Below are 253,358 nucleotides of genomic sequence, written 5' to 3'. Positions count from 1 at the left end.
TGTTTTTTAATAACAGATTGATTTCTTAGTGCTGGTTAGGGTTGGTAGGATCTGTGGTTTGATATTAGATGTGGATTATGGCTGTAGTTCACTTAAGATAGTTATTTATTACATTCACAATGCCGGAATGATTTTGCTAGCTAGGCTAACAGACTGCAGATCTTAATGGAGATGGCTAACGGCTAAGTGGCAATGCTAACTGTATTTCCGAACTAAATTAATTTTTTAATAACAGATGGGTGTGTTTGTGCTGGTTAGTGTTTGTAGATGCTGTGGTTTATAGGATATGTGGATTATGAATATAGTTTACTCCAGTCTGTAGTTCATACCTTCACAACACCGGAATGCAGCTGCTGTCAGTTGAGTGCTAGCTAGGCTAACAGACTGCTGGTGTTAATCTGTTTACCTCTCAGACGCTGACTTTACGTGTAGCGTTCTGCTGTACAGCGTTTCCAAAGTGAAAACTCTCCAGATAATGGACTTTTTTTGTAGATAAACAGCTAAAGTTACTCAGTCAGCCGCAGACTGAAGCTCAGGGTAAACTGTTAAACTGGAATCCTGATCAGGGATGCGTTTTGTGTTAACGTTATGGCGGGTTTATTGTTCAGCTCAAGCTTTGGACTGGAATATGGATCGGTAAGTGGATCGGCAGCGCCCGCCCGATATCCGATTCGTCGGATTACGTCAATATCGGCCCCGATACCGATATTGTATCGGATCGGTCCCATCTCTACCTGAGAGATGGCTGGTCGTAAACATGAACAGAGATATAATTTGTGCCCTTGTAAATGTTTTTTATCTTCTTTCATAAATGTGACAGACTTGTGTTGTTATCTCTCAGACAGCAATAGAAACTATTTTATTAATGTGAAAATGTTTATAATGTATTTGTTTTTCCCTGTTAACCAAACATTAATGTTTCTTTGCAATTTGCTGTTTATTATTCAAAAGTTTGGCATTATTTTTATTCAGTTTTAACTGAATTGTTTTTGGTTTGTACAGTAAACACAGTAACGCGGGTTTAAATGTTCAGCTATAGACAAAAATATAGTTTTATGTGTATTATAAGTATTCAATACTCTAAACCAAACAAAAAGGTTGTTTTTGATGCTATAGTTAATATTTAAAAACCTTAAATAGGAAAATGGCACTTTAATATAATAATAATAATATAATACATATAATAATATTCAAAATTCAGTATTAAGCATTTTTAGCGGTTATTATGGTAGTATTTTCCTTTGTTTCTCCAGTGTGGACAATACTATGGAACATGTAATTAACTAATTCATACTTATTATTAGATTATTAAAACAAATAATTGTTAACACATGCATGTTTAGAAAACCTGTTCCCAATTTTAGTATTCCTATGGTTGAAGTCTGTATGTATATAAATCCTTTCATACTATGTGTGCAGCATGTATTATGATGTAAAAAATGACATAATAAATATTAAGAACAGTGTGTTTTTTATTTGAGATCATTTCCCCCCACATTTAGCAGTTATTTTCTTATTTTATTTTTTTTCTTATCTTCTCATTCAGTGTTTCTTACTGAGACCCCCAGGACATACATCAAGTTTCTGTTGACCCTTTTGCTATTGCTGCTCCTTCAGCATCTTTAAATGCCCAATTATGGTATTCTACAGGCGCTATAGTGTATGTCCCTCTGTGTGTGAGTTACAGTGTAAATCGTGAATTCTCCGAAATTGATTGAATCTAGTCTAGATTATAACAGGTCAGATCCAGATAGAACCGGATTAATTTACGCCAGAAAAGATTAAATAATCTGATATTTGGTACCTGGGTGTGAATGTTTGCGTCACCGCTGCAACGTCACCAGTATACCTGCTGCACCGGAGGCATGTCTGGGCGTGTTCTCGAACTCGCGGGGTGAGGGAGTGTCAGATCAGGCTTTTTATTTTTTTTGCTAGAAAGATCTGCCTCGGTCTGGTCTCTAGCGCGCATTTCATAGGCATTACGTCACTCTGACCTGTCACCTAATTTCTCACAAACTCCTGCAAACACATTAGCACAGTAGCACAACGTTAATGTCTACACGTTATTTCTTACAACGTTGCTACAATGTTAGAATTTTATCTTAAGGTGACATTACCTCTTGATCATAAGATAACTTTACCATATCTGGGCATAGAGACATCATATATTTTAAAATACATGTAATAGTGCACTACAACATTGTGACAACGTTGTGGGCATCCAAACAGTAGGATGCCACAAAGTTTTTACAGTGTAACTGTGACTCAGCACACACATACACACACTGGAACAACGTTGTCTAAACTTTCTTACAACGTTTTTACAAGGTTGTCACACGGCTATGATGTTTGTGTCTCGATATGATGATTATGATTATGACTATGATTTTGTTTAGCTACTGCAACATTGCCAAAGGATCCTGCCAAAAGATTAGGTTTTTAAAACGTATTCACAATGCACTTGACTTTAAGATAACTCCTAGTCCTAATGAATGACTGTCAAAATATCTAAATGTGAAAATGTATAAAATTCACCAAAACAATACAATTCCACAACGTTATAACAACTGCCAAATAACAATATATACATATATATATATATATATATATATATATATATATATATATATATATATATATATATATATATATATATACACATTGTTGTTACAGCGTTTTCCCAGTGTAACCGTGGTTTCTAAATCCTAATGAATGGCTGTGAAAATCACTAAATTTGAAAATATAAATCAGTTTAAGATTTTTTAAATCCTAAACATATTATATTTTATGTATAATAAAATATATTATAAATATTTTTTTAGCAATACAGACATTAGAAATATAGTGATACAGAGTGCAGTAGAATGTATTATAGAAATTTAAAAATCTATTCTATACTTTCACAAAAAATAAACAAGAGAGCATAAAAACATGTTTTTGTTGAATAAATATAAGAGCCAACCATACTATTTTAACAATTATCCTTTGAGTTTTGCTCACGAGACTATTGTTGTTCTCCATTGGAGAAGCTGTATATAGCCCTTGATTGTGCCCCTGGTTATCTAGCCAGGACCCCAGCCATGACTCACCACTAACGGGAACAGGCGTGCGGCTAAATGAATGGCAGAACAAGGCAGCTGTTTATTACCCCCACCGCACTCTCACCAAACACCAAACAACCCCATAATCCACATCAATAAAAGCCTTAATCACTCCCAGCAGACTGTCATGTGCCCAACAGAGTTTTGATGTCGCTTCAAAACTGTCCAACTTTAGTCTTACAGTTAGTCATCTGTAGTATCATACTGGTTTCTTAAGGGGAGTGTTGTGGAGCTGGCAGCAGACACTCAGAGCCATCTGATTACTATACTGTGGTTTTCAGCCCTGTTATATAATAATACCTCAATTCTCCAGTGCGCTCTAAATCACAGTCACAGTGCTCTCGATTAAAACCAGTAGCCTGCTCTGGCACAGGTGGTTCTAATCTGTCTGAGGTTTGAGAAGAATGCGTGAAAAAGAATGTAATTAGAAACATTTTCACACAGATTTCACACTGATTATTAACTGAATCAGCCCCCAGACAACACTTGCTACACCAACCCCCTCCCCCCCGACCATCAGCGGTTCCCTCTACCTCCCTCCCAGCACTGCATCAGTACATGCAGATCAGCACGAATTTAACTCTCGATTTCACTCTGACTCTGCTCTCACTGTTTATATTATACATGGGGAAAACTGAGGTCAATAAAAGGTCTCAAGGATCTATTATTATCAAAATGTATCAATATATATACATTAAATTAAGGATAATTCGAACAGTTTTATGCTTTACCAAGCTATTCATTTATCTATCTAAAAGAGAGAGAGAGAGAGAGAGAGAGAGAGAGACAGAGAGGTGGAGAGAAAGAAAGTGAGATAGATATCTATCTATGTGTCTGTCTATACACATACATATATTTATTATATAATATTTATTAAATAAGGTTATATTAATGGAGAAGGAAAGTAAGATAGGTATGAATTTAAATATATTAGAGTTAAATATATTAGAGCTAAATACAATAAATATGAAAAATATATAGATATACAAATCTATCTATCTATCTATCTATCTATCTATCTATCTATGTGTCTGTCTATACACATACATATATTTATTATATAATATTTATTATATAAGGTTATATTAATGGAGAAGGGAAGAAAGATAGGTATGAATTTAAATATATTAGAGTTAAATATATTAGAGCTAAATACAATAAATACGAAAAATATCTATCTATCTATTTATCTATCTATCTATCTATCTATCTATCTATCTATCTATCTATCTATCTATCTATCTATCTATCTATCTATGTGTCTGTCTATACATATACATATATTTATTAAATAATATTATATTTATTATATAAGGTTATATTAGTGGAGAAATGAATTAGGTGATCCCCATGAAAACAGCTTATGAAAAAAGGAAAGAAAAAGAAAAAATAGTGAAAGAGTCGCGAGCGGGATTCCCGGACTCTCTAAATATGGTCATGTACGTCACCGCGCACGTGACGGCTCGTCACTCCAGATAGTCGGCAGCACCATTTCCCGTAAACCGGGAGGGGCGGGACCCGCGCAGAGTCTACAGCAGCGCTAAACCCTCACTGTCATTCTCGCTTACCGGCTTCTACTGAGCACTGGACACCGAGCACGCGCCACACCGGGACTCCTGTTATCAGTACCGGGGCACTGTCAGCAGTCCGAGCATCGCGGCTGTGCGCTGAGCTCAGTCCGCGCACCCCTCTCCGCTCGCGGATGGACTGTACCGTTTCCCGCAACAGAGCATCAGATATTTAAGTTAAGAAGCGGCGCGTTAGTGTCAGTATCAGTGAGAGCAGCTCGAGCAGCGGATTACTGACAGAAAACACAGACAGCGGCATACATGTATCCAAACTACAGGGGTCCAGGCAGAGGAACCGACCAGAACTTCTCAGATAACAGTTCTGGCTCTGGATCCAGCTCTGCTAACGTTACTCTCACTACCAGCACTGCCACAACTCAGCACCAAGAGGTAAGAACCTTACCTGTTTCTGGAAATATCTCTGTGTTATCATAGCTATATTCTGTAAACTAAATATTTTTTTTCATTCATTGTTTCATTAGAGGTCTTATATTGTATAGTAGTAACATTATACTAACAGCCCAGTAATAACAGTAAAGTAACAATATAGAAGCAAAAGTATAGTAACAATATAGCTGTAACAGTATAGTAACAATATAGTAGCAAAAGTATAGTAACTATATAGTAGCAACAGTATAGCAGTATAAGTAACATTACAGTAGTAGTAACATTATACTAACAGCACAGAAGTAACATTATAGCAGTGACAGCACAGTACTAACAGTATAGTAACAATAAAGCAGTAGCAGTTTAATAACTGGGCAAACATAGCAGTATAGTAATAGCATTGTAGTAACTGCATTGAAACTATGTATTATTAATACTATAAAAACAACATAGTAGTAACAGTATAGTCAAAATCCAGTGGTACCAGTATGATAGCAGTGCAAACATACCAGTATAGTAAAAGTATATTAAAAACAGTATCCAAACCATGTCGTAATAAAAGTATAGTAGCAGAATATTAGTATATTAATGACAGTAAAATGACAGCATAGTAGTTACAGTGTAGAAACAACAGGAAACAGTAGTAATAGTATAGGAACAGCATAGTACTAACAGTATAGTGTGAGTAGGCCTGAATGATGAGAACTGATTAGTCACTGCTGGTTGAATAAGTGCATCTCTTATGAAAACATCCTGTTGTAATATAACAAGGAACTACTTTTCTGTGTAATGCTATTTTTGTTGTACCGGTAATTGTTGTGTTGTAATTTTTTGGTAGTACTATAGTAAAGGTCAACATATATCTATAATGTATCAGAATCCTTTAAATGTTTAAACTGATGTCTATCCAGTATCAATGTATATTAAACTGTCTATCTATATCATGAAGATTGGAATTGTATAGTGATACTACAAACCCTTTTCATTGTTTTTGCCCTTGTATATTAACCATAATCCATAATTTCCAACCTCCAGGGCATATGTTGAACAATAATATAAATTAACATGAATCATGATTAAATACTTCTTCTATTGCTTTAATATTATACTAACAACAAATCATAATTTTGTCTTCTCTTCCCTCTATGTAGCAGAAGTATTCAGCAGCAGGCTCCAGTCAGTTCGTGCCCAGTCTCAATGCGATAACATCCAACCAAGACCTGCAGTGGTTGGTGCAGCCCTCACTGTTACCCACACCGGGCCCCTCCAGGCCAATTCGTCCACCTTACCCAATGCCAACAAGGATTGGATCCGTCATCCCCCATCCAACCCAGTCTCATCTGCTCAGACCGGGGGTCATCAGAGGCCCGGAGATCCCTACCAGACGCAGACATGATGAACATGTAAGTTTTTATCTCTCTGTTTTTTTTTATATAAACATGATGCATCATGATGTGGAACGATGCCCACGTTTAGATGATTTTGCTAACAGTACAGAAAGTTGTGAAAAGTGTTGACTCACATGGTGCTCTGTTCCTGAGTGATACATCAAGCTCCTCCCCCTGTAAAATCTGGAGAGTTGAAAAGGCTTAGGGATGTAGAATCAGACTATGTGTAATATCCTGTAGTGAGTGTGTGATGGGTGTGCATGTGGCAAGGCTGTACAGGCTCGCTCGCCCCTGATACACACAGGTGTGGATAAAGGAGTGTTCAGATGGCCTTCCAGGGGAGTGTGTGGGATCAGGGTGGTTTTTAGGTCATATAAAGCCCGGGCGATTTGGTAACAATACTGAATCACGATACATGATATTTATTATATGTTATAATACATGTGATTGTAATAGTGATAGATCCTTAAAAAAGTAATAAAAACCATTTAAATTATATTCCGTACAGAGTACCGTGACTTTTATTTAAAATATACTGCAATTAATCTCATTAGACTGGACTAATTATTTTTATCTGGGTCAGTGTTCTTTAAGTTCTGATTGTATCCTTAAGCATGCTATGCTTAAAATAAGCATTTTATATCAGTAAAATAAGAAAATCGATAGTGAAACTATGAAATATTATCATATTGTCCATCTCTAGGTCATATTGTTCATTCGTTTTTTTCCATTGTTTACTTTTCCTAGTCATATTAGACGACACTGATATCTCTCTCCCAGTGGCGATGTGACAAACCCCTATCCTATCCCCTATATAATACATTTGTGGTAACCTGATTTATGCCCCCAGGTCTCACTCTCCAATATGATGGAGTGAGACAAGTGGAATATTGAGACAGGAAATCATGTGACTCATTGGGGCCACATCATGTGAGTCACACCTGAGTCACTAAGGGGTCTGAAGATGATTCATCATAAATAATGGGCGGGATTTTATACATGTTGTATACAATGAGCAGGAAAGCGAGCGTGAGCCATGCGAGTGATTCAATTATACATGAGTAAAGGCTGAAATGAGAGATGGCGGGGCTGCATGGATGCTGATGCAAAGCAGTGGTAAGTTTCAGGCAGACGGAGGGGAGTGGCCCTGGCCTCTAGATGGCAGCATTGCTGTGATCAGCCATTGGTGAACCTGAGCTTCAGTATCATCTGAGTGATAAAAGCACTGGATCATTTTGTACAGAACATTTCATACTTTTCGTTCAAGGTTAGATCTGTCTATGCTTTTATATAACGTCAGTAATAATAAGCTGCTATTGAAGGATACTGAAAGATTCTGCTCATACTGCATACTGTACTGCATATACTGTAACTAATGTTTTTTGAAAATTATATTATATAATCATTATTTTTATTATTGTGTAATCACACAATTCCATTGTTTCTCACATCACTTTTTTATTTCTGACCCTTAGATGTCCCCAGAAGAGCTCGAACGGCGGAGGATTAGAAGGGAACGAAACAAACTGGCTGCTGCTAAGTGTAGAAATCGCCGCCGTGAACTGACCGACACACTACAGAGTGTAAGCTGATGTTTATTCACTCATTTAGGCCTGTCACATAAACACAGCAGGCTATATTATCATAGGTATAATAGGTCAGTGAAAATTATGTTCATATATTATAACTGTACTGTAAGTCGATAATGTTTGACAGGTCTACACTCATATAAATATAGTAGAATAATTCTGAAATCACATCACATTGGAATCATATGTATATGAGAAGATAATCGCATTGAATAATAAAAAGAACTTTAGATTTGCACTATTTATCATTATTTCTTTCTCTAGAAAAACCTGATGTTTATGTGATGCTTAACATCTGCATTTGCTTAATTTTACTGCATTTGTAACACTACAGAAATACTTTTTATATTATTCCAGATGAATTTAGTCCCTATTCTACCTTTTTTAAACTGCTGTTTGTATTAGCATTGATATCTGTGTTAACCAACATATTGTCACAGTCATGCAAAAACATTGCATCTTTAAATAGAAAATTCAAACTTTACAGAAAAAAGCCTACATTTAATTTTGTTTTGGTCCATTTATAATAAAATACTATACTATAATGAACTGTAAAATTGTAATTATGTCAAAAAGTAAAATGGCGAAATTATTGATAAATGTTGTATTTAGTCTGAAAGTGATAATGTAAAAAATAAAAATAAAACAATAAAAATAGATAAAATGATCTGATATCATCATTAACACACTAATCCCCTAAACTGATGCATAATATTCTTTATTACAGGAGACGGACCAGCTGGAAGATGAAAAATCTCGCTTGCAGAAGGAGATCGATGAGCTGCAGAAGCAGAAAGAGAAGCTGGAGCTGGTTTTGGAGGCCCATCGACCCATCTGCAAAGTCCAAGACTCAGATTCAGACTCTGACTCCAGCGCGGTTCTCCCTTCCCTGAGCGGAATCAAAATAGAGCCAGCGGATTCAGAGCTCCCTGGACCTTCAGGAGCATCCAAGTTCCACAGCAAGCAGGAGAAAGCCAAGCCCAAAATCACCATACCCCCTCCACCTGCCACCTTTGCTGCTAACGTCAACCTGGAGTCCGAAACCCTCCACACCCCCATCCTCATCTCCACCCCGTCTCTGACCCCGTTCACAGCCAGCCTGGTCTTCACCTACCCCACCCCCTCTCTGGAAGTGAGCGCCGGGTCCTCGTCCCACACCTTCAGTCATTCATCCTCTGCCCATTCTCAACACGGGGCATCCCATCCCTCCCGCCATCTGGAGCCGTGTGGTGTCGCCCACCGCCGGAGCAGCAGCAGCGGAGACCAGTCGGATCAATCTCTCAACTCACCGACCATCCTCACCCTCTAATTTACTCTTCCAACACTTCCTGCTATGTAAAACAGTGCTTTGAACTTTCACAGGTGTCTGGACTACTAGGTCAGTGGAGCACAGGTACAGCGCAGTGTGCTATTTAATGTACGCTGTAGATCCAAACTTGTAGCAATGCATGCTGATGCATGAAGCCTTTATTATTTCATTTATTACTGATGGTTATTCTTATGTTATATGAGAAGAAGTAAAAGAATGCAGCCTTACATATATAAATATAAACAAAGAGATTTTATATAGACAGAGTATATATATATATTATTAAAATATCTATTTTATTAAAACAACTAAAAAAAAACAACTACAAGCTATCGATACTATGTTCAAAATGTACTATTGTACTTATTTTTTCATACTATTTAAACAAGAGCTGGGCAATATGATGATATTTTATTGTATCGAAATACATTTTCTGAACATAACGACAATATGCTTTAAACGAAAACATAAAAAAAATGTTTCATTGGATGCAGTGCAGAAAAACTATAATAAACGCACTGTACTATGCATGAAAAGTGTATTTTATCACATAGTAATAAAGGTTCAGCACCATCAGTGCTTAAAGAACACTGACCTCACTGTGTTTCCTCACAGAGAGTATATAAAATCCAGTTTAAGTGAATGGTGTGCTTCAAACCATTAATAAAAAACACTGTACTATACATGAAAGAGTATTAGAACTCGTATCAGAGTATGAAATCGTATCAGCTGAAATTAAGAAATGTATTGTAATATAAATTTGGCCATTTCGTCCTGCCCTGATTTGAATACCAGTTTTTAAGATCTGTTCATATCGCCCAGCTCTAATATACCATATACCATAATGTAACTTTCTTATACAAGAAATGAGCGTTCATATATTTACTGATATACATCTGATAAAAAGGTACTGTAGATGGTTAATGGATCTTGATAGACAAATGGATGAATGATTTTATAGCTATAGAGAACACTGCATTATAACCACATTCAGAATACAGGATTTTCTGATTTGTACCAGGTTTACTACATTATTACTACAATTACTGTTATTTATGCATTTTATACCGTTTGTTATTATTTTGTTGTTTAATTGGTACAGTGCATTAAGCTACATCTTGCTATGGGTTACAGCACATTCTGTGCCTTATGCCTGCAGAAATCAGCGACACACAGAGACAGGCCAGAAACATGCATTTCAATAATAGTTAGACAATAGTTACACTGGTTTTGATGTATTTTTTATCGTGTTCATTTACGAGTTAAGATATAAAATATGAGACCTAGACAAACATGCACTTAGAAAGTTTCTAGATTTTCTTTTTAATATTAGATGCTAGCTATGATTTTTTAGTTGACTTTAGTAGTTATTTAGTAGTAATATATTGAAATCTATAATGTGAGCATTAGTACAGGACATTTGATGCACTACTAGGTTAAACTATAGAATTTGAACAGATTTGTATTTATTTTTGAGAGTAAACTATATATTTTTGACATTTTTGTGTGATATTGAAAGCTGTTGCAGACTGTACAACATTTAAGGTCGTTCATATATTTTTTTGTGTTTTAGTAAATGGTTGTAAATCTTTTATTATCTGTTGTTTCTATCACTCCTTTCGTTTTGTGCCTTTAAAAAACAACCCTCTGTTTTGTTACTTGTGTGAAGATATTTGTAACTGATGAATTTACTGAATTTATTTGATATACATACTTTTACAGTTGCACTAATAAAAAAGAAAGGAAAAAATGAAAGAAAAAGTTGCCGTTGATTGAAACCATAAGCTGAGTACTGCTGGGAGCATGCTGGGGAGTGGGGGAATGGATGGGGGGGTGAGGAAAGGAGGAGTCAGTGCTGTTTCCTTTTAGGATATCCTGACAGTCAGCAGAGAGAAATTCCCTGACTCACGCTCACAGTACAACTACAGACACTGATTACAGTTAGAAAGTATTCTGACCACATGGTCGACTAGAACCAAAAAGTGGGACATGTTTCGGTTAGACTCGCCTTAAACACCCTACTGTCAAAAAACAGCCATGTTTTTCATGGTACAATTTTACTGTACTATACATTATTCTTTTTTCTCTGGTTAATAAGCTTAAAACATAAGAATAGTCTGTTTAACATAAAAAATCTGTATATGTAAGAAATATTTAAGTCTACTAATAAATAGTACCAGTCTAAAGTTTGGACACACCTTCTCTTTCAGCGTTTTCTACATGGTAGATTAATATTACAGTCATGAAAACAATAAAGGGACACGTATGGAATAATGTAAACAGTAAAAAAATAAAATGATCAACTGAGATGGTGATTTGAAGTGATTTGGGATGAGCTGGAGCTTCACAGTGTGAAGGAAAAGCAGCAACTATTCTTCAGCACCTCCAGAAACTACTTCAAGATGCTAAAGGAGACTCTCCCTCAGGAAGACACTGAGATTAAAATACCAAGAGTCTGCAGATATGTCCCCAAAGATAAATGTGGTACTTAGTATAAAACATTTTTTGGTTTGTTTAGACTTTTTTATTTACAAAATAATTTAGCATGTGTTCCTGTATAGCTTTAAGCAATATTAAATTTACAATGTAAAACATCATAAAAAGAAAGAACAAGTGTGTCCAAACTTTTGGCTGGTATTGTAAATATAAGAGCATTTTTACAGTTCAGTAAATGATTGTTAAACTTCACAGTCAGTTTTTTGGTAATATTTTGAAATAGTGTACAATTACATGATTGCTAAACTGGAACGGTAATGTTACTTCGAAATGCAACTTCATTTATCTCTTTCAGGCATGCATAGCAAGTTTACTAATTATAAACAATTAAACTGAATCAGACTTAGATAAAGGTTAAAGGTTAATTTGTGATGTTTTGGGCTATCCAACCTTTATCACAAAATCATCTGATGGATCAAAGTTTTTTTGTAAGGACTGTTTTTCAAAATGTAAGAATAAAATAATGCATATCGTCGCTGTCCAATGAAAACCAAGTATCTCCATTTTTGTGGATTTTTAGTTTACTACATAATTTGAACACACCAACTGTCCCTTACACTGTGTCAAAATCTGTTGATGAATGGACCAATAGAAATTCACCAAAATTACCTGAAATAAACTCTTTTTACATTGATTTTCATTGAAAGTTACGTTTGTTTTTATCTCTCCTGCAAAATTGCTGTTTTGGATGCTTTTTTCAATGGACAGCAACGACATTATATGTGTGAAATGGCATGTAAAGTACATGTTAATAAAGAGCAAATAAACCAAAAATCTTCACATGAAATATGACTGAACTGTGTACAAAGCACACAAGAATGTGAGCAGTATCAGCGTGATGAGAGCAATATTTACCAGAATAGAATGTAAACTGAAGAACCCTGGTGACCCTGATTCAGATACACAGGGTCCTCTGTTCCACTCTAATCTAAAAAGAAGCTCTTACTCAAAGCCTGGTGAACATACGATTGAGATAGTGAAGAGTGAGTTTGTGCTGAATGAGCCAATGAGTGGCAGTGCTGATAAAAGGACCTCTGTACACTCCACTTAAGAGTATTACTGTTCTGACCTTGCTGCTGTGCAAACAGCAAGCCAAAAATATAACGTGGAACACTTGTGTCTTCAGGCCTCCAACAGACCGGACTCTTCATACATGCCAATCAAAATTCTTTGCTCAGCTTGAGCTATCACAGCTCTGCAAAATCCTCATCGCCATGCTTGCGATGTAGAAGCCGAGATGGCTGTCAGCGCACAAGAAAGACCATCACAGAACTGGGTGTATCAGTCAAGTGTATTTAAAGCTCTCCCACTCACAATGAGCAAATGGCCCAAAGATTACAGCCAGAAACAAAGACAGGAATCTGAAAGAGTCTGATGTGCTAAACAGAAGAAATCCAGTCATTTGAAAGTAATGCTGATTATAATATACCGATTGTAAAGTAAGTCTAAGCCAAAACATGTATATGCATAATGGCCCAGTGGTAAGCAAAAATACAGTAAGCTGAAGGAAAATAATCATAGTAACAATATTATATAGATGACAATATTACAAATTCACATGTCAATGTAGTGTCCACCAGTTGCCAGTGTGTAAACGCTGCAAGTAGTCTAGTAAAATCCAATCGAAGCATCAACCAAATCACATAAAAAGCTTGGTAAAAGCATGTGCAGTTAAATTATAAGGTTGATTCAATGCATGAGCGTTGTAATCCAACTGTAATCCAGTGCAGTACTCAATAAACTGGTATAGTGTAATAAACCTCCCAACACTAAACAGCACACTGTAAAGTGGAAAAATATACTGTTTCTGAATGTGCAGTTTCTATGAGGCATTGTAAGAGGCCTCCATCAATACTGCCAAGTAAGTCATGGGCAATCCAATCATTTTAAACCAGAGGCCCAGTCAGTTTTGAGCAGGACTTTATGCCGCTCGTCTCGAGTCGCCCTGGAAAATGATTCAGTGCTGTTTGTGCATGATCTCAAACAGATCATTTTATGGCTCTACGCAGTTTTAAAAAAGTGAATCTTCCTCGAGATTCATTTCAGCCCTGTCTAGTGCATCATTAAAACATCAGCCCATTGGAAATACAGTTCAGTGCACAGTAAAACCTGGTGTGAGTCAGCAGTTTGATTGGATCTTCCCGTTTTTTTTTTCTCAGTTTAAAAGTTTCAAAAGTCCACTTATTTCTTAACTTCTTCTTTCTTTTTTCTTCTATTTACAACCCCTGTTAGAAAGGAGGGGGAAACATCCAAGTGATCTCAATACTTTTACGTTTAAATAATGGATACAAATACAATGCAAGATAGTAAAAGTAAAGAAGAAGTTTAAAGCTTAAAACTATTCCTATCATGTCTCATACCAATGGTAAAGAAATTTCATTCACATTTAGAAAGTCTTGTCTATAGCAGGAGGAAAATCAACAACATCTTAAGGAGAAAAAAACAACAGAAAGGGAAAAAATGTGCCTAAAGGGCACCAGGCAATGTCAGAATATAAACAAATTCCATCACGTCTGTCCAATTTTAGTGGTCAAGATGTAGGCTGGGTAACAACAAAAATTCAATTCAAAGCAAAATCGCAAAATCACCATGCTCCTCTTGGATCGGACCACATCAGCTTCCTTCAGTTTATTCTCTGAGATGCTCTGAAAAGGGGGAGAGGAAAGTGCTATGGCTCTTCAGTCGTCAGGTGAGCACACCAGGTGAAGCTGGTCCGGACTGCCCACGCTCCCCGTGCTAGAGCTGCCGTCCCCCAGGTCCCGGGCCACCATGCATGGGAGGTTGAGCTCTGTGGATCCACCTGGGCTGGAATCACTCCTGCTCACGCACTCCTCCTCCAGCACCAAGCACAGTTCCTTCAGGTCCATGTTCTCCTTCACCAAGCCGTCCTGCATGCGCTCCAGGTCCGACAGCTTCTTCAGGTATCCGCCCAGGTCCTCTCGCATCACCTTGGCAGCATGGTGGCCGAACAGCTGCCACTCCCTAGACAACTTCTTCACCTTGAGCCGGTCGTCGTCCAGAAAGCAGCACAGGTCCCGCAGCTCTTGGTTCTCCTCCTGAAGTCGCTGGTTGATGGCTTTGAGCTCCCTGATTTCGAGCAGGTGTCCCTGAAGCTGTTTGTTCACCTCCTTAATGAGGCGGCCACGCTGGATGAGCGCTGACATCTTGTCCGATTCCTCTTTCCGCAACCGGTTCACGAGCTCCTCTTTGGAGCAGGCCAGCAACTCCTCATCTGATAACTTCGCCAACTCTCGGTTTAGGATCTCGCTGTCGCTCCCCATTGTGATTAAACTTTTGGAGGGAGGGTCCTGAAAGGCTGCAGATTATTCTTTTTTTTTTTTTTTTGCAGATTGTTTTGATTGTCCTGACAGATGAAAACAAAATCACACACTCATGCAGTCAGTGAACCAGTAATGTGATTTGCATATTATTATGGAGGTTGGTAAGTTAGCTACACAGCAGAGTAGCTAGGATAGCTAGGTTAACTATATCAATATGAACAGGCTCCTCCAAGATGGATCTTGCTCTCTTCTCTCGCTCCTCTGCTGTAGGCCTGAGAGATACAGAGGTTCTCCTCCATGTATTTACTTGTTCTTCAGCCTCTTCTGCTTGCTTGCTTTACAGGGGTGTTGGTACACAATCCAAGTGGAGCATCATCAGCATCCTCATCCTCATCTTCATGCTCATGAGCCTCATTTAAGGTTAAGACTTAAAAAAAAAAACCTGAGTTTTTTTAGCTGTTTTGAGCTGGCATGGGTTATTAAATAGCTAGATGGCAACCTTGTCTTTGGCTGCTGTAGACTAGAGTAGTTAGTTAAGGTTAGGTAGGTTAGTTACTACTATAAATAGAGATATATCTAGATTTTTACCCAGTTTACTCAGCCCAGCGCAGTCCTGAGAGGTCGATGAATGTTCAGAAGCGTTATAGGATCAGTCTAACGCCGAATTGTCCATCCTTTATCCTCAGAAACCGCTGGAAGGCCTCACAATGTCCGCGTTTCTGTCGTTTCTCTCTCCTCACGCGCATCCGTCTCTCCCCGCCCTGCCTGCCTGCCTCCCCACCTCATTCCACTGCTGTGTGGGGAAATCTACTAGCTTAGCACCAGGAAAAAAAACCTTCTCTTCCTTCCACACGGGTTTTTCTTTAGTTATTCCACTCGAAAAAACACTAAAACACCCAAAACTGGTGGATATCAGTCTCAGCAAGGCGATGCGAAGGAGAAAAATGGACTGAGTAAACAAAATAGAGCAGGAGGAGGAGGAAAAATGGAGGACAGCCTCGTGGAGCTGAGCTGAGCTAAGCTGAAGCTGGAGCTGGAGAGATTGCGGTTCAGCAGCATAGAAAAAAGATGTCTGATAATCCTCTGGCTCCAGCGAGGCTTAATTTCCAGTGCAAGTTGTTTTTCTTCTTATCCGCAAGTTAGAAAATGTAGAATTTGATAGCTACAGCCAGCTCTGTTTTCTTTAGTGTGGATAAACAGCCAGCCTCTTCTCCAAACGCAAACATGATGATGGTGGTGATGGTGGTGGGGGTGAAGGCAGTTGGCATTTCTCTCTCTCTCTCTCTCTCTCTCTCTCTCTCTCTCTCTCTCTCTCTCTCTCCCTCCCCCCCTCTCCCACTCTCCCCTCACCCTTCCTTCCCTGTGGTCTTCCCTTACCGTAATAAGAATCTGTGCATTAGCCCCCCTCCACCCTCTTCCACCCCAGGCAACATGACATCATTCCATTATTCCCAAATAATTCCACTTCTCTAAATCTTTTTTTTAATTGGTCCAATTATTTTCATATTCTGTGCAGACAAACATCTCCACAGTGCTGGATGGTCACCACATACTGTATATGTGTAAAAAGATAGTAAAAAAAAATCAATGTTATTGTATCTGCTTCATAATTACAGATTATCCTTAAAAAGTGGAGCTGTTGGAGTGCTTTAATGTACAATATCTTGTCAATGTGTTAGCAGTACAGGTGAGTTTGGTGTCAGTATTTTATTAATTTCATATATATATATTTATAATCTTCTACAATATCTCAATGGCATTACCCTGTAACCTTACCATTTTTGTTTGTTTTATAAAAAAAAAAAAATAGTTTTGTTAAATGTTCATGATTGCCATGGTTAGATAACTGAACTCACAAAACATAACTTACTGCTTATTTGTTCAGATTCCAGTTTATTCCTTTAAGAACTCTCCCTCCCACCTTTTTGTTTTCCTGCCAAAAGCTCTACTAGCTCAACCCAAATGTTCCTGTGTAAAGGTCTCTCTCTCTCTCTCTCTCTCTCTCTCTCTCTCTCTCTCTCTCTCTCTCTCTCTCTCTCACACACACACACACACACACACAAAGTGAGGGAAAGAATTACAATAGCCCTTTCTGTACTTCAATGCATGGTATTCGGCCATTTCCTTCCGCCCTGCTCCCCAGCACTATTGTTACCACGAGACCACAACAATGTGGGGTGTTATCAGGGGTGAGAGAGGCGGGGGTGGAAACAGAGCACTCTGAGGTGAAATAAAGAGGTGGGGTGAGCAATGCAGGACACTGAGGTGTGGGACAAAAAGGCAGCTGACCGGTTTCACTCTTCTGCTGCTTTGGCACATTTTGAGTGACGTGGAGAGTCAGGACGGGAGAGGGATTTAGGATTTGGAGAGGATTTATTCTGATTAATCAGAGTTAGAGGAAAACGTGTGCTTACTCAACTTGTTATTTATCAAAGTCTATTTAAAGAGAGAGGACATCTTTCTATCACAGCTGATTGACAGATTTTGTGAAACTGTCACTATCACCATGAAGAGAGAGGCTTTTTCTGTGTAAATTCACTGGCAAAGATTACTTTCAAACATTATTTAGATTAGTGCAAGAACAAGAGTTTGGGGTGAAGGGCATGGTGAGGATACAGTGATTAATATGAAGGGCTGGGTTATAAGTGGGTTCTGGGCCCAAAACTTTATGGAGAAAATATAGAGGTAGGCCTGTCACGATAATTACATTATCAACTTATCATACTTCATATCATACATCAATAAATGGACATGACATGTATTGTGAGGACAGCCGAGAGGATCATCGGCGTCTCTCTCCCCTCCATCACGGACATTTACACCACCCGCAGCATCCGCAAAGCAACCAGCATTGTGAATGACCCCACTCATCCCTCACACGAACTATTCTCCCTCCTGCCTTCGGGAAGAAGGTACCGCAGCATCCGGTCCAGCACGACCAGATTCTGCAACAGCTTCTACCCCCAAGCCATCAGACTCCTTAACTGCAGAGACTGAACTGATGGTTTTTCTGTACATGCACACACACTCTTACCCCACTTACCCCAGAAAATGGAAAGCACTAAAAACCCTACTACCTCACTGGACTCTATTGCACACTGTGTAATAGAGTAATTACTACCTCACCTGGTCTTTTTTGCACACTGCAAAATTTGCACACTGTCTTGTTATTTATTATTCTTTGTCTGTATTGTGTTGTATTGTCTGTCTGCACTTTTGTACTGTTGCACTATTGTTCTGTCTACACTGTGTTTATGTGCACCATGGTCCTTGGAGGAATGTTGTTTTGTTTCACTGTGTACTCTGTATATAGCTGAAATGACAATAAAAACCACTTTGACTTTGACTTGACTTCAGCAATATTTCATAATCGTGATAATTCGTTTATTTGTATGTTGGTTCACATACAGTATTGTGCAAATGTTTTAGGCACCTGTGGGAATTTCAGTAAAGAATAAGTGTCTTATCTGTGAAGTAAGTGTTTATTAGCTCAGTAAAACACTGAGCATTACAATAAATACAAACAGCAATTTTACAAAAAGTAGAGCTTCTACAGCCCTGTTTTCCTTAAAACATCTCCTAATCTATCCTCATCTGAGTTGAATAGAGTTATTTCTAGTTCTCATCATATCTACAACTGGTTTGGTAAATTGGTTAATTTGGTAAATCAGGTGAGCTGCTGACGGAACTGAACATACATGTACACATGCTGGCTGAGGAGTATCCAGGAGAAATCTGGAACTACACTTCGTTCGTTACACTTCAGCTCGGCTCACAGGATATAACATACAGTACTTAGTTATAAATGAGAATTCCTTGTCACATTTTACTGTATGTATGTTTATTTGCATCTGTTCAAATCATATGTGGTGCTTTTTTCAGGTAAAAACACTCATATTGCTGAGATAAATGGATTAGTGTAATTTGTTTTGATGCCCAAAACATTTGCAAAGTATTGTATACAATGGTGAACAGTATTTTGGCCAGTTATGCAATAATGACCAATGCTTCAACTGTGACTCCATACACACAGTGTGGACTGCAGTAGGTGAAGTAAAAAGTATATATTCCTCAAACTATAATTGTATATGTAATTATAAAACTATAATGTCTTTAAAAGGGTATAAATTATTTGTTATGCTATTTTACTATAATTATTTCCAGGGTATTTAATAGTCTTAAAGTGACAATAATAGTGTTTATCGCAATAATTTCTGGGACGAAATTATGGGACAAAAAGTCTTATTGTGACAGGCCTGTATAGAGTTCTGTATAGAGTCACCTTATAGGGATTGTTAGTACATATATGCTTGTACAACTTATATGTACTAACAGCAACATATGTAACATGTTATAAAATACAAATATGTGACTTTACAGAGTTTATAAACTTGATAGGGTTTAGGTTTAACAATACCATTGTACATAATACTATAAGGCATTTATAAAAACACATTCTTTTACTATATAACATATCACGTATAAGTTCATATGAGTTTTTATACAAGCTTATGACAGTCATTATAAGGTATTATGTATGCCATATAATCCATTATGTATATAGGATTCATAGGAAGTGTTATCATTAAATAATTAAAATAAAGGGATATAGGTTTCATAGTTTTAAATGTATAATATACATTTACAAGTAATAACTTTTAAAGGAAATATCGCTGAATATTTACAATATGAATTACAGAGTATATAGAGATAGAGAGATCTGTCGTTGAACACGGGGGTAGTTTTATGGAAACTTCTGGCAGAACAAATCAAACATCCTAATGATCTAAACCACTCCCCACACATTATTCTGCTGTCCTTAACAGGACCTCTAATAGTGGTTGATTTTTTTCCTTTCCACACCTTTCCCAACACAAACCCATTAAACCATATTTATATGTTTAATGGGCCTGTGTTTTTGTTCTCTTGTGCTGTTTTATTTATTTTACTAAGCAGGATTTGCTAGACCATAGAATATGAAGAGAATGTCTAAAGTTTTTAGAGTTATATAATTTAATATCCTGCACTGATTCTACTGTCCATCTAACATATTACTTCAGCTTGCCCCAGACAGTTGTATTAGAGGAACAGAGGCCTCAGGAATTTTTATATTATGTTCATGGTTGTTTGCTTAAAATGACGGATCTTCGTGCGTCATTGCTGTCATTGATTATAGGATAGGTATAGTCTTCTGCACAAGTTTGGCACCCATTGCAGATCACATATTTTGTCTTTCGTAAAAAAATATAATCCTCTAAAGTGACCCGTGCAAATGTTTTGGTATGTGCACACTTGCACTTTTATGAAACTTGGTCTGATCCAGAAACAGTCCTGAAAGTGTGCAGGCGTAAACAGGTCTTTTGCAAAAGCTTGCGTTTGGGTTTTGCTCCTCAGCTTGTTTAATGTCTAAGGTAAGGGGACATTCCAAAAGTTTCTGTTTGTGTCTCTTCATGGTGAATCATTAACCTGCTTGTAAAAGTGATTTTTCTTTTCAGCTTCAGCAAAAATAACACTGATGACACTGACATAAACACAACCCTAAAGTGTGATACATCCAGCCCCATGCTTTACATTAATACCAAAGTCATCCAAACTACGAAAAAACAAAACAAAACATATGGAATTATCTTGTAAACAAAAATTTTTTCAAAATCTTCAAAGTAAAATCTATTGCTCAGATGACAGCTTATCACATCTTAGCCTTTCCCAGTCAGCTTTATGAGTAATCTGGAATGGCTTTCAGTTAACAGCTGTGCTGAACTTGCCAAGAGTTAATTACTTAAATTTCTTTCCAACTTAATGTGTTTGAATGCAGTTGTGTTGTGAAGAGCCCTATTTGAGTAATGTTTTAATCCATATTACCATATTATTAAGAACCTTAAAAGTGTTCTCAAGTGCAGTCGCAAAAACTTTGAAAAAAATTATGATGAAACTGGCTCTCATCAGGACTGTCCCCTGTTCCACAGGATAACTTCATCAGAGTTAACGTTACCAGCCTCAGAAACCACAAGTTAACAGCACCCCAGATAAGAGTGTCTACATGATTCCTTCATAGTCTGGATTACTTCAGTATTAATTTACAATGTAGGAAAAAAACAACAAAAAATAAAACATTGAATGAGAAGATATGTCTAAACTTTTGACTGGCACTGTATTTTATATACATTTTTAAAATTACTATATTTGTTTCTATTTTTAAAACACTACTTACTTTCTTTTAGCAAAATAACATCTGTGTAAAACATCTGCATGCAGTAGTACCGGTGTTTGGGTATATTCTGCGATCTACACAACATATGTTTCAGCATTATTGGCTACAGCATGACATAGAGATCAGCGCTGCTCCAATGCGACGCTCAGCACGCGCGCCGGGGCTTTTACACAGAGCAGGAAGTGCCCAGGTTAGCACAGTTAGCTGGCTAGGCTAACAACACCAGACCCAGCAGCAGCAGCAGTAGTTCTGAGGGTTATCTGTGCGCTGTGTGCGGCTGGGTTTTGTCTCTGTGAGATGCAGTTATTTGTGGTGCTGGAGATATGTAATGTAGCAGCAGTAATGGACAGTAATGGACTCTAGTCTCTGCAGTGTGTTGTGCTGCTGTTAGCAGGCTGGCTAACCCCGGACTCACTGTGTTTATGCTCGAGTTACAGCCATACACAAGTTATTACAGTGTTCATCTTGGTAAGTAAGTGGAAATCTGGCGATATATTTAATTATTTAACCATATTTTTTATTCTCTTTCTTTGGCGTCAGTCTATTACCAACTCTTACTCTTACTTGAATTTAATTGGCGTTTATTTTATGATATAGCTACTGTCTTAATCTTTTTATTTTTATTTATTTATTTTATTAAGTCTCTGTATAAGTAGGTTTTTATATTATCTGCTGTCTTTATGGTAGTTTGTCTCTCTAGTTAACCTAACTGTCTGCCTGCCATCTATACAGTACTAGTGAAACGTTTGGACACATATCTTCATTTAATGTGTTTTCTTTCTTTTTAGGATTTTTTACATTGTACATGTAATATTGAAGACTATATTAAAGCTACACAGGAACACAAAGTGTTAAATAAACCATAAAATGTTTTATATACTTTAGATTATTCTAAGTAACATATTTAGCTTAGCATTAGGACAGATATGCACACTCTTGGTATTTTAATCTTAGTGTCTTCATGAGGGACAGTCACCTGGAATAGTTTTCTCAGCATCTTGATGGAGTTTCTGGAGGTGCTGAACAATAGTTGCTGCTTTTGTCTTTACTCATCCCAAATCACCTCAAATCACCATCTCAGTTCATCAGGTTTAGGTCAAGGGAATGTGGAGGACAAACACTTTTTTTGGGATTACTAATCTACAATGCAGAAAACAATTTAAATAAGGAGAAACTTTGAATGAAAAGGTGTGTCCCAACTTTGGACTGATACTACAACTATTTGTCTGACCATCTGTCTCATTGTATCTATCTGTCTGTCTAGGCGTGTCTCTCTTAATATCTAGATTTCCATATGTCTGTCTGTTTGTCTGTCTGTGCAATACAAAATGTAATAGCATCTATTGTGTATTAATTAAGTAGTCTGAGATTTCACAAATCCTTTTTGTTAGAGGCTTAAACATATATTATGGTGCTTAATACCTACAGATCTGAGGTCAAAATGTCAGTGGAGCTTGACGTGTTTGTGGGAAACACCACCATTATGGACAAGGAGGTGTACCAACTGTGGCTGAATGGATATACAGGTAATACCTAGGATTGAACCTCAGCCACTTTAAGTTGCAAACATTGCTGTGCAAATACACACACATAGCTTGTTTTGTCCCTGTAGAAAAGTATTGCCAAAGAAACTATAGGCAGCCTGTTGCCAGGGAGAGAGTACAGGGAGTATGCAGAGGTATAAAGCCTTCAGCACTGAACTCTGGAACAGTTGAACTGTGTTCTCTGAAATGATGGTGCTCCATGATCTACTCATTTTTGGTTGGGGGTTTGGGGGTCAGCTCTTGTTGGTAAATGCAATCAGATCCTCTTAGCAATGCTACAGAAGATATAATACTCTTGATTTTTTTCCATGTAATGTATAACCTGAAACAGGGAACACACACAAGCATCCAAAATGTTGCACATTAAACCATAAAATGCTGATGTGTGTGTGAATGGTTTTGCTCCTCTAGTGAACGATGCTGTAAAAGTGCGCATCGAGGGAGGCGTGATGGAGGAGTGCGAGGCCAGTGCTGAAGTTCTGCTCAGTGACACTATGGACCAGTTCAGAACCTTCCAGATGTGTGAAAGGCTTCTGCAGAATCCAGCTAAACTGGCTAACCAGCTGCTGTTTCAGATTCCTCCAGATCGACAGGCCATGCTGATTGAGAGGTATAAACTGTATATAGACCTTTTTATTATAACCTTTTATTGGACAGTAAGTTCTGTCAGACTGTTTTATGCAACTGACTAGATGTGTGCCATATCATATCGTATGCAATAATATCAGCAACATTTTGGAATAGCGTAAACAATATTACACCCTGAAATATCGTGCCATAGCACCCACCTCTAATTATCACATCAGGGTTCTTTTTGTTTTTTGCTGTTTTTAGCAAAATAAAAATTCACACTGTTTTCATTTCCCATTATATATCTACTAGAGACAGATTATACCAGATTGTATAATTTATTTCACTTTAATAATAATAATAAGAAGAATACAGTTGCAAAATCTAAAAATTAGACATTACTTTTAAAGTGTAATGAAATGTTTTTCACTAAAATGAGCTGAGCTAGAACATAAAAATGTTTAACCCTAAACATTTATGACATATTAATCTACTAAATATAATATAACCTTATATATTAAACACTATAATAAAAGCTTTCTAAGCAAGCATAATGGGCTAAATTTAGGTAAGCAAATATTGATCATAGCTGTATTGTATTGTATGGCCTAACTGAACACATCATTTTCATACTGTATGCTTTATTTTAATCATTTAATAATTTTTTAATCATTTACTAAATTATGACCAACTTCTACCGTCTTCATCTTCTTTTAAACATGTGATATTATTAGATATTATGCCTTTGATGATGCCTTTGTTCGTGAAGTTCTTGGAAAGAAACTTTCCAAAGGGACGAAAAAAGACCTGGATGATGTGAGTGCAAAGACTGGAATTACGCTGAAAAGTTGCAGACGACAGGTGGGTCCATCATTCATTATTTAAAACTCGTTTGGTCTGTATTATCTACTATTACAGGTTTTATAATATACTGCTCATTCTTTCTCACACAGTTTGACAACTTCAAGCGAGTATTTAAAGTGGTGGAAGAGCTAAAGGGCCCCCTGGTGGAAAATATAAAGCAGCACTTTCTGCTCCCTGACCAGCTGGCGAGGTGAGAGACAGAGGGATGGTAATGCATGTTCTTGTTCCATCTGCCCTAGATGGATCTGCTAAAAGTGAAAATTTTGATGGCAGTTTTAGCATCCTTTATACAACCATATGAAAGTGTACACTGTTTAATAACCTTTATTTATTAATGCATTTATTTAGTACAAACATATAATTTAAAGCAATAAAAAATTAAATTATAATTTAATAATAAGACAATTAAATGATGAACAGTTAAAAAAGGAAAAAAGAAAAAGAAAATAATGTAAAAAAAAAAAAAAGATACATGCAGTAAAAAGAAATTAGATTTGATGGTACATTGTTTGACTGACAAGGTGCCTTTTGAGAGCCTTTTTAAACGATGTATAATAACATGTGTGGCATTTGATGTTATTTCCCCTTAGGTACTACAGCCTAAGCACCAAAATATTACATTTAATCTCATTATATTACAATGACATAAAACTATGTTAATGTATAACATTAACATATTTAATGTATAACATTTACCTTTTTACATGGACGAAATTTTTATTTCAGAGGCGGAGACAAATGGGGGGGGGGTTGAGTAGAGTGATAGCCATGGCGGCCAATGACATGTTAGCAAGAAACCGCAGAGCCCGTCAATGAGCTTATGGGTGGTCTAAAGTGACCTGCTTGATCCGTCTCTATTTAATATAGCGTGACGTTGGTTTTAAACGTAAAAACTGCAGGGGACCAAAACTGGCTTTAGAAAAAGTGCAGGAGACATGTCCCCCGTCCCCCTGTTATTCCTGTTATTCTTGTTATTCCTATTATTAGCTAATACATAAATAACAATGTTATTTGAGGGTAGACAAGCTTATAAGGTTCAAAAATAGCTTTATAATGATACGTTTGTATTGTGTTTTTGGAAAGGTCATTATTTTCATATTTTCAAGTATTTTCATCACATTACTGTAGCTCCTGAACCACAATATTGTGATAACACCAGATACATCAGATCCTAATACAGCGTTCATGAAATTCGCCAGGACCTTCCAGCTGTTCCTCATTTTCTCTGAAAACGTCTGCCGATACTTTTTTGCAGGGATTACGCTGCCATAGTGTTCTTTGCCAATAATCGCTTTGAGACCGGGAAGAAGAAGCTTCAGTATCTCACCTTCCAGGACTTTGCCTTTTGTGCTGGGCAGCTCATCAACTATTGGACAGTTGGAGCTGTGGGTAAGAGGGCTTGGTTGTAGTTCATTTTGGGATGTTGATCTTATTGTGGGAAATACATTTTGTTATGTTTATACACAACATACTTTTCTGAATGTATTTTGGATGTCATGAATGCCTGAACAAATGTAGGTTTCGTTAAAAAGAGTGTATATTTTGTGTTTAATTGGATTAAAATCAATATAGTTCATATAGGAGAGTTTTTTTATACTTTCTGAATAGCAGTTATTAACTGTCTGCTATTACTGATTTTTTATTGTGTCAAAATATTGCAATAAATATTGTGTACCTTCAGAATCGTAATATAATGTTTTTACCATGTTGCCCATCTGCAGTTGCTCTACAGTATTACAGTCATATGAAAAAGTTTGGGCACCCCTTTTAATCTTAATCATTTTTAGTTCTAAATATTTGGGTGTTTGCAACAGCCATTTCAGTTTGATATATCTAATAACTGATGGACACAGTAATATTTCAGGATTGAAATGAGGTTTATTGAACAGAAAATGTGCAATATGCATTAAACCAAAATTTGACCGGTGCAAAAGTATGGGCACCCTTATCATTTTATTGATTTGAATACTCCTAACTATTTTTACTGACTTACTGAAGCACAACATTGGTTTGGTAACCTCATTGAGCTTTGAACTTCATAGCCAGGTGTATCCAATCATGAGAAAAGGTATTAAGGTGGACAATTGCAAGTTGTTTGAATCTCCTCTGAAGAGTGGCATCATGGGCTCATCAAAACAACTCTCAAATGATCTAAAAACAAAGATTGTTTAACAAAGTTGTTCAGGGGAAGGATACAATAGATATATCAAATTAAAATTGCTGTTGCAAACACCCAAATATTTAGAACTAAAAATGATTAAGATTAATAGGGGTGCCCAAACTTTTCCATATGACTGTATACAGAACCCCTAAATAACAACACTTTTCTTTTTGTTCTAATGACTAAAAGCTGTTCTCTGCTCCTTTAACCTTCTGCTCTCATTCCCTAACAGATAACATGGTGGAAGACATGGACGTGGATTTAGACAAAGAGTTTCTTCAAGATCTCAAAGATCTGAAAATTTTAATCACAGACAAGGATCTCCTGGACCAGCACAAAAGGTATAAGATCAGAACAGAGTGTGAGTCTGAGTGAGGGATGTGTGACTTTTGTAATACACACAGTGTAATCTTGTTTTATGACTTCGTCTAATGTTTATATGACTGATGTGAACATTGTCGTATCTTCTCAGTCTAGTGTGTGTCGCACTGCGGGGAAAGACCAAAGTCTTCAATGAGATGGAAGCCAATTTTAAGGTGAGAGAATGTGTTTAATATCAGTTGGTTGGTATGTACATTTATTCTTATTATTATTATTATTATTATTATAGTTTTTTACAGTTTTACACAAGTTCATGATAAGAGGACCAATAGAAATGCTCTAAAATGACTTCAAATTAAATATTTCTACATTGACTTCCAGTAAAACTAAAAAAAAGATAGAAATATGGTGTTTTCTTGTGCAACAGTGAGTGCATTTACATGCATTTAATAATTATTATAAATTGATTTATGCAATTATTTGATTATTTAAGTAGTTACGTAAACAGCATACTCTGATTTTGTAGAATGGAGACAGACATTTTCACTTTACTACCCACACTTAGTGACAGTATTTGAAAATCTATGTAATCTATGAGTTAAGTTATATAATTATACATTTATACATGTTAAGATACATTCTTGAAACCCCTTGTGGTTTTAAGAAGAAATTTTTAATCTCTCATTTAAAATTTAAAAATTTTCTCCATGTGTAGAATCTCTCCAGAGGCCTTGTTAATATTGCTGCCAAATTAACGAATACAAAAGATGTCCGTGATTTCTTCATCGATCTTGTAGAAAAGGTACGTATATTAGAGGACTGAAGAATTTCTCAGTGCGTCTATTACTCATGACATTAAATTGAGATCTTATTTATGACCCATCACAGTTTATTGAGCCTTGCAAGTCAGACAAATGGACATCTACGGATGTTAACCTCTATCTTACCCACTACACGAACTCTGCGCACATCCTCGACACTTTCAAGTAAGTGTGTGTGTATTATAATTTCTTTGTTATTTACAAAGACAATATAACGTTTTGAGTTCTGTGGAAATCTGTTGTTCTGCCAGTGGGGGTCACTGTCTCTGTGTGTCATGCACTTTCCAGTCAGTTGCCTGTAGTTTCCTGTGTAGTCACACTGAAACCCCTCTGGAATCTGAATTTCTGTTTATATCATTAAATGTTCTGATACATTAAGCAGTGATGCATTCAGCTCAGACCTCAGAAAAGAAGTGAAAACATCTCGTAATACAATACATGCATAGTTTCAGTTACACAGCATTAAATGAAATGCTCTTCTATTTATAATAGCATAACGTCTCTCTTACATTATTTCCATCTGTCTCGCTCTTCTATTCTCAGGCACCAGACTGTCTGGACCAGGTATATGGGAGTTATCAAAAGCTGCATCCTCAGAATGTATCACGAGTGAAGAATAGTATTTTTCCATTCTTCCTGTCCTCTTTTCTCTTCTCCCTTAATCTTAAACTGCACTGGATCCAGCCCAGCCTTTCAGCTCACCTTTTGGCCCTATCTTTATTTAAATCCCCCGTTTATCATTTTCCTCCTTTAATCCTCACCCAAATGTCTCCCTCCAACAGCTGGCCATCCCCCCCCTCCCTCCCCCATTCCCCTCCCTCCCCCCATTCCCCTTTATCCTCAGCTCATTCTTTCACCCCTCGGCTACTGCCAATCATGGGATGGCTTGTAAATAAACAGAGCATGCTTTCTACACATAATCTCTGCTGTGTCCTCCTTGACCTCACTGTAAATGATTTAATCATTGCTATATAATTGCTATAAATGATCACAATGGATCTGATTTAAACTTTTTTTGTTTTATTTTAGAATTTAGTTCACATGCAGCCAGTTCAGCACTGGAACCGGTTGCATGCTGATTGTATGACTGATGAGATGAGATCATTCTTTATTAGTCCCTTAATGGGAAAATTCACAGTTTTCACAGTGTAAACGTGACCTACCACTAAAGAAATATATATATATTATTCTTCATATTATATTTCTTCTTCTTCTTATTATTATTATTGTTATTATTATTATTATTTTTATTATTATTATATTTACACAAAAATATACACATGCATATAGAAACATAAATATGTTATCTTCATTTTAACATTGAGAGATAATAAACTGCTATGCCAAAAGTCATGGGATAGCACTGCACTGAGAATTCATTAACTGTGTATGTTGTAAGGAGTTATCTTGTGAGTGAGGCTAAACACTGGCCCGCATGCTCATTGCAGATCCATTGTGACAGCCTTGTAAAATTCTGGAACCAAATGTTGAATATAGAAACGGGAGTTTATATCGGTGGGTTTGTGCAGATAGCCAGGCCATTGAGAATGTACTATTTTCACTTAGAGCAAATGGACTCTCTTTCTTCTGTCCATTTCTTCTCTGATATAAAAACTGAGGCCTGGCTTGGTTAATGCACATTGTTTGACCACGTTCACATTGCAAGCCACATTGTTCAAATTCACTTTTTTTTTTTGCTCAGATAGGATTTGGCTATCTTGCCGGTTACCATTCATAAAAGTGATCTGTATCTGTGTGTAATGTGAACGAATCTGTTCCTGAAACGCCTCACATGCGCACATTGATACCTGCATAAACTTTGTCTTCTTTACCACCAACAAAAAACGCCATATTTACGAGACGACTCATAGCTTTATAAAGGGAAATGGATGTGTCGTTAGCAGCTCATATGTGGAGCATCTTTTACTGGAGTGGACAGAAAACAGCTGGTCTGAGGTTCATGCTCAGGTCGAAAATGTGAGACAGAAGCCTGTAGCGCATGCATGAAAGAAAAAAGACGCATGAATTCTGATTTGACCGTTCATATTTATGTCGCATGTCCATGGATTGGATACATATCCAGTTTAGGACCACATATGAAAGTGATGCAAGTCTGATAAAAAACAAAAAAAAAAACAGATTGGGCACAGCCATGAAAAAATCAGATCTGAGCCACATTGAGCAAAAAATTTGATTTGAGTTACTTCAGCCTGCTAATGTGAACGTATCCTTTAACTTTGTTGCATTTTAAAGTCACAATTAAGAATTAAATGTTAACTGATTTAGTCCTTGATCCAATACCACTGCATTTAATAAAATTGATGAAATTGAGTAAGAGCGTGGTCAAAAAGTGTCTTACTAAGCTCCTGTTTCCAGCCACCTCCACCAAACTACCCTACTTCATATACTTTTTAACCTCATGATGTGATCACAGGTGCAATGCTACAAAAACGTAATTCAGTATCTCACAAACATTTCAAATTCAACATAATTCAAATTCGAAACACAAAATAAATGTAAACTGATTTGCTGCAAAATTAAAGAATAAAATGAATGCAGCTATAAACAGCTATAACACTAACGTTCTGTATCGTTTAATCGTAAGCCCTTTAATGCTATACATATCATATTGCAAAGTTCTCACCAATACACAGGCCTACTAGTCACATGAAGGGACCAGGTGTAATTGGGATCTGTATCTGGATAGGTACTTATGCTTAAACCATATGGCTCGCTGGTCATTTGTTGAACAGTTGAACCAATAAGTGTGGGTGTCAGGAGTCCCAATGTGATGTCTGTGTGTGGCCACCTAGGGGGCTTCAATTTGTCACCATGTTGTGGGAGGTACATAGATAGAGTCTGTGGGTGTTCTGAAAATGACAGACCTGTAACGGACCTCCGACACGGCCTATTAAACGAATGAATGCTCTCTCAACTCCTGCACTGGAGTTTAAAGCTGAGAGTCGAGAGAAAGCACCTCCTGGAATGTTACACTGTTTTTTTTTTAAGGGTTCACATCTCGTTGAGCATTAACTATGTCTTTGGGTCACTTCTGAACTGTAATTATTACTGTTCCCCCACATCTCGTGAAGCAGTGACTCTGCAGAAATGGACAGCCGGGCCTGTATTTAGACAGTGAATAACGTGCAGAACAAAACCCTGGATTGTTCCTGTGCTGCATGCAGCTCTGTAGGAGGAAATTGATTCAGTGTGAGAGCTGTGAGAGCTGTGAGAGAGTTGGGATAGAGCGAGTGCACTATATGGCTATGGCTGTGGAGTTAATGAAATAAAGGTGTAATCAGTGTCACTCTTTACAGCGCCTCACATCTAAACATTTCTGTCTTTATATCATCCAGCGAGGACCTCCAGTTTAAATATTTGGACAGGAGGAGGGAAAAAAAGAGGTGGATGACTTTTCCAAGTAGACGTGTGTCTTTTCCTCCCTTTTTAGCACACTCACCCTCTCTCTCTCTCTCTCTCTCTCTCTCTCGCTCTCTCTCTCTCTCTCTCTTGATTTTCTCTCTCTTTTTCTCTCTCTCTCCCTTTTTCTCTCACGTTCCTTACTCTTCTTGCTAATTTCTTTCCGCATTCCACCAGCTTCTCTCCCAAGGATATAAATATCTGGCTGTGGAGTGAGGGAGGAAAAAAGATGGGTGAGATGAAGGGTGAATTGAGGTGGGAGGGAAACATGGAGAGAAAAATGGAGAGAAAGTTGCGAGCTGTGGGGGGCCAGTTTAAATGAAACCAGGTGCGTTGGAACTATTTGTGTGTATTTGCTCTGTATGTATGTGTTTGAGTGTTTAAGTGTGCGTGTGTGTGTAAATGTGTAGGGTCTGCTGGTGGTGGTGGTTTGTGAGGAAGGGTTCAGGGGGGGCGGTCGAATGTGTGTGTGTGTGTGTAAGTGTGTGTGTGTAACTGTGACTGTGTGAATCTGTGCACTGTTGTTCTGCCGGCAAACCGGACAGATTTGGAATTTTGGAATTTGGGCCGCAGACCAGGAATTTTCATCCTGGGGGGTGAGGAGAGGAGGAGAGGAGAGGGGTGGGGGGTGGTCAGAGGGGTGTCTGGGGGGCGGAGGACGGCGGCGCAGGGGGCCTAGAGGGGGGGTCGGAATGGGCTGTCCCTCTCTTCCGTCTCGCCCTCCTCGGGATACATTCATACACTCCAGCTGTCCGTCTCCACACTCCACTCAGTCAAGCTGAAGAGGTAGAACAAGGAAGAAGGAGAAGAACAAGAAGAGAAGGAAGAGGCAGCTAAAGAAGAGAGAGACAGAGAGAAAAAGAGGAAGAGAAGGGAGAGAAACCTTCACCGGAAGAGAAGAGAAGAAAAGAGGAGAGACAGACAGAGAGAATCCACAAGAATCCAAGGCCACAACAGGAGGAGAAGTGACCTGTGAGTACAACATGCTTCAGATTTCACATTCACTAAACAAGGGATTACAATAAAAGTAAAAAAAAAAAAAGTACTAAAATATTATCATCTCAATATAGAAGGTGAGAATAAGACATTCAGTACCTCATGAAAGGAGAAAAAGAAAAGAATAGATGAGTAAGATACTGCATAAAGAGGAAAGATAGTAAGATACAGTAGAAACAGAAGAAAAAAAACAACAGAAAAGTAAATTTTTTCCTTGAAGGCTCTCAGTACGTCACCCATGCTCCACAGCTCCACTCCAACCATTCACAGCCTCAGCGCCCTGGTGCTACTTCACTCCGGCCACAAAAGTGCTGGAATGACCCAGAATACCCTCACTGTGCAGCCGTCACGCAATCCTATCTCTTACAGTCAGCCCCGCTGAGACGGGCCAGACGCTCGTGGCTTTAGTCCTCCAGTGTCTCTTACCCAACCGTCAGGATGCTGTTACTGTTACGCATCACGCTTCATGTACACACTATACTATTGCAAAACTTTCCAACCTCGCTTCCAGCTTTCTTTCACAACCAGCACTAATGTCACTCACCTCCTCTCTTAGACCCCCACTAGAGCAGCAGCTCTGGGCAACTTTTACTATAAAAAAAGGAGCTTGGAAAAGGCTGGAACTGTGTGAGTGGCTGTACTTTCAGGATTGTCTATCTATAGTTTTAGGCTGATTTGTCCAGTTTTATTCAACAAATGAGGCTTTTTAAAGTGACTCTTTGGTCACTTTAGTAGGCCTGTCACTATAATTATGTTATGGACCTATCATACTTATCAATTAATATCCATTGTCCATCATGGATGTTAACATACAAATAAATGTCACTAATATTTTATTCAGTCAGGCATTGAACCATGCATCAGTAACATGACTGAAGTATTCACCTCTCAAACTATTATTAATCAAATGTTCATTGTCTCTCACAAGGGTGTAATAGCATAATAGCATCATTATTTCTGAGAGAATATAGAATATATCATCCAATACAAAAAAACAAAAAAAAAAACAGTTATCATGACATGTCTACTGCTTAGCAGCGCTAACAGTTAACAGCTCAAGAAAAACACGTTTTGGCCCCGCTGAAAAAAAAAACACAGGTGCCATAACAAGGAGAGAAAAAAAACACGTACAATTAAACCCCCCCAGCATGGTGTCACGACTCAGAACAGTGGCCTACTGTACAAGCACAGGCCACTTCTTCACCGAATGTTCACGCAACGCTTCATCACGTTTGTTTGTATATTTTTGCAATTACTGACTTTTGGCTGCATTATTTTATATGGCTCAGGGCTGACTCCAGCATTCATTCAACGGCAAAGAAGCATGCCGGGCAGTCGCGCCTACAGACCTGTGCAAAAACACCTCAGCAATTTCTTTAAAACTGTTTATCTTGGTAGAAAAACAGTAAAAATGAATTCGAAAAAGTAGGTGATGTCTGGTTTGAACTGGTTAGAAGAACACATATTTGTAGATGTACATTAAGCCTTTCAGAATGGTTTGGTGTGAAACACTGTGTTCTAGAGTTTAAGGGGTCAGGCCTTTGAAAGTTCATACCTTACCCTACATTTGTGCCCTATTGGAGATGTCCACATAGCAGGTAAAGTAGCCAAAATGTTTTTTTCTTAGTCCTTTCCCACTATATTTTAAATGTGAACTACATCAGATGTTCAGTCCAAACTGTTAAACTGGCGCCTACGCACAGAAAACAAAGCTTCCATAAGGTTTTTGTTTCATCTTCTCCAGCATCAAAGTAGCTCTCAAAGTTCCAGGGTTCCTGTTGCATGAATTTCATTCTGGCTGTTTAGGCTGAGTCGCATTGATGCTTATTGTATATATGTATTGGATTTCAATTTCATAAAATCCACAAAGAAGTGGTTAAACTTTAAATTCAAAAGGTGGAAAAAGGTTTTGTGTTTTTTGTCATTCACATTGCTATGTAAAAAAACATGTAAGTGACAAAAAAGATCATATTTGGTCTAATTTTACCAAATGTGTGACTGTAGCCTTAGACAGAGGTGTGAATAAGGCTTAAGTAAATCTCAATCCCAATCTCAGTCTTACCATTTGAGTCTCAAGCAAATCTAAAATCATAACCTTTATGTCTCAATCAGGTCTCAAGCCTTAATTATCAAGTCAATCTCAGTCAAATCTCAAATCTTACCATTTAAGTCTTAATCAAGTCTCAAATCTTAACCTTCAAGTCTTATTTGAGCCTCAAGTCTTGACCTTCAAGTCTCATTTAAGTCTCAAATCCTAATTTTTATGTCTCAATCACTTCTCAAGTCATAATCTTTAAACTTGACCCTCAAGTTTCAGGTTACTATGGTGATAATTAAGCAAGCTGATTACCAGCTATAAGTCAATCAAATCTCAAATCTTACCCTTTAAGTCTTAATCAAGTCTCAAATCATAACCTTCAAGTCTTAATCACTTCTCAAGTCTTAATCATCAAACTTGACCTTCAAGTTTCAGTTGACTGAAACTGATTTCCAGCTATGAGTCAATCAAGACAAGTAAAACCATTGCACGTAACAAGTCAAGCAGGTAACAAGATAAAAATACAAATATATACAGAAAAATATATAAAAAACATAATTTTAGGTGATATATCTCAAGCCCAAGCCAAGTATAAGTCATGAATACCAAGTCAAAATCAAGATGTTTTTTTTTCAGTATCAAGTCTCAAAATCTGATATTTGAGACTTATTGTAAGTCTGATTTCACTCAAGTCATATGACTCGAGTCCCCCACCTCTGCAGTTAGAGACCACTGGAAAACACTGGAGACATCTTTATAGTTACACACACATGTTTATATGAGAAGTCACACTCAACTGCACTAATGTTGCTGAGTGCCGGATCTCAGTGTGGTAAAACGTAAACAGGGCGCTATAGTTTACTCTGGTCAGTGGTCAGTGGTGCTGGGTGTTCCTGCGATTGCTGTGAGATGGCTGTACAGTCCAGCATGTCCAGAGCAGGGCAGAGCGGTACCACGGCAGGGTTGTTTTGACTACCATGACAGAATGTCAGCTTCATGCCCAGCTGAGCAGAACCGACCAGAGCCGAGGCCATCACCCGGAGGTGTGTCTGTGCCTGCAAGTGGAAGAGAGAGAAAGAGAGAGCAAGAGAAAGAGAGAGAGAGAGAGAGACAGAGCATTTGTCTCTATATGTGTGTGGTCCATCTGCAGTGTGCCCATAAGCACAGATCTTTATGGCCCGTCTGATTGGCGGTTGTATAGCCGCCAAGTGCAGAACAGAACATCCTGCGCTGTCAGGATGCTGCCTGCATATCAAGTGTATAAATTGATCAGCCATTACATTATCACCACCTCTCTGTATTTTTAAACTCATTCTCGATTTAATCTGTTATCCGTTTACCATATAAAACACTTTGTACCTCTATATATTTACAGGCTGTAGTTCTGAATCTGCTTCTCTGCATACTTTATTATTGTCCTTCTTTCACCCATGTTCAGACACAGCCGTGCTGCTGGAGTTTTTAAACACCTCAGTGTATCTGCTGGACTGAGAATAGTCCACAAACCAGAAATATCCAGCTAACAGTGTGCTGTGGGTGGCATCCTGTGGGCAGCGTCATTTTGGATGGGGGTCCGAAAATCAGACCCCCCCAGAAAGGAGGGTGAAAGGAGAAGAATTATTAAAGTAGACAGAGAATTATTATATAATTATATATAATAATAGAAGTCCACAGTAACGCTGATGTAATAGTCAATAAGTGTAGAAAGGTGAAGTCGGTGGTGTTAATGTTATGGCTGATTGGTCTTTTGAATGGTTATTGGTAATTGGTGATTTGATTGGTAATACTCTCTGTACTGTTGTTTTGTTCTGTTATTTGATTGATTGTTGTTTGTTATTTGTTTGTACTGTCTGGGTCGATCCGAGGGGGGTGGTTCCTCTGACTGAGTCTTGGTTCCTCCTAAGGTTTCTTCCTCTTAAAGAGAGTTTTTCCTTTCCACTCTGTCCCACAATAATTGGCATCTCTGTGGTGCTGCTTATCAGAGGTGTGGACCTGTTTTTCTCTGTAAAGCTGCTTTGTGACAACTTCTGTTGTAAAAAGTGCTATAGAAATAAAATTGAACTGAATTGAATTGATTTAACAACAGAAAGCCTCGCTCAGTGCCCTCTCTGGTGAACTCTGAGGGGGTTTCCCGAGAATGGGATACTCTGGGAAACACAGGCATGCTCAGTCTGACCCGTCCACAGTGCGCTGCCCACATCCTCACCACTGGCATTCAAAAAAGCCAGTGACCACTCAAAGCACTGCAGCATCTCAATTAACCTCACCCCCACACTGACCATACCGTGGCCTAGCGTCCAGCGCAGTCCAGCCCTGGCCTTGGTTTTGCTACGGTGGTTAATTTCGGGCTTTCCCAGCGGCAGCGTGGACTGGGCAGATATAAGAGTGAATAACTGAGAGGGTAAATACTCAGTAGTATGGATTCTAGTGAATAAGCCCACAGAGGGGATGCTTGGCAGTGGCACATGGGAACAGCAGTCGAGTTCATTTATGAGTTACGAAAAAGCAGAGACTAGGGGGGCATGAAATGTGGTTATGTTGCTACATATTGCGATTGTGAAACAGCTTGTAATAAAATAAAAATGTGCTGGTCAACCGCTAATGTCACACATGGTCGAAAATTAGGCTGGAGTTAAACGATTTACTTTTTTCAGAATTACATAGCCATCTTGACTCATTACAACCTCCATAAGAAACACTCTGCTCTGAATCTGGATCTGGATCTGGTTATGGGGCTGTTTTGCATATTAAAGCCTTCTGAAATACCAGCATTACAATGGGTGATACTGTGATAACAATGAAGAATTATATGATTATATCAGGATGAAAAATACTTGAGATTTTGAACTTAACTAAAAGGGAATATTAAAAGTGAATATTTTTACTCAACAATAATACATATACAGTACCAGTAACAAGTTTGTACACACAGAGGTAATTCTTGGTCTTCCTTTCCTGGGATGGTCCTGATGAGAGCCAGTTTCATTATTTAACATCATTCAACACTTTTTGACAAGTTCAGTACAGCTGTTAACTGAAAGCCATAAAGCTGACTGAGACAATCCAGCCAAGATGTGCAAAGCTTTCATCTAAGCTAGAGGTGCCTACTTTTAGAAGAATCTAAAATATAAAACATATTCCGGTTTGTTTAATAATTCTTTGTTTGCTAAATAATTCTATATGATTTTCTTCATAGTTTGGATGACTTTAGTATTAATCTACAGAATATTCAGAACATTTTAAAATAATGAAAACCACTGAGTTTACAGTGTGTCCAAACTTTTGTCTGGTACTTTATATACAATCATTTTCAAAGAAATAATTTCAAACAGTGTTGTGTCCAGAAGGGTGGGATTGTATTGCTATTGGGAAGGAAGATAAAAGCCCAAAAAAGTCCCCACCACAAAAAAAAAAAATCAAACTCTAATATAATAAACTTTTTTAATAATAAACTATTTTGTTGGACCACCTTTGATTAGCTTTGATTTCGGAATGCACTCGCTGTGGCATTGTTTCAATAAGCTTCTGCAATGTCACAAGATTTATTTCAATCTACTGTTGCATTAAATTTTTACCAAGATCTTAAATTGATGATGGTAGAGTCTGACCACTGCAAAAAACCTTCTCCAGCACATCCCAAAGATTCTCAATGGGCTTATGGTTCATATACTTAGTTAAATGCAGAAGACGACATTTTTTGGCCAGGCTGTGTATTTAGACTGATATGGGCAACTAATATTCATAGAGTCATTCACAGAGTACACATATTTATTGGGCTACACATAGACCAGCAGTAGTGTGTAACACTTGTGTAATGCATGTGTAGAACACCAAATGTGTCTTGCAATAATCCATTATTCTATAAATCCCATGCTAAATGAATATTCTTATGCAGTTTCTGCAGATTTTGTGGTAGGTGGTGTAGGGAGTGTTGCTAGTGCATACAATAGCATCCCACACATTTTTAATCAGTGATAGGTAGGTCTGATGACTTGGCTGACCATGGCATAGCATATGTCTAGCATAGTCCTGCACCACTTGTAGGCCCATTAATAAGCTTTTAGGGTCAGTTTCCAGATTTAAACCTAGCCTACATACAAACTGCTGCATAGTGCAAGACTAGGCTTAGTCGCTGTTTGGGAAACTGTCCCGTAAGGCCTCTAACCTTAATTCTAAGCACATTCATCCCTTTAATGATAGTGAGACTTGAAGTGTGTTTGTACTTGAGGGTGCCTCGAGTTTCCCTATGTGTACTGTAAGCCATGATGAACAGCCCCTTGTGGTTTGGACCAGAAAGAGGGAGGCTGATGTAACAGAAGCAGAATGTGTGTGTGGATACGCACGTCGCCCTGTGGCTTGCTGTTTGTCACTTTGAGTCAACATGACAATACCAGTGGCCGGGGCAGTGCTCTCCACGCTACCTCTGAGGTTTGGCCTGGCGGCTTGCAGAGCGAATGTCTGCGTATGTATGTATTTTTGGAGTCGAGAAGATAGCTCCTAACTGCTTTCTTTACGACGTAGACATGATCATCAGCGCTTGTCTACATGCAGATTTTCACGTGTCCGTTTTATCTTCTCCTCAGGATGAACCAGCTAGCAGCTTTGAGCTACACAGCTCAGAGTCAGAGTCAGAAATGTTTTATAAGTGTTGCATTTGGCCGAATCTCTATTTATTCTTCAGCTGAGGAACCTGAAAGACAGGACTTATTCAAGCTAACGGCCCTACTCAGAAATCTCAGTTCTCTCTTACTGAGAACATTAAATGAAGCTCTGTCTAAAAAGAGGCCTTTCACACAGGCCTTTCTGCTGTTTCTCTAACCTTTCCCATATTTCCCCCAAAAAAACTGACAGGTGGTTTGAAATGCGAGTTATTAGAGCTGCAGTCTAGCCAGGGTTTAATGAGCATGTTTTATATAAACCAGCTTTAATCCACACTTACTTGTGTTATGCAATTGTCGCAGAAGTGTAAGGCTAATTGTGCTGCGATTCCAGTTCAGCCACCAGGGGGAGTCAGGTTACCACATACTTTCACACATCCTTACAGAGGCCTTGTGTTACAGATCCAATCAAAATGTTAATTCTCAGCTCAAATCCATGTAACTGATCCTTTACAACCCACTGAGTGTCCAGGTCCACAAGTGCACATAAAAACCCTGGATAAATAAAGCAATTAATTCTGTTCTGAATAAATCTGGTATACAATCCAGATATTAGGTGTAAATGGGGTCTTTGTGTGAAGACTGTAGAAGAGAAAACACTTGTTTGAGTACATGAGTATTGCTTTTATATAGTGTTTTTATTACACTCTAAAACAGGCTTTTTAAAAGGTTGTCTATAATGGAATATTTCTAATATATATGGTCCTTTTAAAGAACCTATAAATAAATGAGAAAAAAAAATCAGTACTATGAACACATACTCTCACCAAGCACTTTTTTTATTAGAATTATATCCCTACAGTACTTATTCATACGGTCACATAATCAGCCAATCACAGGGCAGCAGTGCCAAGCATAAATCCATGCAGGCCTTTGCAGCTAATTAAAGTAAGTATATGGAAAATAAAATAAAAGAATTAAGCCAGTAATTTTGAAAAACAGTGTAAGACTGTGTATTTTGAGTTACAGTCAAACTCCTCCTATTATGATTATTATTATTGGTTATTCTGTATAATTCAATGGATATGATTTAAATAATTATTTAGAGTAGTTTCATGCGAAAATGTTTGTTGTATTGATGATGTCTACAAGAAAATATGGCAATATATAACATTTAGACCATAATCTATCCTCAAAACACTTGCTATAAGCCGGCATGCCAATTGTCATGGGATAGAGACTAGTGTACTCTATCCTGGTGCTTTAACCACTAAGGCCCAACAAAGCATTCAATTCTATCCATTTTAAAATATTACAGTGTGCCATAAAGAGTTAGAAATCTGGTCTGTTTTTATTATTTTCTCATTAATTCTTATTTTTTTAAGTTCTGCATAATTTAAAGAGTTATTCTGAGTAATGTGATTGCGAAATTGTTATTTGTATCAACCATTTCTACAAGCAAATTACAAGCAAGTTTGTCCTTAAAACACTTGCTATACATTGACATGCCAAAAGTCATGGGATAGGAGCTAGTATCATTCCTAACTTTAACCACTTTAACCACTAAGTCCCAACTTAGTATCCAATTTTGTTAATTTTTTAAGCATTTTTCACTTTATGTATAATTTAACAGATAAGGTCTATAGAGTGTTTCAGAATAGTTTAGTGTAAAATTGTTCATTGTACCAATCATGTCTACAAGCAAACGAAACAATTTTATTAACCTTTCAGGCCATAATTTTTCTTCTAAACTATTGATTTACACTGACGCCCCATATTGTGTCCCATAGAACACAGTAAGGTGCACTGACCTGTGAGATCATGATGTGTGTGGACTTTTCTGCATTGAATTCTGTTTGAATGGACAATGCTAGCCAAATGCTGTCAGTCATGATCCCTACTACTCAATGCACAAGTACACGGTGTGACACGGTGGCTTGAAGAATGTGAATGTGACGGATTTGGTTTACATAATAATATTTGAGTTATGCAGAAATTGCTGAAAACTGAAAAATTCCTTGAATGTTTGTCACTAAGGTTCTTCCACTCTCTCTGTTTTTCTCTCTTTCTTACAGGTTCCTCAGTGTGATTTCAAACCCTGGTTAAAGCCAGCAACCACTTTCATATCCCTCCCTGAGGCCTGCAGTGTGTGCCAGTGTGTGTCTGTGAGTGTGTGTGTGTGTATTTGTGTGTGTGTGTTTGACGAGCACTCTGCCTGTGTGTGTTTTGAGCTCTGAGCTCCAGAAGGGCCAGGTGAACGTGTCTGTGTGCGAGGATGCGCTCCGTGTGTGTTTTGTTTTTTTGTGTGTGTGTTTCAGTGTTCCTCCGTCGTGCTATTTCACAACCGCCCACAGAAAGTGACACCTACACGGTAAGGAGGGAGGAAGCAGTCTCCCAGTTCTCCCACTGTCTGTCTGTCTGCCTCTCTTTCAGTCCATATGTCTACAGTCGTACAGTAGGGTAAGCATTAGCATTCAAGCAGCATATCTCTGACTGAATGTTCTCCTGCAGGAGTGCACAGATGGCTATCACTGGGATCCACAGACTCAGCACTGCAAAGGTAGAACATCCTCAGCTTAAACACAGTATATAAAACATCCACACCCCTACAAAAGACTCCACAGCACTACATACTATCTTCATAATCCTAAAATTACCCTAAAGGAGGAATTATTCCAAAAACGTGTTTAATTTGCACCATTTTATATAACTCAGCTTTGCCTCTTTAAGATTTGCACTTTTAACATCACTGCAACATCACTTGTTTTATTCTTCTAGGTGGGAATATTACATGAAACTTGTTCTAATAATGTTATAATGCAAACCATTATTATGTCACATGTTTTCAGAACATTCCTGAAATATTATTTTTTATACATTATAGGCTACCCTTCCTGGAACCTTTAAAAAATGTTATTAAACGTTTTTATAATGTTCTCCGTAAGCTGAGATGCAGCTAAAATGAAAATTTATGCCCCAACAATATTTATCACTTGACTCAAAACATACCAGCTTAAGTAACCTCAAAAAGACTAGATTTATAACACTGCATGGCATGGTGTAATCTTTAAGAGTGAACAAAAAGACCACATGGCAAAACAAGTCATCACACAACACTTAAATGGAACAATACAAGTATCATAGACAGCATGTGAGCTTCAGGCTAATGTCTATGTCCATAAACAGGACAATAAGTGTCACTCAGGGAGTGCCTTTGGAACACTCACACCTGTATAAACTGTGAGGTGTTATCTTGTATGAGGCTGAACCCTGGTCATTGTGCGCATGGCAAGACAAAGTGAAGGATCAGAGTTGGAGTGAGAACTGATAGTGGGGGCAAGATGGATGGGACATTATATTTCTGAAATTGTGGTGTGGACACTTAACATTCCTTAATCCACATTGTCATATGTGTACTGGGAATACACTATAGAAGACTAGTATTACCACAAACAGTGGACAGTACTGTGAACAGTAATGATCATGACTGGCAGTTTCTGGATAAAATTGTCTTTCTAAATAGACAAGAGACTCTGTTCTGTTTTAGTCTAATGTCCCATGACATTTGGTACTTTCCAAGGAAGGTCTGCACCCAGTATTAGGCCTCGTTTGAACTCTGATAATATATGTCACTTTGCTATAAGTGCACTGGCCAGCAAGGCCAATTGTGCTCTCTCAGGGCTCCGGCAGCTGATGGCAAGCTGCATGACCTGGATTCGAAACCAGCGATCTCCTAATCATAGTGGTGTCTGTACTTTTGTTTGTACTATTTTACAAATAACAATATTGTCAGAAATAACACAAGCAAGTATTGTGTAGTTGAAATTACTTAACAATTCCATGCAGTTTGAGGCAAATGTGTTTCGAGTTATGCAGTTTGAGTACTGCTAATCTGATTCATACACAAGGTTCCCGAACTTGCAGCTCCAGGTCAGAACTAAAGAAGCAAAACATTAAAGAAACTTCTGATGCCAACATTCCTTATTTCATCAGTTACATTTGGGACAGGGGGGCTTTGTAAATTAGATTTTAATTATCAGGCAAATCATACGTTTAACATTCTGACCAAATCATATGCGTCTCCTCCTCAGACATTAATGAATGTGAAACAATCCCAGAGGCGTGTAAGGGAGAGATGAAGTGCTTCAACCATTACGGAGGTTACCTGTGCCTGCCTCGCTCTGCCTCGGTCATCCCAGCCCCTGACCCCCCCAGACAAATCTCACCAGGCCTGGACAATCCACCCAGCGAGCCCTACAACCCCTGCCCTGCCGGCTACGAGCCACAGGGGGACAGCTGTGTGGGTAAGTGTGTGTGGGCGTGGGAGGGGGCATGTGGTTGTGGGAGTTAGTGAACAGGTGGCAGGTGGCGGTAAGTTGAGGGAGTGAGAGAGTGAGTGAGTAAATGTATGTGTAATTGTGTGTGTGTGGTGCTGGCTGTTATGAAAGTGCAGTGTTGAGGAACTGCTGAGTCGAGGCTCTGTGGGGGCGTTCACATCCATATCTGGATTTAAGAAAAGACTGGAAATGTTAGCTGGGCTGCTGGGTTATGTGCGTGGGAGAGCGTTTATTGAGGGGGTTATGGGGGTCTGGATGATTCAGATAGAAACAGGTGTTATGTGGGGCAAGGGTCGGCCAGTTTTCGGGGGCGATCGTGGGAGTGTTGCTGGGGGGTTGGCAGGGGGTTCGTCTGCAGGAGGTCCAGGGGATTTTAAAGGCTAACATTGTCCAGCTGTTATCAGCAGTCAAGACCTCATTAATACACAGCACGGTTGCATTGCTGGTAAGCACAGTCAGCTAGTGTACACTACCTAGAGTTCTCATTTGTAATAATAAAATACCAGCACAGAAAATATGGGTAAAAAACAGCTATTTACATGGTGCTATAATGTAAACCTTTTAAAAAAAAAATACTATATAATACAAATATAATTGTTTAAAACTCTTAAAACTTCCAGATTGATTCATAATATTTCTGATATTTCAAAGTAGCAGTCCATATTATTTTGTTTCTAAACTGAAAGCAGAAGCATTTCTGAGTGGAGAAGGGATAAAATATTGTGTTTAATGGTGCCAGTGTGCTGGAACAACCATCCCTGCTAAGCCTAATATATTATAGTATATTAATTCTAAAAACTGGGGTGTCGGGTCGCTTTTCGCAGGCGTTCTTCTTCTGGCCACGTCACACTTCTTTACGTATTCACGTCACACGTACAGCCTCTAAAAGAGGATCCGGCTCAGTTTTACTAAACGCGAGTGGCTGGTGGAGCAATGGAGACTTCAGAAGGGGAAACTCTGAGCTCAGTAGCTCATTCACTTATAGCAAAAAACTAAGAAACGAAGGAGTGAAGCAAGCTCATTAATATCAGACTGGCATTTGAAAGGTGGAGAGAGCTCCTGGAATCGGATTCATCCGCTCGAAAAGGAGACCGCATCACACCCGCCCAGTTTAAAATGATTTTTTGGCATGCTCAGTGCAATTACCCATTCTCACCAGAGAGGGCCCTAAATCGCCCAAATTCCAAAACTTACAGACATCAGCTTTAAATTTTATCGTAAATTACAATGTGCACCAGATGGACTGTTTTCCTGTTATCATGCTAACTTGCATGTACTGTATACACACACACACACACACACACACACACACACACACACACACACACACACACACACACACACACACACACACACACACACACACAGATGTTGACGAGTGTGAGCGGGATGAACATGACTGCCAGCCCAGCCAGGAGTGTTTCAATACAGAAGGCTCTTTCACCTGCCAGTGTCCGGGCGGATACCGCAAAGTGGGAACAGAGTGCATTGGTGAGTCACTGCAGTTTCTCTATAAATATATACCAACTTACCATACAGGCAAAACACTGACCTTTAATTCTGGACTTCCTTTCTATAAAAAAACTTCCCTGCTCATGCTGGCTTATATGATTATGCTGGTAGGCCAGTATCAGATATGCTTTTGTCTACTATTGATGACTGCTGGCATGATCAGCCTTGCTGATGAAGCTGTTCATGCTGATACATTTCGACAAAGATGATCATTTTTATAGATATTGACCAAGATGGTCATGTTAGATTTTCACAAAGGCAGCCATGATATGTCATTAAAGGCAGGTCTTTATAATCCCAGCACACTGATAGATCTTGACAAAGCTGTTTCTACAAGATCCAGATGAACCCAGTATCTATGCCAATAGAACTTAAAAAAGCTGGTTTAACAAAATCCAGATTAACCAGGTGTCCATGTTAGTAGATCTTGAAAAATGTGGTTAAATTTAGTAGATACTGTACCTACCAAGCTGGTATTGTTGGTAGAGCTTGACAAAGCTGGTCACTTAAAATATCTTAAACAAGCTAATCAAACTAACAGATCTTGGCAAAGTCATATTCACAATTCACATTTTTATAAAACTGTATAAGAATGTTTATATATTTTGACAAAGCTGGCATGGGATTCCCAAAAGGTTCTTAGCACTAACATGATTCTTAGATGATTGTGTGAGTTCACACTGAGCATTCTCTCTCTCTCTCTCTCTCTCTCTCTCTCTCTCTCTCTCTCTCTCTCTCTCTCTCTCTCTCTCTCTATCTCTCTCTCTCTCTCTCTCTCTCTCTTCCAGATCTTTCTCTCTCCATATTAAGATGTTTTAGAGCGAGTATAACTCAGTTACTCAGTATTGGGATAATCCATGACCAGGGGTGACCCACAATACTGTATTAACCACTGCCAAATAAATCTTAAACAAGCTGCGCATGCTAACAGATTGTGACCAAGCTGGACATACTGTAGATCTTGACAAAGCTGGTCAAATTTTTGTAGACATTGTAGAAGGTTAAAATACATAAACAGCTCTGGAAAAAAATAAGAGACCTCTTCAGTTTCTATATACTATAAACTACAGACAAAATGTCTCCCAAATTCCAAATAAAAATATTGTCATTTAGAGAACTGATCGGCAGAAAATGAGAAATGGCTTTCAGTTTTCAGACCTCAAATAATGCAAAGAAAACAAGTTCATACTATAAAGTTTTCAGAGTTCAGAAATCAATATTTGGTGGAATAACCCTGGTTTTTAATCACAGTTTTCATGCATCTTGGCATGTTCTCCTCCACCAGTTTTACAAGCTGCTTTTGGATAACTTTATGCAACATCTGGTGCAAAAATTCAAGCATCTTCCTTCTGATTATATTCCAGAGGTGGTCTCTTATTTTTTTCCAGAGCTGTATATTTTGACAAATCTGGTATTTATATATCTACCCTGCATATTTTAGAGTTTTCTAGCGAAACTGAACCACCCAATAATTCTTCTTGAGTTGAAGTGGTGCATTAGAGCATAATCCTATTTCTTGAGAAATGGACCAGTGTGGTCGACATTAAAAGAACTAGTTTAACAACCACTGCTTAAACATGGTATAACATGTTAACCAGACTGAAAGAGGCCAATGATAATACAGTATAAGCTTTTAGCAGATATATATCATGTCTTATCCATGCTGCTGAAAGATAAAGGAATGCACCATATGCATCATTTGCGTGACTTCCTCGCTTTGCTTTCTGTTGTTAGACATTGATGAGTGCCGGTACCGGTACTGCCAGCACCGCTGCGTTAATGTCCCCGGCTCTTTCTCCTGCCAGTGTGAGCCAGGCTTCCAGCTGGCTGGCAACAATCGTTCCTGCATTGGTAAGTGTGTGTGCCCACGCACTGCCACCCCAGCATATAGCCAACAACAGCGTACCCTGAGTCATAGGCCAGTACCCCCCCTCTTTCCTCCCTTCCCCACCCAACACTCCACAATCCACACACTCTCAAACCAGGCGCACACACACACACAGACACACAGACACAATCATTCGGAAAGCCAAGCCCACACACTATTGCACAATGTCGTCCTACACCCCGGATTCTCTGAACGAGGGCCAGAGTCTAAACACACTGCTGCAACACCTCCAATTAGGTGAATAAGGGACACTGCATCTGAGGCTTAAGGGAGTAATCACTGTGGTATTCTTAAACACGGGGGCGAATTCTTCTCTGCAGTGGGTTTATCTACTTTAAAAGGTATTTGGGGAAAACAGTGGGTGAGGAATGCTCTTCAGCTGTTACAGGGTTCATTTCCGTGATTACACCCATGTAGGGCCTTGAGTAGAACAACATTAGCATTTATTTTAGTAACACTTTACAATAAGGGTACATTAATTCTCAGTACTTAATGCAGAACGTCTCTACTAATGATTAATTTACATTAATTAAGATATTATTAACCATTACAAAATAATTTAACTCATACCTCAATTAATTGTTATTTATGACATTATGAAGAACTAAAATTTAGCAATGTTTAAAAATGTCTTGACTAATACCAATTTATAATTAATCCAGCTAATACTTTTAATACAGCTATTTAATAATGCTTATTACTTTCATAAGTACTGTTATTTGTAACCCTTATTGTAAAGAGTTACTATTATTTTAAAGCTGCTGCTGGTGCTTCTACAGAGCCACCACTGTAAGCTTTATATATATCTCTACCAATCAGCTCCTTGTTTCTATGCTCATTATTGTTTTTCTTCATATAGGACACTTTGTAGTTCTATAATTACAGACTGTAGTTCTGTATCTGTTTCTCTGCATACTTCATATTTATCCTCCTTTCACCTTGTTCTTTAACCTACAATGGTTAGGACCCCACAGAACCAGTGAAGAACAGGTATTGTATAATTTGTAGGGATGCACCAATATGGAAATTCTGGGCCAATGCCAATAACCAATATTACACATGTACATATCTGCCAATGACAATACAGATATAGACATTTATAACTTACAGAGAGACAAGACACCCCGGTATGACTACAGAAACAAATATAACATTTATATACATTATATTTAACTTTTATCCAGCTGTATGCTAACAATAATATGAAACGTTTCTCCAGAGAAATTGTTTTTCACATTTTTGTGTTTTACATTTATTTAGCTAACTGGCTTTTATCTAGACTGTTTACAGCTTTAAACTCTCTTTTTAAATTAACAGGTTAAAAAAACAATAGAGGTTTTGAAACTAATAAAAAATTGCTAAAATTAATGGATTTTAAAGTAACACTATCAGAATTGCTTGGTATTTTTGGTTCTAGCATACAATAAATACATTAGATGGTGATTACATTTTTATTTATTTTTATTTTTTTATTGGTCTATACTGACACCGACTTACCATCTACAATGTGGAGAAGCTAGCTAGGTGTTTAACAGAGTGGACAGTAAGTAAACATGGTGTTTAAAAAACATTTATACTGCCAAAACCTGCACTTTACTCATAATTATGTGCAACTTTTCTGTCATTATTTAACTATTAATTGTTTTTATTAGCTGTCTCTATAATTTGTCATGCTGTTTACTTGGTTACTGTGTTTATTATGCAGTGTTCTAGGTTTATTATTAAATGTCAGTGTCTCATTGAATATTACTCTGCACTAAGTTGAGTGGCAGATTTTTGCAGTGGGGATAAAGTTAATCCCATTTCTAAGAATTTAGACTGATTTATTCTGGCAGTTAGTGAATACACTGTAACCACACGATTCTCTCAGTGAAATGTGGTCTGTAATGTGTGCACTGTAATCTGTAATGTGTTTTGCTGTGTGGTTTCAGATGTGGATGAGTGTGACATGGGCGCCCCCTGCAGTCAGAGGTGTTATAACACTTACGGCACTTTCCTCTGTCGCTGTGAGCAGGGCTATGAGCTGGGGCCTGATGGGTTTGCCTGCAAAGGTGAGTGATCACTTAAAATGATGAGTTTCTTGGATTTTACCAAATTAAAAACCTCTGGAATATAATCAAGAGGAAGATGGATGAACGCAAGCCATCAAACCAAGCTGAACTGCTTAAATGTTTACACTAGGAGTGGCATAAAGTAATCCAAAAGCAGTGTGTAAGACTGGTGGAGAAGAACATGCCAAGATGCATAAAAACTGTGATTAAAAATCTGGGTTATTCCACCAAATACTGATTTCTGAATTCTTAAAACTTTATGAATATGGATTTTACATTTTCTTTGCAATATTTGAGGTCTGAAAGCTCTGCATCTTTTTTGTTATTTCAGCCATTTCTCATTTTCTGCAAATAAATGCTTTAAATGACAATATTTTTATTTGGAATTTGGAAGAAATGTTGTCTGTAGTTTATAGAATAAAACAACAATGTTAATTTTACTCAAACATATAACTATAAATAGCAAAATCAGAGAAACTTATTCAGAAACTGAAGGGGTCTTTTTAAATTTTTCTATATATATATACAGTACCAGTCAAAAGTACCACCTCCAGGAACTCCTTCAAGACACTGAGAAAACTACTGACTCTATCTCATGAAGGGACTGAGAAAGCTTTCTTCAAAGCTAAATGTGGCACTAAGAAAAATGTAAAATATAAGACATAGTGGATAATTTTAGTATGATTCTTTAGACAACTGCCTGATAAACTGATAAACACTCAAATGATATCACAGTTTGAGTTAATTATTTTAGTACAATTCAACAAAAAAAAATACACTTGATAACCAAATATGACACCAGGAACTAATGTTTACGCAGCAGTGGAATGAAGACAGTAAAAACACTTAACAACTCACTAAAACATTATTATAATCGACCGTAATCAATTATAATTGATGCAGCTGATTCACCAACCATCATCAGCTCACGATGCACTGATGCATTTCACATCCCTCTGTTTCACCTCACTAACACGGTGGTCTTTTAACCTGATATCATGCTGCTCACACACACAATTAGATCTTTTCACACTAATGTCAGAATTTGAAAATATGGATCAGGCACAGCAAAAATCTGAATCTGATCATTTGAAATTGATCTTTAAGGATTGAATATGTAAATATGTGCATTTCTCTCTCTCTGCAGACATAGACGAGTGCAGCTACTCCAGTTACCTCTGTCAGTATCAGTGTGTCAATGAACCAGGAAAGTTCTCCTGCATCTGTCCAGACGGCTACCAGCTCCTGGGGACTCGCCTGTGCCAAGGTCAGCCTCCACCCCTCCTTTACCTCTTCTCCACCTCTTCTCCACCTCTCACTTATTCTCCTTGCTTTTATTCCATTCATTCAACCTATAGGAACAATTTGACAATGTTAAAAAGATAGATAGATAGATAGATAGATAGATAGATAGATAGATAGATAGATAGATAGATAGATAGATAGACAGACAGACAGGCAGACAGTAGTATCTATAGCTATATCTGTAATGTATGTCAACGAACTGAATGATATAAAATCTCATTAGTAAGGTTGTACAGATGCCCCTTTGATAAAACTGTCAAATCTTGATGTTTTTCTCTTAAAAAGATAAAATACATAGATTATACTACTCCTGCAATGCAGCTAAAATGCTACTATAGCTAATCCAAAGCTTATAAAACTTATAGAAAAAGATGATATTGTTAAAACCATTGATAGCCACTGTTGGGGCCACAGTTAGTCTGAATATGTTTCCAGTTTATAAAAAAAGCTATGCCATTCGTTTTTTGAAAGCACAAAGCAAATAAGTAAGATTTAAAAAAATAATTTAAATGTAAGTGAATGCAATTTATTTTCATTTTTTACATTTTGCAGCATTATTTGTTTTTTGTTTTTTTTTTGGTCCATTCAACATAAATGTTTGACACTATATAAAAAGAAACAACTGCCAGATTTCCATTAACAAAAGTGAAGAAGGCAAATAAAAAAAAAAAACAAGGGAAAGACAAGCAAAATTACTAGAGACTACAGGGCAGTGGCAGAGTTCAAGTGTAATCAATATTGGTATTAATGGGAATTCCCATTAATACAGGCTGATATTGGCAAAACATGCTGTATTAAAGATCTGAAAGAAGAAAACCACTATTCTGATTGATTCCAAGTTAATGAAACTAATCTTCTATTCAGTAGATTCACATAAAAATACCATATTCAAATCTTGTATATAAAGATTGCTTAAGGTAATCAGTATTACTGAGACTAAAAACAGACTAAAAAGTAAAAGAAAAAGCATTATTGTACAAAATCTCTGGCGAGTGTAATGCAAATTGGTAAGGTGAACACCTGTTAGCTATGTTAGCTATGTAGCTCCATTGTAAAACCAAATAAATAAACATAACTCGTTATAAACAAGATGGTTACCAAAATATTTAAATTAAAAAATATTATTTTTTTTATCTTACTGTTGCTTTAAAATGACACTGCAAATATTGATCTATGATTCTATTGCTGCTTTCTGTGTGACTCTGAACGCAGATATAAATGAGTGTGAGACGGGCACACACCAGTGCGCTGAAGGCCAGACCTGCGTGAACATTCATGGCGGCCATCAGTGTGTCGACGGAAACCGCTGTGAGGAGCCCTACGTTAAAGTATCGGAAAAGTAAGCAAGCAAACACACACACAAACACACACTGTAGGCGCACACAGTGGTAAGCAGTGGTGAAAACATTTAAACGGCACATTCTAGAGGGGGTGTGGCTAAAACTGAAAACATGAAAGGATGGAATAGGTGCAAGTTTTACAGTGGCAATAATTTTTTGTAAGTCTGAGCCATTATGGACAGTAATTTACTATCATATAAAAAGTTAAATCCCATTGCAAAGGCACCTTTAGTGCACCACATTACATTAAATCTACTGGTGTGACTTCTTTAGGAAAACTCTAAATAGTACTGCATCCAATTTTGGAGACTGTCTAATAGGGTGGGCGGCATAGAAGACTCTACTGGACGGGCAGAAGGGCACCAACAGATGGGCATCATTAAGACACATCACCAAAATTCCTTGATGAAGAGGGCACATCATTATAATTTATTGTAATTTATTTGCAAACTAGGTGTGTCCCCCAGTTCCTGACACCGTCAGTGTGTAGTCATTTCCCTAAGGCTTATTTTTCTATCTAACTTTATAATAGGAGCACAAATCAAACACTCTCTCTAACACACACAAACACACACACACACACACACACACACACACACACACACACATACTGTAGACACACACAAACACATACTGTAGGCACACACAAACACACATACTGTAGGCACACACAAACACACATACTGTAGGCACACACATGCTCTCCTTGGCCTCTTCAGTTGATCATTATGTGTCAGACGCCGCATCTGCTTGAAGCATACCTCAGATGATTTCTGAAATTGCGCTGTTTGTTTTTCCATATCTCTGGCCTGTTTCCACAGCCCCTGCCTTTGAGCCAGATTCAATCTAATCAGCATACTTGCACAAAGTCTGAAATTGATAACAGGTGGCCGGGCAGGTTTACGTTTTGAAGAAATGTCTGGAGGTAAATGGAGGGCATCCAACATTTTAAGTTAATTCGTCTGGCGAGCGGCGCACATTCACTTGTAATTTGGTACGTTCGAGGCTTAAATCATCATTAGTCATGCAACATGTTGAAGCGGCAGATGAGAAGAATACTACGAATCAGCTCTGAATCAGTTTAACTCTGACGAATGAGTGAAGATGTGAGCGAGGCTGCGCTGTAATCATCACAGGACTCTGTGAGCCTAATCAATTCAAGTCAACCTTCTGCTCTATTGTTCTGTTTTCAATAAAGTTACATGGAAATGTTATGAAATAAACACTGTGCTGTAGTTCGGTTATGGTTCATTTAGAGAAAAATCATGAACTCTTAAATATCATCATGAGTAGAGATGTATAGTAACAAAGTAGAAGTACTTCACTACTGTACTTAAGTACTAAAATGCTGTATCTGTATCTACTGGAGTATTATTTTTACTTCACTACTGTACTTAAGTACTAAAATGCTGTATCTATATCTACTGGAGTATTATTTTTACTTTACTACTATACTTAAGTACTAAAATGCTGTATCTGTATCTACTGGAGTATTATTTTTAATTCTTTAACTATTGTTTTTAAATTACTAAAATGCTGTTTCTGTATCTACTAGAGTATTATTTTTACTTCACTAACTAATGTACTTAAGTACTAAAATACTGTATCTGTATCTACTAGAGTATTATTTTTACTTCACTAACTAATGTACTTAAGTACTAAAATGCTTTATCTGTATCTACTGGAGTATTATTTTTACTTCTCTAACTACTGTACTTAAGTACTAAAATGCTGTATCAGTATCTACTGGAGTATTACTTTTACTTCTCTAACTACTGTACTTAAGCACTAAAATGCTGTATCTGTATCTACTGGAGTATTATTTTTACTTCACTAATGTACTTAAGTACTAAAATGCTGTATCTGTATCTACTGGAGTATTATTTTTTTCTCTTACTTCCACTTTTACTTCACTACATATTTTGGATGATACTTTTACTCTGATACATTGTTTATGTGCTGTGCTTGTTAAAATTATTAAAAAAAGGTTAGGAATCATTCCAAACCCACTTTATCATTATTATTGAGTAAATCAACTGATCAAGCTGATCTTATAAGAAGACCTCACTGCTCTTGTTCTGTCTTTCACTCTGAGAACTTTCCACTGCTTTCTGTAATAACTACACTAATAACACAGTACTGCACTTTTACTTTCAGTACTTTACTACTGCATTTAACAATAAACTACTCGCAATACTTAAGTACAAATAAACTTTAGTACTTTCACTTAAGTGTGGAGCTTAAAGAACACTTTGACTTTTTTACTCAAGTCACTTCTTTGATAGAGCACTTACACTTTTACCCAAGTCTGGATCTCTAGTTCTTTATATATATATATGTGTATAAAGGTAACCCTTTGAGACCTTGTAATCTGTGTAACTCTGTCTGTAACTGTCTGTTTTCTTTTTTCCTTTTTGCAGTCGTTGCGTGTGTCCTGCTACTAAGCCAGGCTGTCGAGACTTGCCCTTCTCCATTGTGCATCGCTACATGAGCATCACCTCGGAGCGCTCTGTCCCATCCGACATCTTCCAGATCCAGGCCACCAGCGTCTATCCTGGAGCCTACAACACATTCCGTATCCGCTCAGGAGACGAAACCGGAGACTTCTACATCAGGGTGAGATGCAAATTATTATCTACTTTTATTGATGCACAATAACGTAGTGGCGGACTGAAGGCCAGGGGTGAAAATATTTAAATGGCACATTCTAGAGGGGGTGTGGCTAAAACAAACAAACAAAAAATGAAAGGATGGAATAGGTGCATGTTTTACAGTGGGAATACTTTTTTTTTTTTAACTCTGTGCCATAACGGACAACAATTTACTATCAAATAAAATCCCAAATTTAATCTTATTGTGAGGGCACCTATAGGGCATCACATGACATTAAATCTACTAGTGTGACACCTTTAGGAGAACGCTAAAAGCACAGCATCCAGTTTTGGAGACTGTTTAATAAGGGTGGCATAGAAGACACTACTGGAAGGGCTGAAGGGCACCAATAGATGGGCATCGTTAAGGCACATCACCAAAATGTCTTGATTAAGTGGGAATATCATTATAATTTATGTACGTAGATGTGTCCCCCAGTTTCTGACACCGTCAGTGTATGGTCATTCTCCTAAAGCTAAAATGTATATTTTAGTTCAATTAAATAAAAAATGACTAAATACAAACCTTTTTTATTCACCTGATCATACAATTTGAAGTACAATTATTGTGGAAAGCAATTGAAAATTAAATTATAATAATAAATATTAAATACAATTGATTTAAATGTATCATTATTTAGGCATAATAACTTAAGGTAAGTTAAATTTAATCAAGTTTTCAATTAATTTAATTAAATTTTTTGAGCTCACTATTTTCTTTAAATTATTTAAGTAAATTCAGCGTATCCCTGCTTACAGTGTGGCTTTCCAAACAGACTGGTCCTCCAATCTCAGTATTTCTCACATTTAACCAGCTCCACCAGCCAACGTCTGATTGATTGGGTACACTGTGCACAGAAAGCAAACGCTGATGTCAAATGTGGATTAGAGCCAATATTTGAGGACAATGCAGTCCTACTTTGGTGCCAGCCTTTCAGTTTACAGCTATTAATAGCCTGAGGAGAAGGTGGGGGAAGGGGTGGCCAGCACTTCAAGGCAAGGTTGCTGATATACAGTATTGTAGGTCAGTGTGTGTGCCAAGCTGGAGCTGTAAGTATGTGGGGTAAAGTAGATTGCATGTGCCAGAGAGGAAGAATTACAGCCTCAGAGCAGTCTCAGCACAGCCGCACACAAAGTCCATTATGAGCGGCAGGATGGAGATTACACTGCGCTCATAACACACCAGAATTCCACATTAATCATTCCTCAATAACACACGGCTCTAAGCACACCCTGTGGTCTTTTTACCCCCTCAGCAAATCAACAACATCAGTGCCATGCTGGTGCTGGCCCGAGCCGTCAACGGACCCAAAGAGTACGTCCTGGACCTGGAGATGGTTTCGGTCAACCCCCTCATGAGCTACCAGACCAGTTCTGCGCTTCGCTTATCTGTCTATGTGGGACCTTATGCTTTCTAATAGAGAGGTCTATTCAGAGCCAGACGTAGAGAGGGAGGGGAGTGGTGGGGGGTTGAATGGCTAGCAGATGAAACAGCGGTAGAGGTGTGGATGCAAGGATGGCTTAACCAATAGAGACGAGGGGGTTTGAGATGGGGATATAATGGGAAGGATTAAAGGAATACACCAGCATTTTTAGATCAAGCCTCTAATGTGCCTGAACTATTATACAGTATAGGATTGATCAACGCAGAGAGTAATCTTGCTGTTTTTATCTGTGCATAGAAGAGAAATCAGCGAACATGGTCCTTTAGCACCAACCCATACCCTCTAAAACTGGTATCTGGTACCTGTGCTACAGGTACAGTAGCTTTCCTAGCACAAAATGAACCCCTAAAATGCTCAAGGAACAAATCATTTTAGCATTATTGTATTTTTAGGGGTCCATATCCTCAATATTATTTTTTTGTTCCTGTTTAAATTAATCAAAACTTCAAAAAATGTATATGTACCATTTTAACCATTTTTAAATCTCTCCTCATCACTTCTAATTAAACATTTGTGATGTTTAAGCCTGACACATGTATAGCCGCTCTTGTGTATTGATTACTGCATCTTATTTGGAAAGAAACACTCCATATAACTTCAGGCTAAATGGGCAGGACTAAACTGATGTAGGCTTCAGCATAACTGGATATATGAGCTACATCCCAGCTACATAAATGTTCTCGGAACATGTTCAACACATAGGGACAAATGAAAAATGAAAAAAACATTATGAAAAATAAAGCTATAGGTAACCATTTATTTGTATATGATATAATATGAACATGTAAAATGTAACATTTTTCTCCAAATACACACTTTTCAAAGTTTTTTAATTCCAAAATGTATTTTATTTTTCTATTTAAAACAGCTATAACATTTACAAACACCTTTCCAATTGTGAAAAGTGAATGTAGAGCACACCTGTAGGGTACACAATTGAAAAATTTGAAAAAAAAAAAAAAAAACTTTAGGAGCTTGTACATTATTTTGTACCTTGGGAAACAAAAATATGCTATTTACCTTCAGCAAAACTGAGACTAGGTTGGAAAATTCTGGAGTATTCCTTTTTCTTTTTAAGTTTGCTGGAAGAGCAATGCTGTATGCCAAGCACTCATGTCTCATGCGAAATAGAACCAAACTATACAACTACTACATCTACATCACAGAGTCTTAAAGACAGGCACTATGGTTTGCAGACATATTTACGCAACACTGTGATGCTCCTATATTGTGTTGTGTTCAAAATAGCGAAGATAGCAGCTGCACTGCGACTTCAAAAAAACCTGCTGTACGACCTATATAGCCTTCTGTTTCACTTTCATCTGGCCTTTCTCGTCCCTCTCACATCATCTAGGCTCATTTTCAAGATGGCTTCTGTGCCCAAGGATATGTTTTTTTTATCTTCTTGTCTTTCAGTCTCTGCCTCAGCTGCTGCAGCCCTTGCTGATGGACCAGCATAATTCCATTAGTTTTGCACCCCCGCCCTGTCTATTTTCAGATATATGTAGCATATGTTCAAGCACGAATCGAAATATATGCACCTCTGCATAGTCATAATTGTGATACGGCCTCCTTGAGCTTAGTTAGGCCTGTCACGATCATTACATTATCCAATTATTATACAGTATATGGACATGAGTTTTCTTGCATTAGTTTGCATAAGCCTGAACATCACTAATACTGAAGGCAGTCATTCAATAACCAATGCATTAATAACAGTGCCTTGACTGTTACATAGGATTGATTACAATGGACAGTTGTTTTAATGTCTTTACCTGTGCATAGGATAGAAATCAGCCAACATGTTATGTTAGCACCTCCCCATTGGCTTTCATTGTCAGCCAGCAGGCTTTCTTATTCGCTATACAGTGATAAAAGTGTTTTTATTGATGCTAACTGAAAATACTGAAGATATTCCAAAGAAAAGCATTCTTTCTTTTGTATTGAAGAAAGTAACTGTACCATTATGAACTGCAGTTGTATTTAAAGGGGCCAAATCCTCATCATAAATTCTTTTAAAATTCACCAGCCAACAGCTGTAGGCTGCATAGGATTCCCAATTCTACTTTTCTCCACTTATAGTTAACTATTATAAGGTATAAGTTAATTGTTCTTTACTTTGTGTACTTGCTGTTATACTATCAATCTTGTAAATCTTTAAAAGTAAAATGGTTTCAAAATGACAATGATAGCTTTCATCTCAGTTATTTCTGAGACTTTTTATCGTCCAAAAATAAGAAGTTATCGTGACAGGCCTAAGCTTACTGACCATTCAGAGCCGTATCATTAATCAATAACCACTCAGTCCTCCTCATCTACATCTCTATATCCTCTACCAAGCCAAATCCATCACTAATCTTCATGTTGTTATTATTGTTATTATTATTATAATTATTTTTGTTTGTTTTTGTAGTTTTCATACCATGCTGTCGATGATGTACTTTTATGTCCTGGAATTATTACTGTAATAAATATGACACTACCAAATCTCTATCTGTGCCTTGACTTGATTTGCATCAGGGTCTATATTTAGCACTGACGCTAATCCTGGCTCCTCTTCATCTCTGCACATTGCCTGCGCGCTCTGTGCATGTGCCTGACTCTTTCTATCTTTCTCTTTCTGTGTCTTTCTCTATCTCTTTCTCCTTCTCTCTCTATATATATCTTTCTCTGTCTCTCTCTTTGTTTCTACCTCTTTCTCCCTGTCTCTTTATATGTCCTTTTCTACCTCTTTCTGTATCTCTCTCTTTCTTTCTCTCTCTCTCTCTCTCTCTCTCTCTCTCTATCTCAGAAAGTTTTGTCCGCAGGTTGACATATGGATATCACATGGGCTTAATACACATGGGGCCTACATCAGATCCAATGTAAAGTTCTTTGTGGCCTTGCACACGACCGCTCACGGGTAGCACTAAAGCCACGTAGCCAACAACACCGTCTTGTTAGACAGGAGCTAACAGCACTAGGAACAGCATGGCAGTTTGTTCCTGCGTTATTTGTGTGAATATCACATCAGCGTTCTGTGCTTTGCCCAGTAATTCAGAGCTAAGGAACAAATGGTTAGAATTTGTCTATAGAACACCACTGGCGACGTACAATTTAGATTGGAAAGTAGGTGTATTTTTAGAACAATTCTGTTTACACTTGTTAAAAAAAAAACCCACCCCGGGGTTTTGTTCCAACTGCCTGGGTGTGGTGGATTTTTACTTTTTTGGGCCTGAACTACCCACCTCTGTGCCGGTGGATTTGGCATTTCACAGAGACTCTAAGACTAGGTCAGTTGCTGAACTGCACTTAGCAGGGCTTTACACATGTTGTAAAGTAACATATGACATTGTATTTGCATGTATGAATATTCATGAGCAAGAGCCAAACTCCTATTGCCCCCAAACCCCCGCCCCACTCCTCCGCCAGACTAAAGCAGTGTTATTCCGGATCTCTTTTTTTTTTTTTTACAAAAAACGGCTTACGTGGCATTCGTTCATACTAGAGAACACAACAAGACATTTAAAAGTGAATGAAAATGATGCAGATCCAGAGTTAGAGCCTGTGCCCACCTAAAACCCACGAAGCCCACCTTCCACCCATGAGAATGTTGGCGGGGAACCTGTTGACTGATCTCCAGCATTGTTATTGTTATTACAGCAGGTGTCTTTTTTTGCTGCTGGCTGGGGTGCTCTGTGTAGGACCAGGCACACAAACAAACAAACAAGCACATATACAAACAAACTAACAAATAATCATATATCAAAATCCTGCTTAGGTCCACCTTTACTCCATCTTTACATCCACATTCTTGGCACCGCTCGACCAAAGACCATTTGTGCTCCACTGTGATTTGTTTTCAGTGCTGTTTTCGTGGAAGCTGCCCAAGCCGCTTAGCAGAGTTTTTTGGATGGGATGCTGCGAGCGAGCCGTGGAGAGCTATTCCCCGGAGCCTCAGCAGCATAATGCCTTATGGGGGATCCCACTCAGCTAGGGGGGAATCCTTCCCTGCTTGGCAACAGGCAGCTGCATCGCGTACACTGATCTGAAGAGGCAGGAAGAGCCTGGATCATAATAGGATGACTGTAGTTAGGAATCAGTGGGTTAATGGGATAATCAGTAGGACAGTGGGATAATCTCATGAAACAAGTGTGTGTGTGTGTGAGAGAGAGAGAGAGATCAGTGTAAACTATAGATGGGACTGTGTTCTAATTGCTCAGTATAATGAATACATTTACATGCCAATTCATGGGACACTTAAACTAATCATGATGTATTACCCACGACCTGTATACGTTGTGTGGTGTTATCTTATGAGTGAGCCAGGAACACTGGCCAGCATGCTCTTGTCAAGGCAACTCAAATTCAAATCTCAATATCATGTCCACCCATAGTGGAAAGCCCAGTGAATGGTAATGCTTGTGACCAGCGGTGTCTGGCTAAAGGTAACCTGCGAACAAGTGCAAATCAAAAGCAAAATCACAAACATTCAATACTGGAGACCACACACATACACATATCATGCACAGGTCAGTGCAGCATTCTTTAGCTTCCAAGAGACATGGCAAAACTCATGGGACACAATATCAGAGTCTAGGCTTAGTCTTGGACTACATCTCAAATTCTTTTTTAGTTTAGGGTTACTAGAATTAGGCCTTGTATTATCTGTAAAAAAAAAAAACAACAAACAAAGTCTACAAATGAAGTTTACTGAATTTAAAATTACTTTTTAAGCTTACTCCCTTAAGTATGCTTTCACACCCACCTGCTTGGTCTGGGCCTTTAGACTTTTCTGTTTAGTCCGAACCAACGCAGCTGGTGTAAAAGTTGCCGTAAACCATGGACTGGACCAAAGAATCAAGAATCATCTATTTGTTTTATTTGAAATTACTTTTTTTTAGATGGTTCTGTATTTTCTGACCAATTACAGGAATTTGAAGCAGGCTTTTGCCACCTATTAAACAATAAAAGAAGAAAAAGATCTGGTGTTGTGCCAATACCAGACTTTCCCCCATGTGTACCTGTATCATACAGAAACATATTAAAAAACATATACAGAAGAATCTAATGCAAATCAGTTATGCTCATTCTACTTCTTGAAACACATGCACTCAGATCAGACACCTTGAACTTGACAAAGTCAGATTCAGACACCTTGAACTTGAGAACTTGCCGTCATTGTACAAACCAGTCAGTGTAAAGTACAGGGACTCAGCTTATGTACAGCAGGTGATGATGACAGGACGTAGCAAAGTTCTTTAGTGGACTCAGTCACTAAACTGCATAACTTTCAGGGATGAAAATGATATAAAAGAAAATACAGCTAAACTTATATTCAAGATGAAAGATATTCAAGAAGTCAGACCTAAATATAGCCTGTAAGTGGAGTTCCAGAAGCTTCTGCTCGTTTGATGTCTGGCAGTAGTGGGCAGTATCTCGTACTTCCTCACAGTCAGTGGCAGGAGCTCCTCATTGGCCACTGCTAGACTGACCCATCTCTAGGTTTTTTTTTTTACCCATTTTTCAATATATAACAGGGCTGGAAAATCCCCAATTTCGCACTTCAGCTTCCCGCCAGTACCACGCACTCACCCAGTGTCCTACCAGTATACGCCAACACACACAAGCATACACACACATATACACACACACATACAGAACACATTGGCCCTTCTCTGTTCTTGCTGCTGATGACTCATTCTCTGCAAAGCCTTACATAATTATGGCAGGGAGATGGTGGCACCTGTCTGCCACAGGGGGGCAGTGTGGCACGCCGGTTTACAGCTGAGCCCAAAATAGGCACAACCTGAAGTGATGGAATCTTGCTGCTGGTTTTGTAACCTAATTGACCAGTGAACCCATTTTTCCCTCTCTCTCTCTCTTTCTCTCTCTCTCTCTTCCGTCTTTCTATGAACGACTGCGCTACCCCAGGAACTGAGCAGACAGGAAACGGTCACAGACACAGTGTGCCCATTGTAGCTGTGGACAAATGGCTGTGTTTGGCTTGAGTTTAGGCTTTAGATTAGGCTTTTCAGCCATAAACACATAATACTCCCACAACACACACCCACATCCATACCCCAGATGGCACTGGCAGGGCAGTTATGTCAGCACCCTTATTTTAGGGACCATGGTGAAGAGTGTAGTGTAGTGTTAAGGAGTGTGTATATGTATGTGTGGGACTGAGTGTAGATTGTGTGTAGGGTGTGTGTGTGGAGGATGTGTGAGGACGGGACATGCTCATGCCATTTCCTGCTGGATCCTGCCGGCACTCCACACACCCAACCGTGAGCACAGCGGCAGGAGCGAGCCGTGCTGTACCCGCCCAGTGGGCACGCAGAGAGGTGGGCAGGAGGAGCGGTGCCAACGTGCCCCCGCATGCGGAGGAGGCTGTGAGCAGCGGATTGTGTGTGCAGATCTGATTTAAAGATGTGCTCGAATCTGTATGGAGTTTTGTGTGAGAAAAAGTGGAGCAGAGAGAGAGCGAGCGCACAAGTTTTGAAAGTCCAGACTGTAGGTGTGAGGGTGTGTGTGTGTGTGTGTGTGTAGGTGTGTGTAGGTGTGTTTATAGGTGTGTAAGTGTGGGAAAAGGTAAAAAAGATAAATAAACTTAACTAAGACTGGTTAACATTTAACTGTGGCACTCACAGTCCAGCACTGAATTACAATCGGTCAAAATTTAAATTTGTTTTCACTTGATTTCAAATTCATACTTAGTACCCCAAAATGTCCATGCCCACTTTTCTGTAAGATATGATCTAATGGCATGAGATGCAAAAGATCTAAAGAATCAATTTGTTGTAAATGAAAGGGTTGGAAGAATACCAGAATTTTTTTAAATTATAAATGTATTTCATTTTTTTCCCCCATTCTCTCCTAAATTTCCTAATTTACATGGCCAATTACCCAACCCACTCATTAGGACTCTCCAACACCAAAAGGGTGAAGACCAGCACATGCCTCCTCCGATACATGTGAAGTCAGCCACCACCTCTTTTCAAACTGCTGCTGATGCAGAATTGCAGAATTGCTTCACATCATGCTCGGAGGAAAGCGCAGCGACTCCGATACATCGTTCCGATACATCACGTTCCGATACATCAGCTCACAGACGCGTTGTGCTGATCAACATCACCCTTTAGAGTGATGGGGGAATGAGCGCCATCTACCACCCAGAGAGAGCAAGGCCAATTGTGCTCTCTCAGGGCTTTGGTAGCCGATGGCAAGCTACATGAACAGAATTTGAACTGGCGATATAGAATACCAGAATTTCAATACTAAATTCAAGTGTAGAATCACAATGATCAATACCAAATAATTATACGGCCAAACTCATCACTCATCAGTGTCTTAACAACAAAGGTTGGTTCTCCTGGGCACTTTAATGACTACACAGACAGGAATTAAGCCTACTCAAAGACTACGTTTTCCTTTTAATGGAACTTCTCCAATCAAAATGCCATGTAGTTTAAGACTAGGCTTAATCCTTGTCTGGAAAACTGATCCAAATGGTTCTATTTTGTAATAAAGATGCCATAGAATGTGAAACTACAGAACCAGTCAAATGTTTGGACACACCTTAAAACCAGGTAAACAAGATTTGTTAAACAAACACTTTGAGAACTTTCAAAGCATCCTCAAGTGCAGTTGCAAAGACCATCAAACATTACGATGAAACTGGCTCTCATCAGGGCCGCCCCAGGATAAGTTAATCAGCCTCAAAAACTGCAAGTTAACAGCACCCCAGATAAGAGCCATATGAATTATAAATTCTTCACAGCATTTTAGTTTGTTTAACACTTCCCTCATAGTCTGGATAAATTTAGTATTCCTTTAAAATGTAGGAAAAAATATCGATTGATAGTGAGTGCAGATGGACAGAACATTGTGTGGGCACTCTGTGTGAAATGTCCTACAGTAGACAGTGTATGTAGTGGGTGATTATGATTGTGAACAGTGATGTCTGGCTAAAATTGTCCATGCAAACAGACAAATGACTCTGGCAGAAATCACATGTATATTCAATGCAGGAGGTTCCAAATGCAAACAAGTCATGGGACATGATACTACGTCCTTTCCCCAGGCATGTGGCATGTCAGTATAATCTGTGTGATCAGCATAGTGTTAATTCCTGTACTGCATATGTGTTGGAAGACCTCATGCACAGTTGAGGAGGTATGTGCTGGCCTTGTTATGTTCAAACACAGATGCGATAGAAAGAAAACGGAAGGAGGCCTAATTAATTGAGTTTTGGCTACAATGAAATAGGAAAAACTAAGGAAAATGTAATAAAAATAGCAGGCTGGTCTGAGCCTGGCGAGAATCCTACGTGGGCAACAGTAAAAAAATAATGCTGATTTGATTACTCCCTGCCTTTAACAATAGAATCAGCGTTTCTACCCACCAGCAGCTGCCGACCTCAGCTGTAACCTCAAGTGTTACCCACAAAATAAAAAACATCAGGAACACATTTTATAACCTGGCTTGCTCAGCACACACAGGCGGAATATGATGTATACACTGGGAAATGACCAGGGTGCTGAAAGCACTGCTCAGCTATCTTTATTCCACACATTGCCTTCAGGTGTGCAGGGATGATAACAGGTACACAATATTATGTAGACAAAGTTGTTCCAGTTCCTTTAGGCTATAAACCAGAAGTAAGTTTTCATCTCTCTTTCGAATGTCTTAGTAGATCTATGCATTTTAATCCTTTAAAAGTGGATAATATTTAGGTGGAAGTGTAGTTGCCATGTTTTCGCATTCGGGGGAATTCCTATATTTTACTCACCATTGCTCGATAGCAGCTCAACACATAGTGAAACCTTTCACACAGAGAGCTGCCAGATTTTAGTTATTAATGAACTATCTATCTATCTATCTATCTATCTATCTATCTATCCATCCATCCATCCATCCATCCATCCATCCATCCATCCATCCATCCATCCATCCATCCATCCATCCATCCATCCATCCATCCATCCATCCATCCATCCATCCATCCATCCATCCATCCATCCATCCATGGAAAGAATGATAATAAGAAAAAAATAATTTAATGTTTGATTCTTCAACACACAGCTAATTGCACAACACGAATAAAATAATCATGTGATCTGTGCAAATATTTGACCATCATCAGCATCTCAGGCCTGAGGCATGTCACCGGCTGTATTTACAGTTTTTCTCAATTGGTTTGGCTCATTTCTTGAAACTGAGATGACATTCCTATAACTAAAAGGTAAATTGTCCAAACAGACTTACAGTTCTTCACAACACTTCAGATAACCAGCAAAATGTCATATGTCTCCCAAAACGTTCATTCTTGCTTCAAAATGAAGTCTTTCTCCCATATAAATAGTCAGTACCATAAAATGGCATAGATCCTTCTCAATTACTTTGGCACATTTTCATTAATTTTGTCCATCTGTCAAAATAAACTGGACGGTGCAGCAAAACTACATGGATCCTCATCACTGCTCATATCGCTCCAAAAACAGTTTACCCACGTGTCAAAACTGATTTCCTTTCTCACACAAATCATCAGTGCCCCCAAAATGCATTGTCCCTTTGGCATTGTGTAAGTACTGCAAGTCAAAATGCTTAGATGTTTTGTCTTTATGGCAGAGGTCTAGCTAAAGGAATACAATGTTCACACCACACACACTGCACTCTTTCTGCTGAGGAAATTGTAACTATTTTTATTTACAAGTACATTTTTACACATTCCTGTAGGTAGAAAGAAAAGAAAATACTAAGGAAAATGTATCAAATATACTATGTATACAAATTACAAAAACCTGCAAAAACAAAACAAAATACATTACAGTAGGTAAAAAAAATAGTCAAGCATCACAAATACAAAACATTCTGACTACTCTGTGTCACTCCCCTCTCTCCATCACCTTCCTGGCCATCCATCCGCTGCAGTCTGTTTGGCCATAAATTCTCATCAACATTGCATCTGATATGTTCTTTAGCAATGCACTGTGGGAAGAATGCCTGAGCCATCCTCTACACTGATCGCCACAGGACTATATAATCATTATATCATCACAGGACTATATCATCGTTATATAATCACAGGACTAGCATCAAAGAACTAGCACCAGGCCAAGATGTATACAGTGGATAGAAAAAGTCTACACACCCCTGTTCAAATGGCAGGTTTTTGTGATGTAAAAAAAATTACAATAAGACAAATAATTTCTACCTATAATGTGACCTATAACCTGTACAATACAATTGAAAAAAAAACAGAAATCTTTCAGGGAGGTGAAGTAAAAATAAACAACTGAGATATTGAGGTTGCATAAGTGTGCACACCCTTTTATAACTAGGGGTGTTGCTGTGTTCAAATTTAACCAATAACCTTCAAACTCACTTTAAATTGGAGTCAGCACACACCTGTCAACAATTAAAGTGCCTCTGATCAACTCCAAATAAAGTTTAACTGTTCTAGTAGGCTTGTCCTGATATTTGTGTAGTCACATCTTTCAGCACAAGCCATGGTCCACAAAGAGATGCCAGAGCATCAGAGGTATCTCATTATTCATAGATATCAGTCAAGTGAAGGCTACAAAAGTCATTAAATATACCATGGAACACTTTGAAGACTGTCATCATCAAGTGGAGAAAACATGGCACAACAAGACATTACCAAGAACAAGACATTTGACAAAAATTGATGATAAGACAAGAAGAAAATTGGTCAAGGAGGCTGCCAAGAAGCCGACAGCAGCACTGAAGGAGCTGCAAGAATTTCTGGCAAGTACTGGCTGTGTAGTACATGTGACAACAATCTGCCGACTTCTTCATATGTCTGTGCAAAACAAACATCCAGAAAACATCTAAGCTCTACTTAATTTTCCAAAAATTCATCTGATATCTACCAAACGCATGTGGGAAAATGTGTTATGGTTTAATGAAACCAAGGTTAAACGTTTTGGACATAATTCCAAAAGGTATATTAGGCGCAAAAGCAACACTGCTCGTCACCAAAAGAACAGCATACCTACAGTGAAGCATGGTGGTGGCAGCATCATACTTTGGGGCTGTTTTTCTTCAGCTGGAACTGGGGCTTTATTCAGGGTGGATGGAATTTTGAACAGTTCCAAATACCAGTCAGTATTGGCAAAAACCTTCGGCCTCTGGTAGAAAACTGAAGATGAAAAGGAACTTCATCTTTCAGCACAACAATGACACAAAGGACACATCTAAATCAACAAAAGAATGGCTTCAGCAGTATAAGATTAAGGCTTTGGAATGGCCCAGCCTGAATCCAGACCTGAATCCCATTGAACATCTGTGGGGTAATCTGAAGAGGGCTGGGCACAGGAGATGCCCTCACATTTTGTCAGATTTTGAGCAGTTATGCAAAGAAGAGTGGGCAAATTTTGCCACATCAAGATGTGTCACGCTGATAGGTTCTTACCCAAAAAGACTGAGTGCTGTAATAAATGCAAAAGATGTTGCAACAAAGTATTAGTTATATGTATTTAACCAGGTGATTTTAAGTTTTTTGTTTTATATTTTTTCGCTGTAAAGATTTATGTTTGTTTTTCAATTGCATTGTACAGGTTATAGGTTACATTAAATGTGAAAAAAGTTATGAAATTATTTGTCTTGCTTTAATTTTTTTACAACACAAAAACCTGGCATTTGAACAGGGGTGTGTAGACTTTTTATATCCACTGTATATAGAGCAATGCCAGCATTCAAAATAATAGACAACAAACTGATGGATTGGTCACCTGTAATGTGGGACACTCATTTTCGTCAAAACCTGCTTTCACCTGTTACCTACTCACCTGATTGTAATGAATTTATGAAATGTTCCAAAATATGTGTTCTGTATTGTATTACAATTTCTTAATTCATTTTGAGAATTGAGCAGACTATTCTGCAGATGATGACTTATATGATGAAATTGTGCTGACATGTTTTGAAGAGAACAATCATTACACTGAGAACTAACCAATTAAGATAGATCAACAAGATGCATTCTTTTGGAAAATGTACTAAATGTAGGATGATTGTGTTAAGTGTAGGCTACTTGTACATAACCATTTGCAAAGATGTACTAAGTGCTTGAGACATGTACAAAGCATTTGAAATGTGATGAAAGCAATGAGAAATGCCATTCTGTTATGAGAAACTGCAAGTTAGTTTGGGAATTTGTCCATGTTATTTTGAGAATGTCATCTCAGTTTCAAGAAATGAGCCAAACCAATGGAGAAAAACTGTAAGAGCTGTCAAAGGAATCAAATTTTTTAACTTAATAAATTTCCTGACTATTCAAACCATGCAATTCTCTAAAGCAACAGTTGAAAAATCTGGAAAAAAAAAGGAAAGAATGTAAGTAAGAAATGGTGGTTGAGAGGAAGTATGGAGTTCAAGATGAGATCTGGAAGAACAAGGTAACTCTTAACGAGAACATATGATGCTAAGAAAGGCAAATCTAACCCACCATATAACTGCAAAAAAACTCCAGAAAAGTTTAACTGAGCCCAGAGAGGAAGTTCACTGTTCTACTTTTGGACATTGTTTGCCCAAACATTACCTTCATGAAACCTTCAACTGGAGTATGCTACCGATTGTCTAGAGAAGCCAGAGGAGAAAGAAGCGCTATGAACTGATGAAGTCAAAATACAAGCTTCTGAAACTTGTTTAGGAACTTGAACACCACATTTTACCAATTTAAACACTGAACGCACATTTATACGCATATTATGCAAAACTTTTGCAGGCTTTTGTATTTTTACTTGGGTCTCGACTGCCCTATAAACACTTTAAGCGCCATATGCTTCGATGAGCAGTTTGAATGCTCCCTAATTGTGATGTCACAATAAGAAAAGCTTCTACCACCCCTCACCCATCAACCCCCACCAGATCCCCACCCACTAGATGAGGTGAAAAAACACCATTTCAGTCTGCTGGTTGAGAAACCTCTAAAAGTAAACAGCAGGGTTAGCCAGCAGACTTTCTCTGAGGGAGGGATCTGTAACTAATGCCCTTTGCACGTCAGCAGATAAGGGAGATGTAAGTATTTTTAAATAAAGAGTTTTATGTTTTTATCACAGTTAAGCATGAACTAGCTTGTCTGTGTTTTGCTATTTAGCACAGGCAACACTAACATTAGGTGAACACTCAGCATAAAAATGCTATGGCCTGTAACAGCTTATTTGAACAAAAGTGACAAAGCCCTTTAACAGCTCATTCTGAAAGGGACTGGTCAAAAATAGAGCTGGTGAGATCTCTTTATGTTAATGTGAGAGTGATTTTGTGTAAAGAACCTCATGATCATGCTTGTATAGCCCATAGACCTATTCTAACTTGTGTATAAAGTTATATAATATATCCCCTTGCATATCCTAAACCTTTTTTGAGGTTCACCATTTCCTCAGTGCTGATAGACATTATAGACAGAATCTATCAACCACCTGTACAGTAGGATATTTAAGTGTTTACCTGGCTGTTGATCACGGAAATACTTATTTAAATAGAAGGTGGAAATAACCACTCTGCCACTCTGCCCTCCACCCCCTCATTCAGCTCCAAAGTAGACCATTATAAAACAAGCACTCCAGAGCTGTGACATCAGCAGTGTTAATTACATCACTACAGATATGAGGATCATAAATATTTTATAAATGTGCATGATTGCCGGGGCAAGGGGGAGCTAACGTGCTAAAATTAGCAAACAGGAAACTCTATTTTCTGTTTTGGACTGGCACATACGTGACCCCAACATTTAAACGGCAGATAAATGGCGGCGCGGGCAAGTAAAAAAAAAGGTTAATGGAGGGGTGCAAATAGCGGTTCTAAATTTAGGTATCTGGCTGGTGATTTTAACGAGATGACTCCGTGTAGATGGTAAGCCCTGTGCAAAGAAACCACCCATTCAAATGGACTATTACACATCACAGTGTTTGCCCCCAATAATGTGCCCAATTAGGCCTGCGTCTTCATTACCACAGAGCAGTCAGGGGGTGGGGGGTGGAGGGGGGGACACGAGGAGACACATGTTGGTCACCCATAATTGAGCCTCATGCTGAAGCGAATTGCTTTGACCTCTGAGTACGGCAGGGGTGTTCTGATTACAGCGTCGTCTAAATTACAATGACTTTGACAACAAGAGTCATCTACCTTTTTCATCACTGATTGGCCATTGTAAGGCCATTGAAAGTAGCTTCACGTGTTTTAGTAAACAGAAGCTCATGTAAGCCCCCCCCATTCTGTCAAAAATAATCTTTTATTTTGTGCACATTTTATGAAAACCTATGGATCTGGGTGGAAAATTTAGTGAAATAATGTTTTAACTCACAAAGCAAAACTAAAAAATTATAAATATAAAATCATCATAAACATCTGCTATGTTGCCAGAAGTAATATATATATTGACTTAATTTAAAGCAATATTACAGTATTTTTCTGTAATTAGGTTCTTAAAAAAAAAACTAAATGACAAGAATAGATTTTTTTAAACAAACTCCTCCATAAGTGAATTTTCACTTTTTTTAACTGTGGATTTTAGGGAATCTTACTGTGAAATAAAAAGGTTTTCTAAGTTCAAAAATAGGAATAAATATAAGCATAAATAATAATAAAATAAAATAAGATAAAATAATAAACATAAAATTAATCTGCATCTGTTATGCAGATATATTACTGTCAACATACAGTTTATAACTGCAAAAACATATACAATTATTATTTTTTTTTTAAAATACATTTTCTATGTGTTAATTTTCAACCAATGTGGTTTTCTGTTGTTCTTATTTAAACCTAGGTAATCATAAATGTATGTGTAAAGGAGGAATCTGCATTTAATTTGTCACTTAATAATAATAATAATAATAATAACAATAACCATGACTTCTGATTGGCTCTGTTTAAAAGCATTGAAGTCCCCCACGATCGTATTCTGGGCCCCCTGTCGTAATCACTGTACACCTATAACTGTGAGGCCACTTCCAACAAGCTCATTCACCTCTATTGCCAAGTTTGCTGCAAAACTGTTGCCAGAATAATAATCTCCTCCTTAATGCCAGAAAGACAAAGAGCTGATAGTCGACTGCTGCTTAAAGCAGGAGAGGAGATGCCACCCTGTCAGTCTCGAAGGAGCTGCAGTGGAAAGAGTACAAATGTTCAAGTGCCTTGGATTTCTGCCACATCTACACCCTGGAGAAGGTGGCCTGTCAGTATCTTTACCACCTCTTTCACACCGCCACCAAAGCACCTAATGGGACATTTTCGACCTTAACCAGGACCATAACAAGGACAATTTACACACACATACATACATGGTACAGAACTTCTACTTTCTACACAGAAAAAAGGAATGAATTTTACTTTTTTCCACATCCCTTGAATTTTACTTAATTGTACCCAGTTATAGACTGTAAAAAACAACCTAAAAAATCTACTCAATACAATTGAAGCTACAATTTGGGCGTATATTGTTTAGGTAGAGTACTGAAGTCATACAAACTATGAAGGAACACATAAGGAACCATATAAATGTGTTTTAAACATATTAAACAAACCAAAATCCTTTGTAAATCATTTAGATTCTCTTATCTGAGGTGCTGTTTACTTGTGGTTTCTGAGGCTGGTAACAGTTTTGATCATCTTGACTGCACTTGAGAATACTTTCAAAGTTCTTGACATTTTTCAGATTGACTGACAATCATTTCTTAATGTAATGTTTTCTTTTCTTAGTTGAGTAGTTCTTGCCATAATCTGGATTAGAGCATTACTCAAATATTCACTATTCACTGTATACTAACTCTACCTCTTCACAACTTTACAACTGATGCTCTCAAACACATTAAGAGACAAGAAATTCAAGTAATTAACTCTTGATGAGTTCAGCACAGCTGTTAACTGAAAGCCTGAATTCCAGGTGACTCTACCTCATAAAGCTGACTAAGAAACAAAACAGCCAAAATGTGCAAAGCTGACATGTAAGGAAGAGGAGCTACTTTGAATAATCTAAAATCTAAAATCTATTCTGGTTTGTTGAACACATTTTTGTTTACTTAATAATTCCATATGTCGTTTTTCATAGTTTGGGTGACTTTAGTATTAATCCACAATGCACAAAATTTTAAAATAATAAAAAACACTGAATTTAAGGTGTTTCCAAACTTTGATGGGTACTGTACATAATAAAGCACATTTTAGTCACTCATACCATATGCACCAGATGCACCTGTAATATGAGAACATCACAATCCATAAAAAGACACAAAAGTACAGCTTGAGAGCCCAGAGAGCTTCAAACTGCAAACTGTCAATCAATGGAATGGCACATAAAACCTGATTTTGCTCTCATGCCGATGAGAATTCATATTCAGATCTGTTTCTTTCGTTGAGTTAAAACTTTCATAATCGCTCAATCGCAATCATAGCATAAAGAATTATGTACTACAATGGTCAAAAAATACAATTATTTGTTAAAGTATTTTTTATTTTCTTTACTTAGTTGAGTATTGAGCTATTCACTGTATACCTGTAACTCTACCTCTTCACAACTTTACAACTAATGCTCTAAAAACACATTAAGAGACAAGACATTCAAGTTATTAACTCTTGATGAGTTCAGCACAGCTGTTAACTGAAAGCTCACATTTCAAGTGACTACTTAAAAAAATACTGCTTTATCACACATCAATTTATGTTTTTTTCATCTGTATGTCCTGTACATATGCAATATTGACAATAAAACTACTTAACTTGACATAACAAACACAGATACATCCATAACCCTCCTTAAATTTCTCCTCTGTGCGTAAATCTGGTTACCATGATACCGCAAAATGTTGCTACAGATGAGTGGGCGGGCCAGCAATCAAAGAAGAGCTAGTGGATGAGAAGAACTGAGGCAGAATGCTGCAGAGTGTAGAAGCACAGCAGTGAGAAATACTGTGAGAAATTCTAACATTAAAAAAACTCTGCTGCAGTTCACTGTGATGTACCAGGGATTTACTGGATAATGCAGTGCTGAATAAAAGAATGCAGAGTGTCTTAACATGAACAGAGAGGGCATCGGTGTCAGTATCAGGATAAATTCAGAAAAACACGATGGATCATATGTATGAGACATATTTCCTATCATGCTTTAAACCCCTTAATGTCTGTTGCACCAGGCCCGGACCAATTCTGAACATCTGGAGGCCATAAATATTATGCAAACCCAAAATCCCCAAACATATTCTGCTTGTGAGAAAGAAAAACATTTAATATTTAATTCTTTTATTCAGTAAATACCTCATAAACTCTAAAGAATGAGAAAATCAAATTTTAGTATGGCTCAGATGCCCTAAGCAACATCCAAAGCAGTGGACAGATACCTCAGCAGCCAGGCAGAGACCTAGGTTTTGGTGCCTTATTTCTGATAGTTCAGCAGGTCAAACAATTGACCTCCCCTTTAACTTTTGCTTCAGAACTTCCCTATTTGAGTTTCTTACATAAAGGAAACACAGGACCCCACAGGCCCACAATAGAGCAGCTATTATTATTTGAGTGGTGGGTCATTCTCAGAACTGCAGTAACACTGACATGATTGTGGTGTATGAGGTGTTAGTGTGTGTTGTGCTGGTATGAGTAGATCAGCAGTGCTGCTGGAGTTTTTAAACACCTTCACAGTGTCACTGCTGGACTGGAAATATTTCAACAAACAAAAATATTCAAGCAACTGTGTCCTGTGGGCGACATTTTGTGGGCAGCTTCCTGTGATCACTGGTGAAGGACTAGAAGATGAAAAACACAAACTGTGCAGCAACAGATTTAGAGCTTCTGTCTCTGGCGTTACTTTATCTACAAGCTGGACAAACTAGGTAGTAGTGTCTAATAATAGAGTGGACAGTGACGGTACACAACTTGGGCCAACAATGAGGCCTACATCAATTCTTTTACTTCAATTATTATTTGCTAATATTAACCCTTTCAAACCCTGCGTCCATTCCATTGGACATCTTGCATTTACTTTTAAATGTAAATGTTCAGAATAGAGCATAAACCAGCCAATGAATACAGTAAGTTTACAAGGCAATGAAAATGTATCTTAGCCCCACCCACTTTACTGGAGCTCATTTTTGCTAATTTTATGTGATTTTGTGTATATTTTATTATTACTGTGTAGGAATGGATTGTGACATAAAAAGGTCAATATCAAATATAAAATAAAAATGTTAAACACAGGCTTCCATTACAACGGACATTAAAAAAAACAATGAAATATTTTAGTTAATTTGATTGAACTGGACTTTATATTAGAGTATTAGAATCTTCTTTTGTGTGCATTTCAGGCAGAAAACAGCATTTTAAATATTTTTCAATCACTGGAATATAACTCAGGTCTGAGAGTTTAAGGTAAATTTACAGTTTGTATATTCTTGTACGCTTGTCTTCAGGATCTCCTGGTAGAAATAAAGCCTACTTAAGAACCTTTAGGATGAGATGAAGCGATGATGTATTTCCACATCAAGCCGTCTCAGCCTTATCTGCTACAGCGGCCTGCTGTAATAAGGAAAAGCTCCTTATTAATCTTCTTGATTTCAGAAGAAGCTTTCGGACATATACTGTAGTTAGTGTATTTACTGCAAATGACATAAGTGTAAGAAAACATGACAAAGTGACACTAACTGCCTGCTGAGAGAAGGAGTCATTGGGCTGCTTATCTTGTTCATCCTTATAAAAAATGGAGCGCGAGATGGTAGAACGTCCGGATGGCGACTGAATGAGTAACATGTGGCCGGGACTGTCACCACGACTCCTGTCTGTGCGCGAACATAAGGTGTCAAAGAAGCGCTCATTCTGCTGCCAAGCTCGGCTCTGTTGAATAGACTATTTTATCACCGCACTGCAGAGCATCTCACTGGCATCCTTCTGCTCTGTGATCACCCACCGAGAGCAGCGCCTAATGCAGCTCCTTTTGTTCGGTCAGTGTGGCACCTCTCTCTGCCGGGCCGGGCCTCTTGTCCACCCTCTGTTTTTATCTTTGGCCTACATTTCTGTTCACCCACTTTCTGCAGAGTCACTACATTCATCACTACACACCTCCAAACTTCATGTAGCTTCAGATTAGGTCAAGAACAGTAGAGCGTAGAGAGCTTCATTGAATGGGTTTCTAGTTTGCTACAGATGGAACATTTTGAGCCTATAGTTTGGTTTAGCAAGCCCTTAATAAAGGCCTGCATGTTTTCTGTTATATATTTAATTTACTTTTTACGTTTTATATATGGTACCTGCTGCTGAACAGAAGTTTATTGTGTTTTTTCTTTTTTTTTATTTCTTTGTTTTCTATGCAGATGCCTTGTGTGAACTGCAAAAGTGCATTAAAGAGATTTTATTCTAAAATAAAAAAAACTAAAATAATAAAATGTTATATTGATCAGTCTTTATTTCAGCCGTTTTAAATCAGTTTAGTAGTGTTTTTCTGTTGACATGTACAACAAACACTTCTGTCCAAAAAAACTAATTTCAACACATTTTTAGTTGGCAAGTCTTTTTAATCACCTCAACTAAATATATTAAGTTCAGCCAACTTAAAATATTAGTTGCTTATTGATTTTAAGTTAGAGTGACTTAAAATGTTTTACAGTGTGGCCAAGCAGCTTCACCATGCCTTACATCAGCAATCACAATGCAGGTGAGCGGACACCTTTAGCAATGTAGTGTAGAAGTAGTTGGAGTAGTTACGTGGAGAGTAAGTAGTTAAATAAATAGCACAGAAGAAAAAAAGGAGAAACACAGATGCTTAGTTAGCACAGAATGAGTCAGTGGTTGAGATGAGCTGTCACTCAACGGTAATAGACTTTATTCACACTTCCATCTCAGTGATTCATAATTTGTCAGAATAGAATAACTCACCAGGTTCTAAGATATGGTTATTAAGGTTGTGATGATGTGTCTTAAGCACTATTTAGTTGTGATTAGTTTTACATGCAAGGTGTGGTAATAGAATTACTGCATTTTGAGAGGATTCGTCATTTTAAACAAATGCTTGAGTAGCTTTCAGACCTCAAACAATGCAAAGAAAACACGTTCATATTCATAAAGTTCATAGAGTTCAGAAATCAACAGTTGGTGGAATAACCTGTTTTTTAATCACAGTTTTCATTCATCTTGGCATGTTCTCCTCCACCAGTTTTACATTCTGCTTTTGGATAACTTTATGCCTTTACTCCTTGTGCAAAAATTCACTCAGTTCAGTTTGGTTTGATGGCTTGTGATCATGCATCTTCCTCTTGATTATATACCAGAGCTTTTTAATTTGGTAAAATCATTGAAGAAGATCATTTTTAAGTGGTGTATATATATCAAATGGTTAACTCATAAATACAACTTTAGTCCAATCTAACTGTAATCACAAAATAACTGTAGCCCCAAGGTATCCCACTAGCCAAAGGCTAATAGCGGTAACCACAATACAATGATGTGTTAGCCCAAAGCTAACATAAGCTAATGGTGGTATACTATACTGTAAGCCAGCCTGAAGCTAAGTCATTAGCCACAAGCTAACACACATGACACAAGCATTCTCACATGCATAGGCAAATGTTGTGGTACTCCAAACACAATGTGTTAGACCCAAGTTACTATCCACAAGCTAATTGTAGTCACACTGTAGGAGCTCATAATATTGTTGTCCTCGCCCTTCTATGGACCACTTTTATTACATACTAATCACTGCATCCTGGAAACACCCTACAAGCCTATTTTTTTTTTTTAGAGATGACCTGACCCATTCATCTAGTCATCACAGATTTGCCATTGCTGAAAGTATATTCACTGGTTAATATATTTCACATCTTGGCACCTCCAATGTATAAATAATCAGTTAATTATTCATTTAATGTCTATATTTTAATTTTAAGGTTGTTGCTAATTGGTGTATATGAAAAAGGCTTATACAGCGTTTTGTTTCCCTCTTTCTAAATCAGTACAAGGGATTTTGCTTCATTATTCTATTGCATAACCCAACAAGTAAGCAAGATCTCATCCAGCAGATACGACCAAACCCGCCACACAAATGTCACCGCTGTGAAATGGGCCGCGCTGCTCGAACGATCCCAAATCAATGAGAAATGCAGGTACCTGGGGGAAAGTATTTTTGTTTTCAAAGAGAGAGAGCCTGGGGGAAACTCAGGAAGATAAAAGCAATAATCATAAACCAGCCTAGAGCTAAAACAGGCACTAAAGTACCCTTTTCTTCCCTCACCCTCTCGTTCTCTCTCTCTCTCCCTCGCTTTCTCTCTCTTTCTTTGTTCTTTTCTCTGTCTATCCTTCCCAGCCCACTCTCTGTTCTACACTAATAGTTGTGCAACACTTCACTGAACCTCTGGGTTACTGTGCTTTTCCGTGCATTTCTTACATATGTGTGTTTCCATCAGGTAAAAAAAAATCACTGTAAAAAATATATACAAATGTTTGTGGACACATCTTCTAATGAACACATTCAGCTAATTTAAGCTGCACCCACTGCTGAAACAGACATGCAAAAACATATTTACACATACTTCCTTCCATACACACCATGTCTAATGCCAGATGTTAACAAGAGGGATATAAAGCCCTCAGTATTGAGCTGTGTGGAACTGTGTTCTCTGGAATAATGGTGCTCCAATTAATACTTTTTGAGTAAAAGGATTTTAGAGTTGAGGATGAGTTGGAGAGGTTATCATCCCACTATTTAAACTCACACTGCTGTCAATTAATGCAATCAAATCAGTAGAGTAGAGTAGAGACAGTTAAAACAACAACACTCGCAATGTAAGAATAATTGAGCAGGTGTCCCAATAATTTTGTCCATATAGTGTAGGATTGGATAATCTGTGTTCAGTAATTTGGTTTATCAGATTGTGAGGTTGTCCAGCCATAATGATGGCCAATTTTTTAGCATGATCACAGGTTAAAATTGTAAGAAATACTTGTTAATAACCATATATAAACATCTTTTGCACATGCAAACACCATAAATACATGTCCACAGATATAGTTGGACAGTACTGTCGGCATGGCTGATTTATTGGGAATAAAATGATAACAAACTGTGTAATAATACTGCTTTTACTACTGCTGGTGCACAGTGCAGCCATATTGGATTATTGGATTGGTGAGGCCCTCACAATCTTTCAGGTAGAAAATACAAGTTAAAGGTTCATATAAGCTGTTAATAATACATTTGTCTAAATGCACTTTGCTTATCATAGCAAAAGCTAAATATCGTCATGCTGAAACTGTGGAACAAATATTCTGCTTACCTACGAAATCCTAGAATACTGGCGTGTGGGCCTAAACACATGTGGGCTCTGGTTCTAAGATTACATATTGATAGAATAGTGTAGGTAAATAAATGATATTGAATTGTAACCTAAGTGACATAAGTGTGTGTGATCATGTGAACTTATTTATAGAATGTAAATATACTGGAGATAAAACTGTAGCCTTTTAAAAGTGTAGTTTTAGCTTCTATAGGAAATTTAAATACTTTTAATGCTTTACATTGAATATATCTAGTTCTGACACTTTATTTTTAGAACAAAATTTTGAAATACTCATTGTAATGTGTACATTAACATGTAATTTATGTCATACTAACAGTTGTTTGCCCTATATAATAAAAAAAAACAAGAACATTCAGAATCGGGTCAGGGTTTTTATGGGTTAAACTTTTTTCTTTCAATATCTGATCTATTAGTTTTTAGCCAGCATTGGATCAATACTGATACGGAGTGTCTGATTTGCACACTCCTGTTTAGGAGTAGGTAGGGCATGAAGATATGGCCAAAATGATCTCTATATATCTTTTAATATAATTCTGACACCGATATGAACAATATAACCAGCCATCGCCGTCGGTGTATATAATTATGCACTAATGGTGCTGGGTATAAAATAATATATCACAATATTTTCCTGATACAGTATTTATCGTGTTTTAATAAGCAGACAAACTGTATCAGCAGTGACAGGATCTGATATTCTGCTATTTAAATTCTTTAATGCATAGTAAAGTGATTTTTATTGAATTTTTGCAACACGTCATGTGATTAAACAGGAAAAAGCAGGAAAAAAGCAGGAAAAAGACTGCAATTCATTCTGAGCCCTGTTTAACAGATGAAATGGAAAAAAAGGTAGCTTGGCTCAGGATACAACCTACTTACCTAAAATGAGAATTTTGTGTTACTTTTTACTGTATAACCATGCTATAATGTCGATACAATAAGAATATATATGATGATATGATATAATATCGATACTGCCCAGCTCTTGAAGTAAGAATAAGTAATATTACTCTTTTCAGATTTGTATAAGGGAGTCCAGAGACACGGCTGTCAGTCACTCCCTGAAAAAGCTCCTCAGAGGGGCATATAGAGAGAGAGCCTGAAGGACGAAGGTATCACTCACACCCTGAATAATTCATCCTGAGTGGGGTTTTACGACATCACATGAGTCAGAAATGGGAAAACAACTGAGAAAAAAATTATATAAAAAACGGCAAACAGCAAGTGGCTGGAATCATAAAGAACTGCAGCAGGATGAGCAATGCCAGCTGTGTGTGTACGTCTGTGTGTGTGTGTGTGGCTTTTGTAATGTTTTTTTAAGGTTGTTTTACATCATAGGTGGTGTTTTGCAATGCAGTGCCTTTGGCTTGGTATTAAATGAGATGGGCGAGAGAGGGAAAGAGAGGGGAAAAGAGAGAGAGAGTGACAGACAGAGAGGGGAAAAAAACCTGCTGCTAGGAGGTCTGCTGTGATGTCACATATCTACATCACATTGCCATGGCAACCTTGCATCAGCACCAACTTACTGAGGGAGAGAGAGAGAGAAAGAGAAACAGGGGAACGGGAGCACAGTGTGCTGGCATGTACCACTGCAATTCATTCTGAGCCCGGTTTAACAGACGAAATGGAAAACAAAAAAGAAAAAAGGTAGAGCAGGTTATGAAATCTACCGACGAACATCAGACTGTTCTTCAGTAACAGAATTAGCAGAACATGGATCATGCATGATGCTGCAATATTGTAATAACGACATATAAACCTTCAAAACCCCATTTATAACCATGCTATATCACTCATGATGCTACAACAGTTTAATAACAAAAATATATTTATTCAAACATTCATAACCACTCTACAATGTAAGATACGATGTATATAAAACATTTTCGCTGTGGAGAAGTCTGAGAGAAGCAAACAAAGTATGCAAAGAAACATTGTGTAATTATAGGAGAACTACAAGGTGCCCTGTATGCTCAGTGAAGCTGAAAATCTGTGGTCATAATGTTTAATAATGTTATGCTTGACTATACATATACACATATAGATTATCATTCATGATGCTGCTATGCAGTAATAACAACACAAACATCAAAACAGCCATTCATAACCATAATGCTATAATACAGGATATGATATATGCAAACATGTCTGAGTAAGACCTGGATTAACATCATATGAATCACTAATGATGCTGCAATGTAGTATAATATAATAACGGCCTTAATATATCGAGGCATTTCTGAATTAATTACAGCTATGAGTTATGAATGGCCACTCGCCATTCATTCAGACCCTTTTTGCCAGTCTGACTCTTACTCTCTAATCATCCTCTGTGAGTTCATGTGGAACACATGTGAGCCTTGGGGAAGAGAAGAAAGAGTAAAAGTGAAAAAGAGAAAAAAGAAGAGAGAGAAAAAGAAAGAGAGAGACAGAGAGACAGACAGAGAGAGAGAGAGAGACTGACACCAGTAAAAAAAGTACAACTATTCCCACTGTTATTTGCCCCAAGTTCTAAAAATAGACTGTACATAAAAAAAGTAAAAAGAAATTGCTATAAAAGACGTTAAATATATCCAGATATTTCTGAATATGACATGGGCCAGCATGATATGAATCACTAATGATGCTGCAACATATTATAATATTATAACGGCACCTTAATATATCCAGACATTTCTGAATTAATCACAGCTTTGAGTTATGAATGGCCACTCGCCATTCATTCAGACCCTTTTAGCCAGTCTGACTCTTACTTTCTAATCATCCTCTGTAAGTTCATGTGGAACACATGCGAGCCTTGGGGAAGGGAAGAGAGAGCAAAAGTTAAAGAGAGAAAGAGTGGATGATAGAGAGAGACTATGAGAGAGACTAAAAGAAAGAGACTAAGAGAGAGAGAATATAAGAAGGATTAAGAGAGAGAGACTATGAGAGAGACTAAGAGAGAGAGAGACTATGAGAGATATTAAGAGAGAGAGAGACTATGAGAGAGACTAAGAGAGAGAGAGACTATAAGAAGGATTAAGAGAGAGACTATGAGAGATACTAAGAGAGAGAGACTATGAGAGAGATTAAGAGAGAGAGACTATGAGAGAGATTAAGAGAGAGAGACTATGAGAGAGACTAAGAGAGAGAGAGACTATAAGAAGGATTAAGAGAGAGACTATGAGAGATACTAAGAGAGAGAGAGACTATGAGAGAGATTAAGAGAGAGAGACTATGAGAGAGATTAAGAGAGAGAGACTATGAGAGAGACTAAGAGAGAGAGAGACTATAAGAAGGAATAAGAGAGAGAGAGACTATGAGAGAGACTAAGAGAAAAACTAAGAGAGAGAGACTATGAGATATACTAAGGAAGAGACAATAAGAGAAAGAGACTAAGAGAGAAAGAGACTATAAGAGAGACTAAGAGACAGACTAAAAGAGAGAGAGAGAGAGAGAGAGAGAGAGAGAGAGAGAGGATAAGAGAGAGAGCCTAAGAGAGAGACTAAGAAGGAGAAACTATGAGAAAGACTAAAAGAGAGAGAGACTATGAGAGAGACTAAGAGAGTAAGACTAAGAGCAGAAGAGAGAGAAAGAAAGAGAGAGAGGGAGAGAGAGAGAGACTATGAGACCGACTAAGAGAGTAAGACTAAGAGCAGAAGAGAGAGAGAGAGAGAGAGATATGAGAGAGATTAAGAGAGAGAGAGACTGACACCAGCAACAAAAGTCCAACTATTCCCACTGTTCTGAGCCCCAAGTTCTAAAAATAGGCTGCACATGAAAAAAGAAAAAAAAGTGTCAAAATATAAGGTGTAGATACAATATCATTAGATCTACACATAAACTTTAAAACAGACACTCATAACCATACAGTAATAGACAGTACTGAGTATGTATCCAGATATTTCTCAACGGGTTATTTATTAGCAGAATATGGATCACTAATGATGCTGCCATTCAGAACCATGCTATAATGCCAGTTACAGAATATCCAGACATTTCTGAAATAATAACAGAGTTATGAATGGCCACTCGCTATTCATTCAGACCTCTTCGCAAGTCTCTTACTCTCTTATCATCCTCTGTGAGTTCATGTGGAACACATGCGAGCCTTGGGGAACAGGACAGAGAGTAAAAGTGAATGAGAAAAAAAGAAGAGAGAGAGAGATAAAGGAAGAGAGAGAGACTAAGAGAAAGAGAGACTGACACCAGCAACAAAAGTCCAACTATTCCCACTGTTCTGTGCCCCAAGTTCTAAAAATAGACTGCACATGAAAAAAAGGAGAAAAAAGAGAAAAAACACACAAGGCTACAGGCTGGGGAAGCATCACTGGCTGAGCGAGAAAAGGAGAGAGAGAGAGAGAGAAAGAGAGAGAGAATGAGAGAGCGAGAGAGAGAGAGGAACAGTGTAGGAGTGTGTGGGCGTTTGGTTACTTCTATTACATTATTATATATATATGTTTCTGAGAAGCTGGAAGAACATATACCTGGAGCAAACATGTTTATGTGATTATCATAAACTCATAACTCACAGCTCTTACAAAAGCAAACTGTAAGTGGTACCAAACCTTTACATAATTCATAATGGTCCTTCACACTCACACATCTCATCATGCATCTGTTGCATGTGTGCTCTCTAAAACGTGGACCAACCGAAAGTGGTCCAATGCTTCCTCCATTGATTTTATATTTAATTTTTATGGCTGTTCTGATGGATAACCCACATGCCAAAAGTCATGGACTAGTAGTATGTCATTTGATCATGAAAATTGTTACATTTGGGGCTTGAACTAAGAACACCTGTATATGTTGTGAGGTGTTATCTTGTATGTGAGTCTGAACTGACTCACATTGTGGTCATGAATGATCAAGTATACTGCAGATAGAATGGGATTTTTAATTTCTGAAGTTCTGAAGTATTACAAAGCATTTAACACTTGTTGATCCGAGACCAAGCCTAAATGGAATATATTATAGAGGGCATTATTATCCATGATAGTGACCGGTGGTATCTGGCAAGAAGAGAAACTATATCCAGATTCAATGCAAGAGACCATGTGACACAGCAAAAGTCACTAGAAACAATACTAAATCCTGTCCCATAACTTTTGACATTTCAATCTACAGTACATTCATTTTGGCCCATGCGGTCACCCAGGTCAGCCAAACCCAGCCAACATTAGTGTAAATCTCAAACACAGAACATGCCACACAGACCGATCCTGACCAGTCCATCCATCACTTCCATAATGCACCATTTAACCCTACAGGTCCAGTCTTTACCTTTCCCATACACCACCTCTCTCATCTCTTTCATAGAGCATCCCTTCACTTCCCTTCTTTTCTCTCACTCCAGCTTCAGCAGGAGTGGGAGGTGTTGCTAGGCGACAGATTAGCTCTTTTCTTTCAAGAAGCGGAGTGAAGACCTTGATTCTCTCTGGGTAAAAATAAACACCAGCCACGAGAAAGAATCTCCAGATTGAGAATGAGCGTCTTTCAGCCGCAGAAGAGGTTGCTAAACATTTTTGCTTCTTGGTAAAGCCTCTTCTGCTGCAGAGTTTTCTCCGCTATTAACGGGCTTTCCATTTCCGAGTGGTACAGCGTGTGCTGTACTCCTGCTTCAGCAGGCTGTGAGTACTGGCAGCAATAGTTGAGCAATGAATTCCTGTGAATTTTAAAATTACTCGGCCACGAATGGATAATCCTTGTCCGTGCAGAATAATGAGTTTTTTATTTGACAAAATGAATCGACTTGTTGAATGATCACAGACTGTGAAATCTTGAAGATGCTTAGAATAACTCTAAAATTTGCAAGGGGAACAAGTTTATGTAATTTTAAAGAGCAAATATTGACTAGGCTTCAATCCCTAAAATTAGATATTTTTTACATCCATAATGTAAATAGGGAGCCCCCAAATCCTGGCCTAGAGACTCCATCCTAGAGATCATTTATTCGGTGGATCAGGGTAATGCTTGCTTGATCATTTTTAATCAAGAATCTTGTTTGTGCTACAATGTTATTTTTCAGGAAACACAAAGTATTCCTAAAAAAGGGATAGTGACATTTACACAAATGTTTTTACTATTATTCCTGTACTAAAAAGTTGTCTTCATTGTATTTAAAAGGACACATGATCCATTTTTTTCAATATGATGAATATATTTAAGAGGTTTTTGAAACCAAGGGTATAGATTTGGTCAGACAAGTAGAATGACCAACATTAGTAGGCAACAGTCCACATACAGCAACTTTCAAAATAAAACTGATTAAACATGAATGTCCATATTGTCACTAGATGTAATGTTTTTTATATCCAGTAGTAAATTAAACACAAGCAAAATCCTTCATAAGGCTACGTTATATCATCATAACCCTTTTAGGACCACTGGCATAAAGACTCCCCACACATATCTCAGCTCAGTACAGTGCTCTTTAGGTTTCATGGGAGATGGCAAAAGTAATGGGAAACAATATATAAAGTAACAGTCAAATGTTGTACATTTTTAAATTGCTTTACATTTTTTTTTTATTTTTTGTAGATTTATACTAAAGTCATAAAAACTATGAAAATGAATTAATTAAATAATTAAACATTGAATAATTATAAAGTGTTACACAACAATAATGTGTTAAACAAAAAGAAATATGTTTTAGATTTTAGATTTTTCAAAGCATTTTTCTCAGTCAGCTTTATGAGGTAGAATCACCTGGAATTGCCTTCAGTGAACAATTGTGCCTCATCAAGAGTTAATTACTCTTAATGTATTTGAGAGCATCAGTTGTAAAGTTGTGAAGAGGTAGAGTTTGTATACAGTAAATAGCTCTATTTGAGTAATGTTCTAATCCATATTATGGCAAAAACTACTCAAATAAGTAAAGAAAAAATACTTTAAGAAATGAAGAAGAAAACTTTGAACAAAAATTTTGAAAGTACCAAGAACTTTCAAGACAATCAAAAAACTATATGCTGAAACTGGTTCTCATCAGGACCACGCAAGGAAAGAAAGATCAAGAGTTCCCTCTGTTGCACATGATAAGTTCATTAGAGTTACCAGCCTCAAAAAACACAAGTTAACAGCACCTCAGATAAGAACCACCTAAATTGTGGGTTGTTTAACACTTTTAATTTACTACATAATTCCTTATGTGTTTCTTTATCATCTGAATCTAAAAAATAAAAAACACAATCACTGAATGAGAAGGTCCAAACTTTTGCTTTCAAGTTTCTGTCTCATGACATGTGGCATATGCCTCCCTGCCCCACCTGAAACTGTACCTGTAATTAAATACAACAGTATACACTGACCATACACTTTATTAGAACCACTTGTCATGTTCTTTCATGTATTGTTCACACACCAAACAAAAAAATAAATATAATCCATCCAAAGAGGTTCTGTGGTCAGAAACTGGCTGCTAATGCAGGAGTAGGAGACTGGCCATCCTCTAATCCTCCATCAGCGGTCAGTTTTTGACCACAGAACCACTCTTGCCTGGAGACAAAGAAGCTTGAGTAAACCGGCAAGGTAACCTAAAAGGTATGATTTTTTAATTAAATGGCCGTGAGCATTTGTTCTGATAATATTAGAATCATTTCCTCCTCTCACGCCTACCCATTTCCTCTTCTTTATGAGTTTTTTTTTACACACAATAACACCCCTTCCGTTCTCAAAAAACGACTTTTCCATTAATAGTGCAACACAGTCCACGACTAGCATCACCCAAAAAAGTGACATACAGAGCTGTTGTGTGCTCTGGACTTCCTGTCTGCAGGGATGGACCGAATATAAAGCTGAGTTTTCATCTGACTCCGGACTCCCTGGAGTGTCCTTGCCATGTTCCTCTTACCGCCATCTCCCTCTGCCACCATTTACTCACATCCGCCACTCCAGCTTTACACCCCATTTCCTGGCCACCCACGGTGCCCACATGGTGCAGTGCTATGATGACTGCCATTACCATAAGAACCAGAACCAGGCAGGTGCTCACCAGTACACTGCTGCTGCTGCGTGAACATGGAAGTTGCATTCAAAAGCAACACTAGGGGTGAAAATCACAGGAAATCTCACAATACAAAATGACCATGATACATTGTGTACGATAACAATGATATCACAATACTGTGATTCAATTCTCTACGATACGTCACAGCATCTGTGTTCCTGAAGAGGATAAAATATTCCTAAATAAACAAATACCAGGAATTATATATTTATTGGTGTGAGTTTCACAGTATTTGACAACCAATATTCTTCAATGCAGGTTTACCCTATCATTTGATTAGCACCACCATGTGGAGTAACGAAACAAGTCTTAGATTGTTAAAGTGCAAATGTTTCAATACAAATATTGATATTTGACGCCACAAAACGATAATATATCACAAATATTTGGTATATAATACAATATTTTGTCCGACCCCTAGTCTTCACTGTGGATTATTTTATGGTAAAAACTACTCAACTAAGTAAAGTAAAAACACTTTAAGAGATGAAGGACAGTCAATCCGAAACATTTTAAGAACTATCCTCAAGTGCAGTCACAAAGACTATCAAAAATGTTACGATGAAACCGGCTCTCATCAGGACCCCGCAAGAAAAGAAGAGCAAGACGTCCTCTGTTGTTCAGAATAAGTTCATCAAAGTTACCTGCCTCAGAAACTGCAAGTTAACAGCACCTCAGATAAGAGCACCTAAATACTAATTGATTCCTTATATTCACTGTCATAGTCTGACTTTGCTATTCATTTACAAGACATTAAAAACATTGAATAAGAAGTTGGGTCCAAACTATTAATTGGTAATGTATGTTTAAAGGATAGCACTTACTGTATCTGTATTTGTTGGGTGTTTGGACCATACTCTCTAAGAGAGAACCCCATCAGTGGCTGACAATGCTAACTGCTACTGTTGTTGTTGCCTTTTTGTTGATGTTGTGATATTCTGTTCATAACTGTTTATAACCCTTAACACGCGCCTCGGGTAGAGGTGGATCACGCTATGGTTTCACCGTCTGATGTATCGTGTTCTCTTCACTGTAGACGAGCATTGCATAAACATTGCACTCCACGACTCAGCAGCTCGGAGCCACCACGCATTTGGCTTTCACGCATGTTGACTCGTTTCCCCCCCCATACCCCCCAATAATACCTCCTCCCCCCCAGACCTCCAATGACTTCCCGCCTTTCTATTTTTAACCGCTCACCCCTCTCCAAAACACATAAACATCACACCTAATAATAGCAGCTAAACGCTGTGTTTGTGTTGTTGGCTGGAGTGCAGTGTGTCAGTCATATCACTCAGTATATTTTTAGGGAGGGATAAACGTAGGCGGTCACTTCACGCACGCTCCAACTACGTTTGCGTGAACGAGACGGGGGGTTGGGGGGTGGGGGCGGTGGCATGCAAAAAATGCAAAACCGTTCAAATTCGGTTTTCACTTTTTTTAAACCTTTTTTTAACGTTTAAACGCAGCGCCCGTGTTACGTTTGCAGGTTAAACCAGCCAATGACTCTTCAATACCACCTAAACCCGCCCAGCTCCCCCCAAAAAAACCTTCTGATCAAGGGCCAGGGCGATGATTAACCGTCTGCAATCTCGATGCAACACGTTGCACGTTCGCGTTGGTCTTTCGCGCGCACGATGACAAGGGGAGACAACGTGATTTGGCGCGTGCCGAGCGCGCTTTACCCGGGACAATTGAGTCACTTAAGGTTGCCAAATATAGACCACTCCGGTAAGATGCCCGCTGTTCGGTCCGGGGAGGTCTATTCAAACCGGATGGCGGGGTGATTGATTTTGCACGAGCCACAGGTTCTCGTCCTTGGCGCGCACACTCTGGCGTTGACTCACGCACCGGTGACCATATAGTGCCATAGACACACGAGCGCGCGCGCGCGCGCGCACACACACACACACACCAAACACCTTTAGTGGTGCTTCTCACTTCCAAGAATGCAAAGAACAGGCTTGGGTTCTTGGGAAAAACGTTTTTGCCCTTACAATAATGAACTTCCAAGGACTTCCAAGATTATCAAGGACCTACCTTATTATTATATTATATACATTAAATGCTGCAGGAGCACAAGAAAACGTTTATAATAAAACCATGTAACTTGCCTTAGGTTATCATTGCTCGTTTTTTTACATATATTGTCTTGCATATTTTCTATCTGTTCTGAACTGTATTTTACAAGGATGCAATACCAGTCAAAAGTTTGGATACAACTCTTCTAATTCAATAGTTTTCTTTCTTTTTATAACTTTAATATTGAAGACATTAAAGCTAAATAGAAACATATGTGAAATTATTTTGTAAACAAAATGTGTCAAACTTATACTTTGATTAAAGATCTGTATACTCTTGGTATTTTTTTTAGCAGCTTTATGAAATGGTGAATATTTACTGATGAATGCTTTCATTTTTTCACAGTGTAGTAGTGACTATTGTCCAAAACATACCACAAGGTATATGAACTTTAATGACATAAAAGTATAAACAATTGTTGTTTGTATCAAATAACCTAAACATTTGACAACCTTACTACTCATTTCCCAACACATTTTGTTCATATAAATTATAATTTTATCCCATTTTTTCCACAATCTGGAAAGCCAAATACCCAAATCCACTCATCACACTAGGAAGGTGAAGTCTAGCACATGCCTCCTCCGATACATGTAAAGTCAGCTACTGACTTTTTTTTTAAACTGCTACTTAAGCGGCATCACTGGGTGGCCAGCAATGCCCTCGGAGAAAAGTACAGCTCAGATACATCAGCTAACAGATGTCCATGCTGACTGATATCACCTTCGGAGTGATGTGGGAGAGAGTACCATCTACATCATAATCTTGCTGCAGATGGTGTCGCTGTGCATCCTTCAACTATTTGGCGCAATTTGTAAGGAGAGGCTGTATGGGAGAGTAATGTAGAAGAGGCATTTTCTTTACACAGACGACAAACAGAGTCGCTTGAGATATGCTAAAGCACATTTGGACAAGTCAGCTTCATTTTGGAATAAGGTGCTGTGGACCGATGAAGCTATAATTGAATTATTTGGAGGACGGTATGCATGGCGGAAAAAGAACACAGCATTCCAAGAGAAACGCTACCCACAGTAAAATTTGCTGGTGGTTCCATCATTCTGTGGGGCTGTGTGATCAGTGCAGGTACTGGGAATCTTGTTAAAGTTGAGGGTCGCATGGATTCCAGTCAATATCAGCAGATTCTTGAAAACAATGTTCAAGAATCTGTGAAAAAGTTGAAGTAGCCCCAGGGCTGTACACTTCAACAAGACAACGACCCTAAACACTGCTCAAAATCTACTAAGGCATTCATGCAGAGGAACAAGTACAAAGTTCTGGAATGATCATCTCAATCCCCAGACCTGAATATTATTGAAAATCTGTGGTGTGATTTAAAGTGGGCTGTCTATGCTCAGAAACCAACTGAACTGGAGATGTTTTGTAAAGAAGAATGGTCTACTAAATATTGATGCAATTTTTCTGTTGGGGTGCCCAATTTTTAACTGAAATTGCTGATCCAAACAACCAATGATTTATAAAGGAAAATCATGAAAATAATCAGAGGTGCCTACATTTTTCATACCTCTGTTAAATCTACCAGTAGTTAAACTCAGCATGTTTCCTTAATATCTGATGATAAAAACTCACCATGTTATGAGTTACTACAGAAAATGTTATCCTTAATGGTCCTTTAAAGACTGCTGCTTTAAAGTTTGAGGACCTAAACACTTTCATTCATTCTAATCAGAAGTCACCAACTCTTCTCAGTTTTGAGACAGAGCAAGAATACATATGAGAACTTTAAACTTTCTAGATAAAATAAGTTCTTGAGTACTGGAATGCACCATGGGCATTGCTATACGACGCCAGGAAAGAACACAATGACGCAAAAACACAGAAGAACGCATACTAAGAAACGTCCCAGGATACGGGTCTCTTGAGGTACCGTGCCCCGGGAGTACAGAGCGGTCAACTGTCGGTGATCGGTGCTCGCTCCCTGAGGGAGCTACGCGGTCAGGGGAGCTTGTGACGGACGGACAGACATGCTGCTCCACGCTGGCCCCGCGTTTCCACTTCTTGATTCCACCGTGACGCTGTGAACCAATCGCGTTTTGCGCGCGCACCCTGCGTACTCACGTTTTAAGGAAAACCATTGGCCAGCGTGGCAGCTTCGCATCGCTGGCGCGCGCTGTAATTGGCCCGCAGCTGCGGCGCGCGCTGTTTGCCTTATAAGGGTAGAGTGCGAGAATTTATGTAATAAAATAAAGCGCGCTGGGCCTTTATTGTGCTTGCCTGAATGCGGTCAACGCTCACTCTGGCGCGTCAAGGGCAGTTTAATTAAAGCCCGCGATGCCCCCTCCCTCCTTCACCCGACCGCATCTTCTGCTTCTGCGCTATTCCCCATTCACAAAACCAGCCCAGCGTTAGAGCAGCATGCCTGTTTCTCCTGCCTGACACACACTGCCAAAGTGTACCAAACTGTTCATACCCTTAAATATGACAATTGTCAGTACCTTTAGTTTGACTAAAAATTACATATTTGTAATAAAAAAAATCCAATGCAACAGTTTTCCACTCCCTTTACGACTTCCCAAAAGCATATTAGCATTAAGAGCATCTTAACATGGAGAGAGAGTGCTCAGTGTGAAGCTCGACCCCTCGATTATCTAAGAATCATCTTAGTGCTAAGAACATTTTGGGAAACCCAGCCCAGACCTTTAGGAACATGCTGTACCTTTAAGGAAAAAGGGGAACTTCTGCAATGTTCAGACTTTCTGCAGAAATAAAAAAGTACCAAAAGCAGTGAATGTTAGACCATCTATATATACTGTGCGATCAGATGCTCAAACACTGTAGGCTAATTGATACATTTGCGTGTATATTATACGCTACGGAAGACACAGGTGACACACGCTGACTGTTTACACATGATGCACATGCACAAACATCCATGAGCAGCCGTGAACATCCAACATGAACAGTCAATCATGAAGTGTGAGAAACACGTTCTGAATGAATCATCCATCATAGCTCAGTGCTGAATTTGAACAAGATAGATGCAGCAGCAGCAGCAGCAGGTATCAGAGAGCGTTACATTAGCATGAAATGAAACAGCTAGACTGAATCTGAATCTGTAGCCTCTAATGCTCATCCTCGTTTGTATGCAGCTCAGTTTCAGGACCCCCCTCTCTCTTCCCCTCCTTTTACCCCCCTCTCCCTCCCCTCCCCTCCAGCCCGTCCACCGGAGCTCGGTGACTCCGTCTACGTTTCACACGCTAGCTCCGCCCCCTGCTCGGTTTTGTCCAAATCGGGCTTTTTGCGTCGCCGGAGCTCCCGATTTCAAGCCAACGTCATCACCGAGGAGAGGGGATGCTGACGTCGAACCGGAGTCAGAGCTGGAGTCTCGGGTTGGGAGGGGGGGCGAGGTCTGAGTTTCAGAGCTGGGAACACTGATAGTAGACACATATACTCACCCAGATCCCCCCTCCCGTCCCGTGCGCGTCTCCCCCCCCCTCCCTCCTCCCCTCGCTTTTTTTACGTCGGTGTTGGCGCGTTGGGAGCCCCCCTACACCAGCGGAGTCCCAGCCTATATAAGTTACCGGCTAGCAGAGAAACTCCACCAGATTTACGGGCTCCCGACATCTGGGCGAGAGACGGCTCCACCAACAGCCGACCAACTTACGCTCCGAGCCGGAGGAGAACGCCGCCGAGCCTCCGGTCCGCACCGAGCCAGGCAGGCGCTGTGGCGGAACCCAAGCGCAAAACCCGGGACAGGCTGGAGCAAGGAGCGCTGCCCGACTCTGACCATGAGCTGAGATGACACTCCAGTGAACCACACACTTACACTCACACACACGCACACATACATACATACACACCGTGACTTTCTGAAAACAGCGTCCAAGAAAAATCAACAACAACAAGAACCAGAAAATCGGAGAGATCCACGCAACTTCACGACCACCGGCCACTATGTACCGTTCCACTAAAGGAGCTTCCAAAGCTCGGAGGGATCAGATCAACGCAGAGATCAGGAACCTGAGGGACTTGTTGCCCATCTCCGATGCGGACAAGGCTCGCCTCTCCTATCTACACATCATGTCCCTCGCCTGCATGTACACGAGGAAATCCGTCTTCTTCTGTCCAGGTAAATATGAGTTTTGAGTTACTGTTATATTGTTTTATGTTTTTTATGGTGTTTTGTAGAGCCACTCCACGGTTTTAGCAGTTTTAGAAAAGCTGCATGCATGCATCGGAGTTAGGGCAACAGGTGGATCTCATTCATTTCATGGCATGTTTAAAGTGGAAGTTTATCGTTAAAAGGAGGTTAAATGTGTCGTTTTCATAAGAAATCTTTCTGATAAGAGAACCGCACTTAAGAGTATAGAGTTTTCTAGCGTGATTGTCCATGGATGGCGTTGTCGATAGTGCTGAAACGCAGCGTTGCTGTCCATGGTGCTGAAATGTGCTGTAGCTATCCATGGTGCTGAAATGCGAGCTTTATGATAGTATGTATACTAGAGAATGTACTTGAATATCATACATACATAATACATACATACATAAACACATACATACATAAATACATAAAATCGACAAGTGTGTGCATAGTGAATTTATGTCTGCCTATGTCCATCCTTTTAGATGTAACTGAAGCTAGTGGAGCTGAGGAAAGCCAGAGATTCTTATCATTCCACGAGCTCTCAGAACTGTTGCAAGCCATGCCAGGTTTTGTGCTGCTGCTGACCGGTGAGGGGAAGCTACTTTACCTGTCGGACAGCGTCTCTGAGCACCTCGGACACTCAATGGTGAGTCAAAATAATAAATTACAAAAGTTAACTTGTGATTACTCTTGCTTCAGTGCATTTTGTTATCTGTTATGTAATAACTACCAGCTGTTTCATTTCATTGCACATAAAAAAATGATTTTTTTTTTCTCCTTATGGTTGAAATTTTAGGTAGATTTGGTCGCCCAAGGGGACAGCGTATATGACATAATCGACCCGGCAGACCATTTTATTATGAGAAGTAACCTGGTGCCTCCGACTTCACCTGAGACAGGTAAGAAGACATATACATGTCTATATGTCTATAAATCTACATGTTACATCACTCATTGTATAATTCAGCTATAGAAGATTAGAATGAAGTACTGAAATGTTCTCTCTTTTTCTCCCTCTCCCTTTAGATCGATTGTTCCGCTGCCGATTCAACACCTCCAAGTCGGTACGCAGACAGAGCGCTGGTAACAAGCTTGTTCTGATCCGAGCTCGCTGTCTGTCACCACCACCTGGGCCCTCCTCGCCGGGATCCTACTGGACCTCTAATCCTGTGTATGTGTGTTTCTGCGCACCTCTGGATCCTCACCCAACCCGACCTGGCACCTCCACAGAACAGCCTCCGGCCTCGTCCCTGGAGGGCGGCTTCCTCCTACCGTGTTTCCGCTCGCAGCACAGTCGTGACATGAGAGTACAGGAAGCCCAGGACAGGTGAGGCCACTTTTCTTTATGCTCTATTCTATATATTTTTTCTAAATTATTTTATTGAATACTTACATGAACTATAATCTATGTGTAATAGATTACAATGTCTCAACAAAGTATTTCTGTATTTTCTTCCCTTGCAGTGTGATGGCATACCTCGGGATGGATGCAGAAGCTCTGCGCTCTCGTTCCTGGTACAGCCTGTTGCACCCACAGGACCTGACGCATGCCTCAGCTCAACACTGTAGTCTGTGTGAGTATTACTTAGCAATTTCTACAAAGTGATTATCGAGTTGTGTCACTGACTCAAAGTTTAGCATGTAGTATAAGCATCGCTGACCACTCTCATCATGACACATCACCAACTCATCACAGTACACCACTGTAGCATGTGAGGAAGTGCTACACAACACCTACAGAGATTACAAATGACTCAAATTTTCATACTTGGTGTAAGTATCTGTAAATAAATGTATTCACTCACATTTCCTCCTTTTTTCCTACAGTGAGAGAGGGAGGAGAAGGCAGAGCTGAGATGGTGGTTCGAGTAGAAGCCGCAGATAACTCCTGGGTCTGGCTCTATATGGTCCTGCAGCTGGAGACTGGAGAGAACCCTATCAGCAGCAACAATTATATCATCAGGTACAGTTCAAGCTCTATAACCCTAGAAATTTACTTTATGGCCAATTCAACAAATATGCATATAAATAAGAGATTTTTTCAAAAGTTAACTCAGTTTATTCTATATTCTTGTTGTAGTGAGACAGAGGCCTGGTCAGTGAGGCAACAGCTGACCACTGAGGAGACACAGCTCTCTGTGGTGCTAAGTACCAGCACTAGTACCTCACAACAAGATCCCACAAGTTTGCAAAGTCCGGAGACCCTCTCCAGCCCCGACCAAGTCTTCACACCCGGAAGCAGCGGCCTCTCGGGTCAATCGTTCGACTTCAGCACAACAGTGTGCAGCACTGGCTCTGCAGAAGAGCAAGGTGCCAGCTCCTCAATGGAAACCATGGCATTGGAGAGTGGTCCACGGTCCAGTCTCTCCTCTCTGGAGGAGGAGACCTTCTTCCAGCAGCCACCTGGCGAAACAATCGACAGGCCTTCAGCTGCTTCATCCCCTGTTACTGTTGCCACAGTGTCAGACTTGGACTTCCTCACCCAGAACATATTGCTTCCACCTGCTTTCCAGGTAGATCCCCCACTACCTGCACTCCCCCTTCCTCTACCACCGGTGCCTACCACGCAGGCACAGCAAACCAAGGAGTTTGTGTGCACACCTCCATACACACCTCAGCTGGGAGGCAGCAGCTTCCCCTTTGGGGAACCCCTCTTCAGCTTTGACCCCACCGGTGCCACCACACCACCACCACTTGCCCCAACTGCTACAGTCACGACTACAGTCGCTCCTTCTCTTTCCCCATCTGCACCCTCAAACCCACAAGGCAGCCCTCCTCCTCCAACCACCACACTCTCCACCCTCCTGCCACTCACTCTGCAAACTCCATCCACAGACATTCTCTTCCCCGCAGAGCCTTGCAGCAGTTCACTCTATGAGAAGCTTCCTCCCACCCCAGACAGTCCAGGAGATGGGGATTGCACCATCATGACACTGCCTGAGGTTCGTGGTCCACTCTACGTTGATGTCCCTCACGGGCCACTCCCATACCCACCTGAAGGCCTGCTCACACCTGAAGCCTCACCTGGAAAACAGCCCACCTTGTCTTTCTTCTCTCTAGACAGAGAAAAAGAACGAACAGAAATCTCCCTTTTAGCGCAGCACATAAGCACACTAGCTGAGGGCTTCTACCTGGACCCTCTTCTCTCCAAGCTTCTGCCCTCTTCCATCTCTCCTCGAGCTCCCTCCCCCTCTCTGGACTCAGTAGGCCTGGAAACGATCTCACTTTTGGGTGAAATCTACCCGGTCAAATCCTGGAGAGGCCTAGACTTGCCCATCTTCCCAGACGACGACTCTCTGTTTGAAGAGAGTGTCTTAGAAACCCTCCTTAAAGACCTCTCCTCACCATCGCTCTCTCCCACCCCGTCTTCTCCCTCCAGTCCTCCCTGTTCCCCACTGACTCCTGAGTGCTGGTGTCCACCCCTGCACTTTGATGGGGTCTCTGCCGTGAGTGCCGGCCACTTCTGTAGCGTCCAATCGGCGCACTGTAACCACGCGGCCGGGTGCGGGGCTATGATGTCGCCGCTCAATGTAGGCGACATGACGGATGGGAAGGTGGCAGGCGAAGTTGCAATGGAGACAGAGGTAGCGTCATCGCCACTGTCTACCGGTATCCCAGCGTCACCACCGCTGCAACTGACAGCCTCGCCCGTCTCTCCAGTGCCTGTCTCCTCACCCGTCAGCCTCGCATCGCCTGGCCTGCCCTGCGCCCAGTCCCTCCTCGAGGAGCTGGCCGCCCTGGAACCCACGTTTGGGGCAGGTGCCTCGATCGCCCCTGGCCTGGGGCAACAACCTGAGTTGTATCAACTCCAAAGTCACCTGCCGCAACAGTGCTTCCACAAAGGTGAGAGCAGCTCTTTTTTGCTTGGCCAAAAACAATGAATACTTTAATTTGCAGTATAGTTTAATTTTAATTTGAAAGCATTCTCTAATTGTTTTCTGTTTTTTCTCTCCTTCTCTTCTTGCCTTTCAGATGGGAGTGGAAGTGATCCTCCGTTCTAAAATAAGTCTGTGACTTACTTCATTAAGTATGGCATATTGTCATATTTCATGGAGCTACTTTTACTGAAAAGTGAAAATTATATGTATAAATATATACATAATGTATATAAAGCCAAAAAGACTTGAACTTCCTCATATCCACTGAGAAAATTCATTCATATTTTGTTCATGTATTTATCCATGAATTTATATGTCTATAATGGTGCAACATCTCAACAATGATGCAATATTCTAGCGTGTGAACCGCGCCAAGTCGTGAAAAGTCTTGGTTGAGGTCAGTTTTTTGTCTCTGCTTTACTGTTAACATGAGCTTTTTATCAGAGAATACGATCTCTGACTTCGTAAGCGCAACTCGACTTGCATTTGTATTCACTCGTAGTGAAAATACTCTGTCGTGAACTGTTGTGAAGACACGAGAAAAACAAACAAACGTGTCTTCACATTTCAATAAGATTACAAACAAACAGCTTACAGCTCAACGCTTGTAATGGCAGCCTCATACACATAATGCCCAATGTGTGGATCCACTTTATATCCTACAGTTATATACAATAACATACAATATGATTCCTACATGCAATGTAGGTCAATCTTCAGAATCTTCAGAATATTTTGGAATTTAAAAACATAACATGCTCTTTCTTTAGTAGAGTTATTTCTTTGTGAATGCTGTAACTTACAATGCAAAAACGGATGATTTTAGACATGGCTTGAATGCATATCCAGAATACATTGAGCTTTGGGTTTGCGGCTGCCATGAGTTAGTTCTCTTTTCCGATGTGTGTGTTCAATCAGTGTGCTGTACAAATGTTTCTTTAATCTGTGAACAAATCCCAGTTTGTGTGTGAGGAGAAGTCAATCAAGTTTTCCAGTATTCTTCAACTGGTCCAGTTGTTGGAGGACCAGTGGCTGACACCATCTGGAGAAGAAGCTACCAACTTGGAGAAGATACACACACTCTGGTGGACTGACAACTTGGTCAGCCTGTGATAAATGGCTGCTTGGTTTAGCCATTTTTACGGGCAAGGCCAGACAAGGCTAATGCACTGGACATTTTTGCAGCATCAATATTTGTAATGCTTGCAATCTATCTACTTAGCAATCTCTGTTGTTGCGTTGCTCTCGAAGTGCTTGGCTCAAGCGAGGCTTGCTGAACTCAGCCGGGCAGCATCTTCACTTTATACAGTGAATACCACGGTGACATCGTAACATTTACTGCGTGCGGTGTAGAGTGGTGAAAACGACTGTGTGAATGGCCAATTCTTCTTTTTTGAGAGGGGTTTTTAAAAAGACAGGAAATCAATGTGAAGTTTTGTTTTAAAAAATGAAGCGGACAAAATAGGGATGAGGTACTATTTCTATTGAGTTATTATTATATATTATTAGTCGACGTGGGTTCTACGCCCATGGTGTCGACAGACGTGCTAACGTAGAGTTGTCTACGGTCAAGTAAAGGATTGATTCCTACGTTCTACCTATTTACATGCTAAGTTTAAGTAAATAAAAACATACAAAAAGGTATTATACAGTATGTGTGCTGTTATACAGAATGAATGTTTGGTGCTCATGCCTCTAGATAGGCGTGCGCCGAGGTTTCAGTTTGATATGAGGGTGTACACATTTGTACATTTGTACAAAAAACTGCTAGATCTGTACATATCAGAGACATTTTTATTGTATACGATGACAGAAAAAACAAACATACTTTGACATATACTATCTATGAAGAATGGACATTGTGGATCAGTGTTCTTTTGTGTCGCTGATAAGTGTATTTGGTTGTCAAAAACAAATGCATTTATATTAAAGTGCACTTAAAGATGAACTTTTTTTGCGTTATTGTCTATATCGCCTATAAAAATCTGCCTTCTGCCTTCTATCCTTTCCTTGCTCTCGCTCACTATCAGTACAGTCCATCACCATCAGTCCCTCCATCCCATCACTCTAGTCCCTGCATCCCTCCTTCCTGTGCGCGCTCCCTCTCCCTTTCTTCCCCTGGAGCACGGACTGCTCAGCAACAGCACTGACGCACACTCATGATGAGACACTATCTGACTCAGACTGACGCACACACTTGACACAGAGGCACTCGCGCACAGGCACTTCCCACTTTGACGCACACACGCACTGAATGCCACACGCGCAAGAGCCCTCCCCTCTCTCTTGCTCTCTCTCTCTCTTTTTCTATTTCTCTTTCTCTAGGTCTCTCTCTCTCCCCCTCCCTCACAGCTTACACTGAACGTGTACCTGCCTCTCCTACGTAGAACGACGACGGTGCTGTTGGACTCCATATATGGGCTTTCCTGCTTAGGGGCACCAATTTTAGCCCCATCCTCCCCTTTCTCACAGCATCCTTCCCAATAAGGAGAGAGAAAAAGAAAAAGAGAAAGAGCAAAAAAAGGGAGAGTGAGAGTAAGAGTGATGCGTTGCTATGCGTTACTAACAGTATTCAAGCCATGCACAAGGGCATAGCATCAGTTCATCAGTGTAAGACAATTATGAAAACCTATATATACAGTTTATGGGTGTGTGTGTGTGTACACATTATACTATATATATATATATACTTACCTAATTTTGGCAATAGTAGGTCACTACCAGCTTTGGCACAGATTTCTACCATCCCTGCACCAAGGACTACAGGACTATCAAGCATACCAGGTGGATACCACCCTGCCACCTCTTCTCCTTCACACCTGCATCTCTGCACCAAAGGGAGAAGAACAAGAACCAGTTCAGCCAAGCAGCTCAGCAGCAGTTCAGACAAAGGAATTGGACATTTTGTTCCAGAACCCAGTAGTACAGGCAGAAATATGCTGGTGAGGCAAGCACAATGCCACAGAAACCTACATTAGCTCTCCTGCACCACGCTGAGGCTGGAACAGGCACTGCCTTCTTGCGTCACAGCATAAAAAAATATATAAATATATAAATAATGTGAGCCTGTTGCAGATGTACAGGAACAAATCAGAGGTGTAGCTCAGTTAGGAGGAGTGGGGATCCTTCACAATGCTATAAAAAGATTGTTTTACGTAAGAAAGACAACAGAAAAAAACACAGAATAAATCAGTTTCAGCTATGTAACACCATTTCCACCAGACAGCATTACAAGCAGTTAATGTTTAATTTTTAGATTAAGATTTCAGTAATAAATCAACAGCAAACATATAAATATATGAAGCGATTTGTTTATAATAGTATTACAATGTAGTCTATGTCATAATCCCGGGTGGTTGCTAATGTATTTTAGGTGGTTGATTTTAAGTGCTTCAAGGTAGTTTTGATATGATATTTTAGATAGTTGATAAGCTGACATATGTGGTTATGCTGTTGTTAAGAGGAAACAGCTTTTTTCTTAGTGGTCTCTATGATATTTCAGGTGGTTAGTAGGGTCCTGCCTAATAGTTAGTGTCATACCTATGTGTGCTACTATAGTGTACTTAATGTGTTATATGAGAAGAGAGGGGTGCACATCCCATTCATTCCTATCAAATAAAAAACTAATTAATTCCAATACTGGAAATTGAACGTTCAGTCAAAATTCTGTAAAACAAATGGAGGACAGGAGGTTCAGGAGGTTCCCATTTACCAGCACAAATACATAACTGAGCATTCATTCAGGTAGCATTCATTTACAGACAGAGGATGCCCTCTGGTGGAAACACAGGAATACACACTGTTTAAGGAGCTCTGTATGTTCACTAATATAAACCTTTATAAAACCAATATAAAACAGTAAATTAAGTCTATTTACTGTAGCAAATCAATTTTATTTTTCCTGCAGGAATGTCATGTTTTGTTTATCACAGTTCATTCCGCATGGTATCTGGTGTTCTCAAATAAATTGCTTCATTTTAATGATTTATTGTATTAGATTTTTTGGATTAAATTCTGATCCAAATCACAACTCATTTAGTTTGTCTAAATGAGTTCTAAACTGGTTCTAGATTCATAAAAGATTATATGGGATAGGATCATTCATTTACATTCCCTCAAGTGAACCTGGTAAATTCATGCTGATATCTGTTGTTTTATAATTAATAATTAATTTGAATTAAACTTGCTCTACGTGCACCCATCAGATATTTTAACACATAAAGAAGACGGAGATGCCTCCTTTTCCGTTTATAGCTGGCACTTACCTTGAATATGCTGTATAAAACCGTTTGATAAAACTGCATTGAATTCTGTACTTCTTCAAGCCCACGGTTACTTTAGTATAAACTCGCTACTCCATTGAATATTTTGCTCATTAATTATAGCACTAAACAGGTCTGTTTACTTTTTAAAGCTTCTTTTTAAGATAACTGTACTTTTAGTAGCTAGCCAAGTTACGAAAATGTAATATGCCAAATAACTAACTAACTAACTAACTAACGTTAAATAACTAACTAACTAACTAGATAGCTAGCTAAGTCAACTAACTAACTAACTAACTAACTAACTAGATAGCTAGCTAAGTCAACTAACTAACTAACTAACTAACTAACTAACTAACTAACTAACTAACTAACTAGATAGCTAGCTAAGTCAACTAACTAACTAACTAACTAACTAACTAACTAACTAGTCAACTACCAAAGTAACTAGCTAAGTAGTTAGCTAGCTAACTAACTAAGTAATTAACTAGCTCACAAAGTAACTAAGTAGCTACATAGCTAACTAAGCTAACTAAAGTAGCTAACTAACTACATACATTACTAACTAACTTACTAACTAACTAACTAACTTACCTAGCTATGTAGCTAACTAACTACTTAACTTACTAAATAGCCAACTACCAAACTAACTAGCTAAGTAATTAGCTAACTAACTAACTAACTAGCTAGCTAACTAGCTAGCTAGCTAACTAGCTAACTAACTAGCTAAGTAGCTACCTAACTACTTAACTTACTAAATAGCCCACTACTAGTTAGCTAGCTAACTAACTAACTAAGTAATTAACTAGCTCACAAAGTAACTACGTAGCTACATAGCTAATTAAGCTAACTAAGAAGCTAACTAACTAACTCACTAAGCCAACTAACTGGATAGCTAGCTTGCTAAGCCAACTGGATAACTAACTAACTAACTAACTAACTAACTAACTAACTAACTAACTAACTACTTAACTTACCAAATAACTAACTAGCTAACTAACTAGCTAAGTAGTTAGCTAGCTAACTAACTAATTAACTAGCTCACAAAGTAACTAAGTAGCTATGTAGCTAAGTAAACTAAGAAGCTAACTAAATTAGCTAACTAACTACATTACTAACTAACTAACTAACTAGCTAACACACTAACTAAGTTGCTAACAAAGTAGCTAGCTAACAACCAAACAAACTAACTAACTAACTACATAGCTAAGTAGCTAACTAACTACTTAACTAGCTCACAAAGTAACTAAGTAGCTACGTAGCTAACTTAGTTAACTAAGAGGCTAACTAACTAGCTAACGAACTAACTAACTACCTAGTTAATAAACTAGCTAACTAACTACCTAACTAAGTAACTTATTAGTGCTGCCTTACATTAATGTCTAAAATAACATATTTACCAGATGAGAGCACATGAACGACACCACAAACTCGTATTTACCAGTGGAAAATTTGGATTTTTAGCACTTCAACACTTGCAGGTCATCATTAGTTTAGGAATAAATTAACTAGCAACACGTGAAACGTCAAAGTCTGATATGATTTATGGTTGAGACTCAAATGTCAAGCCTATGTCAACTACACATTTTGGCTTCAGTGAGACATAGCAAAAGTCATAGGACACAAATCCTATGCCATGACATAATGTGTGGCATGTCAGTGTATGTAATATATTGGTTTAATCAGTTGTGTTCATCATGTGATTATTGATTATGTGTTCCCCCTATTTATTTAAATGGCAACCTGCAGCCACATCAGCACTTTGTGGATAAGATTGGATGCCATACTGGCACTGCTAATACATTTATACTGCATGTTCCTCTTTAAAATAGTTCCATGGTGCAGATATTTAAATTGCTTTGTTCATTTCTGAGGATGCTCTGCACTGCTGCAGAAAGTGTATAATGTCTTTTATGGCCCCTTTATGACAGTGGCGTAAAGAGAGCTCAGAAAATATGACAAAGAATTGACATTGGATTGGACTTTTTCATAAAGCACTAGCTGCAGTGCTCAGAGGCAAGGACAGGTTATTTATAAAACTCTTTCTTCTTTCAATATACACTGTCCGTTTTATTGCTCGACTGAACATATAGGAACACTTTGTAGTTCTATAATTACAGACTGTAGAGAAATTGTTTCTCTGCACACATTTATATACTCTTCACTCTGTTCTTTAAAGGTCAGGAGACCACAGCACCACCACAGTGCAGGTATTGAGCGGTGGGTCATGGTGGGGGTGTGTTAGTCTGTGTTAAACTAATATAAGTGGATCAGATGCAGCAGTGCTGCTGGTGTTTTCAAACACCTTAGTGGTACTGCTGGAACAAAAATAGTCGAACAACATCCTATGATAATGAAGGACCTAACAATAGCCGAAAAAAACTGTGCAGCAACAGATTTGGAGTGTCTAATACTGTGGAGGACAGTGAGTGAACACAGTGTATAAAAACTGCACTGCTGTATCTGATCCCATCGTACCATCACAACACACACTAACACACTAATCACCACCATGTTAGTGTCACTGCAGTGCTGAGAATGATTACATATGTGACATTGAAGCTTGAGCATAGGTATCACCACCATTAAATCTAAGGGAGACATTTCATAATTATTCATTTGGATCCCCCCCATATATATTTATATTATATTTAACATATAATATAATGAAGCCCTGTTGAATTTCCCTGCTATTTAAATACTTTTAGAGTAAATTAATTAAGGATGTTAATTTTTATTTGTACAATTGTTTATTTTTGCTCTCCCACTTTAATTCACTTATTTCTCTTATGACATATTTTTAGTTGGTGCAAAGTGATTTGTTCAGTTGCCTGTCAGTCAAAAGCTTGGATAGTGGGCGGGCCAAGGAGCTCTGCTGGGAGCAGCAGAGAGCAGAATGAAAGAACAAGAGACAATAAGATAGAAAGACAATGAGAGAGCAAGAAGCAGATTCACCCATGCAGCACACAAGCTAGATTTGTGTGTTTAAATGCACAAATAGTGTTTTTGGAGATCCCAGTGATCTGCACAGAGCTAGAGCCGCTGACAAGGGAGCTGTGTCTGACTCTAAAATAGTATTAATATGAATTAAGTCACTTTTGTCTACCAAATTAAGCAGTCTGTTAAAATAGACCAGAATGCAGAAAATGGCATCCAATTCTTTATTAAAAGAATGACGAATCGCACCCCTAGAGCACCACCAAATGCTTCTGATGCCCCTCAAAGAATGATAAATTCCTACACAACTCTGGAAATGGAATGTCCTATTCATCTGGGACTCACTATCAGGCTTCTCTCAAACTCTGAGCTGATAAATCTTGTCGACTTGCCTTGAGCACACTGAGCAGCATTCAGCTTCATTCACAAGACAATATCTCATACAGGTGTGGGGCTTTCCTAAGCTGTCCCTAGGGGTAACACTTCGTGATCAATTTACATACTATTATCCCATATAAAACCCTTTATACCGGAAATCACCTGTAAGTCTAGATTGTACATATAGAAGGATGGCAGCCTAATCCTCCATAGCGAATCAGGACATCCCTAGTCACTACACTGACACTGAAGCATCCCTCAGAAGGAGGGAAGTGAAGTATAAGTGAATCAAGCAGCTTTGCATGCCCCTCAGTGGCTCTTTAAAGCAAATTTGAAAAACAAAAGGATTTCTTGCCTACATTATGCAGAGGTCTCTTTTGAAGTGTGTGTGGGTGGTTGCCAGAGGTTAGCAAGATCCAGACGAAAGCCCATCCCTGTGGTCTGAGGGAGGGTAGACACTCAGGGCAGAAAGATAAAAAATTAGGCCCTGCTCATTTGCATCACCTTTCTATAAGCCATGTTCATAATACAAAACAACTGCCACAGTTAATTTCGCTTTCTGGCAAACAAAAGTGGCCTTTGGTTAACCTGCTAGTTTTTGATGGACAGTTCAATCATGTACTGAGGGTTCCCAGACAAAGGCAGACTAGCAATTTGACCACTAAGTCCGAGTATGGTGGATAGGCGTAAGTAATAGTTTTTGGCTGGGATATTGACAGGATCTCATTACAAACACAGAACATGACCTAACAGTCGGAAAATCATCCATCATCCCAAACCAATTATTATTTCTTTCTGAATTCTGAGCCCTTCTGTTGGCAGCATTTAGCGGCCTTTGGATTTGATACAGACTTCATACACTTTTTCTGCTAGACAATAAATCTAACCTTTCTCTTTGTTTTGCTGACAGATGGCTCATGGAGCCGATGCCTCAGTAAGATCTACAGACACTCTCTTTAAATGGTAAGGACAGTGATGCCACATATCATGGGACAGGAACTGGTATCATGTCCAATGAGTTTTGCAAAGCTAGACAAGACTACACTAATCTGTAAAATATGTGTGTATGTGTGAGTGTGAGGAGGAACTTGACCTGACTTGAATGTGGATGTTGTATCTGAGTCATTCGTCTGTGTGCACGGACAATTTTAGCCAAAGGCAGCCGGTCACGATCATTACCACCCACTGGAGGAATGTGTTAAAGTCCCTGCACTTTAACCTCCTAAGACTCGAACTCTTGCACGGCAAGCATTTTTTATTTTTTACTCTTTGCTATTTGTGCTAATTGGCACCTGATTAGTGTAAAAACTAAGAATTATCTTTTTACATGGAGTCATTTCCGAGAAAAAGAATGTCCACTTATGAGGACTTTAGTTTTAGTTATATTTCGATATAACACAATGAAACATTATTATTTTGTGCCTGAAAACAGCAGCATTTTTTTTGCCTAAATGCAAAAAATTAGAAAGTAGAAACAATAATTTTGCCCCTACGAGCAATATGGCTCATTTAAAGTTCTGCTTCAACAGGAAGACATAAACCAAAATAAAAACAAACATTTACTGTATTTACTGTTCATTTAAATTTCTGAACAAAATTGAAACTGTAACCAATAGGTGAAAGTAGGTATAATGTCCTGATAAGAAGACACCAGGCCCTTGTAGAGCAAAATTTAGTGTTGTGGTCTAGACAACAAAAAAATATAATGTCCACACATGTGGACGCCAGGTCGTAGGAGGTTAAAACTTCGGAAATTGAATGTCCCATTCATCTGGGACTCACTATCAGGTTTGCCTAAGCTAACTTGATATATCATGCTGGCAAGTTCAGCCTCATAACTCTCAACCTCATAACTTATGCAGGTGTGGGTGTTCTAATGCGCTCCCTTAAGGTAAAAGCTCATTATCAATCTACATACTGTGCCTGCATGATTTTTGGCATGGACTCTAGTTTCCCCTAAAAACACATATAGTAAGCAAACTGGCTATGCAGATTTGCACCCAGGTACACAGTAAGTGAATGGTTGTGTTTGGCACACTGTAAAAGACTAATGTTCAGTCCAAGAGGTTTTTCTGTTTAGTGGTTAATTCCAGCTAGTAGGTGTTAAAAATAGCAAATAGAAAACTACAGCAACAACAGACTATAAAGTACAGCCAGATGGGATGATACTGTGTAGCCTACAGATCCACTGCAACCTTGAAAAAAAGAAGCAGAGATAAGAACATGAACAGATGGTTAAATGTGACTTTAAAAGGCTTTCTATGCATGAGAAAATGTCATTTGGACACATTTGGACACGGCCTACATTCCTTCTTAGCAAGAAATCATATAAACTGAATGTTCTTGCTCAGAATTAAAGCCTCCAGCTGTGTATAATAATGAGATAGTAATGGGAATATATATATATATATATATATATATATATATATATATATATATATATATATATATATATATATACATACACACACCTTAGGTAAAAGCTGACCACTCTATTATAGATAAATGAGATACTTAACCTACAAAAAAGAGCTAGCAAGAAAGGCTTTTAACACTCCCACTCTGGCAGTTTAGTTCACCCACTTAGCACCCATAAGGCAGCCGCGCCTCACTGGTTCCTGCAGGAATTCAGACAGTCTGTGATGCAATGTATATGTGAAACGACAGGATAACTGCTAGATAAAAATGACACTGAACTAAATGGTATAAAAAAATAAATGCTATCTGACAGGTGTGTGGAAGAGGTGATGGTGGTGGGGGAGTGGAGGGGGAGATGTTGAACTCAATTTAACTCAGTTTACCTTAAAAATAATGGTTCCACAAAGGTTCTGTGAGTGATGCAAGAGAAAATAAGAGAAAAGAACAGAAAAGAAGAAACCCTTTTGATTTCCTAAATAAAAAATGTTATGTTTATAAAAGAGGTTCGAGTGTAAATAACCTTTTTACTTAGATACAAAATATAAAAGTTATTTTACGATTATGAACTGAAACTACTTTTTCGTTAGGAGGAATAATATAAAAATCTTTTTGATGGTTGTGCAAATCGTGCATATTCTTGGAGTTAATTGCTAATAAAAAAGGATCTATAGATCATTAAACTGATGGATGTTTACTAAGTGTGCTAATTGTAAAGCTTTATGAACTGGATGCAGGTTTATTACCTATTTGAAAGTCACACATTTCTTTTACAACCTTCTTTTTGCAACACTCATACCATCACCAGAAGTACTACCGCAGTCAGTAGGCAGTGGTCCTGATTCTGGGATGAACTAGAGTACAGCCAGATGGGATGATGAACACATCATACTCTTGTATATGGATGCATGAAAAATAAAGGGAATACTTTAAAAGGATCTGAATGTCTGCATTGATTAGTAATTAAATGTGGTCAAACATTAGTAAACATGCAATCAAATATGCTTAATACAGGCTATAAAATGTAAGAGTATGCTCAGTCAGAAACTGCTGGGAGAAATGTCTTCAGAGGGTGTAATAGAATTATATATAGTTTTATGTATACGGTTGGCAGTTTTCTCACTGTAAATGAATGAGCTTACTGAGCTCTGAGTTTTCCCTTCTGAAGTCTCCAATGCTCCACCAGGTGCTCGCATTTAGCAGAACTGAGCTGGATCCTGTTTTAAAGGCTGCATGTGAGACATAAGTACTTAAAGTACTTAAATTACATAAAGACGTGTGACGTGGCCAGAAGATCTCCCACGAAAAGTGACCCCACACCCCAGTTTTTAGAATAAATATACTTTATTAGGCTTAGCAGGGATGGTTGTTTCAGCACACTGGTACCATTAAACATAATATTTTATCCCTTCTTAACTCAGAAATGCTTCTGCTTTCAGTTTAGGAACTAAATAATATGAACTGCCACTTTAACAGTACATAGAACATTTGCTATATGTTATTAGTTTAGTTTGATTGTGTTTGTCTGTGTTATTAAGTTGAGAATGAGAATTATCTGACAACATATTTTGTTAGTAATCAATGCAGAATTAAATGGACTCCAGGGTTTTAGTTATTTCTCCTTTCTGTAGCTGCAGTATAGAACTCTTTAGAGAGAAATGTCAACAATAACAATAACAATAACAATACACAATTGCATGAAAAATAAGAATGTAAAATGAGGAGTGTGTTTGTTGATCCCTGCCTGCTGCTAACAGAAGCTCAGTTAAACACTGAACATCTTCAGACTGAAGAAGTTGGGGATGTGCGATCTCTCTGTCTGTGAGAAGCTTTGGCTTTTACCTGCTCACAGTCTCGCTTCTAACCCGTATCATTTCATCAGATTGTGTTTTCCTGTTGCATCACCCCCAGTACAGCTAATGTCACCCCAACACCTCCTCCAACTCCAGCTGCTGCCACATCTACAGCTGATTGGCCGGTTATCTGATAGAGATAAGGGTTATTAATACTCACATCATCATTATCTTTCCTTCTTGTCAGGCATAAAAAATGCAGCAAAGCCGGTTTTCTTCTTTTCCTACCATCAAATTCAGCCTCACATCCTAAATTCCATTATTAAAAGAAGAGCCCTTTTATTATTTTCCCTTTAAAAGAGCTTAATTTACCACAGCCTGGGGCACCACTCATCCTCACTCTCCTCACGCCTGTCGACGTCAATCTTTTATTTGGTCCACATGCTCAAGCTAATTAAAAAAAACTAACCCTTATGATTCAATTATTTGATTTGTTTTTATATTAACCACCATTTAATTTTTTAAAAACTATTTTCATTTTTAAACTGGAATCAACTGAGTATATTTTATAATTTGGTTAAAGTTTTACATAAAATGCTGCAAAAATACAGCAGTGAAAAGAAAAGGAGACTAGCATATTATAAAAAACTTTTTTTGTTTACTGTTTGCGCACATATATAACCCACAATTATTTTAAACAAAGCAGGTAAACACAGCCATGTAATCTATTGATACCTGCTTAATTATAAAACTCTTCTTGGTTTGTCTCATTATTATCTGTGTAGTTTAATACAGTATTCAGTATATTCTGCCTGAAACACCCATTTTTAGAGCATGACAAATCAAAGGGCTATTTATATGCTTACTTTTTTTTTTTTTTACTTCGCCTAGTTAAAGTGATCTTCAGATTGGTGGAAAACATTTTAAAAGTAAGCTATTTTATTTATAGAACCAAAAGGAGTTCTTACTATGAGTCAAAGAACCCTTTTTGTTGAGAGTGCAGTTTTTTATTGATCGTTTTAACAATATACTCAGAAAAACATCCTGGCACAGTGGAAAATACTTTCTTTAAAAGTAGTGGAATTCTTACTTTTTTCTCTATATACTGAAGACATTTAAGCTTGGATTAAACATGCAAATAAGACAACAGATTGTACGTTCACCTGTAATATCCTGATATTTACATCTACATGTGTTAAACAAGCATTGCATTTCACTCAAACCCACCAAAAAATATTATAAATATGTCACTGACAGATTATTCTTAAAGACCAAGTATGCCATGTAACTGACATTTCATTAGACTACATTAAACTGTTTTCAATTTTATAAAAATAGAAGGAACATCAGACCTGCTGAACCGTGCTCCCTCATTGAATAGAGTGTAGACTGGTTTTCAAGCCAGCAAAAATATATTTTTTTTACTGTCAGATGTTTCTTGTAAATCATGTTTGTCATGTTAGATTGTTTTTAAAGCGTAACACCTATCAGGCCAGGATGTTTGTCAATTTTCTGCATGACATTAACCCCCTAAATCTTAAGAAATTCTATCCAAGCATTACATAAAAAGGTTTCATGTTTAATAAGGAATGTTACTGAAAATCATAACTGTTATTGTACTAGATAGTACAGAAAAATATTCAGGTAAATCTGCAACTGTCAAAATATGAATTAAATCATAAAACTGTCTCTTTCCTGAACTTCATTTTGAAATCAACATGATTCCTGAATATAAATCAAACAGGCCTCTAAACCTCTCAAGCCATTTCAAACATGCAGAATTTGGTTTGATTCCTGTTACTGATCTGGAATTATTAAGTGAAGTAGAGAGAAAACAGGCAGCTTCTCCAAGTGTCCTGTAGGAGATTTCAAAGCCCTCAAATTTGTGTAAATAACTTATTTTACTGCAGAAATACTGCAGTTTTGTATCACCTACACCTGTAGCCTGTATACGGGTCAAGGCATGTTAATAGGTTAATAGACAAAGACATAGCTCTGAATATCTTGCTCTGAGTTTTGGGTTTCACCTATGAAGACTGCATCTATTATTAAAGAGGATAAACTAGACGGCAGAGTTGTCTATCAGAGAAAACAAGTCCTTTTGAGATGATAATAGTGGGAAAATCAGAGACATTGCACAACCATTTAGTTCAGTCACAACAACCCAGAACATCCTGAAAAAAGAAAGAACATTGTGTTTCACAAACACTCAAATTGGACAGTGAAAACAGCAGCAGTTGAGGACAAAACCTGAGAGCTATGAATAAAAGAAACCCCAAAACCAGACTGTTGTCATCACCACAAGTCTCTACAATGCAGTGGTGAATGTATTCAAACCCACAGTTTAAAGAAGACCTCAAAAGAAGACATATACACCACCTGTATTTAAGTAAGTAAATGATGTGGGGTTGATGCTGCAGTTGGTCTGCAGGTCTAGGTTCAGCAACAGTATGTGCTGAAAGAATGAGGTCAGCTGACTACCTGAATATACTGAATATAGACCATCAATGGATTTTTTCTTCCCTGATGACACGGGCATATTCCAAGATGATAATGTCAGGATTCATGGGGCTGGAATTGTGAAAGAGTGATTCAGGGAGCATGAGATCATCATTTTCACACATGGATTGAGAGAGTTCACCACAGAGTCCAGATCTTAACCTCATTGAGAATCTTTGGGATGTGCTGGATGGAGAAGAGCTGCTTTGTGCAGTGGTCAGACTCTACCATCATCAATGCTGCTGCAAGATCTTGGTGAAAAATTAATGCAACACTGGATTGAATTGCCACCTTTTTTTGGCCAGGCAGTGTATAAGGGGCATATCAAAACATGTCAAACACTGTCCAGAAAGTCCAGATGCGAGTTTAAAAGGAAACACAACTATAAATAAATAAAGGGTCAAACTATGGAAAAAAAAAAAATCAGATTTGCTCATAATCCAAATCATCCAATCTAATCTGGTGGAATTTCATCATACAGCAAGACAATAACCCAGAGACCACTGCCAGCACATCAAAGGACTCCATCAGGGGAACAAAGTGGTTTCAGAATGGCCAAGTCATTCAGCAGATATTCACCAAGAGCATGCATTTCATCTGCTGTAGAGAAGACTGAAGAGAGAAACCCCAGGAAATCAAAGAACCGCTGAAAGAAGCTGCTGTAGAACAAACTGTACCACAACGAGAAACACAGTTACACAGTTGGTGATGGTAGTGTGTGGCTTAATTAATCTTAATTAAATGTAGTTGTTTGTCCTAGTTCTCACTATTCCAACATTTTTCACATTGTATATAGTCTTTTTTATTCAGTATTTATATTAATAATCCGTACACTAACATAATTTTCACTAACAGAAAAAGTTTTGATAGCAGTAAATTGATCATGAAGTATTAAATCATGGAATTATTCAGGAATTAAATATGTGAAATATCTCAAGTAAATGTGAGAAACACTGCATTTTAATTTTATTTGAATTTTCCCTACAATCTATTGTAATCCAGCTATGATTTGGGGTTGTACCATGTGTGTTGGAGGTGGAAGGCATCTAGAGTATCCAGAGGAAAGGAAGTCCACATAGACACGGACCAAACACACCAAACTCCAGGAGTACGCTGGCCAGTGTTTAACCTCACTCACAAGATAATACCTCACAGATTATACAGGCCATTGTATGATTTTGACCCAGAGCCCATGCAGTGATTGTCAGTAAATACTGTAATTAGTACAGCCTATTTTTAGTGCAGGACCCAACGATCACCAACATTTATTACTGATTGTTCCTATTGCAGCTGTTTTTTTTATTAGTACCACTTACTTTACAAGGCTTTTGTTGCAGTCAGAAGAAGTCAAAGTAAACCTGGTCAGTAAAATGCATTTTTTGTTTTATTTAGGGTGGTAATTGATCTGGACATGCTAAATTGATTCTAAATGTAAGTCCGTTGTGAATAAATGGGGGTGGTATCCTGTGATGGACTGGCATCTCCATAAAAGTTGTCAGCAGAAGGAAGCATGAAGTGCTGTAATATTTTAGGAAAAAAAACACTGCACTGACTTTAGACTTGATATAAACACAGTGGATCAACACCAGCAGATGACATGTCTCTCCAATCCATGACTGATTATCAGTAAATTTCACATTTCATTTGTAAATCAAGGGAGCAGAGTCTGGAGGAAGAGTGGAGAGACACACAGTCCAAACTGCTCGAGGTCTAGTGTGAAGTTTCCACCAATCAGTGATGGTTTGGAGAGACATGTCATCTGCTGGTGTTGATCCCCTGTGTTTTATTATCAAGACCAAAGTCAGTGCAGTTTTGTTTTCCCACAAAATCTTACAGCACTTCATGCTTCCCTCTGCTGATTTTATTTACAGCAGGACTTGGCACACTGCCCACACTGCCAAATATACCAATTGGTATCAATGTAATATTTAAGTTTTTCGGAGACACTGATTTTTGTGTTTTGACTGGCTGTAAGCCATAATCATCAACAATAAGAGAAATAAACACTTAAAATAGGTCACTCTGTGTGTAATACATCAATATAATATATGAGTTTCACATTTTGAACTGATTAACTAAAATAAAGTCACTTTTCCTTTGCCTTGGACTTAATGACATAATGACATGTAGGATCTGACCAGTAAGAAGCAGATTGCAAGGTATTAGAGCATAGTAAAAGGTCACTTAATGGGTGAATAAGGGTAAAAATTAGTGACCACTGTTGGGAATGAAAGGAACAAATACACTTACAGAATTGTCAAACTTTGGAAAAGTTTGTTTCCCCTCTACTATGATACAGTTGATACAGAATGTAAAATTATAGAATGTCATTTATAGGATAATGACATTGCCATTATGAGGTAAAAATACAGGCCTTTAGAAATTGATGTAGAATAAGGTATCAGAAGGTTAACTTTTGGACTTTTGGTCACGTAAGACTACTACAGATTCTTCCTAAAAGGATTCAAGGATTCAAGGCCATAAAAGCCATAAAATCAAAATTTGATTGCGAACAGAAATATGAGATCACAGTAACCTTCTCACAAATGAAATGGGATGTGTTAAATGGAAATGTTCATCCAAGTGTAACTATAAAAATCCCATCACTTTCAAAGCAGAACAAGCTCTGCTGCATCCAGCTCTTTCTTCATCTTATTACTTTTAGCAGCATCACATTCTGAGTCTGAATGGGTTTAGCCATTTCCAGCATGTTCTCAGATGCCGAGGACAGTTTCCTTCCTCAGTGCGTGAAAATACATTGAAGCTCTTGACTCTTGTGTGGTGCCACCTTGTGGTAATTCATCTCAGCCCACCTGTTTCTACCTCCATGAATATTTTAAAGTCTTATCTTCTTTGAAAGAATTTGCAGTAGAAGGGAAGGAAAGAAGGAAAAAAGAATATACATTCAATATACAACTACTGGCAGCCTCCAACCTGCAAATCTACTGGGAAAAGGTAAAATAACACCAAATTGCACAAAAAGGTGCTGTGGGTAGGAATAAAATTTACTGCATGGTGCTGAGGAATCAATTTCCTTTAATAACATGCCAGCCTCTTATCAGGGGGGAAAGGCTGTGTGCTATACTTCAGTCATTTAACAAGCCTCCGGATCTGCAGGAGCCGCTAATGTCCGAGACAACAACCCTGCGCCCAAAGGGGAAACGGGAGATGATTTGAGGCAGGGTAATGCATGCCAATGCGGCTGCGGTTCTACTCTGCGATTCTACCTACTGCACTGATTATGAATCCCATACTAGTAGTTATCAGCTTAGTCATGCCAGTGCAGTTCCATTCCAAACCCACAGGGAGGTGAGAGAGGGGGGAAAAATGGAACAAAACAAAGAACCCCCTCCTCCTCCCCTGAGAGAACGGCTGGCTTGAAGGTTCTTTGAAATGACCAGCTCCTTTCTTCCTCCAAACTTGAAAAACCAATATTCCCCCAGGACCTTCACGCACTGATATTGAGTGTATTTGTGCTCTGCCGGCCCACAGAGCGGAATGGGAGGCGATTTGGTGAACACAGTCACCTCAATCTCTTTTTTTGGTGTCAAACAGAGACAGCTATTCCTTTGTGCAGCACGGGACACAGGAACAGAAATTCTGCCCTTCACTTCACTCCTGACAGATCCGTGCAATTCAGTCATACACTGCTTTACTGCCTGGGAAGTAATTTGACTGGGTTTTTTTCGCAGCTCTTTGATTCTTGGGTCAGTGCCTAGCTGCTCAGACTCAGACAGGCCCGTCAAATCCCATCAAAGGTTTGTGGTGATTGACTGCTCTGTACCCTTGGCACTTTGCGCTGCTTTATGTTGGCAAGAGCTAAAAATGGTGTTCAGCTACCTGACTATAAGTTTTAATAAAGTAAAACTATTGAAACCAGTGTTTGAATTCAGCCGACACCTGAATCCGCTCAAAAGAAATATGAAAAATGAAGAGACCACTTCAGTTTCTAAATCAGTTTCTCTGATTTTGCTTTTTATAGATACAGGGTTTGGACAATGAAACCAAAACACCTGGTTTTAGACCACAATCATTTATTCTGCTGGAAACAGGAGAGTTGAGGTGCACATTGAATTCTGCCGTGATTTGGGCAGCTGTGGTTTTATGTTTTTTTGGATACAATGCGGGTTAGCACCCGAACATCCCTTTCAGACAGCTTCCTCTTACAACGTCCACAGTTAATCCTGTTGGATGTTGGTCCTTCTTGGTGGTGTACTGACATTACCCTGGATACCGTGGCTCTTGATACATCACAAAGAGTTGCTGTCTTGGTCACAGTTGCTCCAGCAAGACGTGCACCAACAATTTGTCCTCTTTTGAACTCGGTAGGTCACCCATAATGTTGTGTGTGTTGCAATATTTTGAGCAAAACTGTGCTCTTACCCTGCTAATTGAACCTTCACACTCTGCTCTTACTGGTGCAATGTGCAGTTAATGAAGATTGGCCACCAGGCTGCTCCAATTTAGCCATGAAACCTCCCACACTAAAATGACAGGCGTTTCAGTTTCAGTGTCCAACCCCTGTATATGTTTGTATAAAATTAACATTGTTGTTTTATTCTATAAACCAGACATTTCTCCCAAATTCCACATAAAAATACTGTCATTTAGAGCATTTATTTACAGAAAATGAGAAATTCTCATTTTAACAAAAAAGACTTCAAATAATGCAAAGAAAACAAGTTTCTATTCATAACGTTTTAAGAGTTCAATATTTGGTGGAATTTAATCACAGTTTTCATGCATCTTGGCATGTTCTCCTCCACCAGTCTTACACACTGCTTTTGGATAACTTTATTCTCACTCCTGGTGCACAAACTGATGGCTGTGATCAACCATCTTCCTCTTGATTATATTCCAGAGGTTTTCAATTTGGTAAAATCAATGGAACATCATTTTTAAGTGGTTAAATTTGATCGTATTATATCGATACTTGGCATCAAATATGGATATTTTTATCCGTACTCGCCCCAAATCTAACTTACTAAAGCCAAAGGAAATGTCTACACACTGACAGTAAGTGTCAGAAAATTGGGGATGCACTCAATATGCAAATAGATGGTTGTACCCTCTACCCCTACCTTAAGTTCACCTATGCTCTAGTCAGTGTTAATTTATGAGCTTATTTATTCTTTATTTAAAGTGATATGTGGTCATGATCAATTATCACCATCCCACCTTAAATAGCATAGCGTATCATTGTGTACATTTCAACAGCAGAATATAACTGCTGTATCATTTAAGGGGGAATGGGGAGCTGAATGGTAAGGTCATTTAGGCTGGATTGCAAGAAATTAAACACTATATATAAAATCTATACTAGTGTTCATTAACAGCACATCCTGTCTAAGTATTTTGTTGGATCGGTGTTGGCCAATAGTCAGCATTAATGTACTCAGATCAGATCGGATGGGATCAGGACATCCCTAAGAGACAAAAAAAAAAGCAGAAGAAGGTAGAAGAAGAGTGTGTTCTTAAAACTGAGGCACAGTACGCACCCAGACTGCAGCAGAGAGTGTAAAACACTGGTATTTTATTACCAAAGAGAGAGATACTGTTTAAATTCAAATTTCCAAACATCAAACAAGGTTTAAAGTTGCCTTTTCATTTTAATTCCCCATTCCACCTTAAATAGTGCAGCAATTTCAGCAGCAGAATGTAACTTCTGTATAATTTAAGGTGGAATGGGCAGCTGAATTGGGAGGTAATTTGGACAGGATTGCAATAAATTAAACACTATTCATAAAATATATACTTATGTTTATTAACAGCACATCCTGTCTAAGCTGTGGGGCTGTATTTACTTTATCTGATTTTTCTTTTTTTGACAGATGGGTATTGGCCAATAGTCAGCATTAATGTACTCAGATCAGATCGGATTGGATCAGGACATTCCTAAGGGACACAAAGAGCAAAAGAAGGTAGAAGTGTGTGTTCTTAAAACTGAGAAACAGTACGCATCCAGACTGCAGCAGAGAGTGTAAAACACGGGAATTTAATTACCAAAGAGAGACAGTGTTTAAATTCAAGTTTTTTTAAACATCAAACAAAGTTCAGTTTTAATTTGAATAATTTTCCATTCCCCCTTAAATAGTGCAGCAGTTTCATTATGTACAGTTCAGCAGAAGAATGTAAATGCTGTTTAATTTAAGGTGGAACAGGGAGCTGAATGGTGAGGGAGGTCATTTAGACTGGATTGCAAGCAATTAAACACTATTTATTTAAAATATATATACTAGTGTTCATTAAGTCTAAGTTTTTTGTTTTATCGCTATTGGACAATAGTCAGCATTAATGTTCTCAGATCAGATCGGATGGGATCAGGACATTCCTAAGAGACACAAAGAGCAGAAGAAGGTAGAAGAAGAGCGTGTTCTTAAAGAAGAAAGAACAGTACGCACCCAGACTGCAGCAGAGAGTGTAAAACATGGGTATTTTATTATCAAAGAGAGAGATACTGTTTAAATTCAAATTTCCAAACATCAAACAAAGGTTTAAAGTTTCCTTTTCGTTCTAATTCCCCATTCCACCTTAAATAGTGCAGCAATTATATTGTATACATTTCAGCAGCAGAATTTAACTGCTGTATAATTTAAGGTGGAATGGGGAGCTGAATTGGGAAGTCATTTGGACTGGATTGCAAGAATTAAACACTATATTTAAAATCTATACTAGTGTTCATTAACAGCAGATCTTGTCTAAGTATTTTGTTGGATCGGTGTTGTCCAATAGTCAGCATTAATGTGCTTGGATCAGATCGGATTGGATGAGGACATCCCCAAGAGACACACAAGAGCAGAAGAAGGTAGAAGAAGAGTGTGTTCTTAAAACTGAGACACAGTACGCACCGAGACTGCAGCAGAGAGTGTAAAACACCGGTATTTTATTATCAAAGAGAGAGACTGTTTAAATTCAAGTTTCCAAACATCCAACAAGGTTTAAAGTTGCCTTTTCATTCTAATTCCCCATTCCACCTTAAATAGTGCAGCAATTTCAGCAGCAGAATATAACGTCTGTATAATTTAAGGCGGAACTGGAAGCTGAATAGGGAAGTCATTTGGACTGGATTGCAAGGAATTAAACAGTATATATAAAATCTATACTAGTGTTCATTAACAGCACATCCTGTCTAAGTCACAGGACTGATTTATTTTATCAGATTTTTTTGACTGATCAGTATTGCCCAACAGTCAGCATTAATGTACTCAGATCAGATCGGATTGAATCAGAACATCCCTAAGAAACACAAAGATCAGAAGAAGGTAGAAAAAGAGTGTGTTCTTAAAACTGAAACACAGTACGCACCCAGACTGCAGCAGAGAGTGTAAAACACAGGTTTTTTTTATTATCAAAGAGAGACACTGTTTAAATTCAAATTTCCAAACATCCAACAAGGTTTAAAGTTGCCTTTTCATTCTAATTCCCCATTCCACCTTAAATAGTGCAGAAATTTCAGCAGCAGAGTGTAACTTCTGCATAATTTGAGGTGGAATGGGGAGCTGAATTAGGAAGTCATTTGGACTGGATTGCAAGGAATTAAACACTATATATAAAATCTTTACTAGTGTTCATTAACAGCACATCCTGTCGAAGTCACAGGACTGATTTATTTTATCAGATTTTTTTTGACTGATCAGTATTGCCCAACAGTCAGCATTAATGTACTCAGATCAGATCGGATTGAATCAGAACATCCCTAAGGAACACAAAGATCAGAAGAAGGTAGAAAAAGAGTGTGTTCTTAAAACTGAAACACAGTACGCACCCAGACTGCAGCAGAGAGTGTAAAACACAGGTTTTTTTTATTAGCAAAGAGAGACACTGTTTAAATTCAAATTTCCAAACATCAAACAAGGTTTAAAGTTGCCTTTTCATTCTAATTCCCCATTCCACCTTAAATAGTGCAGAAATTTCAGCAGCAGAGTGTAACTTCTGTATAATTTAAGGTGGAATGGGGAGCTGAATTAGGAAGTCATTTGGACTGGATTGCAAGGAATTAAACACTATATATAAAATCTTTACTAGTGTTCATTAACAGCACATCCTGTCTAAGTCACAGGGCTCATTTATTTTATCAGATTTTTTTTAACATACTCAGATCAGATCGGATTGGATCGGGACATTCCTAAGAGACGCAAATAGCAAAAGAACCAAAAAAGAATAGTCTGTTCCTAAAACTGAAGCACAGTACGCACCCAGACTGCAGCAGAGAGTGTAAAACACGGGTATTTTATTACCAAAGAGACAATGCTTAAATTCAAGTTTGCCAAAACTAAATGTTCCCCCCGTATTGCTCGGGTGTGCTGGTGACAGCTATGCAGTATAAATACACGACAGGCAGATCCACTGTGATTTCTGTTATTTCTTCTTCCCCGCGGGGGCCTCGGCGGCGGCTGCAGCTTCCTCCTTCAGCTTCTCCTCTCGCTGTCGGAGAAACTCCCCGTACTCTTCGGGTGACAAGCTGACAGAGGGATGAGAAAAGAGAGAGTGAAAGAGAGAGAGAGAGAGAGAGAGGGAGTGGGGAAGAAAGGGAACGGCGAAGCGGAGAGAACAGAGGAGGGTATGGAGAGAGTAGATGGAGAAAGAGACGAGGAGACACGGATAGAGAGATACATCAGCATTACATTAGAATTTCAAAAAATTTCTCCACGCTTCATTGAAATGCAGCTTGAGTGTTCTTTCATGCGCACATGATGAGTCAGACTGGTGGGGCTTCAGTGACAAGGTTCATTCAGCAAAGAGCAACAATATCTCCCACAACAATCCCGGGTCTCACATCGCTAATGTAATGAGGCTCCTGTTTTCAGAGCCCCTCTAAACGCTGATAAATCACTCTGGCATAACGTCTGAGATTCATTTTCACCTTGACAGCAGCAGTTTGTACACAAGTCAACAGGAAACTAAAAGGAAAACTCATTCTGTGATGAGATAAGATGCCATAATGTAGCTTTCACTGTGATTTGTCATTGTTATTAAACAATAACAGCAATTTTTATAAGTCGAATACAAAATACTGACTGAATACTAAGTACTAATAGTGATGTAATGGACCTGGGGAAAGGAACAGTGGAATTGGGTTAATCTACATTAATTAATAAGGAATTAGTAGTGCATTCTCACAATCAAAACGAGTATGTCCTGTACAGCCTCCATAGAACATCCAATATGTATTGATGTATGTATTTTTTTATTTAATGTTTGTCCTGTACTGGATCTGATTGCTAATGTAAAATATATTCTACCTGTCGGTCCTAAAACTGATTTCTTGTATGTTCAGTATGTGCTGTATCTGATTAATCTGATATCTGGTATCTGTATTACATCAGAAGTTGTGTGTATTGCACCAGATGTCCTCTAAATCTTGTATGTATTGCATTCAAGGTTGAGTATATCCAGAATGTACTGTATCTGATTTACTCAATGTCTGATACTTACAGCATCTGATGTTGTGTATATTCCTCACAATTTCTTTTCAATCCTGTATGTATTTTTATGTGCATGTTCTTTATATATTGTTCATGATTCCTTGTATGTCTATTATGTCTAGTACTGTATCTCATTTATCTGATGTCTGGTATGTACTGGATCTGAAATCTTATACATTGTACCAATACTGATTTCTACTATGCCCTGTTTATACGGTTATATGTTTAGTTCTTTTTTTAGCACTTAAACACAAAAAAAAGTCTAATTTGATATCATTCCACACATAATTCCAGACATGGACTGAGCAAAATTATTGGATCCTTTTTAAAAGTGTAAAAATAACTGAATTTGTTTCATGTGATGATTGTTTAATTTATATTAGTGGTAATATTATGTAAATCAAATGGAGTAAATTTGATTCAGCCTTTGTGTCTGTGTGCCGCCAGAGGATGTGAGAACCACAATTATGTAAAAGTGTGAACAATCTCAAGTCTGCAAGTCCATCTTATACAATTCTTAATGTGCAGCATCATTACAACATTTACAGTCCATGACACGGCAGCTAACCTTCCTAGACAAAAATATGAAGGAAAATATGAAATATTGCAAAGAATAGCTGTTCAAATGGTATCTAAAAAATCTCAATCAACTTCTATACATCTATGCATAGTCATACACAGTACAAAGATGTTTCGCTGCTTCTGTTAATGGGTGCCTTGACTGTGTGCATGACATTATAAAATCTGAAGACTACCAAAGAATTATGAGAACATTGCAAATCCCAGTGTCAGAAAGCTGGGTCTTACAGCATGACAATGACCCAAAGGATACTTGGCTTAAGTGCTTATAGAGGTTCAGAATTCCAGCAGAGAAGTGTTTATGGTTACACGAAGCGTAAAAGGGTGTGATACAAAATATTAAAATGAGGGTGGAGATTTTTGTCCATTTTGTCCAGTGCATTTCTGTAGTTCATTGTGGAATATCAGATTTGTCTTTTTCTGCTTATTTGACCAGACAAGACAAGATCTTTGGCCATGTCTGAATTAAAAAATATATATATTTCAAAGAGGTCCTTCAGTTTATACATTTGAGATGCGAGATGTGTGTGTATTACACTTGACTGCTTGCATCTCATTTATTTAATATATTGTATGTATTGCATCTGATGCCAGATGTGCCCTGCATGCACTGCGTCTGATTTCCTGTATGTACTGCATCTCATTTCCTCTATTTTCCATTTATATCATTTTTTCTGTCTTCTACGCTTTCCAGGATCAGTTCTAACAGTGTGTCAGAGGTGTTTGTTGTTGTGTTTTCTCACTCGTCGACGATTTGGATGCCGAGGGATCTGGCTGAGCCGATGATGCTCTTGACCACTGTCTGCATGGAGGCGTCCCGCAGCTTGAAGCATTCGTCCTGGGCTTTGACCCGTGCTATCTCATACACCGCCCTCACAGACACCATCCCGGCTGTCTCATGCCCTGGTGAGTGCAGCAGAGACACACACACAGCTGGTTAAGAGAGTGGGAGACTCAGAAATGGGCAAAGTGAGAAACACGAGATCAAGAGCGAGAGAGTCTGATGGTGCACGAGAGTGAGCATGAGCGGAGGTTTTGGAGGGGTGGGGGGAGTGGTGTCGTGGCAGAGGAAAAAAGAAACAGAAGAGCAGAGGGAGAAAGAGAGAGTGGGCGTTAAAAGAGGGAATAATTGAAGGGCGCTGGAATGCAGGAAAATGAGGCAAAATCTTTAATTCTCTTTCCGCGCAGCACCTTTTGCCACGTCTTTTCTCTGAATAATTTCACCACTGCTTTTCTAGCAAGTCTCACTATAAATATATCATCAATCAAAAATAAAATACAGCACTCTGAACCCAAACACCCAGTGGGAAAAGTCTGGCCATTACTAAAACATAAGCCAGGAACCAAACGTACAAATGGGTTGCAGATTGCTGGGAGACGACTGGGACGATGTATGACCACAGCTGTGGTTGGAATACAGCAGGCTTACCAGTTTTCCCAGCTCCTTTCTCGATGCCCGCGGCCTGTTTCAAGAAGTAAGACACAGTGGGCAGCCCGATCTTCAGTTCGTACGTTCTGTCCGGCTGGAGGAAGAAGAAAAGGAGACAGGCTTAGTACACGAGTGTCTTAAAAAATGAAAGAAAATAATAATAATATTCAACAAGTTTTGCCTAATTTTCTAATGTTTGGATAAAATATAAAAGATCAAAATGCAGCATAGAGTGACAGACATGGGAATGTCTTCCATTATTTTAAATAGTATAAAGCATAAGTGAAAATCATTCAAAGACAAAAGCAATCACTATGTTTAAAAATTAAGTCATTTATAAATGATTATTTTCAATAGCAGACCTCCTCTTTTTGCATAAACTGACTAAATTTTGTATTATCTTATAAATAATCCAGAATGTCATGATACTAATAATAATGCACTCCAAATATCTCCATATATCCAGGATTATAGTAAAATAAATGATACTGAACCGATATAATCTGTCTCTAGTAGATATATAATGAGAAATGAGAACAGTGTAAATTTTTCTTTTGCTAAAAACAGCAAAAAAGTAGTACCCTGATGTGAAAATAAGAAAGGGTGATATTGCACAATATTTCAGGGTATAATATCGTTCACCATATTCAAACATTTTGCAGATATTATTGCACAACTATACGATATGGCACACCCCTACCACTGCCACTCACAGTGGACAGTGCAGTGGGTGGTAATGATTGTGACCGGCAGTGTCTGGTTTAAACTTTCCATGCAAACAGACAAGAACTACTCCAGCAGAAAACACATCCACATTCAGTGCAGTATAGCCTATAATCACATCCCACAGGTCAGTGCAGAGTTCTTTAACTTTCTTGGAACATGACAAACGTCATGTTGCCTTGTCATGATTTTGGTACGTATGTGTATGTTAAAAATGCAATTTATTTTTTCATGATATTCTAATTGTTATAGACTGTATTTAGCTCTTTTTCATATATATGAAAAAAATTATACATTACAATTTTTTAAAAACTTTTTTTAAACAACTACTCTCCAAGAACTCTCCCATAGTGAGTACAATGATTGTTATATTCATGAAAATATACTGCAGTTTTTCCAATGAAACTTGACTAATTATGCCCACTGGAATGAAATGTACAGTGAGATGCTCAATTTGCTATAAAAAAAAAAAGGATTCTCAATACAATAAGACAATTTATCACAATACTATGAATTGCATCATATTGCCCAGCTCTAGCTGCACTGTATTCTCAAACTTGGTTCAGTCTCTGTGCTTTAAGCTGCTGTGTTGCGTTTGTGTACTTTTAAAATACACAAAACGTCAAACTTTTGACATCTACAAAGTTTTAAGATTGTTACCCCAATCCAAAACTGATGCATCACTCTGTTCATGTACACAGACAGCTATTAGTGACACTCTGTCTTCTGCAGGAAGATGAGCCAGCATCCTATCGCATCCAATAGAGCCTGGGAATCCTGCAAGAATCTTAATTGCCATCCACGGCTTCTGACAGCCTTTCATAAACTCTGTGGCCAATGAAGCTAGTACACACACACACACACACACACACACACACAATTGCCCAGCCTGCTGCAACTGAAGCTTTAAGGCACGGATTAGACGTCACAGAGAGGATCAAAGACAATGAGCGTACAGCAGACAGCTTAATGGGGCCACTGGGACTTCACAGGGAGCCCGACGCAGCAAGACAGCGCGGCCAAAATCGACTGCAGCCATCCAGCTAAACCCTAAAGCTAGCACCGTCAACCAGAAACTCACACCCACCAGGCTGCCCACCACTTAAATGAGGCCAGCCGGGCTAATCTCTCGCTGCTGCAGATCCCTCATCAGCCTGGCCGCCAAACGACAGTCGCTTTAGGCGCTGCTTTGCATTTAGCCTCTTAAATCATTATGGCCATTTCCTCCTTTGTTTTAAGTGGCGGCACATTTTTGCATAAGCCACTCATGCAGGGGAAAAATCATTCAAAGGCACAAACGGGATTAAAAAAGTGAAAATTAAAAAACAGACTTAACTAAAAAACGAAGCCATTTATAAATGTATGGGGTTTATTTTCGACAGCAGGCCTCCTGACTTGCATTAACATTTAATAAATGACTGATTCTTATCCAATGTGCCTAAAGAGCTTAGAGAAACAGTACTGAAAACAAACAGATTTTCATTATTTTAAAATGATTTCAAACATATGCAATTATTTAGTAAACAAAAAAAAAGTGTTTAACAAACCAAAATATCATATTTTGAATTCTTTAAAGCACCACCATTTGCTTAGGTAGACACAGCTTTACACATCTTGGCTGGATTTTCTCATTCAGCTTTATGAGGTAGAGTCACCTGGAAATCAGGCTTTCAGTTAACAGCTGTGTTACTTGAATTTCTTGTCTCTTAATGTGTTTGGGAGCATCAGTTGTAAAGTTGAGAAGAGGTAGAGTTGGTAAACAGTGAATAGCTCTATTTGAGTAATATTTTAATTCATATTATGGCAAGAAATATACAAGTAAAGAAAAAATACCTTAAGACATGAAGGTCAGTCGATCTGAAAAATTTCAAGAACTTGAAAAGTATCCTCAAGTGCAGTCTCAACGACCATCAAAAGCGTTATGATGAAACTGGCAATTGATCTAACATTAAGTAGGCACTACATACACTTTTATAGTTTAGTTCATTTTGTTTTAATTTACAGAAAACAAAGATGACAAAGATCTGTTCAGTCTGAGGGATCACTTTAGGTCAGAGTCTTCAAATACTGTCCCTCCCTGTTCTTTATCTGACAGTCATCAGCACATTCACACACAAGCGTACTGTTAAACTATCAGCAGCATAAAAAACACCCCCTTTAAACAGGGCTGGGCAAAACATACAGAAATAACAATATATTAGAAAAACCTTGACCATATTATATCACACCTGTTGCACAGTGTCTTATGCGTGGTTTAATTTGAAAAACGAATGTTCCCTTTGCGTGGAACTGCTTTGTTTCCAAGGAGCAGCTTGATGACTTCTAACAACACAATCCTGCCGTTTTAAAAATATTAGAGTTGCCAAATTTTTGATTAATTAATCACAGATAGAATTTACACTGATTAATCGCCTTCCTTTGTGACCTGCAGTTCCAGACACTGTAAACAGTTGGCATTGTCAGTAAGCTGTTAACCATTATGGCTGATTTGCCATTTTGGGCTTCATAATAAAAGTGCCCAGGCCAGATTATATTTAGAAAAAATATATTCCTTGTTTAATTTATCTTTTTTATTTGGACTTAAATATGATCAAATATCTACATTCTGTTAATAGTTGCATCTCTTGTTTAAGCGTTTTAAGCAGGGCTGTTATATTTTATTATAACAGAGCAACATATTTCAGCTATTGCTGTGAAAAATATTAGAATGAAGTTACTCTTTAGGAGTAGCCTAAAATCTCCTAAAAAAATAACATCTAGAATGTGTGAGCATCTTCTATAAATGTTTCGTAATGCTTAGGAGAAAAAAATATATATAATAAGAAAAGGTGCAGCTATATGATTAGGGCTAGGGTTGTAAGAGATGTACAGCATTTAAGTCTGTGCCAGTTATTCATTCATTCATTCATTCGCTCCTCAGATAAAATACATTTAAATTGTACAGTTTAAAGTACAGTTTTAATCCGCACTGAGACACTTAATCTTTACTGCTTTAATTCCATTATCATGCTGCCATACCAAAACTTGCACTCTGGACTTCATGTTGCTGCTACCTGTCTACTCTCTCCATTTTTATTTTTTGGGGGTAGTTATCTTTATCTATTTTGTATATTCTATTTGTATTGTATTCTTTTATTTTGTTATCTTATTTTATTTATATATCTATTTTAACAACAGCTCTTGGGTGTAAACTGGATCGTGAGATCACAATTTCGTTCCACCTCATGTACCACGTGATGCGAATGAGAATAAAATCTCCTTGAACTTTCTTTGATTCATTTTGATTAATTGATCCCAGAACATCTAATTAATAAGACTTTTTAAAATAGTTTGACAGCAGTAAAACACATATATTAGTTAGCTATATTGATCTCCTGTTTAAATATTCAGCATGCTTTTGGTTGCTTGTGTTTTTGGTGTTGCAAATAAATAATGATAAATAAAGATACTTCCATTCTTTTTGCAGGTAGCAGTTACAAACATACTGGAATCATCTGTAAACATTAACCCAGTCAACCCAATTAAGATGAGCAGCTGGAAGAGCGTCTGTGAACAACTCCACATGCTTTAGACCAATCACATCCAAGTAAAGACAATAGAGTAGCTGTGGCTGATCTGAACAGATCGGAATTGGCAGCGTCTTGCTTCTGGGAACATGATCCACAGCCATTTCTCAGACCTCAGCAATATACTGCTTAGTACCATCAGTCTGGACAAAGGCTACAAAGTCATTCCCCAGCCTCCCGGCGCTCCACTGAACCATGCTCAGAACCACACAGGCCAAATGGAAGGAATTTGGTCCAGTAGTGAATCTTCTCAGAACCGATCGTTCTGCCAAAATCTCTCCAACGGCAAGGTGTGAAATCACCCGTGGAGTGTAGACATAAAATAGAGCAGTCCTAGCGCTCCACTGGCTTCTCCTGCCTCCACCAGCGTTAGTATTCACACAGCAGCATCAGAAAAACACGGGATCAAAATGGAATTCATGGTTGATTAGTAAGGTGCAAGCCACTGGTGAGTAAAAAAAAATGAATCCTGGCTTCAGGTTGCCAAATCCACAAGTTCTGGAGTGCACTGAAGGAAGGATGTTTTCAGCAGAGCACTGAAAAAAAAAAAAAAACATGCTGCAGCTGAAAACACAGCTGGTCCATGCAAAAGACAATTGTTCAAAACACTAACAATTTGTTTTTTAATTAAAAAAAAAAAAAACATTCCTGAAATTAAGATCACAGAGGTCGAGTTATAAATGTTCACAGCGATGATGCTGAGTGTAATTACTGGTTTATGCTGGAATGAATCACCTGTGTACATCATTGGCAAAATACATGGCATTTTTTAGCTTTTTATACAAAAACCTCCCTTCCATTATTTATATTTAGTTATTAGTAACCTGAATTCAATGAGAATGCCATAAAAGGTGGAGTTTTCAACCGGTACCCACAGTGAGGGAAAAATAAATCTAGCAATATCTGTGTAATATTATTGTTATTCTGAGCATGAGATGAGACCTCTAATGTCAATTTTCTTAAGTAAATTGTCCTTTTTACACTACAAAAAACAAACAAAACAAAATGTTCCAAACACAATGCCACCCATCTGAAATAAAAAACCCTCTTCTCTTCATTTATCAACTCTGTGATCCAAGCAGCTGTTTTAATTCCTGAGCTGGTTTTATTTAGAAAGCTGTTTGGCGGTCATTTGGTGTAGCTAGCTAGGCAATGAGCTCTTCATAGTTTTCTAAATATTCAACTCAAATTGTACCCTTTAAAGCTTGTAAAATTGGCACAAACATATTTCATATATATTCAATGATTCACACTACAACTTCCTTTCACTGGTGATGCTGTTATGCCAAATACATACAGTACAAACTCTCTGCCATGTACTTGAAGAAGAATTGAGAAAACAGTGTTGCTACAGGAACATAGGTTTAGGGTTTATTATCATCGATTATATGTTATATCGGGTTAAGTTAAGGTCTGAGTATTATGTAGAGGTGTAGGTTCAGGTTATACAATTAAACTGGTTGCCTTGTAACATTCTCTGTTCAAATCATTTGATTTCTACTTGCCTGGATTGCGTAAATTGTGTATGAATACTATTTATTTGGTACATACTGTATCATGGTTGATCTACGCTGTAGAAAAGCCCTGTTATAAACCTAGTGTATAATTACTTGATTTAGCTGTTTAGTGTTTGACAGTTTAGCATCACGTTTATAGATAATAATTAATAAGAAATATCCTGTTTAGGTAAAACAGCATAAAACAGCACAAAGCACTCAAAACATTTGTTTAAAAAATGAACAGCTCTAATTAATGAATGAGCTCCACTGGCACCTCGGGGGTGGTTGTGGGTGGGAACAGGGATCGCACAAATGTTTTAACAAAAGTTTTCCTTCAGTGTGGTTTATGATATTGGATCTCATTAAGATGTTGGAATCGATTTTCATTTCCATCAGATTACAGCTACTGCCAAATCTCAGCCCTGTTTGCCTTTCACACAAATGCAAGGTTTCACAGGATTTAGATTCACAAGCATGCTGGTGTTTGATTAGGTGCCTAAATAAAATCTGTCTTATTAAACAAAAAGACAGAGATGTGAAGTATCTGGACTCCCAGAGCTTTGTTTAAAAAATCCCCAAAAGTTAAACTGCTTAAAGTTTACTGATCCTCCTCCTCCTCCTCCTCCTCCTCCTCCTTCTCTCCTAACTGACTCGGAACCTGATATCGTGACACCATCATACTGGCTGTCCAAATAAGCTTCAAACAGATGCGCAGGCGTCCTCCAGCAGAGGATACACAAGTGTAGGCTACACAGGAAGCAGGAACTCTTTTTTTTTTTTTGGAGTTTTATAAAGAGTGAAGCCACCGTTTGCACGCACTTGAGAGGACAGATACCGTGGAGGAGGACATCTGTACTCCTGATTTTTCTTTGTGTTTTATTTATATTTTCACATTCTCTACAGGGCAGTGTTTTGTCAAGGAATTGGCAAAATGATACATATCACGATACAGAGCTTACAATATAGTATATTACAATATAGTAATATATTAAATAAGAGACCACTTTAAAATGATGAGTTTCTTTGATTTTACCAAATTGAAAACCTCTTATATTATCAAGAGGAAGATGGATGATCACAAGCCATCAAACCAAACTAAACTGCTTGTATTTTTGCACCAGGAGTAAAGCAGCATAAAGTTATCCAAAAGCAGTGTGAATGGTGGAGGAGAACATGCCAAGATGCATAAATGATTTCTGAACTCTTAAAACTTTATAATTATGAACTTGTTTTCTTTGCATTATTTGCGGTCTGAAAGCTCTACACCTTTTTTGATATTTAACCGTTTCTCATTTTCTGCAAATAAACGCTCTAAATGACAATATTTTTATTTGGAATTTGGGAGAAATATTGTCCGTAGTTTACAGAATACCACTATTTAAATCGTATTATTCTTTATGCAATCACCAGTAATATAAATATAATTCCATTTTACCAATCTTATATTCATTATTTAATTTACATTTTAATATCCACTATTAAATGCAGAGTAAAAGTCATAATCATAATGTTTTTTAAACAATCACTTATTTTTATGCAAAATCAGTGGGATCTAATGAGTATAACACTGCCCTCTAGTGGTCAGGGTTTAAACACAACTCCAAATGAGCCACTGCCAGCCACCAATCTTCTCATGCAAACTAATAATTACATACAATACTGTTTTTTAATCAATACAGTAATGCAAAACTAAATATTGCGATACAACACAATATCAACATCTTCTTGCACCACTAATTCTCTACTATTCTAAACTTGATGTAAGACAAAGACAGATGAAGAAAAGACCACCGACTGTGAATAAGCTGGACCTTTATAGAGACCTATAGAAGAATTGACTAACACAAGAGCAGGGTGTGCTTTGAAGTGAAGGTTATAATTGGCCAAGTTCATCAATAATCAACGTCAAATAAGATGTAGAAGAAGTAGATCAACTGTCTGGTTCCCTCAATTACAGCTTGTTCTCTCAGTTCTTCTTACTTTCATGTGATTAGGAGGTTATCTGGCTTTCAAACTGATTCGATTTGTACCAAGTGAAACACCATAAAGTAAATAACCCAAACTGGCATTGTTTTTAAAGCTAAGTAGCCCGGCACAAAGACAACAGATGTAGCAGAATTAAAAATTGATGAGAAACTGGTGTCATGAGTTGAACTGGGTATCAGAAGTGCAGTTACACAACTGTACAAAAATATGCTTAGTAAATGTGGCTTATAGAGAGACATGGATGTGTTTACACTTGGCTCCTGTTCTACTGACATAACATTAACCTCAGAAGGGACATATTACATCTCTTTTTACACAAGTTAGAATAGCTCTATGGGTTATACAAAACATTCTTGCTATGCAAGAACACTTGTAGCACAAGGAAACACAAATTATGTGGCCCACACAGTAGAACTGCAGTGCTTTCATGCTATTATATTGCCCATGCTCTCCCGAATGCTTGCATTAAATGCGTGGTAGCTATCTCCATTTCTGCACACCTACAACAAACCTTACAGAAGCACCACACTGCTGGGTCTCTGTTCAACATACTCCCACATTTCAGATGCCCAACGGCAAGTTTTAAGCAGCAGGTTAAGCTGAAGAATGGCTGTGTCCCAAACCACACTCTTCTATAATATACTTTCTACATTAATGAACACCGTTCTAAAGCCGAAAAATAGCTGTGTTCCAAACCACACACAATTCTGTTACTATAAAAATAATCACAGCTCTAATGACAGAGAATGGCTGTGTCCCAAACCACACACCTCTATACTTCACTTACTACATGCATGAATGCCGTTTTAAAGGTTGTAGAAAGGCTGTGTCCCAAACTACACACTTCTATACTTTACTTACTACATAAATGAATGCATTTTTAAACTTTTAAAAAGGCTGTCTCCCAAACCACACACTTCTTTACTTTGCTTACTAGATAAATTAATGCAGTTTTAAAGTTGTAGAAGGGCTGTGTCCCAAACCATACACTTCTATACTTTAGTTATTGCATTACTGAAAGACGTTCTAATGGTGGTGGCCTTTTTTTTAATACAACTATTTTTAAGCTTTTATTACATTTAGTGTGATAGTGTGGTAGCGACACTCTAAAATATACAAACAAATGTATTTTTGTAATAAATGACACTGATTACATTGATACGTCTCTCTCCAGTTCTTTACAAGAAAAGAGAAGTGCAAAACTGGTGAGGCCTTTTGCAAGGAATTAGTTATTTTCTTTAGTTTGGAAGTTTTTATTTAAATCACTTTTATTAACTATAAAAAATCGAAATAAAGCACTTTTTGAGTCAATATTAGGGGAAGAAAAAAAATATTAATATTGCGATATATTGTATAGTCATAGTTCATTTGTGATACATTATCGATAAGTGGTGCCAAATTTATATATATTTATTGAAACATAGTCTCTAAACTCTCTAAGACTCTCTTAGTTAAAGTTTCTTTCTTATTACTTTACATGGAGTATTATTCCCATTTCTGTATATCTGACATAAATAAATCCAAAATCCCTAGTATTTGATTATTTAGGAGTATTTTGTCCTCTTCAGCAACACAGATGCTGTGACGTATCACAGAGAGCTGACTTGCAATATATTGAGTATAGTGATATACATTGTTACTGTGGGCAATGTATTGTGATAATATTGTACTGTGAGAGCCCTGTGACTACCCTGTTCTAAATTCAATACATGGCTATTTGTTTAGCTCAATTGATGAACTAGATACAGAATTCTATTAACACTTGGTTTAAGTGATCCGATCATAGATACAATATGACCTGTCTGTGTTTACATGACTGATGTTTCACCCGCATTCAAAATACACGATGATGCAATTCATACACAGACTTTAAAGATGCATAAAACAACAAGGTGTGACCTGGGAAATAAGACAACATTCTCAGATAAAGTGTCTAAAGGTCTGCAGGACTATTATTTTAACATTTTATTACAGCTTTTTTGTATCATTTATTCATGCTTTCTTTCATCAATAAATTAAAAGTCAGACATATTCTTCCATTTTCTTGCTGCAGCAAAGCTTAAAAAGTCAATGTATAAAAATCACTGTTCAATTCCCCGGCACCTCACTAGCTCATATAATTGAAGCAATGAAAACACAATGAGGCCTAAGCTTTACGAGTTGAATAGATAAGCTGAAATGTTGGAATAGTTTATAGCTCTGTTGGAGGACTGGAATAATAATGCCATATATTTTGCCCTCACAACATGCATCATAAATGCTCAGCCTCATTGGAAATTACAGCAGATATTTAAACATAATAACCATATCCAGAACAAATGGATTAATCTTTAATATCAGAAATAATATTTAATTGGCTTTCTAGTAATAAAAAGAAATAGACGGTTGTGAATCGAGCTCTGGAATGAATAGAAAAGAAGAAAAACAAAGCCAGACATTTCCTGGGAGGCTGATTCAGAATTTCTGAACCCCTTAAATTTTATATTCTAAAAAAGTTTTATAGTAAATCGAGCTGCAGGTTGGTTAAAAACCTCAGGATCACGATGCGTGCCTGTAAACCCAGACTAAGGCAGCTGAAACTGTAGAATCTGTGGAAAAGGGATTGTTCTCACTCCGAGCGCCTTTGAAAATGTCTCACAGCTAGGTCAGGGACCACTGCTGCCGTACCTTGAACACCACAGAGACAACAGAGCCTGACATTTTCTGCCTTCAGGCTTTCACAACTGCCATCACTGACAGGAAATCTCAAGGGATTAAATCGAAAGTTGACAGTATTGCTGAAAATATCCAAAGCTAGCCCTCCTTCGTGCAGGGCCCCAGACTCAAATCACAGCCAGACAAGACGGAGAATATTCACTTATTTATTCAGACTCTCTTTCTATTAAAAAAAAACAACAAAAAACACCAACAACACATTTTTTCGATTGTGGCTGTGCTATATATTCTATTTTGAACAGAAATATCTAAGTACCACAGAAATTTCAATTCCCAAATTTGATACCATAATAAAAATATAAACCAATGTAATGCACATTTTATATGAATATTTTTTTTCATATAACAAAATGTATAAAATACTTTTTGTATATATATTCTCTTCAAGTAATAAAAACACGCATAACTGTTATATAAAACAAACCAATACTATGTCCAAACAAATTAACTTTATGATTACACTGTATTTTAATTGCAGTGCCCAGCTGCCTAAATTATATGGGGATAAACAAAAAAAAACTCTAATATAATAATTAAGACAAAATACTAATATTCCAAAAACAGTGGCATAAATCTTTCAAATATTAATACAAAAAAACAATCAAGTGTTATATATCTCACTCACAGCATTTCAGCCTGAACACTTAAAGCAACCTTACAGGTATACTCTGACAAACATCAGTCACCCACAATTCTGAATGCCTGAACCCCCAATGCTATTCCATGTGTTATGGTTTGCTTTCTTCTTTTTCCCTCGCCATGTGTAGACTGCATTTGTATGCATTCATCGTGGAATTATAGTAATACGAGTGCCCTTGGAAGCTGCACATGAACACCTCCTCAAGCAATCATGTCAATAATGTATGTTTAGTGTAAGTAATGTGTGAAATTCTATATCTTTCTATTATTCTATTCCTATTTATTGGGTTTCTGCTACTGTGACGGGCGTAACACCTTTGTGTTTTTTTTATCTGTTCACCAATGTTATTGTAATGTGACAGTAAAACTTTTTTCTCAAAACATTTTTGAGAAACTTTTTGGCAGTAAAGAAGATAGAATCAGTAATGTAGGGTATATAATTCTATATTTTTACAGCATTTAACTTAATGTAGTATAGTGCTAATAATTATTGTATCCATAGCAAATTCCCTGCACTACTCTACTGGCTCAATTTTCTCAAAAAGCAGGTAAGAATTAATTATGTATCCTCAATTTTTAATGTCACTCTGACAGAAAAGCAAATGAACACTATGTGCTTCAACTTCCAATTTTACAAGAATGTAAAATCTTCTGACTAGAAGAAAAACAAAGCCTAACATTTCCTGGGAGGCTGATTCATAATTTCTGAACCCCTTAAATTTCATATGACTAAAAAGTTTTACGGTAAATCGAGCTGCAGGTTCAAATGCAGCATTATTATGATGTGCAATTACGCTTCAGGAGAAATCTCAATGTGGCACAATCATCTATAATGACTGGTGGTTTTGATTTTATTTGATACAAGAGAAAACAGGAACTTCATTATTTTTTTTAGATTCCATGCTTTTGGTATCAGCAGAGCATTGGTTCTAATTTCATTGCTATTAATGCAATAAATGTGAAGCACAGTATTTGTTTCTTATTCCTAATGCTGGTATTTCTTTCTATACCGCAAACTCTATCAGGCAGTTGACTTGGAAGGACAGAAGGTTGCAGGGCATGAGTTTTCAGTGAAACCCACTCAAGCGCTGCGCTTAACCCAAGCAGTGGAACATAAAAGAAATGAAACTGGGACCTGCAGCCAGAACTTGCACTTCACACAGTCAGTTGAGGACCTTTAAAATTTGTCATCAGCGACCCCGATATAATGAAAAGACATTCTTCACGACTTCTGTAATGGGCCTTTCAACCTAGTGCTCTGCCATTGATTCTGCGAGCAGAGCCAACGCCTGTGAATCCATCTTTATTTAAAAGATTGAGAAGATCTCTCCTCCTCCCACCCCTTGCTTTTCATTTCAGCAGGTATGTGAAAAATAAGGAGGAGAGAGGAAGAAGAGGAGACGCAAAGATTACAGAGCGAGAGAGAGAGAGAGAGAGAGAGAGAAATTAAAGGTGCCAGGTGAAACGCTCCTAATACACCCAGGAGACACATCCTTCAGCTGCCTCCATTACTTTACAAAGCGCTGAACTGCGTACATTACCAGTAATAACTCAAAGAGCTGAAATGATAACAGGGTTGTTGCCAAATATGTTATAATAAACAAAGGCAGGAAGCTTGACTGAGCACAGTCAAAGTTCTTAACAGACCAGTCAGCTCACTCGGCAGCTATCTTTGCAGCCAGCCATCCAGCCATGTGAGGCCAGCCTCCCATCTCTATGAATGGAGAGAGACCAACATACTGAAAACTGAAGATCATAAATTACCATTTTAATCACAGTAAAGCAGCCTGATTATGAAAAAAAATACATTGCAAATGTTCTTTTTTTGACTATATATTGTATATTGCGATATTAAACAAAACAGGGCCCGTGACGTTATCAGCCCCGCCCCCACCTACGTGCTACCCTGCGTCCAAACCAATCAAGAACTGAGTCAGCACATAGCACTCTAAACCTCAGGAAAACAGCAAAACAGTAGTAATCAGGCACTTAAATGGCTTTTTAAAAGGTAAAAAATTTAAAGCGGGATTCTGCTGTAACTGGAAATATCTGCGCAAAACTGTGCTGGACTGAGGTGCACAGCTTTCAACACGTGTGTTTACAAGCACGCACCCAACCATTGGAAATGGAGGCCATGTGGTTACCTCGTGTTTACTCCTGCACCCCCAAGCCCTCACGCTTCTCAGGCAGCAAGCAGCCTGTCACTTCCACAGACACAGAGACAGCGCTGTGTATCTACTTCTTGTGTCAAGAATCAAAACACTGCAATATGATGATATGTCTGATTTATTTGTCTTAAATCCTGCGATGTGACTTTTGCGCATGTGCACATCGCAATGACAATGCTTAAACAATATATATTGCGCAGCCCTAAAACAAGGTTTTGATGAAATGACTGATAAAAGAAAAACAACATGAAAGATGCAGATGGTGTCTTCGTTAAGAACATCTCAGGCTCAGTGCACCTCTCAGCATTTGACTGCATTACAGTCAATGCTCCCATTGGAACATAATAACTGTGTGGGGCCAGGCTACACTTTAACACACACTCATACCGTATAGATGATGGCTGCTGCTGCTTATTATTATGGCTTGGGTAGAATTGTACACCCACACACACACACACACACACCTACACACACACACAGATGCATCTCAGAGGGGTCATAAAAATAAAAAAAGGATAAATGAAGATGGGCCAGAGCAGATAGATCAATAGCGATAATCCTCCGCATTGCTGCACGGTCACTCAGACATATCGGATATGACTGGTGTTCAATAGAGAAACCTATGGAGAACCTGAAGTGACATGGTAAATTTTCTTCAGGTATAATCGATATGGTGCAATTTTTTTAGGGGAAAAAGTGGTGAGCACCAGATACTATATGGCCCAGTGAACACTGTTTTTTCTTATAAGTATCAAGTTCTGACCATTTAGTAGCTAGTGTTCACCGTTTAGTATCAAATGGTCAGATAAATCACCGCTGTTGAAATATCCGATGCTCACCAGATCACATACAGTAGTATCTTGTGCTCACCACATAGTATCTGGTACTCAGTACATAGGATCTGATGCTCACCATATCACATACAGTAGTATCTGGTGCTCACCACATCATATATAATAGTATCTGGTGCTCACCACATAGTGTCTTGTACTTACTACATAGTATATGATGCTCTCCACACAGTAGTATCTAGTGCTCACTACATAGTATCTGAAACTCACTACATCACAGAGCATCTAGTGCTCACTACATAGTATCTGAAACTCACTACAGCACATAGTATCTGGTGCTCATCATATCACATATCATCATATCACTCACAATTTAGTATCTCAAGCTGACTGCAAAGCATCGTATCTGGGGCTCACTACATAGTATCTGGTGCTCATCATATATGCCAGATGCTATGTGATGAGGACTAGATATTATGGTGCCCATTGTTTTTTTCCTATTAGTATCTGGTGCTGACTGCTTGGGAATTAGTGCTCATCACTCCACATACTATGCAGCCCACTATTTTCTTCCCATTTCTTATCTGGTGCTTACCATTAAGTATCTGGTACTCACCACATAGTATCTGGCACTCACTACATAGTGTCTGATGCCCATCACATCACATACAGTAGTATCAGGTGCTCACCACATAGTATCTGGTGCTCAAAATATCACGTAGCACCTAGTGCTCACCACATAGTGTCTAGAATTCACCACATCACATAGTATCTCCAGCTCACAATTTAGTATCTCAAGCTGACTACAAAACATGGTATATAGTGCTCACTACGCAGTATATAGTGCTCACCACATCTCATCTGGCATTGCTATATAATGTGATGAGCACCAGATATTATGTGGCTAATTGTTTTCTTTCTATTACTATCTGGTGCTCACTGCTTGGTGCCTCATGCCCACTACTTCCTATTTTCTTCCTATAGGTATCCGGTGCTCACCATTTAGTAAAGTTAAAAAAAACAACACCTTGTCCCTTCAGTGGACACACACTTTTATGGGAATGAGTCAGTAGATGATTACAACATTACCTTAACGTTGATCTTGATGGGTAGAGGAATGCCTTCTTTGAGCTCTTTGGTTTTCTCGTTAAAATCTTTACAAAATGCGCCGATTGGGATTCCTCTCTGGAATAACAAACAGACAGGACAGAAAAGACAGAGGGTTATGGATTGAAGATGGAAAAAGAAAAAACAATAAACACTGGAGAAATCTGGATCGCTCCATATTTCTCAGCCCACCACTCACGGTGGCATTCTTCTGATGAATACCAAAGACCATTTATAGAAGGGCTGCATGGCGAGTGTCAATCATTCAATAACTCATTGGTGCACTGTGAGTGCCTGAGCATGCTTGGCTGCTCGAGCTAGCATGAGAGTAAAGGACTGGAGGAGAGCCCATTTAGCAAAGGGTTTGTGTGTAGATGTGTGTGTGTGTGTATATATGTGTATGTGTGTGTGGGTGGTGAGAATATGGCAGTCATCATGCCTGTGAGACTTGTGATAAATGAGATGGCCATTCTTGGCCCCTGCCAGAACAGCCAGAAGAGAAAGAGAGAGAGAGCTTAATGTACAGCTGACGTTAAGTCAACACTGGGTGCCATTTCTCCAGCTTTCCTTCAACACAACCCGAATGCCTTCGCAGTGGCTGGAATTCTCAGGCAGCTACTAATCAGTAATCTAATTACAGCAGGGAGAGAGCTACACTGACCTTTTGCTGGCGAACCTTCCTGAAGGCACCATGTCAACCGAGACCCGCATTTCATTCTGCTGCTGTGAAGAGGGATTTGCCTTGAAGCTAGGTTCTGAATTTCTACAGCTTATCATGACTGCGGCATGCTGTCACTTGGCCCAGACGCTCAATTTAGTGGCTGGGTCAGTAATTTGATGCAAAAAAAAGAAATCCCAGAATAAGGCTAAATACTAACAATTCTTTAAGGGTCGGTCTCCCAACCTCAGTCCTGGAGAGAGAGAAGGTTTGGGGCTAGCAATATAAAATCACCTACATTTATCACAAATTTCTGAATCATATATTCTTCTGGAAGGATGTAGTGATGCGAAGATCCATTTTTCAGCTTTGAACTGATTCCGATATAAAACTGATATAAAACTGCCGATACCGATACAAATACCGATACAAGGGCTCTTTTCATGTATTATTGGTACTATGATTAAGGTTACATAATGAGGCTAAAAGAGACCACACAGCTCTTTGAAGAGTATCCACAAGTGCATTTAATGTAAATGCATTCCAAAGTAACACATTTTATAAATGTAATACCCTTTACATACAAAATATTTGATTAATTATTTTTAAAAAAAGTTCAATATTAAATATTTTAAATATTAGATACAGGGCTCTAGACTAATATTTTTGCACTGGTTGTGCAAGAGACTTTTATTTTGACATGTAGGGTAGTGAATTAGCTGCAATGGCTGATGGCTAACCGGCGACGCTAACTGTGTTTCCGAGCCAAATTAATCACTGTATTTTTGGTAACAGATTGATTTCTTAGAGCTGGTTAGAGTGGGTAGGATCTGTGGTTCGTTATTCAATGTGGATTATGGATATAGTTCACTTTAGTTTGTTAATTATGTATAGTTAGTTAGAATTGGATTGGTCCCATCTCTAGAAGGATGTCACGTTTTTCTAGTCAATTACAGTCATAAAAGGTTCAAAAAGAGTTCCAAAAGTGAGGTGGGAATAATGCAACTGGCTAAATAATTCCAAATCCACTTTAAAATCTATATACAACACTAGTAACCAATGTTAGCATTTAATAATAATGCAAGTACCTGTGAAGGCTTATTGGAGGAAAACTCACTGCTCAGTTGTACATCCTGATAATTATGCATATTCTCTGTTCTCTATAATTCCAAACAGCACTAATTCCATCCTTACCTTGCCTAAATTTCTTGTTTGACCAAATACTGACGGGTGTTTGTGTAAAAGGGAAGCCCTTTCCTGTCACCCACCACAGATCAAATGCCCACAGTTGCTGCTGTTGCTTTTATTATTTCTCAACATTTTGTTCTTATTATTTGTTTAACGATTACATCCATATCATTATAATCACTTTATACAAACTTTTTTCGATATATCAATAAAAGTAGACTGACCAGAGGAGGATTGGGTCACCTGTAAGCTTTGTTTCCCCCAAAGGTTTTTTTCCTGTAGCTCACTGGGTGTTTTATGTTTTATTTAATATCTGTCCTGCTACCAGACATCAGTTGTAAATAAGCGCTATAAAAATTTATTTGGTTTGATTTGACACAAGCAGATCTTCCTGCCTAAAATGTTTAGAGCTCTATCTGTTCAGAAAAGGCAGGGGATCCATCTGACCCAATCAGATTCCAAGATCAGATTCCACAAATCCCTGCCATCAGAAGTTCTGCCATAACAAATTCTGTTTGGGAACTGATAAAGTTTGCTTTTTCACTATGGAGGCCTTGAGGTAAACACTTCAGTCCTGCTTTAGCTGTGAAGCGAAACACTGCCCCAACTGCTGGTGTGACAATCTGGGGAGTTTCTTTGATTTTACCAATTTGAAAATCTCTGGAATATAAAGCAAGAGGAAGATGGATGATCACAAGCCATGAAACCAAATTGAACTGCTTGATTTTTTGCACCAGGAGTAAAGGCATAAATTTATCTAAAAGCAGTGTGTAAGACTGGTGGAGGAGAACATGCCAAGATGCATGAAAACTGTGTTTTAAAACCAGGATTATTTCACTAAATATTGATTTCTGAACTCTTAAAACTTCATGAATATGAACTTGTTTTCTTTGCATTACTTGAGGTCTAAAAGCTCAGCATCTTTTTTTGTTATTACCGCTGTTTCTCATTGTCTGCAAATAAATGCTCTTAATGACAATATTTTTATTTTCGGAATTTGGGAGAAAAGTTGTCCAAAGTTTATAGAATAAAACAACATGTTCATTTTACTCAAACATAAACCTATAAATAGCAAAATCAGAGAAACTGATTCAGAAACTGAAGCGCTCTCTTAATTTTTTCCAGAGCTGTATATAAATTGTATAAAATCAGATGGAACACACTGTTAGCTGCAACACAGTATAAAAAGGTAACTAGCTCTTCTATTGTACCATACACTGTTTTGTCCAAACCACATAGTGGTGTGTATCTAACCGTGACTTTCCTGCACCATTACGTCCCTATTATGCACTGCAGTATATGCACCTGTCATATTGAATAATCTGGGTTACTCAAACACACTTATAAAAGTCTGTCAGTACAGTAAAACCCTTTTCACTGCTCTAAAATGCTTGATTCAACACATCAGGCAATTATCAAGCCCAATTATTCACAACCTGAAACAAGGTTACCAAGGCAGAGAAAACAACACTTCACATTTACGTAACGGTGCGTTGCCTGTGAGTATCTGTTCTTGTCGAACACTCAGTACAGAAGCACAGACACTGTAAGGTGAATAGAATTAATGATGTACTGTACGCTGGCAAAATACGAAACCATGCTTCAAAAAATTTAACATTTAAAAAAAAAACATCTCTAAAAGATTGTGTCACAACAAAGACAGTGAATAAACACTTGTTATGACACTCAAAGAGAACTTAATGGAAGACAAAATTACATTTATATTACATTAATTACACTGTGTTATTAAACAACACATAGCAAGTCAAATGGCCCAATTTTCTCACCAAATCTGAGTTTTTTATAAAGGTGGACCTATATCTGACATCCATCTGAACAGAAACAATGCTAAGGTTTTGGTTTCATCTTAGCATCACAGATAACTAGAATCAAGAATACATTCAAGCTCACTGTAAATAGGACATATTATTTAGGCAAACCCCATTCTTTAATTTGTGACCCATGGTATATTTTACCTTTTTTTATATTTATTGTTTTCCACTCGCTCCTGTAGCTTAGTTCAGCCACTTTATTAGAAACATCAGTTCAAATACAGTATTTGTGAGGTCTGATTCCTTGTTATTTAATCACTGAAACACTCACTCAATGCTGTTGTCCTTTTTTCCTTCTCATCACTGCATCGTTTCTCTTTCCGTGACTTCAAAAACCGCATTCATTACGATCTGACTGTACATTACAATAGACTCCGATACACTACCACAAACCTGAAATGTTTTAGATATGTATAGGATTTTAAAACCACATATATAAGTGGACCAAATCAGAAAAAGGCCTGTTCACACGTGCATTTTGTATCAGGATAGTAGCTAGATACACTTTGGAAAGATTTCTGTTTACACTTGTCATTAAATTGTGGATGAGATCCATCTCTGATCACCTCCAAACGTGGTATGAGTGATCTGATTTTAATCCATTCTTAATGCTTCATTCATGGGCATGTTTACACCTGGATTTTCATGCAGACCAGTAAAATTTTACTGGTCGTGTTCTTATCACCAATATACATGTTGATGCCAGGTGTAAAAAGGCCCAGAGATAACACTTATGTATCACATCATATACGACAGAAAAGATAAGAATGGGTTACTTTTTTCCTGCTGGGTGAACATTTTTCACCTGTAAGTCCTGCCCAGATTTGGCACCAAGGTTCATGCATTTGTTACAATGTATACTGTATAAATGAAGGTTAATCTACAGTTACAGTAGATACAGAAATCAGCAAAGTAAGCTTCTGAATCTACAGTGATGCGTGATGTACCTGCACACCAAGAGGAGTCAGATTCTTTTTCTTCTTCTATTGTTTAAAAGCTGATGATAGCCTGCCTCAACTTCCTGTAATTGGTCTAAAAGACAGAATCAACTAGAACAGTGCTTTTACACTGCAAACCTCGTACAGGACCATGGTTTAGTTGATTCCGACTGAAACCATGTCTTTTGTTTGAACCAAATTTTGGTCCTTCGGTCCAGATCGTGGCTCACAGCACCATTTACATCTGCTATTTTGATTCAAATTAAAATGAAAAGTCTGAAATTCTGGATCAAACAAGGCAGATGTGAAAGCATCCTTAGTTAGATTAGACATTTCGTTACTTTTCAGTACTATTGTTGCTGTTTCTGTGTCAACACTCACATTCACATACAAATAAAAATGCTTCTGGTCTGGGAGAGTCAAATACTTTTGGGGCCATGCACTGCATAATCTTCCTGACGGCAGATGGCATTACCGTTAGGCTGGCATGTTGCATTTAAATTAAAAAAGAAAAAAGGAAAAGTAAGGCAACTGGCTCTAATGAAACGAGAGAAACAAAAGTCCCAGGACGCAGAGTCCCGAGTGACTCGCTTATTAATAGTAACCTCATATCTACCTGGCCTCTACTTAGCTGAGTAAACAAGAAGTGGGGGTCTTAATTAAATATGGATTACATAGGAGTTAATACGAGTTAGTGGTTACTGGGAGAATTTCATCAAAGCAAAGCTAGCCCTCCAGCACTTGGGTTACAGCACTGCTGCTGCTGCTGCTGCTACTGCAGCTACAGAAACCCCCCCACTTCGCTTTGTACCATCACCACTTTCAGAGCAGAAACACAGCGATTAGAAGGGAGTTCTAACAAGGAGACACAGTGTGCGCTAGACGGGAGATAGCAAGCAGATACATAACGAAATAAGAGAGAGAGAAAGACAGAGAGAGAAAGAAAGAAAGCAAGAAAACAAGGAAGAGAGAGAGAGACAGACTGTGTTCCACAGTGGGGGAGAGAGTGGCAGCTGTAATGAGAGGTGATGGAAGTATATTGGGACTACAGACGCACAAAGACATTCAAAGAGTGCCAAGCAATGCTCGCAACAATAGGCAGAGCACAAGTGGAAGGTAGCGTTCTTTGTCTAGATGTTTCATTATCATAAGTGAGGCCGTTAGAAGACTGGAAAATTGTCTCCGAGCGAGAAGAAGAGCCTTTTTAAAGGCGAGTGCTTTAGTATGCTCTCCAAAACGAAGCCCTGGTTCACAGAGAATGCCACGCGCTTAACACAAGGGGCAAGAGCATTCACTTTGATGTGCCGCCCAAATTGACAGTCCGGCCTGCTAAAGCCCAGAGATCTAATCATCCAGAAGTCAAGCAGTCCAATTAAATCCTTTCTTTTCCCTGCGGTGACTGATAAAAGAGGAGTACCAGGGAACAAAATGGTAGCTGTACATCACCACAACGGTGGCATTCGGCCTCCCCTGGACAGGATGACTCATTCAGTGCTTCAGAGAGGTATTGAAGTTCCTTATCACGCCAATGTATCTTTTAATGCAGCCTTTATGATGAGGTGTCTAAAGTAAAAAAAAGAACTTTAACCGCATATGATATTAAATAGCTTAGCTATTACGCTGAAATTCCAAAAGTCATGGGATAGCAGTATGTGTTCCTTGGTAGGGAAGATTTGGGAAGATTTGGAAACATCTACACCTGAATAATTAACAAATTGTGAGGTGTTCAGTATATTTTTAGTATATGTGTAAGTGAGGTTCAGCACTGGCCAGCATGCTCATGGCAAGGCGGCAACATGGCGCCTTGGTACCGTTTTGTGTCTTGGCATCCAGTAAATTGCCACTGCTGCCAAAACAATACTAATGTTAGAGTAGTCACTGTACTGTACTGTACTATATCAAAGCCCACCAGATACTACACCAGATATTAACCTGGTTTGCGATAGGGTCCATAGTGTTGGGATATTAGCAATTTAGTCCCGACATACTGATTCCCAAACAGTCAAGTGGTTAGGATACATTATAAAAAGCCATTTGGGTATAACTGTCTGTACAAACTAGCAGATATCACATTTACATTTAATGCAGGAGACTCCACATACACACATATATATATATACATATATATAGCGAAAGCTGACTGTTGACTGTTGTCAGAGTTTTAATCAGTCAGCCCCTGTATTTCCCGCCGCCAAGATCAAAGCACACCAGATATTTACCTAAACACACCTTACTTCCAGACCACCACACCAGACCATCAGTGTAGATTTATTCCTAAACTCCGAAACAATTTTAGTAACGTGGTTGCAAAGCATGAAAATAGACTGTTAACAGGGTGTAAAATAGCAACGAGCAACGCAACACACCTTGTGCAGGGTGTACGATAGGGTCCATAGTGTTAGGATCTTAGCAATTTAGTCCCGACACACTGATTTCCATACGGTCTAGTGGTTAGGATACCTTATAAAAAGCCAATATTACCAATAATGGCGACTGACTGCATCTGGCTATAATTGTCTGTACGAACTTGCAGATATCACATCCACATTTAATGCAGGAGACTCCACACACATATCCTGTATGCAGTAGGTATTTAGCCTTCATTGGACACTGTAACAAAACACAGCACTAGTTCCTGTCCCAAGACATTTATCATGTCAATGTAAAAAAGCTTCAAAGAAATCTGTGAAACGTTCACTGAAATCCTTTCATGTTCTGTAACTTTATATTCTCCATTCTACCTCATAACACATCATAAAATACCTCTGAATTAGGCTCATATTTCATATCTTCATAATCACAGCATAGCAATTGCATCATTCTGCACATTCTGCTCCACACTCATGCCCATTTAAGTCTGTCTGGACCAATAAGATCTGCCCCATGAGTGCTTGATGTCCTGAATATGGATATAAAATAGCAGTTAAATGAGATTGAGCTAAATCAAGAAGAGCTTTATAGTTAATAAAGAGGATGTTAAAATCAACAAGGAACTTTATGAGAAAGCAATGAAGCATCATAGAGACAGAATTAATGCGCTCTGTCCCGCAGGTGCTGGGAAAAAAGATCCTGCGGCTGAATTTTGAAGACACTGAAGAGCAGAGAGAGAGAGAGAGAGTATGGACTGGCAAGAAATCGCACTGCATTAATCTCACAGTGACAAATCACTCTGTCTGCATCACTTTAGGAGAGCAGATACCTCTCCACCAAGCTTTTTGAAAACAATCCAAACCTGTTACAGAATACCAACCTTCAGAAGATAAAATGTAATTGAACCCTTATGTCCGGGAGCAGATTCAGAGCCACAGTTTAAAATAAGAAAGAACTGAGTCACAGTTCTGTGCTAACACAATAAAGAGCCAAAACATTATGACCTGCCTAACAGGGATCCACAGAAAGAAAAACACTTAGCCAAAGCCAAACAAAAGAAAACATCTGGCAGAAGATAGAAAAACATTACTTCATTTGGAATTTCCTAAATTTGCTCTGTCTTGCTTCTCAAAGGAAAGGCAATTACAAAGCTACATTTTCTATTTATTCAACACTGATCATTTTTCATAAATGTTTTCATCCACCATGTTGGCGATCCTGATACCCAAGTCTGCACAGTAGAGTCCAGGGGAGGGAGAAAGACTGTGGAGAGACAGCCTACTTATTTGTATAACCCCACCCCTGAGGGCTGCCTCGAGGTCACAGGCTGCAGAGCGGAGCTGACGGTCTGTTATTGGTCCTGCCCATAACCAGCCCTTTCACAATAACCACACCTTTTTTTGAATAAAGCTGAATAACGTTTTAAAAAACTAATTCTGTGAGGATATAAAAAAGACAATATAAGAAGAGTTTACACTAGCTGTTGCATTTAAATAATGGAGGTAGAATTACAGTATATTGGAAAAAAAAAACGTGATTGAAAGTTGTCTGTTTTGCCATTGAAACCTATGGGGATGGCTGGAGTTTCTACTATATATATACACAATTACAAACTTTACAGAGGACTTTACTAGGCTGGAACTGTTCAAATGCGATTGAGATCAGCTGGACAAAAACAAGTATGTATTGCTGCTGGTCTTTCTGGCAGAAATGAAGAACAATGCTAACTATTTTTCTGAGCTGGATTACTCACTGAGTTGATGACAGGCTAAAGTGCCAATGTAAGCTCAGTCTTCACATGGATCTGTAAATATACAAAAAGGCCTTCTGTCTGCTGATAACTTTAGGCTCACTCTGATATTATTTTGGTTCCGTTTTGTGTCTTGGCATCCAGTAAATTACCACTGCTGCCAAAACAATATTAATGTTAGAGTAGTTACTGTACTATGATCTTAAATAAATTAGATATTGTTCAATAAATTTTCAGTCATTCAGCTGAACACCAAAAAAGTTTTTTTTTGCATTTCTGGCCATATATTTTGCAGTAGTCAAATATTTGGTGCATCCTTACTGCCTAATATGTTATGCATCCTGCTCAACACACCTGACTTCCTGAAACCTGGACTACACCAGACCTCAGAAGATGCTCTGAAGTCTTTTTAAAGAGCTTTTGTAACTTGAAGCACCACTGAATTAATATTAATTAATAATCAAAGTGGGTGTATGTATAGTTTTGACCCTGTATGTATAATTTTGTAAAAAATAAAAATAATTGAAAGCCTATTATTTGGAACCATGCCATTTTTGGTGCATGATGAGTGCATGCAAACGTCTTACCACAACTGAATATTTATCAACTGGACTTGGGGAAAATATGAAGCTGTGCATAATTTTAGGGTTGTTTATACAGAACACAACTTTCAAAGCCAGCTGGAAAGCTTCCAGTTTTGGAGTCCTTCAGTGCTTCTGGATATCTTCAGTCAACATGGGCCTGTTTTCTGAAACTGTTTATTTACTTCTTAATGAAGCGTCAGTGTCTTCAACGCTTTGTAAATCTGTAATAAATTATTAAACTAACAAAGAAACAAACAGAAAATGGGAAGTGTGGAAAAAACTGGCTCAAATTATTTATAACTACTGGCCATGGCTGAAATTCTAATAACACAGTGTCCTGTTCCACCCATTCTCTCCAGCTCTCATTCTCCTCACTAACATCGCTGGCCTTTCAGCTTCAGTAATTCTTTATAACGAGATGAAGCTCTCGGGTGGGTGAGAGATGTGTGTGGAGATGGGCTGGAAAAGTAATGGAGGTCAGTTTGGAATATCCTGCATTGTGTGAGTATATGGTCGAGGGCTAACTTACTAAGCTCCATTTAATAAAAATTTTAGAGCTATGTCCCAATTGTGTACTACACACTATTACTATAAGGTACATAATATATTCTAATATGAATAGTGAGGGTTTGGCACATTTGTTCACAAAAAATATTAACATGCAGCAAGCGAATAAGCATAACTTCAAGTTCTCCAGCTGCTGCACTTGCATCATTACCCATTATATTTTTATAAAATTATTCCAGACATACACTTAAAAATGATGAGCTTTTTTATTTTACAAAATTGAAAACCATCATCAATCCAAGCTGAACTGCTTGCTTTTTTGCACCTAGAGTGGCATAAAGTTATCCAAAAGCAGTGTGCAAGACTGGTGGAGGAGAACATGCCAAGATGTATAAAAACTGTGATTAAAAACCAGGATTATTCCACCAAATATTGATTTCTGAACTCTTAAAACTTTATGAATCTGAACTTGTTTTCTTTGTATTATTTAGGGTCTGAAAGCTCTGCATATTTTTTGTTATTTCAGACATTTCTCATTTTCTGCAAATAAATGCTCTTAAATGACAATATTTATTTGGGGAATTTGGGAGAAATGTTGTCTGTAGTTTATAGAATAAAACAATGTTAATTTTACTCAAACATATACCTATAAACAGCACAATCAGAGAAACTGAATCAGAAACTGAAGTGTTCTCTGAATTTTGTCCAGAGCTGTATGTAGCTCCTCCCTTTCCACTTCATATTACATTGTGGGATCATAGTCTCCGAACTTCACTCCAAAACCAACCAGTTTAACTCTGTAATGTAACTTTTTTAACATACAACACTTAGAAATTCATATTTAAAAAGTAGTGTTCATAATCAATATACAATTGGGACACACTGTATGTGTGCAGTATTTATATCTACACAGTATGTACATGATTAAGCCTGTCACAATAACAAGACCATTAAAAGCCACTGACATAAAATAATAGAAGAGCATAACAAAACAATGATATCCTTTTAAGTAAACAAATAATTAATTAAATCATAGATTGGGAAATAAATACTTTTTTCTTCACCTATGTAGTATTTTATTGGTCATGGCACGACTGACTAAAATACGTGAACAAACATACACATAAACACAGTAGCCCATATCACTATTATAAAATATTATTGAGGTAATGACTGTACAGTCAGTCAATAATGACCTTCAGTTTTCGCTGACACTGATCTAGTCCATTGTTATTATTGCATATATGTTTATGTATGTATTAACTACACCAATATTTCAGCTAGTCCTCCTCTGACAAATTTATCAATAACGGTGTCTCCATACACACAGAGTAAACTGCAGTAGATGTAAATAGTAAATAGTTTGACGATGGAAAAAAAACGTCAAACTATTTTTAATACTAAAATTTTAAATAAAATACATATACTGCATCACTACTCTATTATTTTATCCTCATTACATCAGTAGCATAAATCGAACAATATCTAAAAATGACAATAATATAATTTCATAGGGCAATATATCATAAACAAAACAGTCATCATGACAGGCCTATATGTTTGTTGCAAGTATGTATATATATTAGGCCTGTCACAATAATTACCTTATTGACTTACCTTAAAATATATGGATGTGACCACAATATTGCCCATTGTGTTTACTTAGTGAATAGAGGCTATTAATATGAATGAGCTGGTGTGTTGATTAAAATCAGTAGATTTATTTTATATGCATATTAATATATAATATAATAATATAATATAATATATATTTAGTATATATATGGATATATATTAGTAATATATATTTGAATATTAGTAATTAGTAAGTTTGTTGCTCTGTAATAGTAATAATGTGTAAATGTATCAATATGCTACTAAATTATATTTACACAATATATTATAATAAAAATAAAGCACAGCTTGTCTTTAGAAGAAAAAAAATACTGCTATTAGAATAGGACTCTCTGGAGCAGATAATCATGACACCCTTACCAATAAAACAAGCATGAACTAGAAGAGTACAGCGTTTTACTGTGGAATTCTTTGAAATGACTGTTCTTCATCTAGTAATTTTAGGATAAGATGAAGAACTGTAGATGGGATGAAGTGGGGTGATGATCATCAAACATCTTGACCTCATTGCTCACTAGCTCTTGTCAAACACTTATAGCAATGCTTCAAAATCTAGAAGGAAGCTTTCTCTAGACAGTTACTCCAACAAAAGCAGTACAGACGATTTTTAATCCTTTAATTTTTAAAAGAAACAATGAATAAGCAGGTGTCCCAATACTTTTGTCCATATAAGGTAAACTCTATACATCGTATACATTGTATATATATATATATATATATATATATATATATATATATATATATATATATATATATATATATATCGTGACACAGAAATATCATGATATTAAAAATCCATATCGTGATAATAGGGTTGTTCTGTCTTAAAAAAAGGCGCACCGTATTATAAGACGCACTATCAAAGAACGCCTATTTTCTGCTATTTTTCCATACATAGGGCGCATCGCATTATAAGGCGCGTTAAGTGACACTAGAAAGGGTGCCTATATCAAAGTGAACAGGGGTGGCGCCATGTTTCCCTTCCCCCACCGGGGGTGGTCGCTTGCCGGTGGAGCGTCTCAGTATATATAAATCTAGCTCTTTCAAAGTCAAACGAGTGCTGGATATTAATCTACACAGATTCCTCTCCTGAAAACTGTTTATTTGGGTGAGTAACGTGCTTCAGTTTATTTACAGTAAGCTTAGATTTCCAGATGTCCACTAAGGCTTGCTGCACCAGCGTTAGCATAGCTATCCGCTAGCACGCTAGCTAGTCACCTAAACTAGTAAAGTTAACCCAAACTTAAACGACAGCGTTACACTGAGTAATCCTGCGTGTTCTGGTAAGACAGTGAGATATTAGCTAGCGATTCGTCCCCCGTAGCTTGTTTTAACACTGTAAACAAGCAGATTACAGGCTGATAAAACTCACCTCTGAGAGAGTTAGCGCTTAGCATCTAGCTAATGCTAGCCAGGCAAAGCAGCACAGACTTACAGGCCGATAACTCACCTCTGAACGGTGAACGCTTAGCGATTAGCATCTAACTCTAATAATACTGCTCCAGCAGTATTAAAAGTGCTAAATTTAGAAAATACTGATCTCTGAACAGTGAAAAAGCTAGCTAGCTAAGCGGTTAGCATCTAGCTAATGCTATTGCTGCTCCAGCCTCGGAGCGGCACGGCTCTGCACGGAGTGTGTGTTTACTGCTCCTTACACCTGACGGGTAAAATTTAGATAATACTGATCTCTGAACAGTGAATAAGCTAGCTAATGCTATTTGCTGCTCCAGCCTCGGAGCTGCAGGGCTCTGGACTCTGTATAGCACTGAAACTCTGTATAACGCTGCACGGAGTGTGTGTTTACTGCTCCTTACAACCTGACGAGTAAAATTTAGATAATACTGATCTCAGTGAATAAGCTAGCTAGCTTAGCGGTTAGCATCTAGCTAATGCTATTGCTGCTCAGCCTCGGAGCTGCACGGCTCTGGACTCTGTATAGCACTGAAACTCTCTATAACGCTACACGGAGTGTGTGTTTACTGCTCCTTACAACCTGACGAGTAAAATCCATACAAAAGGCGCACCGTATTATAAGACGCACTGTCAATTTTTGTGAAAATTAAAAGTTTTTAAGTGCGCCTTATAGTCCGAAAAATACGGTAGTCTATTATTTACTTTGAAGCTTTAGGTGTATTTATTGTATAATTGTTTTAGTGCAGTTTATATGCATGCACTAAATACTCTGCAATATTTTTTGCTGCATTATATTATTTTGCCACATTATGATTATTCTGTTATACTGTTCTACTATATTCCCGAAATTAATTAATTATTTTAGCTTTCCTATATCGCCAAGTATATCGTTATCGCAAAAATACCCTGAAATATCGTGATATTATATTAGAGCCATATCGCCCACCCCTACTATACAGCTGTAAGCAAAGGTTTGGGCATCCCTGGTCAAATGTCATAAGTTGTTGTTGAATGTCTATGTCTATTTAAATCTCATTCTCTACAGTCACACTCACTTCTGCACATTTTATTTTATTTTTTTATTTATTATTTTTTCTAACATATGTTAATTATTTTTTTAGTTATCAGACAAGCAGCACAAACAGAACAGATTAGGAGAATTAAGGATTAAGAATGCAGAATTAGTGCTCGCAGGCAGGACAACAAAAATCCCTGCAGAGAAAAACAACCAACGCAGCTCCAAAAACAAAGCTAAAAGCAGCTTTAAACAGGGGATACTGATGTGATTTATTAGGTAAAGCACGGACTCAGTACCCAGGAATCCTCCAGGGGGTACACATGGCCTAGCTTTTATAAGGTTGGTGAAGGGTTGCCAAGTTTTATGTCATTTTTCAACAGAACCTTGTAAAGTTTTTTTTCCAGTTTAAGAAGCGACAGAACTTCTGTTCAGTATAGAGAATAGATGTCTGACGGCTGTGTTTGTTTACAGCATTGTAATATTAATTTACATCTTGAAATAGTTATATAACTCGCCACTATAACAGTGAAACTGTGCCTAAAAAAAAGGAGTGTTTTACCCTGGTTTGCCAAAAACAGCCAAAATTAGGTCAGGTTTCACAATACAGCTCACGAAAACAGAAAAAGCCCTAAATAGAGAGTGCCAAAAATCAGATAATTTGACATACCTAAATAAAATATCTCCCAATGAAGCAGTAAAAATCTCACAGTATATTACAATACAGACATCCCACCTCTCCCGTGACTACTGTGATTCTCCTGCACACTGAAAGTAGCTCACAGATACAAGCAACTCGTATACAATTCCCTGAAAATAAAAGCGAGACAGAGCAAACATGTGACACAGAGCACTCTAATCACTCTTCTTGTGCTTAGACCAATCAGTATGCTCTGTGGGGAGGATCTACATTCTGATTGGTCTGTCTTTGTGTTCACTAGATAGGGTTCCTACACTTTTTAACCAAAATATTTCCATGATTTTTTCACAACTTTTCCACGCCTTCAAGGCAAATTTTTATGAACATATGATTTTCAAAACATCAGAAATAGGCAATAAAATAAAAAATCAAGTAAAACTATAATCAAAATCGATTTTAATACTCCTAAAATAGATCTGACACACAATATTTCATTATAAAATGTTTTTAAAATAGATTTTCTCCATCGATAAACTGAAATCCAAAGATTTGTAGACCAAATTTCTATGACTTTTCCAAAACTTTCTGGGTATTTTTTATTTTTCCAAAACTTATTCAGGCCTGGAAATTGCTATTTTCAGATTCCATGACTTTTCCAGGTTTTTATGACCATACGAACCCTGACTACACCTACCTGTAAAGTTTTTGAAATGTTGCAGGGTGGAATGTCTGAGGACAAAAATTCCATGCTACGTTCCTCATCTCCTTCACCAAAACAATACTCAAATCGTCCTCCCAAGCCCATAAAATATAGATGACACAAGAAAAGATTTAGAAAAGAAGTTGAAATATTAGACAAAAAAAAAAAAAAAAACATATCAGAACCCAAAAAAATCCCACTGGGACTAATTAGGTACTAGGTAATATTGTTGCAAATATCAGTATAGGTTTTGGCATGATTTCAATTTATTGTATAATATTTAAAAGGAGAGAAACCTGGCATTGACATAATCTCTCCCAGTTTCATAATACCAAATCCAGAGTTGGATGGAACCAGCTAACACAGAGGCATTAAAAAGAAGGTGACGGGTAAGGAGAGAGTTCTCATGAGTTCTCATTCTCAAGTCAAAAAATGTATGTTAATCTATAACAAAAAGACCTCTGCACTTTTAAAGCATGATTCATGTTTATTTGCCCAATTATTTATATACACTTTTGGCCAAACAAAAGGTCATACCCTGGATTTAAATAATCAATGGGAGCTACCTATTTACCTATTGCTTAATTATGTTTCAGCTTTAGCAGCTTATTTAACCCTAACCGATACAGTGAGTAGCTTCTCATTTGTTAAACAACCATGTGGAAAGACACCCTGTGGTTTCAGAAGGGTTAAAGCATTGTGCCCCAAATTAGAATTGAAAATGCCGGATTTAGTGTGTTTTTGCTGTTTACACAGCACACAAACACCACATCTGTGTCACATATGATTGTAAAAGATTGGACTTGGGCCACATTTACAGGCTGTGTGAACACAGAATAAATGCATAAATAAAATATGTATTTCTTATTATACAAGTCTTTTATGGATCATGGATAAAGGTTTTAAAACATTTTCTTTCTCAACTAAACAGCCTGAGGCAAGTCGAGCTTGTCAATCAATTAAATAGCCTACATTGATTGTTGTGCTCTACTTTGTTTTTAAATGGTGGGTTACATTTTCTTGTGGGCTGTGGGATAATAATTTTGTGTTGGATTAAGTTTCCTGCTGTAGAGGATCTGTTCACTTAGATTGTTAGAAAAATGAACAAAATGCACCATTTAAACTAGGGTGCCCACACCTGTACATACATATACAGTGGTTGGACAATAAAACTGAAACACCTGTCATTTTAGTGTGGGAGGTTTCATGGCTAAATTGGAGCAGCCTGGTGGCAAATCTTCATTAATTGCACATTGCACCAGTAAGAGCAGAGTGCGAAGGTTCAATTAGCAGGGTAAGAGCACAGGGTAAAATGCACACAACATTATGGGTGACATACCAGTGTTCAAAAGAGGACAAACTGTTGGTGCACGTCTTGCTGGAGCATATGTGACCAAGACAGCAAGTCTTTGTAATGCATCAAGAGCCACGGTATCCAGAGTAATGTCAGTGAGATACCACCAAGAAAGACCAACCACATCCAACAGGATTAACTGTGGACGCTGTAAGAGGAAGCTGTCTGAAAGGGATGTTCGGGTGCTAACCCGGATTGTATCCAAAAAACCTAAAACCACGGCTGCTCAAATCACGGCAGAATTCAATGTGAACCTCAACTCTCCTGTTTCCACCAGAACTGTCCGACACCACAATTAATTATTGTTGTCTTTAACCAGGTGTTTCAGTTTCATTGTCCAACCCCAGTATGTACATACACATATACTGTGTGTGTGTGTGTGTGTGTGTGTTTGTGTGTGTCTGTACGTATGTGTGTATGTGTGTAACTCTCCAGCCTCTCCAGCCTGAAAGGAGTGAGCTCTTTATTTGAGACGTGTTCTCTAGAAGGACCATAATGAGGATCAATAATAACACTGAGGAAGCCCATTTGATGAACGCAGGTGAAAGGGTTTGAGCACTAATGTGTGGAGGGGGATAAGGGACCTGCATGAATAAAGAATGTGGACATGGGAGAGCAAATTCATTCCATTACTGAGATGGGGAGAGGGAGCGAGCGGGCGCGAGAGAGAGAGCGAGAGAGTGAGAGAGCGCGAGCGAGAGATGAAAGGGCTCACGAGGCTTAATATCACTTTAGAGCAGAGTGTCTAAAGGACTGCTGTTGAAGAACAATGCAGCATCTAGTCTATCTGAATGAAATAATGTGCAATTAAGTGTCGGAATGAGAAGGCCTTTAAATCCAGTTAATGTTTGACGTGCTGGGGAGCATTGTATGGGTGCATGTGTATTAGAGAGATCAAATACAAGTGGAAATTACATCGTTTTTATTGGACGAAGAGCTGGCTGTGATTAAAGCACGAGAGTACAGGAGTCAAACCGAGGACGAGGGCGTGAGGAAAGGAATGCCAATAGTTTTCTTAAGCAAACTTCCGCCGGGAAAGATTTAGAGGCCGGAGGGCAGCGTGTTCCCTTTCCCAGAGAGCAGCCATATGTAACGGTGAGCGAAAGGGAACACGCCCCTTTAGCTCGCGACAGGACGCGTGTGTGTGCGATTGCGACAGAGGACATGGCCTTGGGGTGGCTAGGAGGATTAATTGCCCCCCTGGCATGCAGGCACTGGCAATTCATTGCCCTGACGGAGGGTGGCAGGGTGTTAGCATGGGAGGGTGAAAAGCAGGGTTAATTAAACTCTGCAGTGTAAGACACTCTCATTAATTACCGTGATTAACTTTTTCCTCCCTAATTTAATCAGCTCCAGTTCTTCCTTGTTTTATCACTCGCCTTCCTATCAAGGTGTCATGCTGCTGATTAACTCCAGACTCCCAACTTGCATGACTATAGGCCATTCCCATTGGGCAGAAAACGCTTTTCTAATTTTAGACCATTTTCTGTGCAATTTAAAAGGCCAATTACCTCACAGACTTATTAGGACTCCCACCAACACTAGTTCAACACTAGGAGGATGAAGGCAATACATACCTCCTCCGACACACATGAAGCCAGCATGATCTGCTGCAGATGCAGCACCACTGGGTAGCCTGCTGTGTAGCAGTGATTCAGCTCCAACACATCAGCTAACAGATGCCTGTCTTAACCATCACCACACTAGAAATGACGGGAGAGAGCACCATCTACCCACCCAGAGAGAGCATGGATGATTGTGCTCTCTCGGACTCCGGCTGCTGATGGCAGGGTTCGAATCGTCAGTCCTACAATCATTGTGGCAGTGCGTTATAGCTAGGGCCACAACTAATGACTATTTTGGCAGTCGACTAATCTGATGATTATTTTTTTACAATTAGTTGATTAGTCAACGATTATTTCTGCTATGTCCTTTCTAAAAACGATAGAAACAGCTGAACATGAGATTTAAAAGCCATTTTAATGTCTGGATGTTGTTTAAACGTGGGAAGTACTGATAATTAAAGATTAAATATGTAATCTGTTGTGTTTTGGCACTTTTGGAGACACAAGTGTAACCATTTACCTGTCTCCCATTGCGCCTCTTTCCCCAGCACTTTGTGTAATGCAGTACTAATACAAATTAAAGATTATTCGACAAGGAAATTTGTAGTGGACAAATTGAAATATTTGACATTGTCGATTTTAATGACCAATCATTACAGCCCTAGATATAGTACATTCACACTGCAGTGACGTGAAGCATCGAGTTGAGATTTTCTAAATTATGTAAATGAGAAGTGAGTTTTGCAGGGTGATAGCCAATCAGCACCATGTGGAAAGGGCTTGTCATCACCAGAAAAGCCACAAGTTGAACTCAGAATGAGAAAACGAAGAAGCTCCTAAAGCTATTGGGCTTTCTAAAATAAGTACAACATTTTAAACATTTCAAAACACAGCATAGAGAAATGTAGATGGAATCATAATGATACTAATGGACTATTAACACAAATTTAATCATTTTGTTTTATGTTTAAATAAGTCATTTACAGGACCTTTAGGCTACTAACAGTGCTGTCTCCACCGCATATAAAGCAAACACAACAATGACATCTAAAGCTGATTCATGAAAATACAGTATATGAGCACCGTGATTATAAACGCAGTTCATACTGCTGTAAACTGTACCTCAAAACACTCAAAACCTGCGGGAAGTGTTCACAAAAAAGTTATACAAAAATAAGTAGAAGTAGCTAAAATGAACTAGTGTCTCACTCGGACACAGCGTCTAAATGAAACTCATCACACTCTTGTTTTGGGGCAGACGAGCATGCTTGCGTTTTTAAGCAACGCCCCAATTTGGTCAGTGGACAGCAATGGAGGATCTTTTAAATCATAACTGATGTTGGAAATGTGAGAGATCATCTGCCCTGAATGAAACACCACAGACTAAGATTATACCATACATGCACAGCCTATGCATCCCCATCCTCCAAACTTCATGGGAGTTTATTACAGTTTATTAATTTTATAACTATTATATTGACAAGACAAAATAAGACAAGACAAGACAATCTATAAGGTAGGCAGCTAGAAAACAGTGTGTAATATTGTGGAAAGTGTGGACACAGTGTTTAAAAACTCCAGCAGCACTGCTGTGTCTGATCCACTATAAAACATATTAAGCATGTTTCATATTTACGATTCACACTCATGGGTGTACAACTGCTCTGGGAAAAGATTGGTCTATTAAGAATTGAATTACAGACACCACACACCACAGGATTATCTGAGAAGTTCATCGTTTACGAACACCATGATATCAAGAGACATTTTGCAATTGTTGGGAAGAGCAAACTGGCCTTAAAAATCAGACTGATTATCTTCTAGTGCAGGCCAGACATAAGGTCCTAAGTCTGCAGTGTGTGATTAAAAAATAAGAGGGAATGGAAGACATAAGAGCCGGTCGTGAGGCTGCGGGGAACACCACAGCTGGAGTTCTTCTTCTTAATGGCCTCATTTATTCTGGTCCTAAAATCCACTGTGGTCTCGAAGACACGTACACGGCTCTGGCTTTTTCACCATAAATACCAAGGTGATTAATATAAGGCCCACTCTGCTCTGCTCACAGTGTTATTTTTACATGTGCTAATGCAATAAGGCATGACACTCAGGACATATTCATCTGTCACTTCGAATTTACCTGTGTCTTTTTCACAGCTGAGCTGCTACAGACACCTGCTTTGGTCCCAGCAGCAGGAAAACAGTAAATCTCGTTTGAAAGGAAGCTATCTCAGTTGTAACCTACTCAATCACTGGATCTGACAGGAGAGCCGCAGAGTGCAGAGCACATCAAGACCGGCTTAGGGTTGAAGGGCATGAGGATGACTGGTTTGAAGTTGTGTGTGAGACACAATAAAGACAAAACAGAAACGCTATCAGAGGAGTGTATCAGAAAAGGCTTAAGAGTAGCTGCAAAAAAGCATTCATCAGTGAATGTTTTAACAGTTGGTTTTTCTCATGGGAAATACTTAATCAGCATGAAAAATGAGGAAAAAAACAACTACAATAGGGTATTAAACAGTTCAGAAAAGCAGACAAAGGGGAGCATGTACATTTTAAAGCAGGTCTTAACGCTAAGGCAGCAGGTTTTCATTCCAGCCAAGCAGAAGCACATGGCATCAGGTGCATTTTTAAAGCCTGATCCACTGTTTAAAACACGTGGAATCAGGTTTGCTAATGTACGTTTAGAAAAATAAAAACTTGGAGCCACACCGCGAATTTGTGAATAAGATTGGACATCGCAATATTAAAGCAACTGTTTGTAAGTTTTGGAGATTTGGGGATTCTCATCTATGGTGAGAAAATGTAATTGCAAAAAGCATGTGATAAAGTACATTTACAAATGGTTGTATTCAGAGAATACTCTGTCAGAACCTGGTGAACGAAATGTATATAGAGGATGTAAGTGTTCCATATTGTCATTTAGAGCATTTATTTGCAGAAAATGAGAAATGGCTGAAATAACAAAAAAGATGCAGAGCTTTCAGACCTCAAATAATGCAAAAAAACAAGTTCATATTCATAAAGTTTAAAGAGTTTAGAAATTAAAAACCAGGGTTATTCCACCAAATATGAATCAGTTTTCATGCATCTGGGCATGTTCTCCTTCACCAGTCTTATACACTGCTTTTGGATAACTTTATGCCTTTACTCCTGGTGCATAAAGATTGTGGATTGTGATCATCTATCTTCCTCTTGATTATATTCCAGAGGTTTTTAATTTGGTAATATCAAAGAAAGAATAATTTTTAAGATAAGAGACTGGTCTTTTAATAGTAGATATACAGCTCTGGAAACAATTAGGGAAATTGTTTCCAGAGCTGTATATCTACTATTAAAAGACCAGTCTCTTATCTGTTTGAATGGAAAGATGCCAAAATACTTTAAACCAAAGGTCTAATTACCATTTGTTCTACCACTTTCAACAACATATTTGAAAAATCACTTATAAAATCTGACAAAAAAGGCATAAATAGTAGCGTTTGAATACATAGCGCTAAAAAAAAAAAAAAGTGTTTTTTTTCAGCTTGTTATGGCTACTGCGCCTGCAAGATCTCCACATTGAGGATATATTGTCCCATACCTATATATATGATATATGCAATATATTATATTATTTAGATACTGTATATGCAAAAAATAAATGGCATATGATGTGTTAACAAATTATCTGAGAACAGTGATTAGCTCTGTTCTTTTTTCAAACAACAGAGACAAAATAAAAACAGCATTAACATGCTAATCAGATAATTTGCTTCCTTTCAGATCCCAGGGCTCTTGTCTCCTTTCAAAAGCTGAACTAGTGTTTAATACCCCGCTTTTAGTGAGGTCTCTGTCACGTGCTGCCTTAGCTTGCCAGTTCTCTCATTTCTAATTCTGCTTTTCTTTGAATGAACAATGCTTGAATGAGCAGATAAAGACATTTTGAAGAGTTTAACATTCTGAATATATCTCTATGTTCGCAGTAACCTTGTACCAGAATCATAAGCAGCACCACAGTTACAAGGCCAGATCCTCCTTCAGAAGCTGTGCATGTGACATGAGTATAAAAACATGATGTCGGGGAAAACTCTGGGTGAACCTAACAGATTTTTTTGGTTGTTTTAAGAATTAATCTATTAAAGGAGAAGTCCGGTGTTAAATTGACAGACAGCTTTCTCTTGCGTCCACAGTTAATCCTGTTGGATGTGGTTGGTCCTTCTTGGTGGTATGATGACATTACCCTGGATACCGTGGCTCTTGATACATCACAAAGACTTGCTGTCTTGGTCACAGATGCTCCAGCAAGATGTGCACCAACAATTTGTCCTATTTTGAACTCTGGTATGTCACCCATAATGTTGTGCATTGCAATATTTGGAGCAAAACTGTGCTCTTACACTGCTAATTGAACCTTCGCACTCTGCTCTTACTGGTGCAATGTGCAATTAATGAAGATTGGCCACAAGGCTGCTCCAATTTAACCATGAAACCTCCCACACTAAAATGACAGGTGTTTCAGTTTCATTGTCCAACCCCTGTATGTCTGTCATTACCAGTACAGTGATGGCGGCGCCCGGAGCTACAAAGAAGCGCTATGTAAACAGTGGCTTTAACAAGCTTCTTTTGCAGTTTCAAAGTTATTAATGTCTTGATTTAAATGTCAGGGCTCTCCAGATTTTACCAAGGAGTTGTGGAGCTCCTTTGAGCCTGGACAACGGTGTAAAGAGTAATTTTTTTGGGCAAAATATGCCCAGATACGGCCGTTGTACAGAGTGCTGGGCAAAAAGAACAAAATTACTGGATCTCAGAAAGCTGTAGGAGAGGGATGGTGGGCTATTAAACAAAGTTAAGTACTTTTTAATCATGTTTTACTACACCAAAAGTCAATTTTACAACGGAGTTCACCTTGTGAATATATTGGATGGTATTAGAATATATTGCCCCCCTCCCCAGTTAGGAATACTACGGATTTCATTTAGAAGTACAAATATTAAGGAATGTCGCTTTAACCTCTGGCTTATGGAAAGATTAATCATTTGGAGCTGCAGTCTTGCTGGACACTCTCTATTTTCATAGGTAGCCCATCTGTCTGTGAAGGAGGTGTGTGTGTCAGAGAGTGTGTGTGTGTGTGTGTGTGCACGCTGACAGCCCGTGGCTCCTGTGTGCGTTTCTGTATGTGTGTCTGAGTGTGAGACAGATGGCCGCAGGGTGTGTGAGCACACTGTTGGATTGGGACTTGTTTGTATTGGGGAACATTTTGGGCAGGAATCAGATCCTTAGCACTCCAGAGGCATCCTTCACGCCCTCCTGAACCTCTCCTTCACGTTGTGGCAGAAGTGATGACTGTGCTCAGCTGTACGTTTGCTAGTGCACTCATTGTCAAAGAAACGACTGCAAAAATAGGTGCACCCAAAAACAAGTGTCGGATTGCAATGCTATTGGGAGGGAAGATAAAAGTTACCAGGAACAATAAAGCTTTATAAATTTACACGGATCTGGGCAACCCTTGGTCTTGTTTTTGAACTACACATACAGAAGTAGTGTGTGACCCAACACACCAAATGCCTCGTCATGTGAAGTAGAGGTTCCTTCTGGTGTCTTGTGATAATCTATAGCATGCAACTTTAATATTTACACAGTTCCTGCAGATTTTCCTACACATTTTCACTCGGTTTCATGGTTTTGGCGATGAGGCTGTCTATTGCATAGTACCTGTATTTTCAAGGCAAGCTCTTGTGGATGAGCATTGCTGTGGTGAAACCATGCTCATGTTTGTGTGCTCAGAAAATGTAGAACCACTTCTAGCTGGACCTCAATAAAATAATGTTGGGCTATTAAAATGATGTAATGAGGACCAAAGGTCATACACAGTTGCACAGTGTTGCAACCTACACCTCAACACCAGGAATCATTGATCTTGGCACTGGCCATGGTGCCATCATGCACGGATTTGTTGATCTTTTTCACCAAAAAAAAAAAATGGACTTTTTACTAAAGATCACCCGCTACCATTCTGAATGTTTCCATGACAGTCTGGCATGACCCCCCACCAAGATCCTGAACATCATTTCTGTCAGCTGATTCCTTCTAGATGCATGAGTGAATATCCTTCATGCACCTCATGCTGCCCTGAGCCTTAAGTTTCACTTGCTCTCACTTGCTCCCTCCCTCACTCTCTCGTTTGCTACACTAAGGGAGAGCCAGAGCAGACGGAGTGACCTTCAACCACACCCACCGGGACTTGAGCAAGACTGTGAGAGAATGCAACAGTGGGAGGGGACAGGCCCAAAAAACAAATTGAAGTCAGGGAATGGAAAATCTCTCTCTGAGAACCAGTGGAGCACACAGACGATTGTGACAAGAAAGATGACTCGGCTTCCTATTCCTCTCTCCGTCTCTCTTGGGTCTGATTAAACTGCACACACTCAAAGATGACCCCCCTATGAGGATAAAATGAGGTGGAGTGGGCAGGTTGTAAAATAAAACGAGCAGAGTGAGAGAGAGAGAGAGCAAGAAAGAGGGAATGCGAGAGTAAGAGAGAGAGAGAGAGAGAGAGACCCTTTGAATTTACATGTTATGTGTTGAGAGGAAGGAGACCGGCATGCCAGAGCACTTAAAGGGGAAGCAAGCGGATAACAAGATAATCCTCAATCTCCTGCAATGATAGTGCACCAATTACAAAATAACAACACAGATCCTCCAACTCAAGCACCTTCGCTCGTGAATCCAGAACCATTCTGAGAAGACGCTCTTCACTCTGGAATTCAAGCATCGCTCTTGAGTTTGAGTATCTTTTCAAGCTGCAAGTAACCGAATAAACAAAATGATTAAAATGCCTGTCAATAAAGAACTAATCATTGGACTGGGACATAATCAGGGATATTTTTTTCAGTTGATTAATTTTTTTTTGTATTACTTTATTTACATTTTTTCTCCTAATTTACAAGGCCAATTACCCAACCCACCCACCTTTGGAGTAATGTGGGAAGAGAGTGCCATCTACCCACCCAGAAAGAGCAAGGCCAATTGTGCTCTCTCAGGGCTCCGGTAGCTGATGGCAAGCTACATGAACAGGATTTTAACCGGCGATCACCTTATCATAGTGGCAGCCCATAGCCCGCTGAACCACTTGGATCTCAGTTGATTCATTTTAAGCTCTTAGCTATTAATTTTAAGTGTTACTCAACTTTATCAATCATATGTATTTATTATTTCTGTTTCCCCCCCTATAATCATATTGGCTCAGTGAAATACCATCTATTATTTTCCTGTTGCTATAATACTATGCGTGTGTATATTTGTGTTTTACATTATCATCTACAGTTTCAACTGACCTGTCCCACTGCTTATTTCAATTAACAAAGTTATTAAAAAATAACATTTATACATGTTATGTATGAATGTAATAATATATACAATTGATTACATCAATAAAATGAAAGATTCAAAGGAGCCACTAGTATCTAGTATCGACTTGGGCTGCTTCTAGCCAAGGATAAGGATATACGACATGCACATAAGATGTGGCGAGATAAGATAAAAGCAATGGTGGCAGTTTTGCAACATCTGGATACTAACCAGCCCAGAAGTAGCTCCCAGCCTCATCTGGATGAACAATCATTCATCGCTAGTGGCAGGCTAATCTGGGATTTACTTCTCTCATCTGCGACGCAATTACCAGAGCCATGATTGAACAAGTACCATTGTAATTATCTGAAGGGATGAGGGTGATTGTGCTCCTTGTGTTTGGTCTGTTCAGGCGACTCTGCCTGTGGTCTCCAGTGGAACTGCCAACAGCAGAGCTGTACAATATATCACACCATCGTCACCATTGCAATGTAAGCATGTGAAACAGGACACATTGCAGGCCATGTATATCAAAAAGGAGAATTAATTGTATTAAAGTAATAAATTTTGTGGCAATTTTTGCACAATTCCAATTTTTCATGACATACCTCCTAAATGTAGTTAATCCACATGCATGATCAACCTAACCAAGCTATATAACCATAGCAAGAACAAGCTGTTTGATCAGCATGACTTGCTTACCAGCCTAGGAAATATTTTTGTCTAAATTATCAGCTAGGCAAGATTTAGATGCAGATTAAGCCCAATATTAATTTATTTTCTTTCATTCTTAGGTAAGTGCAGTATTAGTATCATGGTGTGTTGGATCATAGATATCTGCCAAAAACCCAGAGTTTTTTTCCCATCTCAATATCAGAATATAAAGTTTTTCTTCAAATGTCGTGCAGCTCTAACCTACAATACAAAAACGAAGAAAAAAAACACAATAGAGACCGAGAGAGGGAGAAAGAGAGGGTGACACAAGGGAAGAATAAACAGATGACTTTGTGAGTGAGGGAGAAAGGTACTGAGAAAGGAGGGGTAGTGTGTGTGTGTGTGTGTGATAAAGAGAGAGAGAAAGAGAGAGAGAGAGAGAAGATGAGGGAAATATAAAAGGATGACTTGGTCGGAGTCAGAGAGAGAGACGGGAGAGAGAGTGTAGTATTAATACTATGGTATGTTTGATCATTGACTTCTGGTAAAAATCAGATGAACATTCCTGTATTTTAAACAGCAATATAACAGTAAAATATGGAATATTATTGAACTAAAAAAAGTATTGAATATAAGAGAGAGAATGATAAGCGTGAAGTATAAATGGAGGACTTTGAGTGAGAGAGAAAGGTAGTGAGGGAGGCATGAAAAGATGGGGTGAAAACAACTGTTATAATACAAGAATAAATCAGTAAAAATATGGAATATTTAATATTTTTTTGAATTATTGAATAAAAATATCACAATACGTAATGCAAAATCCCTAGCTATTAGTACAAAATAGAAGAAAAACCCCACATAATAGAGAGAGAGAGAGAAAGAGAGAGAGAGAATGACACAAGGGAAGTATAAATGGAGGGAGGTATAGAGAGAGAGAGAGAGAGAGAGAGAGAGAGAGAGAGAGAGAGAGAGAGAGAGAGAGAGAGAGAGAGAGAGAGGTGTAAAGGAAGAATAAACCAATGAATGAGGAAGAAAGGTAGTAATTGCAGTATTAATACCATTATTAGTATTAATTAATGGTATGATAGTTAATTGACTTCTGGCAAAACTGGGTGAAAATTCATGTTAAATACAGCAATATAACAAAGTAGCAAATCAATTATTTAAAAATTTGGAAATTAGAGAATATTAATTTAATTATTGGATAAATTTATATAAATAGAAGAAGAAAAACCCACATAGTGGTAGTGAGTAAGAGAGATGGAGAGAGAGGGAGAGAAAGAGAGCGATAGTGTGAGAGAGAAAGACAGAGAGAGGGAGGTAGTGTGTGTGTGTGTGAGAGAGAGAGAGAGAGAGAGAGAGAGAGAGAGAGAGAGAGAGAGAGAGAGAGAGAGAGAGGAGGGGAGGGCACGTACTCTGCCTACAAATCACACACTGCAATCAGAAACTCTGTGAGGCGGCGTGCTCTCTCTCTTCAGTTTTCCTCTCGTTTCCCCTCGGCTGAAGTGTTTACGGAGCACCGGCTCGTCGAGTGAAGCAACTTCCAGAGGGGAGCCGCTGCGTGCCGAGACCGCGCCGCACTTCTGCCCGACTTCTCCTGCGCTCAGCCCGGGCAGCGGGAGCAGAGCCGCGCCGCGCCGCCCGGAGAGAAGCTGGAGAAACAACGTGCGCCCTGAAATTAAACAAAAACCCTCCGGCTTTCATGTGAGGCCCCGGGAGAGCGCGTTTATTCCCGGGAGAGTACGCAGAGGCAGGGAGAAGATATCTCCGCCGTTTTCCGCCCTCAGCCTGTCTGGAAGCTGGAGCGAGTTGTTTTATTGGACAATGTAGCTATTGAGCTTCCAGCAGCCTAAATAAATGGCTTCTTTGGGTTTAGCGGTATGTGGTAATGCTGAGGTGCAGCGACCGCAGCGCTTTATCGAGACCACTGGAGGATTTTGGACGCATGCGACTGAAAGCCCGGGATCTGAACCGATCAACTTGAGGTAATGATCAGAGATTAGAGAAAGCTGTGCTTCTCTTTTTACTGGAGTGAAGAGAAGAGCTGTTATAGCTCCACACTGCCTGTCTGTAGTTACTAATCCCGCTGTGTTTAGAACAAGAAGTTGACTTTCAACTAAAGGGGTATAAATCTGTACCATATTCGGGATGCGCCGAATATTCGGAAGCTGAAACTACTCGACTGAAAATAAAAAACGTTTTAAAAAGCACGGTTGTGCTCGGCTGAATAAGTAAAAAGACGGGATATATTGTACCAACAATGATTAATCTTCCTTTTTGGGTCATACTGATGGTAACCTGTTGGTTTATGTGCTGTAATGCCACTCATGATTAAAAACAATTTATTTAATATGTCCTTATAAGAGAAACTAGAAAGTATCTCGCTTTTATGAGTCATTACGTCGTTAAAACGAAATACTATGTCATAATTATGAGAAAGTATCTTGTTTTTATGAGTTATTATGTCGTTAAAACCACATAGTATGTCGTAATTATGAAAAAGTATATCTCGTTTTTATGAGTTATGTCGTTAAACTGACATAGTATGTCGTAATTATGAGAAAGTATCTTGTTTTTATGAGTTATTATGTCGTAAAACGACATACTATGTCGTAGTTCTGAAATAAATATCTCAATTATAAGAAGGTTTGTGTGTCTACCACCGCACTACAGCGTTTCTCAGACTAAATGTCGCAGTTAATTGAATTTGAAATTTACTTTTTATGTGGAAACTGAAACTGCACAAAATTAAAGTCACTTTTATTGCAGGTTTTGATTACTTTTGCTGCTTTTTTCACAACTGCTTAAATTAAATATACCAAATGTTTTGCTTTTCAAAGAAAAAGGCTATTACGAAATGACAATTTAAGAATATTTATGAACACTGAAATGTTCTACATAAGCACACATACAAACAAAGCCCAACATTGCTTGGTATGGATTATTTGGTCTTTTTACTTATTCTGTTAAACATTTTCAGCCAAATTATTTCAGTTTCCAAATACTTGGTGGATCACTAATCACAATACATTATTGTCCACACAAATCACAACCATTACAATATTATCCACTCCTTCTTCAAAGTGTTGGATGTACTGAATTTGGATTCATTACCTTTAAACCTACTTAAACTAAACTAAAATCTGTTTGGCCTACATTGCTAATTCCCGAATCGCTCAACACTATGGCTGCACAATATTTTAACTAATTTATATTATGGGAGGAATTATTCTTCTACAGTATATATTGTAATGGTAAAGTTATAGCATAAGTATGATTTAATTTAATAAATGTATGTGACAGCACATCTTGCAATGCTGATACTGAAACAATACATATTGTGCAACCCTAATCTACATCAGGGAATAAAAAAAATACATTGATGGAATAACCTGGTGGTTCAGTATATTGAGGTAGTCAGCTGACCTCATTCTTTGGGCACATAACCTTCCTGAAGCTAGACCTGACCAACTGCAGCAAACCCAGATCATAGCTCCGCCCCCACAGGCTTGTACAGTTGACGCTAGGCATGATGTTTAGCCTCAATCACTTAAGGCTACACACCTGTTTAGTTCCATTTCTTTGAGTTCCACTTGTTTGCACTGTGCGTGTGGAAATGCTCTTACTTTCACCTTTAAACATATCCCTGAGTTCTAGTGTTGTTTTTCTACCATTTGATCTTATCAAACGTTTAAGTGGTCGTCAGTCATGATCATTCCTCACAGATGATATTTCCACTTTTTTAAATTTGCTGGAGAGTTCTTAACCATATTTTAGTAGTTTCAGCATCTCCTTAGATGTTTTCTCTGCATTATGCAATCCAATATGTAGCTAACAGAAGAAAGTCTTTTCCATGACCACAGGATGTGTTTTTTTATGATTGTTTAACAAAATGAGTTAGGGTTAACTAACTTGTTGCCAGCTGAAACATAAATCCCCCTTCCAGTAATTATTCAATGGAAGGCTCTTACCTATTTGCTCAGTTAAATCCAGGTAGTGACCTTTTTTATTTTTTGGGCCAGGCAGTGTAATTTATTAAATGTACTGTATAAAAAAAGGAGAGAGAACTCAAGGTCTTTGTTATTTGCCACCTGATTAAGTTGTACTTTTCATAGGAAAACCTTGAATTTACTTCTTTAAATCTCGTCTTTGGATTTGTAACAATTACTGAACTATTTTAGTGCTATACAGAACCAGGTAAGCAATTTTCTGGAATAATAATAAACAGAATTCTGTTTTTCCTGGTATAAAAGGTTATCTCTTAGTACTACAGTGTGCGTTTTTACATGGGTTTACACTCAAGGACTTTATTCTGTGCCCAGCGCCAGCAGCAACACGGTCCAAGCATCTGCCACAGTTGTCCCCTATTGATGCCACTGCATTGGCTTTCAGCAGACCTGGTGATATATTTAATATATACATGTGGAAGATCAATGGTCTAACCTTGGACGTAACCGTTGGCGAAAATATCACACTCTCAGTGAATGAGGGACCGTGGCAGATGGCCAACCTCCAGCACTTCGAGGTAAAGGACATGGTCATGCCCACATAATTTAAATAGGCACCCAGCTCAGCTCTACTCCACAACTGCAGAAGCACACAATGTGTAACTGTCCAAAATAGTGTTTTTGCAGAAGGTCTGCTTGTAGTAAAGTTTGAAAGCTTCTGAGAAAGGTCAGTTGGGATCACTCTTTTAAGCGTTATGCGAGCCACTAGTCCCCTAGTTCATTAAGCCGAGCAGGCTTGTCCCATTGTTCTGCACTCAAGTGAAGGCCATCAAGGAATTCAAGCCTGAATAATGTACGCAAGCTTACACACGGACGCACATTCACCTGTGCACTTTTCCAAGCCATTACTCACATTTATGCTAAAATAGGACGCATTGCCTGTCGGCACTGCCACTCCGTAGGCACTGGATGATGAAGTCTACTCATTATTGATGTGCCTGGAGGACGGGCATGCTCTCATCCAAGTGTCTTCATTCATATCCAAGCGAGTTACGAATTACGGGTTGACAGTTGAGTCAGAACGACAAGGCGAAGCCTGACGAGTAAGCAAGGCAAGAATGAGAATACAATGATGATGCGTGTTCTAAACGAACGTTGTGTTATTTAGTGTTAATTAGTGGTGTACAATATGGATTAAAAAAAAATGTATGAGCAAAAACACTGTTGAATATCCTGATATCAAAGTGAAACATGATAAATTGGCATTTTTAGCTTAGCTGCGCTAAAAACTTTTTCTAGGATTAAATATACTGCACTATACGGTATCGTTTTTGTGTTTGTGCTTATCAAATGCATATGGCAAACATGCGGTAAGAATAAGGCTGTCAAATTCTGTAAAACTAACATCAATGAATCCATATTCCCCATCCCTGGTATTTGCTTATTTAGGTGCATTTTATCCTCTTCATGAACACAAATGCTGTGAAGTATTATATAGAATTGTCTTGCAATGTATTAGCGCATTGCAGAATGACAGAATTGTGATTGTGTTTTTTCGGTGTGGACCTCTACCTCACTCTGCCTCCAGTCTAGTTATGTCATGTGATCAATCTGCTGTGTGAACAGCTCCCTGTTGCTGCGCACTGCTAATGCAATTTCTGATTGCTGTTATTCACAAATGTTATTGCAGCTCTTTCAATGTGTTTAACATTAACTTATATCACAATAAAAATTAAGATATAATTTATCTTGCACTCTTAATTCAAATATTATCTGATAGTGAGTAACATAACATATTATTCACAATCCGCTTCACTTAATTATCATAAACCAGGACTAATGACACTCTCTGTAATCTGTAATGAAAAGCAGACAATATTCATAATATGCTCATAATAGTATACTGTGGTAATTGTTATTACAAAATTTGTGAACAATTGATTCACCCTCTAATCTCAGTCTTCATTGATATCCCAGCAAATTAATATAAAATCACAGAACACTATGAAGAACACCGACAATGAATGTTTGTAACCACTTATTAAATGCCCTGTCATTAACATCAGTCAGTGACAGGTAGTGTAAAATATTTTGAATTATCGAAAAATCATATCACTTTGTAGTTCTATAATTACAGACTGTAGTCATTATATCTCTCTGCATACATTACATAAATTATAGGTGAAGGACTACATAATGACCAACACAAACTGTGCAGCAACAGATTCAGATTCAGAGCTTCTGTCTCTGACTTTACTTTATCTACAAGGTGGAGCAGCTGTAGGAAGGAGCGTCTAATCGAGATTACTCTTCCACCAAAAGAACTCTGGTTCTTGAACCAGTTCTGTTTGGGATTATAAGAAGTGAGGTGCTTTTCAGCAAACCATCCCATAATTCCACAAGTTTTAGTGGAGCTGTCAAGTCATCACATCATATGTCATCAACAGAGGGCGTTGCCCACAGATGTAATCACAGTTCGTGCTTAAGAACCTAGTATTTTTCTGTTTCTGCTGTGAACGAATATTTATGGTTCCAGAACCTACTTTTGTGGTGGAAACACAGCAAATGGTTAAAAATTAGGCTTGCAAACCAGAACCGGTGCAGGGTCCACGTTGGTGGAAAAGTGCTAAGAGTGGAGGACAGTGAGTGAAGAACACAGTGTTTAAAAACTTCAGCAGCACTGCTGTATCTGATCTATTCACACCACCAGTGCAACACACACTGACACCTCATACACCACCTTCATTTATAGTCACTGTAGTGCTGGGAATAACGACCCACCACCCAAATAATACAGTCTCTGCTCTGTGGTTGTTTTCTATCCTGTGGGGTCCTAAACATTGAAGAACATGGTGAAAAGGGGATAATTTAGTATGCAAAGAAACAGATACAGGACTCCATCCTGTAACTATAGAACTACTAAGTCTTCCTTTATGATCAGTGGAGGGGAAAAGAAGTATAAAAGGTTCAGATTCAATGTTGTGCTTGATTTGTTTATACTGATATTGAGTTATTGCCCAGCCCTACTTGACAGGTAAAGCTGCTATGCGCCAAGATTTCAGTTTGGTTTGAAAACACACTGATTATCAGCCATGTGTTCAGCTTAGTGCGTTTAATAAAATATTCCTCCTCTTCTTTAAATTCTAGTTCTAACAGAAGGCAGATTTGGAGGCAGTTTAATTTGAGTGCTAGAAAGGCTGGAAATCAGCTGCAGGATCAAGAATGATGGTAATAAAAAAAAGTATCTAGTTCTAATCAAATATTAGCAGCGCAGACACTCTTTTCATTCCGCCGAGAAGATTAATCATTCTAGGTCATTTACCAAACACATTTTCTTCATTTCCTCCACGCTAAGTATTAATGCATTTCGTTCTACACTTTCCAGTTATGAACACATTTCTATCTCCTCCAATCTCATGTTCTTAAATCTGATGTCTTTTTCTCCAACCCAGCAGCAGGTCTCCAGTGCTTTCTCAGCCTCTCACGTCACCCTCATCATCCTCCCTCTCTCCGGGCTTATTTATGAACTATTACCATCATGCGCTTACACTTTATTAGACCTGTAAAAAGCCCAGGGAATGAATCATTGTCTCTGCCTTTCTCTCCCTATTCCCACTCTTCCAGCACACCCACTTCTCCACATATGCCTCTGCACACACACACACACACACACACACACACACACACACACACACACACACACACACACACACACACACACACACACACACACACACACACACACACACACACACACACACACACACACACACACACACACACACTAACCCAGCCCAACCAAACCGAACCCCCACGCAACCGTCCATGTCCCCTTCCACCTCTACACTCAAATCCCATACAACTCACAGCCCACACAAGCTCCCAACCAGGGGTGGGCGATACGGCCCTAAAATAATACCACAATATTTCCTCAACTTTTGGTTGATATAATATAATTATGAGCACGGTTGAGTCAGAGCAAAAGGGCAAACTTCGACGACTGGGCTGAACAATATGACCAAAAAATTTTATCATTTCTAAATTTGGATCAATATAAAATCCACAGAAAAACTCAAATCACAAGTCAAAATCAACCATATAGGCTTCTGACTATATAATATCACAGAATGTTAGGCTATATGTTATATAAAATTATTTTTTTGAGATAGTATATTCTTAAAATAAGTAAAATATCAGTATAATATCAGTATTTTAATCTATGTTTTGCAATTTTTGTGATATTTTGTAAATATGACTATTCTTATACTAAATATTTTAGTACTTTCATAAATATACTGTACTTAAGAGATGTGGCATATCATATCTTACACAATATATTATGATAGCAATATTGTGATTATAAAAAAATCCATACATTATAGCTAATAGCTATTCTTATTTACTGAAATTTTTTGTGCTAGGTGTTTTTAGCATAAATATTTTGATGTTTGCAGTTTATATGCATGTACTAAAAACACTTTAGTATTTTAGTAGTTTTTTTCTTTAGTACATTATTTTTATGTCACATTATTTATTTTGTTACATAATGCAATATTTTTTTTGGTAAGTTATTAGTGTTTACGAAAATGTTTGAAAGTGTTATATAAAACTTTTATTTTGTTGAGATAGTATATTCTTAAATTACTGATCCCTAATACTATTAACAAAAAAATGTTACATTATTTAGGGCAAGTATAACAGTTTTAAACATTCATTAGAAACAAGAAAACTAAGCTTTTGTCTATTTTATATGTTATATATGTTCTATTTAACAGTACAAGCGTACCTTACCAGGTACCTTCACATGCATATTATATATACAGCTGTGGGAAAAAATACTTCAAAATCATGAGTTTCTTTGCTTTTTACCAAATTGAAAACCTCTGGAATATAATCAAGAGAAAGATGGATGATCAGAAGCAATCAGACCAAGCTGAACTGCTTGAGTTTTTGCACTAGGAGTGGCATAAAAATAGCCAAAAGCAGAGTGTAAGACTGGTGGAGGAGGACATAAGAGATGCATTAAAACCAGATTAAAAAACAGGGTTATTCCACCAAATATTGATTTCTGAACTCTTTAATATTTATGAATATAAACTTTTTTTTGTATTATTTGAGGTTTGAAAGCTCTGCATCTTTTTCAGACATCATTTTATTTTCTGCAAATAAACAAATACATTCTGTAAATGACAATATTTGTATTTGAAATTTAGGAGAAATGTCTGTACTTTATAGAATGAAACAATTATGTTCATTTTACTCAAACAATGTAAATATAAATTGCAAAATCAGAGAAACTGATTCAGAAACTGAAGTCTCTTTAATTTTTTTTTCCAGAGCTGTTTATGTATAGAAAAACAAAGAAATTCATAGGGGATATCCAGTGCTATAATTTCTTATCGTTTTAAAGAAGACTAATATAGGAATACATACTGGATATCCAGGGCTATAACTTTTTATTGCTTTAAAGAAGAATATAAGAATTCATACTGGATATTCAAGGCTATAACTTATTTTAAAACACTTCTTTAAAAATATTACACAGCTGGCCTTTTTCTTTTCCCCCCTTCTTGTTCCATCACTGTTTTAAGGAGATAATCACTGGACCAGTGCCTGCAAAAATCAAAAAGGCAGAGCAGCCACGAGGAAAACAAGCTTTGACAGCTTTCCTGGCCTCACTTCAACACAATTAATCAATAATAAATAAGGAGGTGACACTACAGCAAGTCTGTCCTCTACAGGAAACTTGGCGAAACCAGGAGGATAGAAGGAAAGAAATGTTAAAACTTTAATGAGCTCAGATAAATTCATAACAAGGTGATTTCTTGGGATATGCGCAGTTTCACTGGTGTGGAGGAGCATGTGCTCATGTATCGGCAATGATTTAAGCACTGTAACTAGATGTCTAAAACCGCAAGCATCCAGCAGCAAACATCCCAAGTTCCACTTGGGGGAACTTACATAATCTATAAATAGACCTTCCAGCAAAAACAGCACTAGAGGTTGAAACAGAACACAAATTTAATTTGCTTTGGTCGTGCCAAGGAAAAACAAATCATATTATAGATGGGAAATTGCAAATATCTCTGTAGGCTGTGCTTTAGTGTGTAATAAAATGCCTGAAGTAGCAAAGTTAGTCAGATTTAGGGGTGTAAGAGAATAATCATATATCAGAGTATTCAGATATTTTGTTTTGCATTCTCAAAAACACAGTATTGATTTTTTTTTAAATAAATATTTTATATGCAAAAAAATCTGTCTTCACTTCCACTTTCCTTAAATAAATTTTTCTTTTTTCTTTTACTTAAATTTTTGTGCACGTAATGGTGTGTTTAATTTATCACTGATTAATTTATTGGTCTGTTGGTATGTCATCTGGGATATTAAATATGCTTAATATATATCTGTATTCTTGTATTTCTTTAAAAGCAAGAGAAAATATATTTTCTTAATTATAATTGCAATGGTGGGAAATTTGGCAAAAATGAATGGAAACCTGTGGCATTAAATTTTTCTTTGACAAAAAAAAAAAACAAAAAAAAAAAGTTTCGGTGTATCCTTAACAGATATCACCAGAAATCCCAAAAGGCCAACCATTTGACATGTCAGGATATCAATAATACTCTGTGTATTAAAAATTGGGTAAAATATAGGTTTTGACACTGCCTTTGACATTGCACCTGATTCTAAAACGATACATTTTGTGCAGCCCCAATGCACTGAATCACAGGATTTCTGCTGAAACACTGCCTTTGCCAGAATTGCAAAGATTTCTCATTAGAAATCACGTGCATAACCGTTTTTTTCACCACCTTCATTCTGCAGGTCAACAGACTGAAAGCTGCTGAGCCCCTGTTCAAACACTGCAGTGTGATAAACGTGGCCACAGGGGAATGTAAATAGTCCATTGTTGAATTACAGAATATGTAATTACGGATACATGCACTATTCATAAGGCGAGCTATTGTGTGGTAAATCTGTGCTCGATGCTTTTTGCTGTTTACGAGGGGAGATAAATCCTCCACCAAAACGAGGGGGAAACGGTTCCCCAGCACGCTCTAATTTAATGCAAGCACTGTTTGTGATGGTTATGTATGCAGGACCATGAAGTGTGTGTGACTTCCAAAAGTATCCAGACACTTTCCTTAATGAGTAAACGCACTCTAACTGTGTCCTTGTTTCTCCTTCCATGGCAGGCATGTTGCCCTCGCCCCAGGTGTGCGTGTCTACCCTGGTGACTGTGAGCACAATGGCAGTGGTTGACCTCTACCTGCTGGAGCAGAGCATGCTGGGGCCTCGGGGTGGCGGGAGGCCAGCGGTGTGGCCGTGTGTTGCGGTCGCTTTGGGAGACCTGTGCTTCTTGCTGGCGCTGCGCTTCGTGTCGGCTGGCGTGGTCCAGGAGGCGCGGTCGCCTCGCCGTGGCTTTGCCAACGCTCTCTGGTTCCTATTCCTGTCCTTGCTACAGCTGAAGCTCTTCTTCGTGTGCCAGAACTACAGGCAGGAACGGCGTCCCCCTGATCCGCTGGCTCGTAAGACCCTCACGCTGCTGCTTTCTGTATGCCTGCCCTCGCTGTTCCTTATCTTGACTGGTGCGGACCACATGACTCCATTGCGCAGGAAGCAGGAGGTGAGGAGTCGGCTGCTGTGGGTGGTGGTGGACCTGCTGGACGTTCTGGATCTACAGGCCGGGCTGTGGGAGGCTCAGAGCAGTGTGGGAGTTCCTCTATGGGTGGACGGCATCGTGTTCTTTTACTGTTACGTGCTGCTGCTCCTGCTGCCCTGCGTTTCGCTCACAGAGCTGGGGGCGGCGGCATTGCCAGGCCTGAGGGGACCTAGGAGGGAGGCTGTCTATCCCTGGCTCAGTCTTATCACCATTAATATCTTCACCCTGGCCCTCAGGGGGGTGGGAATGCTGTGGTACAGGGACCCAAGGGTGTCCACAGTGTTCCTTGGGAAGAACCTGCTGGCTCTGGCCGTGAAGCTCAGTTCTGCCTGGGAGAGACACAGGCAGGGGGAGGGAAGGGGGCAGGGTGCAGGAACAGACGCAGCAGCAGCGAGTAGCCAGAGTGTGGGAGCAGCTGTGGAGCAAGGAGAAGAACAAGGACAAGGGCGAACATCTCCGGTACCGCAGTCATCACGGTACCACTCGCTCTCACGCACTCACGGACACGGACACACTCTCTCACATGTGAGTCTGAACGCTGCCGAGACTTCCCTGGGACCCGCCTACATTTCCCACGAGCTCTAGGCAGAAAGAGCGATAAGCGTCCCTCCATCAGATGCTGAGGTTCAACAGCAGCAGCAGCAGCAACTGCGATAGCGTCGATTGGGCTGCCGAGGGGCGTTCCTGCAGACCATTCATGTGATTTGGCCAAGGAGTAACTCATCTTGTTAGCACACTCTGTACAAATGAGGGTTGGTTCTGTGTGATTCACTGTTGTGTATGAAGAAATAAATGGGGTTCAGCTGAGAGATAAAGTAAAGTAATTAATCAAGTGCCTTCTTTTACGACAACGATTAAAACTGAGGTTGTTTCTCTCAATCCCTTTCATCATGAATTTTAACCTGTACCGTGTACTGTGAAGCATGACCTCCATTAGTACTTCTCTCTGTAATAAAATGTTTGTTAGACACCTATCTCTTTCACTTTACTCGCTCAATAACGGATATGCTCATAGCTAGGGCCGGGCAACGTATACAGGGGCAGTGGTGGCTTAGTGGTTATATCACTGGGTTATAGATGACAGTGGTGTGTTTAGGGCTGGGCAATATATCGCAAATATTGATATATTTACAACAATTATATAAAACTATTATACAAGATATCAAAATATGAACAAATTGTAACATATCAGACCTGCTACATGTCATCTGGGTGCGATTTGCTTCTAGAAAAGAAAGAAATGCGCAAAAAAAAATGCCAGGTCAAAAGTCCAAATGTAAATCTATACAGTAACCATACAAAAAAACTAATACAACATTTTAAGTAAGCATAATAATAAAAATGTAGCTAGCATCTAACCAGAAGTGCAATATAGAGCATTTTTTACATAATGTGCCATTTTAACCAGTTCTACTGGTATTAGCAATGAAAATAAACTTTGATTTGAGCTTTGATTTTTTTTTTAAATGTCCATTTAGAAAGCCTTTGTCTGAAGTAAAGGAGTGCTGGAATAGATGGTGTTATTGCACACTCTACTGCAGCATTTACACACTTACACACAGCACATTCACACTTTTATCATAATAACTAGAAAAAGACACAGAAACACAGAGAACTCTATAACTATTAAAGTTTAAATCTTTCATTTAAAGAAATTAGTAACAGACTTTTGGACAAGTCTCAGTTTCAGCAGTGAAGAGAAGATTTAGAGGTCTGACTGGTAAAGTACAGTAATACAGTCATTGCTAAGACAAGAAAATAAAAAGGCAGCTTGTCTGGATCATATAGTACTGCTACTGCACTACTAAAAATATGAATGCACAAAAAAAATTAACTGGTTCTGTACATAAATATTTATAAATTAGATATATACCACTTACAGTTATTAGAGAAATGCTGTATGCATGTAGTAGAAAGAGCAGTAAGAGCAGTGCGAGTACACAGTAATATAAAGAAAAGAAAAATAACATCTGCAGTGGAATAAATATCACATTACAGAGAACATTACTAGTTCTAGTCATTTGTATGGAGATGGTTTTGTTTCCAGAGGGATCACACTCAACAGAGTAGTCCACAGTCCTGTGCAAATTATGTTGTAGAAACATTATAATTTAAGGAACAGAATAACGACTTAATTTTATCTCAAACAACATTGTGGCATTTCTGTGACTCTGTTAACTGCAGTGGACAAACAGTTCAACTGTATCTTTTTATTAAATAAACTATTATTCTAACCGTAAAAAATATCTTGTGTACACAGTTAGGTATATACTATTAAAATATAAAGGATGTTTGTGTTACCAGCAATTATTGATAATTTAACACTACACAGGGTGAGTTCTATCACCATAATGTATTTTATATCACCATTTCTTTTAAGCATATTGAGATTAGGGTGGGTGATATGACCCTAAAATAATATAATAAATAATAATAAATAATATAATAACACCACAATTTTTCATGTTCTTTCCGCGATAATGATACTCTTGGCAATACAACACTCAAAAAAAAAATTAAGATTACACTACTGCAACAAAATGCAGTATTGCATACAATATGATATGGCACACCCCTAACTGAGATATTGAAAAATACAAGATTTTTTTCAGATTGTAACAGAGGTCAATGATCCAGAATGTCATGATACTAATAATAATGCAATCCAAATATTTTCATATATCCAGGATTAAAGTAAAATAAATGATACTGGACAGATAAAATCTGACTCTAGTAGATATATAATGGGGAATAAAAACAGTGTGAATTTTGCTTTTGCTAAAAACTGAAAAAAGTAGTACCCTGATGTGATAATTATGGGTGAGTGATATGGCGTGATATTTCAGGGTATAATATCGTTCACGATATTAAAAAATAATGGCGACATTATTGCGTACGATACAATATGGAACACCCCTAACTGAGATTTTTTTTATTATTTTTTTTATTATATTGCCCAGCCCTAGTCGTGGTTTTCATTTCTGGGCTTGGCAAACAGCTACCGCTAGGTCCCAGAACAAAGCCTCTGACTTTCACTGACTACGACCTACAGACCTGGGCACAGGTGCCTACCTGCTGTCTATGTGTGTATTTACTGCACAGACGGATTAAAAGCTGATTCCACAACCCAGCTGTGTTCCCAACCCAAGAAAGGTGTATATGGTTGTTTTTTTCTTTGGCAATATCGTAAATAAGTGATATATTCCAAATTGGGACATAAAAAATGACCATCTAATAATGTCGCACCTGCTACGCTGGTTACCATCTGTGTGCTATTTAAATCACAAAAAGAAAGCGCCTGGGTTATTTGTGTGGGAACAGTTTGATTTCTGCAGGGATGAAACTCAATACAGTACAGAGTTGTGCAGATAATTTAATCACAATTAAAAAGCGCAACATAACGATTTTATATCTCAAACATTAGAGTCCAGTGCAGTCTGCTGAGTCAGTAAAACACCATGAAGTGCAGTTGTCTTATATTCATTATTAAAAATACACAAGTTTATTAGATATCCCCTTCAAGGCCTCATTTCTAGTGAGAACCTGAGAAAATATTGAGCTGATGTGACCTTTAAACTGTTAACACGGCGGAAAAGAAGACACAATCAATAAAGGATGGTATATAAATCTCTCTTTTTAACAGGGCAGCTGCTGTTAATGGTTGTTTGCGCACATTATTATTTTGGTTGTAATCTATACGCATTTAGATTAGTAGAATAGTCAACAATTAGTTCAGTTATCAGTTTAAAATTAGACTTAAATGCTGTAGAAAGGTCCAGAACATTTAAATGCCATTTAAATGTGAAAATTGCTGCTATTTAGTGAGGAAATGTGTCCTCTTGTGATTGGGCTTCCCAAATTGTTTCTGTCTACAGTCATTAGTCGACTCTGAACATTTGGAGTTGAATTTTTTTTAGAATCCACTTTGTCGATTATATCAAATAATCGTTGCAGCCCTACATTCCTGTAAACCACTACAACCCCCCTGAGAATAAATGACCCCACCCAAAAATACCTGCTATTCTGTGAGTTCCTGACTATTGAAGAACAAAAAGGGTAAAAGGAGGATTAAAATAAAGGACACAGATAAACAGATACAGGAATAAAGGCCTGCTATTACAGACTGCAACTACAATGTGCTCCTGTATGATTAGTGGAGCTAAAACATGGTTAGATCGGTATAGATCACAATTTCAATCACAAAAGTACAGCCCTGTAAAAAAAATAAGAGACCATTAAAAATGCTGAGTTTCTTTGATTTTACCAAATTGAAAAACTCTGGAATATAATCAAAAGGAAGATGGATGATCACAAGCCATCAAACCAAACTGAACTGCTTGAAGTATTGCACCAGGAGTAAAGGCATAAAGTTATCCAAAGCAGTGTGTAAAACTGGTGGAGGAGAACATGCCAAGATGCATGAAAACTGTAATTAAAAACCAGGGTTATTCCACCAAATATTGATTTCTGAACTCTTAAAACTTGATGAATATAAACTTCTTTGCATTATTTGAGGTCTTTTTGTTTTTTTAGCCATTTCTCATTTTCTGCAAATAAATGCTCTAAATGACAATATTTTTATATGGAATTTGGGAGAAATGTTGTTTGTAGTTTATAGAATAAAACAACAATGTTTATTTTACTCAAACATAAACCTATAAATAATAAAATCAGAGAAACTGATTCAGAAACTCTAGAGGTCTGAATTTTGTCCAGAACTGTATATCTATAAAGATATGTCTTGTTTTATTAAGTCACATCACTCAGCCCTAGTCTAATTAGACAGACAGAGGCAGCCCTAAGATCTGAGGTTTGAGTTCTCTTGTAATATCCTACATGAACATCACTGCACACAAAGAATACAATTACGCCCAGTGTGCTGTCGATATGCTGCTTGAGAGAATTCTATTTAAATTGCCATTAGTGTCGCTGACCTCTATAAAAAAAAATAAATAAATAAAAAAAAAGAGAGAGAGATTCATTGTGTGTGTGTGTGTGTGTGTGTGTGTGTGCGTGTGTGTGTGCGTGTGCTTGCTTGCTTAAATGTGAGTTTCACTGTTGAGCAAACACTGTCAGCGCATATGTCCATCACTGTCAGAATTTCTAGTACATCATTTTAATGTACGTCAGAGGGCATGAGGCCTCTCTAGGAGGGCGGGAAAAAATGACAGCGGGGCCTAATTTACTCTAAATCTCTCATTTATGGTAATTAAGCAGAGTGCGAAGAGCACCTCGAGTGCTCATGCAATTATCACATGAGTGTGTCCTGCATGTGTGGCTGCAATATTGGGAATGACAGGGCCTCAGAGGTGATGACAGGGTTACAGGGTTTCACGGTTGGTCAGGGGGTGGGATTGGCGGGATGGGGGGCAGACAGATTTTTTTTTAAATTTCATCTCCATCAGCCGTCACTAATGCACTCTGCACTTTCCTCCCGCCCCGCTAATACTGATATTAATTGAAACGAGAGTCATTTATCAAAGAGCTAAGTGCTCCAGTGCGACTTCATGTGTGATTTACAGCGAGTATTTACAGCCGTACAGCATTAAAAGACAGAAAACCGGCCTGACAAATAACGTCCAGGGAGTGTGGCTGTTCATTATGACATTACGGAGCGTACCCCTAAGATAGCCAGCCGCCTGTTCACTTCAGAGGGATTTCAGAGAGATGAGCAGAGAGGGATGAGCCAGTCCTGCAGTCCATCTCTTCAGCTTTCATCTTCGTCTTATTCTCCATTTCAAATACATGCATTTTAGATGCACCACCCTGGCGGGCAATTTTTAAGATTGCTTCGAAGAAAAGGGAAAAAAAAAAAATGAAAGTGTGAGAGAAGGAGAGAAGTACGAGCAACAAAACTCCACTGCTTCATCCAGTCAAATGAAGTGCACTAGGAGGTTGCACAGGCTATGGCGTAGGTATAGTATAAAGGTGCAAAATTCTTTTTCGTGTGTGATTTGTCATTTCCTTACTGAAATAATTTATATATTATTTGAAATCATTTTTAAACTAAATCTACAAGACAGTGATAGTTTTCTGCCCAGGTTTAGTGATGCTTTTTTCCCTATTTCCTTTTAGGTTGAACATGCGCAGTGACTTGTGGGTAATCGAGGGCTGCAAAGGATACATCAGTTGAGTGCTTTTAATCACTTTTAACGACAGTTGCATTTCTTAGCTGTATATGAAGAATCCTATAGTTTGTAATAGCCTTTAATATGAAAAATGTAGCAGCTGAGAAAAGCAGCCTACCTAGAATGCAGCCTACACTTTGGAGTACATAACTATTTAGCATGCATGAATTTTCTGCTGGTCTTAAAAATGCTTTAAATGTTCATTTATATGTCAATTGTAACGTTTAAAGTAAAATCAATAATTGAAAAAATAAAACAGGCTATACCGGCTATCTAAGCTTATTTTAAACATTAGTACAAGCATGCTGTCCGTCTCATTATTCCTCAAATTCATATGAGGGTCTGACATTATATGCTCAAAAATATGTTCATGTAACTGTGCAGAATTTCTTAACGTGGCAGAATCAGGAATGAAGCTCAAGCATGTCAAGCATTTTGTGATTGCTAGATCACATGAAAAAAATAGTTAAATATTTACGCTTAACCGAATTTGGCCAGGCGAATCAGATTCAGTCGCTGAGTCGGGTACAGCCGTAATATGCACTACACTACGGAGTACTCTCGGCTCACCTAGAGTCACCTTTTGGCAAGCCAGGTCACGGCACGCCATGGGTAGCACCACCTGTGATGTACTCTGTACTATCTCTCCGCCCTTCCAGCTGCTTCTGTCTTTTGTTTCCATCTTCCACCCATCCGGCTATGCTAATTTCAGTCTGGACCACAATTATTTTTCGCTGCAGAAGCTGTCAGTTCCTCCGTCTTTTCTTGCGCTCCTTCTTTCTTTTATTTCGCTCGTTTGTTTAAATTTGCCCCCCAGCCGACAGCCGGCCTACCTCTACGCGCTTACTCTGTCAGGGCTGGTTAGGCAGAGAGGAGGAAGGGGGGGGTGGGACAGAAAGAACGAGGGAGGAAGAAAGAGAAGGAGGGAAGATTAAAGGGCCAGTGCCTAAAGCCAAAAGGCTGCTGAGTGCAATTTATTTACAGTTTAGTACACTTGCACTTGCACACACGCTCACGCAGAGAGAAAGAGAGAGAGAGAGAGCAAAGAACGAGCACAAAGGCAGAATTTCAAACACAACCGATGACCGTGTTCAAACACACGCTCGCTGTTTTACCATGCAGCACTGTCTTGCTTGAGTGCTGCTCATTTAGTCTCATTTCCAGGCCTGAACAGGCTTGCTTCTTCTTTGAGCTGGAAAACACACTTCACAGGCCAGGCAGATGCGCCTTCACACAGGAACGCTGACATCGTTTATTATCATTAGGACAGGCAGGGGACTAATGGCATCATTATGGTTTCAATTACGCTCTCACTTACGAGGCTGTTTTATGTGTAAACAGGGGTAAGCCTGTGTCAATATTCCGTTAAACGGAATACCAACTTCTTCAACGGAAGCAAAAAGAGAATACGAACAGAGATGAAAAAGGTAAGATATAAATAAATAAAGAAGGAAACAAAAAACAGCGCCTACCTGTCCTAGAACAGGGCCCAGCGGGGGTCCAGGTGCAGCCTGCCCTGATCGAACGATCGCTCGGATCACGCCACCTACATCCACCTTCTTCACCGCCTTGACCGCCTTGGAGATCTTGGACATTCTCGGCCTGTGTTCTCTTGGCCTCCCTGTTCGAGAAAGGTAATTATTAAGTTCTCTTTTAAGGCATTAAAAATTCAGCACTCTGCGATCAATATATGACCAGAAGCAAAGCAGCGTTACACACAATCTCTTACTGGAGCTTGCTTTGGAGTGAGTGTGCATTTTCTGTTATCTAGAGCAGGAGTTCTTAACCCTGACATAGACTCTCCGCAGGGTCATGAGAGTGATGCTGTACTGTGCATGCGAGTGAACTCTTGAAGCTCGTCAGAGTGCAGTTCAAATATTCAAACAATGATAAGCAACAAACTAACCACCAACAGTTTTTATTAAACTTTAATATGATAAAATCAGAGGTGGATCAGCGGTTAGAGCACCAGGTCTCTGCAACAAGGTCGTTGGTTTGATGGGCAGGTTTGGCAGGCTGACACGGTTGGGCCCTTGAGCAAGGCTCTTAACCCTGGCTGAGGCAGAATTCAATCTGTGCCCAAAATAAGTATAAAATGTCTTTGTGTTTTGTCCAGCTCACGTCATGCCCTTGTCACATCACGTCATGCCCATGTAACGTCTTGTTCAGGTCACATTCCTTTTAATTTCTTGTCTTGCCATGCCATGCCCGTGTCGCATCACGTCCATGTCATGTCATGTCCTTGTGATGTCTTGCCCTCATGATGTCTTGTCCATGCCATGCCCTTGTCACATTATGTCTTGCCCGTGTGAGGTCTTGTCTCGTCATGCCATGCCCTTGTCACGTCACGTCCATGTCACATAATGTCTTGCCCTTGTGATGTCTTGCCCTTGTGATGTCTTGCCCTTGTGATGTCTTGCCCTTGTGATGTCTTGCCCTTGTGATGTCTTGCCCTTGTGATGTCTTGCCCTTGTGATGTCTTGCCCTTGTGATGTCTTGCCCTTGTGATGTCTTGCCCTTGTGATGTCTTGCCCTTGTGATGTCTTGCCCTTGTGATGTCATGGTCATGGTCATGGTCATGGTGCCCTTGAAGACTGAGGCACAATACCGCCACACTCAAATGTCTGTCTCCAGCACTGACCAGCACTTTAGGAAACCGCAGGAAAAATACTGGACAAAGGCATAACATATCTAATCAACTTGTGACCTCAAATGTCAAGCCAATGGAAAAATATATATGTACATTTCTTTTTACTTTACAGTTGGTTTGTCATCATGTGGTCACAAATTGAGAAAGTTAAATAGCCCACTGAAAATGGGTCATGCATTTTAGAGCCACTTCAAAAGTTAACAGTTCCATGAGACAAACATCAGTATTTCAAACCTTTGGTCCAGAGAGACAAAATGGTTAAAGGATTATAAAAGTAAAGGTGTGTGGGGTTAGGGTGCTTCACTGTTCCGTTCCAGCACTCTCCCCCAACACACCCCCACTGATCCATTACACAGCTAGCATCGCTCAGGCCCAGTTCACCAAGGGTCAATGGAGCAGCTTGGCCGACAGCCAGAAGAAGCCACACTGATAGCCACTGCAAGGCTTGTACAGCACTAGAATGAGCAGGGTACACAAGGGCACTGAGCCGGCGGAAGGGGGAGGGAGGGATAATGCATTGAGGTTCTTTCCACACGGAATTCAATTACCAAATTTGATCAATTAGTTGAGTGGTGCAATGCCCTCAATACCGTGAACTTTTGTTCCTACAGGAGTCATAAAAAGATAAAGACACACTTTATAAGCTCCTTACACAAAGACTAATTGGCTACATATGTGTGTAACCTCTACACAACAATGGCGAGTTTGTCAGGAAACAAGCTAAAGAGATACAAAATCCATCGAGAGTCTTAAGCACCCTGTAATCAATCACAGTATGATCATGTTAATGCAGAAGAAAGTGGTAATAATATTCACCAATGGGATTAGGCATGTCCTGAGCAGGTAATTTTGCCCCAATCTAACTCTAAAGTCTTTTAATGATAAGTATCGGCCGATATTGATCCAGTCTCATCTTTGTGTTTGGTTTGATATCTGTTGTTATACGTAGATGACTGATCTAGTAAAATAAGTAACTGTTTTAAAGAAAGGTAAATGTGCCATGGTTTGGGTTTCTATACCATCTGTTAGCATTAGCATTAATAGTACTATCCTCTATTAGCAAAGTCTCCTTCTGAACGCTGTTCCAGCACTGTTTAATGTTGGTTTAAAAAAGACAAAGAAAGGCTAAAAGCTAAAAACATTGTTTGGAGTGTTCCTTATAGTTGAGTCAGATAGAGAAAGGCTCTTAACCCTGGTTGAGGCCAAATTACATCTGTGCCCAGTACAAGTATAGAGTGTTGTGTTGTATCTTATTGTGTCTTGTACTTGTGTCGTGTCCTTGCAGACTGAGGCACAATACAGTATCCACTGCTGGCCAGCAATTTATGGACCACAGAAAAAGAAAAACAGACAAATGAAAATAAATGTATTCGATTTTCTCAAAATGTGAGCTGGTGTGTCAAAAAAAACAGTAAAATATATGATGGATGTTCTATGATTTGGGTTTCTTCAGCATTTCTTAACCTTATCATTAGCATTTATTAGTCAATCCTCTTTTTGAACTCCTTCTGTCTCAGCGCAGTTTAGTGTTAGTTTAAAAACAAAGACTAAGGCTAAAAGCTGAATAAATTTTGTGATGTTGATAGTTGAGGTTGGGCCCATGTTTTCACTTTTTTAACATGTCTTTTTGGATCCGACTGAAGAGTCTCAAGAGTCTTGCCACTAATGGTTTGGGTACACAAGCAAGTGTGATTACTGTATTCACACCTGACCAAATGAATCGCACCACTGGGAGAAAGGTCAAAATATCAAGAACTCATAATGGAGTGTAGAGAGAAAGGGTGGCAGGTTGTTTCCGGTGGAGGTGGGATGTAGAGGCTTCCCGGCACAGTCTGTATGGTCGCTGCTCACCTGACTCGGCATATCAGGAAAGGACCGTAAGACAGCTATACGCAGGAATAGGGAGGCAGCAGAACGAGCCTCTTGTTGGCTTTGGCATATAAGGGAGGAGGGGGGATGGAAGCCTGGAGCTGGTGGGCAGCGACCTGGCAACCACTGCTGACCCACCGACTGGAGGGTGTAGCGGTTAAGGGTAGAAACACCAAGGAACGTTGGGCACCATCTGACGAAATCAGTTGTTCTAAAGAGCGACTGTATATTTAGCATCCTTAGATGTATTAAGCAAGTTAAAAAAAAAAACTAATCAGAGTCTGATTTAACTGGACTTATAATTGTAGGTGTGAAACCTGAACTAACCTCTTCTAATTACCCTCTGAGAACTTGGGCAATCTTTTCCAGTAATGGCACCTTGATGTCAATAAATGGCACTCTGAACACTGAGGTTAAAACTAGGGGTGTGCCATATTATTTTGCACAAAGTAATTTATAAAAATGAAAAATAAAATTGTGGTAATAGCTGTTTTTGTTTTTTACTTTTGCATTACAGTATTTTTTTATGTTATTTATTTTGTTGCACCATTAGTATTTTAGGATCAAAGTCTTGGACAGTTACTATGTACAATTCTTAACATTTTATATATTTTTGAAATTAATGTACTATTTATCAATATCATTAGTGTACAACACGCTAAAATATTGATATTATTTTAGAGCAATATCACCCACCCTTCACTAATTTAAGTTAAAACAAAGAATGATTTTAATTAGCCAAAACTTGATCCATTAAAATATGGCTGGATCAAACCCAACTCCATGAATTAAACTGGATCGGGACATCCCTATAAGGCACACTTATACTCACCAGAAACATGAAAAGGAAGCATTTGATGGAAAATCTAAAAATGGCCTAGTGATAATACAGACCTTCACTCCCAGCTTCTGTACTGCACCCTGTTTATCTACTCAACCTTCAGACCAGCACTGAAGAGGAACAAGCCCAGCTCCAGAGAGGTCTGACGTGAAGTCTGAAGCTTTAAGAAGCTCCAGGCTCGTCATCACAGACTGCCACGCACAAAGGAGGAAGGGACGAAAGCAAAGAAGATTCTTCAATAACAATGAGGCAGCAGGAGAATCTCACTCTGCAGAGCACGCAGGGATGGCAGGGAGATCAGGACCTGCAGCCTCGTGCAGGTTTAATGTGTGTGGCGGTGTTCTACCGCAGAACGCATATGCTGAATTTCCTTTATATTCAGCCTGCCTTCGCGATGCCAGGCACGTACAGAGCTTTTTTTTCCTTCGTCTTTTTTTTTTTACGCTGATCTCCTAACGCATTTGCGCTCTTTAAGAAGCATGTTGCAGTTTTAATCAATTTATGAGTCAGTCAGAAAGTGAAAGCCTGCTGACAAGCCTCCAGTCCTGCTAAAGTAGGGGGCTCAGTCGCTACATAATATTCACAACATGAAGAGTCCAATCAGTGGTTTTATAGGTTGAATGGAGGCCATTTATGGGGGGATGGGGGTGGTGTGGTGAGGAGTGATTTGTTCCAATTTAAGGTCTCGTTTTACAGTGGCTTGCCTTTTCAATGCAGAATTTTAAATAGACGGGCATGAATTTCTTTTTCATTATTATGATGGTGGTGGAGGTGGTGGTGGTGATGCTGACCTTGACCGTGGAGGATGGTGGTGGTGGTGGTGGTGGTAGTTGTGGGGGGGTGAGTGTTCTACTTGTTCTACTTGAAACATGTTCAGAAAAAAAAAAAAAAAATCACTGTGCTTTCTGTTGTTGTTGCTTCTTTGAAGCATCTCTCCACTACTGGAACAGCTTCTGACAGAATAGGAGAAATTATAAAAATGATTTTGTTTATTCCTACACCTCACAGGCGAGAATAATAATAATAAAAAAAACCTGTTTAAATGTCAGCTGAGTAATTTCAGGTTTCTGGCTATTTTGACTGCTTAAAGTCCATCTAAACAGAGGGAAAACAACACTTGAATAAAGGACACATCTAACGCCCAAAGCCAATTAAACTGTAACCGTGCAACCTTAAAAAAAAAACAATGAAGATTAAAAAGTAAATTTGGCCTGGCTTGGTTAATGCATATATTCAGTTGTAAATGAAGCAGGGGAGTCACAGAATATTTATCGGGAGGGATATGTTCCACCAATATTGGGTTATGCTCAAAACATAATATACTGCTCTAATATGCTGATGGAGCTCCTTCAAACGGCTCAGAAGGATAACCCTGTGTTCACACTAAGGCTATAGATTTTCATGCTGTTTGGTTATATGCTCACGTAGACACCCAGCTATATTCGACGTAACTGTTTACATACTTGCCGGTGTTCTACACGTGTTACTGGAGGCCTCCACTAGAGGGCAGCTCATGCGTCTGACGACTGCTAGAAAAACACCTAATCATCTCCGTCCCCACGTTGTATATATGATGTCTATGCCCACGCCGTCTCTCGTAGCGGTTTCAGATTTCTTTCCATTTCAAGAGCAGCTGCACTGACCCCTAGCGGTTTCATGTGTACTGCACCTCATTTCCGAAGGAGAGGCACAACCAGCGCACCAAACAGACGTCAATTTCACAAGGCAGCTATCATGTGTGCACAAGCGTGTATTTAACATTGTATATTTTAGTATAGAATAGTATAAAAACAGAAAAACACTAGTCATTTCCTACCGGAGATTTCCAATTGTAGCTGTGATTTGATGACAAGCGGCAAGCAACAATTCAAGTTAAGATTTTATTAACTTCATATTAATTAAGTAATGAAGTCTATCAAATCCACATTATCTAGAAAATTAACTGGCCACATTCACAAGGTATACAACAATGGTCACATGTACATTTAATTCATGTTAATGTGTTTCTTTGTTTATGATTGTTAGAAATCCCATGTAAATTTTAATTTAAGCAGCAATCAGCATAATGATACATGTGTAATATGTATTATGAGAGTGACAGCTTTAATTTATTAAGTATTATGTAAGTGGGGGTGCTGAATGGTCCAGTGGTCTAAAGCGATGCCACCATGAACGGTAAATTGCTGGTTCTAGACAGCTGCCAGAGCCCTGAGAGAGCACAATTGGCCTTGCTCTCTGTGTGTTGGTAGATGGCACTCTCTCCCCTCACCACTCCTAGGGTGATGTGGATCAGCACAAGGCGTCTGTGAGCTGATGTATCAGAACAGAGTCTCTGCGCTTTCCTCCGAGTGCGCTGTGATGCTACTCAGCAATGTTGCATCAGCAGCAGTTTGAAAAGAGGTGGTGGCTTTACATGTGTCGGAGGAGGCATGGGCTAGTCTTCACCCTCCTGGTATTGTGGCATCACAGGTGTTTGGTGATATACAGCTGAGTAACAGCTAAATGGGTGGGACAACTGGCATAGCTAAACTGAGAGAAAATTAGGAAAAAAAAGTATTACGCAAGTCATGTGCAAGAGGAAGAATGACAATTATAACAAACTGGACTTTGAACAGTCTCAGACAAAAAAAAAAAAAAAAAGAGGAAAGTGAAATTTCTTTTCTTTTTTTTTCTACCTCTGGGTAGATTTGGTCCTCCCCAAGGTTCAATTCATGGCTACGGCCTTGATATGAATAACGGCAAAACTGCACTGTATCTAAAATCTGCCAATATATAATATTTTGGTATTATCGCCTAGTCTCAGTTTAATATCATAGTAGATATGATCATATCACATTATCATGTACGCATGCTGTTTAAAATACAATGCCATTTGCATTCACACTACCATACATTCACAGTGAACAAAAGAATGGAGGATTACAACACATCAGTAAAAGCTCTCTTTTGATCTGCTTATAGTTTTGATCACAGAGCTTCTCTTTGTGACAGATATGTAAATGTAAGTGCAGATATCAGAGTGACAGGGTAATAGGACTGCCGAAAATAATTTAGATATAAAAGTGTTTTTATTATTGTTTCTTCATTCATTCATTATTTATTTATTCATGTCTGTTCACAAATAATCCCTGTGTTTTATAAACAGACATCACGGCTCAATACAGCACAAACCTTCTCACAGAGTCATCAATTCAGAGTGTAAAAAGAAGCGAATAGATGCTGCAATCATGTGGCGGCTAATAGCGTTCTCAGTTTCAAATAATCAACCGTTTTAGATGAAAACGAGGAGCGCTGAAACGATTGGATGGAATTCGCAGCAGTGGCTTATACTCCAGTTATAAGCTCAGAGACTAAAAATGACAAAGAGACTTTATGAAGTGATTTAAAGAGCTCAACATGAGTCCCACTGCACCTATTCATTTGCATATATAGATTTACAACCTGGCGTTTTGAAAGCCAGCCAGTTCATTCTGCTTGCCCTGCTATTGATAGGCCTGTATTTATTTTAGGTTTGAGACAAATTGTACTCGCACACATGGGAAAACAGCTTTGTACCGACACAAGAATAACCAATTATTGCGAGAGTGCGAGAGTCGCTGAGCAAGCAATTTGTGCTTTTTTACAAAATAAGCTGAATCGAGGAAATAAATGATAAAAGAAATAAAGGAAGTGTTCTAAGATAGGCTATTCATGCATCACAAAAAGAAAGAGTTCCAGTGGTAAAATTACAAAAGGTACTCCATTAAATGAATAGTGTATCAGGTAGAAAAGCAAACTGAACAGTGCACAAAATGCACTGAAAATCAGAATGAGGCAGCTTGTTATCTGCTTTGTTGCAGTTTTATGAAAGCAGCATTAACAATCCTTGTACAAAACTGAAAATCAAATTATATAAAAAGCACAATAATTAAGCGATTCATAATCTTTTACTGCTACTTTACACATAAACAGGGTAGTGCAAAAAATATGTTCAGTGTTCTGTAGGAGAATCAGGAGAATTATTATCTACATTGTGTACAAATTTGTGTACTTTACCTCCTGGCCACTGCACTCCTTAAGTGAAAATTGCCTACACAAACATTCACACGAAGAAATCCAGACTGTTCTTATACAGAGTTCCCCAATGGTGGAACAAACTACCTTCCACTACCAGATCAGGAGCGTCCCTCACTACCTTTAAGAAACTCCTGAAAACAGAGCTCTTTAAAAGGGCACCTACTCTCGTAACACCTCTAACAAACTAACTACTTCTAACCTCATTTCCTTCTTCTCCTCCTTTTCCTCCTCTATCCCACTATTTCCATTTGGCCTCCAGATTAAACAACGTAAGCTACAATATATTGCAAACGTATGCATCAAACCAGATCATGGAATTAAGGTGTTCCAATCACATCCATGGCTACAGGTGTATAAAAGCAGCAGCTAGTCATGCAGACTGCTTCTACAGACATTAGTGAAAGAATGGATCTCCTTTAAGGAGCTCAGTGAACTTTAGCACTGTGGGACTGTGATAGGATGCAGTCCTGTGCACCAAGTCCAGTCGTGAAATTTCCTCACTACTAGATACTCCACAGCCAACTGTCAGTGATATTAGAACACAGTGAAAGCGACTGGGAATGACTGGGAATGCTGAGGAGCATAGTGCACAGAGATCACTTAAAAATTATGAGTTTCTTTGATTTTACCTAATTGAAAACCTCTGTAATATAATCAATAGAAAGATGAACTGCTTGAATTTTAGCACCAGGAGTGGCATAAAATTATCCAAAAGCAGTGTGTAAGACTGGTGGAGGAGAGCATGTCAAGATGCATGAAAACTGTGAATAAAGGGTTATTCCACCAAATATTGATTTCTTAACAGAAACATTATTTTTAATTAAACTTTAACTTTATTTGATTTACTTTATTTGTTTTTGCTGTCTTTAGGTCTTTTTTGGCCATTAGGATTATACAGGTGTCCAGCAGGGGGGCAACAGTTTGCTTTCATTGCACAATATGATTCCCAACATTTTGACACACACAGGGTACAACTAGTGCCAGATTTGTTTAAACTTATGCCAAATATACAATGAGTACAGTACATTTTAATTTCCAATACAATCTGACTATGTTCCTTGTAATAACCTGTTTTGTGGGTCAGTATTCTTTAAATTATGACAATATTCACAATAGGCATGAAATTTATAAATACGTAAATAACCATTAGGGAAAATAGAAAATCTAGATTATAAAAATTCCATTAGGATTTTTCTGACTGTCATAAATAGTATTATTATTTGTAAAATGAAAGCAAATAAAAGTATAATATGATGATTAAGAACCAGCTTTTTTATAAGCCATCTGGTGAATCAACTAATGATACGAAGATAGAAAGTATTCCCAAAACATATTTCATGTTTTGTATATTTAATAATAAATTATTTTTTAAAATGAGCTATCCACTCAGACACTGCAGGCAAATGGATAGCCTATACAGTCTGATTTATAACTAATATTATAATTAATTTAAATATTGAATATTCATTTTTTAAGAAGCTGCACAGGCCTACTACAGCTTGAGACGTTGTGTAAGCTTCTTTTCAACAGTAGAAATAAATGGTGCTCTGGCTGTGGTTAAATATTAAAAACTAAGCTTCTGAAGCTTTATAATGCATTTTCTGCTGTTTGGAGACACTCTGGCTGTTTAATACTAGTGGAACAAAGTCTTGTTCTAAAATAAGTGCCGGTTATGAACTTAGGTCTACTATAAACTGCAAAAAAAATATTTAAAATGGCTTTGGAGGCCAAATTAGCATTTTTTGATTTGGAGAATGGTAATTCTGCGCTGCAGGGTTTAAATATGGAATGAGCCAGGCTTAACGGAGCAGAGTTTTCCCCTACAACTCGCCCTGAAGCAGCAGCAGCCGCCTCCAGGAAGGATCACTGAATTTTACATTTCAATGTCTGCCATTGTGGAAAAGCAGACTGCAGACGTGTGAAGCTCCTGCCTCTCACCTTCAGGCTGCAGATGACCGAGCACCACTGTCAACTCCGAAATGTCACCATGATGCTGAGATATATCATAGTTTGCCATAATGCCATAAACCAGAAAACAAAGCCTGGAAAGCCTGAATTCTATGACTTCTATGTAGGGAAAAGCCTTACTGTATTGTACACAATATAGATCTGGAAAAAAATAGGAGACCTCTTCATTTTCTAAAACAGTTTCTTTGATTTTGCTATTTATAGGTTTATGTTGGAGTAAAATAAACATTGTTGTTTTATTCTATAAACTACGGACAACATTTCTCCCATATTCCAAATAGAAATATTGTCATTTAGATCATTTATTTGCAGAAAATGAGAAATGGCTGAAATAACAAAGAAGATGCAGAGCTTTCAGACCTCAAATAATGCAAAAAATATGTGCGAGGCTGCTGGGTTCCAGAAGCTGTTTACTTCCTCTCACTCCTATGGTCTCTGTCTTGCTTCGTATTTTACTTCTTTATTATCTAAAGCACTTTATTTTTATATATTAACTGCTTTTAATATCACTATATTGTTCTAATTTAATAAAAAAATATCTTTAAAAAAGTACTTTATTTTAGTAATTCAATTCTAAATGTGAAACTCATATTATGTAGATGTATTACACACAGAGTGATCTATTTTAAGCGTTTATTAAAATATTTTTTGTTGATGTTTATGACATACAGCTAACGAAAACCCAAAAGTCAGTTAGAATATTATATAAGATAGAAGAATATAAGAATATATATAAGACCAATTTGTACTTTTGGCAGGGTAGGCAGTGTGCCAAGTCCTGCTGGAAAATGAAATCTGCATCTCCATAAAAGTTGTCAGCAGAGGGAAACATGAAGTGCTGTAAGATTTTGTGGGAAAACAAAACTGCACTGACTTTAGACTTGATAATAAAACACAGCGGACCAACACCAGCAGATCACATGTCTCTCCAAACCATGCTCTGCTGCCAACTTTTATGGAGATGCAGGTTTCATTTTCCAGCAGGACTTGGCACATTGCCTACACTGCCAAAAGTACCAGTCGGTAGCAATTATATTCTAATTTCCAGAGATACTTATTTTTGGGTTTTCATTGGCTGTAAGCCATAATCATCAATAATAAAAGAAATAAATAACTTTGTGTGTAATACATCTATATAAATACATAAGTTTCACATTTTGAAATAAATAACGAAATAAAGTAACTTTTCAATCATATCTAATCTAATTTTTGGGATGCACTAGTAAAGCATTATGACGACTATTAAAATGTGTTGTCATATCGCCAAACATAATTTTAATGTTACCACAAAAATGCCCTAAAATACTGTGATATTATTTTTTGGCCATATCACCATCCTACATCTGTACCCTATAGCTACACTGCCACTCCCTTAGCCCAGCATTCAGATGCTATAGAGCTCAAAGGAATATCAGAATTCAGAGAGCACTGCGGTTCATTAGCATTCTGTCCGATACCACCTACAGCATGAAGTTGCATATTGATAGTGACAGGACTAAGAGAGGGGGTCAGTCAGCTGGCCAGGAGAAGCGCTCCTGCTCTCGGGTGAAGTTTGTGAAAACTTTTTAAAAAGCCAAATCGCCACTGCATCAGTTTTACATCCCCTAACTACCTGGAGCACAGCCAATTAAATCAATGCTGCCGCATCAAAAAGCATTCACTTAAAAGCAAATATAGCATCAGCAGTGAATTCACCCATTCCAGATCAGCGCAGGCACTCCAGTTAAAGTGAGAAATGCAGGTATGTAAATGAATTACAAGTAAAAAAGAAGAAAATCAGACAAATTGACAGGTCGAAGTCTGTGATACGGAATGCTGCTTCTCAAAATCAGATATAAATAAATGAATAAATAACACAACCTGCATATCATTGCTGTTATATAAAAACCTTGTAACCTTGTGACATCGCAGGACATGCAGTGTAACAGAAGGCAATAATAAGTGGGACCAAATCTTATAACTGTGTAATTACACATTAACAAACTAATAACTGTGTAATTACACATTAACAAACTGAACTGAAAAGGAATTAAACAATCTTCATCTTCAAGATCATGTATGATCATACAAGGGATTAAGCTGCAGTATGAAGTTTACATCATGTATTATTCTGTAAGATTATTAGCTGATTGCAAAGCCAAAATCTTGGTTATTGCCTGACTCCTATTGCAGATTTTTTCTATTATCTAATTATTCAAGTTAAACATGTGTAAATTATAGGGGAGTAACGGTACAGAAAATTCACAGTTTGGTTCACACCTTGGTATAAACCCAATGGTTCGATACATATTTTAGGTACGTTTGCAGTAAGGTTGGTGGTAAATGCACTCAATGTTTCTATATTGGAACAATATTGTTTTAAAGTAAATAGGTATTTTCTTTTTATTTTAAAGTTATCTTTTTGGAATAAAAGGTTTTTGTGTAGCAGCTACAATATAAAATATTTTAACAACTACATATTTGAGATTGATTCTTTTGGATGCAGGACGACACTGGAATAATTATGGTGCTGCTGTGGCTTAAAGGGTAGACAAGCAGGATTGGGGCCGAAAGGTCATTGGTTCTATCTCCTGGACCAGAACTGCGCTCCCTCAACACTCACAGCTGAGATGACCTTGAGAAAAGCACCCAACCAACTCCCCTCCCACTACCTGTGGTAGCAAATTGTGCTGTGGTTTAAATGTGGAGTTTGAAAAACATTAATTACTTTAAAATGTATATTGCATTGGACAAATATTTGCATTAAAATAATAATAAAAAAATTGTACTTTGGGAAAAAGAAAAACAGAATGTTTGAGCAACACTGTGCTAAAAATTACAGATCCAAAACAAATAGTTCTGTAGCCAAAAGAAAAGCATGGAGAATTAAATAAACTGATAAATCTATTCCGATTGAATTATAAAGTTAGAAATATTTACTAATAAAATGCCATTTACTTCCCCTGCTCTCCAGCACATTTCATGGTCTCTATGAGGGACATTAGTAAAGGCGTTATAAATCACTGTCCATGTCAGGCATCAAGACAGAATGCAGTGCCCAAGGACTTCTGCACTGCTAGTTTGATTTACCACCTAAAAACACACACACACATCCCAGTGTGCCAAACAACAGAAGCAGAAAGAAAGACCCTCCAAGAAAGGCAAGGCCATCTGTAGACAGCACTTTAATAAAATAAAGTTAAAATAAATAAATACAAATTAACCAAAGATGTTGAGCGCCAAACTACACAACATAAGGTTAAAAAATTAAAAGGTTAAAAATTGTGTTTGGATGACCAGCTGCTCTAGGTTATTACGAATGCTGGATTTTGTAGGTAGATACTAGAGCTTTATGATACTGGAGAAAAAAAAGATATAATAGTATTTATTTATAGTAGTTATCCAAAATATATTGCGTTTTGAAAAAATAGGATTTTTTTTCAGATCAAGTCAATCATAAAACATGTCATGATATTAATAAAGCTCTCTGTTTATCAAATATTTAAGTAAAAATAATTACATGTTGGGCAAATATGAATTTGCCTTTGCCCATATGGCCCTAAAACAACATAAGGATATTTCATGGCATTTTTGCTATTTTTACCAGAATAGAAAGCAGCAAAGAAAATGGTAAACGCAGTATGGAAAATTCAATTTGCCTTTTGTGACATGTGATATGTGTATTGCAAAAATGCCATGAAATATCCTTATATTGTTTTAAGGCCATATGGGTAAAGGTAAATTCACAATGTTCTCCTTTCCCAATAAATATCTTATAGTTTCTCAGAATCTGTCCAGTATAATTTATTTTACTTCAATTCTTTAAATATGGAGTGCATTAATAATATCATGACATTTTGGATCATTGAGTCAGTTAGAATCTGATAAAATATCAATTAGGGGTGTACCAGATCATATCGTACGCAGTAAATCGCCAAATAAAATGTAATATTCTTGTGTATTCCTGAAATTATTTAAATATTTCACTTTTTGTCATATCAACAAAAATATCATTATTGTTAATAATATTGTGACATTCTTTAAGGACCACATTGATATTATAGAACTACAAATACCGGTAGCTCCAATTTGCTCAGTGGAGCTGACAGGGGAAAAGAAAATTACTGACGTGGTCGTAATGTTATGCTTGAATGGCGTTAGCTTAGCTATGATAAAGGTTAGCTGGATCTGCATAGCACCTTTACACGTTATCATTCAGTACACCTGCCTAGGAGAATCTGCACCCATTACGCATCTAATTATGCTCATCCTGTTTGGTCATTTTATCACCTGTCCATACAATCTCAGTTATAATTAGAAGTTTAAGCCAAATGTAATGTGTAAATAAGCAGGTAAATTACTTTTAAAATGATGTTTTTGTGCAATTTTCAAACAGCCAGGTGCCTTACACTAAACCTAAAAGCTGAGCTAAATGGTCTAAATAATGGTGTGACTGCACACTGCACTGGACAGTGAAAAGCACAAGTGTGAATTCACTTTGTAGATTACAGAGTTCAGCATTCAACACCATCGATCCCCTGAGGCTCCACACCAAGCTCCAGGATCTGGGTATGAACAGTTTTCTCCACAGTTGGATTCTGAACATCCTGACAGGCCAACAGCAGGTGGTAAAAATGGGTGGAATCACATCCTCTTTTCTGACACTCAACTCCGGAAACCCTCAAGACTGTGTGCTCAGCACTGTGCTCCTGTACTCCCTGTGTACCCGTGACTGACTGCACAGCCAGACATAGCTTCAGCTATACACCTGTGGGTGGGCCTGATCTCATACTGTGAGAAGGAAACTTACAGAGAGGAGGATGGCCTCCCAACACACTGGTACCAGAAAAACCACCAGGCTGATAAAGGACTGATAAACAAACTAATTCTGGATTAGGGATGCACTGATATGGGAATTCTGGGCCGATATTACACATGTACACACCATCTGCCGCTGCCAATGACAATACGCACATTTATAACTTAAAACAGAGAGAATATAAACCCTGTTATAACTTTAACTATAACAACTTTAAAAGGAATAATTAAAAAAAAAACACTTTTAATTAATTAACTGAATAGCGTGACCCAGAATTCATCCCATCATCCCAAATCATCCATCTCAGCTGGATTTTTACTGGTTAACATTTTTCTGTTTACTACATAATTCCACACATGTGCCTTAATTTTTTTCATGTCTTTAAAATGTATCTAAAATGTTGATAATAAATTAAATGATTAAAAACACTTCATGAAATTGTGACTGGTACAGCAAATATTGTGCATCCCTATTCTTGACCATTTCAATCGGTTCATTCATCATACAATTTAAGAACAAGAACACAGCACCACAGTCAAATAATGACAAAAAAAATATCCTGATGTTATGAAAGTGCCTAAATTTAACATACATGTTTTATGTGCAGTAGTAAATATCCTTTTTTTAAACAAATTTCCCTATTCTTTCTTATACTTCCTTTCTTACTTTATTCTTTTGAATGCCTTGCTATCCCATTGCTTCTATTACAATGTGAATTTCCCTGCTTGGGGACTAATAATGACACCCATATCTTACCCTATTGACAGTAAAAGATTTATTGTTTTAATTGTGAGACCAAACTTCTGCATTCCACTGTGAATGTTGACACATTTTACGTTCTTTTTAGTGTTTTTAAGTGTTACCGTTTTTCTTAATTATTTACACACAAATACTGGTAATTGAGGCACACTGACTACAACATGTAACCCATGTACCAACCCCCTGAACTTTACACTCAAACTGCAGTTCTAAAACAAACTACACACAATTTTCATGAAGAAAAGCTCTTTTTATACAAAGAACGAACTGTTATTCAAAAAACTCTAAAGGTAGTTACCCTACTATGCACCGACTCTTCACATGGGCAAATGCCTTTTATACAGATTTACAATTACAAATACAGCTTTAGCATTAAAGAGAAACAAGTGAGCTCAGCCAAATTTGAGGTACACTGTAGCATCCATCATCTGAGAAATCTACTCTCACTAGAAAATTGCAGTGATGTATATCAAAAGAGTATTAATGAGTGTAGTAGTACAGTATTGCCTGTGTACTGTTCTGCAAAAATAAAGTATGTTTCAATTATTTAGGAAATGTATTCATACTTTTTGTTCTTACACATTATTTACAGTAGTTTACTATCTGTACAGTTTATTTTCATGTCTGGATTCATCATGCTAGGGCATATTTCCCCACTGCGTATCCAGGGAAAACTGTGCTTGTGATGTGGATGAGGTGCTGTGGGCTGACTGAAACAGATGCAGCATATTTTTTTTTTTTTTTTTTTACTTTAACTGTATACAGTAAATTCTTCTGTTGTTTTGTATGTAGACCACTGTACATGCAACTGTGTGTTGGTTGGGATGTAGACTGTCTATAATAAAATATTATATATACATTTTTACTGTGTATTTGTGTTTTCTGAGTATAAAAGTAATATTATAAAATATTATACAACACAAATATGTATGTACTGTCTGTAGTAGGAATAACATTAAACATAAAAAGGACTAAGTCATTATGATAAATGGAGAAGAAGTGTTTTCCATTCATCATGTTTTACACTGAGCACATCAGTGTTTAACTGGTTCTTATAAATATCTGTTCATATGACAGTTTATGTGTGTTATCTGAAAACAAAACACCTTTTTGACAAGAGATAAAAATATTTGCCTATCGTGTGCGTTTTTTTTTTTTTTATTTGTGTAGAGTTTTGAGAATATGAGGCAGGCTTTCAAAAAATGTGTATTAACAATCTGGAAAAACTGTGAGTGTAATGGCTTTTTTCTGAGGGAGAGATACAAGCTAGGAGTGCTAATATAAAGCTACAGTATGTATAACTGGACTAGACTAACTGCTAAAATATCCAGCCTGAGAGCTTTAGTTTAAAAGGACAAAGGCAGTTGCTGTTATCCTAGTTAACTGGTCTTTACAGTGTGTGTTTTGGGGTGATAAAGGGTGTTATGTGTAGTTCAGGCCTGTTTTGAGGAAAAATAGGGTGTTTTATGTGATATGGGATGTGTTTTTTTATGTGTAGCTTAGGTTTATTATGAGGTGATATAGGGTATTTTATGTATATTTAATTGTCAAGGTGGTTGTGGACTGACTTACAATTTGCTTTACTGTTTTCTCAGCACAAATGTAAACCACTATTAACAGATACGCTGCTTGTACACCAATGACAACATATACACATATATAAACACACAAGAACACGTGGTAGGCAGTGTTAACTACTACTGAGTGTGAATTAAAGCACAATAATAACACTGCTGTGCAATAAACAACACTGACCAGTACAGCATCCACCAAACCCCCTCTGTCTCCCTGCAGCCAGGCCTCTCCTCAGTGTAGTAATATTAATAATATTACAGTAGAAAAGCGGGAAAAAGCAGTAAAAGCAGGAGGTTACCTGTCAGAGCGACTCCTCTCTTCACAAACACCCAAAGACCTTCAGACTCTTCCCTCAGTGCCTCCTTATTCAAACCATGTGAGCTGCCATACTGCCGCCCGCTGACACGCTGAGAGAGAGGGGAGAGCGGGGAGAGCGCGCCGCCTACAGAGCAGGAGGAGCAACACTGCTTACACTTACAGCAAACACAATACATTTACTTCTCAAGTAAAAAACACAAGTGTTTTTTTTATTATTATTTTGTAATAAATTTATAATAGTATAATAAAAACAACTGGACATTTTTGAAAAGCAAAAAAGTTCTTCATTAATAAAAAATCTTATAATTGAAGTGCATATAAAATGATTAAAAAGACCAAATAGATAAAAAAAAAAAAAATTGAGGTAATATAGTGTGCTTTATGTGTATTCTGTGTGTATTTTGGGTGATATTGGGTGTTTTGTGGGATATGGGATGTTTTTTATGTGTAGCTTAGGTGTAATTTAGAGGTGATATATATTGTATGTGTATTTAAATGTGCTGTATGTGATATGGGGTGTTTTTATGTGATATGTATTGTGATATGTATTGTGATATGTATTGTGATATGTATTTATGTGATATGTATATGTGCGTTTTTATGTATGTTTTGAGGTTATATATGGTATTTTATGTAAAATGGGGTGTTTTATGTATATTTTAGGAGGGGGGTTGAGGAGATAGGGGGTGTTTTATGTATATTTTAGTTGTGTTTTGAGGAGATATGGGGTGTTTTATGTTATATAGGGTGTTTTATGTGTAGCTTAGGTGTATTTTAAGGTGACAGAGGCAATTGTATGTGTATTTTATAAGTGTATATGTTTAATTGATATAGAGTGTTTTATTTGTTTTATGTATGTTTTGAGGTTATATAGGGTATTTTATGTCAAATGGGGAGTTTTGTGTATATTTTAGGTGTGATTTAAGGAGATATGGGGTGTTTTATGTATATTTTAGGTGTGTTTTGAGGAGATATGGGGTGTTTTGTGTGATATAGGGTGTTTTATGTGTAGTTTAGGTATATTTTAAGGTGATACAGGCTATTGTATGCATATTTTATAAGTGTATATGTTTAAGGTGATATAGGATGTTTTATTTGATATGGGGTGTTTTATGAGATATGTGGTGTTTTATGTGAATTTTAGATATGTATATTTTTGAGGTGATATAGGGTGTTTTATTTAATATGGGGCTGTTTAATGTGATATGTGGTGTTTTATGTGTATGTTAGATATGTATATGTTTGAGGTGACAAGGGTGTTTTATTTGATATGGGGTGTTTTATTTGATATGTGGTGTTTTATGTGTATTTAGATATGTAAATGTTTAGGTGATATAGGGTGTTTTATGTGATGTGGGGTGTTTTATATGTAATTATGTGTGTTTTGAGGTTATATGTGGTGTTTTATGTGTAATTAGGTGTGTTTTAAGGTTATATGGGGGTATTTTAAATAGAGGGGGTGTACTGCCAGTAAAGTACAGCAGGGGGAGATCTGACTCTGCTACGGTGCTGGTCGCAGAATGAGTGCGTCACTCTGACTGCGCTGAGGGCTGGTGTGCATGGTTGAGGGTGCAGAGGGATTAATCCGGTTTATTTACTGTTGAATTAAACACTTTTTAACTGTTTATAGCGCGCGGCAGCATGGCAGAAGCAATACAGAAGAAACTGCAGGCTGAACTGGAGAAATACCAGCAGGTCCAGAAAGGTACGGCTGTGTGTGTGTGTGTGGATCGATTTCGCCTGTGTGAGAGAAACACACCCTGTATGGTAAAACCGATTCAGCCTAAAATAACCCAGTAATACAGGTCTAATTCTGTTTTACTAATAAAAACTCTCATCAAATCATTAATCAGATATAGAACTTTTAGTGTAGTAATAATATCAGATTTACTGATCTCTGAAATCATTCGGACTAGTCATATTACCAGCAACACAGAACGTGCATGTAATATTACCGCGGTCACGCCATCTGCACTTAGAAAACGCTCGGTCGCGCTATCCACACCGAAAACTGGAGTGCGCGTCTAAACCGTGTTTTACTGTAGCAGCGTGCACAGCGCACCCGGAGGAGCGGAGACTGGCGCTTCTCGTGCAGAGACTTAAAATGGAACAGAAACGAGTTTTACACCTAAATAAACATGATTTAACGAGGTCTAATCCACAAATATACACCAGAAAGACCACTTCTTATCTGTAGAACAGTGTAACGTTTTGAAAAGGTTTGGAGTGTTATTAAATAAGCAAATCAAATTGTTATAAAATCACAGCCCTAAATTCTTAAAGATCTTATTCTCATGTATCCCAGATATATGTTTGAAGTGATATTACTGTATCATTTTTGAGTAATTGAATACCAAAACTATCTATTCGGTTTTGTATAAAAGGGATTTTGGAGTGCTATAAAACCAAAAAAATCTAATTCTTCTTAAATCAGAACATGAAATCCTTAAATAATACCTTCCATACTATTAATGTCATGCATGTATACTGATTGTACAGTATCATTTTGGAGTAAATGAATACCAAACTTAGGAAAAATGTATATTCGGTTGTGCATAAACCAGATTTCGGTGTCCTATAAAACCTTCAAATCAAATTGTTATCCAATGAAACCAAGAAAGTCTTGAAGAAAACATTCCATTCTATTAATGACATGAGTAACAAGTGATATTACTGTATCATTTTGGATTAATTGGATACCAAACTTGGAAAAATGTCTATTCGGTTGTGCATAAACCACATTTCAGAGTCCTATAAAACCAGCAAATCAAATTGTTATCCAATGGCACTAACAAAGTCTTGGAAAACACATTCTATACTATTAATAACATATATATCAAGTGATTTTACTGTACCATTTTGGAGTAATTAAATATCAAACATACAAAAATGTTAATTTACTTTTGCATAAATCAGATTTCAGAGTCCTATAAAACAAGCAAATCAAATTGTTATCCAATGCCACTAAGACATTCTTGAAGAACACATTCCATACTATTAATGACATGAGTAACAAAGGATATTACTGTATCATTTTGGAGTAATTGAATACGAAGCTTAGGAAAAATGTCTATTTGGTTGCGCAAAAACCTGATTTTGGAGTCCTGTAAAACCAGCAAATTAAATTGTTATCAAATGCTACCGAGACTGTCTTGAAGAACACATTCCATTCTATTATTAACATGAGTAATAAGTGATATTACTGTATAATTTTGGATTAATTGGATACCAAACTTAGAAAAAATGTCTATTCAGTTGTGTATAAACCAGATTTTAAGGTCGCATAAAACCAGCAAATCAAATTGTTATCCAATGCCACCTAGACAGTCTTGAAAAACACATTCCATACTATTAATGACATGAGTAACAAGTGATTTTACTGTACCATTTTGGAGTAATTAAATATCAAACATACGAAAAATGTTGATTCACTTTTGCATAAACCACATTTCAGAGTCCTATAAAACCAGCAAATTAAATTGTTATCCAATGCCACTAATAAAGTCTTGAAAAACACATTCTATACTATTAATAACATAAGTATCAAGTGATTTTACTTTACCATTTTGGAGTAATTAATTATCAAACATACGAAAAATGTTGATTCACTTCTGTATAAACCAGATTTCAAAGTCCTACAAACCATTGAATCAAATTGTTATCCAATGCCACTGATAAAGTCTTGAAAAGCACATTCTATACTATGAATGACTTGAGTAACAAGTGATATTACTGTATCATTTTGGAGTAATTGGATACCAAACTTAGGAAAAATGTTTATTCGATTGTGCAAAAACCTGATTTCAGAGTCCTATAAAACCAGCAAATCAAATTGTTATCCAATGGCACTGACAAAGTCTTGAAGAACACATTCTATACTATTATTGACATGAGTATCAAGTGATTTTACTGTATCATTTTGAAATAATTGGATACCAAACTTGGAAAAATGTCTATTTGGTTGTGCATAAACCAGATTTCGGAGTCCCATAAAACCAGTAAATCAAATTGTTATCTAATGGCACTAACAAAGTCTTGAAGAACACAGGCTATACTATTATTGACATGAGTATCAAGTGATTTTACTGTATCATTTTGGAGTAATTGGATACCAAACTTGGAAAAAATGTCTATTCGGTTGTGCATAAACCACATTTCAGAGTCCTATAAAACCAGCAAATCAAATTGTTATCCAATGACACTAACAAAGTCTTGAAGAACACATTCTATACTATTATTGACATGAGTATCAAGTGATTTTACTGTATCATTTTGAAATAATTGGATACCAAACTTAGAAAAAATGTCTATTCAGTTGTGTATAAACCAGATTTTAAGGTCGCATAAAACCAGCAAATCAAATTGTTATCCAATGCCACCGAGACAGTCTTGAAAAACACATTCTATACTATTAATAACATAAGTATCAAGTGATTTTACTTTACCATTTTGGAGTAATTAATTATCAAACATACGAAAAATGTTGATTCACTTCTGTATAAACCAGATTTCAGAGTCCTACAAACCATTAAATCAAATTGTTATCCAATGCCACTGATAAAGTCTTGAAAAGCACATTCTATACTATTATTGACATGAGTATCAAGTGATTTTACTGTATCATTTTGAAATAATTGGATACCAAACTTGGAAAAAATGTCTATTCGGTTGTGCATAAACCACATTTCAGAGTCCTATAAAACCAGCAAATCAAATTGTTATCCAATGGCACTAACAAAGTCTTGGAAAACACATTCTATACTATTAATAACATAAGTATCAAGTGATTTTACTTTACCATTTTGGAGTAATTAATTATCAAACATACGAAAAATGTTGATTCACTTCTGTATAAACCAGATTTCAAAGTCCTACAAACCATTAAATCAAATTGTTATCCAATGCCACTGATAAAGTCTTGAAAAGCACATTCTATACTATGAATGACTTGAGTAACAAGTGATATTACTGTATCATTTTGGAGTAATTGGATACCAAACTTAGGAAAAATGTTTATTCGATTGTGCAAAAACCTGATTTCAGAGTCCTATAAAACCAGCAAATCAAATTGTTATCCAATGGCACTGACAAAGTCTTGAAGAACACATTCCATAGTATTATTGACATGAGTGTCAAGTGATTTTACTGTATCATTTTGGAGTAATTAGATACCAAACTTAGGAAAAATGTCTATTCGGTTGTGCATAAACCACATTTCAGAGTCCTATAAAACCAGCAAGTCAAATTGTTATCCAATGGCACTAACAAAGTCCTGAAGAACACATTCTATACTATTATTGACATGAGTATCAAGTGATTTTACTGTATCATTTTGGAGTAATTGGATAACAAACTTGGAAAAAATGTCTATTCGGTTGTGCATGAACCACATTTCAGAGTCCTATAAAACCAGCAAATCAAATTGTTATCCAATGACACTAACAAAGTCTTGAAGAACACATGCTATACTATTATTGACAAGAGTATCAAGTGATTTTACTGTATCATTTTGGAGTAATTGGATACCAAACTTAGGAAAAATGTTTATACGATTGTGCAAAAACCTGATTTCGGAGTCCTATAAAACCAGCAAATCAAATTGTTATCCAATGTCACTAATAAAGTCTTGAAAAGCACATTTCATACTATTATTGACATGAGTAACAAATGATATTACTGTATCATTTTAGATTAATTGGATACCAAACTTGGAAAAATGTCTATTCGGTTGTGCATAAACCAAATCCTATAAAACCAGCAAATCAAATTGTTGTCTAATAAAACCAAAACAGTCTTGAAGAAAATATTCCAATCTAATAATAATAATAATAATAATAATACATTTTATTTTTATAGCGCTTTTCAGGATACTCAAAGACGCTTTACATTGCATAAAAAATACAATATGAAAATACATAGTAAAATAATCAACATCATCATCACCAACATCATCAATACCATACAATAGAAATCAAATAGAGCAAAACAATCAAAGCATAAAAGATAGAAAATTTAAATTTAAATTTAAAGAGATTAAAAACAGATGAAGAAAAGGAAAAAAGGAGAGGGACATAGAAATGTTGCATCATGTGTTGAAAGCAGATCTGAAAAGGTGAGTTTTGAGGAGAGATTTAAAAGTGGGAAGATCAGAGCAGTCGCGGAGGTGTTTTGGGAGAGAGTTCCACAGGGAGGGGGCAGCTATGGAAAAAGCTCTGTCGCCCCAGGTCCGGTGCTTGGTTCTACCAATGGACAGTAGATTGGCGTCAGATGATCGAAGTGAACGGGAAGGAGTATGATAATGAAGCAGGTCAGTGAGGTAGGGAGGGGCCTGATTATGGAGAGCTTTGTGAGTAAATAAAAGAATTTTGAATTGAATACGATGAGTGACAGGGAGCCAGTGAAGTTGTTGGAGGACAGGTGTAATGTGGTCGCGGGAGGGAGAACGAGTGAGGAGACGTGCAGCGCAGTTCTGAATATATTGAAGTTTATTTAAGATTTTGTTAGATGTGCCGTAAAGAATGCTATTGCAGTAGTCAATTCTAGATGTAATGAAAGCGTGGATCAGGGTTTCAGCGGAGGAAAAGGAAAGTGATGGACGAAGGCGTGCAATGTTTTTTAGATGAAAAAAAGCAGATTTTGTGATTTGATTTACATGATTGTCAAATGAAAGATTACTGTCAAAAATGACTCCAAGATTACGGATGTTTGAGGAAGGAGACAATGTAGAGTTGTCAATCGTGAGCTGGAAGTTTGTTGTGTTTTTTGTCAGGGATTTCGGACCGATAATAATCATGTCAGATTTATCACAGTTTAATTTGAGAAAGTTGGTTTTCATCCAGGATTTTATTTCAGTGAGGCAATTTGTCAGAACAGAAAGAGATGCAGTAGTGATGGATTTGGTAGAAATGTAAAGCTGGACATCATCAGCATAGCAATGGAAATGAAGGCCATGCTGACGAATGATGTTACCGAGAGGAAGCATGTAAAGTATGAATAGTAGTGGACCAAGCACCGAGCCTTGGGGAACACCTTGGGATAGTGGAGCAATAGCAGAACTGCAGTTGTTAATATTAACAAACTGTTTGCGGTTTGTGAGGTATGACCTTAGCCAACAGAGGGCAGTACCTGTGATATTGAGTGAAGATTTAAGGCGTGAAAGAAGAACAGAGTGGTTAATGGTGTCGAAAGCTGCAGTAAGATCGAGGAGGATGAGAATACTAATATGTCCTGAGTCAGAGGAAAGAAGAAGGTCATTTGTCACTTTGATAAGGGCTGATTCAGTGCTATGTTTGGGACGGAAACCAGACTGAAACAGTTCAAACAAATTGTTAGAAACTAAATGATTTGTAAGCTGAGACGCAACAACACGTTCTAGCATTTTTGACAGGAAAGGGAGGTTTGAGATGGGACGAAAATTAGTCAAATTTTCTGGGTCAAGCCCTGGTTTCTTTAGGATGGGGGTGACAGCAGCCAGTTTGAGGGAATGTGGAACTGAACCAGAGCTAAGGGAAGAGTTTATTATGTCTGTGATGAGTGACGAGATGGCTGGGAAGCAATCCTTCACCAGTTTAGATGGGAGAGGATCTAGGATACAGGTGGAGCTTTGAGTTTTAGCAACAATCTCTGACAGCTGTATTTGAGACACAGGTGAGAACTGCGAGAGAGGCTGAGTGATAAATTGTGGTGAGACAAATGGAGGGCCAGGAAGGACAGGAGGGATGGACAGTGAGCTGTAAATGGTCTCGACTTTTGTTTGAAAAAATGAAAGGAAAGAATTGCATTTATCAACTGTAAAGGAATTGGAGATGTTATCCATTGGTTTGAGAAGTTTGTTTATTGTGGAGAAGAGAGCTTTAGGGTTAGACGAATCAGCATGAATAAGATCAGAGTAGTAATTGGATCGGGCTGTATTTAGGGCATCTTTATAAAGTTTAAGGTGATCAGAGTATGCCTGGTGGTGCACTGTTAGGCCGGTATTCCTGTAAAGTCGTTCAAGCTGGCGTTTCCGAGATTTCATTTGGTGGAGTTCTGGTGTGTACCATGGTGATGAATGGGAAAATGAAACTACTTTGGTTTTGAGAGGAGCCAGCTGATCAAGACAGGAGGAGAGAGTGTCATTATAATAATCGACAAGGGCTGAAGGATTTCTAGGTGGCAGAGGAGGAGAGACGGACAACTGGTTGATAAGAGAGTCTGTAAGAGCAGAGGGGGAAATTTGTTTAAGATTCCTAAACGAAATTTTACGTTTTGTTTTTGTGATGGGGGCAGGAACATCAACATCAAAGGAGACCGTCAAATGGTCAGAGACACCAAGTTGTTGATTGGAGATGTGATTTATAGCAACACCTGTCGAGCAGACAAGGTCTAGAGTATGACCCTTTATATGAGTTGGAAAGTCAACATGTTGTGTAAAGCTAAGGCACTCTAATAAATCCAAAAATTCATTAGCAAACTTGCAGTTGGTGTCATCAATATGGATGTTAAAATCACCCAAGAGGAGAACAGATGAAGAAAGGGCACTTAGATGAGTGAGGAACTCAGAAAAGTCAGCAAGAAAGGAGGGGTTTTGCTTGGGGGGGCGATAGATCACAGCAATGACCAGAGGAGTAGGGCCAGACAGCTTGAAAACAATCTACCAAGAACATTAGTCACAAGTGATATTACTGTGTCATTTTTGAGTAATTGGATAGCAAATTTAGAAAAAAATGCCTGTTCAGTTGTGCATAAGCCAGATTTTGGAGTCCTATAAACCATCAAATCAAATTGTTATCCAATGGAACCAAGTCCTTCTTGATAGACACATTCCATACTAGTTTTATAGGACCCCGAAATCTGGTTTATTCACAACCGAATAGACATTTGGTATCCAATTAATCCAAAATTATACAGTAATATCACTTGTTACTCATGTCAATAATAGTATGGAATGTGTTCTGCAAGACTGTCTCAGTGGAATTGGATAAAAATTTGATTTGCTGGTTTTATGGGACCTTAAAATCTGGTTTATGCACAACCGAATAGACATTTATTCTAAGTTTGGTATCCAATTAATCCAAAATGATACAGTAATATCACTTGTTACTCATGTCAATAATAGTATAGAATGTGTTCTTCAAGACTTTGTTAGTGTCATTGGATAACAATTTGATTTGCTGGTTTTATGGGACTCCCAAATCTGGTTTATGCACAACCAAATAGAATTTTTTTCTATGTTTGGTATCCAATTACTCCAAAATGATACAGTAATGTTCTTTGATACTCATGTCATTAATAAAATGGAATGTGTTCTTTAAGGCTGTCTTGGTGGTATTGGATAACATTTGGATTTGCTGGTTTTATAGGACTCTGAAATCTGGTTTATGCACAACCGAATATACATTTTTCCTATGTTTGGTATCCAATTACTCCAAAATGATACAGTAAAATCACTTGATACTCATGGTATGCATAGTATGGAATGTCTCCTTTAAGGCTGTCTCAGTGGCATTGAATAACAATTTGACTTGCTGGTTTTATAGGACTCCGAAATCTGGTTTATGAACAACCAAATATACATTTTTCCTATGTTTGGTATCCAATTACTCCAAAATGATACAGTAATATTCTTTGTTACTCATGTCATTAATAACATGGAATGTGTTATTTAAGGCTGTATTGGTGGCATTGGATAACAATTTGATTTGCTGGTTTTATAGGACTCCGAAATCTGGTTTATGAACAACCGAATATACATTTTTCCTAGGTTTGGTATCCAATTACTCCAAAATGATACAGTAATATCCTTTGTTCCTGATGTCACTAATAGTATGAAATGTCTTCTTTAAGGCTGTCTCAGTGGCATTGGATAACAATTTGATTTGCTGGTTTTATAGGACTCCCAAATCTAGTTTATGCACAACCAAATAGAATTTTTTCCTAGGTTTGGTATCCAATTACTCCAAAATGATACAGTAACATCCTTTGTTACTCACGTCACTAATAGTATGTAATGTGTTCTTCAAGAGTGTCTTAGTCGCATTGGATAACAATTTGATTTGCTGGTTTATAGGACTCCGAAATCTGGTTTATGAACAACCGAATATACATTTTTCCTAGGTTTGGTATCCAATTACTCCAAAATGAAACGATAATATTCTTTGTTACTCATGTCATGCATAGTATGAAATGTCTTCTTTAAGGCTATCTCAGTGGCATTGGATAACAATTTGATTTGCTGGTTTTATAGGACTCCCAAATCTAGTTTATGCACAACCGAATAGACATTTTTCCTAAGTTTGGTATCTAATTACTCCAAAATGATACAGTAAAATCACTTGACACTCATGTCAATAATACTATGGAATGTGTTCTTCAAGACTTTGTTAGTGCCATTGGATAACAATTTGATTTGCTGGTTTTATAGGACTCTGAAATGTGGTTTATGCACAACCGAATAGACATTTTTTCCAAGTTTGGTATCCAATTATTTAAAAATGATACAGTAAAATCACTTGATACTCATGTTAATAATAGTATAGCATGTGTTCTTCAAGACTTTGTCAGTGCCATTGGATAACAATTTGATTTGCTGGTTTTATAGGACTCTGAAATCAGGTTTTTGCACAATCGAATAAACATTTTTCTTAAGTTTGGTATCCAATTACTCCAAAATGATACAGTAATATCACTTGTTACTCAAGTCATTCATAGTATAGAATGTGATTTTCAAGACTTTATCAGTGGCATTGGATAACAATTTGATTTAATGGTTTGTAGGACTTTGAAATCTGGTTTATACAGAAGTGAATCAACATTTTTCGTATGTTTGATAATTAATTACTCCAAAATGGTAAAGTAAAATCACTTGATACTTATGTTATTAACAGTATAGAATGTGTTTTTCAAGACTTTATTAGTGGCATTGGATAACAATTTAATTTGCTGGTTTTATAGGACTCTGAAATGTGGTTTATGCAAAAGTGAATCAACATTTTTCGTATGTTTGATATTTAATTACTCCAAAATGGTACAGTAAAATCACTTGTTACTCATGTCATTAATAGTATGGAATGTGTTTTTCAAGACTGTCTAGGTGGCATTGGATAACAATTTGATTTGCTGGTTTTATGCGACCTTAAAATCTGGTTTATACACAACTGAATAGACATTTTTTCTAAGTTTGGTATCCAACTAATCCAAAATTATACAGTAATATCACTTATTACTCATGTTAATAATAGAATGGAATGTGTTCTTCAAGACAGTCTTGGTAGCATTTGATAACAATTTGATTTGTTGGTTTTACAGGACTCCAAAATCAGGTTTTTGCGCAACCAAATAGACATTTTTCCTAAGCTTCGTATTCAATTACTCCAAAATGATACAGTAATATCCTTTGTTACTCATGTCATTAATAGTATGGAATGTGTTCTTCAAGAATGTCTTAGTGGCATTGGATAACAATTTGAGTTGCTTGTTTTATAGGACTCTGAAATCTGATTTATGCAAAAGTAAATTAACATTTTTTGTGTGTTTGATATTTAATTACTCCAAAATGGTACAGTAAAATCACTTGATATATATGTTATTAATAGTATAGAATGTGTTCTTCAAGACTTTGTTAGTGCCATTGGATAACAATTTGATTTGCTGGTTTTATGGGACTCCGAAATCTGGTTTATGCACAACCGAATAGACATTTTTCCAAGTTTGGTATCCAATTATTTCAAAATGATACAGTAAAATCACTTGATACTCATGTCAATAATAGTATAGAATGTGTTCTTCAAGACTTTGTTAGTGTCATTGGATAACAATTTGATTTGCTGGTTTTATGGGACTCCGAAATCTGGTTTATGCACAACCGAATAGACATTTTTCCAAGTTTGGTATCCAATTATTTCAAAATGATACAGTAAAATCACTTGATACTCATGTCAATAATAGTATAGAATGTGTTCTTCAAGACTTTGTTAGTGTCATTGGATAACAATTTGATTTGCTGGTTTTATGGGACTCCGAAATCTGGTTTATGCACAACCGAATAGACATTTATTCCAAGTTTGGTATCCAATTATTTCAAAATGATACAGTAAAATCACTTGATACTCATGTCAATAATAGTATAGAATGTGTTCTTCAAGACTTTGTTAGTGTCATTGGATAACAATTTGATTTGCTGGTTTTATGGGACTCCGAAATCTGGTTTATGCACAACCGAATAGACATTTTTCCAAGTTTGGTATCCAATTATTTCAAAATGATACAGTAAAATCACTTGATACTCATGTCAATAATAGTATAGAATGTGTTCTTCAAGACTTTGTTAGTGTCATTGGATAACAATTTGATTTGCTGGTTTTATAGGACTCTGAAATGTGGTATATGCACAACCGAATAGACATTTTTTCCAAGTTTGGTATCCAATTACTCCAAAATGATACAGTAAAATCACTTGATACTCATGTCAATAATAGTATAGCATGTTTTCTTCAAGACTTTGTTAGTGCCATTGGATAACAATTTGATTTGCTGGTTTTATGGGACTCCGAAATCTGGTTTATGCACAACCGAATAGACATTTTTCCAAGTTTGGTATCCAATTATTTCAAAATGATACAGTAAAATCACTTGATACTCATGTCAATAATAGTATAGAATGTGTTCTTCAAGACTTTGTCAGTGCCATTGGAAAACACTTTGATTTGCTGGTTTTATAGGACTCTGAAATCAGGTTTTTGCACAATCGAATAAACATTTTTCCTAAGTTTGGTATCCAATTACTCCAAAATGATACAGTAATATCACTTGTTACTCAAGTCATTCATAGTATAGAATGTGCTTTTCAAGACTTTATCAGTGGCATTGGATAACAATTTGATTTAATGGTTTGTAGGACTTTGAAATCTGGTTTATACAGAAGTGAATCAACATTTTTCGTATGTTTGATAATTAATTACAGTACAGTAAAATCTGAAATGTGGTTTATGCACAACCGAATAGACATTTTTCCAAGTTTGGTATCCAATTAATCCAAAATGATACAGTAATATCACTTGTTACTCATGTCATTAATAGAATGGAATGTTTTCTTCAAGACTTTCTTGGTTTCATTGGATAACAATTTGATTTGAAGGTTTTATAGGACACCGAAATCTGGTTTATGCACAACCGAATATACATTTTTCCTAAGTTTGGTATTCATTTACTCCAAAATGATACTGTACAATCAGTATACATGCATGACATTAATAGTATGGAAGGTATTATTTAAGGATTTCATGTTCTGATTTAAGAAGAATTAGATTTTTTTGGTTTTATAGCACTCCAAAATCCCTTTTATACAAAACCGAATAGATAGTTTTGGTATTCAATTACTCAAAAATGATACAGTAATATCACTTCAAACATATATCTGGGATACATGAGAATAAGATCTTTAAGAATTTAGGGCTGTGATTTTATAACAATTTGATTTGCTTATTTAATAACACTCCAAACCTTTTCAAAACGTTACACTGTTCTACAGATAAGAAGTGGTCTTTCTGGTGTATATTTGTGGATTAGACCTCGTTAAATCATGTTTATTTAGGTGTAAAACTCGTTTCTGTTCCATTTTAAGTCTCTGCACGAGAAGCGCCAGTCTCCGCTCCTCCGGGTGCGCTGTGCACGCTGCTACAGTAAAACACGGTTTAGACGCGCACTCCAGTTTTCGGTGTGGATAGCGCGACCGAGCGTTTTCTAAGTGCAGATGGCGTGACCGCGGTGTAATATTGACTAGTCGTATGTTACCATAGACCTACATGAAATTGTATTGTCTCATTTTTACTTGTAAAAACTACATTTGTAAATATGCCTAATTAAATTATTACAAGAGATACACTAATTCCAGATATTTCCTCTGTAACGTATATAATTAAAAAACGGTTTTATTAGGGATGCACCGATGTGGAAATTCTGGGCTAATGCCGATATCCGATATTATACATATACACAGTACGGATCAACATTTTTTGACAACTCTTCTCATTCAATGTTTTTACTTTTTTCCTACATTATAAATTAATAATGAAGTGATCCAGACTACAAAGGAGCACATAAGGGATCACGTGTTAACTTAAAAGTGTTTAAAAATATAATGATGATAAACGTATCCTGTACAATAGAGGAAACTCTCGCTCCTCCTTTTCTGAGGCGGTCCTGATGAGAGCCAGTTTTATCATAATGTTTTTGATGGTCTTTGTTACTGCACTTGAGGACGCTTTCAAAGTTCCTGATTTTATTTTCAGATTCACTGACCTTTATTTCTTAAAGTGATTTTTTTTCTTTAGCTTTTTCTATAGCTTTTCTTGCTATAATATGGATTAGAACATTACTCAAATAGGACTATTCACTCTATACCAACTCTACCTCTTCACAACTTTACAACTGATGCTCTCAAACACATTAAGAGGCAAGAAATTCAAGTTATTAACTCTTAATGAGTTTAGCACAGCTGTTAACTGAAAGCCTGAAATTCGAGGTGACTCTACCTCATAAAGCTGAGTGAGAAAATCCAGCCACAATGCAAAAAGCTGTCATCCAAGAAAGTGGTGTCTGCTTTTGAAGAATCTAAAATATAAAACATATTCTGTTTTGTTTAATATTATTTTTTTACTAAATAATTCCATGTGGTGTCTGTATAGTTTGGATGACTTTAGTATTATTCTGCAATGTAATATTTGTGTAATGTTTTGTAGTAGTAGCTTTTTACTCTGACACCAATACCAATACATGTCTTTCTTTTTATTTCTTCATCGTTGTTTTTGTAAAGTTTTTGGCAGTACAGTAAACATGGATTCACCTGTAATGATCTGTTGTATGTGTCACATTACAGACGTCAGTAAAAGCATGTCAGCTCGACAGAAGCTGGAGGCTCAGCTGACAGAGAATAACATAGTAAAGGAGGTAAGAAAAGAGTGAGATAATCATATTATATGAGGTTTATTTTCTTGTGTGTACCGTTGCTCTGAGGAAAGCAGTGATCTGGACAATTACATCTTTACTATAATGTCCTTCATTTCATTTCATTTCATTTCATTTCATTTCAGGAGCTGCATCTGTTAGACAGCCAGAATACAGTTTACAAGCTGATTGGTCCAGTACTGGTAAAACAAGATCTAGATGAAGCCAAAGCAACAGTGGGCAAAAGGCTGGAGTATATAAATGGTGAAATGTAAGTATAAAATGAAAGATTAATTTTATGTTACTACACTTTATAAGGTTCTGTAAGTGCATTTCTTGGTGCTTTTTATGGTAGACTGTTTGAATTTAAGTACATTTTGCTTGAAACTGGGTTTCTTTTTAATCAGACAATAGGGCGACACAACCAAAACCTGTATTCTGTTTTCTCTATAGCAGGAGCAATGCTTTGCCTGACTAATACGAATTGATTGGCAAAAAATGAAAATTTTAAGCGGCTCATGGTTGGGTAGAAGAAGGGTCAACATTAGAAATGCACTGAAATAAAGATTTTTTTACCAAAATCGAACAAGATGAATCATAGGTTTTCATTGATTTTGCCATTGTTTTTAACATTGCATACTTAAATAGACAGAATGATTTTTTTGTCTGTCAAAAGAAACATTATTGTTTAGTCTTAATTTCCCAGTCTTTCTTTTATATTAATGTAGTATTTTTATTTTTGTTGCATGTTTTTGATGCATCTCTAAACAATATAAAATTCCATTATGCAAGTGAGATTAAAGTATTTTATTCTAGTATTTCTATCTATCTCTAAGTTTCTGTATTGTAGTAAGTCTCTGTATGTAAACTGATGTCTGGCTAAAGAGTCACTGTTATATCCAGGACAGTATTGTCATTTTAACAGTCATGCAGTGTAAACCTGTCTATAACTTATGTCTGGGGAACCACTTTTTTCTTTTCAGCCAACGCTACGAAACGTTACTGAAGGATATGGAGCGAAAGTCTGAGCAGCATCGAGAAGTTCTGGCTAGTCTGCAGCAGGAGTACCAGCGTGCCCAGGGCATTCCCGTCGCAAAAGCTTGACCGATGAGTGGATTAAGAATATGCCGTTATATTTAGACATCTTTTGTTTGTTTGGCCCCGTCAATCACCTCCCTGACAGACTGTTTGTTCATGCTTCTTCAGCATTTCACTAAAGAGAATGTTTGAGTTTTGTTTGCCAGTATTGTGAATAAATTTTGTTTATGGAAGCTGGGCCTTCAGTCACTCCTCATGTGTAATAAATCATTTTCTTTAGGTTCATGATGCACTTTATAAAAGTTTGTAAAATGAACAGCATTACTGCAGAAGTAACTGGGTGACGACAACAGGAATTTCCTACCAAAATATAAAAATGTAAAAAAGCTAATTGTAGGTAATAAGTAGGAAAAATTAGAAATGTAATTTAATTAATAAATAAATTAGTTTAGATTTAGTTGTATTTATTTGAGTTAGAAGTATTCGTTGATATATGTTGATTTTAATTGCTGAATAAAAAAAGTTTGGGCTATGCTATGATATTTGAACCAGGTATAAATGCAATATATAAAGTAATGTCAATCTATTAATGAATGAATGAATCAATCAACCTTTATTTTTACTCTGGATTACATTAATGGTGACCCTCATTTAAAGTGTTGCCGAGCATTGACAGTATAAAAGGGATTAATTAGAAAAAAGGTACAAAATAGTACAAATATTAAATAAAAATTAAAATATCATTTTAAATCAACATTTAATATAGATTAATAAAATATGTATGTAAAAAGGAAATAAATCTAAAATTGACATATAAAAAGTAAATAATTTATTAAAATGTAAAATAAATAAAAAATATATAATAGTAAAAGTAAAGTAAAATGATAAGAAATGATAAAAATGAATAATAATAACCTAAAAACATAGGAATTAAAATCTAAAACATTAAAATAAAAAAATAGTAATAAGAAAATAAAACAAAACAAATGTGCTTTTCATAGCCAAACATAAACTATCTTTAAAATATCAGTATTTTTAAATAGCTTTCCCACATTTTGACTTCATATATGAAGTTGGTTTATAACTCCTTCATGTTTAACAGATCAAAGATTCTCCAAATATTACTCATTAATACAATGTGCATAACCTTTTGCAACATTTTTGACTGTTTCTGAATGTAAGTTTGTAGTTTAATTATCATGGCAGGCCTTACTGTGTGTCTTTTTTAAAACACCACCTGCTTAGATGTATTTACTAGGAAAAATGCCTGATTATCCAAGTGACATACAATCAACCCACAATACAGGACAACAGTTTGGGTGTTCAGTATCTTAATAGCGTTTACTTGTAAAAGTGGGCATCAGTTTCTGTGTCTGAACACAACAAGCACTGTTTTTAATTCTACTCCTTTTTTGAACATTTTGACTATTTTTAAAGCAAATAAATATTAAAAATATTAATGTATATTTTTTAAAGCAAATAAAAATACATGAAAATACATAAAAAATATATGTGTAATCATATAATCAATACATGATTTAATATTTGAAAAATCCAGAGTGAGTGACAGAGAAGCATTTTTCACAGGAAGGGAAATACAGTTTTAGGAGTCTAGCCCAAGGACTCTTATGGGTGTACTGTAGTGTGTGTTTGCTGAGCCAAAGGAATTGAACCCAGTCTACCACAGGGAGGCGGTGTTGTTGTCCACTTAACCACAACACCACCTGACAACAACCAGTAAAAAGAAAAGTAAAACCGTGTACATAAAAATTTCTTTGTAGTAATGTTCCTGGAAGTCTGTATTCTTGTAGAAGTGTAGTATACACTATTTTCTGTTTTATATGTGTTGGTTACCTACAGAATTTCCACAACATTTCCTTCGCAGCTATGAAAAATGTATTTGCTGGACTGAGAGAAAGCAAAAACATCACATGACATCATCAGATAATGTATCTATAATAAATCTAGCCTCCCATTTCTCATAATACCCACAGGCAGTGTGCTTCACTAGCGTACACAGCCTCGAGCTGATTTCAGATACATTTTAAAATCCCAAAACAGTCAACGGTACTGGTAGTGATTATTAATATATTAAAGCTATATCAGGAGACTACATTAGATTATCAAGAGACAACATATTTTACATCATCCTGGTATTGAAACTTCAGTAAGTTCAGCAGTGAGAACAGGGCATTCAGATAAAAGCAGCTGGAGGCAGTTTATCCCAGAAAGGCAGACTGCATGTCAGAGTGAATGATGAAATAATGGATCCACTTTGGAAACATCAGATAGTGATGGTGATGTTCTCTGTGAAGTGTCTGTATCCTCAGGGATCTGCTAAATCTTTTTAATGGCCTTTATGACAAGATACATGTGGGAATTGATGCTTTTTAATATAATGTCTGGACAAAAAGACATCCAATCTTTAAAACACCTGATCGATTATTTATTAGTGTGATACAAAATAAGAGATTCTATAGAAAACCAAAGCATTTTCAGAAATAAGTTCAACAGTAAAAAAAAATTAACGGACAGATTTTTTGTGAAAATGCACAAGCCAGTACATACATATTTTAAGATATCTTATTAACAAGACATGAATTATCAACAAGTATTTAAGTGGCAGACTTGCAATGGCTCCATTTTCTACAGGAAGGGCATTGTTTTGTGTCTTAATGTGTCATTAAGGCACATTGTCTTAATGACAATGTCTGGTACTAGCAGGCACTTGATTTCTTTTTCCCCACAAAAAGGGCAGATTATAAAACACTGTGTCTCTTTTTTGTCACTCTAGAGGGCACTTTATTAATCCTTAACTCCTTAACTCAAATTCTTGATTTGTCGCTCATGCACAATAGGCGTTTTCTGCCAGTAGATGCCACGCCTCCCTCCTCACATTTGTCTACTCCAACTCGGCCAAGCCTGTATATTGCTTCTGTTAGCATTGCAGCTCCCACCCTGCTGGGGTCAACTGTTAGCATCATGCCTAACCTGCTAACCCGCTGCAAATCTTTGCTGCTGTTCCTGGTTGTTTTGAGTTGTTTTGCTTTCCTGCTCCAGAATTAATCAATGTATCGTTACAATATACATTCCCCTCCAAAAGTATTGAAAAACTGTCAGCAATTTATTTATTTATGTAGACTGAAATTTGGGTTGGACATCAAAAAATAAATATGAGACAAAAGAACAACATTTCAGATTTTTATTTTCTTATTTCCCAGCTATTATTTTCTTGTTAGTAAAAGTACTGGAACATGTGTCTGTCTGGTATGTTTTGTTGCCCAGGTGTGTTCTCATACAATGATAATTCAATAAATATGTAGTACGATTTGGATTTTGCCTGTTCAGACTGTGCATTTATAGTTAAAGGAATAACCAACATGAAAACCAGAGAGCTGTCTATGGATGACAAGCAGAAAGAGAGATAAATGGAAGAAATAATGGCCATAACCGTAAAGCCATTTGGAATGGCCTGAAGAAGAAAGTCATCACTGGTGTACCAAGTAACAGATTGCAAACAGGCAGACCTTGGGTGGGTGCTATCCTCTGAACTGTGTATCAGATACAGATGTAAATACATGGAAACTAAAACTGTCATCTTTTGTCTCTATATATTGCCTCCAGTTCATCTTTTAATGTCAAACTCAAACGTTTTCAGAAATTGGATCAGTATTACTTTTTCAGTATTTTTACAGGGGACTCTATTGTTAAATGACTTGATGCATTAATGATGATGATGAGTTTTTGGTGTAGGAATATTTGGATGGTTGCTTTTACCTAAATGGTTCGTCATGCACTCTGCTTACATGTTACATGCATAGTACTGTGTGGATAATCAGTGTCTTTTTTCTCTGTGGGAGGTACTAAGTTTCCACATACACATAAATAGTTTACTCCACTTCATCTTTACATAGAAAGTAGTTGTGATAGTTGCTATATTAATACCTAAAATGTTAGATTTTGCATCTTTGATCTAGTTGCTTATGTATTCATACAGTATGTGTACAAATATACGTATACAGCTCTGGAAAAAAATAAAAGACCACTTCAGTTTCTGAACTATCTATATATGTCTATGTATATGTTTAAGTAAAATGAACATTCTTGTTGTATTCCATAAACTACGGACAACATTTTGCCTAAATTGCAAATAAAAATGTGTCATTTAGAGCATTTATTTGCAGGAAATGAGAAATGGCTGAAATAACAAAAAAGATGCAGAGCTTTTAGACCTCAAACAATACAAAAAACAAGTTCATATTCAGATCAGAAATCAATATTTGGTGGAATAACCCTGGTTTTTAATCACATTTTCCATGCATCTTGGCATGTTCTCCTTCACCAGTCTTACACACTGCTTTTGGATATCTTTACTCCTAGTGCAAAAATTCAAGCAGTTCAGCTTGGTTTAATGGCTTGTTATTATTCATCTTCCTCTTGATTATATTCCAGAGGTTTTCTATTTGGTAAAATAAAAAAAACTTTTTCAAGTGGTCACTTTTGAGTGATTGAGTGTCCTATAGGGTGCCCCTTCTAGGAAAAATTAATGGGGGCCTATGGTTCACCAACTGCTCAGAGAACATACAATGATGTGCTCCTCTAATGAGGAAGGGCCACTACAAAGGATTAAATGTGATATGATGCCCTCACGATGGGATAGATTGTATTTGATAGTACACTCTGAAAAACAGAGGTACGATATGAGTACTTTTTGTACTCAAAGGTACACTCTTCATACCGTCAAAGGTACAATATTGTTTTTTACAGGGTCAGATTTGTTCCCTCTGAAGTACAAAGTAATTTCTAACAGCAATAAGTACAAATTTGTACCATTTAACCAGCCAAAGGGTACATTCAGTGTTCTGTATCACTGTACTAATAAACAATATATATTTTATTGCACATTTTTTATTTGAAAGCCAGACAATTTTGGATCATGAAGTTTTTGAGCCATATTTAGTTGATGATAATGTTTATAATCTTTATAATCTTTACTGGCACAAAAACCATGGCTACAAAAAAGGACTTTCACTGAAAGGTACTTTTTTGTACCTCAATATAAGGTACAGCCCCAGCGACAAGCTTTGTACTTTTTTAGGTACAAATCTGAACTTATATTTCTTAAAGTGTAAAAAATAGAATAAAGTGTTGTAAATGATGGCACAAAGTTTAAAAAAATCCTATTCATAAACTTGCATTTATTAGCCACGCCGCCTTTAAAATGTAATTTTTATAGGCCCAAGTTGTGCAGTAGATATAGGAGCACATGGGAACACATCACGAGCACACAACAATCACGAGGCACTGGCATGCGTTCAAGTCCCCCTTCGACCACCCCATGCATGGCCACCTGCACGGTGTCCGCCTCTCCTGCATTATAGCGCGCGTGGTGAGCCGCGCCGTGCCGTGGTTTCTGTAATGACAGGGGCAGGCGCGAGGCACATAGGGCAGCTGTTCACCATAGTGCCCCCCACAAGCCCCCACACCCCTCGCGCAACAGGGCGCAGTATGCAGCATTGCCGGGCCAACATACGCCAGCATTGTGGATTCTCACCTTCAATTAATGTCCCGTGGAGGGGGGCTTCACCCCCTTCATTTCCCACCCGCAGGGGCTTAAACCGACATGAATAAAAGCCATTTAAAAGAAGCGCTCTTTGACTTAAGGCGGGGGCGTGGCCTTTAGATCAGTGTCCATTCACACCCGCCCACCGCCCAGCATCCTCAGCTGGAGCGAGGACCCTTTAACAGGATTAACCTTTCATTAGACCTGCAACCTACCATGCAAATAAAACTCATTTACATAGCTTTTTGCTACTCTTTTGATATCTAGATATTTTAATAGATAGATTTTTCCACATTTCTTTCAAGTTTCCACCTGGAACTCGGTTAAACACATTAACCTAAGATACAAAAAGTGGGACATATCTTGTCTGGAACTTTAAAATCTTTTCTGAATTGTTACTGCCCATGCCCAGCAATGGGCACTAAAAACAGAGGTACGGTAAAGGTGTAGTCAATTTTTTCATAATTGTATAAGGTGTAATGTTGGTCTTTACAGGGTCAGATGTTAATCGTTCCCTCTGAAGTACAACAGGAAGTACAGATTTGTACGATTTAACCAGCCAAATGTACATTTGGTATTCTTTATCACTGCACTAATAACCGATATATATATATTATTTATGCATTTTTAATGTATAATCTTTAAAATCTTAAAAAAACATCGTACTGTACCATATCTGCCGCAATATAAGGACAAAGCTGTACTCTTTTAAGTACAAATCTGTACTTATTTTTTTTAGTGTGTACTTACGAGATAAAAGGAGCGAAGCATCAGAATGTATGTGTAAACGTCTGTTTTAGTTTGGATTTAGAGTTGAAAGGTTACTGCAGTGCAGTTTCTTTCTTTACTTTTGTCTTACTTTTGTTCCAAGAAATGGTCCTTTATTCAGTTGTACATTGCGTTGTGCGCTCAAAAATCTGTCCAAAATACTATAAGTTAAAATATAGCCTACTCTTTGAGATTAATGCAGAAATATAGAAACTTATAAAATGTTCATAAAATGTTAGAAGCATTGTAAGCAAATATTCCCAGCATTTTGACTCGCGTTACACATTTTGGCCAAGACTCTGTTCTCGCCTAATTCTAGTCCTACTTGGTTTGATCGTTTTTTCTCCTGATTTTGGTGCTGAAAGGTCATGTCTGGTGGACCTGGTGAATGTTGTTCCAAGGCGTATAGTTTCAATAACCATTCGAAGACACGTGCTGCTTTCCACTGGATGCTATTGTATTTACACTTTGGAACCAAATGGCCACCACTGACTGCATATGCTGTAGAACGAAGACCATATCAGCCATGCAAGGCTAGAAGAGAGGTGACGGTTTAGCTGAGAAAGGCCGCACGTGCTTGTGTATTTTGGGGGTAAATGAATAAAACATCATTAACACGCATCTTTGAGAACTGAACCCTGCCTCATATCCCACGGGAACACTGCAAGCAAATCAGTTTTCGGCTCAGCTGATGCAACGATTGTTAAGTGATAAATACACTGATACCAGACGTATGTCCATGTTCAGGAATTCAAGTTTAATTTTTCCATCTCTGATCTCCGAAGTCAGAACTGATTTATTCGTGCACATCCATTTTACATTGATTCGACAATCAACAAAGATATACAGCTCTGGAAAAAATAAGAGACCACTTAAAAGTAATGAGTTTCTCTTTGATTTTACCAAATTTAAAAACCTCTGGAATATAATCAAGAGGGAGATGGATTATCACAAGCCATCAAACCAAGCTAAACTGTTTGAAATTTTGCACCAGAAGTGGCATAAAGTTATCTAAAAGCAGTGTGTAAGACTGGTGGAGGAGATCATGCCAAGATGCATGTTCTCCTCCACCAAATATTGATTTCTGAACTCCTAAAACTTTATAATATGAACTTGTTTTCTTTGCATCATTTGAGGTCTGAAAGATTTGCATGTTATTTCAGCCATTTCTCATTTTCTGCAAATATATGCTCTAAATGACAATGTTTTTATTTGGAATTTGCGAGTAATGTTGTCCGTAGTTTGTAGAATAAAACGACAATGTTCATTTTACTCAAACATAAACCTATAAATAGCATAACCAGAGAAACTTATTCAGAAACTGAAGTGGTCTCTTAATTATTTCCAGAGCTGTATATTGTTTGTATTAAACTTTGCATCCATTCAATATGTATACTTTGTTTGAATTATATTCTTATAACTTGCATTGTGTTCGTGTAGTGTAGAAATTGACATTTAAGTGATAATTATTATGTGTGGGGAGTACCTGTTGATTAAAAGCATTATTACTTTAGAAGAACCCCAGCCATTCAAAGTCTTTAAATGAACCTTTATTCAATGCCATAATTTCAACAAAGATCATTTAAAAGTTGTTAACGGTTGTTTTCCACCTTAAACACTACAATATTGAACGTTACCAACGTTTTTTCAATATTCTTTGCTATCCTATATCATACAACTAAGATCATGGGTACTTTACGTTTCTGTTGCAACTATGTCAAAATCTGACTCAAATTTAACAGACAGATTAATATTCCAGAGTACATAGTGGATCTGTGTGGTGTAGCCAAGGCATGCTTTCTTTCGCGTGAAGGCGCGAGAGAGTCGCGTGCGCTCGGGCGCGTGTCCTTAACTTGCCCCTCCACGAGACAAACACTCAAATGAATTCACACCTGAGCACCCGAACGCCACCTCTTCAGCACACGGCGCCCTGAACCCCACAACCCGCACTGTTTACTCAGCCTGAATGTTTATTTTACTGACGGTCTGTTCGGATTATTTCCGAAATGACTAAATCTACATTCTTGCACATAAAATGTGCTACTTTCTATAATGACGTAAGGAAGCGGATTGTATTTAGAAATATTTGGACATTTTATTATACTCAATGTATTCAGATATAATTAGATTTAAATACATGTATTTACGGTGTATAGTACTGTGTGGATGTAAACTATTGTTTTTGCAATAACAGAGCTTTTACTGTTGTGTGAAGGTAGCCATTCTGTAAAATACTGTAAATAGGAACATGAATTTCTTATTTAAAAAAAAAAGATATTTCCTGAACAACCCCAGCACACAAATCTGTTTAAATGAATCACAGTCATGTCGTCTGGTTTAACACTAAATGCTGGACTACTCATGTGGTGCTTTGGTTGCATTCAGACACCAGGATGGATGGTTAGTTTTGAACCATAGACTCCACTCTCACTCATCTAAGTGGTACTTGAGTTCCACGCAGTTCCACTGTTCCACAACCCAATGCAGCAGTGGCAAGTATTAGGTATCAATTAGAAGTGTACAAATACTGTATATAAAACTGTGCAAAGGTTTCAGACATTCGGTTTATCATTAAAATCACAGTTGTTGGATAACAAATATAGCCCATGACTTCTAAATTCCATTGCCCATTCTCAGATGCTTTGGACCTCTATTAAATAACAAGATTGTGTTTTGACCTAAACCTTTCACCCATCCTTGTGGCGGAATTTAATTATTTTGTAACAGTAAAATTCGACATTTGACTAGGGTTGGAGGAGGTGTCTATACAAACTCTTCGGAATACTGAATACTCTTGATTTTATAAGAAACGCTTGATAAGCAGGTGTCTACAAACGTTTTAGTTATATATGATGCCGAAACCATGTACAGTCCATGTTTGGATATTGATAATTAGAAATGGTTTTCTTTCCATGTTAATGGAAACGTATTACTGTATATAGATACACAACAGTCTTACTCTGAAACTTGTGTTTATACGTTATTGTAAAACCTATACCTGCGCTTTTGCCTACGCCATCTCACAAAACTACCTTATTTATTAGTATGTGTATATGATACGATATATTTAGTTATTCGCTTTACAGTCAAACGTAAAGGCTAAGTTAGGCTAATATAACCTAGTTTTTTTTTGTAAAGGGACGGGATGCTACTCTTGCTCAGTAAATACGGTCAGTTGTACGTTGGTAAGGATTGTCGGACGAAGACACATCCGCTCTGGAAAAGCATCCTCCTCAAAGCTAATCCTTTTAACTCAAAACTAGTAATTGCATTTGGGAGAATTATCCCCAGTAATGGCGGGTTCAGTCGTCGGGCGGTTGTTTGGTGAGAGTCTTCCTTCTATTGAAGCTTTAATCTGATTTCTATTGAAAGTCGCTTTATTGCAGGACTGATCCAGAGGCGACAAAGCGCAGAGAAGCGGCGCATAAAAGCGGCTTTTGTCCGCGGTTCACCTTAGCTGCTCTAAGCCGTTTTCTTTGATCCAAAGATCGTTACCATAGAAATGAAACTTTCGCACAATGGATAAAGTTTGAGTTTAAATTTTGCCGTGAAATAGTTCATGAATATATCGTGTCCACGTGGTTGCACATGAGTAAAATATCTCAACACAATCTTCACTTTACTCTTTTTTCAGATATTTTGTCACTGCGCCAGGCTTGCTATTTGGCAATAAAAATGTCATAATGTCATGCTAAAATATTTATAGTTGAAATACGTGTAAAGAACAAAATCATCAAACTTTTTTATATACAGCTCTAAAAAAATAAGAGACCACTTAAAAATTACGAGTTTCTTTGATTTTACCAAATTAAAAACCTCTGGAATATAATCAAGAGAAAGATAGATGATCACAAGCCATCAAACCAAACTGAACTGCTTGAATATTTGCACCCAGGAGTGGCATAATGTTATCTAAAAGCAGAGTGTAAGACTGGTGGAGGAGAACTTGCCAAGATGCATGAAAACTGTGATAAACTGTGTAAAAACCAGGGGTATTCCACTTAATATTGATTTCTGAACTCTAAAACTTTATGAATATGAATTTGTTTTCTTTGCATTATTTGAGGTCCAAGAGTTCTGCATTTTAAATAGTTCAGTCATTTTTCATTTTCTGCAAATAAATGCTCTAAATGACAATATTTTTATTTGGAATTTGGGAGAAATTTTGTCCGTTATTTATGGAATAAAACAACAATGTTCATTTTACTCACCATATACCTATAAATAGCAAAATGAGAGAAACTGATTCAGAAACTGAAGTGGTCTCTTATTTTTTTCCAGAGCTGTATATTTTTCTGGATGCTCAGAAAACTTCTAACCTTGCAATGAAAGCAAAATGTGAAACAATTTGTATTAGCAAAACACAAGACCAAGACAAGTTATGTCAATAAATGAAAAACTGCTAAATGCCATAGACTTTAATATTAATTAGAATGTTTACTTAGCATGGGGCCTTGCAAATTACCTCCAGTTATCACTCTTTTTTGTGAGCATCATGTTTTATCAGAAAATATATCATATTGGATTTCAGTAGGAGCTGTCAGTAAAAAGTGAATAACTAAAAATAAACATGTTGGTCTTAGTCATAGGCTGTACTATTAGTTGGTAGAAATGACAAATTTTAATAAAAACTTAAATGTTTCATTTTTGCATCAAGGCATTATGTTCCACCGGAAAACGCATCACAATGGACTTTATCAGAAGCTGGGTTGACTAAGGTACACTGTAAATAAATATTTGTTAGTAAAACCTAAATAATAATGCATTCTTTATTTTCATGGTAATTTTCTATAAAAAAAATTGTGTTTGTGTATTGATATGAAAGCCAGTAAAACCTGAAAAACTTGAAAAGTAAAAACCTGTACAGATGACAATGCTGACCTTAAGCATAAGCTGTAATATTAGTTGCAAATGCTTTTTTTTTTCTATTACTATTTTAAATGACACTAGGTGTTTTTTTTATTATTTTGTTTACATGCAGACATTGTCTTCCATTATAAATCACATTACAGTGGACATCAGTAGAAGCTGATAGATGGTTTTCTTCTTCTAACTTACGCCAAAAACACATCGCTGTTGATGTATTAATCATTTTCTTTAAAGCTTACCTTTGCATATAGAGATGCAGTCAGGTTTTATATAAAAAAAAAAGTTTATTCTGACAATCCAGTTGCAGTTGCAGTTGTGCTGCTGTAAGGCATGATGGGTAGACCCAGATTGGAAGCAGGTCTCTTAACACATGCTTATTTCAATTGTGGTTTCTATTATGAAAGTCTAGGTGTAAAATATTTCAAACTGTTGGTATAAGAGTGACTATCAGCAACTATTTATTGAACTAATTGTGATTGTGTAGCATTGGGGTGATTGTGTAATTGCTGCAGGAAGAGGCTGAAAATGACTACAGTTAAGATCAGAACAGAAAGCCTAATCAGCTATTTGCAAGTCAATGGGTTCTGCCTGCCATCGAACTGCAGCCTTTCTCACATTACTGAGAAAACAATGAGTTGATATGAAACATTAGCTAGCTGAAAGTCTGCAGATGTTAGACCTGTTATCAGTTTATATCACTGCACATTCACACAAAGTCTGAGGAAGATTTTTTTTGAGGCAAACCTCCAAGAGCCATACAGAAATGAACAACGTATTCAAGAATGTATATTCCCTCAAGTTTATTCTGTCAATGTAGAAAAAAACATTGTTTGCAGAACGTACAATGGGCTGCATGGAACCAAACATTTTACAAGAATTGTTCAGCACATAAAAAAGATAAAAAGTAACAGATTAAGTACAAGCATGTGCACTGGCATGCATATAAGTGTTCCTAGCACTTAATAAAGTAAACATTTAAGTGTTAGGCAGTTTGCTTGCAGAGCTGTCTGGTTCAGATAAAAAACATACAAACACCATACAGCTTCACATGCTACCTGCAAATGTGGCTCCTGCTAAATGTCTCCTTACAAAAATGTGTAAGGTCTATAAAAAATGCTAAAAAGTACTTTTCTTCAAAAACATATACATCTCCATACAAGGTATGTGTGTGCATAAGAGCACAATACATTTTTGGCATTGCTGTTTTATATCAAAATAAAGATTTCAGTATGTATGTACAAAATGGACATATTTACATATGCTGCACATTTTATAGTCTTTGGTTGGCCATTTTGCTCCAGGGTCAATAGATTCATTTGCATTGTCATGGCTGATGATAATTCATCTTTCAATCTTTCTGACCCCTCCACAATTCACTGCAATGTGCCACCAATGTCTCTACTGTGGCCAGGGCCTCCACACCAAATCGTTGACAATCAAAGGCTGTTTGGTGCTGGGGCTCATCTGATGTGTAGGTTCATACATGACAGTTCTTTGAGAAAGCTGGGGCTGACCCAATACTTTGCAGAGACCTGGTGACTCCCCTTGAGTAAATGACCACTGTCCTGGTGTGGTGATTTCTGGTGTGGAATCGCGTTTAAGGTGCCTTGGGGATCCATGGTGAAGCTGGCTTGTAGACATCAGATGACTCTGACTGGAATGATCATGAATGTTCTGCTGCAACTTCTGACGCATGTTTTCCAAAGCATCTCCTGACTCCCCTTGGCTCTTGCTTGCGATGAAATTACTGACTCTGAGTAGACAGGTTCTCATCCCGTCTTGGAAGTTCTGTTGTCGCTTGCAAGGGGATCCCACCTCATCCTCGTAATCTGTGTGTGCCCTCTTTCCTCTTTTAATTTGATATGGGTGACGATTGGATCCCAGTCGTTGCTCAGCCCTCAGGAAATTCACAACACTCTCCAGGATTTCAGCCTTTTCCACTTTGGGATTCTTTAGTTTCTTTTAAAAAATATGAAGAGAACAATAGAGTTAAACAAACTGAATCATGTGTACAAACACATTTAACCAATTACTTTGGGTTCAAGAATTGGTAAACACTGGATTGAAGGTCAGAACTTACCTCATTACATGTGCTCTCCAGCAAGAGAAGCCTCAATGTTTCCAGACTGTGGTTAATACGGTCTCTCCTTCGTTTCTCCATAAGAGGTTTGGGAACCTGGAGAAGAACAAACAATAAAACTCATTAACACCAACAGCATGAACATAATTTGGGTCTAGAGTTAACTGAAGTTAAATATTATTTGTTCTAAAATACATCCACACATCTCTATGTTTTAAGATTACAGAAATGTTTTGGCCCTGATTTTTTTTTTCAAATCTACTCTTTAAAGCCAATTCTATATATAACAGTTATTAAAAATCCTATCACATAAGCCCACAAGTGGTACATAAGATACATGGCTTTAAAAGGACTCTTTCAGTACAAGCTGCATCATCATATTTTCAGGAATTTTGTCAGCTATATACAGATAATAGAACAAACAGTTAGACAATGTTTTTGCTTTCTTACCCTTCTCATCATATCTTGTTGATCCTGTATGCCAGTTGCCATCTTGCTCACACTTGAAGTACAACTAGATTTACAGCTAGTAATCAGACAGTAAGATCCATAGCGCTTATTAAACCGCTGGGCTGCACTCAATCCCCGCCCATGAGTTTTCCAAACCAATGGCGACCAAAACCATTACATGAAGCCCCGCCCCTCCATTAACATTCATCTACGGGCTGAAAGAAAGCTTTGATCGTTAAGGATGATTGGGACTGAGTTTAGTGAGACAAAGTGTCGGTTAGCACCCAACTGTGATGGTTAATAGAAAACTATCAGGAGATGGGTTAAAACTTTTAGCTTGGTTGACTTGGTTGACAATTATAAGTAACGTAGACGAAAAAAAAAACAAGTAGTTCATAGTTTATCTAAAGCTTTCAGATTATTAAAACCATTGATATAGGTCTAGCCAAAATGTCGATTTGTTTTATGCCTACTTAGATATCAGTGATCAAATATAGCTATCCTGATAAAAAAAAATCCATATGGGGCATATACAAGTAGCCAATTGAAAATCAGAAAGCTTTGTCCATTGACTCCATGTTGGCTGCTCTTATGGATGCTTATCATGGTAAGTGATGGGACCATGCAGGAGTGGTTAAACATTGGTCCACTCTGTGTTGTACACTGCACAAATTACCTAGATGGGATCCATTTAATGTTAATGTTGACTGATGTTGGGGAATAATTTGGAAAGCCTAACTGGGTTCAGCATGTTGACTGTATATTTTTTACTCCTTATAAAAATTATACTTTTTTTTAGCTTTCGGTATATTCAAAGATATAGTATATACCTATACCCTACGTGTCCACCAGTTTAGTGATTGCTTAGTAGATTTTAATGGCTAAAATCCAGCTTAAACAGTCTACGCGTTTAATGCGTTTAATAAGTATTATCCCGTTGACAACATTGTGGCCACAGTTTGCCTCATGGATTGCACTCTTTCAGGTCTCCTCACTTGGAAAGAAACATCAGTTTAATTACACGTATTTCCGATCCGTGGCCTCCTCTTCTTTCTCAGTATTAGTCGTGTGAATATTTCAGCTGCTTGATCGGATCAGGGATTTTAAATCTCTCTGATGGTTCTTTTCAGCACAGGTGGAAGCAGAGGCTGCTTTGTGTTTGCCACTGGCTTATCCACTGGAGCGTGCTTATACTGGCCAATGAATAGTGTTTGAAGCCCAGCTTTCTCCAGCCTTTTAAAATCAGGACCGCCCACGTGTGCGGACTGCGTGTGTCCACTTGTATGAAGCGGTCAACCAGAATTAAAGAAAATATTTTTTAATTAAGGTATTGGAATTTTTTTTATTTAATTATTAAATGTTAACACATAGGTGATCTTTAAGCGGATTGATAGATGGATATAGATAAAAATGTGGGCATTCCACCTGTGATTTTCCTACTAATGTGTGCTAAATCAGGTGCAAATAGCCCATTACTACAACTTCTGCAGCCAATTAGTGAACACAGAAGATAAAGACAATTAAGCTTAAAAGAGTAAGCTGTAAAATAACTACAATATATAGAAGATATTGCTGCATTAGGTAATTGCTTTTTTACTTTTAAAAACCCAGAACCTAGAAATGTTCAGGTTATGTTTTTTTTTACTGGGCATGATAAACAGAATTGATCTAAAATATACGTCTAAACGTGTGAAATGTTCTATAGGTAGATTTTGTGTTTGGTTAAAACGCGTTTTTTTGTTGTTGTAACAACTGAACTAATAAAATGGCCAAGTCAATTGACAAAGTACATTGAGGTGCAGTTATGTTACTGTACTAATAAACTAAAGATGTAGACCAGTGATCAGAATTGTGAGACTCTGCATATACATTTATACGTTTATTATGTTAAGGTACAGAAGCATCCAGCCTCACATCAAGTAAACAAAACAAACACTGCAATAAATTTATGGCAGCCTAAGGTAGAATAGCAGCTACATAATTAGGTATGCAGCTAACATCTAAAAGTTTAAGTGTAAAAATGTATTGCTTAGGTAGAAATATATACCCATAACAAAGCTTAAGAGTATGGAGTAAAATGATACATATAAAAATAGCACTGAGTAGGTGCCTATAAATTACTTACTTAACATATAAAATACATAATGTGTATAATGTAGAAGCTTAAACTTTGCCATTTTTTTATATACATTACAAAGCAAACATATGTAAATTGTGCTTCATGGCATCCTAATTAGCCAATCAATTAAAAATGAATAATTCCCACGAAATTTCTGTAGGGGCATGTCTCAATGCAGCATGCTCAGGCATGTAGATCAATACCACCCATGGTGTTCATGGGTCCATAAGCATGGAATTTCGCTTGGAATGTAAAATGATGACTGTTAACTGAAAACAATATATGTTTAATGGTTAGCTGTTGATAGATTGTGTGGTTTATGATTTAGCATATACACTATAGAAATACCATGTATATAAAAAAACATGATACAATACTTCCCAAACATTTTCTGTCTGACTTACGTAAAATGTTATTCTTGCTCAGGCTTTTGTTTGTTATGGCTTTATGCTCAATCAAATTAATAAAACTGTATTTTTTTTGGAAGTTGGATTTTTACACTGTAGAATCTCTACTGTTTGACCTTCTGACCTGACCAACTTTGGGTTGCACAACTGGTCCCTTAGGGTTCAGCAGAAGTGCACCTTCCCCACGAGTTTAAACTTTTTAGCACGTAATAAAATCGCTAGCTGCACGGGTCTGAGTGAGTAATGTCACACTTTTGGTTTGTTCCCACAACAAGTAGCGGTGCTTCAGGAATTCAAGAACATTTATTAACAGATAAATGTTATTCACCTGTGATAATTAAAAAAATAAATAAATATATTTATTAAACTGCAGACTTAAAGTTCATGTTTATCCTGGTAATTTTGAACAAGTGGTTTGAAGAGCAAATTGAAACCTATGAGCATCAGCTTGTCCGTAATTGTTGACTCCTACAGTCAGGTTTTTCTCACTTGGCACAATCCACTCAAACGACCGCACACTTAACGGAATGGTGCTAAACGTTTGGACTTCACACCCCTGCATAATACTCCACCCAGAGTTTAGACTGCTTTCTTCCTTATGGCCACGCGCTGAATCAGCGGACAAGAGGTTCCAGCACCCACATGTTATATACAAATATTTTAGCCATAAATTAACTCTCTGTAACACATTTTAACAAGTTAGAGACGTTGATAAAAACGTTTGTGCTTTAGCTAACCGTTTCAAACTGATCACTCACAGGATATGACATTTGATTAATATAATAAAAATATATATTTTAAAACCACACATTAAATTGTTTTCTACACATACGTATTTGTTTCTATGATTGCCAACAATAAAAAAACCGTCGACAAAAGACTAATGAAGTTTGGATTACTTTGGAGCAAATGTACACACACACACTTTTTTTTCTTGAAGATTTACACTCAATTTCTATTTTCACAACCAATTTAATATGACGAACAAATAAACAGTTTGCTTTGATGCCAGTTTTCATTTAGCAACATTTTAAATACGTGCAAGTTACCAGAAAATATGCTTTAGACTGTACCAAAGTGTATGCTGTATAGAAACGTTGACTCAGGTTTTTGCATAAGAATAAAACGGCGGATTCCCTCAAAAAGGGAACAATGAAAACGTAAATTAGCTTAAATGTAGAGTAAACAGATAAACACTTTACTGACCACCCAGCAAACACAGCATGCGATGCAACAACGTTCTGACATCCTAACCTATTGATTTGGTGCCTACAAGGTTGAAATGCGAAATGTTCTAAAATATATGATTTGTTATATTGTTAGTTAATTGGTAGTGGAACATAACTGGCATTTCGGAAAATGTTCAAAATGTGTTTATAAACAAAGGGCAATGATACATAATGATGAGACTGCAACACGTTTGCTGATAAAACATAAAAAGTTAAAGTTTTGTGCAACGTTGTATAAGCACTACAAGCATTTTCCACGCTTCCGCTACTTTTCATAAACTAGAATTACGATCTAAATACCAGCTCAAAATTCGTCCATAACATGAAAATAATCCTAATCATTTACACTTTAATTATAAAAGTATGACATTTATAAACTTTGTGAAGTCTAGTTAAGAAAATAACTAATGATATGATAACTAATAAATCTATTACAACACGATTTAGATTCCAAATGATCTCCACTATTCCGCTTCCCCACATCCTGCGATCAGACTGGCGGGTTCATACTTTCGAAAGGCCCGCCATCTGTCAGTATGAACGGATACCCAATCGTTGCACAGTAGGCGGGACGTTCCAGGCGCGCATCGCGTCTCCACCAATCAGGAATGTCGTCCCTGCGCCAATATAAGCCAAAGCCTGGCCTTCTTTGCTCACATCGCTTTGATTTCGCTACTCGCTACATTCTATTGCATGGAAGAGGCGCTTTTAATGCAGCTACTTTGATTTCCTTATTCAGCTCTTCCTTTTCCACCATGGCCAAGACGGAAAGCATGCGAAGGGTAAGGGTAATTTATTTACTATATATTAAAAAAATAATTTGTTAAAAAAAAAATAAAACTGTTGTATTAAATTCAGATGACCGATATTCTTGCGTACACTGTAAAGATCCAACCTAACAAATGTTTGAATGACTATTTTTTATTAAGTTGATTAAAAAATCGTTTTGCAGCGCACAACAAATCCAGTTGTAGTAAGTAATACCAACTAAAATGTATTTTCTTTTTTTCTTTTTAGACGTTGAAGCCAGTGATCGAAAAGAAAAGAAGAGACCGAATCAACCAAAATCTGGATGTTCTGAGAACTCTGCTGTTTAGGAGCACCGCAGATACGGTAAGAAAACTTTTTAATTTTAATGATCATTTTAAATATTCTCTTTTAACGTGTTCCTCTCATCTAATTCTTTCCTCTCACTGATGTAATTGTATAGTAATACTCTCTCTTTTTCTTTCTTCTTTTTGTCTACAGCGTTTACAGAATCCCAAACTGGAGAAAGCTGAAATTTTGGACTTGGCTGTTCAGTATATAAGAAAGAATGCCTCTAATAGGGCAGAAAAGAAAGGTAAAATGTTTGATATATTTATTAAGCTTTTAAAATGAATGTTAATATGCTTCAAGCCTATAGGCAACTCAACTTCACAAACATCTTAACCTAAACTCAACCTCTCACTCTTTCTGCAGCATCTGCAACTCAAGCAAAGCCTGAAGACACCAAAACTCAACCCAAGGCCCAGAAGCCTGGCCACAGTGACAGTCTCCATCTATGTGTTTCTGAGTTTACTTCATTTGTGGGCCAAATGCATCCATCTGAGAGGGAGACTGTTCTTCACAGTCTAAACCACTATCTGGGCAGCCGTCTCAACCATTTTGTGTCCAAATCTGGGAGTGAAATGGACATTAAACCAACCAACAGCAGTCTGACCAAGCTTTGCTCATCAACATCACCTCACCACCATCACCAAGACCTTCTGACCTTCCCTGAACCATCGTTACTTGGTTATAAATCTTCCAGCTTTACTCCATCGGCTTCACCGAACCACCTCTCCCCTCCACCCTCTCCTCTCTTCTCCCCCTCTGCTTCCTCTTTCATCACCTCTCCCTCATATTCATCTGTTCCCTGCCACCTACCTTTTGCTCCTTCTGCAGGGTCTCCTCCCTCCACCAGTCCCCCGCTAACACTTTTTCCAGTGCCCTTTACTGCAATGTCTCAGTTAATGCCGCTTCATGCCTCCAGAGATATCCCAACACCACCATCTCCTATGGATATGAGAGAAGATCTGGTCCTTGTCCAAGCCCAGGCAACATGGAGGCCATGGAGCTGAAAGAGATCTAGACAACCTCCTCAAAATCTGGACGAACCCCAGGAACTGGAGAACTAAGCTCCTTTAACACCCAAGACTTTCATTTTTATCTAGTTTCCACATGGTGCTTTTGAAGGAATCTGGTGGAGAATAAGTGAAAGAACAAAAGGAGAAACATTTTGTCACTTGTTTGGCATTCCTGGCCTATAACTGATAATTTGTTGCATTTATGTTCTTTATCTATTTATTGACTAAAATATGGATGCTCTGTATGTATTCCATCACTTATACTACCTACTTTTATTTCGCTTTACCTACACAGAAAGCCTATTTTATAATTCAACCTGTACATATTTGTAAATATTTATTGTTATAAATATGTAAATATTTCTCAGACAGCATTTTGTACCTTGCTCTTATTACTGTGTATTTTCTTAAACAAACTAAAACTGTTGAAAACTACTATTGACTTCTATGTTGACCATTTATTTTTCTTCTTTGTTCCTATGTTGCTCCTTTTAAAATTTTACTTTTGAAATATTTTATAATCTCCTGATCAGATGATCATATTACAGTTTTGAATCCAGACCAGTTGATGAGATCTATAGTCAGAAGAGAGTAGAGTAATCAAAACCCATACTTGTCACTTAAGTAAAACAAAACAGCAAAAGAGTAGCTTTAACACATAGTAAAATGTAGAATTGCAATAAACCATCTTAGTACATTTTGCATCTAACTCAACAGAAACTGACATTTTTTCTCTCTTTGTATGCATGCAAATTAAAAAATAACCTTTAAAAAAATACAGTCAAAGATGTTACCAACCACAAGGTAGTAAATAGTGAAATGTACCAATTCTCTTTCTGAAAGTAAAACAAGAACTGATCTCCAGAAGTCAATTTTAAAGTGAGAAAAAACATTTAAGCTCTTACCAAGCTCTCCTTTCCAACTGTGAATCATATGGGAGGTTGATCACACTTTAAGGTTGTGTTGCAGCCAGTGACATGGGGAATATTTAACTTTTTAATGTTTCACAAAGAGGAACGATAGGATAATCAAATCTTTTAGATAATCAAACTCATTTATCATAAGTCTAATAGCTCATTCTTCTACCTTAGAAGATCATTACTTCATTGTGGCCCAAGACCCTCACAGACCTGGATGCCTTTGCATTAAAAATGGAGGGAAAAATATAATGAAATAAAATGAAAGGAAGTAGCTACTTAAAGTGTTTACAAGATTTAACACTTCAAAGCGGGTGTTACGTCTGACCATGCTGGATGCCCAAACCTTTGCTTCCAGTCATTTTTTCGTTTTCTCAGAAGTACAAATATACAGAAGTTATCGCTACATTAACTATAAACAGGTCTTATCGCATCGTACAGCAGAGCTGAAGCCTCTGGAATGCGATTTACTGGTCTAAAGTTGAAAGCAAATCTACAGCTGCCTCAGGGTGCATGTTTTGGGAGTTGCTGTTTAAAATGATTGAATTATTATTTTTAGGCAGCCAATGCAGAGGGGAGCTGGACAGCTACTGCTACTGGCATTAACCCATGAACCCTTACTGACCTTTATAATCTTTATAACTAAATGACTGAATGACTTAAGTAAAATAAGGAGGACAACAAGCATGAAAACAATGATGCTACATAGCTGACCCATCAAACTCAAGTGAAACAAAGCATATGCTCACCATCCTGTTTCAACTCTATTTGTAGGCCTTCCCTTCTTTCACTACAGTTATATATGTGAAAAGAGGTGGTATTATTTATAAATATATAGCTCAGTCAGAACTGGTGCTGCAGGGATTTCTAATGGAATATATTATGTGTGTGCCTAATAATGCATGTTGGGTATTATAGTGAGAGCTACAACATAAACATAGTGTAATGAATAAGTTAAATATTACACTAGTTTTAGGTAAGGATGTTCTTTTAAATGCTGTATTTATAAAATATTCTAACAGTTTTTTTTCTACAAACATTTAAACATCCAAAAACAGATTTATTGTCTTTCAAATTTACTTAAGTAAAAGTAAATACATTTTGTAATAAACATATATATATATAAAATAAAATAAAGCTAAAACTTCAGCCTATACCTTTTCGGTTGTAGAGTGATCGTTAAAATGCAAGATACAGAATGTGATTGTTTTTTCTTTTTCTCTTTTCTTTATTATCTGTTCTTTATGTGTGTGTATATGTTTTGCAAATCTGAAATAAACTAAACTAAACTAAAACGTACTTAAAATACTTTCTACTTTTACTCCTTGCATTTTCACACAATTATCTGAACTTTCTACTGCTTACATTTGTCTGGAAAACCCGATCCAGACAAATCTCTCTATTCAGATAGAGTGAATCTGATTGTGGTTGGATGAGATTCCGACACCCTATTGGTTTATACCAGGCATGTCAAACATACGGCCCGCGGGCCGGACCAGGCCCGTTGGATGATTTAATCCGGCCCGGCATAAATTTCTGAGTATGTCAAAAAAAAGAAGCGAGTTTCTAGCTCATTTCTATCAAAAGTTGTGATTTTTTTTAAATGAATACAAATTAAATGCTCTCTCCGGTCGCTAGAGGGCAGTAAATGTCCCGCATGCAGCACAGACACGGCAGCAAGTAGACTGCAGGAATGCAGAGAGAGAGAGAGAGAGAGAGAGAGAGAGAGAGAGAGAGAGAGAGAGAGAGAGAGAGAGAGAGAGAGAGAGAGAAAAAGTGTGATGACACGAAATTTGTTTGCACTCATGAATACAGATCATTAAAAATAAGATTCATCTGGTTTCATATTAAAGACAGTTAATATTGTGCAGTATGTTCTCAGCTTCAGTAGGCCCAGCCTAGTAGTTTGATCTGATAATCTTATTGCCCATGCACTGCTATAACTTTTATTTTGTATTTCTTTTTTTTATTTATTTCAAAGCAGTATGACAATTAAGGTGAAAATATTTTTTTCATAGCTCCCACTTGAGTTTGTTGATGTGGTGAGTTGGTTCAGGTGTAAAACTGCATTCACTCAACTGTTAAAATAAACCAGTTGTTAACACATTCACCGCCAAACATGAAAATCATTTTTTTCCATTGTTTTATGAATAAATGTGTTGTGCTTAGAAAATATCCCTTTTCATCCATGATTATAATATGTAGGGTAGGCTAAAAATGTAGGCTGAATAATAAAGCATAGTACTGAAAAACAAAGCTAAATATTTGGAGTTGACATTCTTTTACTGATCCGGCCCACCTGAGAACAGAAAGTCTGGATCCGGCCCCAGAGCCAAACTGAGTTTGACATGCCTGGTTTATACGATCCATCACACCTGCACACGTCACGCCCCCACACTCCAGCAAGAACATAGCATATTTACATTGTATTATAATGTATACATTTTCAATGGGCATATACGCAACTGAAACAGACAGCATAGTGTAGCATATAACATTATAGCTTTAAAAAAAAGATATAGCTTTTTTTTGTATTTAATTTTTTTTTTTTTATGGGGGTTACCAACTTGGATTGCCTGCCAGCCACCAGTGATATGAGAACCACTGCTTTAACATGTGCTTTGTTTGTCTTTGCTGCCATCTTCTGGTCATTGGCACACCTACAGAACATTAAATTCTCATTTTTCATTTGCATTGACAGGTTTAAACTACACTTTAGACGTGACATACAGGCATGGAGGCATGCTTCCCATATCTCATACTGGCTGAATACATTTACAGAGTACACTTTTTTTTATGAATAAATGTAATTAAGTGACCCGTTTATTGGATTTTTACAGACTTGTTTCAGACTCAGAACCAAGAATCAATTTGGAGGAAAATTTAAGAATCTTATACATTCCTAAAAATGTGAAAAGATCTATAGATAATCTGTGCACAATTTTATCTGAGCCACAACACTTATTACATATTTTAACCTGATAGTAATTGTACCATTGGAGTGTCATGGTCAGCAGAGGGCAACATCAGCTAGTAAAAGCAGGTTCAGGCCAGGCTCACCTCCAGCAGGGGCTTCACTCCACAGAGCAGGGCCCTCTCAGAGACATAGAGCTCAGCATTGTTACCCACCTGAGCGGCCTGCTGGCCAGCAGCCGAAGACGCATGACTTCTCTCTCTTATAAATGTCAGTATTTCTTTCGCGCTCTTTCAGCATGGGATAAGTGCACACCCTGTGTGATAAGTGCCCTGTATCTGCTGCTCGCATCTCTATTACACAGTCTGAATATTTTCTGTGTAAGGCACCAAAGGATTTGGCTGGAGAAAACAGGCTCAGCGACATGACCGAACATGCCTGTGGATAATGGTTATTTTTTTCTCCCCCTTCTCCCTGCTCTTCCCTCATCTTCACATTCAGGAGCGCCTCTGTAGTACTGCCATTACCTCTGAGGTGGCCATTGTTCATTGTGAAGGAAGCAAAGCAGGCAGAATAATGGCCAGTCTAGCTTTTGTACAGCGTCTTTCCACCGGTTGAGATGAGCACTGCTGACCATGAAGGACGCCAAATGGAGATAACCGTCTCTGTCCCTTCTGAAGAAGAACTTCAGGACAGTGATATTTAATGGTGCTACATCTAAAAATGTAAAAGTGTTTTCATTAGTATAGCATCAAACATCTCATTTGTACATAAGGATGTAGTGAACTAAAGGGCAAGACAGTATATGCCCACACAGCACTGCACATGCAACTGCACATGCAAGATGGTGGAGTGCAGGACAAAATTAGATGGAAGCAACTATCCACCTTATTGTCTGCTAAAAACGTTTAATTTAATAATATTGTGTAACAATACACCATTCAAGAATATGAGAATTTAAGTTTAGACCAAGTTAGCTGCAGTTCTAACAGTTAGGCTCACCAGCATTGGAGTCACAGTGCTACCAGGAACAGCAGCCAGGATTTACAGGGTTGGAGCAGGTTAGTCGTGATGCTAACAGCCAAGTTCAGTAGTGTTGGATTGGGTAAGCCACAATGCTAACAGTCGAGCTTGGCAGGGTTGTAGTAACAATTTTAACAGATGCAGCAGCTGGACTCCAGCTGGGAGCTTGGAGCAAATGAGCCACTACGCTAACAGCAAGGTTCACTAGTGTTGGATTGGATAAGCCACAATGCTAACAGTCGGGCTTGGCAGGGTTGTAGTAACAATTTTAACAGATGCAGCAGCTGGACTCCAGCTGGAGGCTTGGAGCAGATGAGCCACTATGCTAACAGCCAGGCCGTAGCACGGCTAAAGACACAATGCTAACAGAAACAGCAATTGGAATAGCAAGTTTTAGAGCAGATTTGGTAAAAGGACTAGTAGGTGTTACAATCCCTAGTAACACCCTATGGCTACTTGGATTCCCCACAGGGACACATCATCAGTTATGTACCTCAACATCACAGGGTGTTTCGGTGATTTATCATAAGACACCCTACACTGGGGCAGGCCCACTACAGGATGTTAAATTCTGGGCGTATGTCTCTGGGTTTATCTGTTCACTTTAGCAGCCCAGATGGTTTCAGTCCACGTCATCCACAGCCAATGACTGGTCCTCTTTGCTGTGTCATCAAGCTCTTTACTTGCCTGTCTGACCTCTAATTCTGATCTCCTTGAGACGCTTTGCCCTTTTTTCCTTGTTCGGGCTAAAAATCCCCTGCACCCCACCTCCATTGGGCGCACCTTCACCTTCCATCCTCTGTCTTTCGCCTCCGTTGCTAAACTGGAGTATTAAAGCTTTTTCCATTTGTAAGCTTCCTCGATGGCATTTTTCCAGGGTATTGTCAGCTTGATTATTTAAGCAAGTTTGGAGGAATTAGACCAGAGGATGAGGTCTGGTCGCAAAGAGGTTGTTGAGACCTCCGAAGGGAAAATGGAGGAGGTTATTCATGATGCTAACAGCCAAGCTCAGCAAGGCTGGAGCTATGATGCCAACAGACTGAGCAGCCAGGCTCAGATGGTTCAGGGAGGCTTAGTTGCTATGCTAAGAGGCATCCTCAAAAAGGTTAAAATCAGGGCTCTCAAGTTTTGAAGTTTGGTGGGAGTGAGATTGGCTGAGGTTCGTGTGTCACACGCTCAAAGCGTGAGACTTGAGAACACTGGTTAAAATACTAACAGACACAGCAGCTGGGTTTGGCAAGGTTTGAACAGACAATTGTGCATTCTGTTCTGGGGTGCTGGCAGAAACAGCACAGTACTCCTTTAAAGAAAGATCAAGCTAATAAGAAAATGTACAGAACAGTTGGTGAAATCCCCCTGACGTGTCCCGGGACACACTAATTGGAGCTGATCCTGTTAGTCATAGCTGTGTGTTAAAGCTGAACGCAGCCCATACATTCCTGATTTGGCCTGAACACGGAGGGGAGTGACTTAAAGAAAACATTGAGGAGGATCCAGCCCTGGAGATGTCATTGCTTTTGTCATGGTTTATTGGGCTCAGAGGTAAATACATTTGTGTTGGCACATCTCGAAAGCAATTTGTCGAGGCAAGGCTGCTGTCAAACGCTTTCATCACACGTGCACACACTTGTACCCGCCGATTCCCTCAAAACACAAATACACAGGCAGGCATGCATACACAAACATTATCGTCTCATTGGGGACAGATCATCAGTTTTTCTGTATCTTCTGAACCTGGTGAGACTGTCTGTAGACCCACGTATTACTGTGTGTATTACCGTGTGCAGAACCTGTGAAATCAAAATGCTGTAAAAAAAACAACACCTTATCTCTGCATCCAAACTTATGATTGATTTCACACTAACAGGCCATAACCAGGAAAAGCTATTTTTATGCCGATGCCAATGGGCCTTCACAGACTGTGGCAGGAGGTGCCGAACACACCCACACTGGGAAGGCCTGCATACTTTAACCTGCAATCTCAGTCTAGTCAAATAAATACAACTACAGGTATTCAACCTTGTTATTTCGCAGTGAAGTAAAGTAGACCTTTAGGTAGAAATGATTCCTACTTCCTTGTAATGCTGGCAGGTCTGGTTAATAGAGCAAAGGGGTCGATTTCATTTCCTCATTCTGCAGATCCAGATCTTTCACTGAGGTTGTACATAACCTCCTAACCTCCTAAACAGTTGCAGTACCAGTCAAAAGTTTGGACACACCTCTTTTCATTCAATCAGTTTCTATGATTTCTTTGTCAATTTAATATTGAAGACATTACATTTATACAGAAACACGTGTGGAATTATTTTGTACAAATAATAAAGTGTTAAACAAACCAGAATATGTTTTATACTTTAGATTCTTCAAAGTAGCACATTTATCTTTGAGGACAGATCTGCTCACTCTTGGTATTTTAATCTCAGTGTCTTCATGAGGGAGAGTCACCTGGAATAGTTTTCTCAGCGTTTTAAAGGAGTTCCTGGAGGTGCTAAAAAAAATTGTTGCTGAAAAAAATCACCATCACCATCACCATCAGGTTTAGATCAGGGAAAACAGTTTTTACTGTTTACGAAGTAATATCATATGTGCCCCTTAGTTATTTTCAAGGTTTTTAATGTTAATTTACAATGTAGAAAATTAAATACAGAAATAAAAAAGCATTGAATTAGAAGATGTTTCCAAACTTTTGACTGTTCATCCGAAATTGAAACAAATAAAACTGGTTGTATGTTATTACGCTAACAGCATATTACGTAAACAACAGTACAATGCAAAAGTTTTAGACACCTTACTGCATTACTCAAAACCCTCAGCAATCGGGAGATCACTGGTTCGAATTTCAGAGCCCTGAGAGAGCACAATTGGCCTTTCTCTCTCTGGGTGGGTAGATGGCGCTCTCTCCCGTCATCACTCCAAAGGGTGATGTGGCTCAGTACCAGGCTTCTGTAAGCTGTTGTATTGAAACCGAGTTAACATGAAGCTTCTGTTTTGCAAAGTGGGATGTAATGTGCTATGAAACCTGCACCACTACAGTGCAGCAATTCATACTGTATGTCAGAAGTATCGTAAGCTCACATGCTGATATCGCAGGATGGTACACTTAATAAGTTTTGCCCAGTAATCTCATGCAACATGATACATTCTACAGATCCATTGTAGTGCTTCGGAGATGCTTTCATTAGTTTTGGTAACCAACGACCTGACTGAAGAGATACATTTTTTGGGCTGGGCCTGGCGGGACACAGCGCAGGAAGACACTGAAGAATGCCGATCTGTCGCTACCCACAACTAAATACCATTTTCCCCTCTTTCATTTCTCTCTTTTTTCTCTCTTCTGCACAGCGGGCTTTGAAGTTAATAGAGAAAGGAGTCCGGACTGTAGCAAATTACCCAGCGACTGCAGCATTTTTGACATAAGTCTTGAGAGGCGGGTGAGCCACTTTTCCTGGCGGCCTGGCCGGGAGCGTTTAATCTCGAGCCACAGGAGACAGTGGCGCTGACAGACTGACAGCACGGCTGGACACGCTTCCAGGCAGCAGTGACGGACATGGCGGCCCCCGGAGCAGGGCCACTGCCCACGCATCACCACACTGGTAAATACAGGACACGCTTTCACCTCAGCACAGGAACAGAGATACATGACAGGCAGGGCTTGGACTGAAACCAAGTCTCATATGCTGATTTTAACCCTTTAGATGTCATAAACTTGTATACTCACATCTTTAACCATTAGATGCTATACATCTATTTTTCTGTTTCCTTTATTAAACAGGAAAAAACTCCCTTTAATGGTGTATAACCTGTAAAATTCTACAGCTACATGAGGAATGATGGATGGGGAAAGCTTTGGGCTTAAATCTACACAGTGACATTTAAGGTTTCATTCCCCAGCAAAGATGTATAGTTACGAAGTTAAACTACTTCACTACAGTACGTAGGTACTAAAATGCCGTACCTGTAACTACTGAAGTATAATATTTACTTATTTTTACTACTGTACTTAAGAACTAAAATGCTGCATCTGTATCTACTGGAGTATTATTTTAATTTGGTACTGTACTTATGTACTAACATACTGTATCTGTATCTACTGGAGTATTATTTTTACTTCACTACTGTACTTAGATCTGATTTTTTATAGTTGTGTGAACATGCTTAATCCGTTTTTTTTTTTTCAAATCGGATTTGAGTCACTTTCATATGTGGTCCTAAATCGGACACGTATCCGATTCTTTTACACGTTAGCATTAGCGCTATGTGCTTCTCTCTCGTTCCCACACATCTCTTGGTGCAGCTGTGTAGCTATAGCTGCAAAAACAGCAAAAGCAAACCACCTGGCCTTTTTTCACCTCCTCGACCTGAGCATGTACTTCAGACCAGCTGTTTACTCTCCACTCCAGCAAAAGATGCTTCAAATATGAGCTGCTAACTCATCCATTTCCCTTTATAAAGCTACGAGTCGTCTCTCAAATATGAGGTTTTTTTTTTGTTGGTGAAGAAGGCGACATTTATACCCATATTAGTGTGTGCATGTGAAACAGATCACTTACATTTGTGAATGTGAACAGTCAAGATCTGAGCAAAAACTTGGATTTTAATAATTTGGCTTGTAATGTGAACATAGCCATAAGGCCAGTCCTGATAATACACCCTGCCTTTGTCATTAGCTGTTTGCATTTTTGCCCAATAAAATAAAGATTACTAGAATTCAGACATGACTGAATAGGCATAATATTTCACATCAGAAAAAGTCATTATCTCAAATTCCCTACTAGTCTCATAGGTTTAGCGCAAAAACTAAAGAAGCATACTTTGTGCATTCTAAGGGAAGTTAAGTTATTAGTATTGTTTACCTGGCCAAACCACAGCAATTTTACTAAATGATGATTATGAATTTGCAACAAGCAGAATATAAATTTCCTTTTATCTGTAATATTAAAACATTGGATTCCTTCTGATATTTTACATTTCATATGTGTATCTGTATACAAGGCCTGCATGATTATATGTTTTTCCCATTTGGTACATTCTGGTTAACTTTTCACCCTTTCACAATAGAAATGCTATTGTGGGGAAGTTTAGAAGAATGCTAGCCCTATCAGAGATCTCATAAAAAGCCTTAATAGCTGCTCATAGAGGCAAAGTGGTAATTCAAAGTCTAATGTAAGCAAGGGCCCTCTCCCAGATCTGCGGCCTGCAGTTAATAGATAGTGTATCCGCCTCCAGTCCCTGATAGTCAAAACAAAGACTACTTAACAATAGCTTTGGAGGCCCGGCATTGTGGCGTTCAGATACTATTTTGGCACTTTGATTCTGTTGAATCACGTCTTTCAATAGCCCACTGCACAATTCCTCTGTATTAATTTTCAGAGGCTATTGTTACGCAGCCTAACATTGACGTGCAAAAATAAACGCTTTCAGAATGTTCAGTGCTATTATATTCCTTCTAAACGGAATTCGGATAGAATCAAGGATATGAAAGCTTAATTGTCTGTGTGATGACCACACTCTATAAAGAGATGTTGCGCTTTAGTTTTAACTTATTAAGTACAACTCAGTAAAATAACTCCAAAGAATCTCAACCTGAAAACGTTTTATTATGCATGTGCTCTTTCATCATGTTATCCATAGGCTCCTGACATTTCCTGTGTCCTCTTGTATAAATACCACGTTGTTTCTGTTCTCCGTCGCAGAGTATTGTCCTTTTATCCTTTGCTCTTCTATCCTGTGTTTCTTTTGTATTTTTTCTACTTTGTAACCGATCTTGTTTTGTTATCTTTACTACTCTGTTGCCTTACCGTTATGTTCCTATTATGGATTACCTGTGTATGACTTTTTTTGCCTGTTCTTTCTGGTTTGTTGTATCTTGCTGCTCTATGTCCCACGTAAATCTTGCAATTTTAAACATTTTGTTAACATGTACAGCCTCTAAAAGAGGATCCGGCTCAGTTTAACTACGAGCACTCTCTCACCACGTATCAACTCTTTGGCTCATTTTCTGAGCTACAACTGCACACTCTCGCCACGTATCAACTCTTTGGCTCGTTTTCTGCGCTACAACTCTATACTCTCACCCCTTTTCGACTCTTTGATTTGTTTTCTGCACTACAACTGTACACTCTCACTGCTTATCAACTCTTTGGCTCGTTTTCTGTGCTACAACTGTATACTCTCACCGCTTATCAGCTCTTTGACTTGTTTTCTTGGCTACAAAAGCACAGCGGCTGGTAGAGCAATGGAGACTTCAGAAGGGCTCATTCACTATAGTAAAACCAGAGTGTGTATTTGAATTGACGTTTCTGAATGAGCACGGTTTCTCTCTCTCTGTCTGAACATAACCTGGAATCGGATTCATCTCCTCTGAAAGAAGACTGCATCACACCCACCCAGTTTAAAATTATTCTTCCGCATGCTCTGTGCAATAACACATTCTCACCAGAGAGGACCCTAAACCCCAACATTTATGGACGTAAACAACAGCGCAGTGCAAAAGTTTTAGACACCTAACTGCATTACTCAAAACCCTCAGCAATCGGGAGATAACTGGTTAAAATTCCCGAGCCCTGAGAGAGCACAATTGGCCTTGCTCTCTCTGGGTGGGTAGATGGCGCTCTCTTTTTTGGGACCAAATCCCAAAATTTATGGACATCTGCTTTAACATGTTATTCCTTTACGACTGAGTTAAGCCTACAAATAATTTATTTCAGTGCAATAAACATAAAAAAAAAAGATTCTAACTTCTCCATAAGCTGTGTGAGATGTTAGTGCTGGCTTTAGTGTTTTATATGTCATGCCCTGAGGTTGTGTGTTAGCTGAGAAGTCTGTCTGGTGACTGGAAGCCAGCGTTTCTTCGCCAACTCCCTTGACCCAACTCCCCCAACTTGTGGGTGGGCCTTGACCCAACTAGCCTGCAGCCATGCTGGGCTAAAAACCTCTGCACTCTGCTCTTGTAATCCTTTAGGATGCACTTCAGCTCAATCAGGAGGTTACGGCCCTCTCTCTGCTTTGTAAAATCAGGAAGAACTTAACGTGTCAAAGGTTGACACAAACAAAACTGATAGCAGTTAAAAATAGCGTGGAGTTATTTCTGCGGCAGCTAAAAATACGAGGAAAAAATGGTTTTGATGTGTCTGAAGTGTGAGAGTGTGGAGAATATTAAAGTAATGTGTGGCTACACAGATAGAAAAATAAAAAGTACAGAGTAAATCATGGCACTGTGCACACAAATTAGTTTTATTTAATGTATTTGTAAATATACACTACTGGTTAAAAATTTGGATGCACATTCTCATTCACAGTTTTGTTTTTTTCATGATTGAATTTATTTTCTACATTGTAGATTAAAATTAAAGACATGAAAACAAAAAAGGGACACTTATGAAATTATGTAGTAAACAAAAAAAAATTGTTTGTCCTCCACATTAATCCCCTGATCTAAACCTGATCAACTAAGATAGGGATTTGACCTGATTTGGGATGAGCTGGAGCTTCACAGCGTGAAGGAAAAGCAGCAACTATTGTTCAGCACCTCCAGGAACTCCTTCCTTCAAGACGCTGAGAAAACTATTCCAGGTGACTCTCCCTCATGAAGACACTGAGATTAAAATCTCACCAAGAGTGTGCAGATCTGTCCTCAAAGATAAATAGTCTAAAGTATAAAATATATCCTGGTTTGTTTAACATTTTTATTGTGTACTAAATAATTCTGCATGTATTTCTGTACAGCTTTAATGTAGTCTTCATTATCAAATTTACAATGTAAAAAATCATAAAAAACCTCATTGAATAAGAAGACATTTGTCCAAACATTGGTCTGCTACTGTATAGTGGATCTAAAATAATGTATTGTAAAGCTATGGGTTATGTACACCTACCCACTGACATATCAAAGCTTATTTTACCTCAGCGAATGCATGGCTTGGAAACCCACACCTATATAAGTTGTGAGGTGTTATCTTGTGAGTGAGGATGAACACTGGCCAGCATGCTTATGGTAAGGAGGCATGATTTAACAGAAAGGTTTGAATGAGGCCTGACAGTGGGTGCCATGTGGATGGGATAAACATCCACAGTGGACAGTGCAGAGAGTGGTAATGATTGTGACCGGTGGCGTCTGGCTAAAATTGTCCATTCAACAAATTGCAACAATTGACTCTGGCAGAAATTGCATTTACTGTAATGCAGGAGCCCAAATCACTTATCACACTGGTCAATGCAACATTCTTTTGTTTCAATGGCACATGCCAAAAGTGATGGGACACATCACACTAATTTCTGTCCCATGACTTTTGGCATGGCAGTCTATATATTGCTCCTGGTGTAGAATCAAGTCAAGTTTAAATACATCCAGTGTCGACCAAAGTGCTGTACAGTAAAACAAAATGTAAAAGAAAACAAATTAGTGATAAAAATATAAAATATTCTTAACTCCTAATCTATGATATAGAAGGAAAACGAATTTACTTAAGAAAACAACAACAACAAAACGAACAAGGGCCACAATATAAATCCCTAGGAAAATTCAAAAGTCTTAAAAGTTTCTAGAGTAGGGGAAAATTTTATAAAAGATGGCAGGCTGTTTCAGAGTTTAGGCGTGGGAAATGGGTTCAACCCCTTGAGGTCTTATGCTCACCACACCAAACACTATTACAGTATACAGTATTCAGGATGATTTGGATCAATACTTGGATCAATTAACAATTAAAACTCACACATGCTTAACATAACACCCAGTCTTTCATTAAAGAACACCTAAGAGAGACTCAATTGTCAATTATGCAATTTTCTAGGTCAAAAACTTTGTTCCAACAAATTACCTTGAATTATCTTGGATGATAATGAAATAAAAATACCATGCCTCACTGAGCTCTGGCACAATCTGCAGTAGAGACACGCAGGAAAATACACATCTGGCTTTACTGCTGCAGCACTGAAGTGTTTAAAAATGTTTGGTGTGAAAAAGGGGTTTCCCAGTGTAGCACCAGCAAATCCCTGCATGAACAAGCAAACCAGAGACTGAGAAAAGTACAGGCTGGCATTGAGCCAAGAACCGGCTGCTTTTATGATATTTTGTGTTGCAATGCACAGATATTACCACATTAAAGAGCCCAAAACAGGCTAAAAATGTTTGAGGGTAAATCAAGAGAAAAGAGACAATATTAGCAAGACATATGTCTTTATCTATGGAGTAGCTTGATTTCTTATGTAAATAGAAATTAATATGAAATAGAAATTTAAATGAGATAGAAAAACAGTACTGGAACAGATGGCGTTACTGCAGTCTCTATTAGAAGAATTAGAAGTCGTCTAACAGATGAAATGCAGTAATAAAGTCATTAATATGATAAGAAAATTCCAATTGTTCTCATTTTTCATGGCACATCTACCAAAGATAGATTATGTCTGCCTTAAATCATGTATTTTACTCCAATATTGAATAGAAAAAGTTCATAATTCATATCAGGACTAGATTAGATTACTGATACTGTGTACTGGTGAAGAATAGTAAAACATTATTTAAAAGAATATATACAAATAAACATATTTTTTTATATTACAATTTATATTTGTATATCCTGTAATATACTGGATAGTGTGATATTAAAACACATCAATTCACATCATGTGAAATCATTAACTGATTTTCATGTGATTTTCATTGTGTTGCTGCTGTCTGAGCTGTATGGGACTTTGAGGAGCTTCAGAGTGATGATTATTGATGTCATTAATGTTATGGTTGATTCCCTCCTCCCGTCTATGTTTTTTTAAGAGGCATGCATTCAGGTGATTTTAACTGATGTTAGTGATAGAGAGTAACATATTTTATGGGTGTAATTTACCTGATGTTACCTGGTGTTTGTGTGTTTTAATCAGGCGCTCACATGTCTCAGGAATGGGTGGACCAAAGACCAAATTTCCAGCAGCATTATTTATTTTTGTTAGGAAATTACCTGTTAAGGATTACCTGATTTTCCAATCATTTTTCTTGTTTTTTTTTACAGGGTCATCCTTGGTACCTTTTTTATTTTATTTTATGTGATGTTGTATGTTGTACAATTAAAGAAGGGTTTCCAAAACTTGTCATACAGTGTAAACCAACGTTAGTAATGGTGTTACTAATTTTAACGTTAGTCTTCTAGGGTTAAAGCCCTCTGTGTATCAAAGATATTCTTTTTGTACAAAGCCAGATTTAATATGACATGTTTAATTTCCATGGAATTTACTTTCCATAGTATTGTGTCAAAAGCCAAAAAGCTTTTAAACTAATTGTATGGTGAAACAAATTGGGCATTATAGATGTGATTTTTCTCTACTCTTTGTGAAAGAGGCTTTTTAAATTTCACCTTCCTACTCGCTTCTGTGTTAATGACACATGTCTTCTCAAGACCTACAGAGATCAATAACCACTGCTGTCAGACTGAGCAGTGGAGAAGACCAAGACCAAGAGGGTCTGAGCATGTTAGAGCCATTCAGAGCCATTCAGAGTCATTCACAGTACAAAGCCAACACCACGGCTGAGAGCGATGCACTGGGTGGTCTGGAGGGGGAACCCGGCCTCAGCATGGCCTAAGGTTAGGTTAAAGAGTTAAAAGCGCAAGAGAGAGAGAGAGCACGAGAGAGAGAGAGAGAGAGCGCGAGAGTCAGGTTGTCGTGATTGAGTGAGTGATTGGAGCAGTCTGAGGCAGAAGGTGGGGCCGGGTCTTAGCAGAGCTGAGCGTACGGAGCTTCAGTCGTCTTTTGAAAGCGCTAATGCCAGCTGTTTGTGACATCCCCGCTGCCTTTGATGTTTGATGTGGAGATGTAAGACAGAAGAGCAGCTTTGCGGGAAGTCGTGCATGTGCCTGTGTGTCAGCTGAACTGATGTCTATTTTGACATCTTCAGCTCATGCACACAATGAGATACAGACAACAATGGACAGATCCTGGCAATCAGCAATGAAAGCTTCATCAAAGTTCCATTCTAGTGACAGTCACAAAGAACTGACAGCCAGGGAAAATGATACAAAATACAAATGACTGGCAACCTTCAAACGCTGCACAGTTACAGTTATGACTGTATGCCACTGAATAACTGTGAGTATAAAGGCTATAAGCTTTTGTTTCAGGTCATACATTTCAAAACATGGAAAAAATATGAAAATTGAACTATGAACTGGCTTTCTGCATATCATGTTAAAGGTCTCCTTCCGCTAAAATCCACTTCTTCTTGTTCTTTGTATAATAAAACAGGTCTCTCTGAGTTGTATATGAATGCTGCATATGAAATTCTTTCTCAGCCTCCACTGTCTGCAGTAGTTTGTAATAGAAATTTCTCAGAAATACGAGTTAATCAGAGAGATGTAAAGTGTGGACGTCAACTCAGCTCAGGACCGCCCACAGGCAGAGCTTACAGGTTCTGTATACAGAGCTAGTTAGCATTAGCTATCTTGTGTGAATAACTATAGGTTTAAATCGGATCTCCGGTTGATTCTGCGTTTTACCGAGACCATAAATATATACTAGGAAGGCACGGTTTGACAAGGCAGCGCAACTTGACTGAACACCGGTCAAAGCGGGCACCGTTTGTGTCAGATTTTATGATATACAGTAAAGATTCTGTGGTTTCCACATGGTGGAACTGCCCAAGCACCAAAGCACCAAGTCTGAGGTAAGAGTTTAGTAGCGTTAGTTTAGCTGAAAAAGCTGAGTTTAGCTGAGTGTTTTATTGCGATTATCCATTACTGCTGTTTATTGAAAGAATTTGAGTTAATCAGGACAAGAAAAAACGATCTGTTTGGTTATAAACACTATCTGTTCTCTGTGTGTAGCTGCGCTGTAAGAGCTGCATTGGAGACATGGCATTTCTGCACTGTGCCTATGGGATCCAGCACCCCCCCCAGTGGTGTATAATGACATTGCATTTGGTTTGTATTTGGTTTATAAGCGCTGCATCATTGCTAGGTTAATGGAGTTGCTGCTCCATTCTAATTTTGAAACTTAATCTGTACTACATATTTAATACTCAAAAATTAGTTCGTAATTACAGCTTAATAGGCAATTGGGACACACCCAGTGATTTACAGCTTAGTACATGGAATCAGGTTGCGTTAAAAAAAAAAAAAAGAATTTCCAGAAATAACTGTATGCTCCACTACTCTCCACTACTGTATGCTATGTTTTTACAGGAAATGAATGTCATAAAATAAAAATTGATTGATTGGTTGGATATTGTTGATTGCATCAACACAATTAGTATTAATTTTAACTATTATGTTGTGTTAAACTTATATCATTCATATAACTTAAAGACTACATTGCCTGCCTGTTTATTTGCTTTGTCAAGTAATTTCAGCACATCTCACCGTAGTGTAGCCGATCTAAAGCAAAATAAAGCCACCCCCACCCTGACGAGAAGACAAAGAGGAACAGAAAGAGTATCAGGACAGTCCGTGCTCTTTGAAGGTTAGCGTGACAGTGTGTGTGGCTCTTCAGATCTGTGGCAAATCCTTTATTCTTTTTATTTGTTCGCCGAGGTGAAAACACAGAGATGTAAGGCTGGGATAAAGACAAGAGTCATCATAGAGCATTCAGAGTTGATGAGTGGACCACCAAGGGAATATCTCCATACAGGAATAGAGGCAGGGAGATATGGGTTCAGTTCCTCGTATTAAGATACTGAGCGGCAGGCTCTCTCCTTGGCAGGAGAGAGGCGAGAGGCGAGGGGGTCTGGTGGCACTTTGTCTGTCTGGGGAAGATGTGAGAGATAGAATGTTATGATAAGTGTCATGAAAGCAGCTCGTTCTTGTCGGCTTTTTCTGATATTCTTTTCACCCACAGCACCACCATGATGATCCTGACAGGGGCTTTAAGAACTGAGGAGCTGGCAGAAGCACAGCCAGGCTTGACGAGCAGGTTCTAGCTGGTGACAGGAGGCAGGAGATGTGTTGAGTCTGCAGAGGATGATCTGATGAGCTTGCAGCGCTGCAGTGTGAGGCGTGCTCTGCGCTCTGTGCACTTTTGGGAATAATGCCTATTACATTATTATTATTATTATTATTATTATTGGATGTAGGATATAGGACTTATGATCTTTTTATCACATGTATATCACACTGTATGAAACATAGATAAAATAGTTGAAATGTTACAGTTAGTCCAAAACAAATTGCCCCAGTTACATGATCACATACGGTATGTAAAAAACTCAAATTTACTGTACAAAAAAAAAAAAAAACATAATACATTTACCGTACTGGTAATCGTATGTACTTAATAATGCAATAGTATTAACACTGTAATAACACTATAGTAATGTCAGTAATAACACTAGTACTTCATTAACACTGACAACACACCATTGTAATAACATTGCAATAACACAATACTAATGACATAGTAATAACATAAAAAAATAACAATTGTAACAGTATTGTTAACATACTTATATGACAGTAATAACACAAAAGTAATGAAAAAATGTAATAAAATTGTTTTAACATGGTTGTAATAACGTTGTAATAGCACAGTAATTCACAATAGTAATACACAATGGTAAAAATACATTAATGAAACAATTTCACACTTAATGGGCAGTAAAGTTTGAGGTTTGAGGTGTGAATTCTTAAAGTTGATTGTAAATCAGCAAGGTTAATCCTTATTGGGGGATAAATCACTGCATTTTTGGCAGGCTAAATGTCATAAGTAATTCAAACGCAAAAAAATATATTTTGGGGACCAAAATGGTTTGTCCTGGGTCTTGCCTTTAAAACCCCCTTTTTGCCACCTTTAAATTTAAATTAATGTATATAAATTTATGTAATATAACATTTTTTAGCCTTATTT

The 253,358-nt window shown here is 37.9% G+C and overlaps 10 protein-coding genes across 12 annotated transcripts; 7 read left to right on the top strand and 3 right to left on the bottom strand.

Annotated features, from left to right (window-relative positions):
- The first annotated feature begins 4,663 nt into the window (after window positions 1-4,663).
- Window positions 4,664-11,083, top strand: fosl1a (FOS like 1, AP-1 transcription factor subunit a). 2 transcript variants are annotated; one of them, XM_007258638.4, is made up of 4 exons: window positions 4,664-5,059; window positions 6,211-6,459; window positions 7,920-8,027; window positions 8,761-11,083. In XM_007258638.4, the coding sequence occupies exons 1-4, from the start codon at window positions 4,931-4,933 to the stop codon at window positions 9,340-9,342; spliced, it is 1,068 nt and encodes a 355-aa protein (XP_007258700.2). In that variant the 5' UTR covers window positions 4,664-4,930; the 3' UTR covers window positions 9,343-11,083. The 2 variants fall into 2 exon arrangements, with proteins under 2 accessions (XP_007258700.2, XP_007258699.2); XM_007258637.3 differs by having other exon boundaries at window positions 4,666-5,059; window positions 6,208-6,459; window positions 8,761-11,081.
- Window positions 11,084-13,111: 2,028 nt separating this feature from the next.
- On the bottom strand, window positions 13,112-16,407 carry ccdc85b (coiled-coil domain containing 85B). Its single transcript, XM_007258639.4, has one exon. It carries the CDS (start codon window positions 15,117-15,119, stop codon window positions 14,517-14,519), a length of 603 nt encoding a protein of 200 aa, XP_007258701.1. The 5' UTR covers window positions 15,120-16,407; the 3' UTR covers window positions 13,112-14,516.
- A 5,088-nt stretch (window positions 16,408-21,495) lies between these two features.
- fibpa (fibroblast growth factor (acidic) intracellular binding protein a) lies at window positions 21,496-29,942 on the top strand. Of its 2 annotated transcripts, none has more exons than XM_007258636.4 (11): window positions 21,496-21,798; window positions 22,759-22,856; window positions 23,286-23,484; window positions 24,179-24,305; window positions 24,398-24,498; window positions 25,564-25,697; window positions 26,702-26,810; window positions 26,942-27,005; window positions 27,506-27,592; window positions 27,679-27,776; window positions 28,155-29,942. In XM_007258636.4, exons 2-11 carry the CDS (start codon window positions 22,772-22,774, stop codon window positions 28,222-28,224), a joined length of 1,074 nt encoding a protein of 357 aa, XP_007258698.1. In that variant the 5' UTR covers window positions 21,496-21,798; window positions 22,759-22,771; the 3' UTR covers window positions 28,225-29,942. The 2 variants fall into 2 exon arrangements, with proteins under 2 accessions (XP_007258698.1, XP_049340225.1); XM_049484268.1 differs by lacking the exon at window positions 21,496-21,798 and adding an exon at window positions 22,500-22,518.
- Window positions 29,943-31,724: 1,782 nt separating this feature from the next.
- On the top strand, window positions 31,725-57,685 carry efemp2a (EGF containing fibulin extracellular matrix protein 2a). The gene is made up of 11 exons (XM_022684226.2): window positions 31,725-32,003; window positions 40,739-41,034; window positions 41,175-41,223; window positions 42,755-42,967; window positions 44,369-44,491; window positions 46,247-46,363; window positions 48,332-48,451; window positions 49,599-49,718; window positions 50,969-51,095; window positions 53,517-53,712; window positions 55,004-57,685. The coding sequence occupies exons 2-11, from the start codon at window positions 40,939-40,941 to the stop codon at window positions 55,163-55,165; spliced, it is 1,323 nt and encodes a 440-aa protein (XP_022539947.1). The 5' UTR covers window positions 31,725-32,003; window positions 40,739-40,938; the 3' UTR covers window positions 55,166-57,685.
- A 33,395-nt stretch (window positions 57,686-91,080) lies between these two features.
- Window positions 91,081-97,466, top strand: npas4a (neuronal PAS domain protein 4a). Its single transcript, XM_007258634.4, has 8 exons — window positions 91,081-91,625; window positions 92,123-92,286; window positions 92,437-92,539; window positions 92,667-92,967; window positions 93,105-93,214; window positions 93,468-93,603; window positions 93,721-95,483; window positions 95,613-97,466. Exons 1-8 carry the CDS (start codon window positions 91,451-91,453, stop codon window positions 95,639-95,641), a joined length of 2,781 nt encoding a protein of 926 aa, XP_007258696.3. The 5' UTR covers window positions 91,081-91,450; the 3' UTR covers window positions 95,642-97,466.
- Window positions 97,467-116,663: 19,197 nt separating this feature from the next.
- Window positions 116,664-199,251, bottom strand: mrpl11 (mitochondrial ribosomal protein L11). Its single transcript, XM_022684225.2, has 6 exons — window positions 199,111-199,251; window positions 181,769-181,917; window positions 136,412-136,507; window positions 121,236-121,329; window positions 120,550-120,709; window positions 116,664-118,263 (listed from the first exon to the last, which is right to left on the bottom strand). Exons 2-6 carry the CDS (start codon window positions 181,889-181,891, stop codon window positions 118,161-118,163), a joined length of 576 nt encoding a protein of 191 aa, XP_022539946.2. The 5' UTR covers window positions 181,892-181,917; window positions 199,111-199,251; the 3' UTR covers window positions 116,664-118,160.
- tmem265 (transmembrane protein 265) lies at window positions 163,976-175,136 on the top strand. The gene is made up of 2 exons (XM_049484032.1): window positions 163,976-164,543; window positions 173,702-175,136. The coding sequence occupies exon 2, from the start codon at window positions 173,704-173,706 to the stop codon at window positions 174,751-174,753; it is 1,050 nt and encodes a 349-aa protein (XP_049339989.1). The 5' UTR covers window positions 163,976-164,543; window positions 173,702-173,703; the 3' UTR covers window positions 174,754-175,136.
- A 1,361-nt stretch (window positions 199,252-200,612) lies between the features above and the next one.
- On the top strand, window positions 200,613-215,323 carry pfdn6 (prefoldin subunit 6). Its single transcript, XM_022684224.2, has 4 exons — window positions 200,613-200,835; window positions 213,985-214,055; window positions 214,199-214,323; window positions 215,036-215,323. Exons 1-4 carry the CDS (start codon window positions 200,772-200,774, stop codon window positions 215,154-215,156), a joined length of 381 nt encoding a protein of 126 aa, XP_022539945.1. The 5' UTR covers window positions 200,613-200,771; the 3' UTR covers window positions 215,157-215,323.
- An 11,752-nt stretch (window positions 215,324-227,075) lies between these two features.
- her5 (hairy-related 5) lies at window positions 227,076-228,952 on the bottom strand (the record flags this gene model as incomplete). Its single annotated transcript, XM_007258678.4, has 3 exons — window positions 227,076-228,249; window positions 228,371-228,466; window positions 228,821-228,952. Coding segments are annotated over 3 exons (789 nt in total), but the record flags the coding sequence as incomplete, so codon positions are not given.
- Window positions 228,953-233,236: 4,284 nt separating this feature from the next.
- Window positions 233,237-235,118, top strand: her11 (hairy-related 11). Its single transcript, XM_007258677.4, has 4 exons — window positions 233,237-233,357; window positions 233,593-233,688; window positions 233,824-233,917; window positions 234,037-235,118. Exons 1-4 carry the CDS (start codon window positions 233,331-233,333, stop codon window positions 234,675-234,677), a joined length of 858 nt encoding a protein of 285 aa, XP_007258739.3. The 5' UTR covers window positions 233,237-233,330; the 3' UTR covers window positions 234,678-235,118.
- The last annotated feature ends 18,240 nt before the right edge of the window (window positions 235,119-253,358 follow it).

Source organism: Astyanax mexicanus, chromosome 10 (genome assembly GCF_023375975.1).
Source record: "Astyanax mexicanus isolate ESR-SI-001 chromosome 10, AstMex3_surface, whole genome shotgun sequence".
Classification (NCBI taxonomy): Eukaryota; Metazoa; Chordata; class Actinopteri; order Characiformes; family Acestrorhamphidae; genus Astyanax; species Astyanax mexicanus.
The sequence above is the reverse complement of the archived record's forward strand: the minus strand, read 5'-3'. Positions and strand labels throughout refer to the sequence as shown.

Excerpts from the sequence above, each read along its gene's own strand:
- fibpa (XM_049484268.1), top strand. Across the intron at positions 22,857-23,285 it reads GTGGCTGAATGGATATACAG|TGAACGATGCTGTAAAAGTG; the intron begins GTAATACCTAGG and ends TTGCTCCTCTAG. Across the intron at positions 27,006-27,505 it reads AGATGGAAGCCAATTTTAAG|AATCTCTCCAGAGGCCTTGT; the intron begins GTGAGAGAATGT and ends CTCCATGTGTAG.
- tmem265 (XM_049484032.1), top strand. The coding sequence starts at position 173,704 with ATGTTGCCCTCGCCCCAGGTGTGCGTGTCTACCCTGGTGACTGTGAGC.
- her11 (XM_007258677.4), top strand. The coding sequence starts at position 233,331 with ATGGCCAAGACGGAAAGCATGCGAAGG. Across the intron at positions 233,689-233,823 it reads TTAGGAGCACCGCAGATACG|CGTTTACAGAATCCCAAACT; the intron begins GTAAGAAAACTT and ends TTTTGTCTACAG. Across the intron at positions 233,918-234,036 it reads TAATAGGGCAGAAAAGAAAG|CATCTGCAACTCAAGCAAAG; the intron begins GTAAAATGTTTG and ends CTCTTTCTGCAG.
- npas4a (XM_007258634.4), top strand. The coding sequence starts at position 91,451 with ATGTACCGTTCCACTAAAGGAGCTTCCAAAGCTCGGAGGGATCAGATC. Across the intron at positions 93,215-93,467 it reads AGCTCAACACTGTAGTCTGT|TGAGAGAGGGAGGAGAAGGC; the intron begins GTGAGTATTACT and ends TTTTTCCTACAG. Across the intron at positions 95,484-95,612 it reads GCAACAGTGCTTCCACAAAG|ATGGGAGTGGAAGTGATCCT; the intron begins GTGAGAGCAGCT and ends CTTGCCTTTCAG.
- pfdn6 (XM_022684224.2), top strand. The coding sequence starts at position 200,772 with ATGGCAGAAGCAATACAGAAGAAACTGCAGGCTGAACTGGAGAAATAC. Across the intron at positions 214,056-214,198 it reads AGAATAACATAGTAAAGGAG|GAGCTGCATCTGTTAGACAG; the intron begins GTAAGAAAAGAG and ends ATTTCATTTCAG. Across the intron at positions 214,324-215,035 it reads GAGTATATAAATGGTGAAAT|CCAACGCTACGAAACGTTAC; the intron begins GTAAGTATAAAA and ends TTTTCTTTTCAG.
- mrpl11 (XM_022684225.2), bottom strand. The coding sequence starts at position 181,891 with ATGTCCAAGATCTCCAAGGCGGTCAAGGCGGTGAAGAAGGTGGATGTA. Across the intron at positions 136,508-181,768 it reads TGGGCCCTGTTCTAGGACAG|AGAGGAATCCCAATCGGCGC; the intron begins GTAGGCGCTGTT and ends TTGTTATTCCAG. Across the intron at positions 118,264-120,549 it reads GGCATCCAAATCGTCGACGA|CTTGTCACCCGAAGAGTACG; the intron begins GTGAGAAAACAC and ends TCCCTCTGTCAG.
- efemp2a (XM_022684226.2), top strand. The coding sequence starts at position 40,939 with ATGCGCTCCGTGTGTGTTTTGTTTTTTTGTGTGTGTGTTTCAGTGTTC. Across the intron at positions 41,035-41,174 it reads CAGAAAGTGACACCTACACG|GAGTGCACAGATGGCTATCA; the intron begins GTAAGGAGGGAG and ends GTTCTCCTGCAG. Across the intron at positions 51,096-53,516 it reads TACGTTAAAGTATCGGAAAA|TCGTTGCGTGTGTCCTGCTA; the intron begins GTAAGCAAGCAA and ends TCCTTTTTGCAG.
- ccdc85b (XM_007258639.4), bottom strand. The coding sequence starts at position 15,119 with ATGGGGAGCGACAGCGAGATCCTAAACCGAGAGTTGGCGAAGTTATCA.
- fosl1a (XM_007258637.3), top strand. The coding sequence starts at position 4,931 with ATGTATCCAAACTACAGGGGTCCAGGCAGAGGAACCGACCAGAACTTC. Across the intron at positions 5,060-6,207 it reads CCACAACTCAGCACCAAGAG|CAGAAGTATTCAGCAGCAGG; the intron begins GTAAGAACCTTA and ends CCCTCTATGTAG. Across the intron at positions 6,460-7,919 it reads GACGCAGACATGATGAACAT|ATGTCCCCAGAAGAGCTCGA; the intron begins GTAAGTTTTTAT and ends TCTGACCCTTAG.